Here is a 288,358-nt window from a genome sequence, read left to right as displayed (position 1 = left end):
AATTTAGGCAACCAAGTTATGTGGTCCACCTTGTACTTATCAGGGGTGTGCGGAATTCTTTCATATAGGAATTTTTTTCGGGATAAGGATGGGATCCCAAAGATTTCGAAGATAATTGGAACTCTCTAAAATGCTCGACTTATTGTTATACCACTAATACAAGATTTCGATTTAAACATATTTTTCGACCTCATAAAATTTACTCATTCGTTTATTTATTCAGGGTGTTCGACCAACCCTGGGAAAAATTTTAATGGGAGATTCTGAAGGCCAAAATAAGACGAAAATGAAGAATACTAATTTGTTGATGAAGGCTTCGTTAAAAAGTTATTAACATTTAAAATTTCGCCCGTACTGAATTTTTCTCCAGAAAGTGGGTGGGATTTCGGGGGTATGTCTAATGACCAAAAATTATTGTAATTGACCCCCGCAACCGAAAATAATTTTTTCAGAACGAATTGAAATTTTTTTTTCGCTGAAAAATTTAGGCACCTAAGAATCTCCCATTAAAATTTTTCCCAGGTGTGGCCAAACACCCCTTACTACGAACACCCAATAAATTGTTTAAATTGTAAAAGGCAAAGTGAAGATAACACATCATGGTAATAACAAGTATAAAATCTTTTATTTTAAATTTTCGTGAATCCTCCCGAACTATCTTCCGAATATTTTCGGGAACCCCGGATATTTTCGGAATTATTGAATACTTTCGAACCCGTTCCGAACATCGGGATCCCGCACATCCCTGGTATTTTATATGTAATTGTATATATATATAACTATTTCTTATCTCTTTTGTACAGCTACATACATCGCATACAAGTATATCGAAACTCTTAAGCAAAAGCTTCAATGAAAAAACGCCGGTGTTTGATTAAATACGGTAACTACAAACACTCATTACCCTTCGCGTCTTATTTGTAAATATCAAATGCGCTGATAGCAATCAACTTCGACGAACCGTAATTCGAAATATTAGAAATAAATGTATCCTCGGCAATAATGCTAAAAATAATATACGGCTACGTGTCTTACGTGTATCGTTTGATTTTTGAGATTAAGAATGCCTTCTCTGAAATATTTGAAATTCTTTAGTAAGAACTAAGTAGTTAAAATGCAACATGGAATTCTTTGGCAATATGTAAGAACCATAAGCGCGTTGCTTGGCAAGCGAGAAGCGTATGCAGTGACTAAAAAAAAACAATATGTTTTCGATGCGGAAATACGAATCGCATACTTCTTAAGCGACGCGATTCGATGCAAACACGAAGTAAAAGTAAGCAAATCTTCCCCCGTTAAAGTCTTTTCCACAAAAAGTATGTAGAGATTGGTGAACGCATAAATTACCCAAATAAGCGCAGTATATTAAATGACATCTTAAAAATTCTTATATCTACAATATCTTCTTTTGTTTTTGTCAAATAAGGCAGTTATAATTATTAATGCATATACATACTTTTTATGGAGGATTTACGATCACATTATTTCAAGATCCCTGTTTCTTCGACTTTTCCTCGATTTTTTTCTAGTTTAAAAACCTGGATTCACTTTTTTTTGGTATTTGGGCTGGTGGACTGAAAAACACTGGATGCAGACATTAAGTTTTCTATATATTGGCTCAGCACTTGATTCTCGCTTCTCAGTTTCAGGTTTTCCTCTTTTACACTATCCACTCTTTGAGACAAATCTGAAACACAGAGAAAGACATTTAAAGATAGTAACAAGAATGTTCTGACATTATAGTTCTTGCATGAAAAATAATTTAAAAATATACTTACCATCCAAAGTATTTTGAAGTTCAAGTACTTGGGCAATCAATCTTGCTTTCTCTTCCTGCTCGTCGGGGCTAATATCTGGATCTAAACCTGTAATAAGATTGCTTTGAGTATTTAAAAATATTTGCATGCCGATACGACATATGGTTTTGAAACTGACTGCTAGGGCTGCAGCTTCCATTCGTGAAAGTAGATGGAATGGAGTCCATGCTGCGTCCTCTACCCAATGCATCAGATATGTGACAGCTGTTGTCCAAAATTTCTTCTTCGGGAATAATCACTAGGCATTAAAAATATTTACAGATTAGAATAACCAAGGAATCATAATAATTTATTCTACACCAATGAATTATATGATTCAAAAGAACAGAAGATTCAAAATATTCTTCTTATTTTATCGAAATTGCTCGTTAATTATAAAAAGATTTACAAGAAACACAGTACTATCTGTTGGTCAACAGAACATGCAACACAATCATTTTAATAAACAATTGCAAGTTAGATTAATAATAAAGTAACAGTTTCAGTGATGAATTTAAATTCTTATCGATATTTTAATAGCAACATTCGACTGAAATTTAAGATTATAGACGGAAGAATCGAGTACGGGTAGGTTATACTCGAGCAAGTTGCGATAACAAAATTAAATGAACTGGGTCAAAAACGGGTGTACGAATTTCCTCACCTTGAGGATCATCGTCAGCCAACGGTATACTATTCATGTCATCCTGAAGTTTGGCTGTCACGGACGTAGACATCTTGACGCCGAAGATCCTCGATGAAAGAAATAACACACGACAGGCAAACCTGCGCGCAACGTTCGACGTTCGAGTCCGTTTCACCCGAGTTTATCGATTTTTATATGAAACTCGCACGAAACTGGCGGCACGTTTGCCGGACGAACATCAAATATAAACGATCGTTGGTCGCTAACCGACGGGGATTATACGAATCGTAAATTGATAGAACGAAGTTCTTGAAATCGAACACCACATTTAAAATGATTCAACGTCGCCTGACATTGGCCGCCATTTGTCTTCTCGCTTTGAAGAATCGATTCTTGAATCGACACTAAATCGAATCATGGGAATCGATTATGATTCAAATCATAGAAACCGATCCTCCCAAAGTTCAAAACTTCTTTTTAATCTACACATTAGAAGCTTTACAGCTTTAATAACGAACTTGTAATTAAAGTAATAGTAATTAGTAATAAATTATATTGTGTAATTGCTCAAGTAAGCTATGCAATTATATGCGTTACCTGAAATGACGTCACTAAAACCATTCATATCTTTCTAAACAATTAATTTCTTTATGCAATGTTTATAAACAACTGTAAGGGGTGAGCGTTTCTACCACAGACGAGGTATACGAGTAGACCTTTCACCTAATGTATTTTTTTGGCCCGTTTCTCTTGGGTCCAGTGATGCAAGATTGAGCACCGGATGCACTACTCACACTATGCCAGATCACGCGTACGTGAGCTCGTGAAGTTTCGGAGAGTCGACAAAGGCAAACTGACACATGCCCTCTTTCTCGAAGGCTCACATTTGCCTTCTCGCTCTTGGACATCTGAAATTCGACCTCACGTCAATGGCATACGATTCTAAGTCTCGACTGCCCAGGTATTTTTTACTTTCCGACCTATGTATGTAGACGAATAATGGAAATAAATTTTGTGAAATTTTTCTTACGGAAATACACGTTTTAAGACCCCCTGATCATACTTGAATTATTGAAAAAAAATAAATTCTTTTTTATCACATTACCGACCGATAGCCTATTAATCGACTTTTTTACCGGCCAACACTTACCGACCGATAGCGTATTAATCAACTTTTTTGCCGACCAACGCTTACCGACCGATAGCCGATTAATCAACCGCTACCGGTCGGTAAAGTGTTATTATTTCTATACCTCGTCTGTGCTCGTATACCTTGTCTATGTTTCTACGTTTGGTAGTTTTATCGACTCGGTGATTCAGCTGGCTATAGTTCTTGAAGTCACCGTTCTATACTGCTTTTTTACGTTGGTATTTCGAGTTGCATGATAAATTTATTTATTTTTAAATTTAGGTTTATTTTATCCTACAGACTAGGTACAGAATAGACTTATTGTTCAATGTATTCTCGTGGCACATAGTTTGAGAGATCCTCTTACCATTTTCATGTCACATGCGACATTACCAATCCAGAAGAGAATAAGACCGTAGCGCTAAACGAACAGTAGCAATTATAATTAAATTTAGCGATCGCCAATTACTTGAAATATAATTGCAATCGGAATTGACGTATAAAATTTAGATTATAAAATAGATAAAAAATGTATATTATTTGAAATTACATCGCCATAAGCATCCGTGTATCCGTAAGCAATTCATTTTCGAGCGCGTAAAATTCTTAGACTGAGGTTCTAATTACGAGCAGTTATGGTAATAATATTACATGTATTAAGTCAATTAAGAGTGGACTGATTTATGTTTGGGCTCATTTTAATCGATTAAATCCCATCAATGAATTGGTATAGTTTATAAAAAGATAACATCAAAATGATGAAAGGTATTATAATTATAGTCATTTTCTTTCTTTTTTAAACAACGTTCGAACCCACCTGTATAAAAAATACACTAAGAATCCTTCGAAGAAAAATTCACAAGACAAAGCGTTGAAGTATTAATCGTTCCAATAACTCGAAACCCTTCGTGTCCTTTCCTTCGATCGAGCGCGACTTTGAAGCTCGCTGTCTAAATCCTACGAGGTTGGAGGAGCTTAAAAAGAAGAAGTACCCTCCCTTTGACACCGGATTTCACGCAACGGTAAGTTATGCGAAGATGCTCCTTGTTTAAACGCAAATTAGGTTTGCTCGACGCGTAAGTAAGAACCCCCGCAGGGCACAAAGGTCCTCGTCCTTGAAATTAATTCGCAAAAGAGACAAAGGAGCATTCCGCTCGTCACCGTGTACCGTTCAAGCTTTACGGTTGACGAGCTTCCGGCACGCGGCGAAGCAAATGTGGTTTAGTCAACCGGAAATTGGAATAATTTGATAAACAGTCACCCGACGCGTATAAAAATTTATATAAAAAAAGTTTCCTTTAATTTCCAATAACTTTCTAGAGATTTTTGTCGTCGCGGCGAAGGCAAACGAAATACAATATAAATAGAATCTGTATCCTGCGTTTTGTTTAGCGATTCGCGAGGAGATAATTTCTAATTCGCTACGATCGCACAGTTTATTTTATCATATTGGGTACGTGTCGCGCTTGATCGATTTTAGTTAATCGTTCGACGTTACATGGCAGAATTCCATCGTGCTGGACGCCGACGCACCTATTGATTTTACAGGAGAGGGAGAATGAGAGAGTGGAATAAGGGAAGGGCAAGGGGATGAAGGTGGACCGACAGTCTCCTCTGACCGATGCAACTTCATTTCCCAGAAGAATTTACTTACAGTAATAACTTTTTACTCTGAAAATCGTTCACCGATGATCTTGCACGTCGATCTCGATGGATTGAATCTATATGCATGGTGTTTATTTACCGGTGGTAAATATGTTACGGGGGTGATTCTACAGGTTAAAATAAGACCGACGAGATTCAATCAAGAATGATGAAATTTTTTATTCATGCTTCCCTACCTACCAGGAAGATATTGCAGTCGAGACCTTTCAGGAAAAACATAAAAAATTCTCCGACCACGTTCTTAGTATAAAATGAAGACAATATTCGTTATATATATAATACATATTTGTCATTTGTAAATATTTTAAATAAATACTAAGAAAATGAAATTTTATATATAAAGTTTAAATAAATTTTTTTGGTATCTTCTGTAAGAAAGATACAGAGAGAATTATAAATCTCTAGCGCAATTCTGTACTTTGCAACGTGACAGAATTAATCTTAGAAGGTAATTGTATATTATATTTATTTATGAAACCATCCTAATAAAACACAATCTATATTAGGATCCATTATGTCGAGTTTTAGAATTGTTCAAGTCCGATATCCGACAAAATGTCAAAGTTAGTTAGTATACATAGATTTCAATACAGACTGTGTTTGATGAGAATGATTCTGTAAATCAAGATAAGTCAGTTACATTCTATGAACAATTGTTAAAAATACTATCACGTTGCAGTATACAGAGCTATACAGAGACTTACAATTAGTCACGTGCACCGCACCTTACGAATTTTCGAAGTTATTTTCCCTGATAACAGAAGATTATACGAACAAATTTTATTCTATATTTTCGGCTTATTTTTACGCGATGAATTACTCACTTTTAAATTTAACAAGTATCTACTCTAGACTACAGAAAATATCAGTCCTGAAAGATGTTGCAAGTCGTACTGGTTCATACATTTTAGTCAGCCTTTGCAAGCCTTGTGACCAAAGAAAAATTACTCGACACTGTCCACATTTCACTTTCTCGTGGTACTACATTCCTTTTGAAACGGAACTGATCTTTACTAAGTGTAAAGAAATACTAATTGTAAGTATTTTTTGCATTCAAAGTGAATGGAGTTCGAATTAAAATTGACCAATTTTTTATATAGAGAATTTTCTATATAGAATCGTCTCATTGAAGCCATTTCAAACGAGGCAAATACGTACTTGGGAATTTATATGATTATAATTATCTTCATTTTTTTCATGCTCATCGTTCCTCTCCATTTGCGTTATACCTTTTAGTAATTTTTTCGATAATCTCATCGTCCCTTGCGCGATTAGTCTCATCATTTTCCAGCCATTTCCTCATTTTGTTCTCATTAGAATTTCTGCGGCTCGTTACGTTGTACAATATTGTAATAAGTTTCTTCATACTCGTTTACGCTTCAGAAACCATAAGCACGTGAATCGACAAATGTAGTGGACTCTCTATTGTCCAAATTAATTCGAACACACGAGTCTTCGAACAAGACAATCTATCATTTTATATTTCGAATAAAAGGAGAAAAACTATATATAAATATACTATTCAATATAAAGAAACGGCCCTCTTAAATATATTTATTAATAGCATGAAATTAAATTTTCTTTCGTGGCTTCTTAATTCTAATTTATGTACGAATGAATCTAACATTTATATTCGTCATTCGTGAATAAAATTTGTCCACGATACTTTCACCGCTGACTTTGAAACTATTTTAAAAATTCTTGTTCAAAATGTATCTAGTCCGATTTATTTACGTCGATAAATTAGAAAAGATAGCTTCGTATTCTGCCCTCGTGGCGAGCAAAAGGGACGAAGTTAAAGCAGGGAAAAACAAGAGGATCGAAGGGATGAATCGTCTGTTGTTTGTGGATATCTGGAATGAAGTGGTTGTCCTGGTCGAAGGCGAATACTCGGGTAATCCTCCGATATACGTGAGGAGAAAATCAGATTTCTTAAACGTCAGCCAGCCCGAGAAATTCTGGAGTTCAGGCTGGCCGGGTGAAAAATTCGCGGGGATTTTTTCTTCGAGCCTTCCTCTGCGAATCGTAATGGACTTCTATCGTGAAATATGAACCAAGGGAGCGAAGTACCATTTCTCGTAAAGGGAAGTAAATTTACATTCCTAGCGATGCTCACAGTATCCGCTCAGTTTTGTATCGCCCGTGAAATTCCAGCGACATGGAAAACGTTCAAAGTTGGAATATTGTGAAAACACCCTTGCGAATAGGAAACCATTTTATCCTTCCTTGTTCTGTTTATCAAAACGTTTTCAACCCTACCAATTGTCGAATCAGTTAACTATACAAATATTACCAGTGATTTGATATACTTTAAATATTAAAATAAACTATATTTATCGAATATCGAAGCTGATGCAGTTTAAATCTTTACGATTGTTTCGTAAAAGTGTCTCGTGAATTATTATTTTTGAGTGGATTTTAAACCGTGATTTGTTTGCAATATGCGATATTATAAAAGTGTTTGCATTTCGACTATAATTCAGGCGTGTCTGATAAGTCGGGCGTTAATCAACGCGGGCCATTCGATAATTCGTCGGGCAAATTATGAATACGATTCCGCAGATCTGTTTTCTGCCGCCAATTAAAATTATTTATTTGCTGTTTGTCGAACAAAAGGATTTGTCATCCGCGGGGGGTCGAACGTTTGTTTTCAATCGAATCGTTCGCGCGGCCGCCGCGATAGACGAATCCGGCAAAACTTCGAAACACGTCGGCATAATTGTGCTTACGCTTAATTTCAATTCGCGATGATAATCGATGGTCATTAAACGGCTGGACACTCCACCCCACTTCCAGAGAAACGGACACGTCGTTGGTTTTAATTTAACTTAACGTCCGAATAGTTCACAGCGTGATTTGTGCAAACACGCGAGCGCCAAGCAAAAGCTCCGAACGAGTCCTTTTTCGGTAGCAATTAAAGTTACCGTTCGTTTCCCGTTTCATGTAAATCCGATATGTTTGTTATCGTCATTATCGTTCGTATCTTTTTCGTTAAATCCGTTCGAATTTCCCGATGTACGAGCACGTTCGTGTATTCCAATGATTTTACATGCATACGGAATTAATTAACTTTACATGGAAAGTAATTACAGAACCGTTTCAATTTATAGAAAAAGGCAAAGTTATTCTGTGAACCAAAAGTTGAGGATTGGGATATTTCGTAAGTTTGTGCGTGTATAATTATGCAAATTTTTAATGTAAATGTATATAAATGTATTCCAACGATGCTTTATATTTAGCCTTCTAGCAGTCGTTAAGTCTTTTGTGGTTTGAGTATAGTGATTAAAAAGTAACATTTCGTTATTCGATGGAGGAAAGTAACGTCTTAGATATGTTATTATAGATGTGGCTTTGAAACTAAACTGATTTCTTTCTTTCATTGCATTGTCTATAAATGTTCATTAGATAGTCTCTTTATACCAGTGATTCAATTTCAAGATTCAAAATTCACATTTAAATTCAAATAATCTGTGTATAACCTAACGAAATGGTACTCCTGATGAAGCACCAAAAATAAAATGTTACAACTTATTAAATATATTTAATACAGTTTGTGGTGTTCTGAAAAGTCCAACAATAACACTTACCCTATACACTTCCATGCAGAACAGAAGAATTCAATTTCTATTATAATTATCATTATCCATATGAATTATGGAATCAAATAATTTGTGTATAACCTAACGAAATGGTACTCCTGAAGAAGCACAGAAAATAAAATGTTACAACTTACTAACTATTTCTAATACAGTTTGTGGTGCTCTGGAAAGTCCAACAGTTTCATCGAAAATTCCATGCAGAACAGAAGAATTCAATTTCTATTATAATTATCCTTATCCATATGAATTATGGGATCAACGCCTCGCAAGGGAGGCATACCAAGACTCGTAGTCGGTCAAAATAGTAAAAAGAATTCGACGATGGGATATTAATCGAATCGCCCCGGTTGCAAAAAGCACAGAGTGCCAAAAATCACAGTTCGACGACCGGGATCGATTTTTCCCGGAAGGTGGGAAGCCCCATTAACTTTCGATTCGTCGTTTTTTCGGAAGCCGTCGACTTACGGGGTCGCTGGAAGCTGTTTCACGCAAATCGATTTGAGAACCGCCGCTTTAAAGCCCCACTTATCGAACGCCTAGTTGGTATGATAATGTAATAAAATAAATGGAGGTTGCTGTTTCCGAGCGATATAGACTCTCTCCCTCTCTGTCTCGTTCCCTGTCCTCCCCCGTTTCGTTCGTCGAGAGCCACCCTCTTTCAGCCTCTTTCCTCGTCGCACCGCGACGCTTTCTCATCCTCGTTCCGTCCGATCGTCGTGTCCTGGATGGTCCTGGACTCCTCGCTCGGTTTCATTTCAGCCAGTCCTCTCACCCTGCGCCCCACCGGGTCGCAGGGGGTTGAAACGGGAATCGAGAAGGTAGAAGGGAATGGAGCTCACCTCGAAAGCGAAATACAACAAGTCCCGCCGCCATTGCTGGGTCACCCTTCAACGGGAGTTTTGTCGTTGCGTGGGTGGGGGTTTGACAGCCCTGTGCGACGAGTCACCCCCTTTCGACCCTGCCTGGGTTCACCGAATGGGTGGGGGATCCGGAGGAAGACAGACGGAGAGACGGCGAACGGGAAAGAGGAGGACGATCGAGACGGAGAGGGTTAACACTCTCGCGATGGTAGGAGGGGAAAAAGGATGAAAGGACGCGTCTTGCCGGTGCTCGACGGAGAAACGAGACGCGCCAAGGGGGTTTGGGGGCGCAGTTTATTTATAGGGAGAAAGCGAGTCGAAGGAGGAAAAAGAAAGCCGGATGAACAGTGACGCCGGAGAGGGGTTGGAGAGAGACAGGTAGGGAGCGAGGTCGAAAACTCCGCCCCTGCATCCGCAAAAGCGAGTCAATACTATGACCACCCATCCTTGCTCCTCCGTGTGCCCTCTCGGTAACCCGCGCCGCCATCCCCAACCCCTTTTCTGTCTTTGTGCCACGGGATATCGAAATTCGTTACGCGTCGTAGACGAGGATCCTCGACTCCGAAGGTTCCCTGGCGTCACGAAGCAAATGCGTATTTTCGGAGGACATCGAAATCGGATACGAACCGAACGGAATTTAATTCTGGAACTGATTTCGATCGCTGAGTATTTCTATGCGTCCTGTGGCTTTCCATCGAAACGATATTACAATATTATCTGTCTTTCTTTTTTTTTTTATTTCACTTTATTTGTGCAGCGACCGAGAAATCGTTTATGGAATCTGTACAAAAGTACTTTGACGCTTATAGTCGCTTTTCACGAATGGCGAGGGATACCTTCTCGTTGGTACCGTAATAGGATTCGGGGGTGTGAAATCATTCCTCGAGCAAAATGCAAATTTGTCTTTCTTATGGAGAGTCGCCATAATTATAGAGAACAAGTTTAAGTGATAGTTGTACCTTTTTTTTCGTATGTAAATATAAGAAATACAAAGAACTACAGTTGTATGATATTATAATGCAAAATTTTTCGTTCTAGAATGTAATATTGGAGAATTTCCAAGTAGATACGTTTTTGAAAATTTCCGGCTCTTTGCATTTTTAGTAATTTTTATATTGTTTATACAATGTTAAACATTGAATAAACTACATTCTGAACGAATATTTTTGCAGCATACTGCAATTGCGCCTAAAACCACAAATAAATTCTATCAAAACACAAACAAAAATAAATTTAAAAGTTATTTATTTAAAAAGTTGTATCTTGAAGAGCATGAGATTTTTAATTCTTATTTGTTTATCGTATTGAAGATATAAACTAAATAAGCATGTAAGAATACACAAATTAAAATAAAATTTATTTAAACTTACGTAACATTATTTTAAATATATATACGTTCAGTGAGTATTTAAAATTCAAGGGAAACATGTTTAATTACAGTTGTCTCGTGTCTTGTACCAAAAACTAGGCGTAAAAAGACTTACAAACAAATTAATAAGTATGATTCTTTTTTATTGAGAAATAAACAGCAACTCTTTCCAAAAAGAACGTATTATTTCCAAAAGGTAGACACCTCTCCCAACTTTAGAAGCAAATTTTTATTTCCGTTTATAATCTGTATTGGTCAATGAAATCTGAACCAATAATTTTTAGGTGCCCCCTCCCCCCTCTCCCGCGCGATTGCATATGTACGCACTGGCGTGCACGAAAACCGCATAACCGAATAATACGAGGAGTCATTTTCAAAGAGCCACGACTCGAAGGAGCATTCCAATCGGAAAAGTATTAAGGGTGCCTCACCCCCATGCCGGGGCGTTTAACTCTCCGATTGCTTTGACAACTTAAGCAGGCCCTTAAACCTTGCTCGAACCTCGATGTAATTTATAAGCGACCGAGGGGTAATTCCGCTGGGGACCGTCAAACTGCCATGTGGCAAAACCCCCGAGGGAAAGTCAGGGATTATACGGTGATAAATAAATATGTACGTTTATGCAACAACCACCGTGACTCGGGGTAGCCTGTACGCGTCGGATGCTAACAGGCGAGCAGCAAGTCAAATTTCGATTCGGTAGGATTCCCCGCGAGTACCCCCCCCGTTAAATAAACAGAAATTAAAGCCGCTCAGGGGTTGCGGTGTCTGATCTTTGCCACGAGCTACCTCATCTTTGATCCATCAGAACGTTTAGAACTACTAAAGTATGTAGGAAAGACATTGATTTATATTTATTTTTAAGCGAGCATCCAAAGGAACAGCTGACCTTTATTTATTTCTTTTTAATTTATTAGATTTTATATTTAAACAAAACTTTGCTGTCAGACCAAACCCTTGAAATTGTCCACGATACCTAAAATTTGTAGACAACTGAAACTACGTATTTAACCCCTTACGATTTAATTCCAAATAATTTTTCAAACGTATAATATTTAATTTTGTTTCAATTTGTTCGTACAAGGAATGGGCACGAGAAAAATAGATTTGTTTTACGAATACCTCGTGAATGTAAAAATGTGTTGATTTTAATTTATAAGGCTTGATGACGAGTGAGTGACCTCGTAATTGTGAAATTTGACATTAAGAACTTGTGACGAGTCAGACACGTCATTGTATGGCAAGGGGTTAACAGTTGTGGTATACCACATATTGGTTTCGATGTATTCCGATATCAATTTTAAAACTTTTCCTGTCGCAAACGGGAGGGGAATTGATCTAACATTCGGCGATTCTTATGCATGTATACTTTTATTACAAGTAGTTACGTAATCGTTACAATATATGTATGTCACGTGACTCAGTACCTAGACTTTTACAGCAAATAGTATCACAACACGAAATATACAAGAAAAGCACAGACGAGTATTCTTTTTTACAGCTGTCATTAAAACTCATACCGATTACTCGTACATTTGAGAACCTTATTTCAGATAATTTCGTACCATGAACGAATACAAAAGAAAAAAGAACAGAAACGAGAGAAAAATTAAAGCATCCGTATTCCCTTTCCTCGAATCTGAAACAAGATTTCGTTCGATCCTCGTAGAAATCGTTTCGAGCGAAACCGAGAAACAAAACGACTTGGTCAACACGTCGAACCTAATGTTCGATAAACATTTGTATAATAAATAAATGTGTGTATATATATCTATATCCTTATGTCGCAACTGAGTATCTCCCGTTCAGTTTAGATACCGTTGAACTGTTAACTAAATACTGTAAGGTATCGTTCGTTACCTTTCTCGAAGTATCCATCGTTAGCCGATCCCGATCTAGCGGTAAAAAGAGATCACCAGCCGGGATCGTAAATTCATCGAAGGGTCATGCTTGGGGCTACGTCCTTAGGCCAAACCATTGGAACGATCGACCTCGATCGAACCGCCTCGATTAATTGGTCTGCACAATATTTTATTCGTTTCCTAATCTTTCGTTAGTTCTCGCAAGAGCGTTTCCATGCCTACGCTGTGCGCTCCATTTAATATACGCAGCTTCATTTGCAAAATGTCTTTTCTCTATGTACATCACGTTAAGGGTGTTACAAAGGAATCTCAATTAATTGTGCGACACGACTATCATCCTGACAAAATTTAACCGACGTCGAAGCAATTCGCTTCGAGATCCTCTAAAATCAGTTTCGTCTAAACGTAATCGAGTTAAATGCATCACAGAATCAGTTAAACATCTTATTAGAAATAATTCCCGACGTGACGGACCGTCGGCGACGTTTCACTCGTTCGTTAACTTGCAAATGTGTGGCACTGTACAAATATCCGGAAACTGTTCGACAGTATCTGTTTTCGATGGTCCCCGCGGCGTGGAAGCGTCTCTTAATTTTTGTACATGTCGCACAAAACTTTTTCCATCGGCGTGTTGCCGATCGTTCTGTGAAAGTATATCAGCTCCACCCTCGACGCTGGCACTGTCCTCAGCAACGGCAGCAACAGCAACAACCTGCCGAATCGGGCTGGACTGGCCGGTTGCTGTGCCCTGGCGTGTTGGCCCAGCATCACCTGCGCCTGATCTTGCAGATTTTCTATCTGGCTGGAATCTTTCAAGCCACGGGTTTCTGGAACAAAAATCCACGCTGCTGGTCTGGGGAAATCTTGCAATATTTGTAATATCGCGTGAAAAATGGCAACTTTTACAGAAAATAAACTACTCAGACCACTTCTGCAGCTACACCTCTACTACTTTTTGTTTTAATCTGAATTTTCCAACTTTACGAAGATCTTGACCAATCATTTTAATCTCTTCTTTATTGAGGACATGTTTAATTATAGGACTTACACTTCTGCCAACTTAATTTTTATTTTTTATTGAGGACGTGTCTAGATATTTGCAGAAGTGATATGATGGGGGCTGTAGAGTCTCATGGTTTGTTAAATTGGTCTTTGTTTGAGAAGGCTAGATGCTGGATTTTCAATTTATTAAAAAGTAGAAAGACTTAACACCAAATTGTCATAAGAATTTTCCATGGATGAAGTAGAAGCTTTGGAGCATGTGTTGAGGATTCAAGACTGTTTGCAAGTTCTCTGGAGACATCACGAGGAACTTCTTCTAATATATAAAGATACGAAAAATTGTTATGCAATTACATCTGAAGCAAAAACTTACAAGGAATTTGAATATAACCATAAGAAAAGTAAAGAGATAAGTGATTTCTTAACATTCTTATTAAGACTCAATAATTCGAGGGCTTAAAAATATATTTGCGTGGCCAAATTAATTTTATTCGCGAATAATAGTTACCAACCTGGTCGAAACAAGACAATGGCTTTCATGCAGGCGAACTCCGCAGGATCGACCATGATGGCCTTGTATCTCTGCAAGGTGTCGTGTAAATGCCTGACATCCGCTGCCACCTGGCTCGGTTTGCCCGTCGTTGTTTGCATGTGAATTCCAGAATGTGGATGTGGATGGGGATGGGGCGACAGAGTCAAAGCAGTCAGTTCCGCCGAATTAAAAAGAGGCGAGGATTCGAGCGGGAGGCACCACTGCACCGCGTTCAGAAGAAAAAGCTCTGACCAAGCTTCTTCGAGTAGTATCACCTAGTGCAAACAGGACCATTCAAGCTATAACGGTTTCTGGAATCTTGAAATTCTTGTAACCTTTTTATTTTCCTGACACTCCCCCTTTACAATTGTCGTATATAAAACATTTGGAGAATCTGGATATCTATGTGAGCTTGTAAACATGTGTTGACATAAATTAATTCATAGGGCACGACCTACACAATATAAACTCGTTTTTAATTAAATAATGAATCTTTAATACAGTATTATAGGCACATGTACAATCGATAGAAATTACTTAAGTTTCTTTGGGTATGTAACATCAAAGTAAATATTAAAATAAACGTAGTGAACAGCATAAATAATGATAGTTGATATATTTACTGGATAGAGGATGAAAAGTTCTTTAAAATAAGACTTGTTTCAAGTTGATCGTGTGATTAGTTTCTGAGATATAAGGGTTCAAAGTGTTTGTTTACTTTTCACTGTTTACATCGCGAGGTCATTGACCGTACGTGCACGTAGTAAATAGTAAATTCAGCACGATGCACGTTTGTGAGAGAGATCCAACGTATTAGACGGAGACGGAGGTAGTAAAATTAAAAAAATTACCCCTTCATTAAAACTACGATATCTACAAAACGGAAAGTCGGATCGACATAAACCAGAAACCATTTTAAAGAGGAAGTTTTTCCGCTTCTAACAGTGGCTCAATTATAGAAAAAAACTAGTGGTTTCGGAACTGTACATGTGTAAAGTTTAACTACTTTTAATACGCGTTATTGGACTGTTTATTAAATTATTACAACCTGTAAGTAAATTATTCAAATAATTTCGCTCGTAATAATTCTATTAAATGTTTTTAACGTTACTAACGATGATTATTTCATGAAATTTCGTTTTTTTCGTCTGTTATCCATTTGATAAAACTAACATGATTTCAATTAAGCTGGTTAAATGAGATTATTATGTATAAAGACAACTAAAGGTATCTGAATCTCGTAAGCAATATTAGATGCGAGGTTTCACTTTATAAGGGATTTAAAAGATCAAGAAATCGTGGATTATAGATACATGGCTGAAAGACGTGGATTGAGCTATTAACAAATTATTATTATTGCCATCATCGTTGAAGATCACGGTATCAATCGTTTTTTGTTTTTCGGATGACATCGCTTTCGCGGCCATTACGAGGCCTGTTCAGTTCTTTTTCTGTTATCATTTACTGGATATTCTATTGTCGTTACTTGGAAATAAACCTCATCAACGTTTACAAATTGAAAAAACCACGTTAAAATTAAATTCAAGGAAAATATACTTTATTATACCACTAAATTAAGAAGGGAAACAAATTCGACTGTACCATTAAATTAAACAAAGTATTCGAGCATATCACAAAACTTAAAGAAACATATTTGAGCATACTATTAAATTGAAGAAAATATATTTTAGTATACCATTCAATTTGAATAAAAAATTCAAAAAGTATTTAGGGATTTCAACTACTTTCTAAGTACCTGATCTCTGAAGGGCAGACTCGCGAAAGACGGAAGATTTTTCGCCCATTTGACAGCCATAAATAGGAGCCTCGCGCTGGTTTCGTAGACCGTTTCAGCGCTGGCTGGCGAATATAACGACGGGATCACAGGCGGAAGTTGCGTGCAACCGCTTCTTTGAGGCGTCAGTGGTTCCTCGTTAGTCACGTCTATGCTGTCCTCGGATGCGTTTCCTGTTATAAAAGATTTTTAAACGCGTCAGTACAACAAAAAAGAACGATTAATCATAAATTAAATGACAAAAATGAAACAATATTTAACGAAGAATGCAATCGTTACTAAAGAAGAATGTTTAAATTCTTGAGAACGAACGTGGAGAAAGTTAATTTTATTTCACTGGAAGTCAAGTTCTAGCATCATATTCGATAGAAATAATTGAAAATTATTCAATGAACCAATAAAAAAGAAAATGCAGATGTTGTATTGATAAATACCATCCTCGTTGTCTTGTCGAGGTGGTGTTGGAGGGTTCGCTGAATTTGTCGTGGGTGCAACGGTGGGTAAAGGCAATGGTGCCGTGTATCTTGCCATAGCCAGAGACACAGGTGGCCTGAAACATCATATTTTCCCGTACTTTATTCAGAATTTTAATCAAATATCTCCTTACCCTATCCTATTATGCAAATGTTTCGAGTTGTCCATGGTGGTTCCACAAAATTATACAAACTTGAGTCTCATCGTTACAATGTATTTTGTTCCGAGTATCGTGCCGATGGAACGCAAACATTTTACAGTTAAATAATTTAACTTGTTCCATTTACTCTGAATATGCATATAATTTGACAAATATACAATGATCTATGTGTTTGGATTAAAGTCGTTTAAAAATTATTTCCGCTGCTACCGAAGGTAAGAGAAAATTAATTATTAGAATGATTTAAATAATTTCAAAGCGTTCGTCTAAAAATAAAAGATCCCTAACATCTAAAGTCTTTGCAGAAGAAAAATGAGTTTACATTGAAACAGAAGACCGAATTAACAAACGAACGAGGCCTCTTTCCTACTCGTCTCGTCAACTATAAGAATCCAACGTTCTTACAATGTAGAATTTATGATCTAGAACGAATTTTAGTTCTCAAGAAAAATTAGTTCTTTTTCTCATAGCACGTAAAAAGCGACAGCTGTTCGTGTGACTATTTAAACGGAAACCATGCGAGTGGTAATACATTTGGAAAATACCGAAATAGGCGAATGCAAGCTTAAATATTAGTTTAATTGGGAATAAAAGAATTGATCGAGAATCCGAGATTTGTATGGAGCGCCACGAAAGTCACGAGCTTCGACGATCAACGCCAACTCGCGACAACTTTAACTCGTTCACACGCGAGTTTTGTTTACCTACTTTCAGCGTAGGCCGCGTAGAAATTTCGTTTTACCGATTTCGGGTAGGTAGGTGGTCGTAAATATACTATCGGGAACGAGAAACGAACACAGTTTGCACTGACCTGTTAATAGTTTTCTGCTAAAAATATTCGAAACCGAATTCTGTCAAGATTGTTGCAGATGACGGTGTATGATAAAATTGTGGTTAATGTACGAACGAGGCAGTAAAGACGAAGGTCTGTATATTGGAACGCAGACAGGTAAGATTTATTTACACGATATTTCCTTTAAATAAACATCGATTAAATTTCTAGACGATTTTTTACTCCGAAAATTTGGGCAATTTTTCACGCTCTGACAAAAGCTGTTCTTAATTTATTATCTCATTATAGTCACTACTGTCTGCGTCTTTGGTTGTACCTTTATTCGAAAATATACACGAATTTTAATAGTTATTATCCACGTACAAAATTGACTCGTTTATAATTTATTTCTTCTTACAATATTTTCGAATGATCTTAAATTAAAATACATTCGATTGAATTGGAAAACTATTTAGTATAGAATATGAAATACTTGTTCATAAATTATATTTTTTCGTGTTTAAAAATTAAGGATCTATTTGTTGACAGGGAGGAAATTTTTCGTAAAGTTTCTCAACTAAATTGAGAAATTAAATGATCTTAAATTTTGATAATCGTTGCTTAGATAATTTTTTTAAGAAGATCGAACTCATACACGAAAGACGAAAAATCATTTAAACGATTGTCTTATCAAGAAAATATTTTTATTTTAGCCTAAAGAAAAACAACTTGTTTCATATTTAACAGCCTAAATTAAATTCGATGACAGATGTTAAAATATTTTGCAGCGTTTGAATATTCCTAAAAAATTTCTAATTAATCATCCGATACATTTTATTTCTTCTAACAGTAAGTAATCGATTGCATTTCCTTTCACTACTCTTTTCTTTTATATTTTTTAGATCACACTTACACAGAAGAGGACCTAAAAAACTACACTCGAAGGGATCAAATACACAATTCTCTAAGATTACGTCCAAACTATTTTAACCTAATTTCTTTCACGTTTCAGCATTCGAGGGAACAAAACTTCCGAACCAAACCATCGTCCACCATGGGTAACCAGAAGGACCCGATCGTTCCATCGTCAAAGATGGAGATGGAGATCCCAAACGGCAGAAACTTCGCCAACTGTTACATGGAGCTGTGCAAGCAACAGCGACTTCGTCCCCTGCCGGTGATCTGCGTGGCTCTGCCCCACAACTTGGACTTCACCACCGACAGAGTGAAAATGGACGACTGGAATCCGATATTGAATTCCCTGTCCCTCGATCGTAGCTTGAAGTCGATCAGCGTTCGCAGTAGGTACCAGTGTCGCAAACCGTTGGAGGAAATAAATTCCGAGGACAAAGCCAGGACAATGGGCAAAGCACCCGTGGTGTTGTCCCGTTATCTCCTCGAGTGGTTATCGCACAGCGTCGCCCAGTGCGTCAGAAACTCTCCAGTTCTAACGAGTCTGGAACTGGAAGGCATACCGTTCCCTCCTGATTGCATGGCGGTGCTTTGCGTCGGTTTGTCGCATACTCAGACGCTTCATTACTTGTCCTTTCAACGCTGCTACATCGGGGACGATGCCTGCGAGCTGGTGTGTCGCACGGTAGCGGACGTACCAAGCGTCAGGTCGCTGAATCTCAGTTCCTGCGATCTGACGTCGAAATGCGGACCAGCCTTGGCAGCGGCGCTCTCCAGACAGAAACTGTTGCTCTACCACGACACTTGGAAGCAATCGTTGAGGTACCAGGAGCCAAACATCGAAGCTATGCCAGGATTGCGTCGTTTGACGTTGAACGAGAATCCTCAATTGGGCGACACGGTGGCGATAGAGCTGATCGAAGCGATAAGGGACAGCCTCTGGCTGAAGGCTCTGGACATGCAGCGTTGCGGGCTCTCCGACAAGATCGCCACCGATCTTCTGGAACTGTTGGACTACAACACCACGTTGATGGTTCTGGACGTCAGACAGAACGCGAATCTGAACGAGGAGCTGGTGAAGGAGTTGATCAAGAGGCTGGAACGCAATAACGTGGACGCCAAGTCCGAATACAGGTGGCTCGGTCTGCCCGAGCAGAATCGAAGGGTAGTTTCAGCAGGTGGTAAAAAGAGGACGGAGAACGAGAACAAAACGCTGGCTAGGCCGCGTAGCGCCGTGGCAGAGTTCGCTAAAAGACCTCATCAGGCTCCTTTGAGGAAAGGAGTCGCTCAGATGACCAATGCGGCAAGATTGAAAGCGAGACCTCACGTTCCACCGTATCCTCACGCGCGTCCTCAGCAACGACAGCAGGAGCAACATCAGTCCAAGCAGAAAATGTCCCTGCATCTCGACCTGCAGTCTCATATCCAGCCGGTGATGGGCGAGGGGACTGCAGACACTAAATGCAGTCGAACCTACGACGACAGTTTTCAGAGAGAAACCGACAGGACCTCGTCGAAGAACGCTGACTCTACGAAAGTGGACGCCACGACGCAAATAACGGATCTAGAGATCGATGATCCGGTCAGAACTCAGATAGTTTTGAGCCAATTGGCGGAGGCCAATGCGGAACACGATCGTCTCGTTGAGACGACCAGGCGCAGTAGTCTTTTACTGGCCGCTGAAAAAGGTCGTCGAGAAGAGGTCGAGGCGAAGTTGACCGCCATGAGGAACAATTTGACAGAATTGGAGACAGCTTTGAAAGAAAAGGAGCAGGAGACGAACGGTTTTCTGTTGCTCAGCCAGCAGTCTCTGGACGTGATTTGCAGTTCGTTCGATCGCCTTTTGGAGATGCTGGACAGTGTTACGAGGAATCCGTATACCAGCAGAAGGGAGATAACCGAGGCGGCCATTGTCCAGGCGGACATAAAGGAACGGGTCGCCTCCGTAATCCGGCAGACGAAGTCCGAGAATCTGAGCAGAGGATTTGTCGTGGACGTGGACGAGTACGATTCGATCAGGTACACGGAACCGATCAAAAAGTTCGCCAAGTCGGAGAGCGACGTCAGGTCGACGCTGCCGCCGATATCGACGATGCACTTGGAGAGGAATATCGGGGACAGTCCGGACGTTGATTCACCCGCGTTGGCCAACAGAATTCTACGCCACGAAGCGAACAAAGATTCGGTGTCCCCCAGAGAGCGCGCCAGGGCGCTGTTCGCCCAGATCGTTCACGGGGACTCTATGTTCGATTTTTGCAGCCACGTGGATTAAGAATCAGACGAGGTGAAATGGTTTTTTATAGACAAATATATACGCACACGCATAGAAAACACAAGTACTTGGGGCAGAACGTTTGGAACCAGAGATCTCGATTCCACGCGTACGCGTGAATATAATACACGCGTGTTTAGATTTGTGTAACTTTTTATATCCGAGTATTTCGATAAACGATTTAATATGTACTGTTGATCTATACGTATTTTACTTTGTGTGACTTTTTTGCGTAGAATAATGTTTCAAAATTTTTGAGTATAGTCGAAAGTAAAATATTGGTCAGTCGAATTATTTGAGAAGTCGTAAGTTGTGAATCGTGAAATGGCTAGTAATTATGAAGCTTTTGAATTTGAACGTTTGTTATTCTCTGTTGGAAAATAGACGTGCTTGTTTATTAGACATTGTTAATATCAGGCAACTTCGAATGTTTTCCCAAATTATTCGCCTACGTAAAAATTATGTGATTGAAAATTCGAGTATTTTATTTTACACAAAATAATTGCACAGAATAAAAAGTATTAATGGTACACGTGTTTTAAAAATTATGCGGATCTTGCAATTATGTGGAACGTGTATATAAAATACATGTTCAAAACCATGATCTCTAGTTGAAACAAGACTAGAATATTGAGAATATCCTCAAAATTCCAAGTTTGAGGGATCATTTGAAATTGCAGTGGGATTCAAACAATACCTTATTACGAAAATCTTTTAAATTGAGCATAGAAAAGGTTCCAGAAACATGAAGAGTTTGAATTTAATAACAAATAACTTTACCAAATCAACGTAAAAATTAACGTAACTGCAGAAATATTTTTGTTGTATCTTATTAAGTAATTATAAGATAAACATTAAAAAACGATTAGATTTGGGAATATCATTATCATTATAGTGTATAGTAACAATATGTAAGTTCCTTTGATCCTTGAAATTATTCCCACTTCAGCTCTTACTGTCTTAAATAATCACACAAGTAGAATAAACGTAGCGATGAATTGGGAAACAATGATACGAAAAGTACATAAAAGAAGCAATGTATGAAATAATGTATTGATCGAAAAAATTAACAAGAAGTATCAACTTGAAGCAAGATCGATAGACTTTTCTGTACGTGTCAGATTGTACCATAAATCGATGATTAATCATCGAATTGCGGTGAACCGATTCGTATCATCATATTTTTCTTACTTGCATTATATTGTAAATGCAATAAACCACTTTTATTCTTTTTAACATTGTTTCGTTCCTTCTTTTTCATCAGTAAAATATATGTTATTAATATCGTTTCCCATTGTGCTTCTAACAGTAAATTATCTCCAATGGAAACGCGAATAAACCCCCATTGAGCTTATCTAACAGAGACATTCATTCCAGACAATAGATCTGTAATAATCGAAGACGAAAGAACCGAAAACTGTTAATAACATTTGTGTTTCATCATCAATTACACAACAAAACAAATCTTATTCTAAGAGGTGAATCATTCGAAAAGGTAAGTTGAAGAAAGAGTCAAAAATGATAAATGGCTGAGAATGTTTCTTGAAATTTAATGCAAACTTACTATAATAAACCTTTTACTTTTTAACGCTGCATATGGCAATCGGTAATCTTTTTACTCGTTTTATTTAAACACAGAATTCAAATCTTGAAGGCATTCTGTATGCATCGATTTTATATTAATTTTAATAAATATATATAAATAACGCAAACGAAATTAATAACTAGCAGCTATCAAATCTCATATTATTTATTACAAATTTGTTATTATTTATCGTCAACTTAATCGAAGAAGAGATTATTGATCAGTGTTGCGGGGGTTAAATAAATATATTTCCGTTGCTAATTTATGTCAGATTTACTTTTATCGCAGACTTCAGCCTTAAGTTTTCCAAAAATATAAGCGCCAACATAAATACCGACGCGAACAACAATAAACTCGAAAACTGTAACGTGCATGGAACGCTCAGAGCAGAGTAATTTCCACAGAGCGTCGTTGGCACGCTCGCTGTCGCTTTTAACGTTCACCCCTTGGCGCTCTATGGATTTTCCATTAGTTCCAACCTGAGTGCCCAGTTACCTGAAAAACGGTCAGCTACGGGCTACTAGTCAAAGGTAATTTTTCATGATAGATCACGCTCGGCGTGGCGTGTCGCGAGCGCAACTTGCTCACGACGGCGAAAAGTATGCTGCTGTCCAGCAGAAGATCAAACGTGCCAACAACGTCGTCGGTTCTCTTGCTCTTGTCGTTGTTCCTGGTGAATCGGTGATTATCGATCGAGAGTCCTCGGCGTTACTTTTAATCCCCCGCCGCGAACTCCTTGGATCGTTCGGAATATTCAACGCGACTTACGCGTTGCCCAAACACACGCCCACGAGCGAAAATACTATCGAATGCACTGCTACCGGAAGTCGAGCTAGGCTCTTGGACGTCGATGGACGTTGCTTTGCTACCGTTGTAAATTTGGTAAACTCAGAGTTCCAAAATATTGTCGAGCCTCTACTGATTCTGAAGGAATAATCGCTTCCTTTTTGGTGTTTTTTTTTACAACACTGTAAAACCCCTCAGATTGTCCACGAAAACGGAACTTTGTTTTTAGATAATTGGAAACTACTCACATTTTTTCCATAAAATACGAGATTCCTATCTGGATTTATTTTCTTCGATATCTAATCTTGAAAGTTCATTTTTTTAGTTCCTCAGTGAAAAATTATGTCATGATTTTGATTCGAGTAACGTGTTTCTTACATCACATTAGAAATTTGACTAAAATTTTGTCGCAATTCTTGTCCTGTGGAAATAGTTCCAAAAGCTCGCGAGAATGCGTCGTCGATTCGTTCAAACATTTTTCGGTCACACGGACAATTTCAAGAGGGCGGAGAATCGATGAGAAACGAACGCAGTGACCGTTTTTTCGAATTGCTTTTGGCGAAAAAACAAATCGTAACGCTGTATCACTCGCCATCTATTCATACTATTCATAAAGATAAAGTCTAAAAAGATCTAAAGAGATCTAATGAGATCATTCGTTTGAAAAAAAGTTAATGCACTGTATTGCATTGAGTGGATTATAATTTGAGTAAACATGAAGAAGAAAAAACTGGTCTGGCTGTTACAACGTTCAAAAAGCAATGTATCTTTTGACAGAATTCAGTTTTCAAAAAGAACAAACGTATAAGATTTTCTTGAAAGTATTATTTTTAACTTTACCTCTTTTTCTAGATTAGATATAATAGATATTCTTGTTTATAACGTGTTCGTAGTAGAGGAAATTCAAAACTTGATTCGTGAAATTAATTGCGTTGAAAGAATTAGAAAGACATGGTAGAACTCACAGATCTATTTATCCAGAGAAATTAGGAACCTTGATAAAAGATTTTTAAATATTTACAGTCACTAATATTATAAAGTAGTTGTCAGAGTGATCGACAACTTGGCATAGCTACTTTTTTAATATTAAAAAGACAAGTTACACTTGACATCTGTTAACAATATTATTAATTTCTTTACTCTAGACTTCTGTTTCCAAGCATTGTTACAAACACCACAATCTATGTGTTATCTTGAGCGAAGAATAATTTTCTAACTCGTTACTAAACAAAATTATAAAGTTACACATCTAATATCGTCTGCTCTTTAATTTTATTTATTTCTCAGGCTCAAAACACAAATATAAACAGTCATTACAAATCTATGAATTTCAAGAGTCTGATTACTACATACCTTCTAATTAAAATAATTTTTTTAAATAGTAGGATATTAGTTCTACTTATTTAAACTAATAGAACGTAGAAAAGAATTTAACGTTTTCAAAAAATGTGTACAATCGACGTGTAATGTTGCAAACTCAGTATAGAGACGCGTGAAATGCATGGATGGTAAAAATTGAACGTTTTGAAATGCAAACTCACCCGAAAACACCGACAGCCACCGCAGCTTCCCGTAGAGCACGTTCCTGGTCCATCTCGACGAGAGCTTCCGGTCTGATGGTGGCAGTGTTCCTGGGTTGCCGTTCATTCTGCACGGCTGCAACAGAAGCACATATCTACGATGTAACGTCGATAACAGGCGTTAATTGCAGCCATGAATTAATTACACGCTGGTAAATTAACGCGAACCGCTCCCGTGCATCCGCCTCGCGCACGTGCTATTGTTATTCAGGGTAATGTCTTTCGGAATTTGTGCACGCGAACGCAGTAAATAACCCGACGCGATTAATTACATATCAATTTACGAAGATGGGAACGGGGAGGCTCGAAAGACTCGCTAAATTACTTTTCGTCAAACCATTTCGTATGTTTCCGTTTCGATAAACGAGAAATCGTACGAAACCTCTATTTTTAATATCATTGTTTCAAAAATTTAAGCTTCGTTGATCGCTCGTAGACACGTCGGAATTAAGTAATTAGGTCTCGTGTTCTTTGAGATCAATCGCAAAACAGAATTATTAACCCTTTGCACTCCACCCGCCCGATTCAAATTTCATTTGTGGTAACAAAAATTGAATTTACGAGACGCACACATTACGTATACATTTTCGTGGAAAATATTTATTTATTTTTAAAAATCATGTCACAAAGTTGCGTTTGGTATTGTCAGTTGTTCGCATTAATAACGCTCGGAGTACAAAGGGTTAAACAATCTTTTGTGGTCCATTTCGGTTCGACAGATAATTTAGAGAGGCAGTACTTTAGAAACAGCTGTAACGTTAATAATTCTCAGAATTCGGTAAGATGTGTCACTAAAGAGAACCTGTTCTAATTTGGGCAAGAACGTTCCAATGTTACGCAATAAGTCAATTTTGTCCCGTGGACGAGGAGTTTTGAGGGTCGAGAACGATTCTGGGGGAACAAAACGACCAGTCGGTCGAAACAATCGACGAAACCAGCTCCCGGCAACCGTTCACGGGACATTCTCCGATAATGCGTTCATTGCATAGAAAATCCATCCACTGGGGGGTTTCTTGGTTATAGAAATATTAGTGGAACGTCTTGGTTTGAAGAGTCTTGCCCGATTAATCGGGGAACAAACGACTGGGCCGGCCACCCTCTCGTCAAACTCACGTAACACGCCGTTATATCACGCCGCGCCGGGGCGGCCTGCAGCTGACAAGCGTGAATTTAACAGACGTGCAGGAATCAGCCGCGTTTATTGTTTGTATATATTGCCGTTCGGTAACTCCCGTTTGACTGACAGATATCCTCTACTGGAATAACCTTATACACTATGGACCTCGAGAACGTTTTTTCTTCTTCGTTTCCCTCCACTTTGGTGCAACACGCGTCCGTTTTAGACGGGCCGCTGGCTATATCGCCGTCTCCGATGGATATCAGAAACATTGATAATTAAGATCACGGATATTTATAGACGAATCGATGAGTCAGAATGTATTTAGAATGCTTGAAATAACGAGTTATCGAGAGCGTCGAGGGTACGAGGAAGCAAAGTCTTGGGCAAAATATTGTGACATGGACAGACGCGTCTGCTTGGTTCTCGGTCTTAAAATATTATTATGCAATCGATGTCCAAATTTATTCGTTTGATGAATCGAATAGATATTTTTGTTGAATACAGCGTTACGTATGGGGCGTAGAAAAATTGTCCTCACGACTGATACCAGGATCTTCGTTTTAATCATTGCGAACAAGTTGAAACGTGCAAATTTTTTAACTAGCTTTCTATAGAAAACATTCGATTTTTGTATAAAAGTAATTTGCTACAAAATTTTTGAAAAGACGATGAAGAGATACTTTATTTTTAAAGAGGGTGGTTTTCGTCCACGCTATTGTATCATTATATATTAAATATTATAATGATGTTGGTTATTACATAATAGTTGAAAAAGTCCTATGAGGTAAGAAGACGATAACGAAAACGTAGAAATGTTAGAATTAGTCTTTCAATTTTATTTAGAAGTATTATTGAATAATAATAAACGTGTAAAAATAATTTTCCAACTGCAGAAACGTATCTATAAAACAGAAATTTTATATGACATAAACAAAATTATATTGAACGAGTGCAAAAATTACTAAATGTTTAAGTTACTGTTTTTCATTTTTCAATTCCCATTAGTTTTTGTGAAATTTCACTAATTTCAGGGTAGTTTTCATCCCTTGAACATAAATATTTGTATTTAATATTTTTCCATACTCTATTATACAGATAGAATATCGGAAAAATATTGCATTCGATACATGCTTCCCTCCATTGGTTGATATTCATATTGAAGGGGTGAAAGCTATTTTGAAAGTTGTGGATGCATATCTGTTTAGTTTAATTTCTATGAAACGTAATATATTGTTACACAGAAAATAATTTCGAGTACAAAAAATAATAATCGACAACTTGCTTGTAAACAAATTTTATATACATATTTATAGCTTTTACAAATTATATAGCTTGTTGAGATATTAAATATAAAACATGTTTGTTGTTTAGTTAACACTAACACGTTTTAAATAATTCTACCAAAGCATAGGTGGCGCTAGTGTAGCTAATTAAACCTCTTCTTTATAAATGTTTCTTGTACAATAAAAGCACATATTATTCCGAATTTTGACATCTGTTTGAAAATAATGAAAAACATATTTTTAGCTGAAGCTTTAAATTGTCGCTTTCCTCCTGTTTTCTGTCAACAATAATTATCGAAAAATTTAACTATAGGTTCGAGTTTTCACACGTTGTTCATGGATATCAGTCGATAAAAGAAACACACGTATTTATCAGGTCGTCCCCTAAATTTGTGCCGTTTGATATTCTGAAATCGACAAGGATAAAATTTGTAATTTAAAAGAAAACAAACAAAATTTGTAAGTTCAGGGGATTTCTGAAATTTTAAACATACCAACATCCACAATTCATACAAATTTGAAACAGATAGATATTATGTCAAAGCCGGAAGTTTGGAATCTACATTGGCTTAACATTTTTGTTATAATAAAATCGAACCTTATAAAGAATAAAATACAACAATCTTCAAGCTTATTAGTGGCTAAACAATTTAAAAATGTCAACGTTTTAAGAGCAGAGTTGTACTATATTTTAATAGAAAATCAAAGAGTTTTGTAGCGACGATGCAATAGTTTTTCCAAAGGGTAGGGAGTTGTGGAACAAGAAGAGGTTTATTGTTTTTCATAAAATTCCATCATATATTCAAAATATTGCTTTAAGTTGTAGTATAAGACTAGGCACGAACATATGAGGCGATCCAATAATATTTTTTAATGTTCCATCCGAGTAGAAAATGGTCAAAAACGATCTTGGTTTCGTAGCTTTGGTCGTTGCTGTGCAATTCAAAAGTTACACGATTCCGCGGCGTGGACCAAAAACGATTAACAAAACTGGCCTCCAGAGCGTGTAATCTCAAAGCACCTTCGACTTTTCGGGGTTACACCGTGAAAACGGTTCGCGATTCGTCCACTTGCGCCCCCAAAGGACAGAACCGTGACGTCAGCCGCGCGTTAATGGCGCCGCGATTAGAGCACTCAGTGGTGTGTAACGGCGAGCAGAATTTTTTCCAGCTTCCCTTTTAGCCTGGCACGGGTGCACAGTAATTTCGTAATAATAAAAAGCGTGCCGGCTCGCTTTACCTCTGTCGTGCTGCCTGCTGAGCGGTTTAATAGGATCCTCCTACTTCGTCAAGCCTTTGGCGCCGCCGTCTCCCTTTCTCGAGCGCCGTTTCTTCCCTTCTTTCGCGTCTCTCGCTTCTTTTTTTCCCCCCGCCGCTCAGCCCCCGCAACCGGGAAAGATAAACGCCCTTTCTGCGTTACCCGGGAAAATATTCTTCTTCCCCGTGTTATGCGCGCTTTCCCTTTTGTCTTTTTAACTCTTCAGTCCGCTTATTTTCACACAGCTCGCGTCCCCCGCCCTGACCCTCTCCTCTCTTTTTTTATCTCGTCGCTTTGTGTTTCCTTTCTTTCACGCGTACCACGCAATTAACGCGACGTCGATATTAAGATTCTCCGGGGATACGCGTGCACTTTGCCGCCAACTCACCGGAACCGCTTGCTGCTTCTTTTAAAATTTTTATTATTTTTTTTTAACAAAAAGTATACAATGTGATGAAAATTGTTGAGATTTGTTGCGCTAGAACATAGGATAGAGTACAATTTTTTAGTTTGTATGCACTTTTGTCGTTTGTGACGGTGTCATCTAAAATAAAAAAAATGAAAAAACTTCCTTTTTATATTAATGACTCTCGCCTTATCTACTGTGAATTTAGTGAATCTATTAAATAGATGTTGGGATATTTAAATTGAAAAATTTCTCATTCTGATTCAGTGATGGACATTACGAGATTAACTTTTTTGTACCTATTTTTTCCTACCCTGAATCCACATTGTTTCTATTTTTATTAAATGTTTCCCTCTTTTCCGTATAGTTTTTGTTGTAAAATATAACGCACTGTATGAGATATAATAGTATATTTAAAAGAAACAATTACATGTGGTTACTTTGCGAGCTCGTTAACGACTGCCTAATATTCAGCGCAGATCGGCATCGCGGTGCTCGTGTACGCAGCGACGCCAATCGTTCGTCAATCGGTAATGTCGGTTACCGACCATCAGTTTTGCTATTTCCCTGCACGCTGTTGTTTCAACAATTTTCAATATTTTTCCCCCTTTGTAGCTCGATCACATACTACGATGCTATTTTTTTTACATCGAGCCAATAAAATTTAGACACCCAAAGGCATCAATTTATTTTTTCTCCATCGATGCTGAGGTTGAAAATCGAAAATAGCAAAATCAGAGTCAGACCACTGTGTAACAGCCTCATTAAGCGATGTCCAGATAACTGTTCCGCTCGCCGTTCAGTTAAACGAGCGTCCACCTTGTCGACAGTAGAGTTCCAGTGAATTCTCCCAAATAACAATCGTTAATTCTTTCCGTTCGATAGATAGAGACTTTTAGCCGAAACCCTTCCCGCCCTTTTCACGTATCCGTCGTCCAGTTTCGCACCAGGAGAGATAAACGCCCTTTTACAGATCGTTTCACTCTCATTTGCGTGAAGCTCACCGTGGGAGGTCCGCCTCCCTTTTTCACTTCGTGTCTTCCGTCGTTCTCGCTCTCACTTTCCAATTTTCTCTCTCCGACTTACCGTTCATGACACAATTTACGTACGAACGCGTCGTCCCTCTCTGTTCTTCGTCGGATTCCTATCGTGTTTGTGCGCGGCGTCCCTTCCGTGTGCTTCAGACAACGACAGAAACGGACGGATTTTTGCGTGCACGGATCGGGCGCGCGTTGCATACGTTTATTTTCCCCAATTAACCCTTCGGGGGCTCGTCGAGGGCCACGCGACCGTCGCTAACGACCGCGGTGTTTACGACGCTCGGCGTCGTTTCGCCTACAGCGGCGAACCGCACAGCCCAATGTGCGGCAAAACGCCGAATCCGGTGCGGTTACTTTGTACCACGCCGCTCTGCGCTACTGATTTTCATTAAATGCACATAACGACTGCAGTAATCCTACGTTCAGGCCCTTCTGAAGATCCGGACAGGCTGTGGATTACTTTTCAACGTCCCTACGCTCTTACTCAAAGAAACTCTTTACTCACTAATCACTAACGCTTCTGGTATAAAAATACTATAACTAGACTGCGGATCTTTATGCAAATTCACATTTTTATTAATAGAATTAATGAAACGGAAGCTTCGCAGAAGGCTGTCTCAACCCCTAAATATAATAATTCGTATCTTACTTTAAGTGTTTCTTCTATTTTTGCATATTAAATGCATTCTGTAGTTTTTTGAGGATTAAAATTTCCCATAAATGCATAAACATCCGCAGTCTAAATATAACTGTGTTTTTATTTAACCAAATCTGCATTTCATGCACCTTAGATAGTGAATTTATGCAACCCGTTATAAAAAAGAAAATTTATTAGTGGAGAATAGACAAAAATACGAGTATTTTTGTTCTTATAAATTATAGAGGGTGTTTGGTCATCTCTGGGGAAAATTTTAATGGGAGATTCTAGAGGCCAAAATATGACGAAAATCAAGAATATAAATTTGCTAATTGAGACTTCGTTAAAAAATTATTAAAAAATTAAATTAAAAAATTTCAAATCATTCGCGGAAATATTATTTTTGGTTGCAGGGATCAATTACAATCATTTGTCGTCAATACACATACCCTCGATATCCAACGCACTTTCAAGAAAAACATTTTTTACCGAAAATGTTATTTTTGGTCAGAAATGCTTCCTCGAAATTTCATGTGTATGTTTAAAACATCATAACTTCTGAAGGGATTGAAAGATTTTAATGTTTCAAAAGGCAAACGACGCGTATTTTAGTGGAGAATATGTAGGAATTGCAAGAATAGTCGGAAAGTTGTTTCTTGACCTCGTAAAGTTAGAAAAACCCTATAAAAATGGCCCAATTTTCAAACGACCAGAACTCCTACAATAGTCAATGGATCTCATTAAAATTTAGTCTGGACGTAGAGCTCATGGATAACTACAAAGAAGTATTAAACAAAATTTCTGTAGGACGTCAAACAAATTTATTAAAAATGAAAAACGAATTTTTAAGAAAAATCGACAAGGGGTGCTGAAATTTTTCGGCGAAATTGAAAAATTTCAAATCATTCTGAAAAAATTATTTTTGGTTGCGGAGGTAAATTACAATCATTTTTGGTGAATACACATACCCCTGAATTATTTTGCACTTTCGAGAAAAAAATTCTGGAAGGTAGACACATTTCTCGACAAAATTAAAAAATTTCAAATCGTTCTGGGAAAATTATTTTCGGTTGAAGGGGTCAATTACAAACAGTTTTGGTGAATAGACATATCCTCGAAATCCTACACATTTTCGAGAAAATAATTCGAGTAAGTGGACAAAGTCGATAAAATTAAAAAATTTCAAATCCTTCTGGAAAAATTATTTTTTATTGCGGGGGTCAATTGCAATCATTTTTGGTGAATAGACATACCCTCGAAATCCTACGTACTTACGGGAAAAAAAATTCTTTACCGAAAATATACTGTGTGACTGGAAATGTTTCTATATCTTTTTAACAAAGCCTCAATCAACAAATTGGTATCCTTAATAGAAGACTGCATTTTACAGAAGAATTCACTAAATATACGCATAACAATATTCTTAAGTTATCAAGAGTTACTGAATTGTATAATTTTTATAATTGATAGAATTTCAAACTCCCCATTTTGTTTAGTGCTTCTAGTGGTAGATCCTTTATTTCACGAAAGTAAAAAAAATACGGACCAACTCGAAGAAGGTTGATAAACTCCAAAATATGCTACTTAGGATTGTAGATTGAGTTTTATCAATTATTTTCACAATTTCCATGGCTCAGTTTTATGTTTCGTATAATTTTGAGGGAGGATTTTCATTACTGAACGTCCAATATCGCTTGAACCGTATTTTCTGAAAGTATGTATCCTTGAAAATATGTCCTGTGAACTGTACACCGATACACGAACAATGAACAATTATCGAAGCTACGCGACTTTAACACTAAACCTACCACGAACCGGTCAAATGACCGTTTTTAAAATTTTGTTTAGAATTTCTAACGCACAATGTTATTTTAGTGCACATTTAACTTCACGATTTTTCTTATAGCATACGTACAATGAACTTTTCCATTAAAATTTTCCCAGGACTGGCCGAACACCCTGTATATAGTCCAGTATTCAGTTTCCATTGTCTTAGGACAGTCTAAAAACGCGTATTAAAAATACTAAAACTTTAGACGCGTGCAGTTCCGAAACTACTAGGGTTTTATTAATTATTAAGGTATCGTTAGAGGCGGCAAGGCCTCCCCTTTAAAACGGTCTTTGGTTTCTGACGATCGGACTTACCGTTTTCGAGATATCGTAATTTATGTAAAGGGGTATTTTTCTTAATTTGACTATCTCTGTCTCCGTCTGACGCGTCGCGCCGGGCCTCCTTGTCGCACGTGAGTCGTGACTCTCGTGACCTACTTTCGCGTAGTATTTCCAAGAATTTACTACGCACTGTTTACTATTTTTACGCGCGCGAGTTCATTGATTATCAATGAACGTAAACAAAGGCTTCGGCCGTCGTATCTCCGAAACTAGCCACCGCATCGACTTGAAATTAAAATCGCTATATCTTCGGAACTAATTACGCTATCGCCTCGTACAAACGCTCGTTTTAAAGGGCATTTCATCCTCTATCTGATGACTATAAAAACTATTATAATTTATTTTATCTTCTATGTTTATTTTCACATTTACTTTGACGCTACATACCTAAAGAAGTTTCAGCAATTCCTACTGATCGTACGACTGTATATTATACGATATAATGCAAAAATTAGGCGATTAGAAATCATTTGACCGGTCATGGTAGGAATAGGTATACACGAAGTGTCGGTAGGTTTAGTGTTAAAGAGAGCGACGAGTGGACGGAAAGGCAGGTATATATCCGTGCTGCGAAAACTTTAAGGGGAATAACCACGGTTGGAGGATTGAAAAAATGGGAAAACTTTTTTACATATTTAAAAAGTTCAGCTATTTAAAAATAGAGTGTATCAGATTGCTGATGCGCACTCGGGATTGTGAACTTCATATTTCTGGAATTACCGAATCGATTTTCGCGTATATATTAAGTAGATTATCCGTTTATAATCCCTACTAGATTTAAGATAATATTTTTAAATCTTCTAATTATCGTGTCCTTTCTACAGTAAACAGAAGCCAATTATATTTTCATATTATCAAATTAATTACTCTTACATTTTAATAGCTTCTTTCTTTCATCTGTTTGCTATTTGAAGTGAAATGTCAATTCGCACGTTTATAAACGAACAATCAGGATTTAGTAATGTATAACAATATCAATCGTCGCAATTTAGTCAACTGCTCGCGTACCCCATTGATTTTAAAATTCAATTATTTCGAAAACAAAGCATCTCACATAAAAATTGTACTCTACATTTTCGACTCATTTTTGCATTGCCTCTCGCCCAATTGTGTCACTCATTCTGAGATTCCACGTACGTATACTTTAAACGATTCCGAACGCAATTCTTCACTCATACGACAGTCACGAAATAAGTAGATACTGTGTGTTCACGAGAAGTTGGCTAGCGAGACGACACAGGGGACCAGGGAAATACTTCGTTTGCTCCACCCATCCCACATTCTGGCACCAATCAGGCCCACATTCCTTTCGCCAGCCAACTTCTCGCGGACGTACAGTATTTATTTTATTCTTTCACGAATATATTCGATTCTCCAATGCATACTGATTCTTCCTCTAAACGTTCGTTGACTCTCGTTTACCCAGCTTTGAAATCAACAACTTTCTAACTTTCGAGGTTCAAAAATTGTCCAATTCAGCAACGACAATGAAAACTGTAGCAACGGTTTCGATCAAAGAGGCTTCCCCGTGCAATCGAATCGTGAAACCAAAGAAGTTTGCCCGGTTCCTTCGTCTCCGAACGTAACTCCCGATGCCGGGGAATCTAATACCTCCGGGAACAGTCGACGGAGACATCGTCGTTCCGGTCGCCAAGGGAACCGGGATCCAATTGGAAGTATTTCTTCTTACGACGTCAAGTTCGGCAATAAGAAAGTTGGCATGCCCCGGGAGGAGTTTCCGCGAGGGAAACGGAGGCGGACAGAGTGAAAGAAAGAGGGAAACAGCAGGGGAAATGCTCTTTTGCCGTGGCAGGTGCGCCCACCGCTGGCTGAGAGGCATTAAGAGTTGAATCGAAGGCTGCCACCAAAGCAGACTTCCACCCGTACCAATCACTCCGCCTTTATCCAGTTATTTATGTCGCGAACATAAAGGACCCTCGCTCGAATTCCGTCCTCCTCGGGGGACACGAGCGTTGATTGATTCCCACAATACGGGTTTACCTGCGAAAGCGGGTAATCGAATGTATCGATAACCGGTGTCCCGGGAACAACGTCTCCTGCGAACGTTGAAACGGATATCCGTTCTCAGGACGCTTTTCCTTCGAGTTGACGAAGCTCCAGCCTCGCTATCTTCTCGTCGGGTCAAGGATTTTCGAACGGTTGATCCTCCAAGTTTGACCGTCTTTTATTTTTCTAATAAATAAGTTTCCTTGTGCTGTTCTATTATATCACTTTGGCCAGCAACTTGGTCTCGTTTAAGAACTCGATGGATTTATTGGTGATCTTGCCTTTGTTGAAGTTCCTTTTTAGGAACGTTTTCATTTCATTTCTGGCAATAGTAAGTGTCGTGCCTTGTGTCGTGAAGTCTAATTTTTGGGATACTCGGGCGGGAGTTTAAAAATTATTGAAATATCCAATGCATGAAAGTACTATGTTATATCTTCAGTGAGGTCCAAACTTCAATGTGCTTCGGTAATTCAGTTTCTTTACTTTATAAAATATAAACAAAATATCGGGAAAATCCAGTATAGAGTTCTTGAAGGCGACATGCAAATTAAATAAAAACCGGATAGAAAAATGAAGAATTTTATGTTTCTTTGTTTCGATATTATAGCTGAGGAAAATGTACGTTTTAGTAAATCGGCTACGTTCTACACATTACACTGACTCTCAAAATTGTTGCAATAATTAGCATTATAAAATTACAAATTGAAGGAAAAATGGATATCTTGTAGACACTGACATAATTTAATTTGTTAGAGAATGTCATAAATAAAAATTATAAAAATAAATATAGGCATTTTCTATAGATACTGATCGATACTGTAACATTGGAAAGAAAATCCTCACTGAAATTCGTTCGCTTTATTTGACGTAATATTTGTTTACATTTACGCTTACATCATTAATAAATAAATTTAAATTTAATTTAGTAAAAACTTTCTCTCCAACCTTACACATTTGAAAGTGTTGGCAATGTAAAATACACTTTCAACGAGAGCATGCCATCTTATAAATAGTTAGCTCTGTTTTGATAGGGATTGATCGAGTCGATTGCTGATGTTTGCTAAATTGTGTGATCGTAAAAATAAATAGGAAAAATATAATTGTGCACAAATGAAAAGTACTATGATCTTTCAAGCTGCTTGCACTGATATGGAATGACGTGTGAGATATTTTACGCAATTATGAGTTTAGGAAGATATTTTCCAACGAAGATTTGACAATTAGTCGCTTGAAATATAGAAATAATAAACAGGAGCGACACTGCTCACGGTTGTCTAATTTTAGTCCACCGCGAATTTTGCATTATATATACATTAAATAAAATCCTTAAATCTTGATTCGCTCATCAATGTTCATTTGAATTCAGTTAGAATCTTCAAAAACTTTTATTTTATAAAATCGATTAAGAAGAAATTGTTTTATGCTCACCGTATGGTATCCATGAAGTGGAAAAGACATGTTCTTTAAAACGTAAAAAAACAAAAAATTGTTTGCATTTAGAACAAGTTTCTTCGTTTGATAAAATATATATTCGGTACAAGTATTATGAAAATTTAACGATCGATCCTGATTTGGTGCCTGGCTTAAAAATGATTTTAAAATTTTTACCGTTCATCCTCTCACAGTTCTCGTATCGTTTATATTCGAACGTTTCGAACAACTTCATCGTTCTAAACATTGATCTTATCCGTGCATTACCGATGCGTTCGCCTAGAATATAAGCTCTCCTTTGCACGCAGATGAAATTTCAATGATCAAAGTCATCCTAAATGTACCAAGCTATATCGCAATTTGTTCGCATTCGAGTATCCATTAAAACCGTACATTCCTTTCAAACTAGTAAATAATGCAGAACAGGTAAATGAAAGGAAACGAAAGGAGAAATTAATCATCGCGCAGAAGTAACTACATGTCGTTGTGTTCAATTAAATTACTCACCATCTTTATTCATTCCCATCTGCATACATTTTTTCAGTCGACACGCTTGACACTGATTTCGGTGAGCTTTATCTACGACGCATCTTCCAGTACCAGCTTGACATCTGAACATACAATTTTTCCAAACATATAAGATGATTCCGAAGCCAAAGAACCTTCGTTATCATCATACAAATTCATTATTTTAATAAAGTTATCGTTGTAAATCGTAAACATTTAAAAATATCTGAAATAGAAGCGTTGAATTAAAATTCAATTGAATTATTAAGACTAACGTAGAAAATTCAATCGAAGAGTTCAATGATTACATGTGTATCGTGAAATACACGTTTCATTCTACGATTTAAATATTTATTTTCATTCAACGAGCAACAAAACTTTTATCCAGACAAAAACATTGCTCGTTTCTTGATTTTAAGCACAGTACAGTTTGTTTTCGAGTTATAAATCATTCCTAGTAATCGACCAGCAAGAGAATCGAGTAAGAAAATTGTCCCAGCCGGGATCGATCGATCGTTGACGATGATGTTTCACCGACGATCGCCGTAACTTGGCGGCTGTTGTCCCTTTCGGAAAGGCGACAAATTTCGAGCGCACTTGCCGGAAATCCTGGCTGCGCACTCAGGAGTTGGCGTTAAATTCGATTACTTTCATTGTTGGGCTAACCCGGTTATCCCTTCGAGCTGACTAACGTAAAGCTGCGACCGCTCGAGGTCACGTACCTTCTTCTTATCCCTCTTAATTTCATCCAATCCCGCGGTAGCTTCGTGGTACTTCGTTTCTTGGAGGCTTAGGGAATCTTCCTCCTATCATAAGACGGTCCAATCGACACGAAAATTAACTGCTGCACCCGCTCCGGCAATTTGTTGCATTTCATCTTTGAGAAATTAATGTACAGTAGGCGGCAAATATAGTGGAATACCGGTTTAATTCAGAATTTTAAGTCTTGTATGAACAATAATACAACCAGCAATGAAACTAAAATAAAAAATTCTTGATTTTATACGTACAGTTATGTAGTAAGCAAATTTGAGAAAATCGTGGAATTCTACATCACAAAAATTAAAATTATACTCCTTTGCACGCCTTTAATGTTTTGATGGGTAGCCTTCATTTTTAATCACATGTTTTAAACGATTTGGCATATTGCGAATTATTTAAAAAAAATCTCTGCCAGAATCCAAAGCTATTCTTCATGGAAAGAAGATTCTTCTTTGCGTATGGTGGGATCGAAGAGGAATAATCCATTATGAGTTGCTAAAGCGTAACGAGACAATTGTAGCAACCTTGTACACTGAACAATTGAACAGTGTCCAAGAAAAATTACAACAGTAACGACCAGCACTTATCAATCGTAATGGCGTCATGCTTTTGCATGAGAACGCTGGACTACATATGGCAAGAGTCACCCAGGAAAAAATTTTGTAACTAGGATGGACCGTGTTACCTCATTCTCCTTACTCACCGGACCTACCCCCATAGATCACCATTTATTTCGATTCCTACAAAATTCTTTAAATGGACAAAAATTCAATAACGACGTACAGGAATTCTGACGTTTTTCTTATCAAAATAAGCTGATTCCTTTTGCATCAGGAATTGATAAGCTACGAAATAAATGGGAAAAGGTTGTATTTACGAGAGTCGTTCAATAAGTCCTTAGAAAAAGGTAGAAAAACAAATTATTTTAGGTAGATTTGTTTGTTATTCTTCAACATAATCTTCTTTTAGCTCTATACACTTTTCCAAGCGTTTCTCCAACTTTTCTAAGCTGTCTAAAAAGTAAGATTTTGAAAGATCCTCAAAATAGGCGCCTGTTTGGGCGGTGACCTCCTCGTTCAACGTGAACCGTTGTTCGCCAAGCCATTCTTTTAAGTTTGGAAATAAAAAAATGTCACTGGGGGCGAAATCCGGTGAATACAGTGAATGTTGTAATAATTTGACCTTTAATTCCATGATTTGGACCATCGAAACTGCACAGGTATGCACCCGTGCATTGTCTTGATGCAAGAGGAAGCTCCTTGCTTCAATCGACAATAAAACTCAAACCATGAGGTGGATATAACTGAGACTTTGACATCTGTCTAGTGAGTCATGATGCTTACTAAAAACAAACCATTTTCGATGATACGAGCCCCAGGTCTTGGATTTTCTAAGGACTTATTGAACGACCCTCGTAATAATAAAGAATACGTTTTAGACTAAGGTGTCGTGTAACTCATTTCATAAAGAAATAAAGTTAGGTCCAAATATTCAAATGGTTACGAATAAGAGAAACATCGTGTAGCCTAAACGACAAATAAAGAGTTAACCGTCCGAGGTTCTCGTACGCGTCGAGCAAGAAAAAAAGGATCGCTGGAGTCGTAATTCTGGGGCAATAGCCCGGGGCTCGATCGGTCGACGGGGCGGTCGATCGATTCCCGGGGCTCCGTTAGCGCGATTTTAACTAACGTCACTCACAAGGAGGCGGTTCGATCCAGCCGCGCGACGAAAGGACGCCACCGTCCTGGAACTATCTTGTCCTGAGGCGGTGGAGTACGAAGGGCACCGAAGGGTGGCTGCGTGCTGTCGCGCCAGCAGGGTTCCTCTCGCAAATTGATTTGCGTTCACACCCCAGCGAGCCTCCTCGACGGTGCCAGGCCCCCGTCAGGGGTCTCCTCGTTGCAACACGGGGGATACATCGCCCTAGCCATTCACCCTTCAGAACCACATCATACATTTATTTACGCATCTCTCTATTCTTCGACCGGCCTGCATTGTTTGCTTCATCGAGTTACCGGAAACATGTGCTGCCTGTTATCGCGCCCGTCGTTCGCCGGCTCTGGATGATTCGATGACTTAACCCCGCTGCGATCGAGAAAGAGATCGATTCTTTGCGGTGCAACGCGATAACATGTACTGTCTCTCGACCTCTCTTTGCTGATTCGATTCCAACAGGATTTGCACGCTGACTAACGAATATACGAGGCTTGAATTTTTTGACGTTAAAATTTCATTTAAAAATCAGGTTTGGAATTTGTAATTAAATTGTAAGTATTTTTATATTTTATACTACAGCGATACTTAGTTAACTTTCGCTGGCTCGGGTCCGCAAGAAGAATAGAAACGTCGAGATTCTGAATAAAAATTAACAGCAGTGACGTTGATACCAAATACTTGACGAACGAAACGTAGGAATTTGATATATTTCATTTTTTATTAACAAATTGTATTGCTACATTACCCATGGTTGTTTATTAAAAATCAAAAACAAGTTTCTAAGAAAAATCGACAGTAAGTGCAGTTCGGCAAAATTAAAAAATTTCAAATCGTTCTGGAAAAATTATTTTCGGTTGCAGGGATCAAGTACAATCACTTTTGGTGATTAGACATACCCCCGAAATCCTACCCACTTTCGAGACAAAAATTCGAGTAGGTGTGAAATTTTTCGACAAAATTAAACAATTTCAAATCGTTCTAAAAAAATTATTTTTAGTTGCAGGGCACAATTACCATCATTTTTGGTCAATATACATACCTCCGAATTCCTACACACTTTCAACAAAATAATTCCTTACCGAAAATATAATTTTAGGCCAGAAATGTCACTTGAAAATTTCTTGCGTATCTTTAAAATGTCATAACTTCTGAACGGATTGGACGATGTTAATGTTGAAAAATGCAAACTACGCGTATTTTGGTGCAGACTATATAGGGATTTCAAAAATGTTCGAAAAGTTATTCCTTAATCCCGTAAAGTGAGAAAAACCCCATAAAAATTGTCCAATTTTCAAACAGCCATAACTCCTACGGTAGTGAATATATTTCAGTGAAACTTTTTTCTGAAGTAGAGCACATGGGTACCTACAAAAATGTATTAGACAACTTTTCTGTAGGATGTCAAACAAAATTACTAAAAAATAAAAACGAATTTTTAAACAAAATCGATAAGGGGGTTTTTTCGGCGAAATTGAAAAGTTTCAAATCACCCTGAAAAAATTATTTTCGGTTTAGGGGGTCAATTACAATCATTTTTGTTGAATAGACATAACCCCGAAATCCTAACCATTTTCGAGAAAAAAATTTGAATAGGTATAGAAATTTTTCGGCGAAGAAAAAATTGCAAATTCTATTGGAAAAATTATTTTCGATTGCGGGGGTCAAATACAATCATTTTTGTTGAATAGACATACCCTCGAAATCCTACACACTTTTGAGAAAAAAATTCATTACCGAAAAAATCGTAACTTCTGGGCGAATTGAAGTATTTTAATGTTTCAAAATAGAAACAATGCGTATTTTGGTGAAAAATAGTTAGAAATTCTAAGAATGTTGTTTAGCTTTATGTTCCAACATTTAATCAACGAATCTTCATCTCGTCGATGCAGTCCAGGAATTGGATACCTTCCGAATTGAGCAAGTAAGTTGCGAATAGTACTCTAAAATTACGAAACGCCTCATTTTCTACTAGTTTAACTTTCACGTTCAAAGCACGAAACATTTTCACGAACAGTCTGCGACTCATATGGCTTGCAATTTGAATAGAAATTTACTATCGACCGATCTATTAAAAAAAAAAGAAGCCATCGTGGCTGGTGATCCATCGCGCGCGAAATTCAAGTGTGGCCCGATGGGAGTTCGCGCGAACACTCGATACAATCTGGAGCATGCACGATGTACTTAATTGCATCTAACCGATCCGTGAAGTTGGACTTTAATCCGACGATTATGGGCGATGCGCCGCCGCGGCGCATCACGTCGGGACGCATCTGTCGCAGTCCATTCCCCTCTGCGTGTAATTGGTTATCTGTGCGAAGGCTCTTCACTCTTTACCGCATTACGGCCGTTCGAGGAGAGGTGGCGGTAAAGAATAAAAAAGCGCTGTGACGGGATACGACGCCAGATCGAGAACGATGCAAGAGGGTCATCAGTCTCCGCGTTTGATCAGTTTCTATTTCGATTAAATCAAACGGAAAACGAATAGAATGGATTTTGCTAGATCCTTAATATTCCAAAGATGAATAGATGCAATGGATTTGGCTGCAGAGTATATTTCCTATCCAATGTTCAAAGTAATAGCCTGACACTAGCAGTTTTAAAACTTCGTGCAAATGATCATGACGTGTAAATAAAATAAAAATTCAGATTTTCAATTGTTTTATGTCGCATCGGTTTTATATTTCAATATTATGGGAGAATTTTCAACGTGGAAGTCACGTTCATTTTGGTAACGGTGTTGTTTGTTTGGGATAATCGCGTCAAAAAGGCTCCAAAAAGTAAAAAATCCAAATTTATTGTAAATTGCACGATGTAACGCAATTTTTTCAACAGAAGAGAAAGCACTGTTACAAATAGGATTTGTAAAAAATGTTTTGTAGAACATCAATGGATCCCGAAGCTGAATTTCATGTTTCAGATTTTCTACCAGAATAGGAGGAGAACAAAATTACATTGTAACGTACAAGTATCATTAGGCATTATTGTCAAAAGTATCTCATCGTTTGTATGATTCTTTTCTTCGGAAATTTCATCACTATGCTCGCGTTTGCGTGTATTTCCTTCATTTTCTCATCGATGAGCAATCGTTTAGCCATTATTGATATATTTATAACTCGTAATAAGCTTACGATAAAAATACATGGTGAGACATTTAAGGCAGGTCATCTGGATAACTTGTCTATTTTTAAAAAGAGAAAAAAAATGTTTGAGGTAGGAGTTGTTTGATTTCATGGGAAACATGTGATAAAGGTGCTTTTTTTTTGTTCTAGATGGAAGCACCAATGACATTTCAAGGTCATTCTTTATTTATCTCCTACAACCTATTTTGTAGACGAATCGAATGACCTACAGTTCAAGGCCACTAAAGGGCAATTACAAATTTTAAATAAAAAATTACCATTTACCCTAGTATCAAGTACCCTACTACTAAAAGAGCATCACTATGGTACATTTTCTACGAAGTCAAACGTTCTCCTTTATATTTAAAAATAAACGAGCTATATAGATCACTTGTCTCAAATACATCATCCTTTATATTACGTGGCATTACTATAACTGCGATTCGAGTCTGAAATTTTGTTAGATATACTCGATCATAGAGGGCTATAATATTAGTATAACAGAAAAGTTAAGTTTTAGAAATTCTGACACAGTTTCGTATTTGGATTTTTAACTAATTATTAATTGTTTTCAGGCAATGCATTCAAGAAGTAACACATATAAATCGTTACATAGATGTAACAATAATAACATTTAACAGTTAACTGATAATAGAAAAGTTAAATATACTGAATGCAATCGATGTAGCTATAAATATTCACGAATCAGTAGGTCTGGGTTAGGTGTGGAATGATTGGTTTGTGTATGAAAACATCTGAAGCGAAGGAAAAAATTCTATTTGAAGAAGCTTCCTGACCAAATCCTCATCCTGTTCCCTCACAACTACGTCAATGGCTTAAAACCAAATACGCGTGATTCTGATCGTGCCAAAAATCTCGGTGGAGTTTCGAAAATGTTTGAACAGCAGCGTCCGCTGCTGTTTGCATCCGGGTCACGCGCTCAAAACGGCTCCAGCTTCAACATTTATTTTTCAAAGAGGGAGTACAGGGGTTAATAGTTTGTATATCAAGTCGTGTACCTCCTCGACAGGCTTAACGCGCACACCTACTCGCGTCCGTTATCGATAGTCACGTACGTAGTCAAAGGGATGCACGCACACGTACGCCGGAAGCTCGTATGTGGCCCCGTGTAAAACGGATCGAGCGTATCAGACAGCGATTCCGAGTTGAGAGGGATCCGATGGAGATGGATGGCCGTTCCCAGGGGATGGTAATAGTACGCCGTATACACGGAACGCAGGGTTAGGTGGATAGGTCCTCCAGGGTTCGACATTATGCCGTTCCGCATTGTTGCCTGGTATTACGATGAGCCCACTCGACTTGGACCACATGGCGCCACTGGCTGGCCAGTTTGACATTAAACGCCATAAGAGGATCCGCTGACTAATTTCGATCTGATACGAGATTGGAGTCTGTTGCCGGTGGTCTTCCGCAGAAAGCGTTCACGAGGGGTCAATAGAAACCAGTTTACCACGATCTACCTTCGAATAGATACAAGATGTTGCGCCAATGGTGGTACGATTTCACAGAGAGTGATTCTTTAGGAAAAACTAAGTCGAAGGTTCAGGGTTAAATGTTTTCACACGACGTTTCGTTTTCGAGAAAATTAAATTTTAAAATTTTTATTTCGCCCATCTTGTTTTGTTGCTTATACTATTTAGAAACGAAATTTTTTTTCAAGTCAATACCATAGTTAGTTCCAGAGAAAACAATTATTTACATGAAAATACTGGTAAACATCCTCTATACAAATTTAAATTAATTTTCGATTAAATAAACAATTTATAATCCAGTTTTGACACACACCAGTCGTATAGTCAATAGGAATTCCTGAACCTTTGGAGTCAAAGTAGAGTTGAAAATAAACATAGAAGACAGCAAAAATGTGTTCAAAGCTGTAAAACCATAAAGACTGCACCTATTTAATAATGAAACGCTCTGTTGGAATCGTCTAACAAAATGTGAGAAAGGAAAGAAAAAATGTTGACGTTTACAATGTCGAGGAACATCTCCGCCTGCGATCGTTCAATTTTCAAGTTCACCTGCGTGTTTTTGAACTCACCTGTATATCAGCTTCCGTCTGACGCTTCTTTTGAAGAAGCCGCTGCATCCATTGCAGGCCAGGATTCCATAATGTTTCCCGGAGCTGGTGTCACCGCAGACAACGCATATCAAACCGAGGCTGCGCGGTGGTTTGCTGCCGTGTTGCGGCTGTTGTTGCTGTTGCTGTTGCTGCTGCTGCTGGTGCTGTTGCTGCTGGACTTGTCCCAGCAAATGGGGATGGCCATTTCCCAGTGCAGTCAAGTACGGTGACCTCGCGAGCGGGAAATCCGTTGGTATTCCTCTGCAAAGAGGCACTGGACATTCCTGAACCGACCTCGAGGCGTAAGGATCGTGACTCGAGGTCGATCCTGTCGCTCCTAAAGGACTGTATCGCTCCGGTAATCCTGGAGAGATTACGCTGCTCTCCCCCGAGTCTGAAAATTAATGCCTTCTTTGTTAGGTTTCCAGACGCTCTCGTTACGACGCATAAATTTCGATAAAATGGCACGATTTATTTTTAATTATGGGGCAACTGTCTCAGAAATCGGAAAAATTAAATTTTGTATCTTCCAGGAATTAATCAAAACGATCGTTTCTATTATTGATCTTTCTAAAATTAATATCGTTCTATTTAAACAAATTACTTTACGTAGGTAGTACCAAGATGTCTCGGTAATCGATTTGATAATATTTATTTTTGCATTTTAGCTTAAGAAATGAATGCAATTAAATTGAAAACAGTATCCCAAACTGTATAATTTTGTAATAATAACTAATGTGTTTTAATCTGATGGAATGATTACATGGAGTTAATAATATTATATTATTCTATAAAACTCGTACATATTGCCAAATGTAATCTGTTTTATTTTTAAATTAATAAACTATACCTAACACTGTGTATAACAGAAATAAAGCATTCTGTACGACATAATGTTATTCACAATTAAAATTTCATAAGTAAAATAGCAAGAAATCTTTTTATTTAACAATCTTTTGCATTTGATTTCATGCTTCGAGAATAATTTTCTGCAGAGAAGAGATTGCTACTTGCATATTTTATCATGATCGTACAAAGTTTTATTTAAATCAGATGTTTCAGACAGAAGAAGAATCGACGAAAAGTTGAATTTTTTTCGTGATAGGAAATCTATGATCGATGTGCAATTTTTCTAGGATCAAACTTTATTCGTTCTTATTCGATCAGGTGTGCAGTTACGTTCCACTAATCCTAGAAATCTCTTCCGTGGGTTCGTGTGACCATCCCCCAAATAGTGTACGCCACCACCCCTATTCCTGATTGATTCTCATGAGGGGTGTTCGCACGACACGACGATCGCATATAAAGTAATTGCACGCTCACAGTTCGCACGCAAACGTTATGGATCGCTTCGAAGGATTTACGAGCCAGTTAACCAGTGTGCGTAAAATCTGTAGTTGAAATTATAGATAAAGATCGATATCATTTGCGATTACTGATGAACGTTGTCGAATTGATATTGTCTACGAGGAAAAGAAATTTAAAATTATTATGTGGGTGGTCAAATTATTACGTTCAAAATTATCACTCATTTGATGTTTGAACAAGAATAACATTTGTACAGTATGATAAAGTTTAAATAAAAATGTGTCCATTTTATCAGAAAATTGTCATGTGACTTGTTTGATATTGTATTAATATTTCGTCATATCGTACATCGTATCTATAATATAAAAAATATGTTACTCGTTGAATTAAATTGGAAGCTAGTGAATTTAAATATTTAATAATGCAAACATTATTTGTATTGAAAAAGGAATTTATACGAATGATGGATATTTTGGTAGAATTGTTGCTCGATTCACTTATGGTTTTTGTCCCTGAGAGATCAGTGGTTTCTTTTTCGCATCCCTTAAGGCTTACTGAACTGAACAGCAAAGGCAAACAGTATTTACATCGAGAAATGAGTTCGTAAAAAACATAGAAGGTAAAGAAGATCCTACATAAATATTTATATCTTCGAAAGGGAACCCAAGACAGGCAGAGGTGAGAAGACTTTGCTATGGGGGAATACTAAACGATATTTTCTTTGATTCATCCCTCGAGTACACTTTCCTTCTCGTTTCAATTAAGTTCTTTAATTGTGGGATTTATTTTTCGTATTTCGTGCTTCCAGCAAACGTCAGAAGCCTTAGATAAAATGTGGAACAAAATCTTATTTGACAATTATAAAAAGAAATTCTCCTCTCTTTATTTTTCAATTGTATTTTTCTTTAAATAATTAATTTTTGTATACTACAGAGGAATTAAGAAGCAAAACATTTATAATGTGGCCTGAAACTATGCAAGAACATCATTTTATTAAATAATTTCCCCAAACTACGTTCCAGGTGTGTATTAAAGTTAAATCTTGACAATTCTTTAAATCAACAGTTTTATTTTTCCAATTTTATCAGAAGTCTATAAGATGTCGTAGCGATGAAACATAAATCGTTCATAAATAAACCTTTGGAATATCAAAGCCTGTTGCACACATATTTTCAACAACATATACTTTAGGAAAGTGTAATAAAAATTTTTTAAAATTCTAGACAAGAATACCCCCTTAATTGCTGTACGAAGCGATAGAATGCGTTCTGTTAATTGTAAAATAAATTTCATTGATACAGTTCCTTGGGTTAACTATATTAATTGGAAGATGGAGATGCAAAGAGATCGGAGACCGGCGAACATCTGCGTGATCAACGAAATGTGATTTCGCTTCTCCACTCGGGTTTATTAGTCACGCTGCCAACCCCGACAAGGCGCGAGATCTCTCTGGAATCGTATTTGTCGGCTGCCTCGTACCCGATCGAAAACTCGTTCCGGTCTCGTTAATGCCGCGGGGTCAGATAGGATCCGTTCGAATTACCATGCGAATCGACAACAGGTCGATATCAGGTTAGGCTCCCTTTTCTAACCCACTGCAAAATAATTAAACTCTGCCCTAGTCCGTCGAGTTATTTAAAACTCTTTCATCGCTAGAAATTGGAAAATCCGATAGAACTTTCATTATCCAAACTGACTCTGTGATTTTCTAAATGCAAAAGTTGCCAGGCAACGGAGTACAGTATTCCATCGCTTGATGACTGTATGTGCTCCCCGGCGAGAAGACGCTGAGTTGTTTCCTCACTAGATATCAGGCTCATCGAATCGAACAACCGATAACTGTGTCTGTAGAAGCCAAGAGCATGTTTTGACACGCATCATAATTGAATTTTATCCTGTAGTGAAGCTCAAAATTTTATATTACTCGTTACGCGTTCTACGTGAGAGTCTCATCATTGAATTAACAAGGTTTTTCCAATGGGAGGAATTGGATTATTTTTATTCATGTGTCTTTGTATGCAATACTTGCCTACTCATTGATAATACTCTAATAAAAATATTGTGCACTGAATATCGAAAGAAATGTCAACCCTCGAATAACCGATATTTAATAGCGCTTTATAGAGAAATTTTTGTACTTAGAATGCATGAAAATGCCCGAGCATTTTGATTCGAATTTTATTTATTATATTATAGCATGCATGGCAAGAGTTAATACGATAAGGATTACAGACACGTTGTTCTCGGGCTAATTGCGTGCTACACAATGGCTTTATCGTATCAGATCCAGGAGATGCGTATCCGTAATCGTAATCAATGATCAAACCTACCGAGCACGTCCGAAACTTCGACACGCATAATCCAGCTACGCCGTAAAGAATTCAATCGCATCGTTTCGTCGTTATATTCACGGGGGATGAACTGTAGGCGATCATATTAATGCAACTCACGTAACATCCTAAGCGCGCCGGCTTTTCGATCTCGTTAACACCCTAATCCCGACGAACGCTCACAGAGAGGCACAGATTGCGACATGTAAAGTCTCAAAATGGCGACGAATCGTGATCGCGATAGGAGATTACAACGAGTACGAACGTAAAGCTTGCAATTATACGAGAAAATTATGCCACGGTACTTCTAGCCTCTGTGACAGATATCAAAGACTGATTTCCATTTTCTATTTATGATTTTGAGCAAGCTTGATTAAATTCAAATTTCTCGAAACTCTCTTTTTTATTTATTTCCATACAAGGGGTTGCTTTCGTTTTGATTGTATGGTCGGACCAGCCACACCCTATCCACAGGGGTGTCACGGTAATACTCCTGCAGTCGGGAAAAGGGTGATTCTTATACAAAAACAAATCGAGAATATGAAATAAACTCGAGAATAATAAATTTTGTAATGGAAATTTTTGAAAACTAGTTATAATAAAAGATTAGAAGTGTTAAAAAGGAACCAAGGTATCTTCCCTGTACGTCGTTAACAATTATATAATAAAAAATATTCTACGGTCGAGTAATTGAAAGCAACATTGAAACGATTACCGAAAACACCCTGTATGGATATCGTTGGAGCTGGTCGACCATAAACTTCCCAAATTGTCGCCGTCCGCGTATGGCGACAACGTTACGCCATTAGGGTAATTAAATCTCGGCGGAGGCTCGCGAAATGCCACGACTGCCAGGGGTTAAACGAGAAGAGAAAAATTATGCGCCCGGTATGGTGACCGGGGCGACGGTTTTCGCGTGGAAACGCGAGCCATGGCCCCGTTGGTATGAGTGCGTACAACGAGCGCGAAACCAGGGGCGTCAAATTTCATTAGCATATCAATGCTGGCGGATGGCGAGGCGCCACCTGCGCCCCCGTATTATGGGATCATCGAGGAACTATGGTGGGGTTGCGTGGAATGACGTACCAGCAAAGGGGACGGCGGTCCCGAAAGCTCGAAAAAAAAAAAGATTTCGCAACTACCGGCTACCACTTTGGACCCACCCTCATCCCCTCGCGCTCCTACAACTCGCGACTAATTGTTACCGCATTAGGGAGATACGTTGATTCCTCGGTCGTCGGGGATTGCATCCCTTATCGTTTCTGCGGCACACCTTTCTAGCACCTTCTCCGTTGTATCGTAATACTATTACAGGATCATTGTCACGGAACATACAATAAATTACTTATCCGTCGAATTGATTCTCGCCTTCGAACATCTGCTCTGATAGCTTGCTGATTTCTCTACCGAATTCGTGGGAAATGGTGTCGTTACACGCTGGTTTTTATGGAATTTTTCATAGGGTCGATGAAAATATTTGAAACGTATTTTTAGAAGATATTTATATTGAGGGGAGGGGGGTATTTAATTGACCTCATAGTTCTCGATGCTTTGGTTGTTCTACGGGTAAAAATAAGACTAAAGTGTCGTATAACAAAATGTTCATTAATGTTAGAAATCTGCCTTTCTTGAGACAGATTTAACATCGACATAACTACATTGCTAAAACAGCGTTGAAATCCAAAACTATCTAAGAATAACTTTTTCAGAAACCAATTTTACAAACACCTGGCTAGACTGTAGAACTCGATGACGTTAAAATTGAATATAGATCCACAATTCTTTTCTGTCCCATATAAATATTAACGAATATGTAAACCCAGCCAAGAATAAATTCGTTTAGAGTGAAAAATTTGTTGAAATGAAAACTAAAAATATTTTGAGTCATTTGGTTGTTCCTCGTAATATGTGTTTTCATTTTGTTATATCTAATTAATTTAAAAACGTTGATTACATAGAGAGATTTCGTAATAGATAAACATACGTTTGAAAATATTGTTAGATTACACCAGAGTATTTTAACTAGCAGTAAATTGTACGCAACAGATATATAATTCGAAGTGCAATTTTATATTGTGCGTTGCTACATTCTTTGGGTCACTTTAGATCTGATTACTCTAATGGCATAACTTCGTTGGCCGCGTTGCACCCTCTTTTTCCACTTACCACTCTAGAACCATGATAAAAGTGCGTCGGGGGTGGATTTACGTGCAGTCTGTCTCTCGAACACGCGTTAACGTCGGACGTTTACGAACTAGGCGGAAGTGTTTGTTGAACGATGACTCGAAACGACAAACATCGATGACCTTATCATTAACAATTAGGGAAACGAATTTGTGCCGTACTTTCTTTAATTTTTAAATTTGTAACATCACAGTTTTAAATAATTGTTTCTTTGCCCCAAGTTTTCCAAATATTTTCATTTTTTTAATATTTCTAGGCTCGAATTCATTGCAAAGACTAAGAACATGTTTATGTTTGGGTAAAAATTCGATAATTTTTTAGTATTTATTTTAGTTTTTCAATAAGCAGTTTTTGATTTCGTGTATAATTTTATTAACTTACCATGTCGAATACTCAACGGGCTGGTAGGACTTCTTGGATGATCCGATTGTGTTTCGTTTTGTGGTTGCTGATGTTGATGCTGGTGTTCCTCTGAGGTTGTAATCGACGTTGTCCCATTCATGATGTGTCAGTAAGCATTCCTCGTAGAAACAAGACAATGTACTGTAACATGTGTCAATCCACAAATATTATTACACAGCATTGTATCGTTAACGTAACAAATAACAAATCCCAAGAATCTTTTCCACCACGATTTTTAATTTTACAATATCATTACTTTAAAACAAAATGATCGTTAACCAATGCGAACATAGTATGTACAGGTATTAATATTCCCCTTCTGCAATAAATTTGTACAATTTTAGTTTAAAAAAGATCCATATGAACCTTTTTATGATGAGGAAAGAATGCAGAAAAAATAACTTTATTTAATATATAAACACAACAAGGGTTGACTTAACGTGTAAAAATAGATAAGGAAAAACAGTAATATTTTTTTATTTGAGGCCTAGTTTTCGAGAAGATCGAATTTGAAAATTCTTCGTGTATGCTTGCAGCAGAGTACGATTTAATCTTCAGCGGGAGTAGAAACAGTACTTAATGGTCAGACGCGCCAGACAAACCGTATTCGATTTCATGAGAATCTGACAAATTTTAAAATTCAATTGTCTGGAGAAGAAAGCTTTAAACGAAAAAATGTTCTTTTTTATCGAATTATTTTTAAAAATAGAATTACTGTATATTCGTAACATGGGAACTATAAAATTATTAATACTGTGTATGAAAACGAATTATATGAATATTAAATAATTTAAAGAAGTGGTTTATTTTTTGTGTAATAAATGTAGACTAAAACTAAGCAATACTTTGAAGTAAAATCGGTAAAAGAATTATTTTTATTGTTATTTGACGTATAAAATTGTAACTTTGAGAGATAGAAATAATCATCTTATACAAATAGTTGATCATTTCGACGATGTATCGAAATATAAAACAATACATTTCTATCGTTCCTGTTATATAAATAGGAAAAATTTTTTTTAGACGTATTATTTTTTTGGTAATCATATGCAGTAGTACACACATAACTCGGATCATTGCAACTTCCACCGATATCATACAACTCATGGAATATCTACATTCTCGAAATAAATTTCGTTATTTTTAACACCGCTAGTATTTTATAAGTTTTTATTTCTATGCTTGTATTATCGTACGAATACATGATATTTTAGTATTTATTTATTTATTTTTATTCTATATGTGGAATAGTTGTTATTAAATAAATATTTTATCTCGAATAACGATTTGTATTCGATAAAATAGTCAATAGTAAAATGTGCACAGGTACACATTGTTTCATTCCAGAAGGAAAGAAATGAAAATGTGTGAGCTATAACTAAAATCTAAACATGTTCAATATATTACTAGACAGTGTTATTAATACTTATAGCGTATAACTATCATAAGCATAACTTACAATTACAAATTGTAACAAAATTTCTCAGAAATAATTATCAACGTTTATTAATTATTTTCATGGTGATAAAATTCTATGAAGAAATTTTCGAAGTATAAAAATGCGTTGCAACATGTACAACGAATAATAGTACGCACTCGAGATACTAAACACGTGGGTAATTGCATATTATCCTAATTTTTTAATGCAAAGCTTGCTGGATATTTAAAAGTAGATTTATTAAATTCATATCTATTTTTATACCATCCATACGTAAATATACTGTTATATTGTAGCGCAGATACATAATTTTGTGTTAGTATTTATAGTTTGATTACACTATTACGTGAGTCTAAATTAATATTAATAAATAAATTAACACTGATTCTAACGTTTCATTTAAATATGAATTTTTATTCTCACACATTGAGATTTATGAACTGCTGTTGAAAGAAAAAGACTGTAAGCTTAAACAGCAGATTTTCTTATTATATTCTTACTACAAAAATAATATATTGGTGCAAAAACCCTGTCGTTCTTTCCTGGAATTGATAGACTGTTTCCTGTAATTTACGATACTCGAGTAAGATACGATATCATAGAAATTGTTATTTGCAGAGAACATACTTTTATATGCAGTTATTGTGGTTCAGATAGAACACTGGCACCCTAAAAAATAAGGAAATTTATTTCGAGAACTTAGCTATTCCTCGATTTTTATCATTATGACGTATGATTTGGTGGAAATAATGTCAGCATTATTACTGAAAAACATACGTCTATAAGCCATGTTTCTCATCTGTGTAACAGAAATAAAACATTTCGTACAACATAATGTTACTCACAATACAAATTTTACACTTGAAATAACAAAAAATCAATTTGATTATAAACGATCGTAATTCAGGTTTTCCTTCTATAGTGCGTGAAAACTTCAAGGGTTGATTTCACCCCTTCGAAGCGATTTTCCGCTGGGAAGAGATTGTTCTGTGCAATACTTTGTCATGCTCTACATTCAAAGTTTGATTTGAATCAGAATTCCCGGGTTCGAGTTCTTCCCTTGTTTACAGTGGCGTACGCATACTTGTGTGAGTAATAAAATAGTGGGGCGTTTTATCAATCGGGGCGTATTACCCACTTTTACCCTACTTTATACTTTTTACGTGTTTCATACTCAGATGTATGCAACTTTTATAGAATAACAATGTTTTCTGCTCACAAAATGTTTCGTAAAAATTTACAAAAGAGCATGAGTCAAATATTGAGTACATTATATTATATAGCATGTGGACAAAGCAATGCGTTACAAGCTGTCTTTTCAGGTACCAATGGAGATATCGATTTCATTGATTTTGAAATTGAATGATCTATGAAGGTTAATCTTTGCATATGCACGAAATTCTTTTAAAACAACTAAATGAAACCCCCCTAAATTTATTTTTAATGGAGTGAGGTATCGGTCTTTTGTAATTTGAACAGCTTTTATCAAGCTGAATAATATTTATTTTATTATATTATAGTTATAGAGTCAATACGTAAAATTAAAATCAATTTTACAAATTTAGGTACAAGTACTCTTAAGTATTACAATTTTGTTACGAAAAAAGAAGAATTCTGTATCACTTTTTATCCTAACAATTCCTCCAAAAGAATTTGTCGCGTATGGAATGATTAACCTATCGTTTAACTAAACAAAAAAACGAAGTCGATATCTTCGTTCGTTTCTGAAAGAACTACTTTACTCGACTCACATGGTATACTACAAAATTTTCAGTATAAATATTAATAATGGGAAGAGTACTTTATTGCAGAGGAGAAGAAATTTATATAAATTCTTTGGCAAAATCACTGCTCGAGTCACTGTGGTTTTCGTCCCTACGAGAGGAGAGCTTTTTCCCCCAGCATCCCTTAAGGCTTACTGACTGAATCGCAAGGGCAAACAGTATTTACATCGAAAAATGGGTTCGTAAAAACCACAGGAGGTGACGAAGGTTCGACGTAAATATTTACATCTTCAAAAGGGAATGAAACGCGTAGAAAGGTAAAAATACTGGGCGATATTTTCTTCGAACCTTCAAATGTTACTCAAGAGTTCTTCAAATGTTACTTAAGATTTCTTTTATTTATAATATCGAAACACTCTTATGGTTAATAATTCGCGCTAAAACTGACAGATACACTCCGTGCACAGTTAGTAATGAAGCTAATTGCTATATCATAGTTCGATGCTCGATGTCTTTCGAAAGAATAAAAGAAACATCAAAACCCACAAATTCACAAGCTCAATCCTAAGGCAAGAAAACGTCAAATACCTCAAAATCGCAAAAATAGGTAATCGTGGTTCGAATCAAATCTGGAAATCCACTCACCCGTCGCGACGATGATCCAAGAAGATGGCTCCTGTAACACTCGCGCACAGCAATAGTCCAAACTGTCCAAAGTCACCGTTCTCTCACAAACTTCGAACAAGAAAGCATCCCGCGATTCTGTCCCCAGAAACACCGTTCGTTTTCATTCCCCGGTGCGTTTCATGAAAACTGACTTCGTACCGACGATCGCGTCGTTCTCCGGGCCTCTAACCTCGTACTTCCGCAGGACTGTGAGCGCGCCAGGGTGGCCAACGACGACGGATGACGTCTCGAAGTCGGTGTCTCGACAAAAGATCGAGGTTGGTCCGCGACGCGAACGTCCCGTGTTGCGGGGGATGACGTCGTTTGCGGCTCGCAGAGGTGTCCCGACGCCGAGCGTCCCGCGAGCAAAACGGACCACCGATTGGTCCACCGGCACTTTTGAAGGCGGGATCAGGAGGCAACGCCGGAAAAACAACAAAAACGAGGAGCGGGAGGATTTAACCTATAGCCGGCACGTTTGACGCGGCGCTTCGCCGACGACGCTCGTCGCGGCGCCTGCGCGCAACCCCTCCGGGTCGGTTGACGCCTGGTCGACGACGCTTTAACCCCCCACCCTCACCGTCACGAGACGACGCCTACCTTCACCCACTGAACGTCGTGTAATTGTTGATCGTTGGTTACGTGGTAGTGAAACTCGCTTTACCTCTCTCTCCCTCCCGCGCGATCGCCCCGTTTCTTTCACCCCTCCGTTCCCCTACGCGGAGGTCGAGCTGGAATCAGATGCACCGGTGCAACTGTTCCAAGCAGCCATCGACCGGCTGAAAAAATTGCTCTTTGAAACACGATTGAACGTTCGACGAATTGGGGGTGCAATTTCACTGGAGAACAATAGAGCTCCCGGAGGAACGAACTGTTTTTCACCCTTTCGAAGTAATTGTAAGAATGCCTCGTCTCTATCGAAGACTCATATTCGAGTATCGAGGAATTTACCTGCGTTAATCGCGTCGTTTAACGCGAACTTCCGAGGAGCCAGTAATTAAAATACAGATTACCGGCGGGCAGCCGACGGAACCGATCCCCCGGCGAGGAGCAGAAATTTCGCGATCGATGCCCGTTCCTCGGGCGACATCTTGTACACCCGGGGTCGCGGAGCCAGGATTTGAAAAGACTAGTTAACGGAGCAATTAATCGTTCGATCGAACTTCCGATTCCTGAAGTGTTCCCCCGGACAAATCGAGCGAAATCCACTGGCTGCTAGATTTAGCGGTGAAGTCGCAGCGTGGCCTCGGTAATAGCTTGCCGCGGGGGTGGCGATGGTAGTGGTAAATTCAGCCCGGAGGGGTTATCAGGTCCGCCATGCTGGATTCCTACCGCCGAACGACCCTGTGGTTTTCCGGTAATCGTTGCCAGGGATGCAGCGGTATCCCGGCCCCCCGTTCCCCTCAACCCCGCCAACCCCACGAGGAGCTCGAGGCCACGCCCAGGAGCTACGAGGCGGACCAATGACGCCGGGACGTCGCGACGCTGCCGTCCACCAATAGGATTACCCTCTGATACGGTCTTTCGCTTGTCAATGACTGCTGCACGACCACCCTCGCTAGCTCTCGCTGGGGTGCTTTTCAATTTCGGGCCCGCGCCCTCATAAACGCAGCCAACCGCCCGTCCACCCACCCCAACACACGGGCACCGCGTCGGAAGATTTCGATAGGTGGCCGCACGCACACACGGAAAGACTCGAGCGTGCGATGGACGGTGCCAACTACCAGGGACGGACGTAGAAAGGGTGATTGATAAAGACGTTTTCTCTTTCGGTTTAGACATGGGTTGGGGTAAATTTTTTATTCGCGAGGGACGAATAAACATTTTTGATTCGTTTGGAAACTGAAGGTTTATGTTTCGTTTGCGAAGAGATTCGTAAATTAGAATGAAGGAATGTTTTAACCCTTTGCACTCCGAATTATATTTCAATTTTGCTACCAGTGACTCCCAAAGCTTTTCAGTGTTTTATTTGAAATTTACGTTAACTAAAAAGTAGAGCAATTTGAACAAATTCAGTTGAATATCTGTTTTACTTACACTATTGTTGTATTTTGTAATTTTCAAGTGTATGATATCTCTTGAAACAATTTCCTTGAAACAATTTCCAGGATGCGATATCGAGTGGGGCTCGACATAGGAGTGCGAAGGGTTAAATTGACATTTGGGCGAATAAAGTTGAGGGGTAGCTCTAGTTTTGGAGCGAAACTAAAAATTTTTATCGTGGATAAAATTTAAAAAAATAAGTATGTTGTAATCAGGAATCTTAACAGTTGCAACGAAAATAAACTCTGGGGTAATTTTTATCTCGCCTAAAATGTTTTTAGGTACAAATAGCTTTTATTTTTCAGTTGGATATGGTTGTTATCAACGAGGGAAATTCATTTGTTACTAGCAATTATACAGGGAAACTTTATGGTACAAATAAAAGAGGAGAAAACAATGTTTATATTAGAAAAATTCAAATTCCACACATTTCAAAGATCATGAAACACAATCCTTTTATAAAATAGAGCATTCAAATTTACGAATGATTACAGAGACATTATAGCCAGTTATAACAAAGAAAATAGCTGACAATTACTATGCTTTTATACAAAATTTCTGGATAAGAATCTTCCATTTGAATCCCCAACCATTGACAATCTACATTCAAATGATATTATGTATTCAATATGTTTTTTATTATTTTATATTATTAGAGGCCTTATTATATTCTATCAGTGAAACCTCATTATAAGTAGATATGTATAGTATATACGTATGATTTGTTTTATATAATTTATATCACCACTTCGAACCAAAAAATTATACTCTTGGTCATAGTTAACCATAAACCACAGCGTGAAACAACAAATTTGATTGATCGAATACTATTGAAAAAATATATTTTCGTCATTGATAACAATTATGAGCGATTGAAAAAGATTTCTGTTATAAATAATTGGTAATTTTGTAATCGAAACGTTTATAAGTTGATGTTTTTTCCATGCTGTTCTTTTTAACAAATTTCCTTCAAATTTCATGATTATTATCCTCAATTTAAATAACACACTTAACTTTTTGGTAATATTTTTCATACAAATTTTTAGAGTCACTGCTAGTTTTCGTCCCTGGCTATAATTGTTAAGGATTATAATTTTATTTTATATTTTATTCTTTATTCTTTAGACTAACTGAAACCTGAAACTACTTTAATTGGTAAGTTAAAGGACAGTACTAAAATTATTCATTTTTAAATAATCTTAAAACAAATTGTACAATTCATAGAGCTATACTTTGTGATCAAGGACAATCTAAAAGAAGTAAAAACAATCATCATCAACAGATCGTAACTACACAGAACCAGTGACAATATACGAAACAATAACAACGAAACAATATTTAAAATTAAAAAATTTTTAATTTAACTTAAGATGTGACCAAGTTAATAAAGCACACAACAATCAAAGCAATATTATTCTGTATCAAGAACATTTTTCTTGGGTTAAAATTACTTTTCATTAAATAATTTCTACTCCAATTACGTTTTAAAGAATTTTAGAAATGGTTACTTTATTACTATAGTATTTCTTAAATTTCTAAAATAAAAAGTGGTTGGAGTTGAAAAACAGTATAATAGCTTTACTTTATCTACTGAAAACTAATAAAAAAATGTTAGTATGACCATGTTTAAATTAGGAATATTGATGATATATGGAAACTAATACTATTTCTTGAATACTTTAAATAACACAGTTTTTGGATTTGTACGAAAAGTAAAGATTATTGTAAAACTATATTTATTCTCCTATTAAAAGGGTGAATGAAATTGCTCGATCACCTTGAAGAACTGTCAGAGGAAAAAGTTACTCGATTCAAAAAGGCAAAAATTATACCGTAATTTCTTTTCAGTGACATATTTTTTTAGATTTGTCGACATCTATGAAACGATCTTTTAAACGATTTTAAATGTACTTCTGAATCAATTTTTCTACCCAATAAAAGTCGATTTTTCGTCATAAGGATTAATTTTAAAAGCTACATTGATTACACATTTTTTACTTCTTTAAAGTGATGTAAATTTTGAAAGACTCTTTTTTTAAACCCTGTATGCTCTATCATTTTTAGAGAAGTTTAAACCCGGGCATCCATGAGTTGATCGCCACTCCTGAACACGGTCTATCAGTCATCCACCGAGACGCAGCGGAGGATTCGCGTGCAGATGAATGCTATGGAAAATGCATACATGTTTTGTGAATATATGCGCCAAGCGAATCGTGTACACGCACACACGTACGAACGATGGGGTATGGAGTCAGATTTATACAGAGGTTCGGATACGAGAGCGATCTTACGTGTGTAGGTGCGTTCATAAACAGAACCAACCATCCATCCACTGATTAAAACAAGCGGAAACGCATATAGGGGATGAATAAGTACAGACGTGCGCCGGTGTACACGAACGCGAGCCCATCAAAAACACTTTTCGTGCATGGACGGGAAAAATGTGTAAACGACAGTCGGTTTGCCAATTATTTCGACCAGTTAGTTTAGCAAATACACCTTTTCACGGGCAGAATTACTTAGAAACGAGACACGATGAATAGTATTCAAGGTATCGTCAAAATTAATTTGGTCCTCCGTTTAATCCCATGCGACAAATAATTATTTTTACGACGCTTCACGAGGGGAAGAATAAATTTATGAAAGCGTTTAAACTTACCGGTTTGTTTAAGGACTTGGTCGTGAATAATTTTTCTAATTTTAGTTGGGAAAATTTTCTGCTGACTCCTTAATTGTACTCGATTTAAAAAAGCAATATCTCTGATTATAGTAGGAGAGATCGGGGTCAAAAATGACACTTCGATTTTTGAATTTTTTTTGTCATACTATCTAGTGAGGAATTCTTTATTATTTGTTTCTTTATTCGGTGTATTGCTGAGCTGTTTAACACTATGGTTTTACGAAAAGGGAATATTTATATCATTCTAAAGAATTAATAAAAAGTTACTTTTGGACGTCGAAAAAATATTTTGTTTACTGAATTTCTTTACTGATTACCTACGAAAATCGGTACGATAAATATTAAATTATTTAACATATTACCAATACTCCGTGTTATTTTTTACCCCAATTTTCCCTACAATCGAACGTAGTTTACTTGTATAAATGTTAAAAAAATTAGGAAGAAAAGTTTTGAAAAGTAAAAATATGCATTGTACTAGAATTATTAAAACAAGATGAACTATATAGGTATATGTACATGATGGTAACATTTACAAATATGAATAAAAGAAAACACAAAGATAATGTAAAAACTAACAAATAGCCCAATTTTATATTTGTTCTAAGTAATATTTAGACCATAAAATACCATATGTTGAAAATTTAGTTAAAAAATAGTTAGAATATAAAAATAAGAATAGTTTACTATTCTTCTTACCTGCACATAAAATACAATAACAGTGTACATATAATTGAAAAAAATTATCTGTAATCTGCTATATTATTTTTATTTTCTTTAATAGTAAATGAGTATATTCAACTATATTTGAAATCCTTAATCAGATTCACATTTAAGTTACAACTTAATGTTCACTTTAATAATACTAAATTAATACACAATCTTAAAAACTGTTTCATTGGAGATTTAAATAATTATACTATTTCGTACCACAACATAACTTAATAATTAAGATATGCAAAGAGAAGTGTTCGTTGCATCCAGAAGATCAACCTGATGTATCATGCATATGAAATCCCTTTTCTTCTTAAAGGTTTCGTTGAATAGAGTCAAAAGTATTCCCAAATAAAATTTTATCCACGATGACACGTTTGATAATTTACCAAAAAAAAAGAACTTTTGGAAAAAGTCAATATTTGTGAAACTTGTCATAAATTGTTTTCCTTTTTAGTATACTATCGAACGGTTCACCGTTGCTCGAATTTGATTTAGGGGTACTCTCGACTAATTACACATGTCTTTTACATAAACTGATCGATTGGCATTTAATGTCTACTACAACAGAACGGAACACACGATCCACTCGTAAAAATTGAAAAGAATTTCAGACACGAAATCTATGTCTGTTCCTCTTCGATTACAGGTTTTTCGGACGATGTTTTCGGGGAGTTCGTTATAAGATCGTCGTTGACTGTTTCAGGTTTTTCAGACGTTTTCGGGAAGTTTGTTAAAAGATCGTCGATGACTTTGCACACGTTTTCGTAGACGGTCATCGCTTCGTACTCCCCATCGATGACCACCAAAAGATCTTTGTAATACTTAACTATCGGTCGATTCCTTCTATGGAATTTCTTGAGTTCCTTCTTAATGAAACCGAAATTTATAACTGGTCTTTCCGTGGTCGTGATACTTCTGGCGTTTATTCGATCGCTCAGGACGGAATTTCGTGCTTTGAGAAATAAAACAAGATCCGGTGGTCGTACTTCCCTGTCGAACACTTGGCACTGACTCTTGTGCCTTGGGAACCCAGACACTATGACACCTTTCGCGTCCAGATTATTCAGAATTTTCTTCGTGATCAGTTCGATCAGTATATCGGTTGGTACCAGATGCCCCTCAGACATCATATGCGCCAACACAAACGCTCTTTCTGTTCTTTTAATCACCTCCTGTCGAATAATTTCGCTGCTTATTATCTCGAGGAAGTCATACTTCTTCGCCACCTTGGTGCACAGCGTTCCTAGAATGATCAACAAAATCGCGAAATGATATATCAAACAGAACTATATTTGCTTTTAATAAAAAATTCAAAATTAAATGTCTTCAACCACGATATTTAATCGAAAATAAACTTTTTCTATTATTTAGTAATTTTTTTACGAATATAAGCCCATTTAATATAATTATTAGTATGTTGTTTTATAAATATGAAATGAGGATTCAACTTTTGCGTAGATATTTTTTTCATAATTTTTATGTAGAGGGGAAAAATATATTTGTATTACCTATTAGAGTGAGAAATGAAAAAAATTGCTTCATAATATTGTGCTTGTAATCAAATAGAAAAAATTTCAAATGCTACGGGAATATTTAAATTTAAAAAACATACTTCTCCTATCTTGTTACATGACAAATTTTAAAAACAAATCATTTTAATTGCTGAGATTTTATGTAATTTTTTCAAATTTTTCTTTCGAACATCAGAGTTGTAAAAAATATGAATGGGGCAAAAATGCTGATGATCAATGATTATGCATTTGCAGAATATTATCCTCGTACAGATTTTTAAATTTGGAAACAATATTTAATGACACGTATGCAATTGAGAAATTTGTAAATAGAAAAGTATTTGATATTTGAAAATATACATTTTCTCAGTAACAATTTCGAAGGAGAGAAGATTAAATTACCAAGTGCCAGAAAATTGAGGAGAAGGAAAAGCAGGAAGGCAGGAGAAAATAGTGTCAATAGGTTAAGTGATGAATGACCAAACGGGTATACGTCAAATTATACAAAATATTGATAAATTGTGTAACTTTTTCCGACTCCCGGTCCTCCAATTACGAAGATGATCGGCAGACCAGATTCCCTAATCGGCGTGGTGTCGATATTAAAGGAGCTCCTTGGAATGGAATCAAGCACAGGGTCGTAAGGTTTTATGCAATTGCCCATCGAACCGACAGTTTTGGGATTTCCTTTTAGTCTTAGAACCCCACTTTTCGTCTGCCGACAGAAACGAAATACATTTAACTGCGTGCCTGTTACTTAATACCGAGGTTTCTGTTCAAGTATTTACTTCCCGAAGCCACGTTTCGTTCATCGTGAAGTACCATTGTAATCGGTGGAAAAGCTAAATCGTAAACGCAATCGATATTTGTTTTCTCGTATCAGTTCCTTTTCTCTTTTTTACATTTGCCAAGCTGTAATCACTATTTAAACGTTACAGCGCGATCAAATCACAGATAAACAATAGCAACGTTCGTGTCGAAAAGAAAAAATTCAGACGCGACGTTAACGTGCGAATTTTAGCGACTAATTTATTAAAATGTTAATAATTTTACTTCAATTTGAAAAATAAATATTTAGATTGGAAATATTATGTTTTTTATTACATTGTCCTTCGCTGGTACATTGATATTACAATGATTGTGACACCGTTGTCTTGCACCTTGAGAATTTAAATATAAAATAAATTTATAAAGGAAATCAAATTATTTTTATTACTGGGTTAGGGGCGAGGGTGGTATGTAACCCCCTTACCATTTTCGTGTCACATGCGATGTTACCAACCCAGAAAAGAATAAGTCAGTAGCGCTAAATGAAATATAATTAAAAATATGTGTACTTCTATAATAAAATTAATATAACAGTAAAAATGATTGTTATAATAGTACACGAAAATATTTTATATATAACTTATTTCCATTCAGAGTGGAATTCCTTCCTCACCGATCACCGATATACATGCTCACAATTCAAGTATACGAGTAGACCTTTCACCACAGACGAGGTATACGACTCATATGTATACCTCGTCTGTGCTTTCACCTTATGGGATTTCGTGGCCCAATCTGACTGCCATACCGACCTGAAAATTCGGAGGTGATTTTATCGACCTCTTCACATGAATAGCAGTCAGTTGAGAAACTATCCACTGAATTAGTATTGATAGGCAAACAGCTGTAGGGTTGCGTAAATACATGTGAGTTGACTATGGAAGAGATTGAAATTCATTTCTGAATCTGTCGGTAACGTTGCGAATGACACGAAAATGGTAATAGGGTTTCGAGACCCCCTAAAAATAGGCCGCAAAAATACATTGGATGAAGGATCTACTTCTGTGACAATACTCTAGAATCTTTGATGAATCAATGAGAATCAAAACTAACCCAGCGAAGAAGCTCTATATTTATGATGACCTATGCAAGGCGGATCGCAGCCAATTTGCTAATATAATTTAGTTTTTAATTAATAATTGCATTACCCAGCTAAGAGTGATACGATTATTAATTAAACGCTAAATAACATTACCCAGGTCTCACCACGTGGAGGTTGCTGCGAATGGAGACCCGCCCTAACCGATTCCCAACCACCCTCCATTAGTAAAGATCGTTTGTGACCAGCGATCGTTGTGGAAACAAGTACCAAAGACTGGAAACGTAGAAAACTCGTTCCTATACCACATTCGTGATTCCATTTTTCATTCTCGACAACCATTCTGATTAAAATATTGATACTTTTCTTTCCATTTCAACTGGCCATTTTAAAGTAAATTTTTATTTAAAGCTAACGTAACTCAACTGAAGATCAATATTCGTATTAAAAATAATTTCCATCGAAAACTAAATATAGAACACATGTTTACACAACGTTTTTTAAATCTTTTAGTGTGTATATTCATCCCCATGCAGTACGGCTACGTATTTACGAATCATTTGAAGAAGGAAGTCTTCTCTGCGATCATTTTTGTTGTTGAACTCGATTATTGCCCCTTCGGGGATAGAACCCGAAAGGTTCTGGGGTCAGTCGCGTTGCCTCTTAATAAGTCTGATCGAAGAGGAAGATTATCGACGTCCCAGTAACGGGTTCCCCATATCTCACAGCATCCTGACACGAGCCACGAAAGCGTCGACACGACTTAGGACGCCTGACACCAGAGAGGGATCCCGAGTCGGCGACTTCCGCAGACAGGTGCACGTTCCCACGCATCTCTCCGCAACGGAACCATCTTTCCCTTCGATCACACCACCATAGAACAGCTACAAGCTTCGTACAAAACGAGCAATGGTGGTCGAACTGGGGGATGCGAAAGAGAAAGCAAGAAAGAAGCTACATATTCGATAATTGCTTGGTAAAGTACAAAGACTCAAATTAAAAATATTGGGACTATTTTAGCCTGTTTTATTTATTTATTATACGGGTAAAAATCCATTAGTGAACAAGAGAAAGTATAATGATATTTTTATTATTAGTAACATTTCAAGCTTAACATTTCAAGTTAAAATAAATCTTAACTATTTAGGGTCGCAGAATACTGCTTGTATCTCTTACAAAGATGGACGAAATTTTATTAAACGTATATTAAATATATAGTATTCGTGAGTAATCGATAATTTTCATTCGAATTTGTATTTGATCGACGGGTTCTTTAGATAGCTATTAACTTAAAGTAAGAATAATTGTAAGGGTGAAATGAGAAACTTAGGATTACATTTTACTTAATGCAATATTATTAAAACAGGAAAAATAAAAATATTGTAAAAATAGTTTTAATATTAATACTTTTAATTGATTAGCATATAAAATAGATTCACAGACATATAATAGTTTAAATGAAAGCTTCGTGTTTACAGATCCAATGCTACTAACCTAATGGGTAGTCATTCGAAGAAGTTTTAAAATTTTTAAATTTTCCTTTCTTATTAACAGAACATGTTTTAACTATCAGCAAAATTATGAAAAAGAGTTTCACACATAAAAATTTGTCTAATAAGTATAGTTTAATGTTATCGAAGTGAAATCCCCTATTTCCATTTAGAATAAAAAAAACAATTTTGTTTTCTCGAGTATAACATTTCTCAAATTTTTCATTCCTGTCTCCTTGAAAATAATGATTACGTGACCGGTGGCCTCGAGAATTGTAGATTAGAAACAATCCTCACCCGATTTAATATGTGGGACAGTGTAAACGATACCGTTTTGACACCCGATACATGGGACAGCCGTGAATTATAGAAGGTTTAGAATCAAATTCCAACATTGTACTGTGGTGACGAATGTCTCGAATGTTTAAGATTAAACCGGAGACCAATGTCTAATTCTTATAAAAATAAATGAATCGTCGTTCAAATTTTTTCAATTTTTCGACGTCGAATAAAAAAAAAATTAACTTTGGTTAAGAATAGAATCGAGAAAAACATGGAACATGTACATTATTATTTTAAAATATCTAAGAAGATATACTTTGTACAGTAATTATACATAATGATGAATTTAAAAATTATCGTTGCAATTGAAATGAGATCGTTGATAATTTGAACAATACTTTAAAAATTCTCCGACCTTTAATAACATAATTTCAGATGTAAATTATTTCTAGTTATTATGTAACCACTTTATTCACCAAATAAGAACGAAAAGTCTACATTGGAGAAAGTATACATATATAAAGTTGGGTGAAAGAGCGAGTTTCATCGAATAATGTTAGAACTTAAATGCAAAGGAACGAACGCGTGTAATATATTTGTATAACAAAAGAGCGTTACGAAAGAAAGCATCAATTGTCGCGTGCAGAGGCTGAGAAGCTTATCGCGTACGGTATTCCCCATAAAATGTATGAATTTAGATTTCGATCCTCGTGAATTTGGATTATTCGCTTCTTTCGTTCGAAGACCAACGCGGCTATAAAATATCAAGTAGCATAAGCAAGCGAACAAACACGCGGTCCGTTCAAAGTAAAATGATCAAACGCCCAAGGCTACATTGGAGGTGTCGCTGCCTTTGTGGCAGAGTTACATAAAATTTACATGCGTCCATAATAACATTAAAGAACAAAGCGTATGCACGGCGGTTTACTCGCGAATTTAGTGCTTTACGCTCGAGGGGAATAATCGGCCGTCCAACCTTTCTGTAACCGTAAAACAAAATACGACGTTTCGCCCTGAAAATGAGCTGTATGGCGAAGTTGATGTATAACCGTGCGGTCGCGCGATAATTTGTCGTTACATTCACGAGGTCACGATTTTCTCAGAAAGTCTCGAAGCCTTTATGCTTCATTTTACTAGAAATTTTCTTGCGTAACCACTCTGTACTTACCAAAGAGTGAAATGTGTCGGAGAAACTTTGATAAAAGCTGCTTGTCTAACACAAGGTGGAAAAGATATAAAAGATATAAAAAGATAGGAAGTCTTTCGACTGGAGCGTGGAAAATATTATCAAAACTTTTAAATTATACACTGTTTATTACCACTGTTGATGATTGCTTTTCATTTGAAGTTACGTAACAAAGTCATGAAAAAAATGCTGTGAAAAATTGACTATTTTCTGACATCCTACTACCTCCAAAACTATGTGTTGAAAATTTAATTTCGAAAGTAGTTCACTTCAGTTGAATTTCTTTAAATAAATACATTGCTTGCTTCGGTATTAATATTAATATTTTCTAAAGTATCTAAGTTTTAAAAAGTTGTTAAAAACTAAAGTATTATTTCATAATGGAACTTGAAATATTTAAAGATGTTGAATATGTTGATTAAAATTTTAACATCCCCACTTTTCATATCAAAAACAGTAAAGGCTGATGATATTTTATCAAATTATCTTAAAACGAAGCATGTAAATTTTTCCACTGTTGAATAGTGCTTTTAATATCAAATAACGTTTATCTGAAAAATTCCTTCACGCTTTAAATAATTGACGATGTAAGTTTAGAAGCATTTTTCGTCTCGTTTCGAATGTGTTTGCAAATGTGCTCTTATAGATAATGGCCTTATTGAGTCATCAAACATAACATCACTGGATTTTTAAAATGATGATACCTTGAGAACTAAGTGATGACAGCTGCACTTACGACAAAAGAAGACATTGAAACAAGAATCCGCGTTGCTTGTGCATAAATATCTATGTCAAACGATGTTAACAGACGTTAAACAAAGTTTCATTGGAAGAATTGATAAATGTTACAAGTTCGCGGACATCGTATCAATAAAATAACTTTCAACTTGAAATTTACTGATTTTAATGTATTCAAACACCTCTACAATGATCTCTCAACAGTTAACATTGTCCCTTATACGTCATCAACTAATAAAAATATGAAAAAATATCATAAAATAGCGAAAATGACATTCCACATTTTAAAAAGTGAATGTTACTTGATAATTTGAAAGATATAATTAATTAAAGTTACATAATGTATGCGACCCTTTCTAAGTTGCAGTCAAACATTTTGGTGAAAGAACGTAACATGAACTTTTCCTTCATGCCGATTGTACATGTGTTTCAGCTGCAACATTTCGATTGCTCGATGTTCGTAAACATATTTAACACTAATTACAACCGTCGCCATTATCATACGCCATATGCTGGCGAAATGAAACGCAACTGCATCGTGTCTGCGTTTTACCCCATGATTCGTTACGAATTTTTCATTCAAGTATAAATAAAGTATAAAATTCTAACGAATCATGCTTCAGAAACTATAAAAGAAGTAAAATAAAAAAATGTTTAATAAAAATTGGTCACTTAAAAATTTCAATTTTAATTATCGAATAAACAGCTTCTCGAAAAAATGTCTTACTATATCATTTGTAGGAAATAAGAAGCTGCTTTGAGTACTGCAATTAAGGATATGGTTCTATTTAAAGGAAGGTGCAACTGCACTTTGTAGCTATATGCATGTCGCTATGTGCACAAGATTGACATATGAATTTAGAGCATTTAAAGCAGGTGTGTCAAACTAATTTTTATCAGTCGGCCAATTTGCACTTTCTTACTATGTCGCGGACTGTGAAAGGCACATCTTCATATTGAAAATTTATTGAGAGTATTACTGAAAAGAAAAGAAAAATTTTCACGAAAATAAGTAAAACGATTTAATAACAACAAGGTACCAGGTGCATTAAATTAATATATTTTTCTCAAATGACATTATTATTTCTGCTGAATTATTCGATTATTTGTCATATCACAATTTGTATTCCCTTTTATATTCAATTTCCTTTTCATTATTTAAAGATTCCTCGAAAGTGATAATTCTTATAATATTACGAGGTCCAAAAAATCCAACTTAATTTACCCCATTCCTCAAACCTACTTTCGCGTACCAAAAGATGCAGTTCGACTCAGTTTCATAGAACACCCTGTACAACAGATAGCAATAAATTATCGATAAGTTTAATCTTCGTTGGATACAATACGATTCCTAACGCAATAACAGAACGCAACGAAACTCCATGTCTGTCCGTATAATTTTGCAAGTTCACAGCGTTTCGCATACCGGGCGTAGATATCGGTAGATTCCGTTTAATAAATTACGTTGGACACGATAAACAGCGGATTACGTACGACTGTATCACTTTTCGAGATACAATGCGCCACGGAGATTGCGGATTCTTGCAAAACTCGACGCCGAAGGGACACCGGCGACCGCGCGCGACGATAATGTGCACCGTTCGCCCGTTGAAGGCCCGATATACCTTAGAAAGAGGAAATCGTATATATCCGATCGACTAGGAAACGGTTTAACCGGGGGAACGGAACGATCGAGCGCGAATTGATTTTCATTCGAACGCGACGGATTAAGTCCATTAGCGTCATGGCGCTTAACGGTGGCGCGCCTCCATAACTTGTGGTCGCACGATAAGATCGAAGCGCGCAATAAATTAGGACAATCATGGAAAATGGACACGGTCGATCAATGATCAGCCTGACAGCGGTGGAAAAATGCCACGGAGTGTCATTAAAATGCAGCCAGCCGATGTTTAGACGCAGAACTAGATGCAAGAGCGAGCTAAGACCCGCGAGATTAGAAGGCGGCACCGGCTAAGAGAGAGATTAAGATTTAAATAAGTTAGGCGACCAGGTGATAGACGCTCTAACGATTTCTTTTCCCGGATCTTTTTCTATGAAATCATTTGAATATCTCCCGGCAAAGTACTCGATGAATATTCCGAACCGTGGAACTGGTCGTCGCGAGGTTGACAATTTGTCAAACAGCGAGAAATAATTAATAAACAAAGTGAGTAGGAAATTTATGGTGGCGTTGTTAATTGCTATCGCTGTACACCGTTACGAAAGCTCCGGCAGAGTTTTTTATTCGTCGACGTGCAGCGAGGAATATTGTTGCCAAGAGGATGTATAAAAATTATGCAGTCGTTGGTAACTAGTATATACGCCTGTCAAGCATGATGAATGGTTAAAGCTTGCATCGAGGCATTTTCTTAGACAAGTTAGGACTCATTTTAAAGCTGAGAGAAAGCTGAATTGTACATTAAATTTGAAACTTTGTAATATTTTATAATACATATAAAACCCTTTTTTTACATTTTCTATTGTAGGTTACTTTGCTAAAATTTTCTCAAATTATACAGTGCATACTTCCAGTTGGAGCATAAAGAGTAACTAAACAGAATTTCACTTGTATTGGATGAAAATATCAAGAATTATAAGGAGATAATAAATACATCAACTTTGAATTTCATGTGAGTGATAACATGTGTGAATTTTAGATATGTTTAATTATTTGTGTTATAAAAATTAATTATATCAACACTGGTAATATTATACTGGCTTATTATTCATTAAGTGTACTCATAAAATGATTTTGTTTAGCCATTTAATTTTTAATTGTATACTTTCATAGTTGTAATACAGTTCTCTAACATAGTGTTGATTATTCAAAATTAGTAAGTAAAATTATTTTCTTTAATATTGTGTTATCTAAGATTTTCCTTTGAGACATATACATGTATGTATATGCACAATATTATGAGAGAATTAGTAAAATATCTTTTCATAAAAAAAATTAAAAATTCTCAAGTTCGATTTCTCCTATGGAATATTTAGCCAGTTCATTGCATTTATGACAAATTCTAATAAGCTAAAAATATTTGTTAGATATTATAAATAATATACGATGGGAAGCAATTATTAAATTGTGTGAATTCTGCTAAGTGTAACTGTCTCGTATTCGTACTGTTTTCGCGTTGTTTGTGAGTCGCACGAACTAATAACCTATATGGAGACAAAATTGAAACGTGCTAATATAGACGTGCACCAGAATTTCACAATCGTTATTCTTGGTTCTAATGCAGGCTTATCAACACTGTAAAGGAAAACATTTAAGAACGTAATACATTCGGTTTTTACTGTTACTTGACTCGGTAAATAATTTTTCAATCTCCTCTGTTATATAATTGTAACTATTGATTAAATTTAATTATCTAAACTATTTGCTTCGCTTTAAGAATAATATTAATACTTTCTAAATGTCTCTTTTCTCGAGAATCAAATCTTACTAAAATTTCTGAAATATTCATGAGATTTGTTATCTGAATATTACATAATCTACATACCATATTTTAGAAACGATATTAGATATATTACACATTTCTATATAATAAAATTATTATTGTTGAAGAAAGGAGTATTAATAAAACCTATCTGTAGCCTAAAAAAACAAAAATCCCATTATTTTCCTACCCCCTTATTTATTTCTTGCCTCTATTATGTCGGATAATCAAAGAGACTACTGTATTAATAAGAAAAAGCGATAAAATTTTGAAAGAATGCTAATTATACAGGAAATAAACTATTACAGGATACTATGAATAGCAATGGAAGGGAAAGAAAAAATTTAAGATTACGTCGAGCAACATAATAGAATTGATTGACATGATACACAATTTTACTGCTATTAATTCTGAAGTATAATGATCGAGTAACAAAGGATACATTGAATGCATAACTGTTTCATGTAGGATGCACGTACTTAAGTTCCCATCGAGAATCGATACCTTCCGTTTCGTTGCTGGAATCACGATGTGTTTAGATTGAATCTAACGATTTCAGAACAGGTTGCTGGCAGCTGTGCTCAAAGGATCGAAGGGAGGACACGATAGGTAATGCCAAGACACTGCATTAGCGTTATCAACTTGTTCGCGTAACATTATCCAGCAACGTATTTTCTGAAAACGAGCTACAACTCTGTATAGTCAATTCAACAAGAATCAAAACAGCTGCGAAGGATTTACAGTGTAGACCAAATGACTTCATATATTTATAACAAGACGTATACTCCGAATTTATTTAACGATTTCTTTAGTCTGAGTTCCTAAAGATAAAGTTTTAAAATAGTTTCATTACATAATGTTTCCATGTGTAATTATATTTATGAGACTATATGTTATACTTAAATCGTATCTAAGTAACAATTTGTTTTATTAGACAAATTCTGATAAAAAGTAACAAGTGTACTACACACGACTTGTAGAAAAGCGTTTCGTAATCGATGATTTTAACACGAATGTGCTAATGTAATAATTCATGCTGTATTTTCGATTCCAGTTCTCTTTGTTTCTTTACGTAGTTTCCCAAGATCCACGAGCACTAATGGGATTAACCAATGTACCATTTACTACGACTTTTGTACCGGAGTTGGCGGAATTCATAGTAAGGAGACCTTATTCTGCCACGATCAATCAGCAACGTCCTATAAATGAAGACAAATAGTTGTTAGAAACGGAGGCCGGGACTGGAAAACGGAACGGAGATGCTGGATCCAGTAATCGAAACATAAATATTGGTCGCGTGTCTAAAATTCAACTTTCAGATCAACGTTTAAGAATTATACGCTTGACCCACTCCAGGGATGAATTTAGCGCATCAAAACACCAAAATGAGTTCACGCAAACATAGACCACCGTCCATAATTTACCGGACAGTGGCATGTTCGATTTAGAATTTTTGCTATAATTTGAAATGATCTTTTAACCTGGACAAAATGTATCTGATAGCTAAAACATTTCGGAATTATTGCTTACAAAAACAACCTTGTTTCTACATATGTTTAATTACAAGATAGTGAGTATGATCAAGATCAAACAACTAACATCCTTATACAAACTCGTTGGGTGTACATCTCTGAAATGGATTTGCATATTATAGAATAATATAATAGCTTAAAATAACCTTTTTTAATGTCAAATTATAAGACAGTCAAATTAAAATATAATCGAGATCAAACAAGATCAAACAACTAACATCATCGTACAAACTTGTTCTAAGTACATCTCTGAAATGGGTTCACAAATTATGGAATACCCTAAAATAATCTTGTTCTAATATAAAGCTAGAAAATGATGAATATAATCAAGATCAAACAAGATCAAATAACCGCCATCTTTGACAAGAGTTCCCATATTATGGAATGCCCAGTACAATAAATTATTCAAACGAAGAGGAATAAATATCTCCTTTTAGATTCTCAGAATTTCATCACTTCCCTTCGTTTTTGTCCACGTCTTATTACTAACAATCATGCTCACCTTGCATTATGTGGTAGCCATCGAACAAACATGAACGCTAATGCAATCGCCTACCGGGATGAAGGAACAATTGTCTTATTTTCTCTTTGAGCGTCGTGTCTTAATATATTATTATACCCACACAATGGACCTTGTACACGGCTCTTAATAAACAAACAATCGCGGTTCGCTGCTCCTGGCTGAATTGCTCGAGAAAATTGCTCGACACTCGCCGGGACCTCTGTTTTTATCTCTCTCGATACCGCGCGGTATCTAATTTTTCCCCCTATTAACATTTTACAACTCGACTCTGTAATTATCAGCTGTGTACTTTGCGTAGTCCTATGAGTTTGCTTTCACCGCGTGCTTTCGTTTTTACTTAATACACCGTTACACGTTCCCCGGTTTTCCCTTAACAGCGTAACGAGGTTGGCTACAAACTACTATACAGAGTACTGTGAAACTTTTGTTTAGGTTCTAATTTTCTATATTCGTCGTATTAGACCTTAACTCGTTAAATGCAATAAATATTCTATCTCCTCTAAGCACTTATTTTTTTCTACATACTGTAGCAATAATAGAGCTCAGTTGAATCTTTGCTCTGATAATGCAAATTACAAAACATTCGTTTAGTATTACAAGCAACAGAATGTATGTACGTATCGAGCTAACTCAGAAATACGCTGCTCCTCCACGATGAGTGCTCACGACTCGTCGCGTCAACATGTTTGATGCTAGTAGCTTAAATGATTGTCATTGTGTGAAGAAACCTAACTTACGTAAATGTGATAACAAACTATAAGCTAGATTCTGAATAATAGAAAATTGAAATCAATGAAATATTTGAAAGATCACGAGTATGTAGAAGTGAGTCTTTTTTATTTTTAAAAACCATTGTGCTATTGTATACCTTGCAAATTAAAAGAAAATTTATGATATTCACTTCTTCAAATAAATATATTAGGTCATAAGTCGTGACGTTCTTGATGCTAACTTGAAGTATACAAAAACGATACTTATATTTATTTCTAATCATTGAGTACTGACCATCGTCTTCAATTTTCAAAAAATGTTTAAAGTTTTCAATTAAAAAACTGATTTATTGCCAAATCGATATGATCATTATTATTGAAAAATTCAAAATGAATTACACTATTTTATTGAAAGAGTCCTAAATATACAATACTGGACATAAATAAAAGACACTTCGAGCACATATATTGCGTACATTTTCTATATCGTGAGAATCGAAGTCCAAGTGTTTTATAATTTTCTCCAACTAAAATCAGTCGTATATATTTTCTCTAACTTCTGCATTGTATTTCTTTTGAATTTAAGATTTTGTATACTCGTTCTCTAGATGGTACGTATCGTGTAGAATATATAAAATTTGCTTCTTTGAAATATAGAAATAAGTGTCTAATATTTTTTCTCCAGTACTTTAAGTTTATGGGAATGGGAATGAAACAATTCTCGTTAAAAATATTCGCACGGACCACCCTGTAGACGCAGTACGATTGTGCAGAAACATCGTGGCTTAAATGGGTGTGTTCCTTTCTCTCTCCCTTGCGTACGTATATATCTTCAGCCCCGATCTATTTGCCGAACCACTCCTATCGATGTATCACCGTGCACTCGACGCTGATGCAACTCTATTAACGACGCTAAATGGCGCTCTCGGCGTCGACGTCACAAAAGTGGCACATGCTAGAGGTGCACCGAGGTATTTGTATTCGCTAAAATGCAGTTTCAACGTGAAAGCGCCACCATGCACTTTTCATGCGATCGATTGCACACCCGCTTCTATAAAGATTCAGGATGTGACGTAACTCCGGGGCCCAGGTTACGGGTCAATCTCGTCACTTTGATGAAAAGCCAAGACCGTGTCTCGGTTTTCCGAGCCTCGCCTTACCGTCCACGTCGGTTCATGCACAAATTTCTAAACGACTTCTACTTGGAATAAATCCCAGAACTATCGGTTTCGATGTCCCTTGAATTCGCTTGAAATGCCCCGAGTGCAGAGAACTGACGTTAAACAATGGTCTCTGTCAAAGTCACGGTGTTTTTAAAAAAAGGTGCCCCGAGTTGAAATTCATGAACGCGTAGAACAACCTGATGTTAAACGATGGTCGATTTCTGAGACACGGTGTCTCTGGAAAAATTCTTCGAATCGTTTCACATTCAGGAAGTGCGAACCACCTGACTTTAAAGGACTTGGATTGTTTAAAATTGAACAGAGGACGACTTACTCTTGAAAAGTGATTGATTTATAGTACATTCTTTTAGTTGCTGTCATAAACTTAGGTAAGATAACGTTATTTGATATATTATTATTTGGTATCATAAATAATGATGTGTCTTCCATTATAAAATGGTTAAAAAGATTCCTGTGTCTAACGATTTAGGGATAATTCTTCATCAATGTTTACAGTATTTATTTGAAATTCTTTTCATATATCGTAGACATACTAACATTACCATACTAAATATCAATGGTGGTAGATATTCATCGCTATTACATCGATTTTCCAGTTTCACTAAAACCTTAATATGTTTTTCATCGTTTGTTTAACGAGTTTATTCGCCAAACAAGATCAAAGGAACATACATGGTGTAAGCATACCAAGCGAGAGTATTACAACCTGACCCAAATTTCAATATCGAGTGGTATAAATATTTATTACGCCATCGACGTGTCTATCGCGGCATTAAAATCGCCTCGATACTTCTCTGGATGGTCTCTAATAATTTTCCAAAATATTATCCCCTCGTTTCTGGGCGCAACTGTGCAAACGTTTTCGAATTTTGCCACGCAGAAGCGCGTTAGATTGATGTTGCTTCGCGTGTCGCATTGAAAATACCTTAGATGTTTAGGTCATCGCCTAATATTAAACTATGTACCAACGATTGAAGCGTTCGCGGAGCAGATTTCAGCGATGAATTATGCCCCGTGATGTTATTAACGCGTATGAATTGCCCGTTTATTTCCATGCCTTAATAAATAACGGTCAGCGAGTCTTGGAAAAATTGGGGCAAACCGCGGCGCTGCAACGCGTCAAGATATTCCTAAACGCTATCGGATAAAAGTTGCGCGGCGAGACTTACAAAGAAACTATTTATGCGATTCGCAAGGTAAATTGCAGCAATTACCGCAATCTCGACCAGTGACCGATACGTGTACGGTTCTGCAGTTGACGTCGATCCCGAGTCATCTCCTCCGCGCAATCCGGAAACGATAAAGCTTGCTCCGGATCGAGTTGCGCTCAAAGTCATCGACGATCGAGGAATGTCCGATTGGAGAAGTAAAAATGAATTACGTAATAAAAGTTTCCAAAGGATCGATATTTTCCACTGGCGTTTAAAAGACGAGAGGCGACAAGCTCGTTCCATTAATGGAACCCGATGTCGGTAGACTAATTTACAACTTAATAAATTACAGCCCCGAGATAATGAGCGACTACCATTTCTACGGTCACGCTAGGAATTCCTGCATCCGCGAATGATACGTCTGGGGACGTTGATTATAAAATATTTGACTTTGCTACAAAATAATATTGAACGCAGGTAATAATTGAATCCGTTGGCCAATAGACGCAACGATAATTGCTGACTTTATGGCCGCGCGGCGACGCTGATTAATTAAAAATTTATTAGCGAAAGGAGTGCCGGCGATTAATATTTGCATGTTTGGCGCCGTTCCGTTACGTATAATCCCGATATTCTGCCGCCGAGACGCGATATAAAATACGAAACTGGAATTCGCAAGTGCCTCGAGTTACCAATGATGGCAGAATTCGAACAGCGTTTAATTGTCGAGCGGCTTCCTCCTGTTTCATTGGTTATTCAACCTGGGAATCCATCGATTGTTATCGGAACAATTATGATGTAACGTTAACGATCCTAACGGATCCTGCCATCGTGTTAACGACATTGCAATTCAAAGTAACAGAAAACAAGTAGCTTTTTCTGTAATTACGTTTGTGTGATGTTCATTTGATCGTTTAATTTTATACGCTGTATTTGCTTCTGCAAAGCTATCGAAATGCAATGAAAACCTAACATTAATAGTTCTTTGATATTTGTCATCCATTGATATTTCAATTCTATTTATAATCACCAATAATCTGTCATCTATTATTATTAATAACAAATATTTTTGAATTAAATATTATTATTAAAATATTTAACTTTTAAGTGATATTTTATTATGAATTTGGTTTGAATTTCGGCTATATAAGATCTAATTAATGCTTAGTTGTTACTGCAACTAAACTTCTAATTACTCGTTCAGGAGAAAGCAAAATGCATTTACGATCTTGATGGAACACTATTCACTGCAAGTCTTAAACATTATTGCCTATTATTCGAAACAGTAATAATATCTATACGATCCATAAAACGGTTCATTGAACAAATTAAGTCGAAGAAGTAATTAAACGTCTTGTTTCGATTGATACTGGTTACCCCAGTAATATGGCTTTTGGGCAACACTGTATAAGACTTAGAATATATATGGTGGATAAGTAACGCAGGAACTAGATCGTAAAATCTTGTTTTATTCATTTGGTGCGTGCAATCGATTCAGAGAATTATTTGATTCGAGAACACGAATGCACGTAATACACAAACGTTGCTTCGTAACTCACGGAACGTTCGCAAACAGAAGTTTATTTCTTCGCGCGATCGACCCCGAGAAAATGTCTGCAATTTTCAGAAACAGATTGCATCTGTCTTCTATTTGCACTTATCTCTCGCAACAATCGTTATTACTTTGTGCACTTAATATTGAGCAAGGCGATTATCCTCGGGGGAGGGACAATATTATTATACGGTTCGCTTTTGTTGCTTATTGTTAGTCCATGAAATCGTTTCCACGGGAACACCTACGTCTTCGAGACGACTCCATTCCTGCTAGACACAAAGATGACATGTCCATTTCATTCTACTATGTATCTAAATACGATGGCTCGTTTTCTCGATTAACGTCGTATTGCTTTAATCCTCGTTTTCCTGAGGTCTGTTCCTTGTCATATTAATATCTCTTGAATCTGGAGTCTATATTCTATTTAAATTTATATTACTATTTATATACAGGGTGCTCTAGAAATGTACGTACTTGAAGAACTGTATCTATAGACTGAAGTAATTAAAAAATGTTCTACATAAGTTACTTTTCGAGTTACGGATGAAATTACTTACGAAAAATGTTAAACCTTATTTAGAAGGTATCAAAATAAATTTATTCGATCAAACCTTAATTGGTGTATTCTGTGTGACAATTCTATACAAATTTCAGGAAAAGTATTAGTCACTTGCGACACATTACAACAGACGCTGATAGTTACTTATTTTAAAGTCTTGGCAATGACGTAACTGTTTCCTTTTATACGCGATGATCATATTGCAAACGAACAGCGTTTCTAGCCTAGAAGAAGCCACCTAAATACTTCGATTGTGATAATGTAACAAATATTTCATAAGCTATTTTAATGATATCAAAATACAAACTTGGATGATCTTTGTCGTAAAGTTATTTAGTTTTTAATTTTCGAGGTAATTTTAGTTTTCTTGCATATTATAATTAATGTTAAATTGCATTCATAAATGTGGAATATTACTTGAAATAACAGAACATGAAACTAAATTTTCTAATTCTAATAAATTTATACTCTGAAATGTAGCCCATAATTCATATTTGTAAAATCCAATTCAACTTTCCACTTTTACAATTTGATGACTTTAATTCAAAAAATGACATCTATTTATCAAAAATTAAAGTGAAAGGGCAGGGTTCACTGATTTGTTGTTTTGCCTCGTAACTTATGATTTAATTTAAAAATAAGAGAAGAAGGCAACAATTAAGTGTTATAGGAATTGGGAACAAGAAATACAAATTACATATTTGAAAAAAAGTAGTGTTTAGAGTAATATTTACAGCAGTTGGGAAAATAAAGATAAGATAGTAGACAGATACATAAGAGGAGGCTTGTTAATGCGGTGAAAGGATATAGAGAGATTTAGACACAACACGTATGTAAAGACAAATTGAAGAGGAGAAACTTAAGCATTTGTTTAACACCTATTTATGTAAATAGGAGTCTTTGAGGCAAGGATTTTGTAAATAAGCTGGTACAGAAGAAACCATTTCAATAGCATGTTCTCAGCAAATTCCTGAACGTTGGAACAGAGAATTTATTCACTCGAATTTATGGGAACAATAGGAAATACAAGACGAGTTTCTGATACACTAAATAAAACAATAATCGTAACAATAACGTAAGAAAAATTACGTATTTTCGATAAGATAGTTTTATTGTATATTTAATATTTAGTATAATCCTAATAGTACTATTCATGAGTTTAGCCTTGACAATTGTCTACAACCATTCTATAGGAAAAATGTCAAAAATATTTCCATGTCATTCAAGTACATTTCTATTGTTTAATTAAAAAATTTCATTGTAATTCATACAAATATCGAAACCATATCAGATGTTACTTAGACGTGAGAGCTTCGATTTAATTTGTGTAACGAACATTAAAATGCCGACTCGCGAACTTAAAACTTCTTCGATTTTATCAGTCATCTTACTAATTTTGCCACATCTGCAAACTGGGTTAATTAAACGTAACGAGAAAGATATACAGGGATCAGATAAGATAATATGAAAGTTTTCGTTTCAGACTCCTTGATTCCAACCGGTTAAAAATGGGGTAGGTTCGGTAACAATTTCAGCGGCCATATCTCGCCATTCGGCTGACCTTGAATTTTAGTAAATCGTACTAATTATCTCGAAACTAAAACATTTAAAAAATTTCATTCCATCTTGTCGATTTATTTTTCAATGCAGGATCATATGTGGAAGAAAGTGTATTATATTTTTAACTATTCTCACAGCGACAGGATTTTAGTAAATCTTTAGTAAATAAAGAAGAAAACATTGGTTCAGGTTTTGGCAAAAATTAACCAATAACTATTACATGGGGAAAAAGGCCATAAATACGCCATGAATTCGGTAAATGCGAAGACTGAGGACTCGTTTAATCCGTGCAGCTGATGGCACGTCTCGTTCGAGCAGTAATAATAATAATAACAGTAGCTCACAGGATGAGGGAGAATCTATGGTCCACGTATTGGTTCCCAGAAACGATGCTATTTTTCAAGATGATATTGCATTCCTACATGGAAGGATTCCTACTAGAAAAGTCGAGATAAACTTTAACGTCTCCCCTGGTCAGCGCAGTCACCTGATTTAAATATCATTGAATCACCGGGGAGCAGTTCTGAAGAACAGAGCGAGAAACAGATTCCCTTCTTCAACTTCTACAACCATTTGCACTCCACTGACACCGCTACACCGGCATAATATGCACCATAACTCGGTTGAAGTATTATTTATGGTAATACGGACTGCAAGGCACGTAATTTCAAATGCTCGTATTTTCTATACTAATGCCCATTGAGAAAAACTCTAGGACTCGCGTCGACTTACTTTCCATATTCGCCAAATTCATGATTTTCAAAAGCCGCAGTGTGTCGGACATGTTCCTTATTACTTAATGACGTTTCAGTGGGATTAGGATTGATGGTAATAGTGTTCTAACCTCGTATAATTAACCCTTTCAGTAACAGCGCGTTTCAAAACATCGGCTTCTTCTTTTTTACATCACTGTGTCGTAAAGTAGAGACGTTTTAGTTTGTTATTCTAAAAGGATTTTAATAAAGTACCATTTTAAAAGTATGAGGTTACTTGCTGTAAAAATAAAAATAAAATCATTTTTTTAAGATGTTTGCAAGAAAAATAGAAATTTCTTGGAGGCAAGTATACAGTAAGAAAAGGGTTAAAATAATGGTGTTTATTTCACAGGTGTTTACATTATTTTAACTACCCTTTGTAGAAGTATAGTGATTCGTTTAAATTGGCTCAAACTCGACTCGATGATAGCAACAATCAAATAAACAAATAGTGTATGGGTGAATAGAGGTATATAAAGGTCATATGAAGGTCAAGTTTGTTTCTTTTAAACAGATTCATATATTTTCTAATGCTAATTATTCTCTACACAAAAATACTAAACCCTGTAGCATGAAATTGCTAATTTAGAGGATATTTTAATTTCAATATTAGACAGTAGTACAGAAATTAATAAACTAAATGTAACTTTTTCGAACGAACAACTTGAAGTATATTTCCACACAGGATACGTTCTTGCCTGGAAAACACTTATCTGCATTATGTTTTTACGACATTTATCGTAATCATAATCATATCTACTTTCTCAGCATTTCTGAATCCTGTTTTCCTTATTATGACAGCTGTAATTCCTGATCAAGTAACACTAATGGAATGCACCTACGTCATTTCACGTATTCTCGAATTTATTGATGAACATACTCATTGATCTTGAATCTGCACAATCTTAACCGGTATACCTTGAAGCGTATGTAGCATTAAAGCTTTGTTTATTGCTACCTTTTGCCTCCATGCAAAATTATTTAATTACATGTGCACGAACTCTAGGTATTTCGATTTTTCAAGTTTTCGTTTGTGTGGTTATTTCCTGTCGATTGGTCCAGATTCTCAATGTTTTCTCTAGAAACTTCTTCTTTGTTGTAACTGCCATAAAAAAAGATGGTGTACGATCATGTGATCTTAGAGGATCTGCAATTCTTCCTCCACGACCAATGCAACATTGATAACTTTCATTCCCTATTCAACTAGCAAACGATATAACATTTAATAATGTTGACAATTCATTGCGTAGGAAATTTAAATAAAATTATCCTGTTTAATTGTGTTCTACTTCAGTTCCTAACCTCCTTAATTTTATAATTTTATGAATTATGAGTTATTTGTTTTCCAAATGTTCTCTAGTATTTTCGTACGAAAAGATACCTATAAATGATAATGTACAAATCTCGAATCACAATTTTATTATTTCGCGCTGCACTACAAAAATTCCGATCGAATTCTCGTGCCATTTGTAAATTCTTTATTTCTCAATCTCGTCGATTCTACAAGCTCGCCGTAAAATTATTTACTAAAAACCAAAACTCGACACTGAAATAAATAATTTACACGAGTTCGAATGGACCCAGAGTCGGCTGGACAACAGCCAAATAATTGTTTTTGCAAAATTTCAAATCTGTCCTCCTTCGAACTGCAATATCTTCTTGGGGGACGTTTAGGGTGGCAATGTTAGGGGTTTCAACCTGTATTCACGCCTCCCACTGCACTGGTTCTTATCGTGTCACGTTCAATTCGTCGGAATAAAGACGTATTATTATTACTATCGTTTTGGCGAGGGAAAATTAGCCCAATCATTTACGGACGCGCGCGCTCGCGCTCGCGATCAAGAGGATGATCCAAACGCGATATATTTATACGGCGCGCCGCGTAGACCAGAGGCTGATGAACGATGATGATATAACGAGGGAGATGCACTCCGGACGTCTTGTAGGAATGCAGCAATTTAGCGATATCAGCCCAGGCCGACGCGGCTAATTCTATCTGCGCGCTACTCGATAATTTGCCCCGGCGGAAAATTAGATCGGTACCACTGAGAAATCGCTAATTACCGACGGTCTAGCTGGGGCTAAGTAGCGCCGGAACGCCACCGCGCCGTTCGCGACGAAACAGCCGCGACTTCGATGTTTGAATTTTATCGAATTAGAGCGAATTAGATCGATAGCGTGCGGGGATACCTGATTACCGGCTGTCCCGCGGTGAACTGGAACAGATATATAATAACGAGACCTACCGAACCACGACTCGTAATTTTACCTCGAATTAGAGAGCGATTAGGCCAACGCTACCGATACCGAGCCAGTGATTACTGGTCATTTCGAATATATAGGCGCAACAACGCCAGTTCGATAAAAAGGAACCGATTTTACTTAATTGATTTCTCGTCGAGGGCTGACTTTACACGGAACCAAACGATGCGAAATTGACGAAAATTTTAACTAGAGTCCAATCGTAAATATCGGTATGAAATTATATTAGAAGTGAAAATATATTTAAAAATAATCATGTTTTAATGATATATAATGTATTTTGTCTTTGTTTGATAATTCTCTTCTGAATTTTTTTTATTTAATTGCTCCAACAAAATGTTAACTAATTTGATAAATTAATGACGAATTGGAAAATATTGAAAATATATAATTTAAGGTAACAGAACAAAGTCATAATAAAAAAGAAGTTTTAAAAAGGAAGCAGTTTAAATTATGTATGAAACAATTACGTAGTAAATAGTGGCTATAAAAAAAAGAGGAAAGAGAGAAATAATTAGAAATTTTTGAATATGTAATCTTCATAAATGACATAAATTTTCACTAAGAAGCTAAAAAAATTCAAACTTTCAAAATAAATGGAACAAAAATACTAATAATATGATACATGACAGAATATTCACTATATAAAACATACGTAAAGAAGAAAATTGCCAACAATCCTGAAAGATCCTTTAAAGGAGTGACTTTTCTAGGACGAACGAAAATTCTTGGTCGATTTCAAAGTTTAAAATTTAAGTATCATTATAAGAAACTTATATTAATAATTTATATAGAACTTATATTAAATGTGAGAAGTATAACTCCCAGTGATCAGTAGTTACGACAAAAAGGGAACAAAACGAATACTATATTTTTGTCTGACATTAATCAAACAGTAACTATTAAAATTGTTAAGATTTATATTTTAATAGCAAATACAATTTAAAAAATTCCCTTCGTTCCATAGAAATTATAAAAATAATAAATGATCTGAAAAATAAGTACTTATCAATCGACATGTTACTTTGATTTTAAAAAAGGCACTGAAAGTTGCGTCAGGTCACTGGTAACCGTAACACCGACCCTGGTCGATGGATATTATATAACGATGATAGTGTAACGTCTATATATTCTAACTTTACATTTTCTTCTCATGTTCGGTATCTAAGTTTGCGTTATTAATGAATCGTAACGGCGAACTACGAAATTATTAATATAAAATATTTAACAGCAGAATTGTGCGGTGTCTATAAATTCATTGCAGCCACTCGATGTATAGTACAAACACTCGGGATGATATATTTCAGTATAGTGGGCTCGATTAGCTAATAAGTAATCCAAGAGAAACAGAACACTGGAGGTCTGGACCTCACGACGAGCAAATATTGTTACGTTACTGCGTAAGATACGTTCGTAACGAATCGCGATTAGTAAATTTCGCAAAGGTCGCATAAATCATAGTGTACCTAAAATAAGAAAAATAAGATTCCTATTATTTCTCGCGGTTGCAACATTTCTCTACGTACTGTTTAGATACGAGTATTAGAATCCAAGAAGATGCGATTCTAATGTACGGTAAAGTGGTGTGAAATAGTTGTATCATATTTCGTATTAATATCGCGTTACGTACATGATACTGTGTCCGCGAAAAGTATCGGCGGAGAAAGAACATTGTTGTCGCTTCGATGGCTTTACATTCGCTAATAAAATAAGGAAAACAAATGAAGCTGCGTTATTATTCTGAAATAAACTATTGCAAACAAGATTGTATCACAATAATTTAATTACCAATGTGTTTGCTATTTCACGAAAAATCGTTTTTGAACGGAAAATAGTTCAATATTTTTCACTTTTTAATATCTTTCATTCTAATTATCTGTATTTTAATATTTATTATTTTAGTATATTGATTTTCACTGTTTTATATTTTAGCATGCATTATTAAAGGATCCTATATTTCAGAAATTTTAATTCACTAGATCCCATTGTTTTTCTATTTCATATTGGAATATACTATATTTTAAACTTCTATATTTCAGTATTCCATGTTTCAGAATCCTACATTTTAGTATTCCATATTTCAAAACCTTAGATTTTAGCATTCTGTATTTCAATACCTATGTATATTCAATTGTACTATATTTTAGATTCTTATATTTTCAGAAGCCTATATTTTAGTATTGTATATTTCAAAACCTTAGATTTTAGCATTCTGCATTTCAATACCTATGTATATTCAATTGTACTATATTTTAGATTCTTATATTTTCAGAAGCCTATATTTTAGTATTGTATATTTCAGTACCTATACTCAAGCATACTATATTTTAGTATTTTACATTTCGAAATGCTACATTCTACTATTCTATATTTCAGTACCTATATTCAAGTATGCTATATTTTAGTATTTTATGTTTCAGTATCTCACATTTTAGTAGTTGAATCCCACATTCTAGTATTCCGTAGATGATACACGATCATATTTTGTTGCAAATACACGCCGTTTAAGTAAACTGTGACAAATAGAAAGGTGTCCGTTTCTGGGGGGAAAAGATGGATCATCGAAGGATCGACTTCCATAAGCAGGATCGTAAAACACCGGTTCAAGGGATGATATCGATCCGGTGGATACTTAAATCTAAATATTTAACGTTATTCAGGATGCGTCTATAACTACGATTACGCGTTATATCCACGTTTCGTATCGTCGCGATCTTTTCTTACGACCGGTTGCTCGGTGTGTTCTCTTTACCCTCTCCTAGCGTGGACTAACCACGTTGCATCTTCGAATCGTCGCTTCTCCGTTTCGTTCGACGCTACCTAGCATTAGAACTAGACGGCGATATTAATTTTCGTTATTACACGGTGAAATTTAGAGCGACGAGAAACTAAATTTTAATACAAAGTGACAATTGGAAATGTACGTCAGACTGGTTTAAATGATTATTGGATCGTGATTCCCTATATTCCTGCGTGTATATTTGCACGAATCACGGAAGTTGAACTTTCAACGACTAAATAACTTATTTCACATCGATTCCACAGGTTATCAACTGCAAATTTGAGTATTAAAAAATGAATATAAATTTTTGTATCCACACTGTATCGATTCTAATAAAATGCTCATATTTTATTTACTCAACAAGAAATACAAATCGAAGATTATAACTCGCCCAACAAGGCCAAAAATAACATACTGCATCATAGCGATCGATTAAAAACATACAGAATTTTAAAGAATTTATTTGACTTTATATTAAATTATCAGAAAAGAAGCGTAACAAGCATTTCGCTAACGGGAGCATCGTAATTTGAACGATTGGAAAGAGACTTGGTTTGAACTAAATTTAACCTGGATTGTTCACCGATTGATATACAGCTATAATAAATCCTTCGACGAGGGTATTTTTTGAAACGTATAAATAAACCGATAAATAAGAGTTCGAGGTTTCAGTGTTCCCCAGAATGAGCTGGCAGGATCGCTTCGGTCTTTAGTTTCAGCGATGCACGCGTTTTAGCGCGTTCTGGATTATAGGCCTAAAATTAGTTAACTCTCCGGTGTGCCACCTAACAGCGAGTTTACAAAAAAGCAATCGCGACACTACGGTATAAACAAGCCTGTTAGAACGACCGTGCGGTTCGCGTAAGCTCCTTTCGCGATAAACAACGATTACAAAGATCGCTAATACATACTTGGTTCGTCTTGCTCCTGATTACGTATCAAGTTGTCGCCACCATTCGGAATTCATTATGGTCGAAAAATATGTTCGTAACGGTGCTGTTTTTACTGCGAATTTCTCTCATTTTATTACCTCTGTTTAGTTTAAGCGATAATCCTCCAAGTACGCATTTAGAATTCTCAAAACTTAAAAAGAAACTATGCAATCTTCTATACAGGGTGTTCGGCCACCTCTAGCAAAAATTTTAATGAGCGATAGTAGAGGCCAAAATAAGACGAAAATCAAGAATACTAATTTGTTGATGGAAGCTTCGTTAAAAAGTTATTAACAATTAAATTCAAAAATTTCAAATCGTTCTGGAAAAATTATTTTCGGTTGCGGGGGTCAACTACAATCATTTTTGGTGAGTACACATACCTCCGAAATCCTATCTACTTTCGAGAAAAAAAATCGAGTAGGTGCTGAAATTTTTCGGCGAAAAAAAATTTTTCAAATCGTTTTAAAAAAATTATTTTCGGTTGCGGGGATCAATTACAATCATTTTTTATCATTACACATACCTCCGAAATCGTACGCACTTTCGAGAAAAAAATTTCTTACTGAAAATCCAATTAGGTGCCTAAATTTTTCAACGGAGAAAAAAAATTGCAAATCGTTGTGGAAAAATTATTTTCGGTTGCGGGGGTCAATTAAAATCAGTTTTTGTCATTAGACATACCCACGAAATCCTGTCCACTTTCGAGAAAAAAAATAGAGAAGGTGTGAAATTATTCGAGAAAATTAAAAAATTGCAAATCGTTGTGGAAAAATTATTTTCGATTGTAGGGTTCAATTACAGTCATTTTTGGTGAATAGACATACCCCCGAAATCTTGCGCATTTTCGAGAAAAAAATTCAGTAAGAGCGGCACTTTAAACGTTAATAACTTTTTAACGAAGCTTCCACCAACAAATTGGTATTCTTGATTTTCGTCTTATTTTGGCCTCTACTATCGCTCATTAAAATTTTTGCTAGAGGTGGCCGAACACCCTGTATATTCTTTACAGAATTATTTTGTATAATTACATTCCTCTTTTGCAATATTTATAAATTCCTGTACATTTAGTATTCTGTACTATTTAATTTCATGTGGTACTCGAAATTTTTATTTCATTGGAAACTTTTTATTGTTGGATATTGAAGCATTATCTTTCATCCTTTACATCTGTAAATATATAATAAATTTGAAATTTTATTTTTTTTTTAATTTTGTGTCTGTCCTTATAGAATTCTAAAAGAAATGAAACACTAAATAGACGAAGTACGTGTTTTTATATTTAGAGAATAGATTACGCTTGCAGTGTAAGCTCTTAAAAAAGCTGTATGACTCAATCTCTCAAAATTCTATTCTTCTTAATGGCTCAACTTTGCTGTTTCGAATTATTGGTCCGTAACGCGGTAAAGCGATCATTTCCTAAAATAAAAACATTTTCTCTGCTCCGTACCAATCTTCTCGCTCTTTTTAAAATTACCAATATTCCTGTAACTTCGTTAGCGATCTGAAATAGATCTGACTCAATTAACCGTTTGCAATCTGCGGTGCTTATTTTTAAAATTAGCGTGGCTTGGAAAAAATTTAGAAAGCACTGACTAAGCGTGTGTCTATTACCGCTCCCTCCTACGAAAATTAAACTAATGTAACTAAGCTCTGAGTCTCAACATTGTTGGAGGAACTCGATGCAAATATCGTACGTATTTCTTGCAATATTGCAATATTGCAACAGCTGATACAGTTAATACATATCCACTATTCCAGTCACTTTAAAAAATTCTCCATTTTCTTCTTTTCATCTTTGTTCACATATAAATATATCTTCCATTTAAAGAAGAAAATGGTGAACGATTTTTGAAAGTGACTGGAATATTGAATATGAATAAAAAAATATATATATATATTGGAATAATTTAAATATTTATCATACATAAGTGGAACAGTTAATACGTAACCTGATATGAATAAAGACATTGCGAGCAAATAATATTTTTATTCGTATTCATTATTCCAGTCATTTTTAAAAATTGTTCACCATTTTCTATTTTCCACCTTTGTTCATATATAAATGAATATATCTTCCTCTCAAATATGAATAAAAATATTATTTACTCGCAATGTCCTTGTTCATATCAGGTTACGCATTAACTATTCTACTTATATATGGTAAATATTTAAATTATTCCTATATATATATGAATAAAGATGAAAAAAAGAAAATGGTGGCATTCAGAATGTTTCAGGCAATTATATCTGTTCGTGACTCAATATTCCACCAACAAAAATTTTCCCACCGAAGGTCATTCGAAGATCACATACAGGTCATCGAACTCGTTTCAACATCAGCCAAAATATTATACAAAAAGAAATACGTACTATCGTGCAAAATAACATTGACAATTCTCAAATTTTGAATAATATAAGCTTGAAAGAACTAATTTCTTCTCCAAAAATATGAGCTTGTGTGAATGGTCTATTCTATGCAGAAATCTATGTGCAGAGTTTTAAAGTGTAATCTGATTATTAAAGATTTACGATTATCACCAAACAAAGATAATGATTATCGTGACGAATCGGATTTTGTCTAACTCTGGAAGATCGATTGATAACGTTTCAAGCGACCGAGTGCGTTTCGCACGTTACGATCTAATGCTCCGTAAAATTGTTAACGACAAGAACGAAGGAAATTCTCGAAAAAAAAGGTGAAAGAGATGTAAAAGAGCTTTAACGGGGAACGTAGTCGGAAACGTCTCGTTGTCAGGTGACATACGAAGGTGGAGGCCCCTAAAGCTTCGTTCATAGAGCGGCACGAGACACACGGCTGTATAAAGTCGATCCTCCACCGACGGGAGCCGTCAGTTCGGCACGACACCTCTGTTAAGCACCACAGAGGAACTCGTCTCTCGGAATTCTGTAACACGCAGCATGCTACCGTAGCTGCCTTATCATCCATTCTCAAAATTATCTCGATCAGTGCGTACGGTGAACAATCGAACGAAAACGTGAACAATTTGAACATAGATCGCGGCGAAACGAACGCGACCACGAGTAACTCAGTGAATCCTTGGAAATTCCGGAGAACTTGAAATTCGATATTTAGTTATGGTATTGGTTCTTTCGACAGAGAACTAACTCGTTACAGGTGATGATATGTGATCGTGTGTTATATTTTTAAAAAATTTCTTTCGACGTTTATCCTAATCCTGGTACGTTGCAACGGAAGTGTATCTTAAGCATAAAAGAACAGCGGTTTTAAGTAGTTCGAGAAGTCCTGTTCTTCGATGAGAATTGCTCGAGAAGTTCGTGGATCCCGATTTGGTAGAATTCATTCTAGATCGTACGTCTATGTATGATCTTTTTATACATCGGGGACATGGTTTCGATGCATCGACAGTTCGTACTAGATTCTATGTTGGGACAAGCATGACACGGTGGTTTATTTTTTACATTAGCCCGGTCATCTCGTGTCGCGTCTATGTAGCTACAACTAATTAAAGTCTACGAAAATGTTATCATACACGTTACACGTATCGTGGATCGTTATTTCGGTTACGTTTCTCGCGTCCCGGTGCTTCCTGGGCGCCTTTGAGACTCCATGCTAACAAATTCAGCATGAAATTAAGATACGCGTGGAATGTATTGGGATGGTGTTGGGCCATTCAAGAGTCGAAACGCTTCTGAAAATCGTGCCAGACTGTAATAGAGATTTCTACGACCGCCCCGATCTATGACGCGGGCCTCTTTTGCTCTACCAGACAGCTGTAACATTTTTTTTTTTACCGCCGCACAAGAAGAACTTTTCTTTTTATCGCGATACACACGAAACATCTTAAGGCGCTCTGTATCGCATAAATCTAAATTTACGTTCCTTTGATGAGTTCTGCGTCTATTTTCGTATTCGAACGCCGGTGGCCTTGACTTTGTGCCCTTCTTAACACTAAAACTTTCGTTCTTGCAACCTGTAAGCGACTGGCTGACACGATCAACTGTAATTGATCGATTTTATTAACGTTTACGAGCGTGGATCGATTCTAAGCTTGCTGAGGCCTTAGATTTGTTTTAATATACTAACGAATGCGAAGCTCGAATAAAATTTATTGATAATAGAAAATTATGAATCGTTCGAATGTGGTTCTTGCACACGTGTACACAGAATGTTAAGATTCTGACGTCAGCTTTCCATGTAAATGATTATAAAATGTCGCGTTTCCGTCATCTGTTTCATCCAACAACACAGAAATAGAAAAAGAAAAGGGAAATATTCAAGTTTGTCAGGGTTGAATCAAGATATTTGAAAAATTCTAAGAATTTTATAGAAATATATATTTTTATACAAATATCAAATTAATGATACGATAGAATTACAATACTTCCAGTATAGAATTATGAAAGTATAGAAATACAATTTTTAAAAGGTAGAAAAACAATTAAAATTCAAGTTGATGCCTGTGGGTTGGTCAAATTAAAAACGAAAAAATATTCGTCATAATAAACATTTTACTTTTTGAATATATCAGATAAAAATATAATTACAAATATAAATGAAAAGTAGCATCGATACCACAAACGATATAACTAAATTTATATAGAGTAAAGTTGAGAATAACTGTAATACATAGATCTAGATTAAGAGTGAATTAAGTGTATACAAAAATTTATAATGTTTTGAACCCACGAGAATAAAATAAAAATTTTGACTACGTTCCAGCCGAGTAAAGCAAGTACAAATATATTAACTAGTTTATTAACTTACTTTCTCTTGTCATCCCCATTTATTATTAATGGAATTAATGGTCGTTCTAGGTATACAAATGTATATTTCCCTCTTTTTGATTCAAAATGCTGTAATTTTCATATACATTATGTTCTTGACCCAGATATAATTATTTTACTAAAATATAATTATTTATACTAAAGAAGACCAAAACTAAAAGTCGAAAAATTTAACATATTGCATTGTGTCAAAATTCAAAGTTCGAGTTTATAAGAATATTAAATACTACTAATTTAATATAAAACTCACTTCATCAATGGTACATGTGCCATTTTGTTTTACGATTTTCTACCATGTTTTGGTTAATTTAAATAGTTCTTTATTTGTAACAAAATTCAGACACGTGTATATTTATTTTTTCGATGTTTTTGAATGATTTCCCCATTGAAAGAATTTGTCATTCCACGAAATGAATCAAAATCCTATGTTATTGCGGTGGAAAATTTTCTATAGAATTGCTTTTAATTTTCGATTTGTTACACGGTCCAATAATAATATTTTCGTACATAATTTGGTCCGAATACAATTATCATCCACGATAGCGCGAAACGTGGCCAGACATCGTAGTGTTTCCAAAAGTTTGAACATTCCGTAGCCATTTGTTGCCAAATTTATATTCACGATCGCCGAAACGCGATGGCAATGCCAATAAACGTCGCCGAAACGATCGCGTCTATCTAGTCGTCGAGTATCTTCTCCATTCAGTCCGCTTGGGAATCGGTTTTTTCGCTGTTCGAGATTTTTGCAAACGCGTATTAATAGTCCGCGATCCCCAGCGGGTCGATAATCGTAAAAATAAACGGTATTCCGCGTTATACCGGGATCTGCGTAAGTAGATCCTTCCGAATGGCTTCATTCTTTCCGCCGTGTTTTGAGTGCAATAAAGTAACGGGGTCTTGTAAACATTGCTGGGTGAAAAAATAGACAACGAGGAGAGCAGCGACGACGGTCCGTTGAGGTTTCGATGCGGCTATTGAACCGCTCCTGTCGATACGCGATCAGAAAAATCCATTGTAGGCTCTTACATAATCGGCGAGTGAATTTCAGAGGATACGGGGCGCGTAAAAATAGAACGGTTTTTAACATTCATAACGATCCCTGGGTCGAGAAAAAAACGACGTGCATCTCGACGATAGGTTTAAAGAGCATCGTTTTGCATACAGTACTTTGTCTCCATTTCGCGGCACTGATTAATTAATACATACGCCGGGGTATGAAATATTACTCCAGTAATGTATTCTGTAGTGTTTTGCATTCGAACGACATACGAATGGGCAACCGAATACGTATCGCGTAATTCATACGAGCTACGCGACTACTTAACACGCTCTTACCGGTGCACTTAAACGTGTAATGTTTAAACGACGATAGACTGCAATTAATATGCACGCGTACCGGTATTTAAACTAATAAATAACCGGAGAATAATATAATTACGATCGACTAACTGACCGCGAATCCGAGAAAGTATGTTTTATGAATCGATGAATATTCCGAGAGGTTTAAAAATCACGAGTACAAACTCGAATGTTTTTCTTTTCGATTTTTCTGCAGGATAAAGTAATGTTTGCTTTGTTGGATGTAAATTGGAAAAACTGTTTCTCGAGACTGCAAGTTACCGTCAATGATTAATAAGGGAGCATTATACGAATGTTCATTGAATTAATTTAAATACTACTCGACCTAGAGGAAGAAATCATTACTTGTTTTATTCGTGTTTATGTACCTTTGAAATTACAAGAGATATCGAAAAATGTTTCGAATAAAAATAGTACTGTTCTTAAATTAATAGAAAAAGATTACGAATTGTTTTTTTAAATCTTTTATTTGAAACATTTTTCGGTATAGTTTGTAATTTAAGTATTATATAGGCCTAAATAAAGTGGATGATTTTTTCTTTAAAATTGAAAAGTATATTTTTAGGTTAGATCGATGAATGCATTTCCTTGCAAGTTATATTTTATTTCGTATTTTACAGTATTGACACCACATCACGAAAGTTGGTAAAATAATAATTTAGTATGTTCTTTTGATTATGGACAAATAATACTTAGTATCAACTCTACTAGATATCTATAGACACAAGAACATATGGCAGTTAGAACCTAAATCAATTTGTTCAGTTCCTGAAGAGGACTTAAATCAAAGGTTGAAACGTAGATAAAGAGAGGTCAGGAATAAATTATTATTCCTTCTTAGTGGCTCAATGCAATTTCGATCAATTGAATCGTTTATTCGATATTTCGGCCATAGTTATGAGCCTTCTTCGAGAGATACATCACTAACAAACATACTAAATGTTTACCAAAATATATTAATACTAAATAGTTCTAAACAGAAGTTATGTGTAAGTAAAAATTATTACATACATATAACTTTTGTTTAAAATTGATATACCATTGTTATGCTCAATTGATTTATTATTTACATCTCAGTCGAACATTTACTATTTTTTGAACAAATGTGTTTTAATTCTCTCTTTGTTTTAATAATTTCGTATTAAATAAAATATAATTAAGGTTAAAACGTAGAATTTTTTAATTTATATTATTGTAGCGATTTGGAAAATCTAAATAAATACAGTTTGGAGACACTCAAATGTAGGAATATTCGATTTTCTTAATTCGTAACTTTTTAAATATTTTAATAATCAAGTGTATGGTTTCTGAATAAATACGTCGTGTAATTATCTCTGTACTGTGTTATCGAGAAAAATAATTAAAAGCTAAGCTTATAAATTTCTAGTTTCTTAATAAAACAAAGATCTTTTTATCTATGAAATGAACGAATACTTTTCGGAGATATTGTGTGTACTAGAATCATTTAGACATTTTCTACGAGCTTCTCTATCCAATTAAACGTGTGTCAGCAATTTAACAAATTTATCTTTTCACATTGTAACGTTTATATTTCATTTGTAGCTCGTATATATTAATGAATCTCAATAATAAATCGTTCTAATAGGGACCCTAAAAAAAGGATCAAAACATTTGGCTCGCATCGTCCACTTTCCCTCTTTGGGGATTTACGAGCATGTTTGTCTCCACGAGAAGTAATAATTCCGGAAACATTCTATACCAGTGGTTCTTAACCAGAGTACTCCGCACAACAGGAAACAGCTATAAAAGGGTTAAAAGGGTTAGAAATACAAACAAATGTCACGAGGCAAAATTAAACAGCACCAAACGATGCACAAACCGAATATAATTTTATTCATTTTCATTTATCGATGCATCTAAGATGTGCAATTCCATTCTCTTGTTAAATGGAATTTTATAATTTTAATCGATCAACGATGCAGCTTTTTAATCTTAATAAAAAAGTATGAAGGTATTTATATCCTAATCCTCGCAGTTCAAGAGTTGTAGCCCTTTAAAGTGCATTAAACTATTTTAATTGAGACATACTCGTGTATTATTGCACATTAGAATGCTTGTAAACACGAGTCTACGTCTAATATCAATTAATGTAGGATTAACTTTCTAGTTGAGTCTCTTATGGAGATAATTAAGAGATAAATTGTATTCGTTGATACGTAACTTTATCTTTTCGCTGCTTTATTACAACAGCTTTTAAACTGAAATAAATCTTTCGAGTCAATGATCTGAACAATTATTTCTTGCACAGAGAAATTACAAGCTTTTTTAACTATGCTACTGATAGAATTAAAAAATTCTCTAACAATATCTTTCGAAAAAACGTATTTTACAGGCACCTCAAAATGTACAGAACTCAACTAACGATTATTGATCGTTGATCGTACAAGGAAAAATTTACTAAAATTGAATCTGAAAGTGTCTCGAAGGATTCTGACGTTTCTTGCAAACTTATCATCGTGTTATACAGCGATCTATGCAAGTTTCCATCATGATTTTCAACACTGATTAAAACATATTGACTAAACCAAAATATAAAATGGTTATTTCAAGGAATAGAAAGACCATGAGCTCCAATAAATTGTTAAAAGTAGTTCGTGGGAGGAAAGGGTTAAGAACCACTGTTCCGTGTTACAAGTTGCGTTCATTCAGACTCAAAAGTTCAACGATTTCCCGTGTCCAAGTTAATTCCCTTTCGAGTTTAGCACGCAGTCGACTAACAATAATTTAAAAGTAGCGACCGATTACGTTTAATTAGGAGTGCAATAATTTCGCTTTCTTATTACTCTGTTGGTCCGTAAATATCTTGTTACATTCATTCGTTGCGATCGCAGATGTGCAATCGCGTTCCGTGCGATTCCAGCACGGCAAAATGCACACGTGGACCGATCCTACGCTCGTAACCAGTCCCATAATTTGTCGAATTGGAGCGGCGCTATGGCAGTCGGCGGCAAATACGCCGGATAAACAATCGATTAACAGAGAGATAATGTAACATTCTTAATTGAGATCGATCTACTGGAACCAACGACGTGGCGCCAAAGTGGTAAACCGTTCCCTAGAATTTCAAACGGAACTTTCGATCGCCTGGTCGATTCAGAATCGAAACGACCGCGGAATGCACCGACGGCAGAAAAATATTCACGGCGCACTTTCAGCGAATAATTCTGTGTAGGAGCGATTACGTTCGACAGGTCGACGCACGACTAATATAGATTCCCGTCCAACGCTCACTAACAACTGGAGCATGAAAGCATTATGTGCGTGCGTATACGTACACGAGCCGATGGCTTCTCTAATATCTAATTTCCTTCGTGTCGCGTTATGAGCCGTTTCTCACGATGCGAAAGCATCTCGATCGAGCATCGATTTCGAGCCAGCCACCGCCATTTTTCCACGTCGAACGTTGCAGGCCTTTTTTACTGCACATTTTATTCGATAAATGCGATTCTGTTGCTCGAAACAAAATAAATAAGAATTTGTTGTTAGGAATCAAGAAAATATTCCTTGTTATCTTCCAGCAGTAAATGTTAGAATAGATCGAAAGAATCAATTGCTGTCACTTAAACGACCAATTCTGGCAATATTTTAGTGTTTTCTTTTGTTTGGTTATCAAAACTATAGCCGTTTCTTTTTATTTGTAATTATTATCTTTAATTTTGAAAACAATACTGCGACCCTCCAAAATTTTTAATTTATAAATTCGATGACTTAAGAAGAATGTTTTGGCTGGTATTTCTAGCACCTCTGAAATGTGTTTAATTGAATTGGCAGTTGACCAAATACAATCATTATAAACAATTACTGTCCCCATAATTAAAGATCGAACTCATGTTTTAATCAAATTCAACAATACTTTTATGATGTTTCTATAAATGAAAATGATATATTGTAATGCTATAAACATTGTACAATATATATTAAAAATTATGTCAGGACACAAAATGGAATATAATAGAACAAAACTAATTCTATAGAAATCATGTAATTCAGTTGTCAAAACATTTTGAAATATATTTGATTTCTTCAATTTCGTTAAAAATAGAACTTAATAATACTGTTCCTTTCTGATTTTGAATTCTATGTATGAAGTTACCTAAAAACAAATAATATTTGTTTGAAATATTATGCATAGAACTGATATAAAAATTTAATTTTTATAATTTTCTTATGTGAACACTATTAGTCCCCAATTAATTTTTTTTTTCTTGATCCTTAATAAGAAAGTTTTATTTATGAGATACACATGCCTCTAATTCAGCTGTATTTATTCCCTGGTGCATTGACAGTTTATTATCGAAGAAAATATATAGTTCGAATGAAACACTTCCTTCTCGAACTAAATCTCAATTATGTATAAGAATATCTTTGTTAAGTAGTTCGAACTATCCAAGAATTTTTGACAAAAAACATTTGTATCTTTCCCGAGAAAATTGAAATATTTGTTTTAATTATAGAACTTCAGGTTAGAAAAGCCGCAACCAGAACAAAAAGCATTTGTAGACTTAGGTTTGTATCTCATTTTTTTTGTCGTTGCAATGAGAAGAATACGTTCTTAAAGCTGAACGTTTTATTTTAGGATCACCGTGTATATTGGGAGAGCACCGTCCTCTTGTTGACTCTGTAAGATTAACTGTGCAGGATTAATCATTCACATTCGCTTTTAGAATTGAAAAGGATTGACAAAATAAATTGTCCTCCATCTCATACAGTTTCTACGACTATGTTTCAAGAAAAAAATTCAAGAAAAACTTTTTTTCCCATTCAAAGTAAAAAGTATATAATTTTTCTAAAACTTATTTTACTCGATCAAGATAGTTTCTTCAAAAATAAGTACCCTTTTTCATTAATAAAAATGTCATTGATCCGAGCGTACAAGTTGCCAAATTGTCATATTTATATAGTTTATTAGAAGTTTCTTTTCGAGTCATCTGCTGTTAAATTCTGTTTCATAAATATTGTTTTACATATCAGGACCATAATCCTTTGGCTATCGTTCGACTGGTTCGTTCTTCGATTTGTACCCCCGAAATAAACTCGAAACGAGTTAAGGTATACTTTAAAGCTCGACGATCCGAGAGAAATCATGACTAACCGAAAAGAAGCAGGGGACAGTAATTTGCTGATAGTGCAGGCTGCGCTTCGTTCAGAAAAAATGGGGACGCGATTTAAAAATAGTAGGAGTCCCGACGTCTACCTGGAGGGGCATTGAAAATATTATCCAAACCACTGGATATATTTTCGCGTCGAAATGCATTCGTTTCTACAGGAATCAGAAATAGTAGATTTTTAAAACGGCCCTAAAAATACCGGTCGATTTCCTAAGAAACGGCCATTTCATCTTCGCGATGACTGTAACAATGTATTTTTACCGTCGTCGCGCGTTTACATAAATTATCAGCCCGCTCTAATAAATATTGTAACAAACGGCACGCTCTTGCCGTATAAATTGAACGAAGATTTATGCCACGGAGCCTGTTTTCGCGTCCTTGTCAGAAATTTAACTTTACCGAACGTGGCCCATAACAGCAAATAAATGATCGCGCGTAAGCGTAAATTACGCGCAAAGAATATTGGTAATATCCACGTCTTATATATATTGGCTTCGAGGAGCGATCTCAATTTTAGTTATTCACGCGAATGTTACTTATCACTGTACTCCAAACATAAGTGTTCTTACATCCGTTCCAAACAATCGCGCTTACATGTTGTAATTTTCGTTTGTTAGCTTTATACGCAATCTCCGCGGTCGACAAACATAACCCATTTATGCCTTGCATTTTCTACATAGTCCACCTTCGAAAGATATTCATAGAAAATTTTCTTTCGTCGAAAATGACTCAGCGCCGCGTTTACGCGTACAGCGAGTCTTTGTGCGTAAGATAATCGTTATTGTTTACGCCTACTTTACGAGTCTGTCTCGATATCGAGATTTTTTACTTTGTCCATAAATTAACACCCTCGATTATTTATTCGTGTGTATCAGCATGAATCACTTACCGATTCTTCCGTTTAATAAATATTATCGAAATGATACGTTGCGGGTATATTGGCTAAGCGTTCGCGAAACTAGCCGTGGACCTCGCTTGTTTCGTTGAAAGTAGCCTGTAATTTGCGCTAAACGTATCGATCATTCTTGTCGGCACCCTGTTTCATTAACCAATTTTAGAGAAAGAAACCTGCACCGCTCGTTCATCGAGGAAAAGTGTGCCACCGCGTGTGGAACGGGAGCGACGAAAAATCGGGAAAGTTCGATTTATTAAACAGCCTGATGTATTAGAGCGTACACGTCAAAATCAGTTTCGTTCTAGGACCAATTTGCAGTTACCTATCGCGCGATGTATAATTATTTTACAACAGTCAAAAATATTTAAAAGGCTATTACTCAATCGTACCCGGTGAAAACCAGTTATTGCACCACCGTATCGCGAAGAAACATATGTAAAATTCAAAACGGGACAATAAATTTCACAGATACAAGGAAAATATTTATTCGTTAAACAGCATGAAGACGTCGAAAAGAAATTCTTTTTAATAACACCATTTCAGTATTTTTAAGATTTTTGCAAAGATAAAATGGTCAACTTTTATTTTGTTCCAATTATATTTTTTTTTGAAGAAATACATGCGTTCTTTTATGAAAAAAGGATTTTGTTTGAAACTGTTTATATTAAAACGAGACAATAAATTTCACAGATACAAGGAAAATATTTATTCGTGAAACAGCATGAAGACGTCGAAAAGAAATTCTTTTTAATAACACCATTTCAGGATTTTTAAGATTTTTGCAAAGATAAAATGGTCAATTTTTATTTTGTTCCAATTATATTATTTTTTGAAGAAATACATGCGTTCTAGTGGTACTTTCATGAAAGAAAGGAGTTTCTTTGAAACTGTTTATGGGGGATTATTTTAGAATTTTTATAATTGTAACAAAAGTTCCATGGGATCAGTGATTTTAGATTCATTAAATAAATAGAATTTTTTGTCTATTATAAACTGTAGCTAATAGTTTTATAAACAGTATTAGACAAAATAGCGAACTTATTTACTCTTTCAAAACATTGTATTATACACTCATAACTCAGAAAGTGTATAATATAATGTTTACAATTAGTCATGAAAATAGTCGAACTATATTGCAATAAAGTAATTAATGCAAAGACTGTTTACTTCTTTGAATTTATAAAAATCGATAAAAATGTATAAAAACTTATTACCATTTATAAAGCTACAAGTTTTACTATATTTTCAAGTTATAAAGATCGAATAATTCTTGCCAAATATATGAAACATAGCTCGAAAGTACCATTTCGATTTTTATTATTATTTATAATCTGGTAGAATAGATACTGTTGACGATACGTACGAAATATTGGCTGTAATTACTTCATAGTTTTAAAGATATAACTAATTAAAGTTAGATAGGATAGCGATGTTCTATGAATATAGATGTCTGGTTGTGGAAGTCGAGACAGCAAAGTGACATGTTGCGTGGCTTGTAAATCAGAAGTTCAGCGATCGAATCCCGGTTAAATATCGCTGAACTTCCGATTCACGAGTCACGCAACATGTCACTTTGCCGTCGTGGCTTCTACGACCGCATCTATATTCATAAAACATTGCTAGGTATCTGGCTATAATTAATTATACGTGTTTAAAACTATCCAATAACTATTAACGTTCCACATTTATTATTATAAATATGCACTCTTTCATTTCACCAAATATGAATTGTATAAAAACAGTTACTTTAAAAGTTTGAAGAAATTTAAAAGAAATTTGTTGAAAGAATATAAATTTCTAAATTTTTTGGTAACAGAATAATGATTGTTTAAGACAGAAAATTTTTTCGGTTTCTCATAATATATTTTCGATTGCATTCAACCAATACGTTTCAGTTTATGTTCTATCATTGGCAATAATAAAATTTGTGGTTCAAATCACTGATAAAAAATATCAACGACGTTAGTATAATTGTTACGAGTAACCAAAACAAGTTTCCTTCGTCCTTAATAGTTATTTGTAAAATTTGCTTTATTTTGGCCCTGATAGGGTCCTTGATAATTATAATTTTTAAATGAATTCTGTTCAATCTATCCTCACATACCAATCACGCTCTAATCTAAGAATTCTATCTAAATTTTTCTATACCTTCACAACCATTAAACCTCATGTTCCTTTTCCCACGTGTCTACCAAATCTGGAAACATTCGAATTCTATTTCAAATAACATGTTACTTTATTTCACCATCGTTACATACTTGAAACACATTTATCTTGTTTCGCGAAATAACTTTGAGAACAGTAATTTTATATTTGAAATAGCGAAGTATTAAAATGCAGTTAGAAATAACCGACGTATCTCAAGAATTTGCTGTTATGAAATCTTTCAATAGGTGAAAGTACACATTTTTTTGCATCGTTAAAATGATAAAATAGCGGTCGAATAAAACGAGACACTAGTACCTATATCAAATATATTTCATCGACGTTTTTGATCAACTATACGTATTTATAATTTCAAATCGTCAATGAATTATACAGGGTGTTCAGCCACCCCTGGGGAAAAATTTAATGGAGCATTCTAGAGGCCAAAATAAGACGGAAATCAAGAATACCAATTTGTTGATGGAGGCTCCGTTAAAAAGTTATTAATGTTTAAAGATCCGCCCGAACTGAATTTTTTTCTCGAAAATGCGCAGGTTTTCGGGAGTATGTCTGTTCACCAAAAATGATTGTAATCGACCTCTGCAACTAAAAATAATTTTTCCAGAACGATTTGAAATTTTTTTTTCGCCCCAAAATTTAGGCACCTTTCTGAATTTTTTCTTTGATAATGCGTAGGTTTACGGGGTATATTTGTTCACCAAAAATGATTGTAATCGACCTCTGCAACTAAAAATAATTTTTCCAGAACGATTTGAAATTTTTTTTTTCGCCCAAAAATTTAGGCCGATCTGTCGATTTTTCTTAAAAATTCGTTTTCCATTTTTAATAAATTTGGTTGGCGCTGTACAGAAAAATTGTTTAATACTTTTTTATAGGTATCCATGAGCTCTACTTCGGAAAAAAATTTCAATCAAATTCATTCGCTATTGTAGGAGTTATGGTCGTTTGAATATTGGGCCATTTTTATGGGGTTTTTGTCATTTTATGGGGTGAAGAAACAACTTTTCGAATATTTTTACAGTTTCTACATATTCTTCATCAAAATACGCATTGTTTGCCGCTTGAAAAATTAAAATCCCCCAACCCGTTCAGAAGTTATTACATTTTAAAGGTTCCCATGAAATTTCGGGGGTGCATTCATTAGATTTTCGGTCAGGAATTTTTTTCTCGAAAATGCGTAGGATTTCGGGGGCATGTGTAATGATAAAAAATAATTGTAATCGACCTTTACAACCGAAAATAATTTTTTCAGAATGATTTGAAATTTTTTAGTAACTTTTTAACGAAGCCTCAATCGACAAATTAGTATCCTTGATTTTCGTCTTATTTTGACCTCTAGAATCCATTAATTCGTTACGTAAATAATAACATTTTGTTTAGAATACAACAATTTAAGAATTTACATATTTTCACCTTTTCCTACATTTCTGAGAAACTTTTTATTACAAATTCAATGTGTTCATAAAAATTAGGTTATAAAACAGCTCCATAGCTGTACAAGTTTCTTAACGCGGCGAACAAAGTCGTTAAACAAAATGAAAGAATTATAGAATTATACCTTCCTTCGACTAATTTTAAGAGCGAACGAGTAAAGCGCAGACACGTGAAACGTATGTTTCCTTAGCCCCGGGTGAAAAGAGTTTTTTAATGTATCTTAGCATGCTCTGTTTCGATGGACGTTTTAAGAGCAACGGAAGGCAAAGGTGACTGAAATCGCACGATATTTTCTGGGACACCCTAATAATTATACAGACCGTTGTCTCGCGGCAGTGTTCCGGGGCTCCATTTTATCTGGCCTCGCGACGCCGTTACCACCGTTCGTGTAAATAATTTCCTTATCTCCGCTATCCTTCTATCCGGGTCTAGTACGATCGTTGATCACAATTTAGATATCACCCGGGAAATTCCTCCGCGTCTTTGGAATCCCGTACAAGGTAACACGAGGAACAGTAAATAATACCGCGAACACCGGTGGAAAAAATTAGATAGGAAAGTCTCTTGGCGCGAGATAGAGGACTAAAGCGTCGCGTGGGTAATCGTAGAAATCCGCGATCACGAAAAAAAGAAAAACGAAAAAGTTTTGGTATCTTTTCGCGCTTACGGTCGTATATTTCACGCGGCGCCTTGTAAATTCAACTTTCGCGGATTCTTCACCTTTAAATAGGATAAGTAAGAGGCCATAAATTGTATTGTTTGCAGTGTCTTATCCTGCTTTGCAAAGAAGAGACAGAGTTCTTCTACCTATTAGAACGAACACGATTCGTACAGCTGTTTGCTTCGAGCGTGGAATTTTGGAAGGGCTTAACCGCGTACGAAAACTGACTCATTTAGCGTGTTATTTTTAATTTGAAATTACAGTCGTATAAATCTTGCGTGTTTGTGATCTGGTAAGGATGATTTAACGTGTAATTGTATGTTAGGAATGTTGTAGTTTCTATTGTGATTGCAGATTCAAACAAAATTCTTTGCCGTCGTTTCATAGATTTTTACACGATATTTGAGTGATTTGAAATATCTTGTTTTTCTACGAAAAGGAAGCCATTTTTAATATGAACGCGAAGAAAGCTTGTAAACGTTGCAACGACAGGAAACGATGGAGAAGGAAATTTCCGGGTATCATTTAATTTTCAGGTTCGAATCCCGAATTTTATCGGTCCTAATTTTGTTTAAAGATACACTTCGGGAAGAGACGCACGAAGAAGAAGAAAGTGTGAGTGAAATGTGGGATCGTGGCTTTGATGACAGTCGAAGAAACTAAAATAGAACCGAAAACCATGATGCAATGCAAAACGACTGTCTGAGATCGTGCTCGAGAGAATGATGAAGAATTTTTCGCGAACTCGCCGAGAAGCTCGCCGAGAAGAAGAGAATTAACGAAGTTATCGAAGATGACGCTTGGGTTCTAAAGCGGCGCACGAACGTTCTCCAAGATGGATCGAGCTGTCCTGTTCGTTCTATTGATATCTTTAACGGTAAGATTTCAATAATATCAATATTATCATTACGACAATGTACCCCAAAGTGGAATAAAATTTAAAGAAATACAATATATGGATATTTTGGAAATTGGAAACTTATGTTCCATTGATCACTTTTGTACCATAAAAATGTTTGAAGCTTCGAGATACGATCCAATAAAATTTTAAAATAACAAATTTCAGATTTCTAGTTTCAAACTATAGAAAACTAATTAAAGTTTAAAAATTTATTTTTGAAAACAAATATATACACGTCAGTTTGACGGATGTGGTAGAATTAGGTACGCATTCAATGGCTGATTGCGTTATAGACGAACCGTTTACTAACGATTTAGTGTTCTGTTAAGACACTAGTGGGCCGGTTTTGATTTGGTTCTAACTTCAATGCCAAACTCGTAGATCAAATTAATGTGCAGTCGTTCGAACGTACGCTGTATGCGAACGAAGAAAAAATGAGTAACTGTAAAGCGGCCTCTTTGAAGCTGAATTCAAAGGACACGCTTCTTTAACACGAGCAATACGTCATCGATTTTCTAAAGATCTTTCGTAAGCGCGTGTTTTGTAACTGAAGAACAACCACTCGCCTGGAACGTTTCGATTTGAAGAAATAATCTTCTGCGTTAGACGTCGAATCTGCGATAACGCTTAATAAATAATTCTCAATAATTTGTTTATTTACAAACGTCCGATGCTGATGGATTCCAGAAAAGAAGAAACGGGTGACTTTAGAAGAAATCAATCTTCTAGTGCTTTACCGTGTAATCTGTAATGCTTATCCTGTTTTAAAATTAGCCTTCTAGAGATATACTCTAATTTGGCGCCTTATCTGGACACATTTGTCGTTCACGAGCAATTTTTTAATAATTTCTCAAGCTTCTATGAATTCAATTTTATCCTCGCAAAGTTTTCTGGATATCTTTGTGATTTTAAGAAAATTCAACAATAAATAATCGACAATAAATCGTATAATTAATTTTGAATTCCTCTCTTACGTCAATTATTTTAAAATAATTTATAACTCATCATTAATATTTAAATTCTTCTTCGACTCTTAACACGATAAGAGATCACTTCACGAATAAATATAAATTCCTTTTACAAAATTAAAGAAAAAATACCTTGTATTAGTTTTTCTTAAGTCAATATACTATTATTTTTATATTTAATTACTAGGTCAATTTAACCCTCAGTATCTATAGAATCAATACTTTTTTAGACAATCTTGCTTTTTAATATCTATAAATCGAATTAATTTTCTACAAAAATCAAAATGTATACATGTAAACAAGATTATTTCACATCCTGATCCAATTTTCCATAACGTTGGAAATTCGAGCGATTTCGATGGCACCCAAACTGTCTAACGCCCAAGGAAGAAATTACGAAGGGTGCTATCGTTCGTGTCGCATACGAATATTATAATTTATACGCTCCACAAAAATGGTTGTCCCGCGTCGTCATCCAAAGTGATTCGTTGAAAGACAAATTACAGGATATCTGGCGCCTCGTGGTTCAAGCCAGTTCAGGCGTTCGTTCTCAGCACATGCTGAAAAGCACGGACGTTGGAGAGCCATCTTTTTTCTTTTTTTTTCTTCCCCTTTCGCTTCTTCTTCTTTTTCGATCTTTCGTGGTTGTTTTCTTTTTTCGTCGCGCGAGAAAACCGAGAGAGCCGTGGAGAAGCGTCTCGCTCTTGGCAGCTTACCACCACGGGCCAATAAAAAGTATTACACGGCCGTGTCTCCTTCGTGTCACGATGATAAGAAACTCTTTTTGGGAGCATCTCTTTATCCGTGCGTGTCACTAAAATTCGTCGAAAGCGTGTCGGTGTATTTTTTCCTGACACCGTCGAGTAGGAGTTCCTCTCGAGTTTCTTCTTTCAAGTTTCGAGTACTGGTACTGCACCATTTACGCTTAGAGCCCGATACTTGAACCCTGTCCTGCTTGTAAATGTATGCAACGAAAAGTACAACCTCGATCCTTCTTGTCCGCCTCGTAATTTATTGTTACAGCAGGTATTTAAGAAGTACACGTATCGGATTGTTTAAGAACTTCGCTCGGATATATCACGCCATTTTGTATTTGTGGGGGAACATAATGAACGACAGAAGTAACTGTGATAAGCCATGGTACTGTTTTATAAGCTCTTTTTGCGATATTGAAACGCATTCTTTATGAATTACACCGGTTTTCCATGTCTAAGATGTCCTCAACATTTGTTCAAATTATAGCGTGAAACGTAGAAATATTCGATAATTTGTTATTCTACAATATTTTAAATTAAAAGCGTTATTTACAATTTTACAAGTATTAGGGTTCTTCAATTTTAAACAATATTGCAACACGTTCAAAGTGCCGGTCACCGGTGACCACCATGACAGTCAACGTGTGAAGTTTAAATAAAATTTCGAAGTGAAATAAAATTGAATAAAACACAAGTGAATGTTATTATTACTAAATTTATATTATAATATATAATCATCCGGAATTTTTCAAGGATGTTTTCTACGGAGTAAAATTCGGAGAAAATGGAGATTCGATCAAATGAAAATCGACAAAAACAAATCTAGAGGGCGACAGATCGTGGAATAATCCTGTTCTGTAACCTTCTTCCAGCTGCCAAGTAATTTCTTTGCTTCTGACACACTGGAGCACATGATTCTTATATCAATAACCATTTACATTCTTCAGCGATGATTCATTAAGTGAAATTTGTCAGATTCAAAAACCAGTGCAAACAAACCTAACGAGAGACAGACTATTTCATTATCCTTCCCTAGAACCATTTATTAGCTTCTGGATAATTGTTGTATTTTCGGAATTTTATAACACGCGATTCTTTATTTATAACTCTATTTAACTTTACTGATAATTGTACAAATTCCTCAACGATGCTTCGTTAAATAAGTGAAATTCTGAGCAATTAGAAATTTACCAGAGCACAATAAGTACAATTAGAGCCACTGCTCCATTAATTTTTAATTTTAATTCATAATTAAGGAGAAAAAATAATTCTAAAATAATATTGAGAATAAAATTCAGTAAAACGCGATAAAATATTATTATTACTAAACAATATTATTTTCTTGGTCGCTCGACATATTGAAGAGAATCTAAATCTTTATGTTTAATAAATAGCACTGTTTATGAGAGAGCTATTTTCTTCATTTTGTTTTCGAGTTGCAAAAAAATTACAGAATTTAATAATAATTAGTACAAGTCTTAAAAACCTTCCTTCGACAATTTGCTTGACCATTTACATTGCTTCGGGTCCATTTCTCTATTCATCGAAGACCGTATATTGTTGGAATTAATATTACGGAGCAATTAACTGTTCGAGTACTAGGAACGGGTGGTAAAATGAATTCGAAGTGCCACGGGACGCGTTCAGCAAATCGTCGCTGCGTGTTCGTTAAATTCAGCGATGTTTTCACCGTCGAGCAGCTAATGAATCGTCGGCCATATTCGTTATTAGTTTAATCAGGGTTATTATTACCATTTTCACCGCCTAACGAGGTCCCAGTGGCCGCGAAAGATTAGTCGTCGTCGTACTCCTTAATGAACGCCTGTGTTTTAAAATTACGATGGACACGAAGTGTACGACCCGTCCCGTTTAAACCGGTTTTTTTTCGTGTCCATTAGTAACTATGACGAACAAAATGATGATAGCGAAAATGTACATTGGCGAAACGGGCCTTGGTTTCGCGCAAACCGCAGATAAATCTCGAACAACAAAGTAGTATGAATCAGAAACGGCCCGTGGACCGTGTTACACGTAAAAGGAATTCCGGCGATAAAATAAACCATGAAAAAAAAAAGTCAACAATGTTTTCTGCGGAGGCGATGAGTTGTCAGCGTTGCAAAAACAAAAGGTGTCATGACGTTCGCGGCGAGGAGGAAAATAAAAAGTCGGAGCAACGGAATCATTGTACCGATCTGACCAAAAATGGCGACAGGCTCGTCGAGGCTGTTTATTGCCTGCATCCACCACTCCCTCGTTAATTGTCATAAAATTACATGCTTCTACTGTCAATCAAACCTGTCACTATTAAGTGCTTTCTGCTTATTTTAGAATCCCAAGGTTTTTTATTCATTCATTAACGGGGAAAAAACACTTTAATGCAGAAAGATGTAATATGTGAGGAACAACAAAATAAAAATTATACAAGGAAAATTTTGTAAAGCGATTAATGAATAGTTTTAGTAAAAGAAATCAGAAGTCCTTTGTTTAGGAATAAATGAAATTTAGGTTCGGGTCAAAATGGACCCAGACTCCACTTCGAAGGTTAACAAATTGCAGAAAGTGGTATTGTATAATTCTCATAGAAACATATAATTTTCAGTTTTTATTTTTTGGTATAGTTTGTATTTTTTTAAAAAAAAAGAACATATTTGAAAACACTTTGAGTCTCAATACCACCCCTGATATAATTACCTATAAATAGTAGTACCACGAGCGATCTGAACTTAAAAGGCTCTTATTTACATAAGTTTCATTCCATTAAGAGCATAAATCATAGTTGTTATCGCGATGATCGAAACACTGGTATTCGTTAGTATGAAAATACTGCAATACTGAGAACGATCGATCGTTAGAAAAAAAAGTTAGTCGGACACTACCCCGTTTGACAAGCAAACGAGACGTTGTTTTATTAACACGATTCAAATGTCGCTCGTAAATTGCGTCGTTTAATTGTGGCGAACGAACGACGACGATTTTTTTCTTTCCGCGGATGAGCAGAAACCCGTCCGCGATGTCCAAGGTCTATCTAGGAAGTTCCATATTGCGTGGAACGCATTCCTGTGGTTAAATGTTGCGAGTAACGCGTATTCTTAGACCGGTCAGATAGCACATTAGAACAGATTCGAGCGTGTGTAGATTCCCGCCGCTTTTAAGTGTTGCAGGAAGCAGCCACGGTCCCAGCTTTCATCCTTGATCCAAATTCAACGACCAAATCGCGTTCTCGTGTCTTTCTTTTCAGGCTTTCAGGCTCCGTTCATCAATCACGCGAATTGATAGCCATTGTCATATTGTCCGAGTTATTGCTTAAGGTTGTCAACGATCAGCCAGTTATGATTCAACGATTCTTGATACGAGAATGTTTCACGGTATAGAACTCATTCTTCGGTTAGACAAATACGAGAGAGGGCATTCACGCCAAACTTAATGTTTTTCGATGATTAATTGCTGAAAAATTGTACTTTAAGCATGTGTAAAACATGTGTTTATAACTAGGACCATTTCTATAAACCATATTGACGCTATAGAAACGTGAAATGTTTTATTTGTCTGTATACAAGAACGGAAGAAAATTAATAACGTGTGAACGTGGAACTGTCACGGATGAATATGAAAGTGATAATTTGTAACATAAAATAGCTTCGAAATACAAACAAAATGGGTTGTAATACAAAATATTGAATTACTGTAAAATCTCGAGTATAATATACACGACTTTTATTCATTTTTTATTCGACAGTGAAACGCGTGTGTGTATTATATTCGCGTACAAAAGGTATGCCACTTTCAATGTTGAACAAACGCACATACAGCTGCGAAACATTGTTGAAAGACGCGTCTATAACTCAACGAGGCTTCCACAAATATTGTGTTTTCAATAATCTTGATGCGTGAGGACGAACAAGCGTCGTTAGATAAAAATGGTGATGGCAAAATTTATTACGACGGCACCAATAACAATGGCATTGACTCGACAGCGCCACATGAACTTCTTAATAGTGTCAGTGACGACGAGTAATATTTAACTGTTACGCATAATTGTTTGCTTTTTATTCAAAGTCTTAGTTTTGTTAATAAATGATTGATGCAATTTTAAATAATATCCTGATAAATTACGAGTAATTACAAACATGTCTTCTGGCAAATAATTCATTCATCGTACTTCATTATTTTATATTACAATCTATACTTTTTTTAAATATAATTCTTTTATTTAGGCTTGTAACATATCTATTTTAGTTCTTTGAGGAAGAATGAGAAAATTCGTCTGTATTATTAGAAATTAAAAATGTAGTCTCATCACCATACGTTTACATATGTCGATAAAATTTCCAGCTGTTCTAACACAGCCTTGAAATAACCGTTGATCAAATGTATTAAATTCTACACATATGTAGAACATGATACTTTTAAATATTGCTTACTGCAAGCAAATATGGATTAAGGCGGAGGATGAGGAAATTATCCCTTCGATTACTAAAATAAATTTTTGCTACTCTTCTCTTTTAAAAATACATAAAACAATTCCTGTGCTCTATTTCACCAAATTCTGTGTAAGGTATACTTTGTTCAAACGAATTATAATTTTCCTCTCTTTTAATATAGTTTCTTTTAAAAGTCATTTATTAAATCAATTGTTGGACTCGTATGTGGTTGTTTAAATACATAAAGAACAATATATTCCTAAATAAAGAGTTTCCTATATTGTTAAATTTATTCTGTCTTTTGTATACAGACAAATAAATAATTCTAAATAAAGATAGGTACGAAAATGAGCGATACAAATACTTTTATAGGTAGTTAGAGATCTATGTCCAGTACTACATATAATAATATGTAGGCAGTGTTACTTTAATTATTTCGTAGACGTTATCGGTAAGATCGAACAGTAGGAAGTGGTAACCACTAAAACCTATTACGCGCTATCGAAAAAGGAGAACCGACGGCCATATTCGACGCTGACAAGTTGAAGGAACTCATCCGCGAACAGAGGTGGTGCTCAGCGTGTGAGATGATAGTTTGATAGATTGAATTAAAAATACAGAGTATCTTTCACCGTGGACAAGTTACGCGTGATCTATCCAGGAAGTTATGCCTCCTGCAGTATTTCCTCGTTTTCGTGTCACGCGCCAAACGCGTGTTCTTGGGCGAAAGCATTGTAATAAATTACAAATGCTCCGTACCTTCCTGCAAAATGGTTTCCTTGCGAAGGTCCCTTCTCATTTATCATTTAAAATAAGCATTCCATTCCAACGTCTTTATAGCTCTATAACGAGGTAAACATATGTATTTTGAATTGTAATGTCAAACTCTAACAGACGCCATATTTTTGAGTCACTTTTTTTACGTCCCATTAAATTTCTTTAAAATTTTAGCTAATTTCCTTTGACGGGTACTGTCAATTTGGTATACAATATTAAACTCCAATTTTTATGACAATGAAACTTGTAGGTTAAATTTCTTTTATGTTGTACCTAAACTTTATTCGCTTATAAAGAATACAAATTTGTTCGTTTTGTGTTTGATTAAGAAATATGTTAATAGATTTTAATTTCTCAACAAATATCCTATACAATATCAAACTCCAATTTTTATTAGAACGAAACTTCTCTGTTAAATTTCTTTTATGGTGTACCTAAACTTTATTCGCTTATAAAGAATACAAATTTTAGATTCGTTTCTAAATTTGCTATTGATTGGGAAATTCGTTAATATGTTCTAATTTACGAACGAAACAATAACGAAAGTTAGTATACAAATAAATTAGGAATTTGTATTTATTATTGGTGAATAAAATTTGTTCAACTCTGGTCTCAATTAAGTCTTCTTCCACCTTGCGTAATCAATTTTCTCTTACGCGCGCTTGCTCGACTGTCAGTAGGAAGATACTTATTCATGGACCATCAGTTTCGTGTCTCGTTTCTTCTTCTGCGTCATGACACACGGTTAGTGCAGGGTCATGATCGCGCAGGTTGCAATCACTATACTTTCGTTTCACGTCGACCAACCGTCACGTGCGGTTCAAGTATCCATCGGAGGCTTTCCCTCTGTTTCTTTCTCATTTTTCAATGATCGGTTAATCGTTAATCTCTTCATTAAAAAACAAATATTTTTAAATATATATTTCTCCTTCTTTTTCTGTTCCTAATTGCCATGCTGAAAATTATACTGAATTTCAATATAATCCCCAGTTACAAACTGCATATATAGAATTTAATCTAATTGTATCGAATTTCTTTGTACATAATTCGGAATAAAGATTTTAATAAAATAGTACACAGTTAAAGAATCGTTACAATAAATCTAAGAATTTTACTATGCTATAATTAGAAATTGCATATATAGAATTTAATCTAATTATATCGAATTTCTTTGTGCATAACTCAGAATTTTAATACGCAATCACATAATCCAAACATTGCAAAACTAAGAGTCGATAAAATAAATAGAACTCATTCTTGCGTTACGAAATCGACATATTTAATATACTAGTATAATAAACAAAAATTCTAATAATATCTCCAACATATTTCAAAGTCAACCGAGACACGAACTACTGATCCATAAATTTAGAAACTCCAGTTTGAAAACATATAAAAAATAATAATAATAATTGTACTCTAGGGGGTGGTCGAAGGGTTTCCTCTGTCGAGGAGGTCAGTGGAAAGTTCGAAGCACGCGAACCACGACGTTAACGAATCCGATCCGTCGCAGCCAGCGTTCGCAAAAATTCTTAAACGTCGGCGGAAAGTAAAATTTCGCGCGTAAAATCGTTCGCCGATGTTACGGCGAACGTTCGTAGAACCGTTTCACGGTTTCGCGGAATTCTGTCCCTCTTTTCACGCCTCTCAACCTGTTCCCCGGTGCCGGATATAATTGCCTTTCCACAGATAAGACCGGATTCCGCGGCGTCGAATTCGAAATGCTTTTTCACGGTGGTCCGACAAGGCGAAGCGCGTCGAGAGGCGCGTCTAACTCGCGCCTCGTCGGCGATCCATCTGCCCCGCGTGAGCAATGAGACCCGAGGCGGCCTGCAACCTGCTCCCTCGATCGTTGGCGCCGGTTACACGTACCGCTCGTAATGCGCATGATGAGAAAGGGATGAGCCGCAAAAGCAGAACCGATAGTTCGCGATCAACCGCGGTCACGTGCATCGCGAAATTCTACCGTGACTCTCAAAACTGTTAGACACGATCGAATGGGTCTCTAGAATTTCATAGTACAGCAGGGAATTCATTTTTATAATTTCACTCCAGGAACACACGACCGTTTTTCATTTTAAGAAGTAAATAAATAGTGAAACCACACAACTCCTCGATAAAGATCGAACATTTGCAAGAATTGAATAGATTTTTGGGGATAGCAAAACGACTTCTTTCGGTTTACTACAGCAGGCAAAGGAGCAAGTAACACACACTCGTTTTTCGTTTTAAAAAGCAAATAAGAAATGAATATAGTATGCACAAAAAATGCAATTTTAAATAGGCCCTTAAGGGGACATTTCTCTATGGCAGTAGCGAAATTTGATAATTATGATGAATTTTTTTGAAGCAAATGCTACGTCTAACGTTGTGATCCTTTTTTGTAGTTTATTTAACTATATCTTAGTCATGCATTTACATTTTTTACACACTTTTATGTCATTGTATTCGCTTGCAATAAACACATGTTTAAGATGATCCCAAACCTAACAATTGAAAAGATTCTTTATGTATACCATTATCATCCCTTCATATTTTAACCCCTTGCCTTACAATGACGTATCTGACTCGTCTCAAATTCTTGATCATGAGTCTACTCACTCGTCATCAAGTCTCATATGTTAAAATCAACGCATTTTTCATTCAAGAGATACTCGTAAAATGAATTCTTTTTCGTGGCCATTCCTCGTACGAACAAATTCAAATAAAATTAAATAACATTCGAAAAATTATTTGGAATTAAATCGTACGCAAAGTGGTTAACAAGTGTTCCAATACACCGCTAATAATTCTCTTAATACCCACTTAGTAGCCACCTTTGACTTGTAGTATAACTTTTATTATACTCTACGAGAATTCCATTCTAAATACGTTCAGCTCGCCTCTAAATGAATAGAATTAAGTGCATTTGAATACACAGTCAACCAATATTCCATATACAGTGTGTAAAGGAAATAATATGCACTAAAGTGGTATACGTTTAAACTTTCTTTCGACCGCCACCGGGCATCTGTAGCTTGGCTCGAATAAAGCAAGCAGAGCAAAAAGACGCGAATTCGGTGATCAAAAGCAGACAGGCCGCGTCGAATGCGAACGAACGAATCAGACTTCGTGTCTCTCTGACGACGCGACATCGAGAAGATCGCCCCGATAGCACGTGAGCATCAAAATCGAGTTCGACGTTTATTCTTGGTGCGTTCTTTTCGTGGTCACTAGAGCCGTTTAATCCCCGTTGTCAAGAATTCGGAGCATAATGCCGAACCCGTGGAGCGTTCCTCGTGGAACCGGGATGATTCATTCCTGGCCCTTTCGAAGCCGATTATTAATTAGCCGCTTATCTTAATGACTTCGCGCGCAACTTTCGTTCCATTCTTTTTTTCGAATCTTTAATGTCCTCCCTTGCAATAAAGGCAGTCTTCGTGCGCGAACCGAGTACTTCACGCGTGGAATGATATACAGTTACTCCCACTCGTATTCCCTACACTATAATGGTGATTCACTACGAGTGAAAAGAAACTCGTTTCTTCTGAACTTTTTCCATTTATTTTTACCGTAATGTTGTTTATTATAGTGACTTAACTTTTATTTACCAAGTAATTTTGTTTTTAATTTTAAGTTATGCCCCATTACGAAACCTAAGTATAATATAAACAGCTTTCAATAATGCCAAGTATTAGGTACTTTTATTTTTTATAATATTAACAGGCAAGAAATAGAAGGTATAATATGAACAAATAGTATTACAAATAATGCAACATTTTCTATTATTTAGTAATCTTTTTTCCAAACGGTCACCCATCCCAGAATACTACATTTGACCGCGGCCAACGCAGCTTGACGTCGATGACCGCACGCGAGAACCGTTTTCCATTTTAAATAACATTTATCAGACGTTACATTTGGTAACAAAATACAATAACATAATGTAGATGTTGGATATATTCAATATTTTACAGAAGTTCCTACTCATTTAGTCTAAGCACCCGAGAACCGGTGTTTCGAACGCAGCACGGCCGTCGACACGTTTTCTTTCTAATTTATTCAAACACGAACCTTTAAATATCTCAATGCATAAAAAAATAGATTTATCACAAGGAGCAAGATTTTTGTTTCATTTAGCGAAGCGAATCACCATTATAGTGCACGAATACGAGTGGGAGTGACCGTAGATCATCGAAAAGGAACAGCGTGGAGTTCACAGTCGAAAGTTTCGAGGGTGGTCGCGGTGCCAGAAACAACAAAAGCAGACCAACGCGTTAAAGCGGACTTCGAATGACACGGACGTCATCTATAAATGATTCACCAGTGCTTAACGTGGGAAAATCTATGGTGACCCACTTCGTGGAATCCATTAGCTCGAAAAAACTGAAGATCGATCCTCGTGCAACGCTGGGGCATTTCATCCTCCAACGTAGGACAGAATTTTGTAGATTTTAAATGGTAGTGTCACAGTGCTTGAAAATTCTTACATTCTTCTTTGTAATTAAGCACAACACGATTCATCCTATATTCTGTTTGCCTTTTCTAGCTCCTAATTGATAATATTAATTCTACTATTTGTTTTCTTCATTATTCGTGTATTCCATAAGAATATTTATGTCAAAACTATTCGATATTTTTTAAATGCTTCGTAATACATAGTGTCATAGTGCTTGAAAGTTCTTACATCTCTGTAATTAAGCACAACACGATCCATCCTATATTCTGTTTGCCTTTTCTAGCTCCTAATTGATAATATTAATTCTACTATTTGTTTTCTTCATTATTCACGTATTCCATAAGAATATGTATGACAAAACCATTCGTTATCTTTCTTGCAAATGATCTAACGGTACCAGTTAAGTTTTGATCGAGAAATCATCGTATTTCGACGACCATGATCGCGATGGTTTTCCCGTTTCTATATTTCATCGGTTGGGTCGCTGGTTTCTGCGCGAAACGAATCATATCAAAGACGTTGGTGTATTATCTAGGCCATCCGGAAGGCGCTGTTCACTTGAATCAACTATACACGTGGTGCCCAAAGCGAGCACGAGGTACGCGTGAACGCAGGTTGTTTTATCGCAGTGTAAACACCTGACGTGTGTTCGCGCGGGCCCACTTGTAAACGTAGCGGCGAGAATTATGACTCGGTTATTACAAGTTAACGCGACTTGCGTAATTTAATGCACTTTAACGCCTTCACGGATTTATGCTTCGCAGACGGTTAAAATGTATTTCTATAAAAAAAAAAAAAACTCGCGAAACCAACGACTCTCGGTGAGCACGCGCGCAGATTATACGGGTCACTGTGTCCATCGTTTATGTCACGCTCTATCGTTGCAATAAATTATTCCGTTGTGCTTTCATTTATATATTCTACGGGTCCTGCGAACGTATAGGGTTCTTTCGTTTCAGACCCTTGATCCTCGAACATTTATGACCCCTGCTATTATACTAGGTGTTCGATTTTAATCTGCAAGTACGAATTACTCGTAAACTGTTCGTTGTATAAAATATGGACCAAATAGAGTATTAAGATATTTGTGTTACAAATATTTTGATATCAGAATTATAAGTAGTAGAGTTGCTGTTCATTGTAAGCGAAGCATTGGATAAAAATTTGTCTACTGGCAATTACGACACTTTACAATATTGAAATTAAAATAACTTTCAAGCTTTTTCCGACATAAATAGCCTGTTTTTTTGTAGGAAATAACGAGTTCCATTGAAAGACGTTGCGCAACCAAAGCATTTCCATTAGCACGACCATAAATGCACATCTGCTATTTTTTTTGTTAATGTACTGACATTTCTAGCACATTTTATAACTGTGCGATCGCAAAATGGATCCACGATCGTCGGTTGGCTATGTGATTGCCAGAGAAATCTTTTATTGCAATGTGAGTTGGAAAATTGAACATCGCTGACGCGATTTCTAAACTAGGAAGCTAGTAAGTCGATCGTGATGCTAATTCAAATTTAAATTTAACAAATATCACGTGTTTTCGAGGAAAACAGATTTTCCTTTCCGCGAGAAAGTAACGATGAAAGTGATCGATACATTTTGTTTTGCAAGAATCACGGTGAAATTGTCGGGGATTATTTACGTCTATTTAATGTTTATTGGACGTACTTTCTTCGCGACAGAAACAAGTTTTGAGGAAAATAGTCGAAAAGAATAGGGGAAAAGAGACTAATTGCTCGTGAACTCTTCAACGAGGCTCGGCTATAGTCGGATGAAACTCACTTAGCCACTCAAGGCCACTTCCCTGACCATCCATCACGCCAGATACCAGTACTACTTTTACATCGATGCTATCCAACAAAAACTGTGAAGGTTAGAGACTTTCCTCCACTCGGTCTCCGTTAAAATAGTACAGGTTATGCAAATAAAATGCAGCTTGAAGAGGGGAGCAATGACGCGTCAAAGATTTCATCCATGGACAGCACTATTTCACACCTTGTCAATTTGACCCTCTCTTTGAAACATAGACAGTGCATGTCTGTAAGTTTGCTCAGAAAAATAAAAACTGTCGATTAGTCGAGTAGCAATGTGCAGTATAATGAGGTTAATCCTCAATGGCCTTGGTCTAGTTGATCTTCATACTTTTGATAAATGTGTTAGGCTTGTAGATCCTTTTGTAATATTGGAAAAGGAATGAGTCCCAGTAATTGTTAGATGCAATAAAATTTAACAAAATGATTCCTATTTTGGTCTAAAAAATAAATAAAATTTTATAGCAAATAATACTTCTTAGTAATAAATAAAGAAATCACTCTTCATATAACGTGTTTTAAACATAGATATTTATGTAATTAGCACTAGAAATGTTTGAAATCAGAGATGAAGTATAGAATTAATAATATGCAAATATGCAACCTGTTTTCTTAATATTAAAAATAAGTGTGTCAAGTATTCATTAACTGGGACATGTTTGATTGCTAGATCTACCTTATCTTCGATTGTAAGGACGTTTTCTCTTTGGTATCCCCTTCTAAATAAAGTTTGTCTTTTATTTAGCAACTTTCCCTATAACAGCTACCCTATGTAGATTTGTCGAATTTTTAAGGTACAGCTGCGTAGCAAAGTCTAAAAATACTCAGCCTGGCCTATAATGCATGGGTGCAACTATCAATCAATATTGTCGTTATGTTATATTCACCCATTCTTGAGGTGCAAACGGCTTAAGCCTCATATTCATGTCATTCGTTTTGCTTGAGTAATTACGACACGACCACAGAATCATGCAATAATTCTTTCTCTCGTTATAAAGTTGCAACGCGTTGACTGCATTAAGGAATTTTTTAAGCTTGAAATAAAGTCTAGCAAACTGGAATTTTCAAGGGCTGCTCTAGAAAGGCTAAAATTAGTACACCCATGAGGGGTGCTAGGTAAATTCATACGATTTGTGATAGAAAGCCAACGATAAAAAATAAAATAACCATACAAGCTTTTTTTATTTTCATTCGTATCAAATTTTTCTATTTACTTCTAATTTTAGTTTCATTATTTTTTACGATTGATAGTTCATTTGTTTCATACATTGTCTAACCAAAACGTATGTCTATTTTATAAATAAAAGTTCAAATTTTATAGGCCAATAGAATCCATATTATTTCATACAATTTTCAAAATATTTTAAATTTTCTTTTTTATATAAATTTTAAGATGCCTTAAGTAAGAGCATGTCCCAAAAAATTTATCGTAAAACGGATCAGTAATTTTGTTCGCTCGTAATTCTTTCCATTGTATCTTGAAAGAGGTCGTGTCGCAATTAATTATGTCTGAAATTATTTCGTGTTTAATAACTGTACTTCCGATGTCCTGGATTTCGCATGATCTTAAATACAAAATTCTTAAAAGAGGTGGCAACCATAATCGCCGTTCAAGATGCCCATCTTGGGTCAGTCCTTCGCGATTCACGCCCACCCAGGCGCGTGCGGGGGTGTCGATTCGTAAGGTGCAGAGGTGCAGGAAAACCGTAACGTTTAATTTTGAAACGAATAATTTCAGAAGCGCAAATTTAAAATAACTTCAACGATCGAGAAAAAAAAATTTAATTTCTGCGTTAATGCATTCGTAAATTCATTATTTATCGTTATGGTTTACTTTCACGAATTCGTGTTCTACTATCATTGCTGTTCATTGAAACCTGAAACGATACGATTCTACAATAATTTACACGGGTCAAAATGGACCCAGACTCCGCAGTACGAGGATTAAGCAGACAGTAGGGGTTGACGTGTCACTATTAATCACAAGTTGTTGAAGAAAATTGTACACCCGCTCGAAAAAAACCCTTTAAGCGAATTATCGTCGTCGACGTTTAGTACTAGATCGTTACGTAATTAAGGGATTCCATAAATTTCTTCGTAATTATAATCCAACCGAGTTGTAAATCAAGACGCGACGTCATAAATACAAATCCTAGATAACCATCGATGCGAGATAACGTTAACGTCCGGCACTCCGTATGATACACCCGATCCAGTCGTTAATAATCGAGCGATCCGGGGACCTGTTTCACGTCGTTTGACATTATCGAACGGTAATCGAGAGCCGCGGTAGGGTTCTCATTGTTCACCTCGGCTCGATTTATAAATTCGCTCATGCGATATTCATACAATTAACATCGATCGTTCGCGCGTGTATAAGCAACAAGCAACTTGACATTCATCCCGGGTTAATCCAATCAGAGTGAGGAGTGTCACTTTGGGCGCGGCTTTATATGCACGTTACTGATTAGCTTTTACTGAAAAAAGAAGTGTCGCAGAACGGAACAGCGCTGCGTTCAGCTCTAGCGATTATCAAGCACAAAGGTGCACGCTGTTAGACGACGAATCGAAGATTTTTTATTTGGCTACACTACACTGGGTATATTTTGTACACCCCTGGGCGGCTTTCGTACTTATGTATTTGCTGTTCCAAGTTTACCACGTTGTCTAAGAAAGTGAGAAGTTTATGAAATTATGCTATGCACCCCTGGACCGTTTTCATAATTTTGTATTTCCAATTTCGAATTTACCGTGTTGTCTAGGAAAGTGAGAAGTTTGTGAAACGAATTGCTTATGAGAGACGTTAGGCTACTATTACGAATGGAATGGTTATATCGAGTAATTAAAAGTCGTAATACTTGCAGAGGTAACAGAGCAAGTAGACGAAAAAATATCAATCGAGGTCCTCTTCAAAGTCTTGGTTTATTAAGTATAATAGAATGGAACACGGGGATCTTTTAGGTTTGACGTGGTTTGAGCAAGTTCGAATGCATAAAACAATCTGTAAAAATTCACCGAAGCAAGTAAAATTCGAAAGCTTCAAACAAAGTATAAGAACTTTTTTATTTGACATTAACCCCTTGACGTACAATGACGAGTCTGACTCGTTACTAGTTTCACAATCATAAGGCTACTCACTTGTCATCAAGTCTTGTATATTAAAATCAACACTTTTTTACAATAATGAAGTAATCATAAAATAAATCTCTTTCGTGGTCATTCCTTGTAAAAACAAATTTAAACAAAATTAAAGAGTATACGCTTGAAAAATTATTTGGAATTAAATCGTACGTCAAGGGGTTAATAATGTTAGTATTATATTTTTAGTAAAAGATCGATTGGTGCTCCAAATCTTCGAGTACTTCTTCAGGCTTTAAATAATACCTAAAGTTTATTAATAGCTTTATGAAGGAATTATTATTATTGTGGTAGTTAATTATTAAATGCACAAATACAACGTTGTTACTTTCCATATTATTTGAAAGCTTTCCTAAGACGCTTGACATAATTCATCGCACAAAGAGAAGCAAATTCACGTCTCCAATTAATAGTTATATCTGATTCATCAAACAACCCGGAATCTTTGAAATATACTTGGCAATAATCCATTATACAATTTCCCAGTGACAAATTCGCTGATATCGTTCGAACGGATTGCAGAGGAGCCCGAGAGAAACGTACAGTTTTAGCTAATCGAAAAGGGGTCATCTACCAACAAGATAACGCAAGACCTCGTACATCACTACAGACTAAACGGAAGTTGAAAGAGATGATAGAATCCATTTGCACGATCCACGTGTTCCTCCGGTCAGACCGGGACTCTTGTTCTCGCAAAACAATTTAAACGAAACGAAACAAGCGGAAAGTCTTTGAAAAAGCACCGTCCATTAATCCCTCGTCACCGATAATAACTGGTTACAGCGTAACCATAACATTAAAATTGATACGATGTTAACGATACCAATTAGTTAATTAATTACACGATCGATCTCGATAAATCGATCAACAGTTTCCGCAGTCACCAACGAAGATTCTCGACGTTTCGGTGACCGTGATGCATCCTCGAGTTGCGAAACTACGATACCGAAATAGAATAGAGCATTCAAGAAATCCATCAGTGATTAATCACCCAATCAAACGGTAGTAATAGATACGAAGTTCCAGATCCGACCTGAATCACCATCAAAGCACTCGCTCGCTACGCGGCCATGTGGTCTTCCCTTGTAATTTATACGCTTCTTTCGCGTCCCATATACCGATTCCACGCCCATGTAACACTAACCCACGTAGAGAACTACGCATTGTACGCAACGTACAATTTCTTATCGTCTTAATCTTCTTCAGCTTCATCGAGCGCGTGAATAAGAGGCGCCCTCGTCCCTCGCGACGCCGCGATCCTTCGCCATCTTTCGTAACGTTGTTTATAGATTGACAATTTACCCGTGCATATAAATCAACGCTCGTCGACGAGACAAAGCATTCTTTCCCAGGAATTACCGATTTTCCGTTTCGTTAGCGATCCGGAGTCATGAATAACGGCGCCGTGGCTGGAACATTAATACGAGGGTCGTTCAATAAGTCCTTAGAAAATGGTTTGTTTTTAGTAAGCATCGTGACTCACTAGACAGCTGTCAATGTCTCAGTTATATCCACCACATGGTTTCATTTTTATTGTCGATCGAAGCAAGCAACTTCCTCTTGCATCATGACAATGCAAGGGTGCACACCTGCGCAGTTTCCATGGCCAAAATCGTGGAATTAAAGGTCAAATTATTACGACATCCACCGTATTCACCGGATTTGGCCCCTTTGGTGACTTCTTTTTATTTCCAAACTTAAAAAAATGGTCGGGGGGCAAATAGTTCAGGACGAGGAGGTCATCGCCCAAACAGATTTTGAGGACATTCCAAAATCTTACTTTTCATATAGCTTAAAAAAGTTGGAGAAACGTTTCAAAAAATAAAAAAAAATCAACCTAATGTAATTTGTTTCTCTATCTTTTTCTAAAGACTTATTGAACTACCAGCACTGTCGCGACCGTGTCATTAATATCGGGTTATTATTCCGCGTCAATACGCGGATGCGATACAGCTTGGTCCTCGAACGACACACGTACCAAATTCCACGTCGAAGTGCTGTCGATGGCCAAACGAGCGGTCCCTCGATCGGTTCCATCGACTTCCAGGATCGCCCACGTAGCGGTCCTCGATTCCCGGTGCACTTCGTGGGCCGTCGCGATTCGGAGACGGGACGACAGAGTCCAGCCGTGGATCCGCAGACGTCCGCGGAGCCGACGTGGCTAAATTTATGCGGCGACGGCCATAATTTCACGAACACGTGTCACGGGCTTGCGTGTTGTGACTTACTAATTCCGCGTCGCGAACGTCCATTCCGAATCTAGTTGATTCAATGAACGCCGTTAAGTAGCCACGTGTGCAAACAGCACTTCTGTTTTGACTAATTATCCCTCTGGAAATAGCGTTTACGAACGCGCGGGGCAAATGGAACTTGGACAGTGATAGGCGAATTGTGCTCGGGATGCACGGGTAAACAGAAGAGGTCTACGCTCTTGTCGGAATGCTCGATAGCTCTCGCTTGTATTTTCTATCGAGAGCGTTCAGCCGAAGAAATAAATCGAGATGATTCTTCCGTTACGCGAGGGCGGATGTTGAACGCATCGAGTACGATAGATCCATTTTTTAACGTTTTATTTTTGTGTTTACAAGTGGGAAACAAGGGACAGTTTATACGTATATCGATAACTTGCATCGTAAACATTTTATTTAGAGGTGCATCAATTCTTAGGATAACCAAGAAATGGAATTTTTAATTCTTTTTCTGTCATTTCCGGAAAATCAAGAATATCAGAAGCTGAAAGCATTGGGGTTCCTGCGTCCCCATATTTGAAGTACGAAACAATTTAGATTGTATAGTAGCACGGGTCTATTTTGTGGGTAAATGTAGAAAATATTTGCTTTGCTGCACGGGCATTTACCTTGTCACGCAAGATCTAACGATCTTAAATGAGAAACATAATCCGTGAAATTGTCACGTTTGGAGTCTTCATTAGAATAAGCTTGCTAGTATTTCGGAATAACACTATGATTCGATTCTAAACCTGTGGTACCGTGGTCCCATCTGTTGGCAAGATGTCAACTAAAACTAAAATGATGGATTTGTCGGACCTATGCGCGACTAGGGGAAGATTAAGATTCGAACATTGTCAAAACACCATTGTTGACGTTATGGAGAAGCCTTAGTGTTACAATTTTTAATTAATGAACTGTGAAAAGAGAATTTAATTTAATTAATTTTTAATTTTACTTTTTCAATATTTTCAAATTACGACAGCTATTGGAGTATAATAAATCTTCTTTGTGCAAGGAGGATCTTTATGCAAAGTCATAGTTTTATTAATAGAATTAATGAAATAGGAGCTTTGTAGAACTTACAACCCCTAAATATAATAATTCGTATCTTATATGTTCTTTTTATAGAATGGAAATTTTTCAAACTATTCAATTTTTCAGGAGAAATTCACTGGAATATTAATAGAAAACCATTATCTTAATTAATATTTAAAAACGTTATTTTAAGAAATAATTCTATGAGAATTAAAAATGATTACAAAACACTGTTCTATGTCGTAAAGAAGCAAATTTTCAATCAAACAGCAACCGATTTCTTTATTTTGTGATACTATTTCTTTTCCATAATATACCATCAGCAAATTATATTTATTTTACGACTTGGATGAGAATTAAATTATTGCATTTTCTAAAATATTTGTCCCTATTATTTTCATGAATTTTAATTTATTTGACACGTTCTTCATTTCTTCACAAATACACAATTTTGTAAGAAACTGTTTTCACTTCTTTTAACCTTTAGTTTTACTCTAGAGAGTTCACAAAAATCATTTCAGACGAAACGAGCGGAACAACGGCGTGGAAACTTTACAGACAGCGAAACTGCACGGTAGCTTATATTTTTTTTTCGCGTAACAACCTACCATATTCAGCAACATGGTACGTGCCCCATCCGGCAAAAAAGGTCAAAGATACTTATCACGGATACCAATGCACTGTAACTCAAGCACTGTGCTCGACAAAACAAGCGTAACGCTTTCCATTATTTCTGTTACCACGTTCTGATTGCTACCTCGTTCACGCCTAAACGCGTCATTGCTTTCGCGTCGCTTCTACTTCCCGAAAAGACTATCTTTTCAACGCTTCTCGATCATTTTTATAACGTGACAATTGCAAGATGTAAACTGTTAACTTTTATCAATAAAATTTCATCGTCCACTTCTAACTTTTAAATCATTTCTTTTTTATTTTAAGTCAATCCTCTGCAGTAACGCTTTAAATTGGTTGTAAAAATTCAGTTTTAACAATTATTTTTTACTAGAATTATACGAGCATTTTTTAACAGATACTTGAGGGTAAATGTAAGTGTTTGAACCATTTCTCTTTAATTAACATTATTCAAGAAGTTTAAAGCAGAATAAATATACAGAGAACGCTTTATGAATTTTGTACAATTGTTTTCATTCACTAGCAATAAGAGAAAAATTCATGAGTTTTGTTCTAAAAGCTGGTATTATGCTGATAAATGATACACGACTAGACCGACCATAAATCATTCCGTTAATAAGCGGCGTTTGATTTACTACGGGTAACAGTTAATTACCGCAAAAAAGGCCAACAATATTACAAGTATTCCAGACAGCTGGAAAGAAAAGTCGTCGATAAGTCTGGTCAAACACTGTCCGCATTCTCCTTAATCGAGCATCGCTCTTTCCCGCTCCCACGAATACCATAGACACATATGGTGTATTCAGCACAGTAATATTTTTACCGAATGTCTAATTTATATACCGTGTTTGCATCTTAAGGTATCGAATAACTAACCGATCAATAAAGTGCCTTCTGTAGCTAATCCTCCTCTTTAAGCAGCGCAGAGCACTATAATTCATGCAAAATTCGAGAAACGACCCGACCTCCCATTAAGCCTATTTCCATTCGAAGAAAAATTCCGTAAACTCATGTATAATGAATTGATTGCCACGTAATTATGATTGCAGTGTCTCTCAAGTTGCAACGGGCATCTGATCGATGGGATCTTCACGGAACCGACCTTGGAACGGGGTTACAATCTGGTAGCCACGGTACCAAGAGGAGCTGTCGCTTTAAACGTGACGCAATTGCGTCACACGGAAAATTTTTTGGGTAAGAACGTCGAACAATATGTTAGGTTGGGGGAAAAAATCCATTATTTTTCACTCAGATGTCTGTGGTAATATATTGTGGTCCTTGGAAAAGTGACATTCCGTACTAAAAAAAATTCTTTCACAGTTTTTTGGTGAATTGATTCAGTTGTGAGTTACAGGGTGTAAAAGATGGAAGTTAACAAACAGAAAATTCGATAAAGGCAATTTTGCTTCGATAAAGGCGAAAATGCAAGCCAGGTGGCTGAAATTGTAAACGGTGTTGGTCCCGATACTGTCATAGCAAATGTCGAAATGATCAAGAGCTAAATATTGACCAGAAAACAGTTTTAAACCATTTGTATAAAGCTGTCAAGCGAATTGTTCGATCGAATTCTGGAAAGCCAAACGGAACGAAATCGAATGGCGAGAAATTATAAAATAAACCGATACACATTTGACCCAAGTCGCACAATCTGAACCATGTTAATATCTTGAAAGAAACGTGAAAGTAATGGAGTTTTCCCCGACTTAATGCATTTAGAAAATATTCGAACGAGCATCGCCGATCGCCTGACGAAAATGGACGAGTAATCCAGATTTATGAAACAAACACGTTCGGTGACAAAAGCGTGAAAGTGCCAGGAGGCGATAAAGCGGAACAGAAACGAGCGCATAACGAATGAAGAGAAATGAGAACGGACGAAGGTTGCCTGGAATATTGAATAAAGCTGATACGCGGAATCCCGTTCGCGTACGACAAACTGATTTTAATGAACTGTGCCAGTAAGCAAATCGTCGCCGTGATTGTTCGCGATTGTGGGCAATCAGCTGCGACTGTTTGCGATTCCTCTTTATTATCAATGCTAGATCTCCTATCGTCGGAATCTGTACGGTCGCGTCGTCGTCGTGCTCCCGGCGTCAACCCTCGTATAATCTAATCTCCTGTTGCGTGCTAAATGGGACGTGACACGCTGTCTCTTGTAAATGAAGTGCTGCTGCTATTGATAGGCACATCATACACTGCACTTACACTCCCCAGCATCTGGTTTCACCGATTCATCGATAGTTTCTGACGCGTTACGTTCGAGATTGCGTCAGGGGATTCGATTTACGACATCGACCGACTTCGTTATTCTCCTCCATTTTTCGGATTAACGATTTGAATACGCGTTCCTTCCCAGAGATCAAGTTCAACGTATGCTTGCGAAACTGAGTTTATTTAGACTGAGTTAATATTTAAAGTATGTTGATTCTATACTCTGGAACGAGTAAAGCTTGGAAATGGTACTTCGATGTAATGGATATTCGAAACTTTTGTAAGAAGTGTTAACTCAGATATTGGAAATCCCAGTCACATTCCTCGATTTTCGTTATGGATAAATTTACAATTAATTGTACATATTATAAAACTATAGTCACATCATTTTACATGTACACACCTAGAAGCTACTTCCCCACTCGTACTCATACACTACAATGGTGATTTACTATAAATGAACAGAAACTTAGTTTGTCTTATATTCAGTTCTTTTTTTATTGTTTTTAATATTGACAGGCAAGTGATGCCCCATTTAAAAACCCGATAGGGACGCATAAACAACATAAAATCAACAAATACGTGATTTCCCCCCAACCGATTACCCATCTTAACCTGGTCTTGACAAAATTTCTTTCTAATTTATCCAAACATGAACCCTTAAATATCTCAATGAATGAAAAAATGGAAACCAGTTTAAAAAACGACTTCGATCGTTCAAACAAAATGAAATTTGCTTCTTCAGAAAATGGTTTTAATTAAGGAATAACTTTTGTACCCCTGTGAAGAAACGAAGATGGAAAATGTTGTGACTAAATATATCTAAAATGGAAATTCTCGTTGGAATCGATTAAAAGAGCTATTAAATTTATTCGCTCTCATAATCAATACCTAATTTTAAAAAAATGAAATTGATCACCTATCGTTGTAACTTCGCCATGCATTCAAATGCAAAGGAGACATTTATGCTAGTAATTCTAGGTATCGACGTGTGCTAGATTCTATATTCGATTTTTGCCTCTTAATGCGTTACTTTGTTATTATCGAATGACTTTCGAAAATGAATATTTCTTATTACGAGCACAAATTGCGTCGTTCCCTGCGCCCTATCTAACGCGGATCGCATAAATCGAACAGTCATAAACTGCATAATGCATAGAGACCCTTGTAAAACATAATTCCTCGCTAAACGATCGCGATCGGAATTTTACGTCGTCTGAATCGACGTGTCGTAGATCGCTAAGAAGATTAACGTAACGTGTTTCCGATGTGTAGCTATTCTTTAGATCTCAAAGGAACGACCAGGTAGGTGTGAAATAATGCGACGCGATTCAAAGGTTTTACCGATGTGATCAATTACAGCGTTAATACGAAATCTTGACACTGATTTCGCTATTCTGTATTGAATTCGCAGTGGGCCGAGACGTTTTATTAGCCGGTCCTTAAAGTTGTGTTGCATATGTAAATTGAACCACTAAATTTATGTTAGAAGTCGAGATTCGTAAGAATAAAGCAACATTAACGGAACGAAACATGCTTGTACGTTGATTTCTAACGGTGTGATATCATGCTGGTTCGTTAGAACATTCATGTTTGTAGATAAATTTGAACAGGCTTCAAAACAATAACGTTTTTTAATTTTATTTAGTTTTTTAAGAGGAAAGTCAAAGATAATTTATTTTATAATGTAGCTTTGACTATTTCGTAATGAGTTACGAATAATAACTGAGTTTATAAATATTCACAGTCCTCTCATTCCTGTTTTATGACACTGAATAAATAATTAAAAAATAAAAATCTGCTTGTATACGAAATTTCCAATTATTTAACTATAAATATTTCTTGGAAATGATGAAGAGAGAAAGCAGAAAAATTGTTGGGGTTTATAATTATTTATTGTAAAAAAAGAATATAAATTATACCCTCGTTGATGCTTAGAAAGAAAAAGTATACTACAACTTTCATTCCACGGATTTCTGTTTTTGTTCGACAAATTGAAACGGAATAGTGTGTTAAAATGTTTTCTTCGAACAGGAGTTCGTAATAACCGCAAATATCAATCGTATGTATCGTTAAACTACGATTGAAGAAAGTCGAAAGGCTCAAAGCGGTTAATCTATGTGTACGTCACTCACTAAATGACTCGTCTATATTTCTAATGTATCGTATCGCGTACATTGCACTGACAGAATCAGCAATTCCCGTATTGAATCGCCGCGAATGACTCTCCGTTTCATTACACGAATGATTATGCGATATACTTCTCAACTCGTGACACGGAGTGCGAAATAATTAGCTGGACGCACGATCGAATATGTTAATACCGATCTTTTTTAATCTACGACCTTATAAACGTGTCATTTCTGCTACTAGAAAACACACCATGAAATTAAATTTCTTTACGAATGGTAAATATTGCGATTTCACATTCGTTTTAAAAGAAATTGAGTCGTTTACGTTAAAAATATTCTACGAATTTCAATAGGCTTTAAAAACAATTTTTGTATTCTGATCGTTTTCAATGGTTAATTAAACAAAATTACATCACATACGTTGTCAATCGCAAGCCAACTTAAATTTTAAGTCAAGCTTCTTTATTGAGAAATTAAGGGGCCATTCTACCTTGTAGGCATGAAAAATACGTGTTTCTTTGTGATTTTTTTTTGCGGGTTATTAAAGAGCGATTAATTCCGGATTTTGTAGATACATTTATTATATATTTAGCTATATTTACGAATTTTTGCAACGCATAATATCTATTGATTACGCTGTTTTTGTTGATCATCAAACAACAGTTTTTACGAACGGCACCCGACTGCGTACGTGATACCTTGCGAACAAGTTATTCGAAATCCTAAAACCAACGATATTCTTAATATATATGAGTGTGGTTATAGCATGAACTAGGATCTTTTCAAAAAAACAAAAAATGGCAAAATGGCAGCTATTTTACGAAAAAATACTGAATATTTTCATATATTTGGTTGCTTTTTTGTTAATAAAAGAAAAAGTATTGCATATATCGCAATTATCCTAGTTCATGCTATAGGGAGACCAGTTCTGAAGATACTGTATAAATTTGATGTTGATATCTTGAATAGTTTTTTAGTTATCACGCACGCAGTGCCGAAAAATGTAGTTTCGAGAAAAACAGCTTTAAAGTTTCATGTCCAGTTGTTATACCTGCGCGCGGTACATTTCAACAGGCTATAACTTCGTTAGTTTTCCGAATTTCAATTTAATATTTGGTAGACATATTTTCGAGACTACATACTAAAGGAAAATGCAAAAAAAAAAATATCGATTTTTTTAATCCCACAAGGTAGAAAGGCCCCTTAACTACAGAAACGGTATTTTTCAAATAATGATATAATTTCATTGCGAGTCGGTTGTTTAATTAATCGTTAAACCCGTTAAGTTTTAGTTTAATTGAATCCGTAAATCATCTTAACCGTGTGTGAATTTTTTCAGCGATCAAATTACAGGATGGTACCTATTTATTCAACGGAAATTACAGTATTAATTTGTCCGGTAAATATCAAGCGGCTGGAGCCACTTTTGTTTACCTTCGTCAAGGCTCACAAAACTTGGAAAGTTTCTCCGCTACTGGACCATTGCAAGAACCGGTCGATGTAATGGTAAATAATTTATTATTACAGACGGAATATATGAAATCGTTCAGTGCACCTGGCATATTATAAAGTCAAGAATTATGTATAACGTAATACCGATGTTTTTTCCAATCAGGTTTTGTATCAAGAACCGAATCCAGGTATTGTGTATCGATATATCATCCCCGGAAATGTAAACGTCCCGACGAACCCTCATTTTGGACATAAAACAGGTAGTAATAAATATTTCATTGAAATATAAAAATATCTTTAAATTAAGTCTATAAATCTTTTGCATAATTGGCAGTAATGATCATAGACATTCATTTTTAATCCTCGATTCTTTGGCATTTCAATATAATATTTTCGAATAAAGTAGCTATTTCTACTGACCATTTTCTTCTTTTCTTTTCTCAATTTCCTCCTTTCCTTTTGTATAAAAATCACACTAAATTAAATAGTGTACATTTGAAAAGGAATTTCATTTTCATTCAGTCATGTAATCAATCATCAAACTCGTTAAATTTTAATTTAAAACGTTTGGTTAGTGTTCAAGAACAAAATGTGTTGAATTGACCATGTTTTTTATTTGTCTATAATTTAATGATCGAAACGATGAATGATTAACTAAATTATTCAACAATTTTGTATTATTGCTTGCAAATCTTGCATGTACACGAAAGCAAACAACATTAGAATAAGGGGTTTGTAATTTCAATTTCAGTTGCCAGTAAAACCGAGCCTGTTTCACCGAATATAGCTCACAGGAGGTATATTTGAATATTTAATATCGTAACAAAAATTTTCAAACCTCTGTATATACAAAGCACGTGATTAAAATGAGCTCATTATCTTTTAGAATAGATAATGGCCCCACAATCATCGATGGAACTCAACCGTCGTACGTTCCAAAACGTTATAAGAAACGAAAATTCTTTTGGAAATCGAGCGGCTACACCGAGTGCAGCAGGTCCTGTGGCGGAGGTAAGAATTAAATGCACTCTAAAATTATGAAATTAAAAGTTACTCTACTTTTCGAGAATGTTAAGACCATTTTGTACGCGTTTATCTTAATTTTTTCTTTGATCGATAGCCATTTTGTCACTTTCTTTTTGTTCGTGGAACCGTAGAGGCTTGCTAGAGTACTATATTTTTATTTTGAAAAAAAAAAAGAAAAATTGTAAAACGTCTTCTAAATATATGGGAATAAAATTGCATTTAAGATTTTCGAAAAGATTGACTCGTTTTCTAAAAAAAATTCTGGAAGATCGTCGTTTTAAGTAATTTCGCTTAGAACGTGGAAATTGAGTGGACTTTATTTCTCTTCGAAAAAAGGTTTCCAGATGCTGAAATACGTATGTATAAGAGAACACACACAGACACAGGTACCTGAGAAAAGATGCCACGCGTTGGAAAAGCCACGAGAAATTCAAATACGATGTAATACTACACCATGTCCACCCAAGTAAGTATAACCTCACTTAACATTCTTTTATTACCGTATCTTATGAATTTTATACGATATTTCTATCTCAACGAATTGAAAGGAAAGTGAAAGTTTAAGAATAATATTATATTCATTTCCTCCAGTAAATGTAATTTTTTTTAAATGTGGTTAATGTCTTTCCTCGACATTTGAGATAAAAAGGTTTCTCAATTCTCTTTAACATTCGTGTGTTATAACCTTGAAGTACCCATTTTATGGTATTTCCATAAATTTTTACAGAATTGTTTGCACATTCAAAATGTGCCTAACCTAAAACAGTATTGATTGTGTAACGGATGATAATAATGGAATTAATCTTGGGACGTTTCTGATTTTGTAGAGGAAGGAATTCTGTGTCAATAAATTAATCTCGTAAACCATTCGATTTTACAAAGATGGAGAGGCGGTCCTTGGAGCGAGTGTTCTGTTACTTGCGGTACCGGAACCCTCGTCAGGGAATTAGAATGCGTACAAGAAATAAAACCGTCTCTAATAATGAGAATAGCTGATGGCGCCTGCATGGAACCGAAAATCCTACCAACAACGGAGGTTTGCGATATGCCAGCGTGCGAATACGACGCGAAAATAACGCCGGCACCGTTAACGCCTCTACAATGGAACGTGGGCACATGGTCTTTGGTACTTTGCTTACTTTATTACCCACTACGCGCGTGTATTTCTATCGAATGTCTTTCAAAGCAATAATTCACTTAACCGGTAGCTCGAGGGTTAGATACCACGAATTACGAGAAGCACTTGCTAACAAATAAAGTTTCAATATCACAATTAAACTGGCTGGAATATTGAACTGAAAATTGTGGGCCATTTATAATTTTGTTTCTTCTATGAAAAAATACTTGGATCAAAATGAAATTAAATTGCATTAACATAGCTATGTATTTACTATATTTATTAATTTTTGTTTCGATGCAATTATTCCTTCTTTTTAAAACAAAAAAATGGTAAAGGACGACAATTTTCTGTTGAGGGTACCAGGCTATCTCTATCATATAATATTATATTTTAAAGGTGTAATGAAGGAATATTGAACTGAGAATTGTGAGCTATTTGTCATTTTTTTGTTTCTTCTATGAAAAAATACTTGGATCAGAATGAAATTAAATTGCATTAACATAGCTATGTATTTACTATATTTATTAATTTTTGTTTCGATGCAATTATTCCTTCTTATTAGAACAAAAAAATGGTAAAGGACGACAATTTTCTGTTGAGGGTATCAGGCTATCTCTATCATATAATATTATATTTTAAAGGTGTTATGAAGGAATATTGAACTGAGAATTGTGAGCTATTTGTCATTTTTTTGTTTCTTCTATGAAAAAATACTTGGGTCAGAATGAAATTGAATTATGTTAACATAGCTATGAATCTGCTAATTTTCTGTTAATGATGCCAGACTATTCTAATAATATAATATTACATTTTAAAGTTGTGATCTGGAATATTGGATTGAAAATTGTGGGCTATTTACAATTATTTTTCTTGTATGAAAAAATACTTGGATCAGAGTGAAATTAAATTACATTAACATAGCTATCTGCTAATTTTTATATAGATCCAGTCATTTCTTCTTGATAAAAAAAATGATAGAGGATGAGAATGTTCTGTTACAATCAGGCTATCCCCACAATATGGTATATTAATAATTGCACAGAATTTAATTATTTTCTTTTCGCGTTAAAGTGTTCCACGACTTGTGGTCCAGGTAAAAGGACCAGATCGGTAACCTGTGTCCCGCAAACTTCTCCTTGTGACCTCGAACAGAAGCCTACAACACAGGAAGCTTGTGACCTGGGACCTTGTTTGAGCAAACCACCATTAGCAAACGCTCTCTCGACGAGACTCCAAAGTCCTCAGTGGTTGTACACCGAATGGTCCAGAGGGGTAAATCAATTTCGTATTTAATTAATACCTGCACCTTACACTGATCTATTTAATAAAATGTTATATCGGTAAGCTTCAGTTAAGCTGAACTCGTGGCAAAATGTTACAATTATTTCGAAAAGATAATTTAAGGGCACGAGTGTCCCTAATCCTTAGATGATCTCACAGGGTCCATTAAGATTTCTGAAATCATTACTTCATTAATGACTCTGAAACTTAGTTAAAATAATGTTTGATTTTATATAATCTACGTTTTAAACCTCTTTCTATGAATTGACTAAAATGAAATAACTTGGGCCTGAAATCGTGGCCATTATTAACGCTCTTGACGAGACGATGAAAATAATTGAAAGTAATTAAATAGTTATATATTGACATACCTTATACGATTTCGAAAATATCTTCTTTTGTATACCTTGTTTTGTCAGGGATTGACGAACACTCACTCCTGAGGAATCTTTTATTCTAAATACAGAACAGTAACTCTGGCGACTAATAATTTCACAAAACTCTAGACGACTTTACAGTAGTATCACCGACGCGACTTTTCGAGAACTGCGTGCTTGGCAGCGTAATCACCTCGAGTGTAGACCCAAAATCCCTTCCCCATTATTCCTACTCGATAACATTGAAGCCTCGTCAGGTAAACAAGGATAGGTCAGGCTACCTGCTGTGGAAACTTACGCTAATAATATTTATTTTCTACCATTTCCGTTGGAGCGTATACGGTGCACGAAATAGAATTGAATGTACAACGAATATACAACTAATTAACTCATAATCATATGTATTTTTTTATATTTTAATTATGAAATGTTTGTAATGATTCGATCAACAAAATATACAGGGTGTTCGGCCACGCCTGGAAAAAATTTTATGGGAGATTCTAGAGGCCAAAATAAGGCAAAAATTCAAGAATATCAATTTATTGATTCGTTAAAAAGTTATTAAAAAATTAAATTAAAAAGTTTCAAATCATTCACGGAAAAATTACTTTCGGTTGCGGGGGTCAATTACAATTATTTTTGGTGAATAGACATACCCCCGAATTCCTACGCACTTTCGAGAAAAAAATTCGAGTAGGTACCTAAATTTTTTGGCGAAAAAAAAAATTTCAAATCGTTCTGGAAAAATTGTTTTCAGTTGCGGGGGTCAATTGCAATCATTTTTGGTGAATACACATACATCCGAAATCGTAACCATTTTCGAGATAAAAATTCAGGAAGGTGGTCAGATTTTTCGTCAAAATTAAACAATTTCAAATCGTTCTCTATCTTATTTTGACCTCTAAAATCTCCTATTAAAATTTTTTCCAAGGATGGCCGAACACCCTGTATAATATTAACTAGATAATATATATTTTGTCTTTTCAAGTATTTTCACACTGAAGTGTTTCTGAACTGAACATTATCATTCGTTTTTCCCATTCAAACTCGCGCACGGTGAAAAATGCGCGTAATAGTCATTAGAATGGGGGAAAAAAGTGCTGGTAATTATTGGCCTAGAATTCAGTGGTTTACAAATTGCAAGACATTTATTACGAGACAGTTGGCGTCGAATATCTTCTCTGGTGGTGATTGCTATGTCAGTTGCTCGTGCCAAGAAGTAAGGAGAAAACCTGGCATTCTTGAGCTTGTGCTAACTTCAAACGTATCGAGGCATGTAGCGAAACTGGCGTAACTTCGAACACCTGCTGCGACGAAATAAAACTTCATCCTGTGAAAGACTTATCGATTTCCAAACCCACATTTCTTAACACCTTTTACTCTATTTGAACGAGTTTGATAGGCTGGGAATCAAAATTAACTTTAGAATACGATTTTCTGAGAACTATTATAACTGTTCTCGTGATAAATAAAATAAGAAATCAAAAGAAAAAGAAATTCTATTTGAATTTTGTCTAGTGTACTTTTTATGTGATCATTTTTTGAGAATTTATTATTGAGAAGAAACTTTTTCATTGCAAATTTAAAGCACTGGGAATAACAAACTTTATGACATTCAGTCACCAAGAAAATTAATTTTTAATACTTACTTAATATTATCAGATTGTTTATTTCATTCTAGAACGTGTTTGATTTCGTGAATTTCCCTCAGGAATCAAAAACTACTGAAAAATAAAATACAAAAGTAAAAATGCAGTAAATGATATAAAAATGACCAAAAGTGAGGAAATAAGACTAAAATGAATTTTAGATAAGCTACTGTTAGGTTAGATATCAATTTCTAATGTAATATATTCAACAAATTAACAAATTAATAACATATTCAACAAGTAATCGTATGAATCCATTGTTTAATCCATACAATTAATATATAGACAAATAACAGCCATTGCTCCAACAAATAGATCTAGATTAGAATATAAAATTAAAAATCTGTATGTTTATCGTTTCCAATCATTTTTTTCAACAGAAAGTACACGTTACTTAATTTGCAAAAATATTAATTAATGTGGTAATTTACAAAGCTTTAAAGGAGTAAAGAACTCTTCAAACTCTATCAAAATAAAAAATTTATGTAAGACGTACAATTCATTTTTATTTCGACTGTGGCAAAGTAAACACCCACGTGAAAGTCTTAAAAAATGCTTTTATGGAAATCTTTGTCGTTTATCATACTAGTTCTGTAATAACTTTCCAGTGCTCGGCCGAATGTGGCACCGGCGTGCAAACAAGAAAGGTTTTCTGCGAAAACAGTCCAGAGGAGGAATTTTGCGAGCAATCGAGTCGACCCGAAACCTCGAGAACCTGCTCCAGTAACAGGACCTGCAGCGGACAGTGGTTTACAGGACCTTGGTCCGAGGTGCGTTTCAATGACATAAATAAAAATATCATCGTAGAAAGAAAAAGAAACCGGCCGGATCGCTGAACCGGAAATTAAATTGGAATCTTTCATATGGCCAGTCGATTGTTTAATGCGTGCTCCACAAGCCGTCGAATAATTTCTTATGAATTTTCTCGCGTGTAAGCTTAATATTCGAAAATTAGTATTAATGTAATAACTACGCTATAATTGCTGTTACTCTAATCTTTCCTGCGCTCGTCGTGGATGATTAAACCATACTAGTTTCAGCAATAAATATCACGCATTTGCTCTTTTTCCCTCCAGTGTTCAACGGAATGTGATTCAGGAGAACAGGTTAGAGAAGTAGTCTGCGTAACGACCCTTCGCGGAGCCCTTCGAGTCGCTCTGGATATGAACTGCCCTGCGAACAAACCGGAAACGAGGAGACCTTGTAACGGTCCACTGTGCACGTCCATGTGGTTCGTATCGGACTGGACAGAGGTAATTTAAACAAACAAGTTTGCACATTTAATCGAAGTTAATCTCAACAGCAACATTGTCCTCTTTTTCACCAAAAATTGTAGAGTCGTCCTCGAAAACTGAGGCCACAAATTATTTTGTAACCTATGTTGTACTTGATAGAATTTTTGTCTCTTCTTTCTTTATTTTACAATATTAATTTTTAATGGAATGTAATTCGCAGTTATTGAGAACGACTCAAAAATTTTGGGTCGAAACGTCAAGCTTGCTCCTAACACTGACTTTGACCAACTCAATTTTCTTTAGAATATTCGAAAACTGCCAAATTAAAATTAAAATTTGTATAATACGATGTATATGTACAAATTTAATTGAATACGTCGTACTTCATTAATGACAAGCATGGGTGCTGAATTGAAATGAATTTGTATATACTATAAGATTGTTCAACTTCATATTAAAATTCATTAAACAGGTTAAAGTTTGCAGTTGATTGACGGATCATTAAATTTTATTTGAATTTCTTATCTAACCCTTCACAGTTTCAGAATGTTTTTAGATTTGATTGACAACTGAGGCAATTTCTCTCATACTAACTTATAAATATTTATGATTTAAATTTTATTCATTCCTTTAATGTTGTTGCAAATAAATCTTAAACTGACTTTTGATATAGTGAACTGCAAAGGATTAAATTAATTCATAGACAAATCGAACAAATAGATGAAGAAGAAAATTATAGCTCTTTAGTTTTCTAGAGTTTCTCTAGAGCAATGAAACACTTCTGTGCAATATTTCCTAGAAAGTATAGTCGAATAATGTTACAATGAATAATTAATTTTAATCTGAAGACCAACAAGGAGTTTAATGCCAAACCATATCAATAATTTCAAACAAATCGAGAAAAATACGTAAAACAAATATTTCCTTTTTCTACAACGTGTGATACTTATTTTGAAACTTCAGTGTTCTCGATCGTGCGGAAAAGGGATTCAGAAAAGGGAAGTGAGGTGTTTAAACAGAGACGGCCAGTCGCCTGAGCCTCACGAGCTCCATTGCAAGGAAAAAGACAGACCTGTGTCTCGAAGGACCTGCAACGACTATCCTTGCAAGGAGGACGTGCACGGTTCCGAAAATCATCACAGAGTTTTACAAGTTCAGAACGATCCCGAAATCTCAAACGGTATTTTTGCAATTATTTTAATTACTGTTGCTTAAAAGCAACGCGTGATGCATGTTACGATTTTTGTTTTCAGGACTCGAGGAAAACGCACTTTGCAAGGACAGTATATCGAACTGCAACTTAGTTTTGCAGGCCCGGCTCTGCACTTACCACTTTTATCAGCAACAATGCTGCCTTTCGTGTTCTAGAGCGAAACAGGAATTAGAATGAGAGTATCTCGCTACCATTCAAGTATATTTTTAATGTAAATGTAACGTTTCGGTGAATAGTTAATCCTGCGACCGAATCATCGTAATGTAACGCTGAACATTACGCGTGTCGCTGTAGGTTTACTTACCTTTGCACTGCCTGATAGAATTTTTAACGTCGACTTTTATATAGGGTGTTTCAGAGTTATGGCCACGAACTTAACTGGTTAGCAGAGCAACTGCATTCGAATAAATATATGTTCGAAAATTGATCGTTTCTAAAATGTTATAAGATTCCTGCTACGAAAAAGTAATGCACCCCGACAAGTATTATTTAAAAACAGTATTTCCAAAACTATCGAGCACATTTCTTTGCACTTGGTATCGTATAATCTTCAAAATTTACAAATCAAGTGATCGAACATCTCTGAAACAATTACTCTTCGGATATGTATTTATTTCTTTGCGTCTTTCTATGAGCCTTATTAGCTAGCTGTATTTGTAACTATAATGTTCAACACCTTTCGCCAGTGTTTTCATCTTACAGAGACTTTCGACATGTCCAATTGGCACGCATGTGGCTTTTGTAAACAGTAATAACGAATAACATAAGCAACGTTTTGTAACCCTTAGAAAGTGAATTAATAATCGAGTTACGATAATCGTAGAGATTACAGGGTCAGTGAACTTGATCATTGCGGACTGATTGATCTATGAAAATTGTGCCTTCGGAGCGTAAGAAATGTTTGTCAGTCTCCTATTTGACTGCCACGAAGTTTCGTGTATAATTAAATTTCCAACGACGATCGAAAACGTCGACGAGAAATTATAGACTGACCGCGTAAATTGCAACAAGGCAATATTGGCATATAATTTGTATTATTTTTCGTTACCCTTACTTGCCGTAATAAATGTTATGCTTTCTACGTATTTGTACTTCAATTCGACCGGACGAGTCGACGAGAAACGGAAATCATAATTCCGTTTATCGTAGAAATAAAAATATCTAGAAATACGGAAAAATAAAATTATTATTTAAACAATCCATATCAACGAAGAGACCAACGTATAACTATTTACAATGTTATTGTAAAAAATTATTTACTACGATTATTACGTTCTAATACAATAAATTATATGTACACACTTATCGTTTGGGATTGAAACGGCTACTAAACGAAAAGCTATCGACGTGTATCCCTCGTCTTACACGTTTAAAAAAAGTTCTATCTAACCCATTAAGACCATCCTTTGAAGAAGAATAAATATAGAAACGTGCGTTGATCGAAAGTCTTCCGTCGAGACGGGAGACATTAAAATAGAACGACGTTCCAGTAAATATGAGAGTTAGTTTTAACTCGTGACTTAATGGATTAAAGGAACATTAATTGGCAATCGTAGAACCGATCAAAGTCTATGGAAGATGCCCTACTATTATATACTAAGTTTGATCATTCAAGTACCTTACAATTATTTCAGGAGCTCTCGGTAATTGAGCTTTCTTGAGCATTGGTTGTACTATTTTCATGGTTTTTGTACGCTGAAAAGAACGCGAGAGCTTTCATCAGTTGGTAGCTCTTGCTTATAGGAATATTGCTATCGTACAAGCCTTTCGACGATTTACAATCGACGTAGAACCACCAATTGCATTTCAGGATCGTTTGATCGAACAACGTCGACTCTGGACACAAAAAGCTCTTCATAATCAATCCATCGTCTGTCAGCGCGCAGACATGAAATACCTGAATGCACACGAAAGAAAATCTATTATTTAACGACAGATTATTCATCAACAAATATTTGTGAATAAAGAAAAATATATTGTTAGGGCTGATACGTGTGAATATTTTAAAAAATTTTACTAAATCATTTTTTAGGATGTGGACTCGATGAATTTTATGTTTTTAATATTATTTTACCATGCATCCGAGGTCCTCGTCAGCGTAAAGGCCAGGGAAATGTTTTTGATCGCCGCAATAGAAGCTCGTATCCGGAAGATCGACACGACTAGCGAAATTATCGTCGAAGTTCTTGTCATAACCCAGTGGATAATATTCACGAGGCGCGTTCATCACTTTGGTGGCCCCAGAACTGTATTTACTGAAAGTAAAAAGAATTTATGAACTTAATACAGTACGAATAGTTATAGATATTCTTACAATGTAGACTGTTTGAAGCAGAGTAAGATAATTAGAGAAAAACTTTAATTTCGATTATAAATAATCTACTGTTCGCTAACATTTCAACTGGACTCATCAAAGATCTCAGACTGTCTTGTTTGCTATATTGTTCAGGTTTTCATTTTCAAATTAACACTGACTGATCGATTAAAGAATTGCAAGGGTGCTAAAGCAGATGTTTAAATTACTATAATTCCCTTTTAAAGCCAAGTTGTTTATAAGCTAAAAGAATCTGTAGGAGAAAGATTTAACAAGATGTCCATCTAAATATAATGACTAGAAATAGTAGATGGGCAAGTCCAAGAAGCGAAGAATTATTTTATCAGTGAAAAAGCGAATTTTACGGTAACAGTATTCTAAGAAAATATTCCAAGTGCAATTTTACATTACTTTTTGGGCGGAGACATCGTTGTCGTCGTGGTGCTTGTAGTCGAACTGGTTGGTCCCTGTTGCTTGCGCAAGAGTTGTTGTTGCCTGAGCAGTATCGCTGCTTCCAGAGCATCCAAAGTGATGTTGCTGGCTTCCGCCAGAGCTTTCAGAGACGTCTCCATCCCCTGAATAGGCGCTAGAGACGGCAAAGACGATGGCAAGGATTGTCGTTTCTCTGTTTGCTGTTGCGTCAAAGCTTGGCTGGTCTCGGACGATATTGGGTGGAGGGAAAGTAAGGTCATCTCGTTTACGGAAGAAGCAGCCTCGTCCCCGGGCAAAGGAAACTGAGATTAATGAGAAGAATAAAGTAACAAAGACTTAAGAATGTCCTCGATTACGTCTTGTATTAATTATTATGGTGGCTCCAGTAAACTTTTAATTGTTACAGACGTTGAGGCAATCTTCACGAATTTCTAAAAAAATTTCTAAAACTCTTCTTAGTAAATATTGTTGACGATAGAGTGTTAGAGCAAGACCATAGAACAATAATAGAAAAATACACTATTCAAGGTATCATAAATTTTGAAAAGTCAGTATTTGAACTTTTGTAACTTCATTGTAAAAGTTAAACCTTCATTGATTATAGACCTTCATTGAAAAATAATAAGAATCTTGCTCAAACTTAACGATTAGTGGAGGACTAAATATGAAGCAGTTGATGGACATTGTACGGTTTGAAATGATGGAACTATGTATGTTTTCACTTACATAAGACTAAAGTTCGCATAGTTAAATATTCAGAGGCAGAGATTACAATATACGAGGTGACTCTAAAAACTAGGTCAAGCTGTAGGTTTTTTTCGGGCAATACAAAAAATTGATACAAGAAGATTCTATCGAGAAAAGTAATCTGGCATACGAAGTTTCATACCTTGACTCTTAAATCAACTTCGTATATCAATTTTTAGAAAATTGGATTAAGAAGACTCGAAGAGTTTAAGGATTCAACCTCGAGCTCACAGTTTTCCTAGGACGACGAAAGTAAAAAATAATTACTTGATTGAAATCGTCTTTCGACACTTCGTTGTCAGAGTCTTCCAGAACTGTAGGACTGTTGCTGATTCGATCGGTCAACTGTGCAGACGATGGCGGCATAGAAATGAACGGTGGCAGTCCTCCGCTCGAAGATATCGGTTTTGACACAGGTTCCGGTTCCACTATACTTCCGGCTGGTGGAATCGCGGCGACGATGTTAGGCATCTTTCCTGGCATTGCAGATGCAATTGCAAGCATTTGTGGCGTCTATCGAATAAAAGCATACAATTTATTACTAAAGAGAGTCCAATCTAAGGGTTGAAACGTTCTGACTATGTTTATTATACTGTTTGCCTATCGAATAAACTTTATCGACAGCCACTATTTTCTTTGTTCTTGTTAATATAGAAAATGATCTCGAACATGCATTGATGGGACCCTTCATCTTCTCAGAAAGGTTTCGAATTTATACTTGTTAAATTTTTTAACTCGACTACCAACCAGTAATATCTAACGAGAGAAATTATATAACTGATTAAAGCTTAATTTTTTAAAGAAATATAATTTTTTTATAGAGATAAAACGTAAGAATTTTTAGTTCAACTGAATAGGTTTCCAATCATATATACATACATATATGTATTATCTTACAGTTTTAGTGATTTCAAACTCGTCACCCATGTAAAATGATTTACATTTTACAGCATTACAATTACAAATTACAACATGCTGGCGAATAATAAAGTTTCAATCAATACATTCTGTATTGATTAATATTTCATTGCACTTTACGTTATTTCTTGTATTTGAACAGTTGTATTAAAGTTTCTTATTTTACTCTTATTTTATTATTTTCGATTCAAACGAGACATTTCTTAAAAAGTCTAAATTTCGTTTGATAATCACCTGATCCCTCTTCACTTGCATCGAAAGCATCTGTTGATGTCGCTTCTGTTGCTGCTGAAGTTGTTGCTGCTTCTGTTGTTGCTGGATCTTCTGCAGCTGCTGTTGCCTCGTCGCTTCCTGCTGTTGCAACCGTTGTTGTTTCAACACTTGCAACGCGAACGCCTCTTGCTGGAGCCTCTGCTTCTGTTTCGCCTCCTGTTGCACCAGCTGTTGCTGCTGCCTCAGCATATCCTGTTGCGTCGTTGATAAAGCCGGAGCGGGTATGGTCCTGAGAGCCGTAGAATTCTGTTGGACAACCAATTTCTGACGTTCCGGTTGCTGAGCCATCGGTCGTGCAGCACCGGGCGGCAAAGGCTTGAAAGGAGGCACCACTTGTCGAATGTTTTGCGTGTGCTGTCTGACTTCGTCTCGATTGGTTGCCTTAAATAAATTATTCGTTCCACATTTAAAGCGACCTATTACTCCGAACGTGTAAAAAATGAATTATTTAACATTTTCTTCAAACTTTATACCTCTAAATTGTTAAATTTGAAATTCTAAAAATTGATTATATTGTGAGGATTGAAAAGTACCAAAATAAATTACCTTAATTAAAGATTTATACAATTACAAAAAGGTACAGCTACAGTGGATGTACAGTGACTACTAATGAAACGTTGGACAATATTTATTAAAGAAGCATATTATAATATAACTATTGAGAAAATTAAATTGTGCACAAATGGAACATAAATGTCAAGAAAAATAGAGGAAATGACAGAAACGAACGCACAATAAGTAAACATTTTTTAGAACGAGTAAGAAAAATAATAACCTAATTAAATAGCTACGAGGTATTCGAGATAAAATTCCAGAGAAATTTTTGAAAAATCTTCGAGACAAATCACTAGATGGAAGTCGACAAGGGAACAGAATGATATGAATGATATTTTCTTAGCCTTATTTCTCAAGTATTCTCCGACTTTGAAATTCCCTTCTACTCGTTACATTGATCTAAATATACTGGATTTTCATTTATGAGATTACATAAAAATATTTGTTCATTCAACGTCTATTAACGATGTCGAAACATTTCGGTAACGTAGACAAGAAGACCACAAAGACTCAAACGTTTGGAATTTTTGAACGATTGAGAAATTCTATGACAAAATGCCTGTGGGCTCGTATTTGGACCGAAAGTGGCCATTTCGAGCATATCATGCGAAGGTTAACAACTACATACACGTTAATGGAGTACAAAAATGTCTATAAATCAGGAACAAGGTTAAATGGAACATATGTGAAACTATTTTCAATCGAGACCATTGAACTGTGTAATATACTTTAATTTTATCTCAATTTAAAATACTTTTGAATAAACTGTCCCCTACTTTATTTTCGTATATATAAATACTTAGTTTCCAAATACATAGTTTATTATTTTTCCAAAGATTATTCATTACTTGCTCAAATTATGTCCAGTAGTTAAAGCGATTATTGATATATTTATGAAAGTATTGTGAAACTCTATTTTATAAGTTCTTTATAATGTTTGGGAGAAGTGTATTTCTCAACTGGAATTTAAATCGTAGAGAAATATTTCTCTATGAATTTGCTAAGAGTAGAGTTAGCTGACGAACGAGTACAGTTTCGTAATACGTGTATAAAATCAATCACAGGGAACATCGTAGTTATTAAACTTCGCACTTGCATCCCGACCTTAGCAAGCACCTAGGTACAAAAGAAATTCCGAAGCCTTGTCCTGAATCGTTCACCTTACTTTTCTGCATTTCCATAATGTCTAAATGCATTACCCTCGTTACTGTGTACTCGCGCGAACGCGAACCTTGCCCTAGGTTATTGTTACGGAAAGCTGTACGCGAAAAGAGCTCGCATCGACATTCACGCGCTAATTACGATAAGGTCGTTCGCGTATCCCCAAGATATAACGGCGGAGATTGTGTTACGGTAATAAAGAACGAACTCGTTTGGATTAACGATGAAACAATTTATCGATAAACAACAAAGCGAGAAAGAACTTTAATAGCAAATAAAATGACGAAAGACGAAAGATTCGAAGTGCATTTAGCGAGTTTCTCGCAGCGAAGAAATTTTTTAAAGAAAAGTAATATAGTACGCGATTAAAAAACTATCTGACTTGTGTATTTTTTTGCAAAACATCATTAAATGGTAAGAATCGCGATGGATGTTCTCACAGTTGTTTTCTCATCCGATAGATTTTCCTTGAGCTAGTTACTGCAACGCGAATTCCTGCATAGTGATGCGTATTATGGTCTAGCACGCTAAAAAAATAATTACTAGCGTATTACCTAAATTTAGATCCAACTACAAAATATTCTGTACAGTCATTTTTATAAGTAACTCAATGTAAATAGAAAAATTTCATTTTGGATTAGTGTAATTGGTTGATTTTATTTAACGGGGATAGAAATTTAACATTCATGAATTGGTACCTTTTCGTAATGTTGAATCTATAATACGAAAGAAATTGATTTAATTTTTATTTTATTATTTTTCAAATTTGTCAATAAGGTTGGATAATTTGACCAACCAAGAAGAGAACAGTTATTAAATATGGTAATATTATTTGATTTCCAATATTTGAAAATTCTTACGGTGTTAGTAAATGGCGGTACATTGCCCCTGCTAGTTTGTACGCTTCTTCTTTTGGCGGCCTCTACGTTAGATAAAGATTGAGTGAAGCCCAGTTCATCACCGACGGAAAACCCTAGAAATAATAATTACACTATTATTTCGAGATGAATCAATTAAACATTACATTCTTATTTAGAATATTTACTATTTAATATTAATAATACCAGGAACTTTTCAACAAGTAACACGATATATCTGTTACTATATAGCAGAACTATGTAGCACAATTATACGAAAAACAAAATGGCACGTTTTATTATGGCAAACGATATAAACGATTTTGAAACTGAATATAATAGTAAAAAATAAATTCTCGTTACAGAAATAAAATTCAGTTTATAGTCTTATGTTATTGGTATTTTATATGTATATAAAAAGAATTTTTTGCACATGAAAAATATTTAAGTTAATAAAAAAAAAAGGAACCAATTTTTATTTAAAAATAAAAGGTAGTAGAAATTGGTATATAAACTTTAGTAAAATTATCGTTATCGAGAGATTACATCGAATTAAATTAAAAGCGTTCGAAATAAAAAGTAAATAATCCTTATTGTTATAAAGCATAATTCTAATTTAAAATTAACTCTGCAACACTACACCTACACCCATAATCTTGTTAATGCTTAGTTTAAATGTTAAAATTGTTGAAAAAAGCATTTTACTAATACGAAATTATGATCAACAACTGAATAACTTTTAAAAAAATAAACCATGAAGGCAGTACCCTAATACAATATTCCAGGATTATAATTATATACTGCTTCTTTGTTTACAAATTTTTCTGACATTACGTCCAACCATTACGAAACAATATTCTTCTTGGTAAAATTCTTAAAAGCGAAACACGTATTTTCGTTCGGAATTGCGCATAGAAACATAGCACAGAGGGTTAGAAAAAAAAAACACCGCGAAAAGAAGAAACTTCAGAGCATGAAAAGAATGAAGCAACCCACGTGTTGCGTAACAACCGACCCAATTTTTTGCGCTACGCCGTAAACTAGCAAACAACGCGTTTTTACGAAAAGAGTTTATTCATCGCACCGTGGATTACGTACGCATAATGCAAATCACGGTTTTGTCAGAGGCGTCATCTTTCACGGGAATGTCGGTGACATCTCATCCATTATCGGGGCCAAGAGAAGCCAGCGAATAATAAACGACGGTTTTTTTTCAGCAAATCGTGTATTTGCAAAACCCGCGATAAAAGTGGGTTAGGAAGAGATATTATACTTGCTTCGAGCTGAAAGTCATCGCCAATCTCATGCACGTTCCACGCGATTAATTACCATCTGCGAGTCATACTCATTCACTTTCTGCATCGCTCCGTGGTAAACGAGACACATCGATCTCGATTAATGGAACGAAACGATGGATCGATAAAGATTATTCAATCACGTGCATGGATGGATGGAAATAAAATTTTAAATCTATTTCTCGTTTCATGGTTTCGTCTATTTTTAGATGATCAACATTTTTATATTTTATGATTCACCTTTGGAACTTTGTCACTAATTTTTGTACAATACAACTTACACGATACTAAGGATTACTTTGTAAGAATATAAATTTGGTAATTGTTCTTGTGAAACAAATATTCCTGGTCAATGATTTATTGTAATCTTCAAAATACGATAAAATCTGTTGCATTCATGAATACTTTTCGTACTAATATGTTTTGAAACATGTAAGTTCTTAAAAAAATCGAAAAGTTCGTTACTAGTTTGCAATTTGAGGCTTCGTTTAACAGTTAAAATTTTTACGCGTGTGAACGCCATGGGCACGTGTTGCTTGTGCGTGAATGGCGCGTATGCGGTCACGCGACCAACTAACTGTAAACTTTAACTGTTTATAATCTCAAAAACGAAGCCTCGGATTGCAAAATAGCATAAGAATTTTTCGATCTTTTCGCACGAGAAATTCGTTTGTTTTGTTGTTTTGAAACACTCTGTATATAGAAATGTATTACAATATTTGTTATATAACATTGATTTATCGATATTAGAATATACATTACATTCTCCTCGTTTATTTATCGTATTCTGAATATGATCATGAATCATTTTAAAATAGTTTTCATAGCGAATGATTATTTACTTTCTTCATCTCGTGATTAATTATATTATCGTATATCACTTTTGCGTTACACATACTACTTTATTATAATAATAACAAATAAGATTACCGTGGATATAAAAAGAATGACAGGATTATTGATGCCTATTAATTAATTACTACGTGTTTATAGAATAAAATAGGTCATCGCGTTTAGCAGCTCGATTCTTATATAATGATCAACGTAATATCACATAAAGCACTCCTTTTCTTCTTGGTGAATGACTTAGCATATTATTTCGTCCTATAAAATCAGGTTGCAAAATAATATATACAAACAGCAATAGAAAGTTATTAACAGATAACTCTAGAAAGTGTTACTTAGAGTTAGTAGATTTAAATTAATAATATAAAAATAGTTCCTCCACCATGACGAAGCGATACTTTGTACATACTTTTCTATTAATCGATACAGTTATAGCATTTTAGGGAAGAAAATATTTAAAAAAGCTATCGAACAAATTGTTATTAGTATGTTACAATATTTACAGTAAATAGTCCATAAAACAGAAAGAAGCGATTCAGGAAATTTCAATCTATGCTCGTGTTTGATATTTTTTCTAAAACTGTTTACGTTCGTATTTCACGGAACGACGCCCGGTTTAGTGTAATCGTTTCAAACGAGTTATGTTACAATCGTTGGCATCGGTGCTTGTTTCGACTCACCCAGGCCGACGTAACCTTTGACACCTCCAAGATTTCGCACTCGAAAGAGGCCAGACTTTTTGAAGGCGCAGTTTAGCGCGAAACCAAAGTCCGACTGAAACACGCATGTCCCTAGCGTCTCCCGCCACGTGCATCCTGGAACCAAACCGGAAGAAAAGAACACCATTGGATCCCTGTTCCGATCCAACAGATTTCGTTCCCCCTCGATCGCAGCCGAACTTTCCATCGCGACACTCAAACGCGCGCTAATTGCAATTTATTTGAGATTTCTTGCCTTATTCGGTGTCAATTTATTTGAAATTTCTTATTTTGTTTTATCGATAAAGTTACTATGTTGCACGAAGCAATAAGAACGGAACAGATCGTGGATCCTTCGTTCGTTTAATCGCGAACAAAATGGTGCGTTTAAAGTCGAGACACGTATTCAGGATTGATAAAATACTTTCGGAGAAAGTCTAGACATTTTTGAAACTGGATTTTTTAACATAAAAATGTCCGCTCTACTATTAAGGAACTCCATCACGATGGAAAGTCACGCGTTTTCGTTTCAGCTTCGAGCTGGATCAGGTAACAGGGACTCGAACGACGCCATTAACGCGAGAATCGCTTCGAATTGATTAAAACGACGACCGTTCTAATATATTCTCTTATTTTGCTTATGCAGGGGTCGTTAATTTATGGCTCCTAATCTGTGCTATTGATCCTTACCGGTCTATGAATGTTGCATTAGGGTCGATGGAATATTAACGAACGTTCGATTAATTGCAATGAAGGTCTGACGAGGTATAACGAGATTCAGACAATTGTCTATATTACTATCTATTTTCAGAGTAAAATAAAACGTAAATAATAGAAACATCTCTGTTACAAGACATATCGAGATATAACAACTAAATTTTTCTTAAATATACTCTTGATATGCAGTCTGAAGATGCCATAAAAGAACCATAAGGTACTGGACACAGTCTGAATATAATTGTATGCATTTTATGCACCAATTTGTCAAACATTGTGTAGAATTTCCTCGTTTTGTGTGTGGATAATTGCAGTTACTTTAGAAGAACGTTTTCGCTTTGCACTACAATAGGTTAACATTTTCATGAAACAGTTTCCTTTTCGAGAAAGCAATTTTCTAGTGAAATCAGACATTAAACGTTATATATTGCATGTAGTGTTCACGTCACGTCGACAGATGGTTTCTAATATTCTTTGTCAAAACGACTCCGAGATATAATGACGTTTTCTTACGGAAGACGCGGAATCTTCCTCTATTTGCGGTTCCCCAGGATGTAATAGAAAGGACGCTTCGACGTCGAAGAGAGTTCAAACACAGATTGTGTACACACACTTCGACGTGTGAGTTATTCTCCATGTTCCATGCATCTGATCAAAAATTCACATCACGTTTTCTTTTTACCAAAATTTTTATTATAAAATACTTAATATTAAGGACGAGGATTTCAGGAAATTTATTAAATCAATCTTTGGGGCTTTACGATTGAAATTATTAGTTACACACATTGGATTATTAATTACACATGTTAGAGTTCTGATCAATTTGAAGTTAGGTTATATTAAAGTAGAAAATTTACAGAATATTCTGTATACACATATTTTTAGATAAAGTAGATATTGTTTTCTAATCAAACAAATTATTCGTTTATAATTTTAATTTAACAAATTTTTGTATAAATATAGTTCATATTTTTGAAATAACTATAATAGTTATAGATCAGTTTGGTTTAACTTTTGAGTTATGTAGCAAAACAGTTACTTTGAATATAAAATAATAAACCTTCGATTCTTGTTTAACTATATCTACTCATGCTATCGATCGTTTAGTTATTTAATTATTGCATAAGTAGAAAAATATAGATACCCGATATAAAAATAAACGAAATAAGATTTACGTAAGTATTGAGAAAGTACCTAAAATGCTGTTGTCGAAACGTAAAGCATTCCTATATGACAGACTAAATAATTAATACCTGAATTCAACACGAAAAGTATAATTTCGATAAATAGAGAAAGTTTTCTTAAGACTCCTGCTATACGATTACGCCATCGTTACGTTTACTTATAAAATTAATTGCATGGAAAATTTGATTCAAAATTCAATTTCTGCGCATTTGATGAAATGTTTTCAAATGCAATATTTGTGAAAGGAACGTTTGGAATTTCTGTTTGAAAAAGATTACCGGATCTCAGTCGTGGCATCGGGCCATAGCCTACTAACCTACTTCAAAGGTCGAGTCAAACCACGCTGAATGATCGCGATGGTCCCCCATATACAAAAATCAGTTCCGCTTTTTCCGAATCGCGACGTTTTCTGTTCACCGACTGTGAGAAAAAGGAAAAGTCACGTGCAAATTTCGTCGAGCAGGACCGATTACTGTTAACGACGGTGATCATCGTTTCTTTTATTCCGTTTCGTTTCATTTTCTTGACAGTTCTCCTTCACGCTCCAAATAATGGAACGGTTGTCTTCTTACTGTCCGTCAGCCACGCAAATTACACAATAACAATCCATCTTGACAATTGAGACGAAATTAATTGCATGCAAAATATCAACCGCCTTAAATTTTAATAATTTTAACGATTACATTTAAATGTAAATAAAATTGCATTTATTTGGATTTAGACTTGTTTATAGAATATTTAAACCGAGTCACACATTGCCAGAACGTCTTTTCATTTGTCTGTTTGCACTTTCACGAACCATTATTAAACTAAGTACTAAACAATTATAAATAAAACTTAATTGAAGGCATAAATAGAACTAAAAATATCATCTATATAACAAAAGAAAATTGTATCAGGACGTCGATTATAAAATATATAACATCTAGCTTACATTTGCTGGAAATTAAATTTAAAAACTTGTTTATACAGCATAAATTTTAAATGAAAATTAAGAAAAAGAACAGTCAGCAGAAGCGACCTCTTTCCTACAAATTTAACGACCACCTTTTTGCATATTTTCGGTATATATCTTTTTTACTTAATCGATGTCTCGATAAAAAATGAGCTGTCACACTTAATACATTCTGCGTTTTATCTATAGTTGTATAACAAGACGAAGAGAGATCTCACATTTATTAGGTGATTTCGAAAAATGATGAAATCCGTAGAAATCTGTATTTAATGACTCTCAAAAATTGAAATAACTTTATTAATTCGTTTCTGTTGCAACTGTGAATGGAAGGAGACAGCCTGTAGAAATTTTGTTCAGCGCATTCGAACACGGTGAAATTTTCGAACGAGAAAGCTCAAGTATAACTGGACAGAGACACGTGTTGGCCGAGTTTATCGACCAAGAGCATTTTAAACAAAGTCAAGCAACACGTAAATTTATTAATGATTTACAATTATGATTACCATGTAATTGTCGTGCAATTACTGTGCAAGTACCGTATAAACATAATTGTAAATCATTCGACCGTGTAATTACCATATAATAACAGCGTGACTGTTTTGTAATCGTGATATAAAATTAATTTTTCGTCACCGTGCGTTTTCAAAGCATAAATTAAAACGTAATAGCTCATATACAGGGTGTTCGGCCACCTCTAGCAAAAATTTTAATGAGCAATAGTAGAGGCCAAAATAAGACAAAAATCAAGAATACTAATTTGTTGGTGGAAGCTTCGTTAAAAAGTTATTAACGTTTAAAGTGCCGCTCTTACTGAATTTTTTTCTCGAAAATGCGCAAGATTTCGGGGGTATGTCTATTCACCAAAAATGACTGTAATTGAACCCTACAACCGAAAATAATTTTTCCACAACGATTTGCAATTTTTTAATTTTCTCGAATAATTTCACACCTTCTCTATTTTTTTTCTCGAAAGTGGGCAGGATTTCGTGGGTATGTCTAATGACAAAAACTGATTGTAATTGACCCCCGCAACCGAAAATAATTTTTCCACAACGATTTGCAATTTTTTTTCTCCGTTGAAAAATTTAGGCACCTAATTGGATTTTCAGTAAGGAATTTTTTTCTCGAAAGTGCGTACGATTTCGGAGGTATGTGTAATGATAAAAAATGATTGTAATTGACCCCCGCAACCGAAAATAATTTTTTTAAAACGATTTGAAAAATTTTTTTTCGCCGAAAAATTTCAGCACCTACTCGATTTTTTTTCTCGAAAGTAGATAGGATTTCGGAGGTATGTGTACTCACCAAAAATGATTGTAGTTGACCCCCGCAACCGAAAATAATTTTTCCAGAACGATTTGAAATTTTTGAATTTAATTTTTAATAACTTTTTAACGAAGCTTCCATCAACAAATTAGTATTCTTGATTTTCGTCTTATTTTGGCCTCTACTATCGCTCATTAAAATTTTTGCTAGAGGTGACCGAACACCCTGTATGCATTCAAGGGTACTGGAGGGCTCTACAATAAAACTAATCCAATAAATCGATGGTGCAATTGCTTCCTATATAAAGCTAGTCATAATGATTTATGTCGTTTGACTATAATTTCAGGCAGTATCAAGAATTTAGTATCATGGGATACATTTCTTTTTATTTACCTAACCACTTTATTCAGCAAATAAAAATTAGTTATCATGTCTATATCATGGAGGGAGAAGGGTTTAGCAAACAAAGCTGTTTTATGAGCTAATTCTTGAATTTTGTGTAATTGTTAACTAGAGCAAATTTATTCATATTTCTAATAAGGTATTAATGTATTAAACTGAGTAATAAAAACATCATTTTAGCGGAGTTAATTTACCGAAGAATTCTATTAAATCGTCTCGATTAAACGGTTAATCAAGTTTTTATCGAGTGGTATGCACGTTCGAAAGAAGAAATCGGTGTCAAGTCGATACAAGTTAGCAAGGTTATACATTTTATTAGATAATCAGGTAGTTCAGTTTCTTCGAGGACACGAGGTGCATCCATTTGTTATAAATACTGGTGCAAGTAGAGACATTGTCTTCAATGTCGCAGTAGGGTATATAAATAACTAAATAGCATATTCGTCGTCTTATGCTGGACGGGTTCGAGCAAGAAAGTACTATGACTGCAGTGGTGAAAATGTGTGTCAAGTGTACGAGAGCGGGGCAAGTGGGCGTTAATTATAATTTAAAAGTTTCGATAGTGAATTCTCAAAAATGACGTGCTTGAAGACTCGTATTGTTGTATATGGACATTTCTTTAAAATATTTAACGAGTTTCGATTGTTACCTTTGAAGACTTGGGAGCTAAACTCAACTCACCACAAAATTAATAGTTACTTGAAAAATATTGTGAAGATTTGGACACGTGGAAAGTGAGCACAAGCAAACGAACACCGAAAAAAAAACAATTCTCTCATAACTGGAACAGCACAGAATTTTCAGAAAAAACAGTTTAGTTAAATTATTTTTGTTTGAAGTATTTCTTTGTATCTATGCAATCTAGTAGAAACAGCCAAAGTATAAGTAATAAAAATTATGTACTGATTTTCTTTTCTGAGAAAACATTTTCTAAATCTAATTGACGAATACATTTTAGAAAACGTTAATCGGCTATAAAAATAGCCTGGATGGAGTAAAATCGTTTATTTTCGTTATGTACGAGTATGTCGTGCAGAATATTGCAAAGAGAATGAAATAAAAAATATCTCACAAGAGACAGAGATGATCGAAGAGTAGAAGTTCTGCGTCTAGTTCTCATCGTCTAAATTAGCTGTATCCTGACATTTTCGAAATCTCATCAGAAGTGACGGTTCGCGTGCACGTCAATCAACCTGTTAAAACGCAGAACAGATGAATCGACCCGTGAACTCTTATTGCAAGAAAATAAAAGAGATGGATCAACAAGGAAAATTGGAGCAACGAAAAGTCGAACAATATTGGCTGTTTTATTTCGTTGAACTGTCGAAGACACGCGAAGAAAAGCTTTACATCGGTAATTTCTTTTCTACGAAACGTGTAATTGTTTCGTTTGTTATGGCAGATATGTTTCATCCTAAGGAATGCGTCGTCATTCATAGAACATAACCCAGTCGCAGATACTATCTGTTCCTCGAGATCGAGGACATTGACTTTTGCGGTGCAAAGCTCAAGGATACTTTCACTGTTCATCTCGGAATTGACCTAACAGAGTCGTGATATAATTGGACAGGGGCAACGCGATACCAATAATGGAAGTAAAATTCACTTTTCTTTGTTTAGAAGACTTCGTGGCTGACGCGAAACGACATAACGACGCTCGTCGACGAGCAAACTCGAGCAACACTTTCTCACGGATGGCCTTTACCTTTACCTTGGCAACGACACACCTTCAAAAGTCGCTTCTCGCGTCGACCTTCGTAAATTATTTGCCAACGGGTGACCTAATCTGACTTTTTCTTATTTTTTTTTCTTCTGATCTTTCCTTCTTTGATCACAGATGGATTTTTAAACAAAATAAATCAAAAATTAAATCTAAAATATTATGTTAATACAGGCCAAGTTTTAAACATATTTGCAATAGTTTAATGAACTGAGTGTTTAAAATGTTTAGTAAATTGTCAACGTTCAATGCAAAAAGAAATCAAGACTTTTTTCGAACATGTTTCTTAAAATACATTTTGTTTAAGCAAAAATATGCAAAGACTTAATAAGAATTCTGACGTTTTTCAATTTTCGAATATAAATTTTCCATTTGAAGAAGATTGATGAAGCTATTGATGCTGGATATTTTTTAAACGACGTTTAAAGTAAAATTTTGGTCAAATTGGTGAATTAATTTTCGATGATCGACAGAACTGGAACGTTGGAAAGAGCACCATAGATGGTCAGAGGTGAGTAGAAAGTAACTAGTCAGAAACGAAGCATTCGCGTAGACCCGTTGCTGGCCCGATTTCCCAAATAACCTTACCGTCAAAATCTCAGTCATTAAAATATGGGATTCCAATGATTACCAGCATCCGTGTTTAAATCGATTCCAAAACCTATATGTCATCGTTAATAATTACCGAAGTTTTGTTATCTATAATAGATGCTACTAATAGAGTTAATATTCAGTATACATGTTCCTGAAAGGTATTTAAAAAAAACAATTTGCAATTTTATTATTTGTTTTACCGTCAATTGGGAATTTTAGAAAAACTATTTAATAAAACACACATCGATAGCAAGTTACGATCGTAGAAAAGACATATTGGATTTACAGAAGTAAATAAAAAATGGCCACTTTGCCTAAGTTCGTAAATTAACCCTAAATAAGAAAAAACTTTTATTTCGACTTCGTATTAAAAATGTGTTCCACCTGTACAATCTTTTACAACACCTGACATTTTATTTTCTAAAAGCAATTGCAAGAATCATTTACGCGTAACAACGTGCACTTAACGCGTCGTATTTTCACCACAATAAATGTAATTAATACCTGAACGTGAAAGTTATTATTGTAATAAATACGGTGAAAATTTCTCTAAGATTGACACTGTATTACGTGTTCGAATTGACAGGATAATGGCGAAAATCGTCGTAACAGGGGGTACAAGTTTCTATGACGCGAGTCACTTCGTTCCCTCGACCTAAATTTCCCTATTATATCTTCGCGTATTACACGATCAAAAGTCGAAAATATGTAATTACCATCGACGTACGTCGAATCGGTTTCAGTCTCCTTTCTCGCGACCGTAATTGACGAGACAACTGCAATTGCTTACTTTCGTCGTAGATCTGTTCTATTTCTTCTTTTCTTTTTCGATCGCGGTATTTTTACCAATGAAAACCGATACTTTTGCACTTTCTAGTTTGCACCGATGCGTACGATCGGCTTTACTGTTACTTTTTCCTATCCGATGAGTTTGTTCTCGTCGTAGACGCCGTCGTTTAATGGTTTTACAGCGCTGATATGCGCTGTCCGCCATCGGAGTCGCCCGTTTCGCGGGAAACGTCCATTACGAGCGAATAATAAACGCCTCGGACGACTAAACTCGAAACAGACGCGAAAGAGAAATTCCCTTCCAAGTTCAATAAGAGTCTGTTAAAAGTAATCGACGCGTTACTCGTCTTTATGTCTGTATTAAACAAACTTGCTTCGGAAATAACGTTCCTGCGATTAGCGTATCTACACAAGCAAACTCGTAATGGTACACGCGAGTACTTTACACTTATTTTCCAACTTATTTACATAATTATGTACATCCCTGCCTCTCTAGAACTGTCAAACACGTGGTACATCGGATTTTAAATCTCGTTTTATTTTTATATTTTTTTAGGAAGGAAATAAATTAAATATTTTTAGCACGTATAACATATTTAACAGATTTCTCTCAATAAATAGGACCAATGAAATTCCTGAAATATTAGGTTCATTTGTGAGTCTTTGTATATTTAATTATGAGAACGATTGATTCAATGTAAACATAATTCTACCTGATCAAGCTAAAACACGTCCATTAAGAAGAATATACGTTGCAAATTGCTTCGAATAGCAAGCAAACTAAATTTTAAAGCCAGTTTCTTAAAAATCAAAATCGTTGAAATTGACATTGGAACGTGCTTTTTAAAATGCACCAATTTTTACGAAAAAGTAACCCATACACAAAGATCACTCTGTAAATGATTAATGACATGTTTCTTAAAATAAAATTTGCTTAAATAAAAATATGCAAAGACTTATGAAATGACCTAATAATAATTTTTAAGTAATGTTATTCTGGATAAACAATGACCATTCTATAAATGATTAACATTTTTTTCGAATATGGACATGTTTTTTAAAATTTGGTTAAATAAAAATATGCAAAGACTTATGAAACGACTTAAGAAGAAGTTTGATCTTAAGAATGTCAATCTTACACGTGTTTGTTTGAGATATAATGTTGTAATAAATGTTGTTATGGCTGAAAAACAGTCTTAGATATATTTGTAACTGTGATAATGTTAAAATTTGTTAAATCTTCTAATAGGAATCGATAGCTAGATGATCTGAGTGTGGGCAAATGGTTTCGTAAAATATTGAAACAGCGTAATTTGTAACATCGCGATGTAACGTAGAACGAGTTTGGTCACGCTTAGATCGACGCGAAAAGAACCGGAAAATTATCGAAAATTACATTTGCCGACCAACGGAGGAGCACACGAATCACGTAGGCTCCCGTTCGAGTTGCAACCTCATTCCGTAGCATTTCCTATGCAAGATCGTATTTACAAAGACCTCTGTTCAGACGTGAAAAGTAACCAGGCATCCACTCTGAGGGAGAGCTGCGCCATTAGCAATAGAGACAGACGGCGATTATTTGAAGATAAGTTCAGTAATAGTAAGATTGAGTGATAGGGGAAGTTTGAGTGGTAAGATCGAGTAAACAGTGCAGCCGGTCAAGACAAGTCAGGGCTCGATAGCACAGAATATTATATATGCTTTGATACAAGGCGTAAATTATGGAAAAAGGCCCAGAAACCTGCGAGTTGCCCAAGAAGATTATCATAGATACTCTGGAAACCAGTTTCCAATAACTTTTTACACCCGATGGAGCAACGAAGCGAAATAAAATTTCCTTCTTTTTATTTTGCAAAGTCCTTGTATTGAAAACTGGTGATTTAGTACTTGAACGAGCCTTCATCAAAAGTCTTCACCATTGAAATTCTAATCATTTCGATTTCCTTATATGGGAACCTTGTATTGAGTCATAAAGCTATCTAAGATTCTATTATGCAAAATTTGACAGAGGCTCGCCGCCCACGCTTCGATATCCGTGTGTCATCGAAACACAATTCGGTTGAATAGATTTAGAGATTTGCATACGAATATCCAAGCGTTGGCTGTGCATTCGGTCACGTCAGCTTCTAGTTCGAATATGTATTCCAGGCATCGCGAAGGTTGTCAGTGGGCCAGCAACCTTCTTCGATTACCGGGATCACGATGACGCGTGACAGTTACACGGCGAAATTGTGGCCACACTTTCACCCTCGTTTCGTGAACCAAAATTCCGTCTGCACCAATTACAAAGAAAACAGTTCGAGGGATCGCGAGCAATATCGAGTTACAATAAAATGATGACAAATTTTAATGAATCGAGTAATTCTACGCAAGTGAACTTGCCAATTGCACACGTTGGATCTAGAAGCTGCGTTCGAACGATGAAAGACCAAATCGTACGTACCGACAACTACATAGAGGAACAACGTCGTGGCGATCTTCATACTCGTCGATCCAGTTTTGATTATCAAGGAGCTTAGAAAGTCGATGATCCTCCCGACACGTTCGCCAGAGATGTTTCCTTTTCGTCGAGAATCTTCACCGTGCTACGAACTAGGTAAACTGTTTCCGTTTATCGCGATAATCGGCGAGGATCCCAAAGAAAACGTCCTTACTGGTCGTTGGCGAGCCTGATCGACGATCGAGAGATAAAAAGGTGCGACAGGTTACTCGTTCCCGCGAACACTAATACTGCACGAATATGTTCCTCGAAGGCGAGCACGCGGGGCACTTTCAGACCCCATCTGGTTTCCAGGGACGGCTGAAACATGGCTCCACTTTCAAGATCCCCCTCTTCTCGAGCCTAGCGATCGTTTCATTATTTCGTTCGTACAACTGTTACGCATACTGCGTTCCGTGCGTGCAAAAACCTAACACGCATATTTTATACACGCTGAACTGCATCTCTGTACAATTTATTCGTTCGTAAGTACACGGAATACTTATTTAAATCAAATGGATTGAAACGATAGATGATGGATCTTGAAAGTCCAGTCGAGTCAATTTTTTTAAATATTATAAACTACGAATGGGTCGTTTTGACCATTTTGGTAGTTCCAGCGTTAATTATCGAACACGAGATATAAATTTTAATCGCTGTCTCTTTATATAAAAATACTATTTTCTGTTATAGGTTTCTCCTATTGGGATTATGCATATGTCTGAGTGTCCTTTTAGCTATTATATAAATGTTAATATTCTGAAATGGCGTCGGTTGACTGTTACGTCCAATTTACAGTTACCTAACATGCCTCGTTGGATAGTGTAAAATTTTTAAATGAAAGTTCGTAGAAAAGATCAGAGTTGAGCAGCGAGGCGCCTCGTATGGTTCTTTGGCAAAGAACGTGAGACGGTCCTGTTCGGCCCCACCAAGAAGAACTGTTCAGCCTGTTCGAACGTGAACGTCGAAGCGGCTGAGTAAAATCCTGTCGAGGTGTCGGTGACCCACTCGGACGAAACGATAACGGGATTGTCGTGCGTTCATTCAGAGTCGAGCGAATTGATCGGCTCGTGAAGAAGATCTACTGCTTTTTTCAAGTAGGTCTTTGAAAGATTCGATAGACAATATTATTCATTCCTTACGCCCTTCCTCTTCCAAAGAGGTGCCGGAAGTACTGACAATTAGGGACCATGAACTTTGGTCCGAGGTAAGAAAACCATTTTTACCATTGATTTGTTGGTGCCCATTTTGGGGAAAAATTAATCAATTTGTTTGGTAACGAGTGGAGTGAACTTTAGTCTCACATTAATTAACACTAGATTCACGAACATTGAGTGTATATATTTTTATTGAAATATCTTTAGATTGATGATTACATTAAAATGCAGATTTTCGTTTAATTAAGAAGTATATTTGTATCGTTATATTAGCCAAATTCTACATAAATTACTAATAAATAATAGTTACCAATTTTATAACTTTAAGTATGGAACCTGTCAAATTGACGTGTTGTGTAAATCTGGTGTTAAGCAACGATCGACGTTAAAGAATGAACCAAAGTGATTGATTTTTTAGCATTTAGCGATATATTATTGTAAATGGATTTTTAGCGAAAATAAAATATTTAGATCAAATATCTCGATAAGATTTTGTTTATTCCCTGTCAGTTGTCGGTATTGTATTAAAATTGAATTATTTAGGCGTGTTTATTGTTGCAATGGTTCGAATTCCGGATATGAAACAAGTGATGTAAGAGGTGCATTCCGTTGCACCAATTTTACAGTGAAATCGTGCCTTTTACTTCGCAAAAGTGCGTGAAATAGCTCTGTCGTTTAATTCTTGGTTTCTTAAAATTCTGGTGATTACTTTGACGAACAATATTTTCTGTCGAAAGAAATATCTTAGGCTTCCGAGTACGTGCATAGTTGAATATATAGCCACTTTCATTTAAATGGATGGTTTGATTCTAGAAGCTACCATTATGCACTTGACCATGCGAATACGAAGAGTAGGTCAAGGTTTAATGGCTGCATTTCTAGGAATTTATTTCTAATTCTAATTCTTATACGTGTTTTTAAATAAAATTACATTATAAATTATCAACTTAAGTAATTAAATTTTGATCTGAGTTTCATGATTATACTGACTGATTTAAAATACTAGGGAAAAATATTTGATATTTGAAAAATAACTTCCACATCGTTTTGCTTTGTTTTAATATATTAGCTAAGTGCATTTGATTGACACTTGGGTAAATGTTATAGTTATGTGCATATAATTTATTATTTTAGTAATCCTTTGAAAGTAAATAGAGCAGTGCTGCAATATGAAGAAGAAAATTGGAGAATTTAATTCAGAACATTCGTGCACCTAACATAAATTCAAAAAATGCATTCAAAAACGTTTTAAAGAATTTTATAATGCGTTGTTGATGTATTTGATTTTACATTATACCATAATTATAAATAATGTTAAGTTCCAATTGGTGTATATTACGTAATAAGTTCAGTAAAGCTTATATTTGTTTATATGGTATTGTATATCTTGTGAAAGACGATATATATATTTATTATAATCCAATTAAACAAGAAAAATCTGGTTTCAATTAATTCTCTGCTATAGTTCGACCACACCACTTATGCCAATAAGTGGTAAATATTTTTCAAAGTCTTTATGTGTGACTCATATTCGAAATTTGTATGAACAATATCTACTGTATTTGTTCTTAACTAATTTTACTTATATAGAATAATACATTTGTTAGAATTTGTGACCAACATTTCGCTCAAATGAAAAATTAAATCTAAGGAAATAAAATAAAATCTATGATGAAAATTTGTAGTTTTAACGAATTTTAAATGTGTATAAGATATTCTAAAGAAATTGAAAATAACATTTTGTGTCCACTGTTGGCATAGACGAGGTGTACGAGTAGACCTTACACCTTATGGACTTTCATGGTCCAATCTGACTGCCATACCGACCTGAAAATTTAGAGATGATTTTAGCGTCCTCTTCTCATGGATGGCGGTCAGTTGAGAAACTATTCACTGAATTAGTATTGACAGGCAAAGAGCAGTAGTGTTTGTGTAAATACATGTGAGTTGATTATGGAAGGGATTAAAATTCATTTCTGAATCTGTTGGTAACGTTGCGAATGACACGAAAAGGGTAATGGGATTTCGAGACCACATAAAAATGGAAGTCAAAGATCTATTCGTATACCTCGTCTCTGATAATACCCTAGAATCTTTGATGAATCAATGAGAATCAAAACTAACCTAGCGAAGAAGCTCTATATTTATGACGACCTATGCAAAGCGGATCGCAGCCAATTTGCTAATATTATTTAGTTTTTAATTAATGTCTGCATTACCCAGCTAAGAATGATACGATTATTAATTAAACGCTAAATAATATTACCCAGGTCCCACCACGTGGAGGTTGCTGCGAATGGAGACCCGCCCTAACCGATTCCCAACCACCCTCCATTAGTAAAGATCTTCTGTGACCAACGATCGTTGGTCGAAGAAGAAACAAACGAAAGTGTAACCAATGAAAGATGCACAACCAACGAAGAGAGTTGAAAGAGTTTTCAAAAGAATTTGTTTGCAAATAAAAATGATCTGCCTAACTATAAATCTAGATTCGTTTATTATATCTACAAACAATTCTAAATTCGCAGCCATTAGCTCGGTGTTACCCACAATAGAAAAGCTTTTTATCGTGGGTAACATCGATTACCAGGTCTCACCACGTGGAGGTTGCTACGAGTGGAGACCCGAAGGGAGATAGATGGAATCAAAGTTCCATCGATCTCCCTTTTAGCTAAGCTTAGCTGGATTACTAAACTAGAGAGATAGAAGGAAGCAATGTTCCTTCGATCTTCTAGTTTAGTTGTACCAAGTAATTATTCTGTTTAAAAAGGGGTGAAGCTAAATTATGGGATACGCGACGCGACGCGATGCTAAACCGTGCAGCAGATCTTCGGATCGAACCAACACTGCCCTTGGTAGATTGATTTCTATTTCTAGCAATCGATCTATCATGGGCAGGCGACTAGATCTTTCGGACAAACTAGACGGCCGATCACATGTTTCAATCGATGAAACAGCGGTGATCGAAGCTAGGAACCAGAGAACGAGTCGAGAGAAGCTACTTGTTAACTAATTACTTGGCAATATTGGGAGACGCATACAATAGGGACTTAAAATTAACGTCGAAGCTCAAGTCTAGTCAAGTTGAAACTAAAATTCGGACGATAGAAGGAAACAAAGTTCCTTGGATGTTCTGTTTTAGTTGTACCAAGCAATTATTCGGTTAAAAAGAGGGACGAAGTTAATTTGAGGGACACGCGACGCGACACGACGCGACGCGAAGCTGAACCGTGCAGCGGATCCGAGGATCGAACCTACTGCCCTTGCTAACTAGATCTCTACAGGATAACGGACGGCTGCGACTCCGAATCTAAGGTCTCCATTGCTCCAACGCAACCCGCCGGGAGCCCGAAGGACCCGACTCAAGTTGTCTGACAAAGAGAGAGTACCTCTGAAACAGTGTCGACTTTCGCTGGAAGGTATGCGTTTCCGCAGGATACGGAAACTCCACACCTTCCAGCAAAGTACCATTTTCCCTGGATCGAGCTACCAATGGGAAGGCGATTAGATCTTTCGGACCAGATACACGGCCGATCACATGTTTCAATCGATGAAACAGCGGCGATCGAAGCTAGGAACGGGGGAACGAGCGAGGGAGAAGCTACTTATTGAATAATTGCTTGGTAGGACGCGGAGACACGTATAATAAAGAAGGCTTCGACGTTAATTTTAATACTCGCGACGAAGCTTAAAAACTAATCAACTTGGAATTAAAAGCCCCTCAGCGGTTGCGTCGTCCTCCCTCGATGTCCTTGCGATTAATCCAAATTTAAACTGAAATCAAAACTCATATTTATATTAGTGAGATATGGAAGGAAATTTAATAAACACTTAAAAATGATCTATCACCTAACTAAAGGGAATTGGACAGAGTCTCGTAGCAATATGTTACAAGAATTTAAGTTGAAACGTAAAAATGAAAATCTTATATTAATCAGTGTCACCGAAACAAATGTGGTATATGCATCGACACAATGTTGAACAAATCAAAACAAACCTTCGTTGTAATGAAAGAAACTTGGATCGAGACACCAAATTGAATCAGCACCAAACAATCAAACAAAATGGAAGAATCAAACGAAATGGAAGAATCAAACAAAGTACCCCCGCAGAATATTACGAGAATTCGAGCAAGAACGTAAGAATAAAAATCTTATTCCAATCGGTGTAATAAAAATCATGAAATTGTATAGAAACAAATATAGTATATGGTTGAAAACAATGTTACATTATTATATCCTGCAATTTTATACATGCCGAAGCAATAACATAAATTCGACAAACAATGTAAAAGTAGAAGCAGAGAAAAGGAACATTCATAGTAACCAAATAAAATCAGATAGATAAATAAAGTTGAATTCACATCAAATAAACAAATAAAAATAATAAAATATAAATAAGTGAAGTGGACTTACTACTTGTTGTCAGTACATAGGATAGTTACCACTGGGCCAGCTGTAAAGTAAGAAAATATTCATATTATAGCAACATCAGTTAGGCAAGGAACGTAAAATGAGTTCATTGAAGCGAAATTGGTATCAAACGATAGAATAGAAGAGGGGAGAGAATTTTTAAACAGTTCTTACCGTTGGTCATCACCGTCCGGCACTGGTCAGTGGCGGTCAGTAGTGGTCAGTAGTGGTCAGTAGTGGCGGCAGCACTGGCCATCACTGGTCAGTAGTGGTCAGTAGTGGTCAGTAGTGGTCAGTAGTGGTCAGTGGTGGTCAGCCATGGTCAGTGGTGGCCAGTAGTGGTCAGCAGCGGCCAGCAGAGGTCAGCAGCGGACCCCGGTTCACTTCTGGCCATTTGTACACTCCCGAATTCGCGACGCGACTGAAGAATTCTTCGCAGTGAACCTGCTTATATGTCCAAGGTGATGAAAGGGTGGGGAGACCAATCAGAGCCAAAGTTAAAGTTAACAGTTAAGACTGTCTTGTCTACAAAGAAACTATTTCGATTGGTCCCACCTCATGACCATTTCTGGATCTTCACTGGACCGCTGACCTTGATGTCATCCTCACTGTTGACCACCAGTGACCATAAGCTAGTCATTGTTGATCATGGACCCATTGAAACCATTACGAAGATTAAAGCCTTCTTACGAGGATCCCTTTACAATTTGTTGCATGATCGTTTTAACCATTTGTTCCACTTTGGAAAAGTGTATCTCGTTAATTTTTGTCTTTTTGTACGTCAGTTCGAACAATTGCCATACGTGAGCGAAAAATTCGGAGGTGATTTTAGCGTCCTATTCTCATCGATGGCGGTCAGTTGAGATACTATTCACTGAATTAGTATTGATAGGCAAACAGCTGTAGTTTTGCCTAAATCCATGTGAGTTGACTATGGGGAAGGGTTTGAAATTCATTTCTAAATCTGTTGGTAATGTTGCAAGTGACATGAAAATGGTAATGGGGCTCTAGAGGCCCAGAAAAATGGGCTGAAAAAATACATTTAGTGAACAATCTACTCGTATACCTCGTCTGTGCTTTGGCTCCAATCGAGAATGGCTTGAACACTGTTCATCTGGACTCTTTTAATAATTCAGTTACCGTCCGTCGGTTAGAAAGAAACTCTTCCAAGATTCTTGACCTAAAACCATTTTGCATATTTTTTATTTCTTTCGCTTAAAATTAATCAATAAATATATACTAAAAATAAAATTTCACAATCAAATTTTTAAAAAGAATGATTCACGTATACCTTCTCCTAATTCTACCGATTAATTTCAATTTAAAGTTTAACTTTAGCTGCTGCAGAGTTAATGAAGTAATTACTGAGTCTTAATTTTATTCATCATAATTTAAAACAGCGCAATAATTTAAATATTCGTAGGTACATTGATTAATTTGAGTTTTAATTTTACCACAGGCCGTTTTTATTGGCATCAGAAATTTTTTATATGTCATAATTCATTTTAATCAGATTTAGGGAGAGCACGTGACAGGACGATATGAATATTTAATCGAAAGAAGAAAGAAACACATGCCATTTCTGGTAGCTGATAATTCAAATTAATTACAGTTTAAATGAGTATGAAAAACGCAATGATACCGTATAGTGACGCAAAAGTACTGGACGTTTATTTCGGGAACATGAATATATTATCTATGAAGTCACGAAGAAATGTGGGACCAGTCAATGGACTGTTAATTATACTACTTGAGAAACTAACTTTTCCTAAGTTAGTTTCCTTCTTTAAAATGACAGCTTTTCTTTGATTTCCACTATTCTTGACATTGTTATTAAAAGGAAAATTGTAGAAACTATTTATGATAAAATTCTGTTAGCGTACTATTTCTTTTTAAGATGAATCCTAGTTGGTGAACGTCTTTTGAAATGCTCGAACGTAACACTTCAAACCTGTTTATAACCTCCATTGGTAACAACTAGGGTACATTAAATGACAAAGAAGCAAACTTCCCTTAGTACATTTCTTTTTTAACGATCTTCCAGAAGGGGAATCGTTTCAAAGACTCACCAATCTTGAATGTGGCAATAATCTCTGAACTGAGTGCGCATTTACAGCACCCGAAGCCAAGAACGACACACACATGTTTAGTCGTGAAATTCAGAAACTCTTAAAGAATGTAATTTATTGCTGATATTAAACTTCGAATGAAATATTAATGTCACGAACACGAGTAGAATTACCTAGTTTTAGGGTCTGGACGGAAATATGTAAATCGAAATAGGAACAGTGGCCGTTTTCAGCGTCTTGCGATATTTCTTCGGGGACAACCTTTTCGAAATATATTTGCTTAAAGTTCCGCGTGACAAGATAAAACGATAATCAGTATCTTCGTAATAGTCGACGAAAGGCACAGCTATCGCAAGATGCGATCGTAAGCCAGAAACATTTACTTGGCACGTAATTGGGGAAATATTTTATTTTGGGGGTGTGTAATAATCTACCATCTCTGCGTAAAAGTTCAGAGGTCGTTGCCATTATGTCTTCATTTCTTCGATGTTAACATTCTATTCTTCCAATTTTCAATAGAAAAAATGATCTAAATTGAATTTTTGTTATTTTTAAGAACTACCAAAGCTATCAATTAAATACATTATAATACACTATAATTGTCGGTAGTTCTAGAGTTAATATCAAGTACAGTGAATGTTTTTAATTTTTAACGAAAATTCCCGTTAAACGCTGAGAAACATTTAAAGAAATTATTTATGCCTCAAATTCTAATTGCTCGTAATTAATGTGCTATATACATAAATAAACACTTTTATCGTCAATGTAGAAATATTACATTTTTATCACTATAGGTTGTAATGAGAAACTATAATATTTCTTGCAACACTAACAAAAGCATAACATTTAAATAAATACACATTTATAAATGTTATTATTAAACATAACGATATGAAATATTGTAATACTATGAAATTTAAGAGGGTAGAGAAACAAGTATGGCGGACAGTTTTAAACGAGAAGTCATAGTATTTCGGCCATTATTTTCGACGGTGATTAAACATCCGAGAAAAATTTCAGATGTCGCTATAGTTGATTCGTATCACGTGCCGCAAGTAGCATGCTCCGTGTTCGAAAATGGCGCCCATCGAGCGTGCTTTATTTAAATGAATTTCCTCATTAATTTCCGTATTACCCATTGTATGTTTATTGTCCTCCATCTAAAGATAAACCTTCATTATAAGCACCACACTCTTCTATTGCATAAATGCAGATAACGCACGCGTTGCATTCCCAAGGATGATCTCCGGCGATCGGTGCACTTCGAAAATAGCATCTAACGATTCGAGACTTCCAATTTGGGCTTTTCATCAATGTTCCTTCCAATCGTCCAAACAACGAAAAATGCTCATTGTCGCAGCGGGACGTCATGGACGCGCAATTATTCCGTCAATTGATCCAACTAGTTACGCGGAATTTGTGGAAAATAAAAAAAAAAAAGAAACATCGGCACGCTTCGAGAGTGAATCATAATCGTCCATGGAATTGGTCGTTATTTTCTTTTTAAAGGGGGCACGTTCCACTTCGACGAACAATGATTTCGCTCGTAGCGGGTTGAAAGACAATGTTTAAAACAGACGAATTTTTGGAAGTCATCAGGGAGTCAAATATTCTTTTGCAAAACAATTAAAAATGTGACCGCTTTTGTGGCTCATTTAATTGCAACTCTTCTTCAAATGGATGTTTAATATAAACCAAAAAATAATGAAAAATTGATAAAAATATTGGATAAAAATTCGAAATATAATAACAAACTTTGGAAAAGGAGGAATATTAAATTTCGTTTCCAATTTTTTATTTTAAACAATTTTTTAAAAACTTCTACTTTTAGTAGCTATGGTAGTTTCTTCTCTAGATTCTTTAAATATAAAGTGCATTCATATTTATACAGAAATTCATTATTTTCTTTTATACAACAAGTTTCAGTTTTTTTAAATGAATTTCTTTAATTATTAAGATTAACCGAAGAGTCAATGTATTTCCAAAGTTACTATAATACTGTCCTTGCAGTAATTTGCTCACAATGCGCTAAATTTAACACAATTCATGCTTGTTAAACGGACCAACGGACTTGAGTCCAAAGTTAAAATATTTGGAATAATTTATCCTGTATCGAAAATCGAACTTTTATCTGAAATATGAAAAACAATAATTGAAACGATTAATTTGCATTACTGTGATTTCATAACACAGGATATCCGTTATGTGATTTACCGCAGAATTGTTTGTATGAGTGGGCGTAAAGTTGTATCCCCAAGATCTACGAAATTACTATGACGCGCGTGTGTACCACGGTTCGTGATAATTTTGAGAATCGGTTCATAACGTCCTTCGTACGATATAAATAATGTAAGCTATCAATTCATTTGCAATGCTCTACAGTTATGGACGAAGAATACGATGGAAATTGCGGCGCCTCTGATTTCTCATATGAAAACAGAAATGACGGTAGGTGATTCAGGATAATAGTTTATAACAGTATTTTTCAAATTACCGTATGTGTATTCTTAGATATTCACGTGCTCTAAGAGAAAAAAGAGAGAAATTTTATAGCGAAATGAAAAAATTACTCCTCATAGTATTTCATTTTTAATAAAAATAAAAGGAAACATCCTCTAATTACTTTCTAATAGACATAGGTATCCGTCTCATTCAATATCCAATTTTTTATATACATTTTTAAACATAGTTTTGATTTTATAACATATTCGCCATTTTTCGTATTGTTTCCGTTAAAAGCAAGAAAAGTTTCGGTTATAATGAAGTGAATCGTACTGAAATGTAGGTGACAAGGGTTGTTTACTATTGCTGGATATCAGAGATTATTTTATTTTTAATATTTAAATAGGTTTGCTCGTTTTCATAGTAGACACATGGCGGTCTTTTCATTATCTTTGTTCTGTTAATAATATATTTAATTTTCGTTTGATTCGATTTGAAAAATATGTGATAAGAATTATTTAAATTTTTCATCACAGCATTTCAATCTCAGAGTAGTAAAGAACTTATTTTTCTATCATTTCGCAATTTCTTATTGTATTTTTATTCATATTACATTTTTCTTCATAGTAATTTCTAAAATATATTATACCTGAATATGATCGTGCTATAGCTTTCGATCGAAACGTCGTAATAGAGAATTAAATTAATTAAAAATAGTCAGTCTATTATATCAGACATTGCAATGAATTAATTTTTTAAATATATATTAATAATTTTTCTTCAAAAGTTTTATTTATCACAGCGAAACACTGGTTCATAGAACTCGTTGTTACATAAAATTTCAAATCAATTTCTAATCTGACCTGAAATCAATCTACAGTGCATTCGCCTCGAAGGAGTCCATTTAACGATTTCGCGTGGTCAATTTAATAAATGCAATTGCTTTGCATAACATTCAAGCCAGTTTCAGAGAGCACACGATCGCGATTCGCGGTTGCCGACGTTCTTCGTTGATAGTGCGAAAGAAGAAGCTTCTCGTTAATGATTATAACACTACCTCCTCTGTTCGACGTTTAATTAACTCTCCCTTCTTACCGAGAAACCAGAGTGTTCGTTGTTAAGGTGGTATCCTCGTTTGAATAGTCAAAAAAATCATTTTCTTTTTACTGCATTTAATATACTTTAAGAAACACACATCAAACTTAAAATGTAATTTTCTCGAGTTAATGGAAGCGATATCTTCAAAAGTAATTAATATATTAACTTGAATATTACTTGGCTTATAAAACACTCTCTCCATGTCTGAAGATATAATCAAAAATATAGCACACTTTTTTTTATTAAAATTTACTTTTCGAATTTCAAGAAGACGCCATTTTGAAAACTTTGAACTTACAATCTGTATTCTAGTATCGAATCTCACCGCTCCTTTACTAAATAAGAATTTATTTGAAATTTTTACTCATTAAAAAATGTCCAAGTGTAGTGAATATTCACAAAAATGTCATATTAAAATATCAAATTATTCGTACTGATACTTTCTTTCAAAAAAAATCACAAACAACGAGTTCTTTAAGATAATCATTTTTTACGGACATGAATGAAAACTAGCTTAAGATTGATATGAATGGTATCGTTGTGTTAATTTTCAATTACGTGAACCACAAGTTACTATTTATGGAGTGGTGAGCACGATACGTAAAAATGAAATTCTGCGAAACGTTTGTAGGTTGTAAGACGGCAGTGTTCTAGGAAATCGGTATTTACTGTACACAGCACGAGAGTAATATTTGTCTCAGTTAAAGTTTTGTGTGCTACAGCACGTAGTAAATTGGATAAAAATGACACCAATTATCGGTCGTCTCGGGGGCACATAATAGTTCATTCACCTCGAGACAATTCAAAGACCACGTGGCGACCTCTGTCCAGCGACACAAATTGCATACGACCTGCTTTCTATCGATATTCTTTGTCCTCTTCGACGCTTTTCCCAGTTTTCGTAAGCAATGGCATGTATTCAGATCGTATTATGAAATTTGCAAAAGTTCGATATATCAACGGTGATATAACGTATTCAATAAGAGGGAGAAAAACACTATATCGAAGTATGTACAAAAGAAGCTAATCGTAACTCTAATCATAAATCAAAATTATATGTACAATAGGTAACATTGCATTGATAATAAAATCAGATCCAAAAGGTACATTTTCACAAAAGCTTTCAACCATATGTCTGCTGATGGTAGAAATTGCAATAGCCGCTAAAAATATGAAATTAGATGGGAAATGAAACCAGAGTTTAAAAGTATAGATACATGTATCTATATTTGTGTGTATGGATTTTAAAGTGACACGAAATTACAGAGGGCTAACGAATAATTATCGAATATTAATCCTTGGAAATAAAAATGGAGTCATATTACTAGGCGTCGGACCTGAGACTATTTTTTTATTTATCTATTCCATAAAATGTACCAATTTATTAACAGTATTAGGTAGATCCCAATGATCGTTGCTTTAGTGAGTTCTTTAATACTAAGTTTAAATTTAAAATGATAAAACCACTTAAATAAAATAAGAATTTTGAACACATAAGTACAGTTCTCTATAAAACAATTTTAAAGTCTACTTCAAAAAGTAACAATTTAATTCTTCTGTAAGAGGCCTACCAAAGTATTTACTTTGTTGAGGGAGGGAAGTGAAGTTTCAGCTACATTATTAAATATAATTACCGAAAATGGCCTCTTTCTTTTTCGATTGAATTAATAATTACGAACGATCGTTTATTCTGCTTTTCGTATTTAGATCTGTACGTGCAAAATGGAACTTGTACAAAAATTTAAATTTCAATCGTTGAATCCTATTTTAGCGATAACTTGTGCTCACTGTGTCACCATCTTTTCTGGATTCATTCCAAATCTTGACTAATCCGTGCAAAGTTCGTCGCCATGCTTGGATAGGATCCCTGTCAACTGTGCCCTGTATCCTTGAGAGGACTGTGTTTACTTAGCACACGCGACGAGCCTTTATCGTGTCGTGCTTGAAATTATTTATCAAATGCGAATGGCGAATGTGCCGCCTTGTATACGAAAAGTATATGTATGTTGCATTATTTATAACTATCTGCATACCGACAAAATCCTGCCTCGTTTAACGTTAAGCTCGCGTTCCCGTGCGCGTAAATTATTCGCAATCGTGTTACCTTATCGGGCGAAACGGAAAATTAATTTTCATGTGCAATATTTGAGTCCATAATTTTAATTGCACATTATGATATAAATGACATGCACTAGTATGCATGTTTTATGAGAGGGCTTAGAATTCATGCTTCGATGAATGAGAGAGAAATGATTTATTATTATATAAAGTCTCGATGTAAGAAACAATCTCTTGGAATCAAAATGAAATCTATATACGAAAACATTAACTGCACCATTTCATATTTATACACGCTAATAACAACAATTTTTAACACTGTTTATTTCTTACTTTAATATAGAAAATTCCCAAGTTATGGTTTACTCGAACGAATTAACTTTCATTCAGAAGTGTTCGTTATTTGTAAAAACCCCTGAAAAATTACACGAACACAACTTTAGTCAAAATAAAATTTCAACTAAAATATGATTATTACAAGTCAAATAAGATAGTACATTATTTCATAATTTGTCAAGTACTTCGTTTTAATAACACCGAAGCCTTCGTTCGCATTGCCCGTGTTGCGCAATTATTTAACTCGTTTGCCAAAGAAAACGAATTGTCGCAAGGCACGATATGTGGTAACCTCCTTTGTTGTTTTGAATCGAACGGAGGCGGTTCGTTTCGACGTCGAATCAAATTTACAACGACAGAAACGGAAAAATTCGATTGCAAGAGCGTCCCAGAAATATGGCGCCAAAGAGACGCTTTAAAATCCTGCGCACGCGCAGCGACGGGGTGTCCGGCGAGTGTAAACAAAACTGGAGGCGACCGCGTGGTTTGGATCAGTGTGGCAACGACTCCCGCGGTCGAAGGAGTCAGTGGAGGTGCCTTTCCCCTTTTCCAAATCTTTAGTTTCGATCGGGACGATTCGTAGGTTCGCAACGTTAATTCTCCGGACGATACTTTCCAAACGAGAAGAACGTGTCGAGTTTTATCGACAAGAACGACGAGCCCGATCGGAGGACGGTGGATCGAGGTTCGAGCGGAATTAAAACAGTTTCGTCAACAGTCGATCGATTCAGTCCGTTAAAACTTTCTATTATTAAACCAAAAAAAAAAAATACGTGATTCTTTTCATACGATCTGCTATACAGCAGACAGTGCGTTGATATTTCTGAGAACTTTAAAGTGCGGTTCTGTCGTCTCTGAAAAATATTTTCATTCGTACTTTTAATTCGAAGATTTTACAAGATAGGGACTCGACTGCTCGTAGTCGTCTCGTTGAAATTCAGCATTCGTGATTCGATCGATAGATGCAAGTCTGTCCGTTGCGTCGTTTGTCGCACGAGCCGGCTCGAATAAGGGCCCAGAGGACTGCAGGTAGTCTTACAAAAGGGTCCAGATCCGACGTTGTCACGTTTCACGAGAAAGTCGCCCATACGTAGTAGGCCTACGAGCAGCAACACCGCTCACGGAGTCGAAACGAGCGATAATAGAATATCGAAGATACGCGATAGCTGCAACGATACGCTACGAAAATCAATGAAAAATAACGCTTAAGAGACGTTAGAAAGTAGAGACCAATGATAATGCTTTAACGGAAAAGTCTTGAGCTGTTGCTTTCAATAGATTATACATTAGACGAAGAAAAGGAACAGATAAAGGGGAATCGAAGAAAATTTACAACTGCTTGTGATCGACGATACCGAGCGCGTATCGAGGGTGAACGAACCTATAAATAATGAGGTCCCTGAATCGTTGCATCGTCGAACACGTTTCCCAGACTTCCGCCTGAGATACGAAGTTATTAAAAAAATTTGTTGGACTGGAAAAGCACGGGCGTAGAACGTTTCTTGACGCTCGTTACGAAAATCGTCGAAAATGTCGTTCGCCTCGTCGAACGATTGGAACGAAACCTTGTCGATGATGGGATTGAACTCGACCATGATGGTGCCTCACGTTGTTTTGAATCCGCCAAAGAGACACGTGGCTCTGGCTTCTCAGGTGGTGCTCACCCTTGTGTACATAACCGGTGTGATCGGCAACGTGTCGGCTCTAGTCATTCTCTTTCATCGTGATAAGGTAACAACAGCTTTCAAAGAAATTAAGGAACTAACGAGGGATTGATACTAACGTGGATATTTTTGGAGGAAAAGGGATATTCAATTGGGGTATTACTTTCGAAGCGTAATTCTGAGTTGGAAATTTTTAATGAGTTTCGAGCAATTTTTTACGCAGTAATTACTCTAAGTTCTTTTACTGAAATTGGGAAAAAGATTGTCATTGTTCTGTGAAACATGTTTTCTTGTATTATTGATGAACCAAATTAAGAAATGGTTAGTTTAAGAGATATTGATAATGATAGCATAAACAGGTACAATTTATTTTATAAGAAAAATTTACAAAATACGAATGTAAATTATATGACAATTGTTACAGATTAAAATATCTGCAATTAATATAGAAAATATGATTTTGTTATTTTCGAAATGTTTAAACTTACGTATAACTCAATTTCAAGTCTGCATAAAAGATAATAAGTCAAAATTTAGTTAAAAAATTCTAAAACATGAGGTATCAAATTATATAAAGTACACAAATTAATTGTGTACTACTTGCATATGAATTATTTATGTATGTATGTATAGAAGAAAATTAAAGAAAAAAATTTGAATAATGCACTTTATACTATTTATATCACATATCATAGATACAAGTAATATAAGAAATTAAGAATACTAATTATACGTATACTGCCATAAAGCATACTGAAAATTGACTCTTGTCTCTAATTACTCATTTCATTGTATATATGACATAATCATTTCATTAATTTCTAGAACAGATTTAGAATTAAGTTATACGTATGTCTATATATTTTGAGTAAAATAAAATTTGTTTCCTACATCATAATACATATATATAATTCTTATCAAGCAAAAGCTTCAAATCTCACATATTTTTTTTTTAGAATTCATTTACTTTGTGAACCTTTACACCAAAGATCATAAACAATGGTTGAAACATTTACTGTAGAATAAACTATACTCGTTTATGCTATCATTATCTATATTGTCCTTATATTTTTACTATATAGTGCTATATAGTGTTCACACTATTATTTAGAATAATACACAAAATTATTTGGAACAATGATGCAAAAGTTAGACAAACAGACAATTAACCCACTTATAAACGGTCAATGAGTTGGATAAATCGACTTTCAATTTCCATAAATGAATTCCAGGTCCGGTAAGTGAAAGAATTAACTAGGGAAGACATTTTAGGAAAAAGAGTCCCGGATTACTCTGTCCCTACTTTCTTGAACGCTATCGCCAGCCAAGATAGGAAGAAATGGAAGAGTTCCTCTTGACTGAGCAACTGGTGGGAGGTTTCCAAGTCGATTCTTTCACTTGCCGGAATTCAATGATGTTTTTTGTTAGGGGTTCAAAAAAAGGGGGATAATTCATTCAGAGACTATCTTCTAAAACAAAATTTGTTATAATCACCAAGCACGACCACGAAATTTTTATCTTGAAAGAGCATTCAGTCCCTACAATACAAAACTATAAATGCATCCCAATTAATGATCTTCAAACGAATTTCAATTTGACAAAGTTAACTCGATAAAGAGAACTCGTATAAGATCCACTGTAATCATGAAGTATGTGTAAAATGGAAGTATCGGATGTTGTGGAGTAAACGAAACGTATCTTCTTTTCCAGAGGAGAAATCGAAAACACTTGCTGATGTTGCGTTGTTTGGCCACAAACGATCTTGTCGCGTTGTTGGGGATGCTGATACAGATGTACATCACAATTTACGTGGGCAGCGTGATATCCACGAGAGGGTTTTGTTCTCTCCGAGTTGTTTGGAGACTATTCGGTTTGTTTAGCGGCTGCGTTGCCATCGTAATGGCTGCTGAAAGGTGGCTGGCCTTGACGAGACCCTTCGTTTATCAAAAGGTAAGTCATGATCCTAGATAATCCCCTTTGAAAAATTTAAAGGGCGCCTATGGAATCGACAGAAGTTGATTGACAATTCCTTTCTTCAAACCGGATTTAGATTATCTTTTTATTTGGTAATACCCACTGTCAATTAAAAGAAAGATACGAAACCAATTAAAGAATTACATTTCTGTATTATGGGAGAAAGATAAGAAATAGGGACTACACTATTTCTATACAAGTGTGTTTCAACTAATACAATCATACTTGATATAATAATTATTTGAATACATGACTCTCTGTGGTTCGTTAAATTTGGTTTCGTTCGTAAGAAAAATTATCTAAACTTATTCAGCATTTTGATGTTTCGAAGTGGATGATCCTCTAGCTATCTTAAACAATGTATTCGTAGATGGTCTAGAGTTTCAAAATTGATTTAATGGATAGACGAGTATTTAATACTAGATCAGTATTTTGAGAAGAATTAATATCGCGATGGAATGACGTCAAATATTTTAGAAAATTACTCACATCGAAAGTGACAGATTCAGAAATGACGTTAAGCATTTGTAAAAAGTTGTTGCGTGTTCAGATGGTACAAATAAGCCTATAAAGATAAACCAGCAAGAAAAGCGTTTCTAGAGTCGAACGATCTTCGAGGGATTTATCTGTACGTGATAAAGGTCACGTTACGTAGGTCGCTCTTTATGTATGGACCTGACCCATTTTTAATAGACTACATCCACGCGAAGTAGCGTGAACACCAACTGAAAGTGACAACGTTAAGCGTTTTATTGACATTGCTGTTCCTCTCGAGTTAACATCGAATGCTTTCACACACTCAGTCATTGAACATCTAGAACGACTTTTAATGCAGACCAAGAGTATCGAACATTTATATTACTAGTAAAGTCAAAAGTAAATAAATACTCTTCTGCACTTTATTAACATTAAGAACACATAATGAGTCAATTAAACTGTAACTCTTTCATTAAAACCTAGTTTCTTAGTATGATAAACAACGAAACAATTATTCAGAACGTATATTTTCTAAGAAATAGTCGAATTATTTATCAATTTCCTGCCGCGAAGCAAACCTTTTGCACACGTTTCGCTGGAAGGATCGATTATAGAAAAGACTTTCGCATTGAAATTCTTGAGATTCCGCAGTCGTTGTACCTACACTATCGGATGGACAACGCGGGAATATTAACTCAGTCATTTCGATATGATCAACGAAGTGCTCGAAACAATTTGCGTCCTTTTACGACGCGACGGAAATAATTATTTAAACAGACACCGAAACAGCCTTGAAACATTATTCGACTTTCAAAAGAGCTTCCGTTTAATCCTATTTTGTGTAGGGTAACTGCCCCAATAAATAATCGATCAAGAAACAATAAAATGTCACCCGGAAATTAATTTAAACAATCACTTTTATCGTTGAATTTTATGCTTTCATTTTTGCATTTAATTGATGAAAATAAATACATTTAATATTATTTTGAAGAGAAAATACTACTAAAATTCATACTACAGCAACAATCGATCAAAAAGCTACGTTAGAATCATTTATTTTTGCATTCTAGTCTAGCAAATAAATAATGTTAAAGAGCAGATGATATGAAAAGTTGTATTCCAGGCGATTAGTCTTTGCTTACGATAACGCGATTTGAACGGAGGCATTTATGGTGTCAATGTCAAAAATTCTTGAAAACTGTGATTTAGCGTGGAATTAATTATACTGTGTTATCTCATAAGACTCACAAAAATAGCCAAACACATCTAGCTTTTTCAATATTAAGAAAAATCTAATTATGATATTTGATAGACAGCTGGGATAGAAATACTACAATTTTTAGAATTAGAACTCTGAATTAATAGTTAGTGTATTTTTTTACTTCTTTTATGATAATCGATGAAATGAAATAGGAAATTTTCTTTGGCATTTGATGTTTCAAATACTAATTTTGGTTCGCTTCAGGAAATGAATTTAATTAGGCGTATGTAGGACAAGTAGTATATAACTTGAACAAAATATTGGCTTATTTAAGTCACTTATTTATTCACTTTCTTATCACGTTTTCCTTTTCTCAAGTCTTTACTACTTTCTTATATTTGCTATACCTAATTCTTTAGTGTATGTTTTTTATCACTTTCTTATTACGTTTCCATTTTCTCAAGTTATGACTATTTTATTATCCTTAATCCTACCAGGATGTGATTTTGAGTGACATATCAAAGTTAAGTAGCTGTACGATCTATAAATAAATATACTAATAACGTTTTATGTATTAATAAGGCATAAAATACGTAAAATGTCGTTCCTATATGAATTTACTTACAGATCCTACAGTAACTCGTACTTGGTACGAATCATATTCCGACATGATTCGGCTTGTATCTATAATAACTCTTTATCGTGTGTTTTTCTTTAAATTGTTTCTAGCGATTAGAATTTCTGTGATATTCTTTTAATTGAAACATTATTTAAGTAGAACGTTTTCTTTACGAGTATATTCATTGAAGCATTTATGGTGGACAATATTAATATGGTTCAAACATACAATATGAAGATTTCATTATATTTTTTCTTCGTGAAAGAAAATGAAGTGAAAGATTACAAAACTTTTTTTATGTAAAATTTAATTTTCATGTACGATTTATTTAAAGAATATTTTTATTAATATTTACTTGAATTTTGAGATGGGAATATAGAATTTAAATACAGAATTTCATTGAAATCATTGATGACATACATCCCCAACATATGTATATATTATAGAGACTTACGTTAACAGATTAGTAACACATTTTCCAAACTATGATGTCTCTTTAGACGCAACAAAATTTTTGTAAATGATTATTTCTGAAAAACCTAAAAATTTTACAATTACAGACAAATTTATAAATTTATTTATATCAGATCATTATTTGAAGCAATCAAGACACAATTTTGTTCGTGTAACTGACTCGTTTAAAAATTGCTATTGTCAAAATCTTAGTTAATACCGAGGTACTGATTTTTGACACTCGACTTCCTGTCCTTGCTCCGGGCCAAAAAACGAAACGTTAAGGTAGAAACGTTCACGAGCTGGAATCGCGTTGCTTTCAAAATGACGGGATAACGATATGCGCAGCATTATATTTCGTTTCTATACTTTTTCTCCGAGCACACGCGTTTTAACGGAACTAGGATAATAAACGAATCCGTTGCTCTGTATCGTCTTCAAGAATTTTACGATATTTCTAGTATTGTTGATGGACATTTAGCAATTCTCATTAGGTATAAATATTCTGAGTAATTCGGGGAATAGTGATTAACGAAGGTCGTGGGTCATTTGAGAACGCGCGTATACCTCGGATTCCACGATATTGATAACAAGTGATAGCTTCGAAAAAGACCTCAAGCTGTTTCCGAGAATAAAAAGCTACGTGATCGGGAACATGGCTCCAAATCACAAGTTTCTTGTTTGCCTTGTGTTTAGAGAAACGAAATCGTTCTTTGCTGTTTTGCTATATGGGTCACGTAGCAGCGAACAACTCGTAACCCATATTGTGACCCAAATATGGCCGCGTGTTACACCTCCACTCTTTTCGATCACTGTTGCATTAGTGTATACTAAACGGTTTTCTAATTTCTAAATTTCTAATTCTTTGCTCTCTGCTTAGAACTTGTACCGTTACAGTAAACACGTGGCAAAGCCTTTCTTTACAATCAATGTTTTTTTATTTTGATTTTATTTTCGAAAAAATCGATTTTAGTGTATCAACATGAAAGTTTTTTGATAATCGTAGGTCTGGGTTAGGTACTACAACACGATGTGTTTATACACTGTGTTTAGACTCGAAAGTTTGTTAAAATCTATCAGGGTAACGATAGTAGGAACAATGGCTACTTTTTGGAGAAAAGATATGGGGGACTTCGGTTCCAAGGCGTCTACCGTGTGTTTTGAGAGACAACGATTCAAGGCCAGTGAAATTAAAGTACACCGCACTTCGACAGCTGCGAATGAACCTCAAGGATTCAACTTCTTCTTAAGATACGTGTATCCTCGCACGTACATGGCTTTCATTAAACTCTGAACCATACATTTGATTTAACTATGTCTGCCAAGCCTTAGTCTTCCCTCGATAAAGTTATCTTCGCGAGTTGCGATTGTGTATCAATTGTTACTCAAGGTTCACACAACCTCTTTTTTTGACACACATTGTCTACGTATAGTCGTAGAATTGTGTGTCAATTTCACAAAAGATTTTGAAAATAAGGAAAATATATGTAATTGTGATAGTATAAAATCATATATTTCTAAATACAGTGAAGAAACTTTTAAGTTATCCTTTAATGTTTCCACTTGAAAATTTGATTTATTTAGTACAAATTTGTACATCCGGTGAATTTGTGATAAAAGACGATAATTAATTATTCAATTCGAGAACAAATTATTTATATACGTTCCACTGCTGTTAAAGTTATTTTTTATCGTGCTCGTGAACATTGTTAATACAACTTCGAAAATATATAAGAAAGTATTATTGCTTTCGAGTTATTAATACACATATACATATTTTATATATATAATATTTGTTTCACTTTTATGTTTTTTCATTTAATTTGTTTAAAAAATACTTGGAATAATTTCCCGAGTACGTCCTACATCAAGTATATACTAAATAGGAATACTTCAAAATTAAATTAAGAAGCAGGAAGAAAGACATATGGGTGGCTATCAATAGAAACTAAAAAAGTGCTTACGTCGAGTAGATATTACATCACGTAACATGCTAGACGAAATCGTAACCTATCGTTTACAACAGCAGAGTGTTTTACCCGTAAGTCGTTTTGATTTCGAAAGAAAATATTTCAAACATTATCCTTAGTTTACAATATCAAATTAATATAGCACGATGCTTCGAGGTTCGAATAAAATTTTCTTTGGAAATATTCATTTTTATGTCACGTGATTATGGACACTTTCATTCGAACACTATTGATAAAAGCTTTTTCAAACTATGCAAAATTATTTACATATTTTTTCCAAAATCATACATTTTGCTTCATAAAGAAATATTGAATTATTAAAAGAATTCTTTTTTTCTGATTGTTTAAATTTCATTGCTTTGAAACAGAAAAATTAGATAATATACCTTGCTGATCTTCTTAGCAAAACTGAATATGTTCTTATTCATGTAATAGTTATTCTAAATCATACCAATTGCTTGCAAAAGAATACGTCAAATAAATTCGAACGAAATTATATAGGAACTCTTAGCTTTTTATGATTGCAATTGTTATATATTGTTAACAACATGTTTTATTTTGCTTTAATTTATAATAACTAAAAGGAGCAATATCACTTGGCAATTACGACTTTACAGATTCTTATATCCCCTTGAATTGAAGAAAATTGTGATAGTAATTCTTTCTTGAAACACAAGAGCAACAGAATTCAGTCTACTTTATCGTGCGTTCGTTTTAACGAACTATCCTGAAAAATAGACCACAATCAAGGGGTCGATTCAAAGCAAATTGGAAAGTGGACGGCCCATGAAAACCCGAGCTTCTTGTTAGTATTCACCCTTGGGGATCCTGGATCACCTGAAGCGCTATAAATTTGTAACGCGATAGTATTTACCTCGAGTCAACACGAGGTGGCTCGTGGATAAAATATAGAGTAAATCGGGGATTATAAAGCGGGCGGATCAGGGATTAGCAACGATTGGAAGCGTGTAAATTGGTATTATCGGCTACCTCAAAATATTACTGTTTCTTATAATCTCGTCGACGTTTTGACGATGCTCCCGACGAAAAAATAGGGACCACGCGGCCAAAGTAAACTAGATCAACGATTGGGCAACGCGTGAAATTATCTCTTGATGGTTTCGTGCGATCTGAACGATGTGTATACCTTCGTGGCAATAGAATGTACATGTTTAGATCTGCGAGGAGCGATTCACGATGTAAGAATGTACATTCGCGAACAACTAGGACCAACATTTTAGTTTTCGAAAATGTTACAGAATGTAAAATTAGCAATGGGACTTCAAAAGTAGGTTCCCAGTCTTGAACAGTTAAATTCAAATCTACAGGTCTCTTTAAAATCATTCTTTTCTGTCATTATTATTATTTTTAGGTTATCAAGTACCTACGGTATTTTTTATGCATAATTTAATTGTAAACTAATAATTAAAATTGTCACTTTTTAATAGTATCCTTTTTTGTAATAGCATTTCTCAGTTTCTTTGAAAACAGTATATATTTCCAAATGTTTAGTGAAATTTATAGAATACTTATCATATTTTTATTTTTTGTTATGCCTAATGAAGAATACTTAATCGTTCCTTTTTTTATTTTATAAGCTCCATCGTGAATATTATTTATTATTACAACACGATTATATTAACACGGACAAAATAAATAATACGATAGAAATAATTACCAAATATTAATACTATTCCAAGAAAAGTATAATTGGAACTATCATCAATATTTTTGTAATAATTTCGTCGGCTGTTGAAATATTGATTCGTAACGAGGGGGGCGTGACTCATGCTTTTACGGAGAATCATTAAAAATAGAAAATAAGAGTGTCACACATTAAATTTAGCCAGCAATTAAGTGACCGTTAATTATCAATTTTGCTTGTAGGAGATACTGCGTATTTTATCAAACCAGCTACTTACGATAATGAAGAAAGGATTAACGTAGGACATGAGAAATAATAATCCATCAATAGATAGACGGAAATAAACATTACGTGATGTATTCTGGAGCATTCAGAAGAAATGAGCAATTGAAACCTCCCTTTTCGTAACTGCTACAAATATCCATTTTCCAATCATTAAATATAAATTTTCTTTTTCTCTACTATTGTTTCCAAGGTTGTTTCGCGCCTAAAGAGAGCCATACATTATGGCCAAAATGTCGTGAAGAATGAATCAAATAATATGCAACTCCCCTGTAAAAATTAATCTTGTATAAGATAAGTAAAAGAATGCAAGACCATCCTATTTAATAGTATATGTTAAGCTGAAAATTGAAATTGAAATTTAACCTGTGTATTATACACCAGCAATATGGATTAAGCTGAGAGCAAAAGGATTGAAACCGTTTAACCCTGTCTGACATTTCTTCTTGATAGTCCCAGGAGTGTTAAAGATGATAGCATAGTACTACAGGGTCTGCACAATGTCCGTGTAATAATTAGAGTTACCTTAACTTTTTCCCCGATGTCTTCGTTCACGAAGTTCTTTATCATCCCCGGTGGGAAGACCTTATATTCTTCTTCCTCGAAAGCACTTAGCTATCCGCGCAAAGGGTCGGCGAAAAATCGTTGCCAACGATTTTATCTCTTCTTCCATTTCCCCGGGAACGTGATTCCAGGACATCCGAGTGTAAACATAAAAGAATACGATGTGGAGTAATTGTTTCTTCGATACCGTCTTCCTTTATGTTTTGATGAAAGTATCGCGTACATACAGTCTGAAAATTTGCTAGAATTTAACACGTGTAAGAGCAGTGAATGTTATGGATTACTATAATTAAATTGCGTCAAATTAAATTACGTATTATATTTAATACTTTGATAATAACGTGCTGATCAACCTAGCAATTTAAATTAATGTACTTACACCTTGAACCAAACATTATCCCGATACTATTTCGTAATAGAAATTTCTACATTATAGTATAATTATATTTATTCGATCGTGTTTGGACACTAAACGTTTAGGATAGTCGATATATATTCATAAATATTTGGCCATTTGATGAAGTAAGATCGAAAGATTTATATCGTTGCTGTGACGTATAATAAGTTATCAAGTTGAATGACTATCAATTTATATTATTTATATGTAAATAAAATTGTTAAATATTTCATTCGAGGCAATCCAGCAACAAGTTTTTGTCAGAATTAATATTCTAAGACAACTAAATTTATAGATGCAATTTTGCGAATTTTAATATGTTAATACTTTGTTAATTAATTATTTAATACCGTAACAAAAACGTTTACTATTAGTCAAATAGAGAGGTGATTTATATAAGTGATAAATGGTACTGCAATTAGAAACATCTTTTAACTCTATTATTTGATTTGACTCTAGAAATTTTTATACGTAATTAATTTGTTTACAAAGTACTCATCAATTTCTAAAATTCGAGTTAATCAACACATTCTCGTCTGGAATTGTAAAACATCACCTTAAGTGTCAAATCCTCCATTTAGAAAAATACTAATTTAATATGGGTATAAACATTAAATATCATCTAAGTGTTAACTAATATTTTGACGATTTATACATGTTCCCCATATTCTTCATCAACTCTTCGTTATTGGAAGTACATGATTTAGTAAAAAAATGCAATACGTTCCATTTGAAAATTGACAATTAATTGCTAAGTAAACTTCTGCATTTCAAACTATGTTTTGACCGACGCTAATTTTCCCTGACGAAAACAATGACCTCACGAGATTCCCTTTACCGCATTTCTTTTCGGCCCCTAAGGAATCTAAAATAGGACTCAAGGTCGTTGGTAGTGATCCAAAGTGCAATAGCCCTAGATATACGCCCACGCAGTCGTAAGTTCACCTATTTTAGGTTGTTCATCCCTGAGATGCAAAACAAACGACCTACACCGTTACTAATGGAGATAACTAACGATTTTCGTAACTTTTCTCGTAACTCTTTCGAGGAGGGAGCGTCTGTGACAGCCTAATTCGCGACCCATTAGAATTGAATCAATATTCGTTGGCTGCTTTTCCGCCTAAGGTCATTGACTTTGCGACATTGGCTATTCAGGCCATTGAAAGTTTATGACTAGCTGATCGTTTTAAATAAAGTTTCATCATTATGGCGAACTATTTCATTTTTGGACCCTGATGAGACATTAATATCATTATATATTTCTTTTTAAACCCTATGTGTATGTATATATCTATGTATATGTATATTTGCCCTCTGTTTTGCTTCATATTTCCAAAATGATTTACTAAAGAATAAATTTTGGTACGTTGACAAATTTTTAAAATGCCATTAAAATTTTAACAAACAGAAGATTAATTCTTACGTCTCCAATATTTCTCGTTAAAGTGTTCAATCTTTTGTTATTATTAGACATTATGGTTATCGAAAGCCAGAAAATTTGACATGTTCCAAACAAATGTGGGAGTAGTTTTAGAACTGCGTTGATAGTTCGTTCTGTTTTCATCAATGAAGTAACACCTATCGAAACTGATGTCGCTTAATCTGTGACACGCATGTGTTCTTCAGCAGGTGACGTATCCGATAATTGTACGTTGTATGCTGGTCCTTTGGCTGGTTGCTCTAGCGTTGACGAGCCTTCCAGTTTTGGGTTTTGGTTTGTACTACAAGGGCGAAAGATGCGTTCGATACAGAGAAGCCACCGAGCCGGCCGACATCGCGTACGCTTACGTTTGGTTTGTCTTCGGTGAGTAAACAATACTACACTAACGAATGTATTTTTTAGCGTTGGGCAAATTTTATACAAGTAATAAAAATTTTAGATTCATTTATAAACTAGCTTCGACCATAAAATAAGCAAAACTTTAAATTCAATTCTAAAAACACGAAATAATAATGTTGTTGGTACAAACTAGATCCGTTACTATTTGTCGTCTGTTCTTAAGAAGTTTATTTAATTAATTTAATTCAGTTTAAGGGAATGTATTTGGTTATTCTAATTTTCGATCGACTGTATCTTTTAGTTAAAAATGAAAATACTATCAAAAAGCAATAAAAGAAATTTCCTAGAAGTTTTGGAAAATTCTGGGAACCAGATGCGTGTTCGTATTAAAAATTTGGACGATTGTTTGTAATTGCAGGGACGGTACTCTGTCTGTCGATAGTCTGGTGCAATTTAGCCGTTTCCAGAGCACTTAGCAGGCTAAGTCGGAAGGCTGGTGCTCTTCGACGCGTAACGAGATCTTCCTCGAGAGCGAAACCACTTTTGACGGTGGCTGGACCGCCGTCAGAAGTCGTCGCGACCGCCGAGGAAAGAGCGTTCGCGAGATTGATGGCGGTGCTATCCATATCGTTTGTTATCTGTTGGATGCCACAAATGGTAAGTAAATGATCGTCGAAGTAATTAATTAAATTTTCTGCAACGTCAACTGCGCGCTAATCACGTATCTCGTTTACTCGACTAGAATCTCTAACCCCTTGATATACGATTTAATTTCAAGTAATTTTTCAAATGCGTATCATTTCATTTTGCATAAAATGATTTGGAAGATATATACATTGGAAGGAGATTAGGAACGAAATATTTATTTCATCGTTCATTTTACATTTTTTGATCCCCTATCAGGAATCCATTTTTAAAATAGATTAGGGTAGCTGGAAAAATTCGTATTCAGTAGTAAAAAATCAGGATTCATTTGGCGATATCTGCGAATTTTATAAGATATTATAATTTATAATATAGTACTGTTAATTCCATCCACGAGTATTCAAACACTTTTAGCGCCAATAACATAAATAATTCAGTCCAGACCTATCATAAACCAAGAGTAATTTTATTATATTCACTGATTAAGTCGACTCTCGTTCCTATTTCTTAAGCTATTTTAATCAGACAAATATAAAAATAAAAAGTTGCAGAAATGATAATGAAAAATAATTTTTGGAGAACATAATTATGTAATTTCATTACTTCTCAAATTATTTAGCGAAGACTCTAAAATAATATAAACATAGAGAACTAAAATGTGTTACCACGAAGTCTATTTCATATTCTTTCAAATTGATGTACAAATGGCAGTTAATTTCTGCTGGGGATCGTCGTTTCATTGAGGTTAAATTTTTGGGCAATGAACCGTAACTGAGGGAAGTCTGGGGGAGGAAGACGGTTCCTTCCGGCTACTCTCGTTTATGGGAAGCAACGGCTCTTACGTGACGCGCTTCCTGAAGATCCATTCGGCGATGATATTTACCCCTACGCCATCGAAACATCGATAAAATTTGCGATCGTGTCGACCGTGACTAGACTCTAAACGTTCACTGATAGTTTTACATTCACCGTGGCGCGTCGTTTTTAAATTATCAATCTTGGATATTTATCGTCGGACATCAGACAATTTTTAATTCAGCTTCGACGGTAGAGGAGGGTGAAGCAAGTTGACCACTAATTTTTTATTCGAACAGCACGTAGCGATTCATAAATATTTTTCAGACCTGTATCAAATTAATTAGTTCTTTTCTTACAAATAATGGAGGTCACGACAGACAGAGAGGATTAACCCCTCAAGAATTCGCTTTGAGTAATGGTATAACACTTGACCAGCTTAACCCTTTGTATTCAGTTACAAAATTTACATTAAGAATTTCGCGATGTCAACTGTAAATATATAAATATATTGTAAATACGATAAATTTACATTCATTATGTTTTATTTATTCGTGTACAAAGTAGGCTAGTTTGATTCAAGAATTTTAACAGAAAAACCAATATACCATTTCTGGTGTAACAAACAGGGTTAAAATCTGTATGAGAATTGCAGACAAATCTGTGACAAGAATGAGCGGAGAATGCAGTGCTCCACTATAGTATCTTAAGGTTAGATCTCTATTAATGAGGTATCGAGAAAATTCTAATAAACGAAAGAATTGGATCGAGTTATGAGAATATGTGTCAGTGGAGGGAAAGCATTCCCATAGTTTAAACACGCGCATTCTCCGAGTCTTTCGTACAGTGTAATCGTGAAACATCCTGTCGCCGAGAATACAATTGCATCGAACAATACACTCGGAGCTACGTTGATCGCATATTCACGAGATTCCAGCATTTCCTTCTTATCCGACGGACATCTCCCACAGCTTTCTCGTCCTTTAACGCGGGAATTTCAATCGAATTCGACGGGAACAAAAATAACCGTACAGCCAACGCGTTCCAGCCCCGAATATAAAGTGTTTAGGACCGTGAACGCGTGTACGGTCGAATTAATATAACGATTAGCTTGTTCGATGCTTGCGAATGTGACGCACATCCGCCGCCCAGCCCGAACATTCAAAACAACGATTTAGTTTGAAATATCCTCACGTACCATCGATCGCGACATCCGCAAACGATCGATGCTCGTAACACCGATGTTGCCTTTGCACGTCCGACAAGACCGAGCGTAGAACAATTTGGTGAAGCGACGAGAAAATTTTCCACAACGCGTCGCCGAACACTGCTTATTCCTGTCGTTGACCCTAAAGTCAACGCGTGGAGCCATGTTGACTCGCGACTTATCTAAACACCCAATGAAGGTGATGATATCATTGTTTTTAACAAAGAACCTCAAAATACAATTATACGTTTCGAGGGTGTATCCGTCAAATTATGGCCACGTTTCGATAATATTGATCGAAATTCACGTTCGGCTGATTAAATTAACTTTATTTATACGCGTGACATACTCCTTGTGCTCTACGTTAATTTTCATTGACTACTTGTTGGTTGTCGTGGTGGAAGTTTAGAAAGATACGTGGAAAAATCGGGAATTAAGGTGTTTTTATAGAAGTACTAGAAAAAGGACTTTGAAATAATAGAAATTGGATAGTAGAAGTCTTACTTCATGTAACGCAAAAAAATAAATAAAAAATACCACATTTTGTTTAAAAAAATTGACGTCCAGTGTGAAAATTCTATTTTTAGTAGTTGCAACTACCACCATATATTACAATTTCTAGAATTTTGTAAATTTTGTATAAAAATCACTCCCCTCCATTTTAATAGGGCTGATTATCCTGCATGTATTATTTAGTTTAATACTCTTTATATCAATAATGTATTTTTGTAAAAAGAATATCGTTCACCAGTGTACTAATGTCCTGTACTTTTCTTACAATAAATCTGTCAAAGATTTTCTTTTGTCGAGAAGAACTATGGGTGAAGTTTGCTAACGATCTAAAGATTAAGTGGCTCAGAAAAGGGAGTTAATACAAATTGTTTCTTTGTGCCGTCAGATATCAATTCCATTGGCACAATTTGCGATGCAATTACCTCAAAAAGCGATACTCGCACGGAAAGTGATTCGCATGTTTCACGTGGCAGCCGATATCCTTCTTTGTATTCATTTCACCTTGGATCCATACATCTACGTGCTATTGAGGATGCCTAGGCCGAGATTCTGCCTTCTGAAACCCCTCTGCAAGATCTGCTGGCCAGGCAGAAGCCGATCGAGTTCGTTCACAGGTAAATCTAACCTGTAACCTGTTCGTTGAACAATTTTTAAGATAATAAAGTTTTTATTCCTTAGCATTATTCCCAATTCTTTTCTAATCGAACTGTACGCATGAGCAGAGATCGGTAAAATTCTCATCTAGATGAAATATTTCAAATAACAAGTAAAATATCAATAAACTAAATAACGATCAACTGTTTAATTTTTGTCATCTACTATTCGAATTAAATTCTATAAACATTCTTCGAGATGCATAAAAATATCGTTTGAATCTTGGTCTTTAAGTAAGATTTAATTTATGAATTTTATTTGATTAGAATTTAATTTTCATTCGAAGAATGAAGTCATTAAACAAAGTATAATTATTTTATACGAGGAAAATTAATTTTTATTAAATACTTGTCAGGAACTACGGATCACCAGGGTAGCAGTGGCGGTGATCCATCGACGCCGATCACCGAGGCACCCTCCACCCCCGTCAGCGAGGAACACGATCCCCATTTGGTAGCAGTATCGGTCTGAGACAGGCTCCAGCGAATGATCTTCATCAAACATCTCAAGAGCTTCGACGTCACGCACGTTTAAGCCGTACACTCTTCGAGAACCTTTGAAGATCTTCGCTCGACACAGCGGGATGATACCGCGAAATTTGATCGATCGACACCGACCTACGTCGCTTCATTGTTTCAGTAATCGAAGAATTGCAATTCTTGGGAGTTCGACGATCGTTATGAAATTAAAATTTAAGGACGATGTTTATTAAAAACAAGTTTTGAACGAGCATCTTTCATCCTTAGGAATTTTAAGATCACACGTCGAGTTGAGGGACAAACGAATACGTTGAGATTGATACCTCGCTGATATTTCACGTACAAGTTTCACCAATTATCTGCATTTTTCTTAATTATTCCTACATTATACCTCGTTAATTTTACTGGTCGTTTATATTAATATCGTAACCACTGATGGACTTAAAAGAACTCAAGAAACATCGCGAAGAATCCTATCCTTCGAAATTATAAATAGGAATGGAAATATTGCAGTTCAACGTTTGTTAACAAATAAGAAATAGACCCCTTATATCCGTCACTGGGCGCAACGATAGATCAATATTTCATGAAGGAATTATAAATTTGTTATTTATTTAATACGGAGTTTGAAACAAATTTTGTACAGTTTTTTCTATTAAAATTGTAATTAGATTACGCGAAGGTAGTTTGCGGACTGAGGTTCTGATTCTCTCGTCTAAGAGTTCTCTCGGAGATTTAAACGGATCAATAGCATTCCAAAAAGTAGTTATTATGCGTCGTGTAAGTATCTTTTTAACTGACGTACATTACCTGTTAACTTGTAAAGTTTCAGAATGTTTAAAGTTTCGTGCACGACAAAACACGAGGAGCTCTACTCGTTTGTAGTTTGCAAATGAACGTGAGTCTCGTTTAGTTGCGCGATACTTTCTCGAGAATAATTAATGTTAATAATAATTGCATACTATATAAGTGAAAAACGAAAAAGCCGTACAGCTAGATTCGATATAATGCTTCTGTAAAATTTGCGTAATTGTATGTCTAGTCAATAAATTAATGCAAGTATGCGGTAAAAATACAAATTGAACATAAAGAGTGGATATTTACCAAAGTATTCAATACTAAAGCGTATTTAATCGTACAACGTACTTTATCAAGTAGAATCTAAGACAAGAGCACATGAATCTGTATATTTTCTTGAATATATACAACGGAAATACTTATATTTACACAAATAACGTTATCAACAGTTTATCATAACACGTATGTAATAACAGTTACTTTATGTTGTAACTTTACCACAGCTGCCGGTGTAATTCTTAGTCATAAATATTTTACGACCGTTCATTGTATTTGTATAAAGTACCAATAAATTTAAGATATTTCTTTTCCAAAACAAAACCTGCACTGTTAATGTTTCACAGGGCATGTCATTCGTGGCTATTTATTTATTGTCGAAGAATCATCAGAAGACGAATCCAGAATACATAAGAGTAACCTTTATTATAAAGCAATTAACACCTATAATAATCAATAGGAATTACTGAAATGTCATCAAAGTAAACATGGAAGATAGGGTTAATTTAATAGTTGATATAGTCATCGAATAGAATAAAAGGAGTCCTTTAAAATGAGTGTTCGTTCAAATCGATAGTGTAATTAGTTCAAAAGATATAACGATTTTAGTTTCAAGTCGATCGCGTGGTTAGTTTCAGAGATATAAGAGTTCGAAGCATTTGTTTACTTTTCATTGTTTACGTCGTGATGTCATTGACCGCACGTGCTCGTAGTAAATGGTTGGAGTAGGTCAGCACGATGCACGTGCAAGAGAGAGATCCGACGCGTTAGACGGAGACAGAGATAGTGAAATACGAAAAATTACACGTTTTTTAACACTCCGTATAGCTTTGTAATGAACTTTTAGATTTTATCGAATATATCACAGCAGTGCCTTATCATTTCGTACACCAGTACAGATCGATGTTTCCACTGTAATTATTATAAATTTCACTAATATCTTTAAGTAAACACGTTTTCCTCAAAATATCGTTTTTCAATTTGGCATAAACAATTACCCAGGAATATCTAACGAAAATATTTTTCTACAGAATTCTAGAAATTTTTCAATCTTTCATTTGTAGACTTCTAATATGCCTTGATCAGATGCTCCATCGTACACTAGTAATGTATATTGTTCAATAAATAATGAGAAAAATTCAAATGTCTTTCTATTCAAACGAATATCAGTCTAACATTACCAATGGTTTTTTAACAAGAAAAAATTACAAAGATCACTTACTTTTAGACTTGTTATTCTCGAGTCCCCTCTTAAGAATTTGAAGTTAATTCATCGTTGATACAAGAGTACAGGATAACGAAATAACGAGACCAACTGAAAGGAAGGAATACATATAATACAAATATATTTTTACGTTGTTACGTAACTTGCCTCTAGACACTTATAACATTAATAATAACTTACGGACGCGATCGTTGCTGAATACATGACACCTTTTATTGCACACTAGAAATACCACAGATGCATTCGTACAGTATCAATCGCGATACAGGTGACGTACTTTCACATACCTTATGTACCTACAATAAATAATAGTATGTTTATCCACGTTCGTTTCCCGGCCGTTCGTCGACGAAAAATTGCGGGGCCCCGGGACGAGGGTTTCAAGTTCCTATTCGCTAGGTAAACACAGAGACAACCGAAGTGAAAATTTCGCTCAATTCGCCGGATCACTTTCTCGCCGCGCTGCCCATCGGGCAATTATGCGTTTTCCGGCGCGAAACGCATAATCGCGCGCTCGCATCGTACAGATGGAGAGACTGCCCCTGGATGGAATCGAAATTTAACGATTGGAATATTTTTTGTAACAATTTCATATCGAACGATCAATCATTATTACCACGAGGTATCATTATGATGAAAAATTTGAATAGACAAATTTCTTTTGGATCATACGCGTCACTCGGGGGTAATCTTTGTTGCTCCATGCAATACATCTCACACGATTCGATCTCTTCTTCGCACACGCACCGTACAACATATTAACGATATGATTACACGTGTTACGAGTAAACTGACATTTATTTGTGAAAGACAAATGTCGAAGGCAGAGTACGTCGTCGCATACAACTGTTTGTTCGCGAGTATTCTTGTTTCTCCTGTCAGGCAAACGTGAAGTCAACTGCGCGCGCCAAGTTATGCGATTCGTACGATAACGGAAATCAAACCGATGAACGAAATATAAGTCCCGTGTATAACCGAAAATTTCGCTAGTTTTGGACGTTGAATATAACAGTGGAACTCCCATCATTCGATCCAAGAGGACATTCTTGATCTTTTCAATTAATCAAATATGAATTAAAAGATGACAATTAATTCACTCAGATTTAAAACTGATACGAAACAAATTGTTTAAAGATTGTGCTATAGATTTAAAACTATAATTGATAATAGTAATAAAATTAAATCAAGTGATAAAGTGGTGGTTCTCAATCAACGCTATAAATTACATAAAATTATAAATTTATATATTTAATAGATATGCAATATATGAGTTTATATCACTTCAATGCCATTATTATTCTTTCTACATTTTTGCAATAATCAATTTTCACCGTCAAAAATATTTCGATAAGGAAACAGATATTCGGTCATAGTTTCCTTGGATGATATTCGAATAGTTGAATAATGGTTCGTATAATGGAGGTTCTACTGTTGTCAGACGTAGAAAGAGTTTCTCTATAACTGTTCCAAGAGGGAATGAGTTGATCGTTTCTCAGTATGAGCCAATCGAAAACAAAAACTCGGTGTTGATTTTTCATATTTCGACGAAAAAATATGTGTAATGTATAAAATTAATACATTATGTTTCACGAGACTATCTTTCTATTTCATGGATTTTATTTCTCATTTTAAAATAGACGTTTCTTGGCTATTCATAAATTCATGATTTAATTAATATACCAACCGAACAATAAGTGAACCTGCAGAGCTATTAAGTGTTCTAAGAAGAAAACATAATTAACGCACACATGCCATAAAATTTGTTCAGCGAACTATACAGGATTTATTTAATTGGGTACCTAGCTGGGCACATTATGCAATTCAGTATTAACAATTCGATCTTGAAGCATGCGGGACATAGCCAGTTCTTTTAATAAAACGATTCGACCATTAATGCAATTTGGTTGAACTCTCTGTTCTACCATTGTTCCTGTGTCCTGTAATTAGACAGTGGGTTTGTATAATTTCACTTCCCCCCTCGTATCGAACAATACTGTTTCTCATTTTAAAATACCAAACGCCGGCAAGCGCTTCACAAAAATCGCAAAGTAACAAGCTACTATGGTATTCTAATTGAGAAGAGATTACAGCAGGTAGCCATTTTCTTTCGATTTTTTTCAGATGCCACGTGCAATATTTAGAAAAATATTCAATGTTAAACATTTAGAAAAGCAATAAATTTTAAGTAAATGATGTTTGAAATAAGAAAAATTGTAATGAAATGAAAGAAGGCTCTTACAAATTACAAGTTTAAATTATTACATTCTTGAGCAAAACAATTACTACATATTAATTTGAATCCATATACTTTACCATCATATTATCGACCTTGTTATTTGTGCTCGAATCATAATCAAGTGACATCTCAAGAGAACTGAAAAGCGGCTAGAGTGTTGAATTTTAAGCTAAAAAATTAGTGAGGACAACTCATCAAAACTTATCAAAAGTCTCAAACAGAGTTGGACCAATTTAATTTAAAACGATAGATAGATGATGCAGTAAATAGTAACTTTATTTGAAAACACTCAAATGATAAAATTACCTTAAATAATTTATATAGGTGTCCATATTGAAAGGTTGTGAAAAGATAAATAAAGAAAAATTTAAACAAGAAAATAGGAAATTGTTTGACCTGGAGAAACCGAAAAATTTGTTTAACATGGCATAAACATAAAATTCAGAATATAACACTATATTTTACTTCAAATAAGTTTGTGAGTCCAAGGGTGGCTAAAATCGATTACTATTCATTCATATCGAGTACTCAAGGCGATCTTTAGGTCTAAACTTGTAAGGCTGAATATCCTTCTAAATATTAACAATGATAGAAACATTAAAAAATGTATCACTCTATTTTAACAATTATTTAGAGCCAATGAACCACTGCTGTAACCTCTTATTGTAAGATTTTGGCACTTGCTTCGCGAAGGATCATAGATTGAAAAGAAGACAAACAAGTAATATCAACACAGATTTCTGGAAAGAAATCTTTGAAGTTGCACAATGTCCTCGATCCTAAGTGGAACGAAACATCGCGATAAAAATCCAAGTTACGATACACTATGATTTTACTCTTTTACTGGGAAACTCAACGGGTGCGAACGGGGTGCATCAGTCGACATCATCGGTATGACGATACTTGGTCTCGTACAGGATTACTTGAACAATCGATATTAATTAATTATTGTCAAATACGCTGTATGTTAATTATATGGTCGATATCTCCGCAAGTAGAAGTTTGTAAAAAAGTAGAATCGCTTAAGGTTTAAGCGAATAAAACGCGCGAAAGGTATAAAGAGCTTAAGACCTATACAAAAGTACCCTGAACAGTGAAAACTATACAAATTGGCCTCTCGAATTTTGTACCATCAATGCAGCCCGAAACAATATAACGATTTCTTCGAGGTAATTATAGCAGTGAAGCTTTAAAGAATTATCCTCGTTCGAATAACAATTTTTCACGACCTTCAACTTACTCCTTCGTCGATTTTCTCTTACTTTATAATAACAGTTTTCTCGCAAAAAACGACAGATTGAACAACATCATGAAATACACCGTCACTGGTTCTTCCATACAACAAGTTAAATTCGTGCAATCGTTCTCCCCCCTTTCTTTTTCAAGGAGGGGGAATGGGTAAATAAACTACAATTCTCCATTAGCAACTGTAACAACGTCAATAGACAAATTTCAATCGCAAGAGGACGATGTCCGTGTCTCGTAATTTATGATACATGCTCGCAATACAAATTTAAACGAATGTCCCATTCCATTTAACACGAACATGTTCAGTTCTACGTCCCTTAATAAAACGAATAACGAAGTACGTCAGTTCTTGCGCAGCGTTGATCGATGGACAATGATAAATTCGTTTTTTTGGCACACTAACTGGATTAAGTCTTTTTTAGCATCTACGTTAACTTAGGCCAGTATCAGTTGTATAATAAGCTCGATTCAACGCTCTTCCAGGTATCGTACTTCATTACGCCTCTCAGATTAACGCCGCTCGAATTTTTTCGGAGCAACGCGCGTATTCCTTCTCCCATCTCCTTCATCATCGACTCTTGGAGCATCATCGACTTCGAAAAGACTCGTCTCGTACTATCGCAAACGCGTACGCGCGCTCCGTCTTTCGCTTGATACAATCATGATTCTTAAAATGAACATCGCTCCCGGATTGGCACGTTCATCTTACGTTCAGCTCGTGTCGTTTTTTAAGTATCGTATTTCACGCTGAACTGGCTTCGAAATCCCCTCAGTTGGGAGGGATAGAAATGTTCAACTTACGAATCACGTTTGGGATTAGGTTTACTAGACAGCTCGTATCGTTTTTTCAATATCGTATTTCACGCTGAACTGCCTTTAAAAAGGGATCGCTTCAGTTGGGAGGGATATGTTCAACTAACGAATCACGTGTTCATTTTAAGAATCATTGCTGCTTAAATTCTATATAATTCCGATACCCTTCGCGGCAGAATACGGTTGGATGCGTAGTACGGACGAGTTCGTTCGAATCTAGTGCACGTCGATAATAAAACACGATCGCGCGAACATCTCAAACGACGCGCGATCCAAGGTTGAAAAACCATCGTCGATCCAGTGGAAAAATACAAATCTGCGTGGAAACGATTTACTGAAACCAAGCGCTCCCGAACGATGAACGAGAGTCGTGCGATTGATAAAATTTCGTAATACGATAATAATAGCGTGATCGTTCGTGGTCTCGTCCGATTTCAGTGAGTCGTTTCCGCGGTTCCATCTAAAAACGATCCAACGAGTATCGAACGAATCACTCCAACTCGAGGTCCGATCTCGATCAGCGTCAACGGGTAATCGATGAGAATAATTCTTACTCGAATTTCCAGACGCTACGTACACCGCGTTTCTTGGCACCTTGAAAATAACGAACCTCCCTTATTCTGCTCTTGATCCACTCGGCCAAAACGAGCCAGAGAACCTTCCCGCGTTCCCTGAAAAATCGTTGGGCGAATACGTCCTGAACAGCCACGATCGGACGATGGCGGACCCGACCACGTGTGGCTTGCGCACGTAACAACGATTCCCACGGCGTGTCATGCCGACGTTCGTGAACTGCGACCCTTACCTGAGGAACAGCAACATACGAATAATCACGCGTGACGGGTTTCACACGTACGGTTAAACAAAAAAGAAAAGAACAAACATGCAGCGTCTGTATAAATAAAATTGTAAGTTCATCCGCGATCGTTAAATTCTTAAGCGAGTTACCTTTTAGAATTCTTGTATGATTGTTCGAGTGTTTGTTAGTTTGGTTACTTGTTTGATTAGTGATTTGTACAATTTGTTTAGTTGTTGCTTTCCAAATTTTCACTCGTTCGTCACTAAATTTTGATCCGGATAAAGTCTGTTTCACCACACTTCACTGAACTCGTCACTTTAATTTTTACGTAACTGACAGTAACAAATTATAGAAACCAGTTTTCGTTTTCACTGACGAAACAGTATTGATTGCTAGAAGTTTGGCTCGACTTTGGAGCAGGTATATGTATGCAGAAAAAGGCAAGGGCAGATGCGACCGCTCACGAGTTTGGCCCAAAGCAAGCGCCGTGGGTAGCCTGGAGAATAAACTAAATCCCATTTTCGAGGAGTGGGGGAATAGTGGGACTCGTTTTGTTGCTTCTTCCACTAGTCTGCACTGTAGTAGTGGGGCCCTACATCATAGTGCCTCCCCCACTCCCCGAAAATGGGATTTAACTTATATTTTTGGCTACACTGTCAAGACACGTCGAGTGGGGACCAACAGCTGGAGTAGAGAAGTAGTGGAGATGCAACGTCTTGAAGGTCCTTTTATAGCACAATGGGCCAGACTTGAAATTTAGCGGGTCAAATTAATTAAAAAAATACGAATCGAAAACGTATAAGGTCCATTTATGCCTACGAGTCGAGCAATCATTTTCTATATATTCATTTCATATTGTGCATGTAATAAGTCAAAAAGAATATTCTGTTCCATCATCGATTCTATTCACTTTTCGTTATGCATAACATTTGTGTACTTTTCGGCCACTTCTAGAAAAAATTTGAATGGGAGATTCTAGAGACCAAAATAAGGCGAAAATCAGGAATACCAATTTGTTGATTGAGGCTTCATTAAAAAGTTATTAACGTTTAAAGTTCCATACCGACCGGAAAATTTTTCGACAAAATTAAAAAATTTCAAATCGTTCTAGAAAAATTATTTTCAGTTGCGGGAGTCAATTACAATCATTTTTTGTGAATACACATACCCTCGAAATCTTACGCATTTTTGAGAAAAAAATTCGAATAGGTGCTGAATTTTTCAGCAAAATTGAAAAGTTTCAAATCGTTCTGAAAAAATTATTTTCGATTGAGGTAGTCAATTGCAATTATTTTCGGTGAATAGACATACCTCCGAAATCCTATGCACTTTCGAGAAAAAAATTCGTGTAGGTGGAGAAATATTATTAATAATTTTTAACAACAAATGTGTTAGTTTAATGCGAGTAAGTCTGCACAACAATTGCAGGTGTTCCTTCGCCCTGTTCCGAGTCAGAACAGCGAAGAATGTGTTCTCATGCTTATATGTAATTTGTGCTCGTTTGACTCGATCTGAATGTTAATGCTTACACGAGCTAATAAAGTAATTGTTGGAATAAAACTTTTTCAAGTAGACTCACCGAGGGTCGTACTAGATCACATCACACTTTCCACAGTAGCAGATGATTGGTCGAATCCTCACGACCAGCCTGCAGCTCGGCGGATGCCTGAGGTCCTCTGAAATCCTCGTAGCCGTCTCCGCCCGATATCACGAGAAGCTTCCCGCGATTGATGTTATTCTGTTGGTTTTTGCTGGATTTCAGAGAATATCTGTTCACCTTCGGACGTGGATCCGGTTTCGGAGGCGTCAACGTTTCCACGCACGTCAGAAAACGTACGTGCCCCGTATGTCCATGGGGAATACCTGAAAAAGATAGCAATAACGTTACCAATATATTCTAAAACTATTGCTTCGAATCAAAATATTTAAGAACCAACGGTATCAAATTTAAAAAAATAACATATCACATGCAATATTAAAAAATATATTTACACTTTTTCAATAGATTTCGTTGACACATTTTAAACAAATAGGTTTCTCGTTCTATTTACACACAGCCGTATTTCCTGTATTTACAAGCCGCTTAAATAGAAAGTGAAACAAAATTAACTTCGCGTTAATTCGATCTACCGAGTCACGAGCATCAGAATTACATTTTACCAGAATAAGATCCCGAGGATATCCTTAGAAACTCTGGTTTTCGCGGAACGCAGCTAGCCAGGCATCGTAATTAAATTGTACCCGAAGCACGGAAGCTTGTTCGCTCGGGTTCAACGTCAAAGGCACTATTTCCCGTGATTTATTAGACCTGGGCTCGCGAACATTTTATAAATATCCCCGCGCGGGCACGTTATAGCGCCGGGTGTACGCGGATGGATCCAAAAATTTCGCAAATGATTGATCGAGCCTGTATCTCGACGGTCAAAGCGGACGGTTCCTCGAGAAGCAGGAGTCCCGGACGGCGGCCAGCTTCTAATTATATCGGAAGCAATAACGATGCTTGCTTATAGCCGATCGAATCTGACGTCAATACGTACCAGTCACGATCGGCGGTTGAGACATCCTCTGAGTGGATGGCTTTATATGGGGAATTGGCACGGTCAATAGTACACCGGCACTCGTACCGATCCAAAGCAACTCGTTGCAAGCCAAAAGTGCGGTGACCCTGAGACAGGCGGCCTTGTGCTGTCGTATTATGTCATCGCAACCTGCAGCAAGTTTAAAGCTTCCGTTAAAATAAATACCATAGACGGGGGGTAACGCCTACCCTGACAAGTGCGTCTCTTAATATTAAATAACTTTGTTTGAAAAATTCTGTTACTTTTACGGTTTAAAGAATAATAAAGTTACTATTTTTTACTGGGACACCTTATATTAGGTGTGTTTTAATTTTTTTATTAGAACACCATAACAGTTTTTCAGTTCTAAACAGCTACCATTCTTTGTACCATTTATGCAAGCCATTCTTCTCTTTTTTATTTTTCATAATTAAAAGCCCGTCAGGAAAAATAATTTTCCAACACTAAACTTATAATCTCGATAATGATATACTAAGAAACTGTATTCGCACCAAGAAAGTAAGTAAAAGTGGAGTTGGACGAATTTTTCATATTAGAAGATTACCAAAAAGTATTTAAAAATTTTTAAATTTCGTTTAGAATCTCTGACATGCAATGTTATTTTAGCATCAACTTCACGACTTTTCTTATAGTATATGTATAATTAATTTGTCAATATTCACTTTTATTCTTATTTGTTTTCTGAAAAAAATATGTAGTCTGTCTTGCCTACCACGACCAGTCATCTAGCCAGTTGAACGATTTCTATTTTTAATGAATTCAGTATTTGTTCGCGTTCATATAGAGACTTACTGGTGAGCATTTTGGTTACAGCTGGCGCTATATTGATGTCCGTCAAGCACTCGTAACTTCCGGAATGGAACAGTCGCAGCACGGCGCTGTTGTGCAAGGAGATCCAAACTCCGAGCCCCCCGGAACTCGCCATGCAGGAAATCGACAAAGACGTGTCATTGCTTACGGTGAACGTATGCTCGATATCCAACGTATGAGTATTCAGAGCTTTCACAGTATTGTGACAACCGCACCAAAGTTTCCCGGAGACTGGAAGCATTTTCGTGATAGGGGACGCCACTGTGCCTACCGATACCGTTGTTGGATCGAGAGTGTTCCAACCACCCACTGGAAAATAAAAATTCTCTTTAAGAGAATTCATTCCTCGAATCAAAATGACACGGGTTGATAAGAAAATTCAATATCAGTTCCTATATTAATAACGAAAATTACAAATACCTTTATATATTTTTATGTAACAAAAATGTACGAATTGATCATCTAATACAAAAGAACTTATGGGATGATCTGATATTTCAGTATTCCAAGGATCTAAACGCGTTTATTTAATATGTTTAACAACCGTGGAAAAAACTTACAGTGATCTCGACTGTAAACAGTGATGTCTCCGTTAGCGAGCGACACGAACACCTTGTTATCCAAGTATCTGAAACGTCAAAGGAGCAAACACACGTTTAAAAGTAAACGAAATAAAGGTTCGACGAGCAGAGGATCTTGAGTCAACAACAATCTTACATGATGCAATACACGCTGCTGTTGTGCTGTATCTTCACTTTGTTCTTTTTCGTCCTGATATTATCGTTGCAGTTGTAGACGTGGACACATCCATCTTCGGTCCCGAGCCACATGGTCGGTTGATTGATGTCCTCCTCCGTTGTAGAATTATCGATACTCGGAACATCGCCGCTCAATGTTTGGCTACCCGTATCTGCACATGGAATGTCGTCCGAGTCCGAGTCATCGGAGCTCGAGCTACTGCAAAACAGTTTTCTCAGATTAACGATGAAACGCGTCCAAGGGCGACTCGATTAGCGTATTTCGTAGGGAAAATGAAATAAAAAGGTTTTAGAAATATCCCGCGCAACACATAGATTACAACTATAATGTATTTGTACAGGGTGACTCGCCTAACTCAGTTTTACGTCGAGAGATCGGTACAACTTATAAGTCTGAATTTAGAAATTAAATAGATAAGCGTTGGGTTCAATTTTCAACCTCAGATTATTCATTTACATTAAAAAAAAAGTGAATTTAAAACTTCAGAATTGAAATATCTTGATATATGCACGATATCATGAAACATTTATCTACAAAATTTGCTTTATAATTGCTAACGATGAACGTTAAGTTAGATGATTCACCCTGTGTAACAAGGAATCAACCCATGATTGTTATTGAATTTAAATGATTGAAAAAAAATGTAAGAATTCACATTATTGTCAGTATAGAATAATTGGTAGGTTAAGGTAGCAAATACACAGGAATAATGATTTTTAGAAGATTGTAATTATCGTTTAAGATAGCAAGTTGACTCCTTGTTGCGTAACACTGCCTAGACAACAACGCGATTCTATTCATTCCGATTCAAACTGTCAGTTAACAACATTACCTATCTAACTGTATGTTCCCGCCACTGGCATCGACATCCTGGACCGAGATGCTTATGCCGCTCTTACTGTTCGCGAATGAAATGTTGTTAGTCACGCACGAATTTGATCTAAAATATAATACAAGTAAAGTAAAGCCTCTTTCTACTCGCCTACAAAGCATTAGAAAAGAGAAATTATACTTTGAAGATAGATCTGCTTCCTTTCAACTTTAACAATTATCTTTTCTTGCAAGATCATTCGTTCCTTTTTCCTTCTCGAGAATCATAACAAAAAATCAAACGTCTCTCAAAATTGCAATTCTTACTGATCGAGGCTCGTGATTGTGGGCTGTGTCCTTTTAGAAAAATTTTGAATTAACTTTAAGCGACAGTAGATCATTGAAATAAGTTAATTTGCTAATACTATTATATTCACTTTTAGGGTAATAGTTGTTACTATTGACATTTAAATTGCTTAGAAGACTCTTAGTATGTTAATAATGTATAATAAGGTACCATCATGTACTGTTTACATTATGAAAGAATTACAATACAAGAATTGACACAATTTTGAAAACAAAAGAAGATAATTTTAACAAAACTTTATAATCCAGATAATTCTATTCTTACAACTTATAAAAGTAAATGGAACAATAGAGTACTTTTCTATGTTCAAGTAATGAGTTCGTGAAAATTGAAGGTAGCATTACACGTATATCTGAAACATGAAATTTGATATGGACATAGCATTAAATATCGAAAAAATTTAACATAAAATCTAAATCTTATAAAAAAAAAACAGGGTAGATGATATCAAGACAATAATTCTTATTTCAACTAAAAGAAGAACTTGCCACTGAATACAAGAATTGTGAAAACAAGAGAAAGGAAACATTGATAAATCCAAGTAAATTTCACAGAACAACTAAAATTGATTTAATAGCTTGAGAGTAAAATTAATATGGATGTATGCTATTGTTTTGTCATGGACTGCAGATCAGATTACTGTTGGAATATTTATCTAAAAGGACACCGATCGCACAGCGACTCGAGTAGTAGAAACTGCAAGAACCCAGGCCACGAAAGCTTCAAGGATAGCGCCTCCACTATTTTGAAAGAGAAAAGGACCGTACCTGAGCGTGCACGCCGGAATTCCTGCGACGCACAGAATCCTGGCGTTGCAAACGCCGTTGCAGGAGGTGACTTGCGGTGGTTCGGGGGTCAGGCTCAGCACACAGACCTGGCCAACGTAGCCGTCGCTGTTGCATACCCAAACGTCCCTGGAACCCTGTCCGTTCGCCAATGTGGGGGCGGCGCAGGTGAACTGCAAGCCAGCCCGAGTCTTTCGAATCGGCAGAGGACCCACAAACTCTGGGCAGGGCCTCCTATCAGCGGATAACGCTGTAAGTTGAGACATCGAGAAAGGATCAGACAGACGGTTGCACGTATCGCGGGGCTGTGCGTCACTCACCTAACTTTTGCTTGGCTTCGTTGAAACTCTCCTCCCAGCTAGCCCTTTTGTCTGGCTTCGTGAACATGACAGAGATATTCTCGATCCCAGCCCTGGAAATAAACAACGGTCGTGTCACAAAGCGGCAAGTCACGTTGTTAGTTTACCCAACCGGGGGCGGAAACGCGCACGGTCCTCGGATGTCCGTGATCTCACGCACGTGGCTTGGGAACGTGACAGAGACAATGTACAAAAACGTTATTGTGAGCTGCGCCGGCTTTTCGAACGATTAACAGAATGGAACGTCGGTGTTCGATATTCCGACGCACGGTGTTCTACGTTTTCCTTTACAAATGAAATCCTCTCGGGACGTTTGCTGATTGGTAAACGACACGCGAACCGCGATACGTCCCCGAACATTATTGGGAGACCGAGGGAAATGAAACTGAAACACGAATATCGTTGACGAACTTCGATCGTGGAGGACTTTAGGATTCCTGATCAATAGAAGAGCTTTCGAAGTCGATGTGCTAACGATACTACCTTATAGAATTAATTTTATTGCTTATTCGTGCGTTAAGGTGGTTCGAATATGTATATTTTATTTTACATGTTCCTATTGTATACTTTGTCATGTGACATATACATGCAGTTACTCCCCACTTGTACTTCACTATAAATGAAAGGAAAACTCTGTCTTGTGAACTATTCCTATTTATTCTTAGTAAACGTTGTTTATTATAACTGTGTTACTTTTATTTAGGAAATACTTCTATTGCTGTTTTTTTTGTAATATTAACGTATAATACAATTAATTAAATAATTAAAGTATAATACAACAATGGCAATAATATTTTCTATTATTTAGTAATTATTTACGAATATAAAACCACCATTTATCCAAACAAAAACCCTTAAATGTCCCAATATATGGAAAAATGGACTTACACCAGATTCAAACACAACGGCTTAATTCATAAGAAACAAATTTTTTTTAATTCATAGTGAATCACCATTATAGTGTATGAGTACAAGTGGGAGTAACTTCTATATCCGGTAAGATTCAGAAATCTCGAGTAGTCAAAGCTGTCAAATTCTGCGAACAAATAAATATCAACAGAAAAATGTCAACACTCGAGTGTTGAAAATTTGGAAAAACTGATTAGCATTCACTGCAATATGAATTGTAACTTATCAGAACTGATTGTTTGGCATACTAAGTTCACTGTTGATGAAACTGACCAGGTTTATTTTGTGCAACAAAGTTTGCTCCAGGATTAGAAGTTAGAGACCTATTGACTCTATCAGACAGAAAAAAAGACAGAAATTTGTCGCACGCGTCTACGAGAATATTTAATAATTCTGCAGCACGCAACTCACTGAGTATTAAGCGTTAATTCCAGACAGGCCAATTGCGAGTGTGCCGCGTTTCTCTCGGCTAATTGACGTTGTGCTTGCCCCAGCATGTCTTTGATAAGTTCTTCTAACTGTTGCTTCGCGCCGTGCAACGTTGATGCGAGTTCCTGAAGTTGTGTCAACGTTGCACAGTCTTCTCGAAGGTGGTCTACCTCGCGAGCCATTCGCCTTAAGTTTTCATCTTTGGCTGTCGGGAAAAGCAAGCTTTTTACTCCGAACCCCACTGTGCATTAAGCTAATAAAAGTCTCAGTAATCGGATGGTTAATAAAAAATAAAACGTTGCGCCCCTTAGAAATTATTCAAAACAATCGTTTTTATCATTGATCTTTGTACATCTATTTTTGCAATATTCAAAATCTATATGAGATTTGTTAAGATAGTATTGTCTCGATTAAAGAAATTATTTTAGGTACATTGAATTTTATAAAAAATATTTGACTATTAAATGTAGCTTTTAAGAAAAATATCTTTATCAAGAAATTACGAAGTAATTAATAAAATTACAATTTTATGACAAATATGTTTGGTTTGATATTAATCTTATTAAGCGTAGACTTTATCTTTAAATGCTGACGATTTCAAAAGCTTGTTCGAAAAATGAATATTTCCTAAAAGATTGTTAGTTTCGTAAAAAGAATATGCCTAAAATTTTATTGGCTTTAAAAAGGGCATTTTCAGATAAATAGTTTCTGCGTACGTTATGCTATTTTTATCTAAATACCTTTCATAACTTCTAGGTCGTCCAGTGGTATTCTCATTAACATTTTGTACTTATTTGCTTCCAGTAGGCCGACCAAACTGTTCGGGCAGGAACTTCTATAGAAAAGGACATATGCATAAAAGTTTTGTTACGCAACAATTGCAGTTATTCTTTGCACAAAACTTTTATTCGTAATCTGAAAAATGTTAGTTTATGTTTTGACGAAGATCTTTAAATTAGAAATATGTTTAGCACGAACCTGATTAGTAGGACACTATATCAGTCGTTTAATACTTTTAATTATCCAGACAATTAATTTTATTTAGAATTTGGAGTAGAATCGTGTTCAAGCAGAGTATAAAAAGGTTTAAATATTTTTTAAAGATATGCAGCAAACTCACGTCGACGGTTTTCTAATGGTTCCGCTTCTCCTCTTGATACTGGTGATAACAAGCAGATCGGAGAACAAAAATAGCGCACGCTCCTTTCTTGTTCCTTGATTCGAGGCTATGGTGACCAGATCGTGGCGGACGAAAGCTCTGCAGCAAAAATAGATGCGTCAATTCAGACGAATCTTTTTGTTTTCCTAGCAGTTTCTGCTACGACACGCATCGGTATTGGGAATCGATACAGTGTGCACGCTTAAAGGTTGAATAGTTCATGAAATGGAAAGGCGAGTGCAACGCTTTACACGGACACAAAGATATCTGATAACCAATCTGTTGTGTGCATAATTTCTTCTGAACCCGTACCCGTGTCGCTAGAACGAGCTTTGTGTGCAAGTGAACGATTGAAACGTTCGCAAATTAAGGTTGACAAACAGAAGGACATTTCACAATCATAAAATTTACAATAGAAATCTCTCTTGCATCAAACCGTGCCCAGAAATCTCTTCAAAAAATCTAAACGATATATACCAATTCCATTTTGATTGCTATTGAATGACATTCAAAAGTCATGAGAAATATTTAAAGAAAAATTAAAGGTAACATACCATAATCAGATTGAATATCAAATATAATTAATAATTTCTTAGAGTTAGAATTCGATAAAGTTTATGTATCTCATCGTGCTGAACTTTTCAAATTTAACGCTATTTTAAAGATATATTTAATACATTATTATATATTAAGCCCACTGATTTTGGAACACGTATCAAATTTGAGTAATTGCATGGTCTGTAAGTAAATTTATATGATAATGCAATTTTGTGTGCTTTATAACTTAATGATGCATAAAATGTGATTGATATCTATATAAATATAATTACAGACTCTAGAGTTATTAAAACTTGGTTATACAATGCAAAGTCATATAATATTAATACCTGTATGGAGATAATGATTCCCGAAGGAAATTTTATGTTTTATTATATTTTTTCCTTGACTATATAATTATTCACAAAAAAAAAGAACTTCTTCCACTGTCTTTTCATTTGCTCTAATTTATACTTTGACACATTTTATCGTGTTTTATAAATTAAAAAAGTTTCTTCGAAAATCCACTAACGAGGTCAGTGAGATTTTTATAAAGCAAAATTTACTAACGAGATTCCCCCCACGCCCATTTTTAATCTTCCTTCCGAACGTAAATCGAAAAACAAAAATTAATTTGCATAATACTTATTCAACGATTCATAAAATGTACACATCGAAATAAAGTAATTTTCGGATGTACTTTATATTTGTATGCGTTCCTAACATTATTACACAATATTATTATTAGGTGCATGTATATATTAATGATTCTTAAAATGATCCTCAGACATAATTCTTCGTCAACAAAAGATAAAGTCATCCTTGAGATTCAATGATATATCTGTCTATAAACACCTACTAACATCAAAATTTGCCTTTACCCTACGAAGAATTAACATACCAACCCCAGAGTGACGTTCATTTTGCAAATCATTACTATATATATTTTTTTTTTACCCAGTTACAATATGGACGAAGAAGACAAAGTTTAGAATAATCTGTTGGTGTGAAAATTCGCCTCCACTGTACGAGAAATGAACATACCAACCCCGAAGGGATGTTCATTTTACGAATCATTGCTGTATCTCGGTTGTTATAAGAGTTATGACAATGCAACCGATATTTGTCGCTATAATACCGGTATTTCACAACCGATATAAGTCCCTGAAGCGAAGAAACAATGGCGTAAGTTCGTATCTCTGACTGGATACCAGCGACATATGAAAATGTCAGGTTCCGGTACGAGATACGAATTCCCCCGTAGAGGGGTTAATCGATACGTCATAGAATTGTTCCCATCGCTACCCACCTGTCGTTCGTCACGATACCAGCGAGTCCTTCAACGAGAGCCTGAACCTCCCTCAACGTAGTTTGCTGCTGCTCCCACTCCAGGGACTCCCTTTCCGTGCAATTGATCTTCACAACCAATTCGTGCACTTCCTTCTGGGCGGCTTGCAGCAGCTCGTAGTCCGGATGCGACGCGTCCGTGTGCTTCAACAGTCTCTGGATCAGCAGCTCGTAACGCGGTATCTTCTGCACCGGTTTAATCAGTAACTGATCCAGCCCGAGTTTTCCTTTGTGCTCCCGTTCCATGGTCTGTCGCGTGCAAGGAAAACGATCGAAGTATGTAAACTTACCGGAGAGAGAGAGAGAATTTAAAGAAGTAAAACGGAATACGCGCCGCGAGAATCGCGGACCGCGTGGAAGGGTCCGCGAAGAATAGTCTACGAACTGCTATCGAGGAAATTGTGAAAAATTTGTACGAGAGATTCGCGGACCGGACGCTTAAAGACGCGGACGACAAAAGCGTCAGTTGAAACAAGGAAAATGAAAGAGAATCTTCGCTGAGTACCTCGAGGAATCGCGCGAAAGCCGGTTTCGCTTGACAAGTCGTTTTTATCGCCTTTCTCGCGGACTTCCAATTATCAAGGAAAAGTGTGTACGTCTCCAGGACGACCGGCTTCGTGAACTGTCGAGAAAACAGAAAGATACGTTAGATCCTTTGGCACGAAACGTCTTCGTTATAGTTTCGTGCAAACGATATCGTTAGTATAATTAAATAGTTTCGTCGACGTAGCTGAATATCGCTTGCTTCCTGTCAGTTTCTATTCGCGTTCTCTCCGAAGCGAATTTTGTAAATATTTTCACGAGTCTTCCTGAGATTCCTGATACTTGGAGTGTTTATTTGATTATTCGATTTTATTATAGTAGTGATAGGTTTGTAAATTGGAAGCTTTTAACTTAAACTGTCACTCGAATCGAATGCATTCTTATTTCGTAAGTGGATAGTTCCCCTGTCGACATTAAACTGTATTTTAATCTCCATTAAAAGGCGAAAAAATATTGTAAATAATGTACTCGACTGATATTCGAACTCAATTTTTTCGAAAACAAAGCCTCCGACGCAATTTCGTTATTCTTGAGTTTACTTTTACTTCGAGCCATAAAGACAGTGCACGAAAATAATCATTCACAACTGTTTTCGTAATTCTCCTCAATTTAGATGAACTATAATTATTGAAACAAGTAACATGATTTTTACATTAGAATGTAAATGTATTTTAATGTTTGAATGATATACGGACACATTAAAATATATTTCAGCCAATATTAATTAATAATAAATACGATTTTAACTAGTCTTTTTCAAGAATAATAAAACTTTCGTATAATAGAACGTATAATAGAGATTCTACTGTAATTGTACCTAAAATATTACTTGATATCTTCACAATAACTGTCAGCAAAATTTATGATTATATTTATATTATTGATTATATGAAGAGTTACTAAATTTTAATCGCTAAATACCCAGTTACAAGTGAAAAACGTACCACATCGAGGAAGACATCGCCTATCGTCTGCTTAAGTTCCCAAGTATCCAGTCTTTTGCGCAGTTCCTCCAGAAATACTTCGTGATGATTGAGAATAGAGGGAATCTGAAACACGCGAATGCTCACTTTTGACAATGTTACCGTCTCCACCGATAAAGACGCCATTCTGCGTGAAACAATAGATGATACGACCCGCCATTAACTGTTCAACGCGTTTCAGTTTCCAATTTTTTATTCGAAGTCTGCATTTTGTGCCACGAAGGGAATCGAACGAATAATGGCAGCGAACAATTTCTTATTGTAAAAATATAATATTGACCGTTTAGAAATATCTGAAATTTTATGACTATTACAGTATTCGAAGATGGGGATTCTAAATTTTTTTTTATATTTTAAAATTTATATCTTAAATATTGGCTCAAGTTGTATCAATAAAGTGTATTATTCAAATTCACAGTCCTTTTCGTTTTCATACCGTGACTAATAAAATTGGCGATCAAAGCTAAAGAAGTGTTCAAAGATAGCTCGATAAATTAATTGGAAAAATGTGGTAACCGAATATCGAATATGTAAACCGAGTCGAAGGAATTCGGTTAAAGGGATTTCCATTTCGTTTAGCTTTCTTATCGTTTTGTGTTCCCATTCGTACGGATTCCAGGGCATCTGGATTGCACGGAATGTACAGCAAGTAGAGAACTTCGAATACAGTCAGACAAGGGAATATGTAGGTACTACGTGCGACAATCCTCTCCATATCAATGTTTTCATACAAAATTTGGTGTGCATTCTCAAACTCCACAATTCTTTACGCATTAAATACGAATATAACATTCGTATATAAAAATCTACTTGACATCAATGTAGTCTTTACCAGCAAAACAAAGGATAACTCTAATGTTAGTGAAAAATAGTAAAAAGATATGAACAGTGAGAAGTGTAGGTACAATATCTCAGGTTTTTATTAAATTAATATAAATTCCAATTGCGTGGAAGAATAGTATTAATGAAATACAAACTAATTGCTGTGTATGACATTAATATATTAATGCTTCTGAAGTTGTTTTTAAATATATTTTTACACTTCGTACATGTGTGTGATAATATTTATTGTGTACAACGTGAATAATAATAAAATTTAACAGACTATTCTTATGAACTAATGAAAGGACACAAGTTTTACTAGTCTAATTTTCAGTTTCTTTTTTAGAAGAAGACATATGTTTCATATTTAAGACGTGATCTACCGATAATGAGTGTTTTGTGTTTTAGTTCAAAATTACGAAATAATAAACACTTTACCTGATAAAAGATCTCATCCACTGTCACTGCATCCACCAAACCAGAATTTTCGGAACTCTTCAATGGTTGTAAGTATTTCTGAAATATTAAGTTTTACATTATTTTCCTCTAGAGCCTAAAGTTTTACACTAAAGATTTTTGAATAGTTTTAAAAGCTTTTAAAGTGTCTTCAATCTTGTTTCTTTTGGAATAGATTACAATAAATATTAAGTACATATTATTTGACATATACATATATACATATACATATATATATATATATATATACCATACATTTTTAACGATTTTTTCAACATTTTTAAGAATTTTCTGATGCTTCTTCCAAATCAAATTTACTTTTATAAGTTACATTATAATAAATAATAATAATAAATTGTGTAAGTTTAATACAAAACAGAAGGAAGTACAGAAGTGTCTAGTTAATATAGAGGAGCCAACGATTCTCACTGAAATCTTTAACTCTTGCAATACTAATTTCTTAATTCATGACGTATAACACGAACTATAGAAAGAAGAAAATCGTAATGTAACACTGATTTTTAAAAATATCAGTAGGGACTGAAGGACCAATAAATATAGATCTCAATAACATAGCACTTCCGAAAAAAACCCACAGAAATACTTGGTGACAGATGTTTTAGAAAAATGGTAAAAAAGTACTGTCGAAAAGTGACTATATTTTCATAAAAACACTAAAGTAACTTTACTCTAGTAAAAAAAATTGAACTTCTTTAATGCATCAATTGTAACAAAATACTAACAGTAAAATACAAAATAGAATAATTTACCTAGAAAGTACAAAATTACTCGAAGTATAACTAAACAGAAGAGCTAATGTAGTTAACATTTTCAAACGTTATGCTTTTAAACGTACGACGACGATTAATTTAATGATTCAAATTACCATATTAATATCTATCGATTTCAAAAATGAAAAATTTAAAATGCAAGTGGATAATTATAGATGACAGTTTATTTGTTTGATTTGTGTAACATTTATATTGAATTTTAAGGACGAACTCCAGTGGCCATATTAACGCCATTAATAATAAATCGTTAACACCGATCTTCGCTTCACAGAAACCACATTTTTCGTCTCGGTTTCTCTATCCCCACTGCCAGTGAAATATTCAGGTTAAACGACGGTTCTCTTTCTTTTCCCCCGTGATTCATAAATAAGTGCATAGGCCTGTTAATGTGGTCGCAACGCGATTCCTCGAATTCCTCCTCGAGGAAACGAGAAGGCCGATCGTGGAAATACTTTGGGACGGAAAAGAGTGTCGTGACCCGGTATAGAAATAGGCACGAACGTCACCGTGTGTAAGTTATTACTTAATGCCGCATGATTTAACGCGAAATAAATTTTTATTCGACGAATCACGCAGCGCGATTGTCAAAGCAGAAGAGGGAATTTCGAGAATACACGCGCAGCGCCCAACAGGCGCGTCAGCCATTGTTTTCAAGCGACCAACTCGATAATAAATTTCACGTTTCTTCGTAAACCGGACTTACGACAGAATTACGATTTCAAAATATTTGGAAAAATTTTACTTAAGCCCTTTATATCAAGCATCGAAGACTCAACGCTTCTACGTTTACCAAGTTAACAACGTTAAATTGTTAGAATCGTTGGGTCATTTTGAGCGAACTCCTGCTAATATTTAAAATAAATTAATGCTTTAAAAAATGTTCCAAGAAAGAAAAAAAGCTTTCTACCAAACATCAAAGAATTATTAGCTGCGTTAAAATGTATCGAATCGTGAAAGGTCATTGGCTGGAAAATCGATGGGAAACTTTGAAGAAGCCTCGCCATGTACAATAATAATATTCCTATGAATTCTTAATTTTTTAGCGTGTTTATTAAGAGGAGAAAACTGCTGGGAATATTTGTAAATGGTAATTTCTTATCGACGGCCGAATAAAAATGTTAACGACGTATTTTATTAAGTTCGATGCATGTTCGGGGGAATTTATTAGGCATGCAAAGCGAAATGTCGAGTAACGTTTTTCCGAAAACGCCGAGCGTCGTGGCTGGGAATTATTACACGTAGGTTCGTGTAAATAGCGCGGCCATAACTTTTGTACAGGAATCCGAATAAACATCGCGATTAAAATTCCAGCGCGAAAAATCCACGGACAAACATTGCGTTTGAAATTTCCATTTTAAAAAAACCGAAGTGTACGACCTAGACGGGGAAAAATACTCGATTCGCGGGCCACAAAATATTTTCCCATTCGTGACTCGCCGTTCGAGATGTTTGCCTCTCACGGATGGGATTGGAACGACTTCGTGGAACGGGATCGAGACGTTTTATTAACAGGATGTCGCTGTCGTTGGCTTCTGGGGATGAATTAACCCTTCGGGGATGGCGTGACGTTGCGATATTTCGAGAAACGTGCCTCTTCTATCTCGAATAATATGAAAAAATCGACGCTGATATAATTGTTTCCGTTCAACCTCCTCGACTCTGAATTTTTTCATTCGAGGCTTCATTTTCGAAGAAAATAACTTTGAAAAATTGATGAAAAATATTGAGTTTTGTGCAAAAATAAGTAATGGAGAGTCAAATAATTATTATAGCATCTGGACAATTAAAAATGCAAACTTTTACATTGGAAGACGATGGTAGGAACTTATTGAAAAGGACTCGATTAAGTAAGTACCAATATGAGCAACATTTCGAGCAATTTCTCAGGCGATAATGTCATAAAAAGGAAATTAATCACAATATCTGCTAGGGAAAATGAATATCTTGTATTTTGTGTACGTCGAATACTGAATAAGATTAGTCACATTTCTTTATACATGTGATATACATGTAAAGAAATCTGACAACTTTGGTTAAAATTTTTGAAGTAATTTTTCTTGAAAACAGAACCTCGAATGAAAAATTTTATTCTACAGTTTCGATTTATTTTTTTATGTAGAAACACCATATTGTATATAACACCACTGTATATACGTGAATTTTAATAATTACAACAATATTTTTTGGCAACGTACCAATGGTCAACAATTTTTGGTTAGTTTCTTTAAACCTTCAGCTAAATGTAAACACAAATTTTTTAGATTATGATTGAAAATGGCGGGTGTTCAGAGAAAGGTGTTCCTTCTTGAAAGGGTCGACACCGCGATCATCGAGATTCACAAGAAACCGGAAGAGTGGGTTTATTTGTGCTTCTCCGATAAATCCTTTTCTATTATTCTTCTAGGTCGAACCGACAACATGACAAATCGGCAAGTCCGTCGCGAAATATTCCTTTGGCTTCAACAACAATCACCATAACCCGAGGGTGGCACGATGTTTATTAAATATGACAATCAAACGAGGGGCCTGTCACGCTAGAATCCGAATTCTCGATCATTCGGTGCGAAAATTCTCGCTATTGAAACCACGTCTACGAATCTCTTTTAAGGACTAGCAACTTTGAAGTTTAGTTTGAAAAGAACCCTTTGGTTATCCTTCAATTTTACGCAATTATACATTTGCTCTCTGTTACAATACATTTTCTCTTTGAAATTACGTATCAAAAATGTAAAAATAATATTAATTTAACATATGGTAATCTTGCATAGCAGTTTTTCTCAAATTCATTTTTCGAAAAAAAAGATACTATACTTACAGGGATATACATTAAAATGTTTTTAAAAGTTTTGGTGCAGATTAGATTTTTATCTAGCTAAATCAATTCATTTGCAGACAACAGAAAAATGAGGAAAATAATAATAATAGTAAATAATAAATCAATAATAATAATAATAAATCAAAAACAGTAAAATTCTCGAATTAATCAGATTTCAGTATGAAACAACCAACCCAAAAAATGTATTACAACCCAGTTATTTATCGTGACTTAATAATCAAAATTGAAAAAAGTCACTAAACTACATATTTATCAAAAATACACCAAAATTTCAAATCGTTTTGGAAAAATTATTTTCGGTTGCGGGGGTCAATTACAATCATTTTTGGTCATTAAACATACCCCCGAATTCCTACGCACTTTCGAGAAAAAAATTCCTTATCGAAAATCTAATCAGGTGCCTAAATTCAAGGAAAAAAAGAATTTCAAATCGTTCTGGAAAAATTATTTTCGGTTGCGGGGGTCAATTACAATCATTTTTTATGAATAGACATACCCCCGAAATCCTACGCAATTTCGAGAAAAAAATTCCTTATCGAAAATCTAATCAGGTGCCTAAATTCAAGGAAAAAAAGAATTTCAAATCGTCCTGGAAAAATTATTTTCGGTTGCGGGGGTCAATTACAATCATTTTTATGAATAGACATACCCCCGAAATCCTACGCAATTTCGAGAAAAAAATTCCTTATCGAAAATCTAATCAGGTGCCTAAATTCAAGGAAAAAAAGAATTTCAAATCGTCCTGGAAAAATTATTTTCGGTTGCGGGGGTCAATTATAATCATTTTTTGTGAATAGACATACCCCCGAAATCCTGCGCATTTTCGAAAAAAAAATTCTGTATGGGCGGAACTTTAAACGTTAATAACTTTTTAATAAATCCTTCATCAACAAATTGGTATTCTTGATTTTCGTCTTATTTTGGTTTCTAGAATCCCTCATTAAAATTTTTCCCAGGGGTGGCCGAACACCCTGTATAAAAACAATTTTCCAAGGTATTGCAACGTTGTATTTGCTAAAAATTCTATTATCATTGAATTTTACTAAATAGGATTCCAAAGACCATCTTCGCTGCGACTGCAGCTCCATTGAAAACCCAGACACCTTCCCGAAAACCATTTACGAGGGCTGTTTCTCGAGATCGTGCTCGTAAAAGCACGTACGCGCCGCGACCGGTATATCGATACGCGTAAATAAATCTGGAAATCACGCCTGTCACGGATCGCAGCCATTAAATCCAGAACACGCGCCGTCCGCGCAGGATTGCTGCCGAAGGTTGCGTTCCATTTACGCGTCAATTTTCAACAGTGTTTATGAGAAATCGTCCTTCCGCGATCGTATCGAATCATAGAGGCGGCACGGTAATTACAAAGGACTAATTACAGGCATTATTTATCGATCGGGAAGCCTTCGATGCGAATACGACGACGAAACCCGAGACACGCACGGGATGAGCTTCTTGAAATGTCAAGCGACCACGGAAGCTGCGTTTCGCTCCGACAGTGCACTTTTCTGTTTTACTGAACCTTCGAAATTTCAAAGATTTTAAATACATACGTAAAAATACCGTGTGATTCATAAATATATTTCCATACTTCGAAGGATTTTATTGAGGCGCAAATGCATTATAAGCATCGTCGTAAAAAAAAATAATTTAACACGAGCTAAGAAAAACTCCAAAATTTAGGGAAACTTGGGTCCTCAGCATCCACTCGTTTTATTTTTATTTGGAATCATTAATAATCATTATCGAAATTATAATCTCTTTCTGTTATAAAATACGATTTTTTATATCGTTAGTACAAGTGCATTTTCTTACAACCCGTACAAATTTAATTAGGCATGTGAGAACTCGTAAAAGAATAAGAAACGTTGTATAACGTATATCCTATATTCTCCAGTTTTCGAGTTATGAATGATTAAAGAAAATGTTTGTAAACCTTATCTGATGTTTACAAACAATATCACAGATTGTAAGATGCTCTAATGATACAAATTCTTAATCGATAGCTCAATCACGAGAGTTTAATACAGTCCCAAAATCAGCGAAATGGTCATGTACATTTTTAGTAAAAATTGTCATTGTACACAAATTTTTAATATAACAATAGTAAATAGAAGCAGAAAAATATACTGTTCGGATAATAAAACATTTGGATTGTAGAATGTTCAGATATTGTTTAATATTCTTTGATTTCCAGACGTTTCGCTGTATAGGAAAACGTATCGAAATTATTTAATTGATTTTTGAAAAAATTTCAAAAAGTTTGTCAGGATACGCTCGCAACACAGACAGTATGTTTAATTAAAACAACAACCCCGAGATGCGAGGCTGCATAACTTAGGGAGGGGAACTTACTGTTCACGAAGTAGATCACTCGAGTGGAATCCTTGTTCGAACGAAGTAAATAAACGAGCAACGAGGTTGTTTACGAGAAACAAGGTCGTAGCTTCGATATTCGAGGAACTTTCGAAAAGCGCATTTCAATCGAGCTACCCGCTGACATTTCCCCGCAAGGAAAAATAACAGAGACCGAGACGCATCGAAATACTCTTCTATAACCAATTTAAATGGGACACTTGTAATCGGAAAAAAATTCAGATAACTGAAAATTATCCTATTCATATTTGAGGTTACGTTTTATAACAGTATTTTCAACCTACTCTCAGCTTCTTACGCTCGTATGTATTCTGAATATCCGTACAAACGCAATAAAAACGTCCAATATTAACAATGCTGTTTGATTTATTCAGAAAATGAACTCACACTTGAAAGATTTCAGCAATTTTGTTCGAATTTTTGTTATCTCCTTTAAAAAATAAACACTAATGTTTGTGTTTTCTTCTTCTTATATAAAATTATCTTTCTCAGTATCGATCAATATAGTAATAATTTTGATAACTGAACGTTTCTTAAAATAAGTATCGAATAAATGTTCGTACTATTTCTCAAAAACATTCGTCGTCTAAATTGGCCACTGATTCGAGCAGACACTCGAAATAAAATCGAAGGCCGAGTTTTATTACTCTACACAGTGAAATTTATTTGTGTATTAAAATGTACTCACATTGACTAGTATTTGCAGTGCCTCCACGTACGATCGCTCCGTGTCATAAAGTTCCACAACAACGTGTGTTCTGGTGTCCTGGAACAGATGAATAACATTCACACGTGAAATTAGCATTCCACGGACGATTTATCAACGTTTCTGTACATACAACGACAACGAAAGCCGAAATTACGTCGAACAAAATATGTCCTGAAATAACAAATACGCCATCACACATACAGAGTTACTCAACAAAAATCGCCAGATTCATTTTTTTGTTTTAAAGTCAAATAAAAGGAGAGAGATTATTAAATGATCATGCAAAGATGGTTATTCAATGTGTAAGAGCTATCTGGAAAGCAAGTATAAAATAGAACCAAAACTGGGCTTGAAAAGAAAAAAAGAAACAACTTCTGTTCCTTCTATTTACGAAAATAAACAATTAATCGTTTCCTTACTCGTTTCAAATACTAACTAAGAAATATGGGTTAATATCATTTCCCTCAACATTTTACATTCACGTGAATGTAACGACGAAATATTGATAATTACATGTTAACAAAAAAGTAATTCTTACTGCTTGGTATACTTTCTCTATGTACATTTTGTTTTATTTTCTCAATACAAATAAATAGAATGAACAAGAATTATAACTTTAAATATTAAAGTTTAAAAGAAGCACACTTGTATTTCAAGAAATATCTGTGAAATGAGAAGGAGAGTTGTAAAAATTCCAACAAATCGTCATTAGTCTGGTATAAATTTTCGCTAAATATTCCTGCCAAATTCTGAACAAACAACTATTCAAAAATCGATGACACTATTGTGTGCCCACCGTGTTGTTTCGTAATAAAGATTCCACGTGCCCAAGTAATGCGTTAGCACGTGCAGTTAGTCACGTGTTAACCAATATTGTCATAATACGAACTACGAGAGAAACTCGTCCTGTTACATGGTGCGTCTAGACTCGAGTTGAACGCCAATTAAAGCCACGTTCCCACTTATTTTTTCATCCACATACGACACATTCAATGTTCAACGATGGCCACCAAATACACTGGGCGACTCCTCTTTTTACTCGCGTGTCGTACAATATATTTCACAAGTACGTGTGTCGTTATGCATTTTCACGATACAATGAATCCTTTCAAAGTATCACAATTTCTTTATTTTAAAACGTCAGAATATAAAAATACTGATTCTGAGCCAAAATAATTTTTTCAGAAATTCTAACCCCTATCATAATTTTGAAAGACATCTCATTTTGTTTGTTTCTACCTTCTTTAAAACATTAATTGTGGTGGACTTATTTAGTTATATTCAGCAAAATGATTAAAATGAATGCCTTGATTTAGACATTTTTCATGCTTTTCTAAGAAATGTTTGTATTGTTGGAATTTAAATAATACCATTTTAATACGACATAGACCATTTTTAGTAGAAACATGTAGATTTGAGTGATCAAACTTTTGATTAATAGTTTAATGCAAGAAATTTAAAAAAATCGTTAAAGCGACAACTTGAAGAGCAATACTGTTCCTATTATTTACCATACTAAACCATTTCTGTTAGCTTTATAGCTCCCGATAATTCACTCTCATATTTATGTTCTGCCTTAAAACGCAAAATTTGGGAAACATTATAATAAGTGACGAAGATTGTTTGAGCTATCAAACAAACGAAGCGAAAAGGAAATAGGGAAACAGAAGAGAAATAGATAGAATGTAGAGCAATCTCCTGGTCCCTTTAACGGAGTCATTACTGTCGAATCTTCTTCTCGCTAGTTCGAGTATCCAGTAATCGATTGTCAATCATAAGGTACTTTAGAATCCGATTTCACCGAAGAAGAACCGCAAAAATGTTTCATATAACTGATAAATATAGCTGGAAGCTGGAAAGACGTGAACAGGTATCGAATCATATTTATCCAAGCACAATCGACGTACGAATCAATAAAATTCATAATTACTTCAAGAGATCGACTATTCAGTTTCGTAAAAGTGAAGTGACCCAACTCCCAAACATTCACTAAACAATCTGTATAATCACCGATTATTTTTCTGTTACTGAATTTAGATTCATTGTCAAGATTTCGTACTGCATAATGATTAATATCATTCCTATAAAAAGCGGATTTTTGGCGGAGTCAGGCGCCATTTTTATAACTTCGAGCAGTAGAAGCGTGGCTTTAGGTGACTCGATTTTGTGCTCGGCTCAAGTCTAGATCCTCTCAATTTATCGTAGAATACTTTGCACAATTTTGATTCGCTTATACAATTGTTCACACTGAAGGAAACAATAAAAGTTACCATTATACAATTTTGATTGGTTCGATTGTTTGCAGGGTAATTGTAATGTGTTGGATTTGTTGTACAATATATCGCGTGAAGTAACGTAAACCAAACGATTATCGCCCCAATTCAACGTGAGACTCATTGTGTGATAAATCGTTACGTCAATAGCCCTTATAAGACATAATACGATAACCGATAATAATGATAAGGTTCTTGTATTAAATACGCTAAAACGCGTATTCGAACTATTATTCGACGAATTTTAACGAAACACCAAAATACTTAATCGTAAACTATTTTAACACATTTTCAAAAATTACCTTGTTTCTCTTTAACATGGTAAAATGTTCATCAACGCCACACATTTCGAAATTTCTGTTTCGAACCTATATAATTCTTTCATCAACTATTAATATAATTTCACTCAAGTGACAGTTTTTTGTCTTAAATTGTTTTATAAAATATGAAAAAGGGTACCCAGGTATTGACATAACAGTTAAATAGAAAACAGACGTTTAGCGTACAAAGTGTACACAGAAAACGACAAAAATAAATTCCAATTAAATGAAAAATTCGTAGAGCAATCAAAATATAGGTGCTATCGGTTTATTTAATTTTCCAAACACAATATCCCAAATAATTTGACCGTTGAACCTCTGCAAACGCAACCGGAAGTAACGCGTTGCGGGGGCGGGTTTGCCGAGGCACGGTCGATTGCCAAACCGAATTTCCCCGAAATAGAATCACGCGTGAAAAAATTTCGTAATCCGATTTGAATTTGTTCTTCCGTGTGGGGGACGCCGCGGGTTCGGCTAATTTTCGTAAAATAATAAAATGCAATTTCGTAAAGGCGGAAAGCGTGGTGGGTGGAACGACATACATGGTTTCCGAATCGTGTGTTAACATGGAGGGGGCGTAGAACGTTCGACCGTTGAGCTCTGCTTTCGCGTAGGACAACTAATAAAACGGATACGTGCGAAAAGAAAAAAAAGTGTGGCGGTCAGTAACAATAAACACCGTCTTCGGTGCGTGTATCAATGCGTGTACGGTACATAAGCATGTAAAGGAGGTCTACCCACGCGGTCAGTGCTGACACGCTCGTTATTTTCGCTGTCCACCGACGGCTGGCTGATGAGTTTGCGATCAGCGTTCATCGTCATCCTCTTCCACCACCTTTGCCGATCCTTCGCGACTGTGTACAGTTTTCACTCGCATATCAATCCGGCTCTCCACACCGGAGTCCTACGTCGATCGTTCCGCGATTTTCAGCAACACTGCACGAACGTTCACCAACGGTCATAAATTTGTTTCGTTATGGACATGCTCCTGACACGACAATCTCGAAAACCGATTAGAACCACGGTCTTCCCTTTCGAAAAGCATCGTGCTGCTTCCGCGGGAGTCTCACGCGAGCTTAATTTCAAACTAGAGTAAGTGCACTGTATTTGGAATACCAAAGCTATTACCTGATTCGCACCACAGCAAGTAATACGAGATAATTATCTAATAACCAATGCCAGCGACGAACTGTAATTTTAATACTATTCAATTTGTCGAGGAGTATAAAATTTAATCCTAATTGCACACTAATTCTACAGTTTCGTGCCAGTTCTACGATCAGCTCGATAATACACATTGCAACATGAAATTTTTTTTTTCAATTTTGCTAGTTTGAAGTAAGAAAATCTATTGAAGTAGGTACTGTGATACTTTTGTGGAACATGAAATAGCAAAAGGGAGTGCAGCATTTTATGTGTGTAATTATTCCATATAAATTTAAAAATTATAATTGATATTTTATCACAATAACAGGTATACTACGAACACTTTCGAAGGTTTGATTCTCTTGTTAATATCTTTCATCTTAACATGTTAAAGAAATTGGTATTCCAAATATGCTGCACTTTAACCACATTAAACTTTTTTAGTAACAAATATAAGTATAAAAATTAGGCCCCTATTTGATGATCTTGGAAATTTTATGGACGCGACAGATTTTGTTTTAATTTAATATATTGAATGATTAAGAGGTGGATGTATAAAGTTTTGACAATTATACAGTACGTATTTTTGTGTATCTCAGTAAGTTTAATAAGGTCCCTCAAGTAATGTTTATATTAAATAAATTTTGCTGGTTCAGGCTACATATGTTATGAAAATTTGTTTCATATCACGTTTTTTAAATTGTAAATTCATATAAAAAAATGGCAATAGCAGCGGTACGAGCATTCGTTGAAATTAATGTGTCATCGATCCACCGTGAGATCATTCTCGAAATATATTTACCTACGATGCCCGTGTCACTAAAAATATCCTGAATCGTGTAAAAGTTCTATTGCTTTACAAAAGCGAAAGAGTTCAAATATCGGAAAAACTAACGATGTGAGAAAAAGAGGTTTCCTTCGATCAGCAGTTCCCCTTATCAACTACAAGCATCATTAATTTTGCAACATCACTTTTATGGGTTAACATTTTTCTTAACACCGCGAGAAAAAAAAAATTATTAATAACAAAAATTAAATATTGAAATGGGACATAGTTTTCCCTGACTATATTACAGAAAAGACTGCTAAAGTTTACAGATTAACGTAATTTCTGAATAATTACAGAAAACTGTTAATTTAGAATAAAGTATTGTAATATTTATACTAAAACCTGTAAGTTGTCTTGTTGATTAATTTTATAAAGTGTCTATAGTATTGATGGTGTTTCTATTTAATTAATAATATAAACGAGATGGTATCTTATGGTTCACAATATAGTTGCATCATATTAGAGAAGAACGAGCTTTCTGTAATGCAACGTCAGTGAATTAGCTCACGAAAATAATACTCGATTTGCCATTAAACATATTTTCGTATCACGTATTATTTCGATATCCGTACGATTTTAATTTTCATATTTAGGTTGCGTAATTATATCGAGTAAATAACGAATAGTATATATCAAGTATTTGGAAAAAATCACGTTAGCGTAAAAAGTTGTCCAGCATTAATTTTGTAAACACAGAAAACTGTATAATTAATTTAGAAAACTGTAAATACATATTTTGAAGAATATCGTTGAAAATAATTTACGTGAAACTGTACCAGACGCGACCTCGCGAACGAATGTTAATTATTCGACTCCCGTTCGTCGATTGGCAAAGATTGGAAAAGTAAAGAAGACAGATAAACGGATTCCTCGAGTCGAGAGACGTTCAAAAGTTCGCTACGTCGTTTCTCCAGAGAAACAAACAAAATTCCCCGCTCGAAACAAATCGTATCACGTGATAAATTGAAGAAATGACAGTCGAAAATATCAGTCCTGGATATAGTCATAAGACGTGACTTAGAGTCATACAAAGACTGGTAAATTGGAGCAAAAGAAATGCATTAGTGCAAGATTAATTTTTAGGGATCCGCAAATTTGTATAAGGAATTATTAAATATTAATTTTACCCTTTCGCAGCTTTGAAACAACGATATCTGTTGGACTATAATAAATATTTCAATATCGTGAAATCATTATTACGTCTCGTGCTGAGAAATTTCTTATTTCAAAATTCTTATAACATTTCTTTAAAAATACTACCAGACGCCACAATTCTTTTCTGTCAAATAAAAATTTTTATTCAGTGGAGTATTTTTGGAGAAATTTCTATAAGTTTCGCCGAGTGCCAAAAGGTGTATAAAAAAAAGAATAGTTAAGAATTACTGTACTAGCAGGTGAAATATTATTACAAAATACAGAAATAATAAACAAAAAATTAGTATTTATCCTCTGAACTTTCCTTCATAGATTCTTGAACCGAAAAATCTGATCGATCGATCATTGAAAAAGAACAGCAAAAATCGGATGAAAATTGTACTGACTGTATAATAGTATAATAGACGATCGATAAGACATCATTTCGTGAAATACGTAATTCTGGAATGAAATTTTTCTATTTTTATTTGACGTGTAACGAATAAACGATCGTTTACCTTACTTTTGTAAGAAATTTCGAGGATAAGAATTTTACGCTTTTCCAAAGCATAGGAAATTCTAAGAAAATTGCTCAGTGTCGATTCAATAATTCACGTCGCACGGTGGATACTCGAATCCAGAGATTCCGATCGAGAAATCGCGAACAAAAGCAGCTTCGCGTCCACTCGAGCTTTTCGCTCTTCCAAGCGATTCAGCAGTGCCACTTTAAAAGCTTGAGCCGTACGTCCGGCAAGTTTTGGCGTTTCCACGCAGAGCTTTCACACTTCGAGCTGGATGATCATACGTCGAACACGTCGTACAAGTACCGTTCCACGGCAGGTTATATTTAGCGAAGTGACTCAGGGCCCCCCTCGTGAGCTTACAAGCTCCCCTTTCTATCTTTTTCACTCCACCGCTTTTCCTTCTTTCGTCGTGAAGCTCGCCGTTCTGTTCGATTACCGAATTGATTACGTTCGGTCGAACCTTAAGACCTGATTTTCGCCGTTTTCCAGGTCGACCGAACACGCTTCGAGTGTGCTCTAAAACGTTTTTCCTCGTTACAATTAATTTTTGAATAACAAGGACAAACGTAACAATTTTGGCTATTTTTTTTAACGCCGTTTCACTTCTGCATTTCTTTTCTCGCGTTTCAATCTGAGAATAAATAATTCACTGAAATACGAATCGATTAAACAACAATTCAACATTTTCAGAAAGTCACTATAAAGCAACGTCAAGGTCTATTTTAATGTTATTTTTTTACATTCCAATATTCAAATTAAGAGCAATGTATTATGACATAAGCTGATAAATAAATATGTCGCATGGATCGTTACGTGAGAACGCTGTTACTTAAAAATACAAGAAAATTATATTCGAGTGAAATTTTAATACATTACCATGAATACAAATATACAAAAAAAATATTGAATGTTTCCTTGTATAGTGCCCTTGCAGCCAAAGAGGGAAAAATGGATTTAAAATAGATATTTGTATTTTATCAAGAAAAACATTATTCAGTCTTTGTAACAATTTGTGCAGATTTTCTTCAGGCAGTCGGGATGATGTATCATGATTTTCTTTCCGAATGAAACATTTTTTAAAGTGTTCAATTATTTTTTAATCTCCTTGTGCAATCGTTCTAACTGTACAAAGTGGTGCACGACTAGCGGTAGTATTAAAAAAGATACGATTTCTTGTAAAAAAAAGTCGTAAATTCTGAACAAGTTGAAAAATATTTCTCTGTGATTCATTATTTCAGTTCATGTCCATAAAAATTGATGATTACGCAGATAAAAGTAGTGCAACAGGATGTTACGGTTTGCTCATCCAAGAATCTAATAATTTACCATTTTATATTATGAATTAACGTATTAATTGATACTAATATATCTTCAATGTTTAATTCAACAAATAATTCCATGAACTTTTTCATTTTATCGTACTATATTTGTTAAATAATTTTCGTTGGAAATATCAGTTTTTACTAAATGGAAACTGACGATTTAACGAAGTTGTAGGTTGGATAGAAAGCAAGCTATGCCACTGTCACTATTTCCAAACACAGGGAAACAAAATCAGTTACGGAGAGATGCGTTAATTAAAGGAGTCTATTATATGAATGACCTATGAACTTTAAAGCCCTGCATGAAAATATTTCACTCCTCGTTTCCAACTTATTTCTTCAATTGTGCCACAAATCGCGCCTCGTCGCTATAGAATCGTATTTGCAATTATGTCGAGCTTACAATTGATGTATGCATGCAAAAATAAACACTTTTTAACATTTCTTTTTATAAATACAAATATAACGAAATGTTACGATTAATTTACGTGTTGCAATTAATAAGTCTCGTAATGTAAAAACAATTTTCTCCAATGTATAATATTTATAAAACAGAAATAAACTGTTAAAAATAACGTTTGAATCAAGATGTATGTACTACAAATAATTTGCATTAATTGTTAATTTTCAAAAATTATAATTCTTCTATACGAATACTATAAAGACTATTTGCACATATTAAATAAAGTATAGTGTTTTGTGAAATTAATTGGAAATTGAATTTCACAGTATTGTCAATATTTTGCACTGCAGAAGTAAACAAAAGTGGAAAACTAGGAATTTGGTCTAGCAACACGTAATCCACGAGAGATTTAGAATCGAACAGCGTTTTGATGATTATAACAGGGAAACGTATTTTCCCGATGATTAAAATTGGAGAGTCGCAGTATCAGATATTCGTGCAACTACAATAAATCTCATCAAGGACTGCTACAATTGGATCAATTTATTAACAAAAAAAGCTCGATAATAACCTTTCGTTGGGCGGCAAGTGTGATCTGTCTAGACACAAGAATGTTATTATGAAAAGATATACGCCTTACATTTCATTTACTTCATTTTACCCTTGTCTCCAGCCTTAAGTTTGTTTTACTGATTTAATCAACTTTTATTTTCCAGCCCCTGCCGTCCATAAGTAAGAATTAAAGAAATACAGGGGAATCGAGAACGAAGAAAAGCTTGAAGGATAAATAATACACACCGAAATTGATTTTTGGTTTTTGCACGGATCTAACTCCCATGTGATGTTACAGTGTGACAGATCAAATAGAAAAAAGCTTGGAAATAAGGAGATTTCCTAAACGACAGGGAAGCAAAAGTGCACCCATTGACCTTTCGTTATTGCCACACATCCTATTACCGTCGACACAGAGAACAGAATCACTGACCTTACTTGTTACCACTAACATCGTTTCGTGGTTTTCAGAAAAGAACAATCACTTTATTCGAAGGAACTGTTGTAAATTAATATACACAACCGTAATGGTCGGGGATGGATAAATTATTCGAACAGATGACGCACAAAACCAACGTAGAACAATTTGCTCGTGACGTTTATTCAAACGAACAGTTAAATTTTTATTCATTTGTTGCGAAATATTCCATTCCATAAATAAAACTTCGAAATTTCAGATCAGAATTTTACATATTTCTGTTTATCGCTCAGAAGGATTTGAAGTCAAGTGTGCATTTTAAAATTAATAATTGGATTTATATTTTTTTATAAAATATGTAACACAACAATCAAATACTTTTCAGCTGAAGCGTATACTGGAAAAACAGAAATGTATGAAAATTTCTTTTTTCTTTTAACGATAAAAAATACTTCTGGGAATTAATTATATATTTTCTACGTCATGCTGAATGAAGAACCCTCATCAGGATATGTAATTGAAAAAAGATACAAAACAGAGTACCACACAGATCAAAAGGAAAGAAAATAAAAATGAAAAGAGAAAATTATACGTGCTTCTTGCAACAGTGTAATTTTATCTTATAAAGTTCTTTTATATAACAATAAATAAAGCAGATATTTAAAACATTTTACTCTTTTTATATCAAACGTATGCAAGTTTGAATATAAAATTATGATTAGATATGTTATTGTCTTTCTTTTCAGTTTATACATTGCTATTTTTATTATATCCTTTTTAGCTGTATATCTTGACAGGGCTAAACATTAGACGATCGTAAAACAAACGTAGAAAACTTAAATAGAGTTACTTCATTTATTAAAACGAAATGTTACTCGTAGTTCGATTAACTGAATTCCTACTAAAAGAATGTGCGATCGAATCCACTTATCTGAACCTGGACGCCGGTTGTTTGAACGAAAAACCAATAAGTAGTGGGGAGAATTTGCAAACTCTTATTATGTGAACTGTTTATCCCTCTCCTTACAACGAACACCTATCCTAAATTTTTCGGAACCGAATGCCAACCAACAGCAACCATGATCACGAACAACTTATGTATATTGGAAAGTATAAATGAGAAACGAACAATGAAATTTGAAAAGGGCAAAGCGAGTTTTGCATGACGTCGTATTACGATCGTAACTTCTTAAGTAGCTTCTCGTGAAAGTTAGTTAACTATTGATACTATCGGCTCGATGGATCCTGGCAACGAAGGTTTATGACAATATGAATTTTAGCATTTCAAAGGAGCCAAGCGGTAATCCTACCTAACCAACGGCGAAGCCATGGATCGACCTCTGACATTTGCATTGTATCGTTATTACCCATCTAGTACTTATATTATTTCTACCGTACCGCAATTAGAAGGATTAAATACGATTTGTTCACCGACAGCATTTCCTTGCTGGTCATAAATTCCGCGCGACTTTCAATTTTCACCGGACGATAATAGAATAATCCATACTGTCGTGTTTACCGAATAGAATTTAGCGTGCACGATTAATGTTACATCGACGCGAATCGCGTCCGGACGATCGAGCGCGTTAATTGTCGCCAGCTTAAATCCAAACGTTTTAAATAACGTCAAAACACGTTGGACAGTGGACCGATGTCGCGGATATTAGTCGCCGGGGCGTGCTACTTGTTGCCCCGCGGGCTCATTTTCTCTGTTTCTTAGATTATGACCAGCACAAGTGGTACACGATGATCCGAATAGAATCGAGAATAAATAGAAGGTGGCCGAGCTTGCGTGATGCACTAGCGAATATGCCGTTACTCTAGTCGCGTAATATTAGTTCTAGCTACGACTAACAGTACTATCAAGCATTACAAATTTTCTCAGCAACAACTTTACGATCAGCAGCTGCTTCGCGACGTAATAACGCGTACTCGACGCGTAATGTTCGATCTAATCGCTCAACGCGGTACTATTGTACTTTTAATCGTGTCATCGAACGCGTTGAACGTCGAACCGTCTCCGCGAAGAGTCCCCCGAAACGTTACACGTTCGTTTGGCTCTGATATCCCCCACTTGTCGTTTTTAATCACTCTGTGATCAGGCTAATCTACCATCCTCCAGGTACCTTTCTGAAAAGACTCAGTCGTGACGACCCGACGGGTGCCGGGAGACCTGTCTTCGAGGGTACCAGAAACTCTCGAACGAAGGATCGTTGCAGTACGCGTCTACTTCCGTTTACGTTCGAGCGGTACTCGATCGTGGGACGCGGAGCGTTTCCGTTTCCTTTCGTTAAGACTCACACGTGACGCGGGAGGAATCCGTCAAGAATCAGGAGCAAGCTCGAGGGTGTCGGAAGCTTTGGCGGAACGACAGCTAGACACGGCGTTACGCCTGAAACTGGCGACCCGTCGCACAACCGCGGCCAAGCTGATCGATGCCCAAGAGAATAGCTGCCGCTGCAGTGGAAGCGAGGCAGATGTTTCGCTTCCAGAACGCCGGCGCACGCTCTCACGTGGATTGCACGCGCGCACGAGTATCCTGTCCATCCTGTTCAAGGAGTTTTGCCGCCACGACCTTGTCCCAGGAAGGCAAGCTCCCACCGACCTTGCACTCTGCACCACGCTGCTAAAGAACCCCAATCGCCTGTAACAATCGCGTTCCGCGAACGCGAAAGCTCTATCGACGAGTTCGAGGTATCCGGCGTTCTCCTGCACGGGAAAGCGGATACGACTTCTGCCAGGGATACTCGAAACCCCATCATTTTTATGTTCTTCGATTTCTAGTAATCTACCACCATAACGGTGTCTTTTTATTTATTAGAAGAAAATCGATTTTTTTTTCTAAAGTAATACTATTCAGAAATTAAATGCCAAAGTTTCATGAGCTTGTGGTGAAAAATAAGGATTTGGGAGATGAAAGTGTCGAGCCCGCAAGTCGGAGGTGTCGGAAGAGTTAGTCAATCGACGGATATAACGAAGACCCAAAATAATTTGGACAGTTATAAACATAAATCAGTATTTGGTTAAAACATCAAAACACTGTTCTTTGAATGTGCTCCTAAAACAGCTACTTTCAATTGGAATAAAGTATCTGAAAATCTACAACTATATACAGGGTGTTCAGCCACCCCTGGGAAAAATTTGAATGGGAAATTCTAGAGGCCAAAATAAGACGAAAATCAAGAATGCCAATTTGTTGATGGAGGCTTCGTTAAAAAGTTAGTAACGTTCAAAGTTTCGCTCGTACTGAATTTTTTTCTCGAAAATGCGTAGTATTTCAGGGGTATGTCTATTCACCAAAAACGATTGTAATTGACCCCTGCAACCAAAAATAATTTTTTTAGAACGATTAAAATTTTTTTAATTTTGTCGAAAAAGTTCACACCTTCTCGAATTTTTTACTAGAAAATGCGTAACATTTCGGGGATACGTCTACTGAGCAAAAATGATTGTAATTGACCCCCGCAAACGAAAATAATTTTTTCAGAACAATTTGAAATTTTTTTTTCGTCGCATAATTTAGGTACAACCCCCTGTCGATTTTTCTTAAAAATTCGTTTCTCATTTTTAGTAATTTTGTTTGATGCTCTACAGAAATGTTGTTTAATACTTTTTTGCAGGTATCTATGAGCTCTACTTCCAGACTAAATTTCAAAGAAATCCATCGACTATCGTAGGAGTTATGGACGTTTGAAAATTGGACCATTTTTATGGGGTTTTTCTAAGTTTACGGGGTCAGGGAACAACATTTCCAATATTGTTAGAATTTCTACATATTCTACACTAAAATACGCATTATTTGCATTTTGAAACATTAAAATCCTCTAATCCGTTCAGGAGTTATGACGTTTTAAAGATACGCATTAAATTTTGGAGTGACATTTCTGGCCTCACATTGGATTTTCGGTAAGGAATTTTTTTCTCGAAAATACGTAGGAATTCGGGGGTGTGTGTAATGACCAAAAATGATTGTAATCGACCTTCGTAACTAAAAATAATTTTTTCAGAATTATTTTAAATTTTTCAATTTAATTTTTTAATTTTTTAACAACTTTTTAACGAAGCCTCAATCGAGAAATTGATATTCTTGATTTTCGTCGTATTTTGGCCTCTAGAATCTACCATTAAAATTTTTCAGTAGGGTGATTACTCAATAATTCGTATTATCCACTTTTTGGACCTCTTCAGGGTTACAACATTGGATTATAACGAACCAAAGCATACACGAAATAGAAAACATATCATAATATATGCGCAAGTCTTTGCAAAAACTGTGTTCGACGACACCGGAAATTCTCACCTGTGCCAAACAGAATTAGCACGCTGCTGTCTAGTATTTTCAAAGCATGTCTACCGAAAATATCCCATTCCTTCGAGCACGGTATTTCCTGTGTCCCATTAATAAGTATCTTTGATGTCGAGACACTTCTGACATAGTACGTAATGCAAAAGCGCCAAGTAATTCCTTAAATGGATATTGTGTATTATAAATAGAATTTAAATGCTCTGTAACTCTGAATTGTAATTATTAAACGTTATACGCGATACAATAAACGTTACAATTTTACTTGCCAGTAATACAAAAATTCTAATATTGTGAAATAGATACAGAGGGTAATAAATATTTCTCTTTAAAGAATTACTTTAAAGGAATTTAGAAAAATACATGTTTCATAGAATCTTTTAAAAGTATAAAATAAGATTTTCTTAGAACATTCATACAGTTTCATACAAATTGCAATGCACTGTTTTATCAAATTTCATGTAACCCAAAAATAGCAACACAAAGGTGAGATTTTGTTTTACTTTATTTTCATATATCATTTAACTTTCATACGTTGCAAGGCCTGATTATTTTTCGTTCCTAAGGTTCCATCAAAGGGCACACGAGCAGAAATTTCATTTTACAAACACGAACGAAATAACGTAAAAAGATTTTCCGCTTTTCCGCGCGACAGTAGGAAATACGTGTATATTACGTGCGTCCGTAAATTATTTTATATTTTTTTAACATCTCGTGGTCCATATTTATTTCGACGACGCTTGTTTAGTCTGCGTTGTTACGGCATCTCAGTCCCGCAATTTTCGAGCATTCTATTCACGTTTATCGAACACTTTCGATGCAGCTCGCTTTTCATGCATTTCTTTCGCGTGCGCCGTATGAATCGACAAGTTGTTACGAATACCTGCATGTAATTAATTATTCTCCGTTAAACGTAATGAACAAAATCCTATTTGCGTATAGTGCTGCGAAAAATTACAAAATGATATTTCTACATGTTTCGTAACATTCGAACAAAAGTTGAAGGCACTTCAACTGCAGCTTCATATTACCATACGAAAGAACAATGTGGAAACAATAAACAAAACTTTTCTTGCAATAAAAAAAATTAATACTCTCTTAAAATTGTATTTCAGACTGCAAAAACATATCAAATCAATATTAATTTTAATTGCTTTTCATTTTATATTAAGTGATGTTTCCTTTATTTTTTATTTCTTGTAATAGCTGGTCAAGAACAGTATCGATACAATTGTTTAATTTTACTTCAGATTTCCAAGCAGACCCTATTTAATTTTTTAAGTTCTGAAATGCTTTTTATAACAGATTTACTACCCTCTTCAACCTGTACTATCATACTGTATATGTATATGTAAACAACTACAAGTGTAATTTTTTTATTTTATTTATATTACTTATTAATGGCAACATTTTTGCTTAAAATTGCCTTGGAAGAATTAATAGTTAAAAAAAAAAGATATTTACACATAAAAAGTTGTAATGGTTCCCTGCCAAAAACTACAACTACAATTGCAAATTTTTTATTTTATTTATATTCCTTATTAATGCCAACATTTTTGCATAAAATTGCCATGGAAGAATTAGTAGTAAAAAATGATATTTACATATAAAAAGTTGTATTGGTTGCTTGCTACAAAGTGATAAAATGGGGCCTAAAAATACGCGTTTTGGAGTAGGCTACTCCGCTTAAGTCCATTGTATACAGAACGAAAACTATTTTCCTTTGCCTCGTAGCAATGACGAAGCAAAAATTCGGCTGTGCGAAATTTCGGAGAAAAAAAATAGATCTCCGATGACTGGGCAACGTCACGAATGATGAAGAGGGAGTACCGCTATAAATTTCCGTGGAACGTACGTGGGAAAACGACGTCACGTTCGCGACCGACGTCACAGCACCCTGAACGTTGTAAAGACTCGCGACTCATTCATGAAATTCTAGAAATCCACGCAATACCAGGCGAAACCAATGACATCAGAAAATAGATAAAGAGCCGCCTAAAAATATCCCCGTTTATCCGAAGGCCTGCTATTTTCATCCCCGTCGGTTTATATGTTTTCTTAGCGATCTTTCGGCTAGAAATTCTATCCGTCCGCGCGTAATAATGCCGCCTCGTATTTTCACTTGCCCCGCGAACAAACGTTATTTCCACGCCGGAATGTCAACCTCTTTTCTTCTTTCCCTGCGAGCGTAACGTCTAAAAATTCCGAGTCGCCCGGTCGCGAGCATTATCGCCCTGGAATATTTTATCCGCGCGTACGTTCGATATATCCGATACCGGGGCCTTTTATCGAAATTTACGCGATATCGCGGCAAACACGTCGCGTCATATTTCCGACGCGACGAGAATCGATATACGCTTTGCATCGACGAACCGTTTAAGGGCTATTCTAGCCTAGCGCTCTTCAAAAATCCTCTGCATTTTATGGGCCTCGGGGATACGTTCCTGAAAGATTCGATTAAAATTCCGTACAAATAACAGAGCACGTTTTATCGCGATGGGGACAAGCACAGTAACGGGGCGGAATTGATTGTACGAGGTGGGTGGAGAATTGTAGTACAACCAGCTAGGAAATTCTACGTAAAAAAAAAATGAGGAAAAAATTTGGTATTCAATTTTTTCATCCGGGGTTTTATTTTCGTGAAAATAGAATAATCTCAGGGGTTTTTGTTGTACGTTGTGGTGACAGAGTTTTTATAGTCGATTCTTTCAAGGAAATTACAAGAAAAATTGTAGGTGTTAATATAAGCAATACGAGTAGAATCTAAACTATTACAGTCGTAGTTGTTAAACGTAATGCACTTAACATCCAAATATATAAGAAATATTTCAAGATACGAATTATTACATTTAGGGGCTGAGACAACCCTCTGTAAAGCTTCCATGTCATTAATTCTATTAATAAGAACATGAATTTGCAGAAAGATCCGCAGTCTAATGACGATATAGATTGAAGTAGGTAATTTACATTTCCAGACGTAAAAAACCAAATAAGGCCTGCTTGGGAATCCGAAATAAAACCAAATAACTGAATCGATAGTGTTCTTGGCCAGCTATTGCAAGCAACGAAAAATAAAGGATAATTAAACATCCCTGATCGAACTTTGAATAGATGACAGAGCTTTTTTCGGGATCTCGATGGATTGGAAGTGGCTGATAAGCTGGAATTAGCATCGTGAAAACGTTTGAAAGGTAAATGGCCATGGACACGACGGAAACATCGATTAACGAAAGAACATCGACCGTGGCTGGTTCCCTCGAGACCCTAAAACTGACGTTTGAAGCAGGGTCGTGCTCGTTGCTCGCGCGACATGCACACGTTACACGGTTGGTGTCGATGTATCGAGCAAGGTCGGATTGCGTAAAAATGCCCGTGCTAGACGGGCGGATTCTGTTCGCATCGGTAGAGGCCGATCGGTCCCCAGGTATACCTAAGGCCAGGAATATTCTCGTAGACGCCCCCGCCGTGCCAGAATCAAGGGGACACTATGCTAACCTCGAGTGCACTGGCCAAAGCACGAACTCATCCCAGAAATATGGCCGAACATTATTATTAGATTACATTTTCGTCTCTAGACTGGAGTCGTGCGTTTCGAATGACTCTTAGGACGGTTTCTTTCCTCGTTTCTCCGATTCCCAGTTCGGAAACCGTAAACAAGAATCATTGTCAGAAGCCACCGGAGGGTTGGAAACGTCCCGGAACCATCATTAACACTAGGACAACCAAACCAGTCAAAATTACCCATTCTCGTAATTCCTAATAAAACTTTAAAAAAATGTACTTTTGAAAATTTAATGTAATTTTCTATAAGAGAATGAATAAACATTTATTTCCTCGCGTATCTGTCGTTCTAATTTCCTTGGTACGAATAAATACACTAATTGTTGGTAGTTCTAGTGTTAATTTGTGAGAAAATTAGTCAAGCTTGTTTCAAACTCCATACATATTTATTTTTGAATAAATTTTCTTGTTGCATCAATTACAATTGCAAGGAATTGTACTTTTCCAGATAATTAAGTTAGTTTGCTACTTTCTAATCACTTCGAGAATGCGTAAAGTGTTTAGTCTTCAAGTTACTTTGAATATTGAATGTAATCACCGAAATTCTGAATAAATGTTTAGAATTAGAAGATCGATGGATACCGTGAATTTTTGTTTATTACAAACGGAAGAGCTCGGCCGTGAAGAGGTTAAGAATATTAAGAAATATTAATAACTCGAGAAATTGATGTGTTTCCTCGAATGTGACAGTGTGTTTATGATTTCTGAGAATTTCTCCAATATTTCGTCATCCTCAATATCACATGGCTGACACTGGTCTATTTTAAAATACTTAGTGGCGTGATTTTGCTGCGTAATATATTATTTAACTTAATTTTAAAAATAATTTTTTAGCAGCTGTATGTTTCAAAGCACTGACTAAAGCAGAATTCTAATTCTAATTAATATAAGACTCAATAGTGGTCTTTGTTGTTACATATTTGGTAATATGGTTCAAAACTTTTTCGTAAATTTTTATTCGAATTTTTTTACCAACCCAATATCGTAATAATAAAATTTTTGCAAACTTAAAATTCGTGTTGAAAATAAAGGTTAATTCTCTCTTTGACAGGTGTTTTTCAAAAATTATTCGTGTCAGAAATATATTCGTATTCGCCATAAATTTTGTACGGTTTCGAAAGATTAAATCCACCAACCCTTACTTTTCTTCCGCGTTTCTCTTCCCCGATATTCCTTTCGTCTTGTACCCCACTCTCCGTCGTTCTCTTACGAACTAATATAATATTAAATTTAGTACTCACGTTCCGATGCACCGGTGCACGCGCCACCCTCTCCGAAGATCCTCGAAGTAGTTCCGCGAGGAGTTCGGGACTTGGTCCCGGAAGACCTTCGAGTTTGCTTGGACTGGAAGTGGTTCTATGGTGGCAGGGTGTGGGCGGTTCGGAACTGCTGTTATTTGAACTTGTGTTGTACGAGAGATTCGCGGAAACTTTTCTCCGCGGACGAAGACCTTCCTCGAGAGCGATGTCGGTGGTTCGCGGCTTCGCCATTTCAGCCTCGAGCATTTGCCCGTAAGGGCCGCGCAGAGGTCTTTTACTGTATCTGCACAGACGAGAATAAAATCGGTTAACCGTTAAAGTTTCGCCAATTCCTTCCAACAATGGAATTTGCTACGCGTATTGTGCTATAAAAACAAGTCAAGATTAAATTTGTACAGAATTCTGTAATTTTTATACGCTTGTGTGAAAATTTACTTGTGTCTCGTTTTCTTAAAGTATAAATAAAAAAAATTCTCCACATGGAAGATCCATAGGACTTTTTTTACAACCAATAGCAATTGAAATCGTCGTACAAAACTCCACCTTCGAGGTTTCAGTTTTGTAAAATTTGGTTATTGGATGGAAAAAGGATACATACACCAAAATGCCATTTCGAGAAAATCAATTTGAATGTTTTGAAATGTCCACGATATCTCAAAATCTACTTGACCAATTGGCTTAAAATTTTTAATGCACCATGAACCATGAGGAGAACCGTAAGATGACAGAATCATTGTATCGTATGGGATATTCGAAGATGAGAATCTGTGAATATAATAAATCTGAAAGGGTAGGTATTTTTGTAATTTTTTTAAAATTACGGTTCCCTGCTTTCCTTCTTGTTCGCTTCTTTCGAAGGACATATCGCAGATGGTCTTTGCAGCATCGTGTATACGTTCCACTACACTATCATAAAATGGCTGAAATATTGGTCGAGGTAAGTCCATAGAGGCACAAAACCTTTCACACCCTTGAAGATCGATCCCCAATAATCGTATCGCGAAAATGAATTATTTATTTTATAGGTATAAGAAATTAAAGAACACCGATTCGATCGACCTTACCCATTAAATAATAAAAAAGCTTCGAAAATACTGGAACTTCCGCAACGAATATTTTAAGGGGTTCTTAAAACCCAAAACATTAAAAAGAAATGAAAATACCACGAGTAAAAGAAATGTAAACACCATCGATTAATTTTTGCTTGAACACCTTAAATATCTCTCGTGGTTTTAATGGATGGGGAAAAGTGTCAAAGGAGTACACCATTTGTTTTGATGGGGTAAATATTATAAGCGAAACATTTTCTCGAGGTTATATACTATATCAAGATTTCAAGGTGATCGATATTTTTTTAGCGAGATATACTTTCTTTAACGCGGTGATATCTCTGGTAAAAAACAAATTCAACCACATAGGGTATATTAACTTTCGAATAATTTTGAAAAACAAAAATAATTCGAACGATAACCACATTTATAACGAATCAAATAAAATAGTGTTCGTTTATTTCAAATTACTAGGGAGGCGGCAATTAATTTGTAACTCGTTCAATTTTCTATGAAATGCTTTATAAAATTTTTAAATAAAAGCTTCATAGGTTTATTAGGTTTCTCTTAACTAATTCCCAAAAATCACATAGAAAACACGCAGTTATAGTAAAATACCCCCTTAAAGGATGTATTGTTGGGCTGTGTTTAGGACATTAATCGATGTTGATCTGATTGTGTGTTTTTGTCTGCAATATTTACGTGTTGTTACATTTAATAACTTACTCCTGCGGTAAGTGCACGGTTCTATTTCCAAATAAGAAAGACAAATAACCTGTTAGAACGTGTACGTCTAAACTAAATGGGACGCTTTGCGCTACCGTCTATCGGTTGCAGAGAAGCTAGCATGATGGCGTGTTCGCCACCCGGAGTACAGCTGTGCATAGTGACGTTGCTTTTCTCTCTCATTCCCTGAACTTGAACCGTAAACCAGGTGCATATCAGTTATTTCAGTCCGCGTATAACCACGCATTGTGAAATTTCTTGTTCAAACACTGTGAGACGCTAACCGTGCGTAACGGCGCGTAAAAACTAGCATGTGAAATGTTTAATACCATGAACATCAGTGCAGAAATTCCAATAGAGAGTTTTTCATATTTTTTTTTAAACAACGCTAAAGCGCGCCTTTCGTCAGTTTCAGTTAAATATTGAAAATATTCAAAAAATTAGCACATGAAATGTTTACTACGGTGAATATCAGCACAGAAATTCCAATAAAGAGGTTTTTATATTTTTTTAACAACGCTAAAGTGTGCTTTCCGTCAGCTTATGTTCAATATTGTGAATATCTAAAAAATTAAATCAAAATTGAAATAAAAAGAAAAGGAAGATTTTTCTTCTTTTTATTTCTTTGTTCAAATTTGTGAAAAGCATTAATTTGGTCTTTCTACAATTCAGATTTAATTGTGTGTATAATTATTAAAAGTTCGTTATAAACATATGTCTATACACGTTTTCCTGTTCTCAAATATACGAATATTCCTTGGTAATGCTGTTATTTCAAACAACTTTACTCACAGATACTTTTGTTTGAAGTAACAATATTACAAAATAACTTTAATTCACACATTTAAAAATAGGAAAACATGTACGTATGGAGGATGTTCACGTAGTTGCTATATGTATATTTTGTAATCATTTTTGTACTTCAATAATTCTTAATCACAGACTGACCAGTTACAATTGGTTCAACTGTTTGTACACGATTAATATTTTTAAATATGAAGATTTCAACCTCGAAAAAGAGAACACGTGACAGTAGGTCGTCTACGACTTATCCAACTATCCATCTGTTAGAAAATCGTTCGTTCGAGAACTGTCTAGCCATCCTGCTGAAATATGACTGGCATAGTCATGCACAAATCATACTGCGACGTACATCTAATGGTACTTCTTCCAATAACTCACGCCATTGATTACTCAAGAAATTGACATAAGATTGACTAGTTAATTTCTCATTAAGGATAACGACGAGCTAAGTGACACGCACACGATCAATAATATTGTAAATACTGACAAGCATTAACCATATTATTGATTATGCGCGGTCGGTTTTCAAGGAAGGACCGACGTTCTGATGGAGGACTCAAGAATTTCTAGGTATTTTAAAACCCGTCCTTCGATACTGGTAAGCAGTGAAAATATTGACAATAATGATTGACTATGTACGATCAAAGTTCAATAATCCAAATTACACACAGGCAATCATGGTTGAGCGACGTTTGCAAATAATTTATGCAAAGTACTCTGCAGGTTTGTACAAAGTAATTTCATATGTACATAAAAGAAACAATGTTGATAAAGAAATTAGTGCACTCGTGATGTTAATAGTTTTCAATCGTTGTTATTATTATTAAAATTGTGCGATTACTTTTGCCCAGGTGTAAGATGATTCTGCTATACACACATGCTTTCTACGTTTCGTGTTTTTGTATATAAATAAAACATTGTAGGTGACAGTGCACGTAACAAAAATTGATACAAGCAATTGTTTCGGTTGTTTTGATTATTTCGATCGTTTTCATAGGGCATTGCATTCCTATACTTTCGTCCACCATTGTATTAGTGTTGGTTCTCGTGTTACCTTCTAGGCGTGTGGCCTTCGCAGTCGGAGAGGTCGCTGGGCGTCGCAGGTGGTTCGTCTCTTTCCTCGCTGCTCTGAGCTGACAACTTGTTCCTGTCCGTCTCTAAGGGTTCTGGCCATTGGGTTATGTACACGCCCTTTCTCCTTTTGCTGGTGTCCCCTCGATACCTTCTCGTTTTACCCGATGGCGAGGATGCCTCCGAAGGTGCCTCGCTAGTTGCTTCGCTGCCCTCGCTCGCCTGGCTGAGCCGTGGTTCTTCCGGTGGGGGTGTTATTATCACCTCGTGCGGCTCTATCCTATTTTCTGTGACAGACGGTAAACCACGTTTTACAATTTTAACGCGATAGTATGTCAAATAAACGTCCACCGCTCAACGTGTACCGAATGTACAGCAACGATTCTTAAAATGAACGTCGCTCCGGGGTTGGCAAGTCCATTTCTCGTACAGCAGACGCGAATTTCGCTACCAAGAGATTATTCTAATCTTTTTCTTTTTCGTCAATATTGCAACCAAAATGGACAAAAAATATTACAGTAATGATTCTTAAAATGAACATCACTTAGCATGTTCATTTCTCGTACAGCGGAGACGAATTTCGACACCAACAGGTTACTCTAAATTTTTTCTTTTTCATCAAGAAAAAATAAATATGGAGATTTGTATGTGTTCTGTGTAGTTTTAAAATTAAATGAGAATTAAGGTTGTCGCTAAACTAAATCATTTTTGATGAAATATAATTTTAAGAAGAATTTAACAAATTTAGATAAAATTGTATGAACCGTTTTAAGGAGATTAAATTTAAGAAATATAAAACGTAAAATAAACGAGAAACGATTAAGATTAACTTTACATAAGTACTTAGAAAGAAAACTGTAATTATCAAATAAAAAATTTACTTCAATAATTGCCTTTTTAATGCGTTGAATCATGTTTTCAGATAATCGTTGAATAAAAAATAGGAACATCACGATGTCGTCGGTGCTGCGTTCTCCTTCACGCTAGAAACTACTTCGTGGTTTTCGAGATTAGTGTAATGTCTTGTATAATGACTTGATAAACAGTTGCAATTCAGTAATAACAGACGAAGTGTTATTATTAAGTTGCATTCCACAATTTTTCTGTTAAAATTGAAGTCGTACGACTGTTTAGAAATTTTAGACGGATTTGATGCGCAACCGCCTAATGGCGTCGCCAATCGTTAATGATTCGCGGCGCTTTGACGCCATATGGAATTCCCGATCGTTAAAGTCTTAATATAAAGGTTAAGTAAGAAATCTAATATAGTTCTTCCAACCGTTTCAAAATGTCAACGGTTAAACAAATATTTCGTGAATTATTACACCTGTTTATAAATACGATAATAAGTTTAGTACGAGCTATAATATCTCTTCAAACTTGAATACCGGAAAAACTTTTAGCACCGATCGAGAAATAACGGAAACGAAAACAAGTCGAGTTAACAGTTGCTGTCGTAGGTCAACAGATCACCGTGGGCTAACATTTATTGTAATTAGCGGTCTCTAGTCACGAGTGAACGCGCATGAAGTCATCAATGGAGGCGGCTATAACTCTACGACGTTGAAACTTCTATTTCGTTCTCTGGCACCCACCGTTCTGAGAATAGAACCGCACGAAATATAGCGGAAACTTGGGTGCACCTTTGTGCCTCGTACTCCTGTCGATGCACCGAAAATAGTCCTTTTATCCCTTCCCCTTGGCCGCGGACAGGTGAAATTATTTGGCCGCTGATCCGGTTCGATTCGATGCTAATACATCAACGACTCCGAGCCACTTTCAACGAGCGATTCCTAATCCCTGCCAGTCGATGCTTCGATAAACGTGTCAACGAATATCCGATAATTAAGAGCACAGGTCGTTGAATCTTTCGTGCAGAGCGAAACGGCCTATTACGAACCACGATCAGGCACGAAGAACGAACGTCAGGTGCATCGAGTCGGGAAGGGAGAACACGGAAGGTGCGATTCTGGCACGGATAAAGTCATTAAATTAAAATTACAAGCCGCGAGGATGTCGGAGTTCGTAATAATATGTTGCCAATTTCTAGTGACGAAATCAGCCAAATAACAAACTGTTGCTACATACGAAAGCAATGTACAAACTCGGCCGTGTCCCGTGCGTTGACGATTTTGTATCTTTGAAAACCTTCCTCGATTTCGTTCTTAATCTTGCATATAACGAAATTGTATTTGTAGGAAAAAAAATGTTCACTAGTCGAGAAGTTTTGCTTTCTTTACCAAATTATGCAGAGTGTCATACGAGACTGGATCTGGTCGTAGCATTAAAGCAAGAGGAAGTAGAATGATATTTGATTAGGGAAATTTAAATGAATTTTATGGATTTTTTTTATATTTGATGTTGCTTTACAGGCACTAATGTATTCGAATTTGGTATAGAAATTTTTATTTTGGTCATTTTTAATATTCAAGTATGGTTCTATGAAGTTTAGGTTAATTAGAGGTTCGATATATGGTGATATATTTTTTTTAAATTGACGCTAATAAGTATACTGCATGTTATGCGATAAAAGATAAAGGATCGCGAAAATCCATGTACCTAACATATTTTTATAATTTCTATCTAAAATTTTGAAATGAAAACATTTTTTAAGTGATATAATTGATATAACTTTGTATGTATGTTTTTTATTTATTTATAAAGTTACTTTAAATGTTATAATATAGAAATAATAATTCCAATTGTGAACAAACATTCATAATTAAATTTTCCCAGATATTAATTATTTATATTGAATTTTGAATTACTTTAAACTTCGACGATCAGTGTGTTCGTACAAATGGATGTTGAAGTTATTCACTATGAAATGATGTTATTTATGAAAAAATTGTAGTATTTATAAATAAATGCAGAGTTTCTAATTTTTGGGATACTTTTTGTAATTCAACTAGACTACGAGTAATTTGTAGAAATCTTGTTTTATCTAGATCAATGCTACTTGAGAGAAGAGAAACGAACCTTTCTGTACGGTTTCTTCGATTGCCGCGTTCTCGACGAGAGGATAGACAGGTTCGGATGCAAGGATCTCAATCGGAAGTGCGTCAGGCTGCACCAAGTCCACTCTTGGTTCGTTGATCTCAGGAACCGGTGGTTCTGGGCTCGTGAGGGCACTGGACGTTGCCAGACTGTCGGAACCATCGCTTCTCGGTCGAATCTCTTCGAGGTTTCCGGTCTGAGGAACGCCCAGTCCTTCCGCGGAACCGACGGCGCTGTCGACGCTGGGCGTCGATGTTCGTGGACTTTGACGACTGGGGCTATTCTGCGGCGTCGAAACGACCGGACTGACATCCCCTCGTCTTCGTGGCAACGTACTGGCACGGACATCTTTGCTCTCGGTGCGATTCGACGTGGCTATCGGTTGAACCTTCTGACGATTGGCTGCAAACAGATACAGGATGTCACGTATTATTTCTTCCAAATTTTTATTCGACAATTTTCTTCAGTTTTGACACAAACAAGCCCTAACTATCGATCACATTTTAACAAAGTGTCCAAAATGCGAAGAACTATCAAATAACAACTAAATGACGTTGAATCGTGTAAGAAAACATCACAATTTTTAAAAGAATTTAATGATTCAATATGAATCTTGTATAGGTGTTTCACTATACATTACAGATTCTATGGAGTACAAATGAACTACACAAACGTAGTCGTTGGTACCCCAAAAGGTGGTATATGACATAAAATAAAATAAATAAAAGAAAAAGAAACAAAAATTTGTGAAATTAAATTTAAAATTAAATTATATTCTTTGAGTAGATAGTTTCGTCTTTAATGTACAGTGGGGATCTCGATTAACTGGCTTAGAGGGACAAACCAGATAGTCGAAGTTCGAGGAAAAATAACTGAAAACATAGTTCAATATTAAATTTAATTTTCTTTTCAGTGTCTTGTTTTGTTGCTCTAGATAATGAAGACAACGATTTTAATTCGAAACACCCTCTTTATGGCCAATTTTTACCTTTTCTATACCTTCATCCTCAATTGTCAAATCGTATATGTACAAACGTTTGCTATCAATAAACATCGATTCTTTTCGGAGTATTTTAAACATTTAAAAACGTTTGCTTTCTGTTAAACTGTTTAAAAGGTTTTTTAATAAACGAAAATCTGTTACTGAAATCGAATATGAAGGATTAAATAAAATCATTTTTACAAACACTTAATTGAAACGAAGCTGCTCCTTGATAAAAGAATAAAAAAAGACCGAGGAGATCGAAAATAAACTTCCATGGAATCTATCCGTTTTCTGACATCCTTCCTAACGCCAAATCATCAATTTTTAATCAAACTGTCTATCATGGAATGCCTCGAAACGCAAAAAAGAAAATACACATTCGTGGATCGTGTGCTCCCCGTATTTTTAATAGTACCTCGAGTGTTCTTGTACCGGTAGCTACAAGGCCACCGGGAGTGAGACTACGCGAGAAAGAGAGAGGAAGTTCTAATTACCTCCACGAGTGTTAGGTAAGTTTGGCAGCCCTCTCGACATGAGGAGGTGGACCATTCCAATAATAACAAGCGGAGTGTACGAGTGGGAACGGGAACGAAAATCTCGGTGACGCTCCAAATCGACAGCACGTCGTCTTGGCCGAATTCCGACAAAGACCGAAACCGATCAAGAAGCGAAATTTATCCCTTTCCTTTTCCTTTCATTACACTCGTAAAATTTTTATTACGCTTTAACACGCGTGTAGGCAATCACCATTGGACCAGACGCGGACCACGACATTTACAAACAATTTATGCAACCTACAGTGTTCCACGAAAAGACAATTTTATATCATTCGTTATATAATCGTGCCGTAAAATAATTATTACAATTACCCTAATTTGTGTATATTAATTATATTTATCACCGTGGAACTCAACTTTGTTACAATACTATAAAGCTTTTTGCACTTTTTTTTTAATGGAACTTACCGATTCTTTTCGAGAAATCAATTCTCTTTATTCTGTACATAAAACTAGGGATTTATTAATTTTCAAAATTTCCTTTTACCTACGCGTTCTTAAAATATTAAAGTATCGAGAACAATTAATCTTTCGAAATAAAAGTTAAAAACATTTTTGTTACTTTACGATTCTTTAAAATTGATATGATTTTATGGTTTCTGCAAATTTGTATAGCTTTTTCTCCATTAATCAATTAATCACATTGTACTTGATATGTAAGACATCTTTACTTATACAAAGTTTATGTGTTTATAGTTCATGACAATTAAATGTACTCGGATAGAAACAGTGTAGTGATATAGTTTAATAAAGTGTTAATAGTTTAAATAGTCTAATAAAAACTAGCAGTTACAGCCTATTTACAGTATCGATAAAAATATTGAATTAAATATTAATTATGGCTTGAATTAAGTAATTACTGTAGATAATCCTTAAAGATATGTAAATATTAATGAATCTTAGAAAGAATCTAAATCTTTGCTTTATATTTCCACTGATGAATATATTAATAGGTAGGAAGTGTGAACATTTAATTTTGAACCGATTTTTAGAATCGATTCTTCTTTTGATTCGTGAAACACAGAAAGGCACACAAAGTTAAATAACAATAATTATGACAGATACCATAAATCAAAGCGAACGATTATAAATGAATTTCACGTTACACGAGCCCCGGTGTAATTATCGCGGTCATAATTGAACGTCGAATTAACCGCTACGTAAGTACTTCCTTCGCGGTAAAACACACATTCGTTAATTTAGCTGGCAGACTACTGGAAAGGGAACCGCTTCTCATAGGCGTAAATGTAAAAATTACGGACTGCGTAAGTGTGCAATTACAAGCACGGAAAAAGCGTTGTACAGTGATGAACGCGGAGTACTCGTAATCAAGCCACTCTCTGCGACGTCGAGAAAAAAGTTGATCAGTCTAGGCAGGGAACGGATAGCGTCCGCAAGAGAAAAGCAAAGAAAATAAACCGCGCAATTATCAGTGGCAGAATCTCAGAAATTTATGTATCAGATAATAATTTTTAAAATAACTACGAATAATAATTCAAGATTAACTCTAAATTATGCTGTTTTTAAATTTTCTTCTACGGACTTTAATTGGCCTCGTAACTATATCGACTATAAATTCGACTTTCACTTTTAAGAGGCGGGAACCGATGCGGCGAGAAAACGAAGCCTGTTTTTTTCGAGACAAATATCACCGGAGGTAAGAAAGAAAGAATTATAGAAAACGTTCAAAAAATTACGACGATACCATAGCGTCGTAAAATCTTATTACGTGTTCGGTACAAAAATCACGGCGTTTCTATGGTACACGATACGCATTTTTCATCGTCGTCCGCCAGAATTGCAGCCAATTTCTCGCGAGCCAGCATTATTACCGTCAACCTCGTGATCGTAATCACTGTCATCGCGAACGAATTTTTTTCGTTCGCGACGCGACGATAGTCGGATAAAGGAAAATCTATTATCTCGTCGGCTTTCGCTCGATCTCTTTTTACCCGTCGGTCGGCGTTCACCCGCGGTTAATAGTCCAGGATCGTAGCAGCTGTATTTCAGAAGATACCTAGTTACCCGTCCTCGTAAACCGTCTTCCGCGCATAAAAGGTGTCCCGCGAGAGATTTGTTGGCGCGTTAGCGCGAAGCGTTTCCGGCTTGTGCCACGCACGCGATTCGTCGCGTTTCACGCCTCCGGCCTTGTTACACATTGAGAAATCAGCGATCTCATTTTTCGATTTTCTTCCTTTTTCCGCGAGTTTGGCCGGCGAGCAAACGGCGAGCTTAAAAAAATAATGCAACAGGAGGCGACTCGTTGAAACTGCCAATGGTATTTCCGTCAACCTTTTGGTGGAATTAACATCATTTTGTTTTCGCAAGATTTAGCGCGATCCTAAATAAAGCTAGAATACAGGTAGACAAAATATCACGGGCAAAAATAACGCGCGACAGAATATCGCGAGCGGAGATACAATGGGCGTAGAAAGTGCTCGTACGTTGATCAATTTCAAATGTAATCTGGTGAAGCTGTTACTTATTCAATATTTTTATAATTATTTGGAAAATGAGCCACCTCGCTTGTGAAAAATTTTGGTAATCGAAGAGGAAGCCCCGGTGACCTTGACCTTGAAATATGTTATCAAGGACAAACTTTTGAGCAATGTAGGCTAAATTATGAGTCAACATGTTGAATGCAGTTGGTGGAGGATCGCTTGGAGAATTTCTATTGGTACCCATAATGACGATTTATAGAGGTATTTTCTACATAAAAAAATTTCAAAATAAGAATTTTCTCAATTTTTCCTTTCCAATATCTCTACCTAAGAATTCTGTAAAATAAAATTATACGATTCAAAGAAAGGAGATTCAGAGGAGGGTAAGTAAATTACATTAAACTGTCCAACATCTTCCCTCGTCAATTTCTGTAGAACTTGAAAAAGAGCTATTGATTTCAATTCCCAGAATCATTTTATCCATGCTTGTTGAGCGGATTATTAAAAATTGTTATTCGATGACCTTCTAGTACTACCACGAATATTTCGAATCAAGTATGCAATATTTCTAATTTCAATGTACCAAAGCTGCGCTCGTAAATACGTACATTACCGTTTATTAATATCTTTATGCCAGGTAATTTCTAGAATAGGCTCAATTCCAAAAACTAAAAAGCAATTAACGACGGATAAGCTTTGATATAGAAATTAATATCAGTAATAATCTCGATTTTTAAAATTGCAATGATAAACATTTCCGGTGCGATAACGTTTCTCGATCGTTTTTACATATACAGAAAGACAGTTCGTGTCTATCTAATCATCAATACGGCGTTTATGGTGTTTGTTTAGTTTTGGGATAGAAAAAATCATTTTTTAAATTTTCGTAAAATTATTATCCTATGAAGGTTGCAATGAAAGAAATGAATTGACAATATTATGGGACTTCGAACTGGGTTCTTTATATCAGTGACTCGTAATTATTTTAATTAATGTAAAGAAAGTCTGTAACCAAATTAAATACTTGTACAAAATAGTTCACTGTTCAGGTCCATCTGAATATCTTCACAGTTGCAATAACACAAACAATATTTTGCATGAAAGTATGATATCAAAGGACGAATATTCTTTTTCCCATTTTACAAGATCATCAATGCTTATTTTGTACACAAGTGTATAATTTTTCCACTGCATATGGTAGCTAATATTCAACGAGGTATAATTCCACAACCCCAAAGTAATCTTTGATTTTCAAAGCTAAAGTTAAACATGAAATTTCTTTCTTCCAAGACTAAAGCTTAAAAATGTAAGTAAACATACTCCAGAAGACCTGACTACTATTCATAGTATCATTCGAATAAATAGAGTAATAATAATTTGTTACGGATAATACTTATCCCGTGGATGAAATATTCGGATAAATATTTATTAGAAAGGATTTTAACAACACCCAACTCCGATACAGAGTTTAAGACTGTCCAACAGTTTTCTCAAAAAGAAATCTTAAGTACCACTCGATGGTTAGGTTTTCAAGCTAGACCCTCAATAATTAGCCAAGTACACAATAAGCTTATTCAGGCCAGGGACACAAATGCATTACCTTTAAGGTCGCAGAAAACAGAGTCTGGTGTCTCTCTTATTTCAAGTCCTTTATTATGAAACCGAATCTGCCACGGTATGTAGTTCAGGGTTAGAGCTATACACCTAGACGAAAGTCAATGTTACGTTGCTACTGAGGCGAAACGAAAAATCCGGATCCCTTAGAGCAATCATTATTATCCTGCATCCGTAAACTGGACATTTCCCCCTCCCTCTAAGACGGGGTGAGTCTTAACCACGAAGCGTGCAGAGGAAGAAATTTCGCGATGGCCTCCGCGGGCGCAAGATAAAGCGCGACAACGGGCTTAGCGTTGATCGACGGGAAGTTTCGCGCGGAAAAGCGGGTACAGTTCGGGTACCCTCGAAAATTATTGGACTGGAATCCGCGAATAAAATACGGGCCCGGCTTGTCAACGAATTTAGGACGCCATGGCTGTTTAACGCGCGAGAAACTTAGAAAGCAGTCGCGGCGTCCGCGGTGGTAAAGCGAGAAAGAGACGTGGAAAAGAAAGAAAGGTAGAGAAAAGAAAAAAAAAAACTTTCCACTCAAGTTTCTCAATAACAAGAGTTTCGCGAGATACCGTCGCTTTCACGGATTTAGATTGTCCCTATCTTAGTTATACAAACCGACACCTACATGAATGTAATAATAGACATAATGGGTAGTGTTTATTTGGCGAACCGCCATGCCGCCGGAGTCTGCATTCCCGCGCGACCCGACCGCTGGCCAATATTTACAAATACACCCGGCCGTATACAAATCATATAATTAATCGACAATGCTCTTCCGTCCAAATTTCCGCGTTCGGACGATTTTTCTTGCCGTGTCGCGAAACGAATTACGACTGCGTTCTCGCCGCCATTACGTAACGTCGATTCAGGAATGAATTAAGCGACAAGCGAAACAAGCACGTGCTGACTCCAAACGATGCAGTTGGAGACCCTCAAGATTAATAAAATATTTTTTTTTTAGAAGGTTTTTTTGAAGATTAAATTAGTCTTGTAAGCGATGGTCTGTGTTTTTAATACACAGTATACATTGACAATTGCCTAAGTTCCAAATTGTTCGCATATTTATTCGGTATATTTTGACGATTGATCTTTGCACATCGCGCGGAATCAAGATTTTTACAGTGGACCGATACGAACAAAAGTGAAGATTCATTATATCTCGCGAAGCAATAACACTTGCTGAAGAAGTAAAATAGAACCTTCTACGGGGAATGACTAGCAGAACCAGTTTCCAGCAGGTGAAGACCCGAAAAGATAAACACGGAAACAAAGTACAATGAATGCTTTGGAGTAACTGTTCTTAGGGACGCGCTCCTTGCTCTCGCTGCTACGCCTATTTAAAAGACTCCTACTGTTCCGTTTGCGACTATTCGTAGCGACGAATATAAATATCGAGCACTATAATCGTAAACAAAATTCGCGAATAAATCGTGGTACATGATAATGATTAATCTCATTGTTACTTTACAAATGAAATTGCAATAATATAGATCAAACGACATTTAAGAGTTCGCACAGTCTTGTATGTCTTCTTGATAGTTTTTACAAATATTGAGTATAGTATAACTTCATCAGAGATCTGAAGACTATATTTAAGAGTGTTAATTACAACTTAGATCGTGAATGATATTCCACAAATAGGAAATTTTACGAAATTTCTAAAATTCAAGGTAATTAGATTGCTTGAATTGCTAAAATGTTCTAACAAGTAAATTTCTACGAATAGATTCAACCAATTGGTTTCAAATAAAACTCATAAATTAACACGTTGATGTTATCAATGTCATTATTTTTAGACATGAAAAATGTAGCAGTCAATTTGTTAAACGAATGCAAAATCTTAGTTTAAAAATTTATAAAATATCAAATCTATGGACAAGAGGGGGGAAAAAGAAGAATTATTTACATATTATTTTTTGGATTCATCGCAATAGAAATTATTGATAATTTATATTAATGCCTGAGGAAGACATTTATCGATGGACAAAGAAAAGGCTTGTCAGAGAATACGAATTTTTAATATCTTAGAAAACACATAAAATTCCTTTCTTAATTTTTAAGAATTATGATTACCTCTATTTAAAAAAGAAATTTTTATCGTACAGAATTCTATTTAAAGGGAAACAGATGCAATATTTTGGTTCATAACTACGTCTGTCTTATACTAAAACCATGAACGTGAAAACCTTCATCTTTCGCAGTAAAGATGAATTTTGAATGTCCTTTTTTGTTCTTTTTATACCAGAACTGTAGATGTGTACGTTAAATGACAGTGGTGATTATATTCTAAACTCGATTCGTGAATGTGAGTTATTGTTTAGTTCAGCAATGCCAAAACTTTGAATTCCACAATCTATCGAATTACACTCATGGTTCTGGTATAAGGAATATATACAGAAAATTCTATTTCAGGTCAAACACAGACACTCTCTGACAGTATCTCTGATAGAAGTGCCTCAAGATTCCTTGCGTATGAATTGCCTAAAATTTGGTTCCCAGAAGCTTGCCATAACAATTCCTTCCACCGAGTAACATCGATATGCAACAAGTGCAGTAGAAGTTCATTTATATAAACCCGACAGGGAACAAGCACTTCTAACTTTTCAAGCAACCGGAGTTTTCGAATTTAATCATACATTTAGCTCCTTCCTCCTAAAAATATTTCCATCTTGATGAACTTGAAATTGACTATTAAGAGCAGTGATTAAATAAATTTTGGTGAATAACTTTTTGGTTGGTTAAAGAGCAAAAATAACTAGTAAATATACCAGATCCTTCAAATCTTCCATACACTTTAAATTAATTTTATTTGCATCCAGCTGTTACCTTCAACTATTTACTAATTGTGTTGAAAACATGAAGGGCGTCAAGATATCTGACAACCTTCACTATCTAACAAACAACAACACTACAGCATGAATATGTTTCGTTTCCACTAGAGCGAAGCTCAGACAATGGTACTGCAATAGTTCAGTAAATAGTGAATGAAAAATTTCGTTGGAATAAATGAAGAGATCTACTATAGCAAAGTTACCTTGGTTGAAGTCCACTTGACCGAAGGAAGCGCTCCTGAAGGGTGCACCGGGTCTGTGAAACGTAAGAAGGGGTCCTCTGGGTTCCAACCTGGTAACCGCGTCTCTTGCCTCGCCCTCGTTACCGCCCCCGGAGGCGGCGTTCAGGTTGTCGCACAAATCGTCCACACACGTAGCACTATCCACCACCGAATCACTGTACTGTCTCAGGTGTTTAGGCGCGTCAGCACTAGCGTTTAGCTCGTTTCTTATGTCACTTACGTCACCACTGCTCCTGTCATGCTGCCTGCCCGATCGCGAGGATTTCCGTGAATCGGAACAGGGCTTCCTGCACGCGTCTTTGCTCGACTCACTGTAACACTCGTCACCGACACTCTCACTTCGACCGATCGTCTTCAGGTGATGTTGCTGGGGATGCTGGTTATTCGGACTGTGGCCCTCGCTGTGTGCGTAGCTTCGACAGGAAGGACGACCGTCGCAACGACCGCATCCTGGGTTGATTGCCTGACAAGAATTCGATTTTTCGTTGAAACGATATTAACGATTTCGAAATGCAACATAGTTATTAGATGCTACCAACATAGGGCTCGTTGCAACCATGGTCGACGAATTAATCTTGCAAATGCAGAATATATATTTTTTACAAAAGAACAGAATATGCTTAGAAGGGTAATTGTGTTGTAAGAATGTGTTGAACTCAGCAACTTTATAAATATAAGTTAGCACTCTAAATGTTGAAGCTGTATTCTATTTATTAATAGTGTGTCACAAGGATAAGATTTTCGAAATATGTTGTATATATCCAGTTGTGTAATATGTTGCACGTAAAAAGGAAAGTTTGAACGTCCGGCTCGAGAATTGTCATGAAATCCTTGAACATCAATCAGTGACAACTAAGGGATTAAGAGACAGTTTGCGAAGCTCGGTTAAATATAACTGACCCAGAATCTCGGTTCATAATGCTGTTCAGCAATTTACTGATTTCTGAGGTGCTAAGGTTTTCGTGGTAAAAAAGGTAAATTACAGTATTCCTTTGATGGAACAATGAAGGTTTTGATAAAAACGACAAGGTCGAAGATTTTGAACTATTCGGATGAAAGGTCCTACAGAGTTCTTCGTACTCGATTTCGTTGCTTTGAATTCTCACCTGTGGATAGTTCTGTGGGGATGGCTGATATCCAGTTGGGGGTGGAGAGGATGCTTGGACGCGCGAAGGTCTTCTAGGGGGTGGTACCGGTGCTGGTCCCTTGAGTTTTTCGGTGAGCTCTCGAAGGCGCTCGGCCTTTTCGCTCCGGGGGCCGGAAGAGGACTTTTTGCCACTCCCTCCTCCGCCCCCGCTCCACCGGAACCTGTGCAGTCGGTCCACCGCTATCACTGCTGGTTCCTAAACAAACAAATTAAATCTCATTTACTGACAGTCTTCGACGTATACCATATTTGTTAGAAAGTACTCCAAAGAACTGGAATTCAGATTCGATAATCAGAATTTTGAGAAAATTTTATCTTACTATTGATCAAAATCAAAATATTGTTGATAGAGAAATAGCGGATTTCTTTCGGATTGTAAACATCATTCAGAGGCAACCTCTCTGACTCTATGCATTGTCTTCTCTCAGAATTTAAGATCCCTTCTTCCTGGTTTTCTGGATTCCTACGACTCTGATGCGCTTTTAAGAGTCGTGCACTCGTGACCAGACCAATTTTTGAATCGACCATGCTGCGCAACGTGCGCTGCCTCGTGCCTGCCGCGAGGGAAAAGACAGATGACGACCAAAATAGAATATCGTTCTTCGACTAGACACCTACGTATCGCATGTACGAGTTTCCGATTCTCTAGGCCCACTACCTTTACACGACCAATTTTTTCACTGCGTGCAATGTCGTCGAAATCCTACGGAAGTAAATTAACGAACGACAGCATCTATCGACGAGTCATTCTCATCGTTTCAAATTTTCATCGAACTAGACCAGCAACGTGGTCAAAAAAACAAAACAAAACTTAAATAACATCAAAATTCCATCGGTAACCTGCTAACAAGATAATTGCTACGTAATAGGAGACACATGTAGTTCAGGAATTGGTGCACGTATTAAAGACAATGGTGAAAGTATCTAAACTTGTTGTGTTTGCTAATCTAATCCGAGCAAGACAGTACAATCGCGGCAGAGTATTTTTCGATCGACTTTCACGAAACGTTTCTTACCGAGAGCCATCAGCGGCCATTAAAAATACTACATCTTCACCATCACCTTGTAACCCACCTCTCGAGTTTTGACATAAAACGTCCCGGGTCAAAGACACTTCGTCCCAAATTCCAACCAACTAACTCACTCTTACGAAATCACAGCAGCTTTTTTTTACATGCTTCGAGAGATTCCTTCGTCCACCGATCACCAGAAATATCCTCCGTAAAGAATTCGATCGAGAGATCGTCCAGTTGACAACATACGAGATCCAATTCGTCGATGATAATTTCGCGGTCGCACGAGGAACGATCGGATCGATTGGACCACGATCTCGATAATGACGATCGTCGTGAACGATCGATGGAATACCTGCAGCTTCAGCGTCTGATGCTTGGTCCACTGTGCGAGCTGCCGCGGCACCGAGACGGACTGCAGCGTCGGGACGGCAGTGGACGTGCTGAACGACGTCGAGGAGGATGGCGAAGAGGACGACGGTACCGCCGCCGTTAGAGTTGCGGATGATTGTGGTTGATGGTGCTGGCCAGTGCTGTTCCCCACCGATGTTTGCAGCATCCCTCGGTTATTATTAGAGTTCACCAACGGTTGCGCCGACGTCGTTGGCGTCGTCAGCGTCGCCGGCTGTTCCATGCCGGCAGCACGGCTGTTCGAAGACGTGGGAGGCCCAGGAAAAGGAGTCTGTCCACCTACTCCGCCACCGCCACCTCCAGCTCCACCTACACCTCCTCCTCCGCCTGCTCCACACGTCGTCGACGCTGCCGTCGCTGTCGACGGCGGGAACCTCGGCAACGGCAGACGGGAACGCGGTCCGATGCAACAACAATCGGCGATGCTCGAGCTTAAGTCCAGGACAGGATTCTCCGGAGACTTCTCCGTCAGCCTTTCTCTCGAGTCGTTCTCCCGGGAGTTCCTCTTGCGTCTTCTCTCTTGGGATTCCTCCCTTGAATTTGATGGCGGCAGACTTTCCTGCAAACAAAAAATAAATACGGTTTTTCTTCGGTTGGTTCGATCTTTCATCCTCCTGCCGGTTGTAGAATATAACAAATAGTGCTATCGGTCGATTGACGTCACGATTTTTTCAAATGCCCTGTTATATTCGCGACAGTTATAAATATATCGGAGGAGTGATGTTGCTATAGGTCAAAATTTGACACCCACGATCTTTTACGTTTGATGATATTTTCAGGTCCCACAAACGCAAAAGATCGGCTATAAAATTCTGCATGCGTGCATGTATGTTGACGTTTATTTTGTTGCGTATCTCAAAAGTGCAAGCAACTGAAAATAATTTTTCCAGGACGTTTAATTTCGCCGAAAAATTTCACACCTACTCGAATTTTTTTCTCGAAAGCGCGTAGGAATTCGAGTGTATCTATTCGCCAAAAATGATTGAAATTGATCCCTGCAACCGAAAATAATTTTTCCAGAACGATTTAAAATTTTTTAATAACTTTTTAACGAAGCCTCAATCAAGAAATTGATATTCTTGATTTTCGTTTTATTTTGGCCTCTAGAATCTCTAAAATTTTTCCCAGGTGACCGAACACCCTGTATAATAGAAATTTACTAAATACAGTTTCATAATTGAATTTCTAGAAATATCATTTCGAAGTATATCAAGAAAAAATTCTTAATATTCTTGATCAATCGAATGAAGTTTGACCATCCACCCAAATCCTCCCGTCCCTTCATATCTCTGGAACTAATTCTCTGCTCGACTATACAATTTTTTGCAATTGATGTTTAGTATGCAATTCAGCTTCGTAATCGGGGTGTCAAAAACAATTGATTTTTTGCAATCGTTCTTTATATAAAATAATATATACATATACTCAATGATTTATTAAAGTATACTGCCTTCCACTGGCTTCTGGTTGGACAAGTATGTGATAAATGACACTCGATTTTAGATACAAGCTGTTTATCATTTAATAGCGATGAAGTTGTAGCAAGCGACATAACATTAATCAGATTCTCATCTTTCAACTGATTTCTGTATTTGCCGTTATTCATACTCGTAGAAAAGAAACCTTGTTTATTTTATTTGTATAAATTGTAAAATTATCGTTTAAATCATACAATTTATCGATAATTTACCTTTATCTTGAATTATAGTAAATTGGAAATTTCTTAAATTGTCTTTGTCTTCGAATATAAATTACGAAACATGGATTTAATGTAGCACTCTCAATACTTAAATTAATTAAAAATATCAAATTAGTAAACATTCTTGTAGTTCGTGTCATCTGCTGAATCATTACAATAATATAGTTGGATTTGCAACCATGTATCCACTACCATGCTCTCTTGCTGTGAAGTATAAAATTTCATTCGACCGCAGATTGAGAGTTATATTCGTTTTTTAGGTATAGGTGACAATAATTGGAGTTAGGTTTCAATAACAATATTTTTAGCTGCACCTTGTTATTAAAGTATTACCGTGTATGAATTTCCTTAAAATTTATGGCAAATATAAAGGCGTAGTACTCATCAAAACAAACAGGTCTTGAGGGGAATGATCTGTTTCTGAATAATTACACAATTATTTATGGGAATGTCTAAAACATTTTGATTATAATAATAATACTATTGAGAGTTTGATAACATTAAAAATTGAATTAATATTTTATTTGACAAACTTTAGAGTATTTATAAGAATTTTTTAACCAGGAAACCGTTTTCAACAAGTTCTTTAAGTATTTAAGCATTTCTAAAATATGTATTTCATCATAAATAATATGTGTTTATATTTTGAATTATTATTTTCTAGACCTCCATGATTTTTAGGAAGAGTAGAATGCTCTATCAAAGAGGAACCACTCACTTTGGTTTCAATCTATGTACAATATACATACATATACAAGGTGGACTACTTAAGTGGGGTCACCTAAATATCTTCGTTATTTATGGTCGTATGAACAAACTCCCTGCAACAAAGTTACACTATTTTAAGGGACACATGTCAGAAACTGTTCCTCAAGATTATTTATCAATGAGATTTTACGATTATTTACGTGATTAATTCAATAATTGAATAAAAAAGTTGGTGTCAATTAAAATTTGCATAGATACTTTGATCTTTTTAGAAAAATAGTTTACAACTCGAAAAGAATATAACAAGTTATAAACAGTACTAATTTTCGTAATGAAACATACATAAACAAGAATAGAAATATTCGTACGTTCTTCAAATGCTTTTAATTAATATAAAAAAAGAAAGTCATTGTATCCTATGACGTTAAATTGACTCGAACTTTGAACAGATTTTATTTTTAATTTATAGCGTTCGATAAAAAAAATAAAAGACCATTTACGCATCTATATAACAGATCAGTTTGTTGTAAACTTCCTTGTTCGATACAGTACGAATGCACCGGGGAAAAATGAGTCCGTAAAGCCTGTAAAGTGGCTTCGTATACGAAGAGGCTCAAACTGCTTCTTGAGGTACCGCATAAAACGAAATGTAGGAAGCAGAACTCGTCTCTACAAGGTAATTTCATCTTGCTCTCGTCACATTGAGAAACAAATTTCCCAATTTAGATCTTTTCGTGCAAAAGCTTCATTCTTTCAGGGTTGTGCTTATACATTAAACTTACTGTACAAGTGTGTTTATAAATAAAAATGAGAATGGAATGTTATGTTGGGTGAGTCTAGTAACTGGGCCAAGCTATAACTTTGTTTTTATTAATTAAACGTAGAAAAAATTATACAGGAAAATTTTGCTTTTTTTTTTATTATAGACTATCAAAAAATTTATCGGCACTTTTTTTGGAAGTCATTTTTTTTAAGTCATTCTATAAAGTTAGGTCATCGATAAGTCAGTACTATATTTCATTTTATTTTTGAATATTACAACGCTATTTAAGCATTTACAACTTCAGAAATTTTCAACTACATATTCTGACAATATTAAAGCATCAAAAAATTAATTTCTAAAATTTTTCTATGGAATTGAAATTAAAATTTTTTGATATTCATCTATTCTTTAATATTGTAAGAATATGCAGTTACAGGGAAATTTTGAGATACTGCTAAAGAAATAAAATTGTTCTTTTGTACAGTAATCTTAGATATTACCAACATAAATCTCTTGTTGCTTAGAAACTCTTACACAACATTCATATTTTTTGGAATTTACACATCATGTGAACCTTTATACATAATAGAGATATACACAATGGTAAAAACGTTTATTAGTGAATAATTTATGCTCATTTATGCTATTATTAGTTACATTGTTTTTGTTTTTAGTTCTCAATTTGTGTATACCTTCTGATAATAGTGGCTCTCTACCTTTGACACCGAAGAAAGAAAGTTCTTCCGCCAAAACTTTCCGGGATTCTAAAATGTCAGCGACCCACCTTAAATCATTATTCACGTCCTTTTATGAGGTTCAACTTGAACGTGTGCAGGAACGATTGCGGTAAAGAGGATTTGAGAGGAGACAATGGCGTTGAGGTAAGGTGACGCCGTCGTATCTTCCCACGAACGGGCTGGAGATAAACTCCTCTGAAATAGATCTCTGACTCTTCTGTATGCAACACGATGTAGAGAGGATATGCTGGAAAGTAGAACCATCTAATCTCCTTTCTCGAAATCCTTCTAAGATAGCGAGATACGTACTGAAATGTCTGTTTTGATCTTCGGTCTGACACCGCGTTTTACGCTTCGCGTCTGGGAACACGATACTACGCAGAAATGCATGAAACAGGAAGATAACGAAATACCTGCATCTTGAATCGTAATAATTCCGTAAGAATGTATTTATACTATCCAGGAAACTTCAGACTATCGACCCTCCAACTTCACTAAGTTCCTCGACTTATGCACGAATTGCTTTCGTAAAAACAATTATGCATACGTTGGTTTAGAATTACTGGTACAAATTAAAATTATCAATTTGGAAAAAGAAATAAATATATTATGGCTATATGTAGCATAGAAATATAAATTAATATTTACATTCTATTCTGTCTGATTTGTGTTTAGTATACGTATGTTCAGTGATATTATTAAATCTAACCCTGAATGATTATGTGTTAAAAAGTTAAGCATATTTGGATTACCAGATTGTTTAAAATGAATAAAGAAGTATACACGATATCTCAGGGAAACTGATAAACTTTTATATTTCAAAACGTAGACCTGAGAAGTCCTAGTGTAACGCGTGGAAATTCGAAAGGACGGTGCGTCGTTCCAGTGTTGATAAAAATGTTTTATGAAAACGATAGAAATAATTTATGATCGTACGAAGATTAAATAGTCAGAGTTTCTCGAAAACGGGCATGGAATGTGGAGGGTTGAAAATGAAAAGCGTTCACGAGGTGGCTAAAATCGGAGTACGAGCGCCGGATCATCAGCTCCTGATCAGCGGACGGATACGCGGCGATTTGTCGCGATCGAAGGACTTGGCAATGGTTCGCGGGCTCGTCCGTATGTGTCACACGGGATTCACGTAGCGGCTACGTGTGCGTATGATGTCAACGTGGATATTATTCTGGTTGAGCGAGGACGGCCAGTCGGAAAAATAGGAAGAGGAAGAAAGAAGGAAAAAGGGAGATGGCTCAAAATCGGCCCGAGTCACTGACTGGCGGCATTCTATTTGCGCGATCGGCTCTATATTTAGGATTCCCAACGTCTTCATTTTGCTCATGCGAAACTGCTCTGTCGCGAATCCGTCGAAGGCCGTCACGACAGCCAACGGAGTTCGAATTCTTGTTCGGTTTGGACGCCACGTTTTTAACCCAGCAACATTTAGAAGCGTTGACATAGGAAGTTACAGTGTCTATAATAACACCATTTTGCCATATAACTTCCTTTCGTGCGTCACACAATTTGGACAACGCGATCCATTTCGATACCAAAATACTATACCGGGGGTCCAACGGGCCCCAATTTATTTATATTCAATTTTATGTACAGTTACTCCCACTTGCATTCGTACACTATAATGATGATTCACTATAAATGGAATGAAGCTTGTTTTTTATCGATTGAAACTGTAATAAGTAAATTTTTTCTTACAGTGAGATATTTAAGGATTTATATATGAATAAACTACAAAAGAAACTTGTCAACTGGGTCTTGTTCGATCACTGACGTTAAGCTGCGTTGGGCGCGGTCAAATACAGTACTTTGGAATGGGTTGACCACTCAAACACAACATCTTGTTAATATGTTTATTGTTGACAGTTTATTGTTGACATCTTAAGCACTACTAGCACAGCTAGATTTGCTCGTTAATATTAAACAAAAAAAACTACTTGTAATAAACAGTATTTGGTAAGAATAAAATGGAAAGAATTCATAAGAAAAATTTAAAAAAAATACTACTTCGTAAATAGAAAGTAACACAGTTGTAATAAACAACATTTGGTATGAATAAATGGGAAAGAATTCATAAGAAACAAACAATATATTAAGAAAAAAATACTACTTCGTAAATAGAAGGGACACAGTGTAATAAATAACATTTGGTAAAAATAAATGGAAAAAATTCATAAGAAGCGATATTTTTAAAAATACTACTTCGTAAATAGAAGTAACAACGCAGTGTAATAAACAATATTTGGTAAAAATAAATCGAAATAATTCATGAAAAACAAAGTTCCTTTTCATTTATAGTGAATCACCATTACAATGTACGAATACAAGTGGGAGTAACTGTATGTAAATTTATGTTATTGAACAACATCTCTGCTTTTGTATGACTTTGTAACAGTCATATCTTGTGACAGTTTCAACGTAAGTCCAATGTATGTTTCGCTTAACACGGTTTTCGATACGAGACGAAACGAATTGAACTATGTTGTAAGAGGGTGGTTGACTGTGACAGGAACGTTCGTATAATGGGTGTTCTGATAAGGGAGGATCTACGTACAGTAAACTAATGTCGATGTTAAGCGTACAGTCACAAAGGACTTTTGGAATACATCGATCAGTCATTCTCAACAACTTTCATGGACGACAAACGACACCAACACCTTTAGCATTCTCAAACTACATTACTTACGCTCAATTGTTATCGCGCAACTATACCAACTTTCCTGTTACAATCATCGTGTACAACAATCTCGGTAAATCACACCTACACATCACCTCCATACATCGAACCTCAACTAGCCGTTGCGGCAGTAATTTATCGTAAGAGCAGCATCCGATCGCGACTCCGTGTCGCAACGCTTGTAGGTGCATTAATAAAGAGGAGACAGGCAAACTTCTAGAAACGTGAATATAAAGGTCTGAGAAAGAATGGAGCTGTACAAACTCGGAATAGTTTCTCCATAATGGGAATAATGGAGAATGACTCTGCTGTTTCGTCAGTGTAGCAGCGGACTTGACCAATCGTTCGAGGGCATATTGGCGCTTTAAGCGTTTCGTAATATTTGAATATGAAAGTATATGAAAATTACTTAGGACCTTATGTAACCGAACAAAACATCAGAGTGTGGTAATAATTGATTAAAGGAGTATAAATCATGTGGTACATCGGCTAAACGTCTAATACTACATATTGTAAATTTTATAAACTTCATGATTTGTTCTCCAGAAAAGTCTAAGTATGTCCTGGAACTCATTAAAATGGTTATGTCGAATGAGGAATCTCGTGAAAAATAATTGTAATTAAATAAGTAGAGCTATAAGTCAAATGAAAAATGCCAATATTGTTTATCATAAACGAAAAGTGAAGAATTTACAGATGTATGTTTACATAATCTTGCATCGTCCTTAGAAGGATTAGAATATTCTCTTAAATTCATCATCCAATTCAGTTATACTATCTATAAAGAATAATAATAGTCGATAGCTTATTGAGTAAGTAAACCCACATATAGTAGCTTTAAAGTAGTATGGGTTAATGTACAATAAAGAGTATGTCAACAGTAAAGGAACATGTGTACGAAGAAAATATGCCATGAAAATTAAAAAAAATGTTAGTTTAGTTTGCTCTTACAATAGAAAGATTTGAAGAAGACGTAGTTTTAAATGGGCCTGAACACAATATTAATATTAACGTCGCGATGTGAATTAATAAAATAATATTAGCCTATGCCTTGGAGGTCGTGAACTCTCTTGTAAGATTCAGGCTTCCAGGAGGAAGCTATTGTTTACCCAGTCCAGTCTCAAAGTCATACTTAACAGGCTCTGGAGAGATGACGAAAGGGAGAACGGCAGGTTAAATAAATAGAAAAAGGATAAACTCCTTACCTGAGAAAGTCGGAGACCGTATCTGGTGCCACCCAGCACGACGTAACCTCCACCAACAGTTGCCCCAGTCATGGCTCTCGCTGCACCCCCGAGCCATCCTCCGAATCCACTCCCTCCTGCCTTTTCCGGCCCGCCACCCCCGTCTCCACCGACGCGGGGCATTCTTCATCCTCCCTTCACCCTGTACAAAGATACCATAGAAATTACAACCCGTTGTTGAGGAAGAATAAACATAATGCTTCTCTTTCTTTTTTCAGCTCAGCAAGAAAATACTAAAAATCATGTTTCTTTAACCGTTTAACAAGTAATTGGATCCATTTACACAAAATACCAGTGGTTTTAGAGACAAAACTATGCATGTTCGTACACTTTGTTTCATTATTGCATTACGTTGCAAACGTTTGGCCACCTATTTCTGAAACAACCTATAGTGCTTTCCTGCAGTTATTCGCAAACTTACGTCTCGCGTTCTGACGCAAGGTAAACCTAAATTGTGTTTAGAGTAAATACACCGTCAGAACTTTGCTCCCGATTCTTTGATAGACGCAAATATAAATTTTGCGTGAACGATTACACCTGCTAAGTATTTTTTTTTGTTTTAGCTGATATGACAATGCACGAAAAATCATTTTACGGTACTTTCCGTTGTGAGTCTACTGAACGAAGTCTTTTGTTTTCAGGTTCATTGATTCACCTGTTGCGTCGACTTGCTGGTACTTGTTCAACGTTGGAGATTGATGGAAAAATAATCACTTAAATTTTGATGGTCGAATTATTACTTATGGTTTATATTTGCTGTCAAATTATAGAATGCTTATGTTTCTAATCGATATAAAATTACGATACATTGTTATAGACACGTAAGGTTCTATTGTAATTATAATACACTGCATTTAGAAAACACGAACAATGAGAATTAATTACATTTGAATTGATGCTACACAACTAGTCGAAATTTTTCTATTAATTCAATATCTTGAAATATTTAAAGCACCATAATACTTTCTAATTGCAATTTTCTTGAATTTTATCTTAAAAAATTCTAAACATACAAAGGAAATGAAGATTATAATTAATGAATTACAATCCATTGAATTGCACAATACTAAATAACGATCACATCAGTAATAAAATATTATCAATATCATAAATCGCTGTTTACTGACACTATCTTATTATAGATAGCACAGAAAAGTATAATAATTAAAGTACTGATTAGCTACTTTGACGTTTCCTATCACAAGTTATACTTCGCTTCAACGAAACTCAACAATTTAATTTCAAAAATAACAAAATTAAAGGTTCACTTCGATCACAAATCATACACTACGAATTTTTTTTTCCACGTAGATTGAAGCTGGTCTATAAAATCGTCTTAAAGCTTTTAGTAACTTCGCGATAAATTTTCGACGAACTTTAATGGAACTTTCGCACGAATTCTCGGTAATTTCATTGACCAACGACGACGCGCCGTAAATAAATAAAATCGTTCCCAACAGTTATCAGGGAATGCGCAAACGTCCGCAGGAATTCAAAGAGCAATCGTCGTGCGTGCGTGACTTCGCATAAGCAAGTATTGCAATCAAATTTGTTCCTGTTAATAAAAACTTATGGACACAATTCTGTTTTGCCACCGACAGTTACGAAGTCCAACGGCATATTTATTTTACGTTAACGTCTCCTTCGGCATAATTTTGATCAATACCGTGTCTTGACATTAATAATAGAAATCAGAAATTTATTTTTATTAATTTCCAGAGTACAATCTAAACTTAGAGATTCTAGAGGCCAAAATAAGACGAAAATCAAGGATACTAATTTGTTGATTGAGGCTTCGTTAAAAAGTTATAGAAACATTTCCGGTCACACAGTATATTTTCAGTAGAGAATTTTTTTCTCGAAAGTGCATAGGATTTCGAGGGTATGTGTATTGACCAAAAATGATTGTAATTGATCCCCGCAATCGAAAATAATTTTTCCGTGAATGATTTGAAATTTTTGTAATTTAATTTTTTAATAATCAACAAATTGATATTTTTAATTTTCGTTTTATTTTGGCCTCTAGAATCTCCCATTAAAATTTTTCCCAGGGGTGGCCGAACACCCTGTATACTAATAGATACAGTATATTGTAAAATTGCTAAATGAAATTAATTTTTTAAAGACATTGAAATAATAGAAATAATTTTAATTCAAAACTGAATTTTACAGTTCGACGGTAGGAAGTTTCCGTTCAGACACTAATTACGAAGTTTAAAAGCATCTACTATAATACATATTGAGAGTCAACCGGAAATCGACGTTAACGAACCGTTACATCCGACTTAGGTGTCGCTGATTGAATCTGAGGAAGGAAGGAAAGAAATCAACTCCAAGAAATCAAAGAAGAAAATATGTTCTTAAATAAAACGTTGCAATTAGCGTTATATTTCTGTTTCAGAAAAGGAAGAGAAAATTTCGTTAAATAAAGATCTGGAAAGTGAAAGCCGTGATCATTCAATCGTTCGAGAAGAGGCAAAAATATAAATGGTGGTGTCAATTTTTTTGGTTATAATGAGCACTAACTTCGAGGTAAAATTAAGTTAATTAAATATCTTTTTTTAATTAAGAAATTTAGAAATATACAATACGCGTTAATAATAGAAGACAGGAAATTGGAAACGACGATTCTGTATATAATTAAGAATTCGTTTCATAATAATCAATTTACAAACAAGATCAGACACAGAAATCTGTATTAATTATTTGTCTCAGGTTATCTGAATTCTAAATTCTTCGTGAAATCTAGACGATACATTCATGAGATGGATGAGTATTAATCATTCGTAACGTTTCTCACAGGAAACAAAGTAAACAACAGACTGAAAGATTCAAATTCGATGCTTGAAGCCAAGCTTCCTTTGTTCCTTTTCTTCAAACCAAGAAAAACGATACCGTCATATTACGATTGTATAATAATTGCATTTTCTATAGTTTGATTACTAAATTGGATAAAAACTGTATTGTGAACATTTGATTTAATATAAACGTATTAGAATGCAAATACTTTAGTTCGTGGTTCGCGCGAACCTTCAAAAACTTAGCTTCCATCTAAACATCATCGCGATGAAGGCTTTATAGTTGCAAATATTGAGAGTTTATAAATACCAGTGTATGTCTTTTCTATTTCCGAATGTTGAAGGCTAACTATATCGGAAGTTAAAGTGGTTCGTGCATCTTCGCAGCAAAGAGGCATTAACGCGAAGAGTCCATCATCGATCCCGAAATAATAATGGAGATTATAAACTTCCGCCGTCGATGCATTCTTTGACGGGAGAATTGACTTCGTCGTACAAAACGGCGCAACATTATTTTCAAAAACTACATTCAACTTTATTACTACGATACGAACGAAGATTGCTCCACTGCCGAAATTCTGTTGTATGAACTGTTCGTTACATTGAATTCGATGTAAGGTGCTGATTTATGCGACGATAAAACGCATTTCGTTGCATTACTCGTACATAGAAGTTCCGTTTTCGTGTATGCAAATCACTTTCGAACTGGTCGCGTGTGAAATTTATGAACGGTCACGGAACAGGTTCGGATTCGTACGAAATATTTTGATGCATCGTTGATACCACAAGAATTTCCTAAATATTTTCTGATGTTAGAAAGTCCTCATGAAACAGAGAGATACTTTTACCTAGCCTAAAGTAGCGTTTCTCAAACTTCATCTAAAGTAGAAATAAATTATTTATTGTTTGAATATTTTTATTCAATTTAAATGGTTTCCTTTTTCGTTAAAAATAAATTTGGAACAAATTGCAGGTCATCTAGGGATTTATTAATTTCTTTCACCAAATAGAAATAAAAAATTTGCATTACTTAGATTTCAGAAAAAATTGTCCATCTACCAATGAAACTTGCTGCTTTTGCTACCTTTCAAACTTAAATTTAACGATTTGGGTTGCTCCTTAAAAATGTTTTGACGTTTTTATTTTACAACTAAGAAAGAGAACATTTTTTACTTGATGTTTTTAGTAAGAATGAAATGCTACAAGAAGCACTTTTTTATTTCAGTATCCCGCGAGCCACAGTTGAAAGAATACTGGCCTATGGGGTCTAATGGGTTGAATAATATGCGAACACAAGTTTCCTAAGCACTCGCGGTCGTAGCAGAAAGTGTTAGCTACTTCCTTTCCCGATTGTAAATCATTTCAAGCATTAACGTCGTTTATAGGCCATGCTGTAGTCAGATCGAACTCGATTGGACGTTCAAGGCCATTTTCCTACTTATAAATCACAACAGTTATAAGTCCTATTTTAACGCCATGCTTTACTTAAGAGACCAGGCGGACTTTGGACGAAGAAACGAAAGGACCCTCGTTATTTTGAGTGACCAATTGGGTTTGATTAAGCTATGGTAAGTGTGAGTATTACTGCAGTATTTTATGGAACTAACAAATATATGAACTTCTGAAAATGACTCATAGATCTTTTTGATATTAGAAATTAATTGTAATTTAACTTCACAAACCCACAATCAGTTCCATTTAGCTTTGTATCAGTGCTACCTGGCTTTTAAAATTTTGAATTCTATATTTGAAGAACACTCTTACCCCCAACAAGCATTAACATACTCTACAGACTGAATATCACATTCTGACGTATCCAAATTTCGAATAAAAGTTGATTTAGCGAAAATCAGCCGTCTGTATGAAAAATGTACGTTCAGCCTTTCATGATACCGTAAATCGTATAAACGCTAGTCGATTTTCATGTAATGTATTTTCTGTCAGATATCTGTGATCGAGTGACATTCAATCTCCAGAGTGATTTATTTCGTCAAACCGCAGCACTGCTGTCCCCGATAATGGACGCTGAACACAATTTAATCGAATTTCGATAAGATTTACAACGAATGAAATTACGGTGCAGTTATTACACGAAATCTAATTTACGTAATAGAAAGAATCTTAAAATAGCTTTTAATTTTCCTACCATAACAAATTTAATGCTTCACGTTTTAATTTGCAAGTCGTGGACCTTTTAACTATATAAACGCAATAATGTTTGTCACATTGTCGAGAAATATTCAACTTATTTCTTTGTTATCAATCACGAACATAATTTTGAGGAGTATTTTTTATATTAAGTGTTCGATTAAAATATTCTTTGCCGTAAATCCTGTTCCAGCTTATTATTGCTTTAATAAACAAACGAAAGCTGAAAGTCTACTCAATAAATTCTTTTCAAGAATGGCGCATTTATTTACGATTCAAAACTCTTTTATGGAGAAAATAGATATAAATAGAGTAAAAGTATACAATGGTTGAAATTTAGAGTGTTTCTATAAATATAAATAAATTAATTTTGTAAAGTGCTTACATACATCGTGGATTGTGTTCAATTAACATAAATGTATTAGCAATATTATGCCTACTTTAACAAAGTTGAGTGCTTCAACTTAGGGTAAGGAATGACTGACACTGCATACGAAGTACTTCTCGAACATCTGTGATTTGATCCGTTCGCAGAAATTGAAGTTCGATCCGTTTACTTTTACAACTGACGTTTCAAGGTAATCGAAATATGCTTGTCTTCAAGATTCTGACAATTAATTTCAAAATATATTACCTAAAAATTTCGGAATATTATTAGTGGCAATTTATTCAGTTGGTATCAAGTCTTCAATGTGTCTTTTTATTTTATCAGCTATCCATGTGAAACTTTTTCCAAAAATAATATTCAAACGGATTAATAAATTAGCTATCCCTTATTACATACACTTTTATTCTGAACAAATCCTTTCTTTATATGTTATTAAAGGGTTACACCAAGTTAGAGACGTAAAATGTTCACGGTTCTTTAGAGATTTATTGCAGTGGAACTGTATGTCCGCAATGCTTATGCTTGCAGTACGCGAATATGCTTTATTTATAGAGAATAAAAATATTATTCAGATAGTTTGCGTTCTACCAGCTGTGCAACTTGATATACATAGTAAATAAAACGTGAGTGTAAATTGTTACGAAAAACCGTCGATCGTGATGGTTTTATACAGGATATCCCAGTAATCGTAGCACAAATTGGGATGAATTTTTATGAAAAATGTAGAATAGAATTTTTTATTATAATTGAGAAGAAACTTTGGATATGTATCTGGGTTAGGTTTGTAAAAAGCGCTGACTATGAAATAAGAGTTCTTTTCATTGCAATAGATCAACATGGCTGCCACCAAACTCACATATACTCAACAACTATATCAAGGCATAGACCATTACTTCAAAAACTAACTCAACTTCCAAATGTAACAAAAAATCATTGACCTCATCGATACTATAATAATATTAATAGTATTATAGTATGGCAGGCGACACTGGAAAACCTCTGTGGTGTCTTTTTCCCTTGGTGCCCTAAGCACGTGCTTATCTTGCTTACTGAGGTTGATCCAGTCCAGCATAGCAAACGAAACCTTATTTCTTTTTTAGCAGTAGTATTGGATTTGACTCGGATTCGATCATATTGAAGTTAATCCCATCGCTACTCGTTATAAACTCACACACGTCGATACAATTCCTCTCGAGAACATGGTCGATTGGCACACGGAAAGCGGCGTCTCTTTCAGAATCCCGAGTCCGATAGGCCGGAACGAATTGAACTTGTGCCAGGGTCGCAACGCGAATAAAGAGAAGATTAAGAAGCCAACGACGCCTGGTGCGCGGTAGGATACTCGAGGGTGTTTTCTTTCGCTTTCTTTTCGTTCCGCGAAGCGACACCCGCGATATTCTCGAATTCCGCGACGCAGCGGTCGAGCACACGTCGGATTCTGAGTTTTCATCTTAGTTTATGTCGGCACGTGCCATCGGGATCGCGCGACAGCGGCGAATTAATTAAATTCAGAACGCGACGCCGCGGCGCGGAATTTCGAATATCTTGTACGCGGCTGGGGGTGACTTTCCTTTTTGTTCTCGGCAAAAACCAGATCCGCCTACGCGCGTCGGATTGAAAATTACGACAACACGATCGTTGAAACGTGACTATAACGTAAAGAGAAGGATCCGAAAAGGTCTGCCTAATTTGGAGCCTCGAACATTGAGCGATGTTTGCCACTTATTGTTTGAGCAAACTATCGAACACGATAGACTCAATTTTCGTACGTACATTTATTAATTTTTTGCCAAGCTATAAGAATTTTTTACAGGCTACCTCGTAAATATTCGTACTCACACTGTTTATAAAAGAACTTTGTTTAAATCATGTGCTACGTTTAAGATTTTGCGATCAATTTTTTACTATAAGTGGACGCATGTGCGGAGATAGCTTGTACCGAATTTTAACAGAATTTATTAATGAATAATGAAAATATTTAAACTTTAATCTATGGAGGACATAATATCAATCCAGAAAAGTTACCATGCTTAGCGTAGGCAGTTTTATTTTATTTACGTTACCGTTTCACATTGAAGATGACTTTTATAGCTCACATTCTATCGAGGGAGTCTCAACAATCTATTCTAGTTCGAAACCTTGTTCAGATCATATTGATAATTAAAAATGAGTCGAAAGAAATCAAAATCTACGTGTCTATTTAATAGTTCAAGTCCTGCAAGTATTATATGAATCTTACAAAAGAAATTTGTTTTTGCTCTTTTGTCAAATCTAATTATTTCATGACTTTTTATTATTTTTACATAGTTTTTAAATTTGAATTCATACTTGACCTATTTCTACTATTATTGTAATTTCCGGTTTGCTTCTTATTTCGATATTGTTGTTTCTGCTGCCAAAATTTCTCTCAAATGTTTATAGATTAGACAATTATTTTCATTTCGAAGACAACTCGAAACGTATGAGATAAATATCGCAATAAAACTGGTTTATTTAAGACTGATAATTCTTAATAAACTCCGATCAAAATGAGTTTGACACGAGTGAATTAGAACTTCTCATAAGCAGGTGGAACGTTGGTAGACTCGTTTATTGGCACTTTGCCTGTTATGATTTTCGTTGGGAATCGCTACACCGGATTTAAATGATTCAACGACGATCGAAGAGAGGTTTCGCATCCGCTGATGTGGTCTGGCACACGAAAAATATACGGAGAATTTAAGGAACACTAGCCATCCAAGATTCTGACATTCTCAAAATCGAAAGTATCAATAATCGATAAGTTCTGTAGAATATGATCGCAAAACTTTAAATCTAACATTCGTTTATGTTTTTAGATATGTTCTTTTAATTATTAGTATAAATAATATAAAAAGAAAAATCAATAAATTCAAAAACACATTTAAAAAATTCTCATAGCTTTTAGTAAATGTCTACTGTAAAAAAGTAATTGTTTCTATTTTTGTACATGCTTTTTTTGATACTCCTATTTAATATTAATTTGTATTTTATGTGATATAAAGTTATCTTGTGGTCGTAACGTTGTATATATGTAGTTCGATATAATTGTATTACAATATTTTTAAATTATTATTTCATTGCTATTAATGATATAAATAACATTCAATATTTCTATATAGATTTTAATATTAATCTAAGATTAAATATATTCATCTATATGCTTCTGCATTTACGTGTCTGCTTTGTACATTATCAACACTTTTCGAGAGTATAGATGATCGTGATGCATAAATACAAAGCTATTAATCGGTTTTAATCTGATAATTTTAATTTCTCTTAGGTATTGTGCCCATTTCCACTCTTTATAATTCATGAATTCCATTCAATTTTTCTCGTGTTTACTACATCGCACACATCATTAAACTCTCACGTGTCGCCCCACTTTTAGGAAAGCGGAACTTCCTTCAATATTTTACGGGTATTCAACCTCTTAGAATATTTTTTTCACGATAAAACATTGTGAATAGTTTACATAAAACTATCTATTCATCGTTGACAAATAGTAATTACCAATTGTCGTTAAGAGTTCAGGCAAAAGCAGGCAATATTATGGCTGCAATATATAGTACACGATGGATTGTAAGATTTACATTCTTGAAAAGGGCTGTAATAAAATACAATTTATCGAAATTATTCTCAAGGTAAAATTATTCATATTATTCCAAAGAATTCATTTGTGTTCAACATTTCCTTTTAGTAATATATATTTTACTACCAATTACCTTTACCTTTAAGGTTTTAGACCTAAAAAGAGCTAGCTACCGCAGTTGAAACGTGGCACAATAAAATAACGAGCTTTTGTTCTTACAGTCATACAAAATATTATTCTTATTCAAGGATAATGGTTCCACTATATGATAAACAGAAACGTGTACGGAATGAAATACAAGCGAAAGAAATACCGTACGATATCAGTTGAAATTCTTTGGAACGTTATCACGAAACCAGACACTACTGGAATCTCTGCAGTGCTTCAGTGAATTTGATGAGAGAGATTATTGCATCAAAATGAAGGCGTTTTCGCGTCCAATTTAAAATCCTGATCTTTTGGAGAACCGTCTTTCTTGGCACATCGAGGCACGATGCGAATAAGGAAAGCGTCGAAGAAAAAGTGGCAACCACATTCCGTTCCGGCGACGTTATTTGCACGGGGACGCAACGAGCCTTGGTGCAAACAACCGATAAACATACGCAATGCTTTGTCATCGTAATGTGGCAGAAGACGTCGTTGGGTTTATTTGCGAAACGATAAGCTGCTGCAACACGCTGAGATGTGTCCACGGCTCTTTCGCTTATTTTCTATGGTCAACACTGATTTGAAAAGTTTTATTTCTATTTTTTTTTTACACAAACGCAATTAATTATTTCAAATTTTTTTGACGTTGCGTTCAAGTTTCGCGATAGCCTGTTTGGTTTCCACGAGTTGTGCTAAACTTAGCACATTACGAGCAAAAGGTGCAATAGCCTCCACGTAGAAACTCTTGAAATATATTAATTTTTCTATAGGAATGATACAAATGACTGCATTTAATAAAAGAAAATGCTGATTTAAATCAATTGAGATCAATTTAAAAGAATTTGTCGTTAGTATATTTAGTGGATGTAAGGCTTAAATGTATTGAACACTCGTTACTTTGAATATTCGTATGACTTAGATATGGTAAAAATAAAAATTAAATTTAATAGTTTATCAGTTCAAATATAATAATAGGTATAAAATATTTCAACTATATTTTGTATTCATATGTTCAATACAATACTATACTACCAATCTCGTAAGTACAGATAATCAAAATTATAACTCTTGAGTTTACTAAAAAAGGAAACTATGTCAATTACTCGTATTATACTGAAAACAAATTTTTTACTTCGTTGATTAACCATTTCGATGTAGTTTTAATATACACAAATGATCAGAATAAATAAGTGATCAGAAATAATTTATATTTCTTCCCAGCATCTCAATGCAATTTCAGTAAATGAATCTTTATTTTGTCGACCAAGAAATCAATTCAGACAATGAAATCAAATAAAATGTGAGAAAATAATTATCACAAGGTAATAAATGTCTTTAAACAAAATTGTCACACAGTTATTAAATTACTCAGTATAATTTATAATTTTCTCTTCTTTAATTTAGATTACCCAGTTTGGCTAATTTCCAAAAATGTTTTAAGTAAAACCTATAACATGCAAATTTCAATATACACCGTATTATTTCTGCGTTCGTATAATTTTGTAAATGCAAAATTTGTACTTTATTTTAAGGTTAACGCGCTGGAACGATCGCCTCTCGCGGATTTACGGTTCGATCATATTGATCGTGAATACCACCTTCGCGTTCTTCTATCTAAAAATGCGAAACCTTCCGCACTCTCGAAGCTCTCTTTTCGGGGAAACTGTTCTAAAGATAGAGGGCATGTTGTAACCTTTTAACACCAACACGACCGTCGTTCGCCCCTAGCTCGCTTTATACGGCCCTAATTTGTCGCGACGATTCGAGAATCGGGCAGATTCGCGTCAATCACTTTTAATTGTCGGGAACATCTGCGCGATTGTGCGACTGCACACGTAGCCGGGCAATTGTACTCAATGATAAACAATGAATACGAGCGAGACGAAAGTCTCGCGTGCCTCGGTTAGACTCATCGATTGTTATCGTCGTTCTCAGAGACATTCATTCCACTTCGATATCGCGAAACGGTAGATTATTTAACGTCAATCAGTGTTGGATTCATGGGGGCCATTCGCCTAGTCCTCGATCAAAGAATTAGAATATTTAAGAAAATATATTTATTATTCAATTTATATTGAATTCTATAAACGTTTTTGAGTGTAGACTTGTATGAAACGAACTTGATTATTTAGGTTACTTTCGGATAAAAATATAATAAGTAATAATATGAACGAGTTAGAAAGAAATTCCTAACTGTGCAAAAAAAGATACAAAAAGGCTTCTGGATCCACCCCTGACGTCAACGAACTAAATTTATCCGTAAATGTAAATTATTCTTGATACTATCTAGTTGGCGCATAACTTTGATGGAATGTAGAATTTTAGTAAGTAAATTTGCTAATCATAATTGATACCGACACGAAGCAGATGGAATACTTCGATTTATTGGTGATACAAGCAGAAATAAAATGCATAATAAACTTTCATACTATTTACTTGCCTCTGTGCTCGACAAGCGTTTTAACAAATATGATCGGTGTAATGCTAGAATAGAAATTCTGAGAAAACTGTCTGTGACCTAGAACCATGGAAAATTGGTGAAAATAAACTTCAAACGTTTATATATTTTTAGTAGCATTCCGAATACACCGTGTACTTTTATCGAATTTCGTAATCGTCGATCAGATCAATTTTATACTTAGCAAACGTTTTGAAACTTACGAACGATAGTGTAAGCATCTACAAATAAATACGCTGTAAAATCCTATTACATTATCTTTAACTGTGTCATCATCAGCTTCGCCAGCAGAAGCGTAATGAACTACAAATACAGTTAAGCGTGTGCATATCCCACGAAGTGTAAAGTACCACTTTTTGGAAAACAAAAACCCCGCTCATTTTTTCATCATACCTGGAACGATTCCTATACTTTCTACGGGCAGAAATTCTGACAAACCGGTCTCCACCAGGAATGGTTCATAAATTATATATACCTGTTTATCCATTACCCCATACGTTAAAATTAAAATTTCAATCAGAGCACGGAATATTTTCCAAGAGAAGAACATCAAAATTCATCGAAAATAAATTGCTACACGTTGATTGCTTTTGGTTATCTGTTGTTCGAGTAAAATTGAATTCTAGTCCCGACTGTATTGCAACAAAGAAGAAAGGTCAGTCCTGGATTGAAGGGAATGTGGCAGCTCGACTAAAACGTCTGATCCAATAGGCTAAATAATTTCTTCTATGGCATATTATTCTTTCTCTCTGGAGCACGGGTGTTGGACCGATCGTTGAAAAGAAGCTCGTTCGCTTACCGATTAATCGAGACAGCCGCATGCCGTGGCGACGATTCGAGTAAACGAGTATCCCCCCGCGACGCCGATGATTCCTGCTCCCCGAGGTTGACGTAGATCTTGATGTCGCACGAGCACCGGTACCGGCGATGTCCTCGAGGCCTCTGGCTCAAGGTCGCGTCGTCGAACGACTGACGAGTCACGAAACAGCAACGTTTGGGTGGCACGGGCGTGGCGTTCGCCAAAAAGTTCTATCGAACACTGGCACCGGCTAGGAGACGAGAGGAGGATCGAAGAAACGCGGTCGGTTCGCGGATCAGGAATATGATGCCACCTTGGTGAAAGCCTTCGCGAAGAAGAGGCTCCCTTGCCGCACCGAGTGCCGCTCCCGCTAAGCGGAAGATTATCTAAATAGACTCCGTGCTACCAGAGAGAGGAGAGAGGGAGAGAACGAGACAGCGGGGAGAGAGGACCCGAAACGAGGTGGTATTTATACGTCGTGTCTTTTGGAAAGCAAGTGCATGCCGCGACCAGGAACATCCCCCTTTTGCGGCTTCGAGGAGGGGAGACAGCCCGAATACCGTGGGTCTTCAATGTTTACTGTCGACTCTTTGGGAGAACTTCTCTGAAGATCTTTAATCGACGAACCGTGGAGTGTTTGCATCGAAGAACTAACCGAAAGTCGACTCTTAAAATTTTGCCTAACACTGTGCAAAACTGTTTTGCAAAGTGATTTTCCAAAATTTTGATTTCAGACAATTGTAAACTAAACAATCTAAAGTTTCTCTTAGTATTTACGTTTGCAAGATTTATGGATCTTATGCCAAATTTATACATACTAATATTTTTCCCCATTTATGCACTCGTATACATTGTCGAAAGTAAAGAGATTTTATAACAAGCTTTAAAATGATTTTTTTTATTAACTTCGGATAAATTTTAGAAAAAGTGTGGTAGTTTAAGCACTCCAAAAAATCTAAATTTATATACTCCTCTGCAAGAGCGATTTCTATCACTTGAACTTCGATTTAATCTATAGTCGTTTACAGGTTCGAAAAGTAGAAAATTCAGGCTTTAAAATTATATTCTTTTTATCAATATCAAGTAAATCTTAAACAAGTTATGATAGTTTTGCCTGTTTTTCAAGCCAAATGTGCTTCACTGTGTTAATGTTTTAAAGAAATTTGTTTGATACTTAATTTAATTGTTTAGAGAAATCCAGCATATTTGAAATAGTAGTTTGTTTAAGATGAATTAGATAAAATTATGATTCGTTCACAAATATCAATCGTCAACAGGTTATTTATTCTATTATTCGTGATATTATTATATTAGTACTGTTTAAGATACTTCAGTATTCTAAATTACCAACAGTATTCCATATATGCTGCTTATCTATAGACAATTATTACGTTTTGTTTTCAAATCTACAAATACAGAAAGAATAAACATACGAATACATTCTAGGATGACTTTATTATTTTGGAACGCATCTCATTTGTATTTTAGTAAAAAAACTAAGGTATTGTGTTCTACCATACACTAATGCAAGGGAAAAGAAGCTTCTGTAATTGTATAAGTATATACACAATTATACCTATGCGTTTATGCATTTGCAGATTATTGATTCAAATTCACTCACTTTAAGAACGTCTCCAGTATCCATATTATTTAAGCAGTCTAAATATATGCTCCATTTTTTATACCTCAATAATGATATTCGATTCTATCTCTACTGCTGATAATATGTATCACTAACTTCATACGATTTATAGTTGATTCTTATTTGATTTAAATTCGATCATTTTTACATAAATAAAAATTTTTAAAAATATATAAAAAAAACTAGCAGAAAGTCAAGTTGGTATTTGGCAGACCTCGTGCATCTACTTAAGGGTTCCTCAATAAAAAAAAGCCATAAGAAACCATAGCTATAGGAAGGAAATTAAAATTACCGTAATGTAAATGAATTAAATACCACAAAGCCAGCTACGTATTCATAATTCGTAGATCATCGTGTGTTACGTCTGATAAAAAATGATGATGCGAGTGACGCGGGTCTACGATAAATTGATTCTTCACGCACGATTGAACATGATACCGCGCTAATGATCAGTGTGAAATAACTCACTGCAGAAGCACATTTATACTACAATTTCCGTTACTGTAAAGGAAGTTTCCCTTTCTGAAAATAAAGCAGATGCATTCTTCTAATCGGTAATATCTTCGTTAACTATGAATGCATGAATCATTCTGGGAACGAGAAAATTTACTTCAGCGCCAATAATAGGTCTTGGTTAGACGGCACCGATAAGGAAAATCTTATTTGAATATTTTCGCACCTGTCTTGATTCAGCTGCCAAAACTGATTGCTACGTCCGCCATGCGGAATTCCTCTATTAATGACGCAGCAGAGAGCACGATTATGGTTAAAAAAATATGACTTGTAACATTTATTAAATCAATACTAAAGAATTCTTAATGCCACTTTATATGTATGTAAATGAAACTCAGTTCTGTCGATGTATCATATTATATTATTTTACTATTAGAATAATATAAAGAATATTATTTCTCCTTGCATCGAGAATACTAAAGAAAAATGATCGTACACCTAATGGTCAAAATTATCCTATTTTACCGTACGTATAATTTTTTATTTAACTTGTATCTTTTCTAAGTCGAACAAAAAATTTATTTCTTCACTTCGACTTCGTGCATTCAAAAAATTACTTCAACGTATTGCAATGCTTTCCCTCGGTTTCCATTGGAGTCTAAAAACACAGGCTTGCAAAAGCTGGCTACGAAAATTGCGCATGCACCGGAGCGATTCGCGTACCAGCCACTTTCTCGTCCCTCGTTCCACGCGTTTCTTTATCGTCGCGGGGATCAAGATTCGTCCTCGATTTTCACGCGATTTATATCCCCCGGTGGAGACCATCTATGAAATGGGAATAAAAAAATATCGACACCCGTCACGGTTCGTCGTTTCGGTGCAACGTAATGTGCCATGTTAGAGAGACTTGGCGCACGCGGCGAGGCAACGAGCATTCTTAACACAATGCCGATTTCTTTCCTCCCCAGCAACGACCAGCGAGGAGCAGCAGGGCTTCCGGCATTGCAGAGATTACCAGCGAACTTCGACTTTCACCGATCGATAAAAAATCGAGATCTTTTCCGCTCGAACAACGGCTCGGTGCTGCGCAGGACGATCGAACATTATATTCATAAATAGCGGACCAACATGCTCCATTGTACTTTCTCATACGGTTATCGAAGCTGCACTCATTCTCTTGGAGGATACGGATCGTGATTCTGTTACACTTTAACTGGGAGACTTCAGCAGGTGGAGTGTACTTTAGACACTGCTATGATTAATAAGTGATTTGGGGCTCGTATCTGCACGGTGAGTAATATAGGATCTATTGTTCAAACGTTTTGAATATTAGAATAGAGAATTCTTTTATAACTGTTAACAATATTGTAACGATCGTTGTTTTCCTGTTATTACCTTGTCATAAAATTCGAATTTTATGTAAGGCTTTGTTACTTTTATGGTTTAAAATAAAGTTAGTTAGTATATTGCTCCAATATTACTCAAGCATCATTTGGAGTATCTTTTATATGGGTTATCTTGTAGTATGTATGAAATCTAGATTAGATACGAGGAGTAGAATATTTTTAGTTCTGTGACGACTGTGTTCAATATGATAATTCACTTTGAATTCATTTTGAAATTATATAGATAAATAGATATACATATATGTCGATTTTGTTTATTCTACACTGTGTTTACTACTCACATTCCTGGTATAAGCGACTATATTATCCCAGTATCTGATACATACTACCATATTTCTTTTCGTGACAGTTAGGAGTTTGTTAGACATTTTTATTTTAGAGGTCCGAGTTCACTTACTGATAACATTAAAGTACTTGACACATTTAGGATATCGATTTTTGTCTGTGTTGTGTTTTGATGAAAATACACAACCAAACTCGATTATAATGCAGTGAGCAGAAAACCAAAATGCACGCTTGCATTGGACTTGTTTTGAGTCACATGACAGAGAGCCCGTTTTTCAATGATTGGTGTAAGTGATAAACGATCGCTAGAAGAAGGTACAATTGCTTGTGACGTTCCTTGTACTCCTTGAAAAATTCAGTGAGCAGTAGAAGCTCAAGGGACATGAGTACGTGATGCAATATATGGTTGCACCAAAGAATTTCCAATTTCGGTCAAGAAATGGCGTCGACGATACTCGTTATTTGTATGCCATGAGGGATACGGAGATGTAAATATGACCAAGGTATTGCAAGCAAAAATACCTAAAGCATTTTCGAAAATTGTCATCGATAGGTGGTAACCTACATCTCTTTTCATTATATTATAATATTTTATGACCTCAGATTTTTTGTTTTCTTCTGTCCCTACTTCTTTCCTCGTGCGATATGTTGTTTGGTAGAGTTACAAATCGTCCCTTTCTTTGGGATACACGAAATCACAGTGATCTTGAGCTTATGGTCAAAAATAAAATCCAAATAGCAATTTTCCATTGTTGTCATTTAGATGACACACATTTCCATTGCTTTACTTCTGCATGGAAATTTCGACGCCAGCCAGTATAAATTGTCAAAGTATTTGCATCACAAGCAATTCAAACTTTCATATGGTACTTATGTAGTTTTAATAAAACGCACTACGTAAATAAGCAAGCGACCGCGAAATGGGATAAATTATTCATCAATTGTAGTCTCCCGGATTATATAGCATCCTCACGCATTGCACCTATTTATCAAACACGCACAAGAGCTAATTTGTTCCTGTTTCTAACATTTCATTCGTACGTGTTTGATTTGGCTTTGCTCTTATCGCTTCTGGCTTTGTCTCGCGCTTCGATCATTCGCCTTGAACTCTCACTTACTACAGTATCTACGCATTCAAGTTCATGCTAACTCCTGATATTCAAAGTTACAAATGTCTACCAGTATTCTGAAGGGATTGTACGTCTCATTTATTCCGTTCACATATCATTTTCGTTAATGCAAACTCGAATATTAACTGTACTACTCGATAGTCGCATTTAATAATTTATGATAAGGATCACGTGCAGCGAGTACTTACTCCTGCAAAGGTTCGACAATGCTTCCCTCGATGCCATCCACGTAATTCCACTTGAGGAAGTATTCCCGTTCAACAGACATGCAGATATCCATAACAAGAACTTCGTAAAATCGATTGTGTTTCATGCACGACGTAGTATCACCGATGCCGTTTTAGCGATACGCGAACTACAAAACACGACGTTGGCACGTTGCACTTTGAAACCGAAATTTTTCTTATTTTCGAACTCGCCACATCGTGTGTCGTTTCCAGACGATCGTCGATTCGATGTCGTTCAACCGCGAACATTACTCGACAACAGCTCTGCACGGATAACGATAACAAATGTTCGACAAATCTAATACGCTCCACTTCGTTTTGCCCTTTCCTATTTCGTTTCGATCCCAAACGATTCGCGAAATTAACTCGTCGAGAAAAAAAAAAACACGTTGCTCCCTCTGTTCAAACGTAATCAAACATTTATCGAAAATCTTTGTTCGGCCAGATCGAGCGATTCGTATCAGAACTGTCGCGTATTGCGAGCCTTATCGGAGCAAGATAATATTATCATAATATTGGATTCACAGCGAGTTTGTTCGTAGATCCGCAAATGGTAACCAACAAAACAAAAACTTGTCCACACTTTGGGCTACTTCTCTGCCAGGTAATCTTAAAGTCAATGCGACTAGATTAGTAAATCACGAATTCATTTTTCTATCGGAAGTCACGTATCACCGTAGGTATCCTTCAGGATCCTTCGACCGTGCTAGATCACTTTTCTCCGATCTTAATTAATCACGAATGCACTTGGAATTAAACGCACGGAATGCAGCAGCACCGCGACGATACGAAAGCACTTTCACTTGAAAACTTTTTCGCCGCACGATCAATTTTCGTACCTTAATTGATCACGAATCACTCGGGACGCTGATAGCGCGCTGGAACGAGCACCGACGTCGGTCAACAGACGTACATAAATATTTTTATTTCCCAAGAGCACCGTACTTTTATCTTAATCGGCCGTAAGTGCACGTATCGCTTTATCAGTTTACGAGAAACGACACCGCGAACGCTTTGATTTACTCCACGAACTCCGTGCCCCGGTTGCAATGGAAACATTAATCTCCTCGAGTTATACGCGGAATTATATTCCGTAACAGTAGCATATTAAAGATGATAATGCGAACCACTTAAACCAGTTCCGGCGAGAAAATCACCCGTCACCTCCGTTCCTCCGAACGATTAATTGATTAATTATAGAATAGAATACCTCGCCGAAACATTTGCTTTCCCCGTGACAAACGTTCGACCTTCCTTTCCCCAAAAAAAGCTTCCAATCTTTAGAACGTATCATTCGACTCGCTTAACCTCTCAATTCCCGTGGCCGCGTTAACAAGCAAACACTCAGTACCATCATCTGCGCGAAAACCAGCACAACACCGACGAACCACCAAATCCAACGAGCTTACGGGACACGGGTGTCAACGAGACGTTCCACTGAGTTTTCTGCTCAAACTTCAATCGATAAATCCTGTCCTCGACGATGGATCGCTGTGTCCAGGACCCGGCGGGGGCAGGAAAAAAGCGTCGATGGTCCTGGGATCGTCGATCACCGAGGGCGAATCGGGTTCGGCGGCGGTCCAGCGGGCTCAGCAGATTCGATCAGCAGCGCGATCGGCGGATGAATCGTAGCCGCGCGCGCGATAAAATGCAGGCTGCATCGGCGACGAGCAAGTGCGCTCTACGGGATCCAGCGTTGGGACCGCTCGGCGACGCTCAACCGTTCTGGTGTAATCGAAGCGATACACACGGCCGATGCGGTTTCACGGCAGAGAGAAGGGGGTTACATCAGATCACCGAGACACGCTGCTCGTTTCCACAGCGAGACGACAGACCGATCGAGAACGGATATCTGGTGTTCGGTTGGGCCGCGAGTACGCCGACGACGAGGAGTTCAAGAACGACAAATGGGCGTCCGGATCCAGCTGGGCACCACGAAGCTGGTCCGATTCGACACGAGAGACCATGGCGTATGTGCACGAGCCGAGCCGGACCCGACGGCACGAACCGGTGCGAAGGAAACCTTCGACGTCGCGAGAGAGTGTGCGAGAGAGACCCGAACGGGGCCCAATCTCACTAGAGGGGACCCCTATATCGCCTTTCTCTTAACTCCGACCCGTTGGACGTGTGCGTGGAACTGGGAGAATTTCTTCGCTCGCAGTGTCTCGAAATTACATCGCGTCCGTTCGCTCCGTTTCCTCGTCCAAAATTGTGCGGTCACGTTAGAGCGATAAGAATTTTATTTTAAACGATCGCGACTGGATTTTATGATCGAGCTCTCGTTGGATCGTTGCGGACTCGTGCAAGTTCAGCGACGTAAATCGATCCTTTTTCTTAATTTATCGTGCCCCCGATTTGATATTTTCGTTTTGGCGGGAAAAATGTGTGATTCGAATGGCGGTCGTCTTGGCAGTGCACTTGAAGCATTTTTAGGCTCTTTTTAACGTTGTAACTGTACGATTTATGAACCAACCGTGGATTTCCATCGTGTTAAGAATAGGAGAAGATAGCACAGAAGCGCAAGCCAACGCGAAGTCGTCGGCACAAAAGAAGTCGAGTATATCGTGTTTCAGATAACTCTGACACCTCGGTGCACGAGCGACTCTGACGAGAAATGTAAATTCTCTTTTATTTCTTGACAAAATTATTCTTCTTGACAAAAGTGTTAATTTCTATCACAAAACGGGAAACGTTTGAACGCAGGTCGAAAGTAGTATCGAAAGTTTATACCCCTTTGGATATAAAACGTAGGATTTATTTCAAAATTACAAATCTTCGATCCCAAAATTGATGCAATCGCGTGAGTTTAATTCGAAGTCAGCTGTACGGTATCGCATAGTTGTTCTCCGTGCGCTTTCAACGTGAAATGTGAAGTTGTTCCAACAACTTTTTGTGAACCAATTCCCTGTCCGCAACACACGCTGTGTTAACTCGCTTGAAAAGCGAAATGCCAACGGACAAGTTTAATTACACTTCAGTGATTTATTCAGCACATCTTAAAATTTATAGCTAACGACGTGAACATTTTATGTAAAAGTCTTTTTTCCAATCAACTCGTTTGCTGTGGATGATATTCGTTTCTCAAGTTTCAGTGAATTCGTGAATGTCATCGTGATTAGTACTGAATAAAACATTTTATGGAACAATTAAAAATATTTCTCACATAATTGTCTTTGGTAAGGCGATATAGTATATTCGAATCGATTTGAATTTTGCTCGAGTCGTGAAATCATACACTAATATCGCACGATGGAACTATTAATGACATTCAGTAATCTCTTCTTTTCGATTGAATGCTACTACATTTTACAGTATTCTCCTGACTGTATTCCTTTAACATTTTTCCTTTTAAGATAAAATTTGTAACGATGTTTCCGGTAACTGTCGAAGGTTTACTCCAAATTCGTACGTAGGTAATATCTTATTTTCGGATGTACGTGAGAAAATTTCAGTTTCTAATTACAGATAATCCACGCTCGGACAATTTAAAATCCTGACAAGCTTCGTTTTCCGTTTAAATTCTTAATAGGTCCGAAAACTCCGAAACAATTCCATTTTCGACTTTTATATTTACAATTAACTTCTTTTAGTTACTTGCATACTGTGCGTTATTATCTTTCATTTTAAACGAGTAATACGTTCAAAAATTACTCAAAATTAACTTAACGAGCTGTGCAAATTACATTCTTCCGAGACGTTTAACCTTTTCCCGGTTGTAATGAGATAATGCATTAATTAATTACGCTCGGTTCATCTATTTTGCGTAAGCATAGGCAAAGTCACGTGCCAGCTGTTCATTGAAAATCTATTGGTGTTGCCCTTACTAACTACGTAACGGCAACGCCACGAGACTTACCATTCACGAGGCCGAGATATGCCTTCAAGAATGGAAACGGCGGCAACGTTGTACGCGATGCTTTCAACCGACACCTAAATTGAGAGCCAGTTTAAGGCTAATTCACACTTAGTACGTGGACGTGAAATGAATTGCAGTATTATAATCTGCACCGCAGACATTATTCTCCTTCCTCGTGTTTCGCTATCCAAGACAGTGGGTCTAATGATTTCTTAATAATAATACGGTATAAATCATTCCAGTTTCTTTCAGTTAGCACTTTATCAAAGGAAATGATATTTTATTGTAGTTAATAATATTTCACGTATAAACAAATTTTTGTGTTAGATGTATCGTATAGAATACAATATGAATTCGATATGTCGTATTAGAAACATACACACACGCTTTTGTTTTGTTCAAACACCAAACATTCTCCAAGTGTGAATCACACTTTATAATCACCCTCTAGAATTGCCAACATGGTGGCCAACTATCTTAGAAAACGATAGAGAAGAATAGTGCGAGAGAGTAAGACAGAGAATTTTGATGGTCCGAGGCATTGAGAGGAGTTCCACGCATTCATGCTTATATATTTATAGCTTTTGGACTAGCCAGCATTGCGAGACTACGAAACGCATCTGTTGCTCTAAGATTGGCGCGCTACTACGCAAAGTATCCGTGCTTTCTTACTGTAACATCTGCGGCAACGTAGCGCTCTTCTCCCCTTGAAACAATGTATGTAATATCCGCAATTCCTTTAATATTAGATACGTCCAGAGTAACGAGTACTTTCGTGTTGCTGTAGATTAAGTGCAATCAAGTTTGGTATAAACTCTAGTTGTAATAGCTTGGCTCGAAGATGTAACTGCCACGTTACCCTTCCCACTAGTTTAGTTCTAAATATGTTCTTTCCTTTTGTAATACAGTGGATATATCATGAAAATCACATTACATTTGCATATGATTTTCTAGCATACTATCTTAGAATTACACTTTAATGATTTCTTCATAAGGGTATGTTATACAGTCTAAATACTCCCACAACGCAAAGTATAAACGTATTATGACGACATCTTGATACCATGCAATTTTGTTAACTTGGAAAATACTCTGTCTATTACATACTGAGCTATTGTGTTCGATGACTATAGGAATTTAAAATCCTCGCATGGGTTACACACCGTATCATTGAATTGTGAACCTTCTGACATTCTATTATTAACGTTCGATCTAAGAATTTACTAAGTACGTAACGTTGTAACAAAGATACATTGTTGTTTCCAATTAGATCGTTTAAAACGATTTGTTATGAGCTTCGATAAGGTATTTCCTACGTTCTTGACTAAGATTCTTGTTGCTGTTTAGAAAGGATAACAGATTCTTCTGTCAACGCGATTGTCGTGCTTATAACTTCATTGTTTCACGAGTTCCGTTATTGACACTATCAGCGAGTATGCAATCAGATAAGAGATCCCTATCATTATATTTACGTAAGTTTACGTGACTTAACATCCAGTGCAGTCGACGGGGGTCTGTTTTGTTTTATTACTGCATTATCAGTCGCAGATCTTATCTGGTTTCAAGCGGTTTATTTTCTTTTGCGGTACCAAAATGGCTGCTCACCGCGGAAACCACAAGCTGGTAATTCGAAACCATTGAACTACATTTTCTACGGGTTAATCACCGACTGCTGCTTGGCTCTTGGTAATATGCATATATTAACTGCAATATTTGTAACTTTACGTTGTCAAGATGCGTTATCAATGCAAAACATGCAAGATGCATCCAAGTGACAGGTTGTCTTTTTCTTCAAACTATAACTAGCTCACTAAATCATGCCATCGTTTTATGTATGCAATTAACGGCAAATATAGTGCCCTCCGAAGTCTTTATTTGTGTTCACTTTATACTTCGACGACCGCATTAATGAATATAATTTATAGTACTTGTAATCAGTAAATGAAACTAAAACTTTCTTACGAAATACGCTTATTTATCACTTATAACTAAAAAATCTATGTTGCAATTTTGATTTATACAAGGTATTATCAATCAGAAATTATTCTTACGAGAAGCTTTGTGTTACACTGTACTACAATTATACTGTAACTACACTGTGAATAGTTCCATTTCTTTAACACTTAATGACTAAACTCAATACTACAATTAAATCATTTATATACTTAACGTATTTCATCTTTTTTTTTACCAATATGAAAATTCACGTTTTCATTGTCTTTCAGTAGAATAAATTCTGGAAATTAAGATGAGCACTCTGTAAATTGAAACAGCCGGCATCGTGACCCGCTTACCAAGTAGAGGGGATCTAAACTTCAACGCGGCGTCATTAAGAATACGCCTACAGACGCATGTATAGCACTGTTTTCTAGTCTAGAAATATTTTTTGAACAGTTAAAAAGCTCGAATATTGATGACCTATATTCTAAGATATTACAGAAGGAAATTAACTGGAAAAATTAATTTCCTTTGAGACTTATAAGTAAACTGTGAATAAAGATTGATATTTTGTGAATTATTGAATTGTTGCCTATAAATTAACAGTGCATGAGACATCTTGATAAATACAATATCTCTTTTACCCCATTGTGCAAAGTATTTACGTTAATTATACTTTTACCCGCAATTAGTCCCTAGATGAAGTATCCTCATTATTATACATCTTTCTGGACAAGTTTTCTTCGTTCATAATTACGGTATTTAATATTATCGCCCTCTAATAATATTGATCCTACATATATACAAATGAACATAATGTAATTTAGAATTAAAAATTGCACCGGGGCACAAATTAACAAATGCACGTTCTTATTCCTAGGTACTTTTAGTTTCTAGTGTTCGTGATTGGTAGACCTGTTGTGTGTTAACGCCCAGGTATTCAATGAACTAATAACAACAAGTGGGTGAGGATTGTTAGTTCGATCATTTGTATTTAGTGGACTGATGAGTATAATAAAATTAGTTATATATAAATATTTCTTTTAACAGAAAAATGGCGATTTTGAAGTCCTGTTGGTCACCATTTGTTTGGACAAATGATATTAGGACAGGATCCAGAGCTATTGCTTTTTACACAATTGTAAGTATTTTTGTATTAGCGTTATTTATTGTGTACCCACTTTCATTATTTTTTAATACAACCTTTTCACATTTCAGGCACTTAGTATAATACATGTTGCACTAATCTGTTATCAATTAAGTGGAGGAGATTCAACGCAGTTGTATAATCCTTTGTTTGAGGCTGATGTCAGAGGATGTAAGTTGTAATGCGTATTAATACAAATAAATATCATTGCATTCGTATATTAGACTTATAATTTTCCAGCTATGCAAGTTTTTGGAGGTCTCTTCATATTCTACTTTATTCTCTTAACCATGGCAGCATTATTAGTGGTGTATGGAATAAAAGAGGGAATACGAGGATGGCTACTTCCTTGGCTTATATTATGGTTCATTGCATGTTTATTCCAAATGGTTTTTGGACTATGGCTCGTAGGAGGTTACTATATCTATGTAAGTTCTTAGCTGTTCTGCAAATACTCTATCGTAATATATTCATTAATCTCTGATCTTGTGATATTTTTTTCCCAGCTTGATGCAACGTTTGCAGCAATGTGTATATGGTTTTGGATGTCATATAATGTAAGTATTTAATAATCTAAAAGCAGTAGCCACAATCCATCCAATTGTAACGTTGTAGTAACATCATAAGTTTGATATTGTATCTGCATCATCCATTGTAAAATGTTCTTTTTCAAAACAGGTATTGAAAGTTGCTCCTTTTGCTTTTTTAACCATTTTTGTATCTCTCTTTTCAAATTTTTTAGCACTTATAATGTACTTTGGAATGGCAATTATTTTCTGTTGTGCGCAGTTTTCGTTTATTTTTTTTACATGTCTTGTTCATTAGTGATGAACAAATACACGTGGTTCAATTGAATACGTGTCCACTAACGATTCGGATTAATTTCCAATAAGTACAGGCTCGAAAACGGTCGATTCTAACATAATTGCTATTATTTTTACATTTCTAACCTTTTATCTCGCATATACAGGATATTCTGTGGTTTCTAGAGTTAATCTAGAGGTCAGTAGGGGAAAGAGATGTTGTACAAAATTTTGAATAAATGCTTTGTTTTAGAATTAGAAACAACATTATAACACTCGATTTTTATAAAGCAACAAATTCAATTGTTCATCTATGTTAAACTTACATCCAATCAAATCTTGAAGATAGTACAAAATGGAGTACAGTTTACAGTTTATAGTTTATAGTTTACAGGTGATAAAAGACATATAACTATGCAAACCAGATGAACAAATCGACTTTCTATGTGCTGTGACGAAAAATGCCTTACTTTATATATTCAAATAATATTTGTTTCTAATTTTAAAAGAAAGCGTTTATACCATGACGATATTCGTCAATGACAAGCGGTATTGACCTTTAATGTTGATACAATGTTATGATTGGGTGGATCATGATTACTGCTTTTGTATTAAATCTTTCCACGTATGCATTTATATATGTTTATATGTTTTTACAGATATATTGTTGGCTAGTTGTTCTATCAATGTACAAAGTATTTGAAAAATTGCAATCTCCAAACATAGAGTTACTATGGCCATAAGCACTCATAAAACTCTATTTACATGACATACAGTACATTGATTGACACCAAAGTAAGATACAGTGTATTTATAGATGGATTTACTATATTTTATTTTGTATATTTCTACACAAAACCAGATGAAGAGTATTACTTACAATAACTAATAATTAACCCAGAAAAACGCCATTGTGTGTTATATTTAACTTGATTATTACTATTTATTTTATAAATATTTAATACTATCAACATTGTAATCGCATAAGTACCATACTTCAGTGTCATTAATGTACAATTAGTTCAAAGGTTTCAAAGTGTAGAACTTTTATATTATAAGAGAAGACTGATATTGGTCTAAGGAAATATCCGTCCAAATTTCAGAGATCTTTATACATTTGCCAATAAATTTATGTAATAGATTTTGTACCTGGTTGCTTTACACAATCAGAAACATATAAGCTTTTAATAAATATTTGTATGAAACAGATTTTTAGTATTTCGTAATATTTGTAAACAGCTTTTACGATTAATACAAGTTAGGAATGTTAGTTCAATTTATATTTAGAATTAATATATTTTACTACCACAACGATAGTTACTAGTTATTAATAGTTGTAAGTATTCGAAATTGAAATGAAATTCTTCATTGTATTGTAATGAAAAAAGTTTTTAATTTTATATTTGATATTCATTCTTTTTCCCCTCTCATCAACCCTAAATTTCATGACGATTAGTGGCAGGTGTAACTATATGTATAATGTATAACGCTACCTATAATGATCCAGCGCAGTTATCTCAACCTGTGAAGAATCACGGCTCGTCCAACTGGTTCAGCAGCTTCATGATTTCTGATCACCACACTGAAAAATAAAATCGCGTATTAAACAATGCACAACGCTAATTTTGTTGACGAGTACAGGCGTTCCAGGCTGCTTCGTGATGCTGGAGCAAGTATCAGTATCATTTTGAGCATTTTTATACATATAACGCAACGCTATATCAAAACAAAACGCGATCAGTGAATATTCGCATCGCTACTCCAGAAATAAACGTGAAAAATATAACCGATTGCAACTCTAAAAGTAATCAAAATCGATTCATTATATTTGCAACGCGATTAATATTTATATCTCGCAACGCTAATGCAAACCGAGATATTTACACGCAACACTACTCTGAAAGAAAGCACGAAAAATTCTCATTGATCGCAACTCTAAAACTAACTATAAAACTAATCATTTGCATAAAGAACTAGACAAGCAACGCGAATAACATTCATTTTACGCAACTCTAATGGAAACCACGGTCAGTGTTTACTCGCTACACTACTCTGAAAGCAAACGCGAAAATATTCAGTTCGCAACGCTAAGTGGAATCGCGATAAGTTTACAATATTCGCAACGCTATCTTGAAGGTAAACGCGATCATTCGTATTACGCAACACTAATGCAAATCGCGATTTGCTCAAAAATACTGATCGTTGTGATACAAATACCATCTGAAAAATTGCTACTACTACAACTACAGGCGAGAACAGTGACTAAGTAGTAACAAAGAATGACTTTCCATGCTCATCCGAAGATGAAGATGAAGAGCCATTTGTTGCAGCCCACTCTTGCGACAATTTGTCAGGGCCTCTTCATTCTTCGGGCGGTCCTGCCCAAGCCTGAAACTTAAGCCTAGGCTCGAGATTCCGTGCAATACGCAGTCCTCTAACAATTCTAGAAATCGTTATTGGAACAAGCGTGTAGAAACTCGAGTGGGACGAGCGTTTCGAGGGGGGCTAGCCACGACCGCGAGCGCGAAGAGCGACTCTAAAGTCGCACGATTTCAAGAATCAAAAGTAAAACCAAAACAAACAGTATAATCTGTTTGGATCGGCTATCGTTTCGACTCTCAAAATCGAACTACAGGTATAGGACTGCCACTCGGAAACGCGCCTGCCCGAAAAAAGACTGTGACAGCCCTGCCCTGCCCCTACCTACTTAGCTCTAATACACACACACCAGAAAATAAGTTACCTACCTACCTAACCCTATATTTAAAAAGTAGCAAAACACATTCTCGCAAACAAACACTCCACGGTTCTCACACATAATGTTCGGGCGCGGCCTAAACTAGGGGGGACGCCCCCGACACCCGAACATTTCACACAACATTCACACTCTAAGGTACGTACCATTTCCTGAAATCGACTAACAAACGCTAGTGACCATTCCGTACTTCTATTATATATTAAACATTTACATATAACGTGTTGATGTAACATAGTCTTTGATAAATATATTGTATATAGAATAATCGTTTTTGTTTTGCTTAATTCTGTTATGTAAGATTCATTTTTCATTAAGTATTGTGTACTATATCCTTCTTATATGCAACAAATATGTACACGATAATACCAACAATTATCAGGTAAATAGTATAAAAGTTTGATATTAATATTACAATTCGTAGGAATGCATTGTCACGAAATGAAAATTTATTTGTAATTATAATGAATTTTTTAAACGACGCAATTCCACATCCTAACCACAAACACACACATGTGGAAATTGCGTCGTGCACGATACACTAGCGCAATGTCAGTCGCCCACGTATAGTTTATTATAAATTTTACAAACTAAGTCATCGTGCCTGGTTGCATTCGCTCATGCAAATAACATCTGGGCACGTGCATGAGTTTATGCAACGGACACG

At 35.7% G+C, this 288,358-nt stretch overlaps 9 protein-coding genes across 12 annotated transcripts; 4 read left to right on the top strand and 5 right to left on the bottom strand.

The window, feature by feature from the left end:
* Positions 1-430: 430 nt before the first annotated feature.
* LOC122400335 (short coiled-coil protein B) lies at positions 431-2,793 on the bottom strand. 2 transcript variants are annotated; one of them, XM_043401737.1, is made up of 4 exons: positions 2,461-2,793; positions 1,932-2,055; positions 1,779-1,879; positions 431-1,687 (listed from the first exon to the last, which is right to left on the bottom strand). In XM_043401737.1, exons 1-4 carry the CDS (start codon positions 2,531-2,533, stop codon positions 1,545-1,547), a joined length of 441 nt encoding a protein of 146 aa, XP_043257672.1. In that variant the 5' UTR covers positions 2,534-2,793; the 3' UTR covers positions 431-1,544. The 2 variants fall into 2 exon arrangements, with proteins under 2 accessions (XP_043257672.1, XP_043257671.1); XM_043401736.1 differs by having other exon boundaries at positions 1,779-1,865; positions 1,936-2,055.
* Positions 2,794-13,514: 10,721 nt separating this feature from the next.
* LOC122400356 (photoreceptor-specific nuclear receptor-like) lies at positions 13,515-54,513 on the bottom strand. Its single transcript, XM_043401776.1, has 10 exons — positions 54,368-54,513; positions 50,540-50,701; positions 44,316-44,730; positions 36,657-36,760; positions 36,147-36,179; positions 24,758-24,872; positions 16,690-16,805; positions 16,217-16,428; positions 14,441-14,735; positions 13,515-13,753 (listed from the first exon to the last, which is right to left on the bottom strand). The coding sequence occupies exons 2-10, from the start codon at positions 50,658-50,660 to the stop codon at positions 13,515-13,517; spliced, it is 1,650 nt and encodes a 549-aa protein (XP_043257711.1). The 5' UTR covers positions 50,661-50,701; positions 54,368-54,513.
* On the top strand, positions 18,761-20,845 carry LOC122400355 (centrosomal protein of 78 kDa). The gene has a single exon (XM_043401775.1). The coding sequence runs from the start codon at positions 18,761-18,763 to the stop codon at positions 20,843-20,845; it is 2,085 nt and encodes a 694-aa protein (XP_043257710.1).
* Positions 54,514-60,448: 5,935 nt separating the features above from the next.
* Positions 60,449-64,040, bottom strand: LOC122400315 (adenylate kinase isoenzyme 1-like). The gene is made up of 3 exons (XM_043401709.1): positions 63,933-64,040; positions 61,868-62,054; positions 60,449-61,071 (listed from the first exon to the last, which is right to left on the bottom strand). Exons 1-3 carry the CDS (start codon positions 64,038-64,040, stop codon positions 60,449-60,451), a joined length of 918 nt encoding a protein of 305 aa, XP_043257644.1.
* A 24,676-nt stretch (positions 64,041-88,716) lies between these two features.
* Positions 88,717-138,289, top strand: LOC122400313 (thrombospondin type-1 domain-containing protein 4-like). Its single transcript, XM_043401707.1, has 14 exons — positions 88,717-88,986; positions 102,839-103,138; positions 124,428-124,572; positions 129,061-129,227; positions 129,337-129,433; positions 129,925-129,970; positions 130,060-130,184; positions 130,536-130,665; positions 131,082-131,325; positions 132,391-132,591; positions 135,235-135,396; positions 135,703-135,879; positions 136,825-137,041; positions 137,115-138,289. The coding sequence occupies exons 2-14, from the start codon at positions 103,097-103,099 to the stop codon at positions 137,249-137,251; spliced, it is 1,890 nt and encodes a 629-aa protein (XP_043257642.1). The 5' UTR covers positions 88,717-88,986; positions 102,839-103,096; the 3' UTR covers positions 137,252-138,289.
* Positions 138,290-138,660: 371 nt separating this feature from the next.
* Positions 138,661-157,632, bottom strand: LOC122400357 (mediator of RNA polymerase II transcription subunit 15-like). The gene is made up of 8 exons (XM_043401777.1): positions 157,242-157,632; positions 147,153-147,287; positions 144,335-144,447; positions 141,720-142,139; positions 140,835-141,080; positions 139,800-140,122; positions 139,149-139,329; positions 138,661-138,971 (listed from the first exon to the last, which is right to left on the bottom strand). Exons 1-8 carry the CDS (start codon positions 157,279-157,281, stop codon positions 138,705-138,707), a joined length of 1,725 nt encoding a protein of 574 aa, XP_043257712.1. The 5' UTR covers positions 157,282-157,632; the 3' UTR covers positions 138,661-138,704.
* Positions 157,633-172,379: 14,747 nt separating this feature from the next.
* LOC122400366 (prostaglandin E2 receptor EP4 subtype) lies at positions 172,380-188,167 on the top strand. The gene is made up of 6 exons (XM_043401795.1): positions 172,380-172,580; positions 174,224-174,463; positions 183,722-183,899; positions 184,294-184,532; positions 187,421-187,649; positions 188,045-188,167. The coding sequence occupies exons 1-6, from the start codon at positions 172,380-172,382 to the stop codon at positions 188,158-188,160; spliced, it is 1,203 nt and encodes a 400-aa protein (XP_043257730.1). The 3' UTR covers positions 188,161-188,167.
* A 2,614-nt stretch (positions 188,168-190,781) lies between these two features.
* On the bottom strand, positions 190,782-278,088 carry LOC122400305. 3 transcript variants are annotated; one of them, XM_043401691.1, is made up of 25 exons: positions 277,154-278,088; positions 259,663-259,843; positions 251,806-252,420; positions 250,397-250,633; positions 249,252-249,753; positions 240,606-241,025; positions 237,610-237,913; positions 233,959-234,259; positions 215,912-215,989; positions 209,200-209,277; positions 207,901-208,005; positions 206,919-207,035; positions 206,376-206,662; positions 204,491-204,628; positions 204,111-204,205; positions 203,353-203,575; positions 201,994-202,085; positions 201,656-201,923; positions 200,544-200,651; positions 199,670-199,909; positions 199,513-199,580; positions 198,935-199,261; positions 198,101-198,274; positions 197,143-197,426; positions 190,782-195,569 (listed from the first exon to the last, which is right to left on the bottom strand). In XM_043401691.1, exons 2-24 carry the CDS (start codon positions 259,822-259,824, stop codon positions 197,164-197,166), a joined length of 5,202 nt encoding a protein of 1,733 aa, XP_043257626.1. In that variant the 5' UTR covers positions 259,825-259,843; positions 277,154-278,088; the 3' UTR covers positions 190,782-195,569; positions 197,143-197,163. The 3 variants fall into 3 exon arrangements, with proteins under 3 accessions (XP_043257626.1, XP_043257629.1, XP_043257627.1); XM_043401694.1 differs by having other exon boundaries at positions 198,101-198,271; positions 204,111-204,202; positions 277,154-278,087; XM_043401692.1 differs by lacking the exon at positions 277,154-278,088 and adding an exon at positions 272,050-272,367.
* A 5,856-nt stretch (positions 278,089-283,944) lies between these two features.
* LOC122400365 lies at positions 283,945-286,196 on the top strand. Its single transcript, XM_043401794.1, has 6 exons — positions 283,945-283,960; positions 284,037-284,127; positions 284,205-284,304; positions 284,374-284,561; positions 284,640-284,690; positions 285,596-286,196. Exons 2-6 carry the CDS (start codon positions 284,041-284,043, stop codon positions 285,677-285,679), a joined length of 510 nt encoding a protein of 169 aa, XP_043257729.1. The 5' UTR covers positions 283,945-283,960; positions 284,037-284,040; the 3' UTR covers positions 285,680-286,196.
* The last annotated feature ends 2,162 nt before the right edge of the window (positions 286,197-288,358 follow it).

Source organism: Colletes gigas, unplaced genomic scaffold (genome assembly GCF_013123115.1).
Source record: "Colletes gigas isolate AHSC1104 unplaced genomic scaffold, ASM1312311v1 Colletes_gigas_Sc00017, whole genome shotgun sequence".
Lineage (NCBI taxonomy): Eukaryota > Metazoa > Arthropoda > Insecta > Hymenoptera > Colletidae > Colletes > Colletes gigas.
Note: the sequence above shows the minus strand (reverse complement) of the source record. Positions and strands in the feature narration are given on the sequence as shown.

Bases quoted from the DNA above. Each gene is read 5' to 3' on its own strand.
- LOC122400313 (XM_043401707.1), top strand. From the start codon at position 103,097: ATGGATCGAGCTGTCCTGTTCGTTCTATTGATATCTTTAACG. The intron at 132,592-135,234 runs GTAAATCAATTT...ATAACTTTCCAG, and splicing joins ACACCGAATGGTCCAGAGGG to TGCTCGGCCGAATGTGGCAC. The intron at 137,042-137,114 runs GTATTTTTGCAA...TTTTGTTTTCAG, and splicing joins CGATCCCGAAATCTCAAACG to GACTCGAGGAAAACGCACTT.
- LOC122400366 (XM_043401795.1), top strand. From the start codon at position 172,380: ATGTCGTTCGCCTCGTCGAACGATTGGAACGAAACCTTGTCGATGATG. The intron at 183,900-184,293 runs GTGAGTAAACAA...TTGTAATTGCAG, and splicing joins TTACGTTTGGTTTGTCTTCG to GGACGGTACTCTGTCTGTCG. The intron at 184,533-187,420 runs GTAAGTAAATGA...TTGTGCCGTCAG, and splicing joins TCTGTTGGATGCCACAAATG to ATATCAATTCCATTGGCACA.
- LOC122400315 (XM_043401709.1), bottom strand. From the start codon at position 64,040: ATGCGTGGGAACGTGCACCTGTCTGCGGAAGTCGCCGACTCGGGATCC. The intron at 62,055-63,932 runs GTGAGATATGGG...TTCTGTCGGCAG, and splicing joins GTGGCTCGTGTCAGGATGCT to ACGAAAAGTGGGGTTCTAAG. The intron at 61,072-61,867 runs GTTACACAATTT...TGATCATTCTAG, and splicing joins AGGACCGGGAGTCGGAAAAA to GAACGCTGTGCACCAAGGTG.
- LOC122400355 (XM_043401775.1), top strand. From the start codon at position 18,761: ATGGAGATCCCAAACGGCAGAAACTTCGCCAACTGTTACATGGAGCTG.
- LOC122400356 (XM_043401776.1), bottom strand. From the start codon at position 50,660: ATGAATGGGACAACGTCGATTACAACCTCAGAGGAACACCAGCATCAA. The intron at 36,761-44,315 runs GTGAGTTCAAAA...TTGTATGTTCAG, and splicing joins AGACGGAAGCTGATATACAG to ATGTCAAGCTGGTACTGGAA. The intron at 24,873-36,146 runs GTGAGCATAAAA...CTTCTGTTGCAG, and splicing joins CACTTCATGGATACCATACG to CCGTGCAGAATGAACGGCAA.
- LOC122400357 (XM_043401777.1), bottom strand. From the start codon at position 157,281: ATGAAGATCGCCACGACGTTGTTCCTCTATGTAGTTGTCG. The intron at 144,448-147,152 runs GTGAGTCGAAAC...TATTATTTCTAG, and splicing joins CAAAGGTTACGTCGGCCTGG to GGTTTTCCGTCGGTGATGAA. The intron at 142,140-144,334 runs GTAAGAATTTTC...AATTTATTTAAG, and splicing joins TACCGCCATTTACTAACACC to GCAACCAATCGAGACGAAGT.
- LOC122400335 (XM_043401737.1), bottom strand. From the start codon at position 2,533: ATGTCTACGTCCGTGACAGCCAAACTTCAGGATGACATGAATAGTATA. The intron at 1,880-1,931 runs GTTTCAAAACCA...AAATACTCAAAG, and splicing joins AGCTGCAGCCCTAGCAGTCA to CAATCTTATTACAGGTTTAG. The intron at 1,688-1,778 runs GTAAGTATATTT...TCTGTGTTTCAG, and splicing joins ACTTCAAAATACTTTGGATG to ATTTGTCTCAAAGAGTGGAT.
- LOC122400365 (XM_043401794.1), top strand. From the start codon at position 284,041: ATGGCGATTTTGAAGTCCTGTTGGTCACCATTTGTTTGGACAAATGAT. The intron at 284,305-284,373 runs GTAAGTTGTAAT...ATAATTTTCCAG, and splicing joins TGAGGCTGATGTCAGAGGAT to CTATGCAAGTTTTTGGAGGT. The intron at 284,691-285,595 runs GTAAGTATTTAA...ATGTTTTTACAG, and splicing joins GGTTTTGGATGTCATATAAT to ATATATTGTTGGCTAGTTGT.
- LOC122400305 (XM_043401691.1), bottom strand. From the start codon at position 259,824: ATGCCCCGCGTCGGTGGAGACGGGGGTGGCGGGCCGGAAAAGGCAGGA. The intron at 201,924-201,993 runs GTGAGTGACGCA...CTCAACTTACAG, and splicing joins CGAAGCCAAGCAAAAGTTAG to CGTTATCCGCTGATAGGAGG. The intron at 198,275-198,934 runs GTAAGTCTCTAT...TTAAACTTGCTG, and splicing joins TGTAACCAAAATGCTCACCA to CAGGTTGCGATGACATAATA.